This window comes from Diadema setosum, chromosome 13 (assembly GCF_964275005.1).
Source record: "Diadema setosum chromosome 13, eeDiaSeto1, whole genome shotgun sequence".
Taxonomy (NCBI): domain Eukaryota; kingdom Metazoa; phylum Echinodermata; class Echinoidea; order Diadematoida; family Diadematidae; genus Diadema; species Diadema setosum.
The window spans coordinates 32,694,918-32,983,275 of NC_092697.1; the positions used below are offsets into that span (position 1 = coordinate 32,694,918).

Genomic DNA, 288,358 nt, shown 5'->3' on the forward strand with positions numbered 1-288,358 from the left:
TGCATTGGTTAAACTTTTCAATGATCTTCTACTGGCCGTAGACAAGGGAAATGAAGCAGCGTTAATACTTCTGGACTACACAGCTGCTTTTGACACTATTGACCACAGTGTGTTACTTCGCCGCCTTGAAAAAGACTTCCTGATATCCGGAACTGTTCTTGACTGGATCCGTTCATATCTTCACAGCCGTACTCAACGAGTCATCATCAGTGACATGCTGTCTTCACCATTCCCCCTGACCTGCGGGGTTCCGCAAGGCTCTGTGGTTGGACCACTCCTTTTTCTTCTATATACCAGTCCATTGTCCAAAGTCATTGAATCCCACCAAGGCATTCAGCATTTGGTGTATGCTGACGACACACAGATTTATTTTACACTCAAACCAAATGAGAATACTGAAGCAGCTCAAAAACTTCAGAACTGTCTTTGAGGATATCAAAATCTGGTCCTCAAACAATAAGCTTTGCCTCAATGAACAAAAATCAGAGATGATCCATATATATTCCAAACATAGAAACACCAATTCATTCCCAGATTTAGTTTCTAATGGGTACGCGATCTTGGTTTGATCATTGACAAAAATCTTACCCTTCAACACCACATTAGGCACATTTGTAAGGCAGCATCTTTTGGATTGTTCAAAATTGGGAAGATGAGGAAACTACTTGACCGACCTACAACTGCCAAATTAACTCATGCATTTGTTTCTTGTCATCTAGATTATTGCAATTCCATATTTTCTAATCTCCCTCAGACACATATATTCCCACTTCAACGGGTGCAAAATTCTGCCGCAAGACTTGTCTCCCTCTCCGAGCCCATAACTCCAATCCTTCGTTCTCTCCACTGGCTTCCTACATCACCGCATATCTTTTAAAGTTCTTTTGCTTACGTACAAAATTCTGAATGGGCAAGCCCCCAGGTATCTTACAGATCTTGCTTCTTTACGTTCCATTACTTCCTCAAGATCCCTCCGTTCATCCTCTACAATGCAATTGACTCCTGGATCACGTATACTTCCACAAAATACGGTGATCGTGCTTTTTCTACAATTGCCCCTTCTCTCTGGAATTCTCTACCCGCCTATATACATCAAGCCACTTCCGTTAATCAGTTTAAGACTTTGCTAAAGACTTATCTTTTTAGTAGAATATCCTTTGGAATAGTCCAGTTGTGGGTCGGTCGATGGAGGTGCACACTGATTTTGATTTTCATTATTTATCGTAATTATACACTGTATCTATTTTTTTTTTGTGTAGACTTGTATTTTGGTATTTTTGTATTATTCTGGTATAATATTAATTTTTCCGATAAACTGTGCGCTTAGAAACATCTGTATTAAGCGCCTTATAAATGTATTGTATTATTATTATTATTATTATTATTATCACTTGACTTTAGGAAGAAAGGGAAAAAATAGTGTTACCCCTTTAGTCTTAGTTGAGGTCTGGAGCTTAATTTTCTGAAACGGTCTGAAAATAAGGTTCCATGATGAAATTAAGTGAACCTCATACCGATAATAGAGAAAGGTCGGGGTTAAGGTTAGGGTTATCAAATCTTTGGAGTTCCCGTCAGATGTGGAATTAGATCATAACAGCGAAAGGAGTGCAGAAGCATTGTAAAAAAAAAAAATATTACTGCTGGGCAGTTACCCTATAGTTGCACAACTATTCATAAGATTACAAACTCGTGTAAGTTGTTTAACCTCTAATAAGAAAGAGCATTATTCCCAGAGGAATTCAATGTTTATTTGATGAAAATTGGTTTTGAAATGGCCGAGATACGTAAAGTAGAGCAATCCTAATAAAAGCTGGGACCCACTGTTTATCATGATCGCTTTATTTTACTTTGTTTTTGGATGTCTCAGCCATTCCAAAACTAGTTTTGATTAAAATAAACCTTGAATTCGTCTTAGAATGGTATGCTCTGTTCTGTTTCATCGAATTTCTTGGTATCTCACAAAAAGTTAAAAGCCTAATCCTCGCCTCCACCAATACTGTACCAGGTAAGATAAAACATACATAATTACATGCAAAAGTGATGAAATTATAATCACACAACGACTTTTTGTTTTTTACATTATTTACTAGGGCCTACGCCGTTGGGCGTAAAATCTGAAATCAACCAAAGTAATTTTCCCAGGAACGCAAAATAAGATTATTTTGACGAGCGCCATCTCCCAAGGCACGCCCGTAATTAGGGAAAGGCCCGACTTTCCTCTGCGCATATGGGACTGCGCATAGATGATGACTTTGGTATGGAATTTGCCGTTCGCGCCGACACAACATGACTGATGATGATGGTCGATGGTCGCGCGCTGTTCAATACGATACGATACCTAGCCGATTATGTTGATGCATACCCATGCATCACCTGGATGTAAACGATATATCAGAATTCTAAATTCATAAGAGGACAAAATGACGGGAAAATAATCTCAAGAGAAACGCGGGTTTACAGTGACGAGCAAATACAAGCCAAGGTGAGTAAAAGCTGGTGTCCTTCACTCGTTACTTTGCCATCTCGCTTAACACCGACTGGCGGTGTATTGAATGACATTGAGATTTGAGTGTTGCAAGAGCAACATTGATGCGTGACAAAATGCGTCGCCCAGTGTAAGTGAAGGAAGGTGCACGTGGTCAGATTCCAAAGAGTGGAAAATGCAAGAAGAAGAAGTGACCAATCGTCTGACAATTTCACTTGATGAAAGAAACTCAAATGAAAGCTCAATAATGATCTATCTAGCTGCAGTTGCTTAGATACCAAGTCGGCAATCATGCACTTTAGAGGGTACTGGCTATTACTATCAATGTGAGATTTGCCACCAAGTCACAGTTGAGATCACTGTGCACAAGCAAGGAGCCCCCATAGTTACCACCAAGTATACATAACTCTTTGCAAAATAAGTTGTGAACACATTTTAATAAAACTTGTAGCAAATGTTGATAATGACACAAGGAACAGATGATTAACTTTTGGTAGTGACTCGATCGGGAATTTTTATGGTTTATTGAAGGATTTTTAATCTTTTTGCACAGGGGGTCAATGAACTTTTGTTAAAACTAGAGAATTAAAAGGAAAAAAATGTAATTTTTGTAAATATTTAATTTTGTAGAGGCTCCCCCAGTTTACGGAATTCCTGGATCCACCCCAGTTCCAAGTGCCTGTTGTAACTTATAAATGTGTGTATTCAAATGCACATAATGTAACAGTGAGTGTGATGGTTGTTTGTATTCGCGAATGTGAGCCAGCTTTTAAATGGTTGGAAATGCTGAACAAATGAAAGTAACCTACAGGTGAGCTTTGATGCTCAAGGACTCTGGAGATGTCTTTTGGAATCCCCTTCTCTGGTACTAAAGGACTTCTGCTTGGCTTGCTAGTGTATTCTAATCCCTTTTGAATATGTGTTGATTGATGAAAACAGATCGGTTTTTGAGAAAAGTGGGATGCACTGCTCACTAAATAGCTCCCTTTCAGTAGTGCTTCGCGAACAAAAGGGATTATTTCTGAGGAAGTGGGGATAAGGGGGGATAGTTAGAGAGTTTGTGAACACTTTGTTTGGGATGCATGAACGATCAGCATTATGTCCGAACTGGGTTCATTGACCATGGGTGTCAGATCAATTTGTGATCTGTCCATCACTTGACCCAGTGATCCAAGGCAGTAGGTTCATTTTACAGGTTCTAGGTTTGATACAGTGTAAAGACCTGCACAATGCATCGTTCTAAAGTGGGTGTCTTGGTGTACAGTCCATATGAATGCCCTAAGAGATTGTATTACTGGTTTCATCAAAAACATGTACAAGGAAAAGAAGGTTACATACACATATATTGTAGATTTTAAAGGGAAACTACTCTGTACTGAATTGACAAAAAAAGTTTTATAAAGTATGACAAGAACAAAAAGTTATAGAATTATGTCATGACAGAATTGCCTCATCTATGTAAACATGACTGCCAAGACTGTTTATCAGAACATAACAAACTTTTCCTTACATGTACAATGTTCTTTTCCTATAATATTTGCAGTGAAAGTTTCACTGTTCTGTGTGCTTTCATACTTCAGCCCAAGAACTGCCTGACATCCCACTAATAAGTCACTGAACTGCATGTGGCTGCCCTTACACATTACATGTATGTATGTACACGTATACATGTGTGTGTGTTGGGGTGGGGGGGGGGGTGGGGAGATAGGTGAGGTGAAAATGTGTGTTTCTTTGTGTGATTCATATCATCAGTGTATCACCTAACCTTGCAAGTTTAATCTCCATGAAACAAGATCAATTTGTCCAAAGCTATGAAAAAGTGCAGGTACCCGGTATGACAATTTACAGCTTAAAGGGAAGATAAACTCCAGAACAATGTGGATTGAGTGAAAGCAGCAACATTAGTAGAACACATCAGTGAAAGTTTGAAGAAAATCGGACAATCGATGCAAAAGTAATGAATTTTTAAAGTTTTGGTGTTGGAACCGCTGGATGAGGAGACTACTAGAGGTTATGACGTATGAGTGGACTACAATATCAAGAAAATATAAAGAAAATACTACAAAAATCCATTTTTCATGAAAATTACAAATTCCAGCAACTTGATATTGACATATGTTAAGGGTAGCAATTATTCCCCCTGCTTTCTGAAAGCGGTTGGTCCACTGCTCTTTCATAATTCTAGAAAAGTGAATTTTTGTTGAATATCCTTTATATTTTCTTTGTATTGTTGTCCACTCATACGTCATATCCTCTAGTAGTCTCCTCATCCAGCGGTTCCAACACCAAAACTTTAAAAATTCAAAACTTTTGCATCGATTGTCCGATTTTTCTCAAACTTTCACTGATGTGTTCTGCTAATGTTGCTGCTTTCACTCAATCCACATTGCTCTTTGGGTTTACCTTCCCTTTAATCCAGGGGAGAGGTTGACATTGGTTCAAACGTGTACAGTGTACCGAGGGGTTATCGTGGTAAACTTGGAACAATGCTTTAATGAAGCAGTAATGTTTGTCGGTCACCTTACTGCTCTTTGATTCCAACAGAAATATTTTCTAAAAAATATCAACAACTCTGAGACTTCTCTGTCATGCCAACCAGTGTGTAAAAATAAAACAATGCATGCAATCTTTAATGAAAATGTATGAATATTTTTGAAATTCACTTGTGTGATAGGATCAATTTATCTATCTATCATTACTGCTATTTTTTCTTTCCTTTTTTTTTAATTTTTTGTCCTTTAAAATTTTTTATTTTTTTTTAGCTGTGCATAAGTATGCTCTTTGATCTTCAGAAGTTGGTATGAGTTGTTTCTAAGGAAAGCATAAATTCATGTACAAAGACTGGATTTGAAAGACCAGTATTAATATACACGTACATATACCACGTATGTGAAAATAACTCCTAAAACATGATGAACTGTGTATGCTGTAAACTAACAACACAGACCAGCTTATACTAGACTTGTTGAACCATTTTGATAATGGAATAAAGAAAACAAAGATTGTGTGTGTGTGTGTTTGTGTGTGAAATAACAGCTGTAGAGACTGTTACTTTTCAACAAAATGTAATTAAAATCTTTCCTTCTTGTCTAGGATAATTGTACAATAGAATGATTCTTCTTACATTTTTGTTTAATTTATGTTATAACAGAATAATGAAAGAACTTCAAATAAATCTGTTATGAGGTATAGCCTATTAAAGGCACACTCATTCATTCAGGCGTCTGGCACAATGTGCCTGGTTGGTGCCGTTTGCTGGCCATTGCATCAAAGGTACAATTACTCCAACATGAAATAGTAGCGTTAACAGGGCAAAAAAAAAAAAAAAAAAAAAAAAAAGATGAAATTTTCATTCATAAGTCAGGCAGTGGTACATTTATGAGTAGGTATCATTGTGCCCAGTTATGCTTTATGTAAGCATTCAATCAGTAATTTTCAGATACTGGACCATTTTGAGCTTGAATTGAAATGACTCTCAAAATTGAAAGGCTGCCAGTTGACCCAGCAAAGAAAGAGATACTTTCGACCTCCATTATCCGGCCATGTCGGGACAGGCGGTCATCCGGATAAGCGAATTGGGCGGATATGGGAGACACAATGTTAATGTATATAGCTGCCATCCAAGCTGCTGTCCCAGTGCACTGGCAGCTAGGCAGGTAGCGTACCCCGCAACGGTGGTGTAATCTATGCTAGCCTGCGCAAAATTGTAGTCCCTTCTTCACAAAAATAAAGTATATCTTTATGTGAAAATCATACATGGACACATGTTTTACCTCATTAGATATTGAGAAACCTATCATGCACATCTTATGAAATTAGTGAAATAGATCCATGAAAGTCACTGTTTTTTTCTCAATTTTTGGATGAAAAAAAAGGCCTTAATAACTGCATGAACGCGTCTGGATAATAGAGATTTCCGGATAAAAGGAGGCCGGATAATCGAGGTCGAACTGTACTGGGGGAAAAATATCCCCAAGTATTCATCAATATATTTGAATTACGCCATCTACTGGACAAGAATGTACACTCAGTGTGTGCTCGTCCTGTGGTCTGTCATGTTCCCACACAGGTTTCGTTTCCTCCCCAGCTTGTTTTTATGGCAAGTCAGAAAAAAAAAAAAATTGAGCCCTTGAAAAGAGAAAATGACACTTGACACTCCCATAAAGCTGAATTCAGGATTCGCGCTCTGCTGATAGAATACGTCATCATTGGATATGGGAAGGGGGCTTTTTTAGTTGATGCTGTTCTTGAGAGGTAGGACATTTGTCTTTTATTTCTATTTTTTAAAAGTTTTTTTTAAAGTTCACACTGAACTTACTAGCTCATCTTGTCCTACAGAGATCTTTGCAATTTTCTTAACTCTTAATGTGCCATGTCCACACGCCCGACTCAGTGGACAGCATGCCAAGTTCACATATTCTGCTCAAACATACAAACCTGCCCAAACTGATCGATAAACCGCCAAATGTCAAAATATATTGAAAGCATTTCTTGCTATTCCAATCATATCACATGCAGATTACATTTTATGTGGTGATTGACTATCAAGCAGTATTCCCTACTGGATTTGAGAGTAAATTCTAAGTTTCTGTCACTGTTTTGCATGCAAAAGTCATGGCTCTACGATAATGTATCTATCAGTCATTTGAAAGAAAAACAATCATGGATTTGTTACGCAATTTCCATCAAAGCTCAGTACATGTCCATAGTAACCAAAATCTATTCAGAGTTACACTTTATAGATTTGAGAAACTGAATATTTTCTCAGAGCACGACTATGTTGCGGTCTCAGAATAATGTGGCACATACACCATAGAGGGTTTACACTGTGGCTTATAGAGGGTTTACACCATGGTACAAAAAAGAGTGAAAAGATTTCACTGGAAGAGCCTCTATATATAAAAATGCAAGTAAGTTGCTAAAGACATTGAATGATAACTGCTATTCTTCGTTCTTTAATCCAATGATGATATACATGTAGGATTACACACTATGCCTGTTGAATATGATGTCTTCTAAAATCATAACTATTGAAGACTTCAAGACGAAAAAAGTGATTCTATCGGTCTTGTGATCATCTTTCATAATTTAGTTGCAGCAATATTGCTGTGTGAACCCAGATCCCTCCCCATGAATTGGTCTCACTGAATGGACTGAATTGTGTTGTGGAGTAATCCATGAATGTACGACATATAAAGTTTAATATGAATGATATGAGGTGCCTGGTGTGATATTCAAAGACCCCCATGCTAAAGTACTGGGGAATAAAAGAGACACCCTCGGGGGGAATATGACTAATATCACAGCCTGTATGAATTTAATTCTATGCATTGAGATCTTTGTAGGGCATTTTGACGACAGTAAGAGGAATGATATGGCTCGTTAATCTTATCGAGTATACACTGTATTTAGCTTCATCCATAATGGCTGAATCATGGCAAATGAATAAAGGTGGCTCTACCATACAAAGAATTGAGAAGAAACCTGCAGTTGGTATCATTTAGTTTCTTTATTGAACAGTTTCCACTTCCGCTTACTTTTAATGCAGAAGCAAGAAAACTGCTATGGATTGTGCCAAAAGAGAAAAAATGTTAGTGAAAAAAAAAAAAAATATTCAGGCAGCATTTTCATGATTAAGAGCACACTCACATCTTATGCTCACATAAAGGAAACACATGTTGAAAACATTGGAAGTCGCTTGTTGCATTTGTCTGTTTTTGTTTTCTTTGCTATTATCCTTTCCTTTGATTCACTGAAAAGTAATCTTTGATGTTTTGTCAATTCAGATGTAACAGTACTCTGGAATAACAATGACAGTTGAGTTGCATATTAGTTGGTCAAAATGCATCTCAGACTTGTTATGTCCATGTGGCCCAACAATAAAAAAAAAAAATGAAAGAGAAATATGCTGGACAAATTTCTTTATAATGTACTGTTTTGTGTCTGACATTTACAAAGGATGAGCAAATGCTGATTACTAGTAAATTGATGGAAAAAGTTCATGTTTTGCTGTAGTTTTATGGGATACTTTCTTTATGTGAAGAACTTCTTCATTGCACCTGTAGATCTACAGTGATTAAGTTTGTGACGGGAGCAGGTTTCTGAATGGTGTCAAATGCAGTTACTGCCATAAACAAGCCTTCATGGAGATCTTTCACTGTTTACAAGTAGTCCCTTCCCTAGCATTTGCCAATATTCTCCAGCAATCACTACTATATGATTTCAACATCAACTTCACTCAAATAGTGAATCCTCCTAAATGTGACAGCGACTGAAAGGTAGTATTTACTTCCTACAAAATTAAATTTGATAACTTCATGACTCACAGCTGAATTGATTTTCCATTTGAAGTAGCCTTTCAGACAAAAAAGTTAGGCCCTATATGGCTCCCTGAGGCATCATAATATCTTGAAACAGTATTTGATGAAAATATGGGCGGTTCAGTAACCAGGTCTCAAACCTTTAAAACACCCATGGTTCAGGCTTTCCAGGGGCAGACGTGTGTGATTTGCCATTATTTGCAGTCAAGAAAGGCACTGTCAACAAATGGCTCCAAACATGGATCACCGACTTTGATCGTCTGGTTTAGCTCAAAGATTGGGGGGGGGGGGGGGGGGGGCATGATCGGAAAGAAGAAAGAGCATGAAACAAACTGGAAGTTGGGGGACAAAGGAAGAAAAACACCAGTGATCATGTCAATTTCTATATCTCAGCAGTGACTCATACTTTAGATGCCAAACAGGTGTATGGGAGATAAATTATTTCAAGCGAGCGGCCTTTGTGTTCCCTGGAGGCTGACATAAAGAAAGATGGATATGACTACAAAAATGCAAAAGGGTTGATAGTCAAATGGTTGGACAAAAGAAGATTGCAAAAATTGTAGTGGGGAAAACAGAAATACAATTGTATGGAGTTACTGGAGTTATTGCGTTACTACTTTTTCATAAAAACTTTTTCACAAAAACTAAAGAAGAACCAAACAGAAACGAAATTGGGACATTTCAGGATTGGGTGATAGGTGCAAAAGGGTGGAGATACCATACCCAAACCTCCACCCAGGAAGAGAGAAACACAACAACACACAAACAAAGACACACAGACTGATTTAAAAACAACAGCAACAGCAACAACAGCAGCAACAAAACAACAACAACAAAGCAACAGCAACAACTAGAGATTGTAATTTGTCATCACTGACAAATTAAGGTGATCCGATTTTTTGTAATCAATGATTCGAGTCCTGATAGTGCAAAGTCTCAGCTACAACATATTAAAATCTGAGAGAAATTCACCGAAGCATAAGTAAGATAGTGCTCGATAAAGAGAGTCATGTCAATTTTCACATCTAAAAAATTCCCTCCCATAGAGATAATACGTCATAGCGAAGATAGAAAAAGAAGTACATATGACCTTTGACCCCACTTTGCACAGACAAAATGGCATCTGAGCAAAAAGTGGTTATTTTATGAAATGATCCCTGTAACATGGTCTTTACCTGTGCAAAATATGGGAAAGATAAGACATGTATTCACCAAGATACAGGATGAAACATCGATGACCTTTGACCCTAATTTACATACCCAAGATGGCGTCTGATCAAGTAGTTGTTATTTTAAGAAATAATGTTCGTGACATGAACTAAACATGTGCAAAATATGGTGGTGATAGGGTATGTTTTTCTTGAGTTATTGCACATAAAGTTGTAAAAAGAAAGAAATATTACAATACATAGAAGATAAGCTTTAATTTCAACCAAGTTTTTTCACATGATCCCGACAACGTATGAAAAAACGAAGGGCACACTCACGATAGGCCTACGTCTCAGCTACAACATATTAAAATCTTAGAGAAATTCACCGAAGCATAAGTGAGCTAGTGCTCGATAAAGATAGTCATGTCAATTTTCATTTCCATAAAAATTGCACTCCCATAGAGATTACACGTAAACTGGTCAAATTTGACAAGGTTACCTTCAATCCATTTTTTAGAGGTGATGTCGTCATCTAATCAAAATTGTGTAATTACATTTATGAAAGAACATTTCATAAGCTACAACATATTGAAATTTAGGTGAAAATTGGCAAAGGATAAGTGAGATACGCTCGAGTAAACTTGAAATTTGATGACGTCATTTTGAAAATTTACTTTTTTAACTTTATCAAGAAATTTGATATCTTTTAATCACTTTGTCAGCATAGCCAGCCCAGACATGTACAACTGATCAGCTTTCAGAATATGTAAAGAAAATGGGGGGTCACCGTCCATCCTGACGAGTAAAATCCGATTTAAAATTGGCGGTTTTTTGGCATAGTTGCACTGTGTATCCCCATTGACGCACGCGCGGAATTTTGAATTTGACGGGCCGTATGACGTCATATTGAATCGGATCAACTTGAAACTTGGTAGAAATATTCCTTGACATTTCGAACATCCGATCCGTGTGAAAAAAATTGAAAATTTCGATTTCATATTAGCTGTGTGTGCGAATAAGTGCGCGCGCGTATGCGTCCGTCCGATTTTTTCAATTTTTCAAAAAATGCTCCAAATGGTCTGAAACGTGTGCAAAAAAAATTTGAGCTCTATTTGAGCATACAAATATTTCAACGCGCGCGTACGCGCGCGTTTTGAGATAAAAATGAATTTTGAGAATATGAGTAGAATTCGCTTGACTCGAAATATATGTGACGTAAATTTCATTGAAATATTCCATTCCATTAATGAGATATGCATGAAAATGTGTTTTCATATAATGACGTCATAGTGACGTCACGGTCGACTGATCACTATGATTTAACTTGCGCTGTCGTCTTTGCAACATGATACAGATATGGTATAAGTTTAACATTGAGAAGCAATGCACTTTCTGAGCTAACCTCTGCACAACTTTTGAGGAGAAATAAAGAAAGAAACAAAGAAAGAAGAAAGATTCAGTACAGATACAGAAGGTGATCCGAGAGGATACTCGGATCACCTAATAACAACCAGAACCAGCCCTTGATGTCCTTTTTGGTGAGCAGCCTCTGGGTTGCTCTGTAGGCGTGTCTTCATCAGCCCGAAGTTTCAAAATAGCGCGTTATCTTGCGGTTACCAAACTAGTCCGATGTCAAAATAGCGCGCTATCTGTGTAGTGAAGACGCAGATAGCGCGCTATTTGATCGGGAAAATTTCCCCCAAAATCTTGGTCTAGTTCGTCAACTAGAGCGCTAATTCGTGAAATAGCGCGCTATCTTGGGTGCGTCTCCATCAGCCCGAAATTTTCTCGATCCCTCCACGCTTCTGGTTAGCCAGCTGGCAATGGAAAGCGCATGTACAAGCAGCTAGTGATTGTGTATAGTACATTACACGCACGGTGTATTCAAGGATCACTATTGTGTGTACTATAGGCCTACTGTTGTTGTCATCTTTAAAACCAGGGAGGTGATTTCTCTCACCTCCCTATTAAATCTCAGTGCCGTGCATGCTAGCTGTTCTTTTGTTAACTTCTTCTTCTGGTCCACTCTACCTTAGCTGAAGATTCTTGCAGATTGTGTGCATTTTGGATTTGTTTAAACATTGCAATTCGTTAATTTCACATAAGATGCCTCACTGGACAGAAGAAAGAGTAGCGTTATTAATATCCCTTTGAAGAGAATTTGCTGTACTGCTCACCTCCCTAGTTGTAGAATCGTACATAAACTATACGGTGATATAGGAGATTTTGAGCGGGGAAATCCACTTTCGAACCGCGAGCTAGGCATCGGCAGAGTAATATTGCAAAGTGCGCATGCGTCAATTTTCGGACTAATTTCCCGAAGCATGCTGTTCGAGCTGATGAAGACGCACATTCGCTGTATCGGGCTATTTTCTAAGACCGCAAAATGTCCCGCTAGTTTGAACTTCGGGCTGATGAAGACACGCCTAGTCTCACTCTCTACCAATCTGGCCTCTGAGCTGCAGATGAGGAGTGATCACTCTCCAAAGGGGAAGGTTGGACATCGTGAAGACGTGAGATAGATGCAGGGGGACTGAGGAGTGCAGACCTCTGTACATGTACCAGGTCTCACGCCTATGAAATATGAAATTGCTTTGCTAAATTGCAGTTTCTTACCCCAAGTTGGTTGAGAACTTGATATCTCTGTGAGTGACTAGTACTGTAGTAGTGTGTAGAATATAAACCTTTTTAAAGATAATAAAAAGTTTTGGTACCTCAAAAGTTTCCCTGAATTTCCTTGTCTTGGTTTGTGTTTTACATTAAAGTACGTTGTCTGTGAGAATTACTCGCCCCAAAGTGCTCTCATGTCTTAGTAATCATGCAATAATGGTTTCGTACCAGAGCCGTCGCCGTACAGCGTCGATAAATATTGTACGAAACCGCAGACTGCGACCAGCAGCGTGCAGCCCATTGTACGCATAGCTAAAGTTCTGCGACCAGCAGCCCCATACGCATAGCGTAATGGGGCTTCGCATTGTAACATTCAGAATCATGACAGAATTAGTATCGCGGGTAAATGTCAATTTAAAATCCCAAAATTTCTTCGATTTGAAGACTTACCAATTAAGTTGAAGTATTGAAAACAGGCTTCGAACAACGTTTGGTTCTGCCAATAGTTTGCACTGCACTCCTTTCTTGTTGGCAGATTTGTCGGCACAAGTCCCAGAAGACTTTGGTGGAAAATAGGATAAAAATTTCAAGTGCAATATCATAAACATAAGCTGAGTATGCAAAACTTCTCAGAAAGATGAAACATGGAAGTTTTATTCTCTTGGTTTCATTATGTGGAGAAGCATTTCAAGTATTTTGTTTTCCTAGGTTGATTCCAGGTATTTTTAATTGTTCTGGCTGAAAGAATATTTGATGGGGAAACAGAAGTGTAGGATTATTTTACACTCCTCTTTCAATACATTCTTACAATCTGTAGTTTCTCTTTGTTTCATTGTGAAGGAAGTAATTCATATACCTGTATACCTGTGCCACAGGAATCTTTTTGTTGATAACCTGTTATCTGTAATCTGATTTAGTGCAGTTATTTTAAGTTATGATAATGACATACAAACAAATTTGTGTGTATATCCCTGAATGTCTTTGGGGTCAGAGTTATAGGATGAAATTATGAGATGCATTTTTTTTTCTTCAAGAACTAAAAATAGTATGTGATATAGATATCCAGGGGTACAGAATATACTGACATACTGTATAATTTGGAGTAAATATTGAAATGTGTTCATGGGTTTTAAGTGTGCAGAGGGCTGCTAGTATGCAGTGTTGTGGATTTTTTTTATATTTTGGTCGTCCCGTTTGCATACCAACATTTTTGCTATGATAGGGTAAGTCCCCTTTGTGAATGTGCAGCACTTGATCATTTTCTATGGCAACTCAAACCTGGGTTGTACTGTAAAGTTGTCAAGATCACAAAATGCAACAGTATGACTCATGTTCAGGTATGTGCTTGCAAATAATGTGCATGGGAATGTCTTTTTTTGTTTTTCAGTTTGTGATATCGACATCTGCCAAGTATGATTTTCAGGATATTTGCTCTTTTCATCTTTTGTTCCATTGAGACAACACCCACTGCCTTGGCTGAATCTCTGGAGGACAAAGGAATGTGAAATTTTTTGGAGGAAGAAAATATTGGAATCGGCATTTTGTGAAAAAGAGAAAATTCCCTTTGTATCTCATGTAAGGGCTGTTTACACCAAGAGTGAAAAATCATAACATCATTATGGAAGTTGGTTGGCAGCTGCGGTAAGAGCTGTGTAAAACAGCAGGGAAATGGCACACTACACATTATAATTTGCCATTTCTGACCAGCTTGTTCACACTGGAAAAAAAAATCATAAGTTTGTACTTCTACAGTATGTATTGGCAATTGGCTTGGTAGTGCTCTGTATCTGCCTCCAGCAACTTTGGGTGGGATATCACCAAAGTCTGGCCAGCTATAGTTAGGAGAATATTTAAAACAGAAAGAATGTTGCATGACAATATGCCTGTTTCAAAATTACAGTGGTTAAGTGTTCACACTGTAAATCATGAGGCAATACATGTAGGACAAGTTGAGTGAAAGACATCAATGTGTGATTTTCCAAGTGATGCTTTAGGTGACTGTGAGTACAGTTGCCTTGCAACTTTCATCAAAGTATCATGATTTTTTTCCCCCTAATGTCATGATTTTGCATGGTTCACTTCGAGTTTTGGCATTGCATCATTTGATGTCTTGCATAAAGCAATGACTGTATATAGTATGCCATGTATTTCGTGAGTCTAATTGTTTTTTTTTTGGCAAATTATTGGGACTTCCTGACAAAATCGTGGGTGGTTAATTTTGTGATTGTGGAGTACAGGAATGAACAGAGAAATGTATGCATGCACTTTGCATTCATTGTGGGATAAGATTAAACAGTTGAGGGTGTTGTTATATTTGTGAATAGCACCCAACTCGTGAAATTCGCGAAAATAGGAACTTCGTGAAATAAATGGGGTATCAACAGTATGTATGGCCTCTGTAAGCAGCCAGTTGCAACCTCCATGCATGCATGTGTGGTAATATCGTTGCTCTTGCTACTTGCCTACATGTGTGTTGCAGCCCATGCTTTAATATCATTGATACAGCTATAGACGTAAAGAAACAATAAACATTAAACCTTCTGTATTTTGAAATCCAGGTCACACATGGATTCTGTATACATGTACTTAATAAATTCTTCAAATGCTATTGATTTTTCTTGGTTTGTTTTCCTCATGGAAATCCCAGCCATGCTGTTGATATTTCACTTGCTTTATGCTTTTAGAGCAAAACAGATAAAAGGAAGATCTTTCTTAGCCCAGCTGTCCCCTTAAACAACAAATCATGCTGTGCACAATGTACAAATGTGTATTATGAGTGACCACAAGTGCTACAGATAAAATTGTTATGTCTCATTGTTCAAATAGGTCTCTGTCATCATAAACCTGATAGATTTCTCCTCTCTTTGGCCATTAAATGTCAAATATGGCAAGTCTTTTATTATCCAGAGTTTATCCTCTTTAACCAAGGAATATTGTGTGTTTGTGTGTGTGTGTGTGTGTGGGGGGGGGGGGGGGTATTTTGTGGCAATAGTGGTTAGATTATCAAAATGCTTTTTCAACCATTTGTGTGTAGTGTTGTGAAAAAGCCAGCAAGTCTGTTTAGACTGTTGAGCAAATATTTGAGTGGACTTTAGTTTGACAGGTCATTGACTTTCAGAGGATCTGAATGGTTGTTTTCCTTTATGCACCAAAATGATTTAAGGTGATGGTATGACGATGGTGATGTTTTAATGCTGGTATTTATGATAATGATTGTTATTCTTTGAATATTTCAATATCAGATGTAGACCTACTTGATACTAATATGTGATGCATCATTATGAAAGCAATATATTACAAAAATACATTTTTGTTTTTGACAGATTGGATCAGATGCTAAGCATTAAATTGATGTATGATTTTACCCTGCTTCATTACAAGGAAAATATTTTCTAAATGAACTAAGAGTTGGAAAACAGTACAATTATATTGCCAAAGTAGGCTTTACAGACATTTTTCTTTCGTTCTTTAAAACAACAACAACAACAACATTTTTCTTCCTATTGTGATCTCTGACTTTACAGGTAACTTGATGTCACACCACAACTCATAAAAATTCTTGTCATTTTGTAGTCACTATAGCTGAGTTGGTGTTGGTGGCTATGAATAAATGAGTGATGACCCTTGTGAGATTCAAAATGTAGTCAAGATTGATATTTGCTCTTGAGGCATGCTGGGGAAAAAAAAAAGATTCTATCACACAATTGATTGTCCCCTCTTGTGGACTTTAAAAGGTCTCACTTCTGAAATTGGTATAGTTAATGAAATGAAATGGTGATAATAGTGTGATAAATAATGAATGATATGTTAGAAACAATATCACCATTCATCATTCAGTATTATATACTTTTTCTCTCTTTTTTTTTTTAAAAATCAGCTTTTGCGTGAAAGGTCAGAGATGGTGGGTGTTGAAATATCTTTATCTCTTCCTGAAAGTGAAACCGAGATTTTGTAAAGATTATGGAAAGACATTCCTGCTACAGCCCAGAGAGTTGGTTTATCTCCCCCAACGGAGACATTTCCAGCATTTTTCTCCCTCTCGTGGTGGCCATAAATCTGCTGAAAATTGACCATACTGTCCACACTTTGACTAATTATGGGAATAAAGTATGGAAGAAAAGAAAAGAAAAATAATTTTAAGTCCCTTAAAGAGGTACTGGACTATGTCTTGCTTTGTCTGAAGAACATATAGTTGCTGTGCCTCAACCTGTTTTTGAAGCTGCATGCATTTTTTACCAAGTTTGAATTGAAGAAAATTTTGCAGAATAGCTTACCAACCGAGAAAAGTTTATGAAAGCAAATAACTTTTAAAGGAGACTAGATTTGGACATAGTCTACATTTAAGTAAACATAACATTGGGTACATTAAATGTAATTGTGATTGTGTATGTGTGTCTCAATTGTTCATTAATCTGGTGATAGAATAGTCCACATGATTTTGAAAGATTTGGCAAGCTAGCACAGGTATGAATAACAAATTATATGTAGCTGAACATCACAATTTCAATGGTATGTTTTCTTTACTTATATGACCCTATTGTTATGTTTCTGTGCTGACTTGAAATATGAATTGTGTGAAACATTAAAAGAAAAATTAAATGATTCTGAGGCAATATATTCTCCCAAACCTCAAATCCTACTATTTTACTTCTGCTACTCTGCAAGGAGATGGTTATATCATATTTAAATGAAATTTGATAAATTTTGTGAAGAACATACAGAGGAAATGTACTACCTTTAAGAAATGTGGGGCCTTAATGTCATGGAAGATAACCTCTCTCTAATCGCTTTGCATTCTTCTCCAACTACTCACAAGGATTTGGTGATTACTCTGATAGCGTCTTGGCACCTGTCTACGTGTTTGTATTGAACATTGCGCAATAAATCAAGACGAGCGTCCTTATATGTTACAACAGTGCACATTCTTCCGTTCTCTGACTAATATAGTGATGTTGTTTGCCTTGCTGTGTAACTCACTGATTGATAACTATAAAGACAATTCTGGAGATAAAGAAGGGCTTGAGTGCTATGTTATCTCATTTCCTGTAAGTACCTCTGCCTTTCTCAATAATGCTGTGTATACATGTACATTGAGGTGATAAATTTATTCTAATTGAAGTTCATGGTTATAACATGTCCAAACATTCATTCCCCTGTTTATATCATATGTCACAACATTTCATCATAGTGTATACACACTGTGCTCCTCAGCCCATATCATGGCCCATGTTCTCATATACAGTTGTAGCTCCAGTTGTACATGGAGTCAGTATTGTGATTGGTCATGATGTAAGATATGATGGAATGTGTGTACAAGGGTCTACCTTACAGACACACTGTACATTTAAAACAAAGAATGTAACATCCTTCTACAACTGACAGTGTTAAAATTGATGGAACGTTATTTTGTGGAAGTCCAAGTTTGCATCAATGGGCCTTAAATCAAAATTTGTGGTCATTGGATTGACGTTTGACTATGTGATCATATCAAAATACTGTCCAATACACCTAAGCTGCAAATAATTTCTGATACTGGTCCAAATCAAGAGAATTAGGAATGAAAATGACATCTAAAACAAAGAAGTGATTCTTCCTTTTGCTCCACACTCAATATTGCGAGGGAAACATTAGCCCATTTTCTAACCTATAGCAAGTGTTAGTTTGATTACAATCTTGAAACACTTTACAGGAGGTGGAGGTATTGTTTTTGGGACCACTTATTTGACATACTTGAAATAACAAATTAGACATAATTTGTGTTTCTTCTTGTGAAGCCACATGCCACAGATGATACAGAAGTTTTGTATTCAAGTGGTGTCTGATTCAAAATATGTGCTACCTTGGCTGCTTGCAATGTAAAGCCACAAACAAGCACACACAAATTATGTTGCATACACTTAGCAAAAAAAAAAAAAAAAAAAAAGAGAAAAGAAAAAAAAAGAAAGAAAGTAAACACTTTTTCAAGTTCATATTTTTCATAGAAGATTTTGATGAAAATCAGTTTATCATGTAGCTTATTAAAGATAATCTAATTGGCTATCAATCTAACTAGGTCAGTATAAAGGGAGATTTTATGTATGAGTGAACACATTCATTTTTGTCCTCCAAGGCACAAAAGTAAAAATTGCCAAAATTGACATGTTCTTTTTCATTTACAAATGCCCTTTATGATAAGGATGATAACAAAAGACCAGTTTAATACAATTAGAGACATGAATGAAACAGCAAAAATAAGTTTCTGTTTTCTTTATCTCTTTCTAACCTTCAACAAAATCAAAGTGGGAAACTAAAGGGGAAAATAAGACTTTTATATCAACCCAAACTTCACACGACATAGTGAGTAAGGGGACAAAGATGATTAAATGAAAAGAATATCTTTATCTAATTTGAGAATTCATGAGACAAATTCAAGAACCAAATATTATTTACAATTTTCCTAATTTGAGAAATCAATTCAAATTCCTACCATTTTTTTGTTACTATTGCTTCTCTCATTATACCCCCGCCAAACGAAGTTTGAAGGGGGTATATAGGAATCAGCGGACGGTCGGGCGGTCGGGCGGTCGGGCGGTCGGTCCGTTGCAAATCTTGCGTCGCGAACTACTTCCTCAGTTTTCAACCGATTCCCATAAAACTTGGCACAGATGTGTGCCTTGGGTTGTAGATGTGCAAGATGTATTTTTTGACAGTACCCAAAAGTACGTTGCCATGGTAACGGCATATTATGGGCAAAAATGGGTACAAATCTTGCGTCGCGAACTCCTCCCACAGTTTTTGATCAATTTTTATGAAATTAGGTACAGATGTTCATCTGAATATGTCAATGTGCAAGACACATATTTCCGCAGTGGCAAAAAGTGCGTTGACATGGTAACGGCATGTTATTGGTAAAATATAGGGCAAAATGCTTCATGGCAAAACTGCTTTATCAGTGTTCTTCCAATTCTCATGGAATTTCATAATGAATGTTTGTCTTAGGATATAGGTCAGCATGACACATTTCTTGACAGTGACAAAAAGTATGTTGCCATGGTAACAGCTCACATATTATGAGCCAAAATGATGGAAAATTTTGTGTTGCAAACTACTTCCTCAGTTTTTGCCCAATTTCCATGAAACTTGGTACAGATGTGTGCCTTTGGTTGTAGATGTGCAAGACGCATTTTTGGACAGTACCCGAAAGTACGTTGCCATGGTAACGGCATATTAATGGCAGAAGATCAAGGAAAGATCTTGCAGATTTAACTACTTCCTCAGTTTTTTGACCAAAGCTTATGAAATGTTGTTTTGACCAAAGCTTATGAAATGTTGTTTGGTGGGGGTATAACCAGTCGCTGTAGCGACATTTCTAGTTTCATTTGAATTTGGATTTGACCAAAGATTCTTCATTTTCCTCCATTATTTTTAGCATCTATTGATCTTTTGGGCTTCAAAGATATTATAAAGATCAAAGGCATGTTTTTGCAGCTCAATTCATGTTTTTGTTGTGTTAAATTTGTCTTTTGTTCTTAATTTTTTTCCATGGAAGAGCACTTACGCATGAATGACAGTTTGTTCATTTTTTGCAGTTTTACTTTTGTGCCTTGGAAGAGAAAAACAAAGGTATTCACTCATATGTAAAGTTTCCATTTTAATTGACCTACCAGGCTGATAGCCAATTAGATTATCTTTCATATGGTACATAATACTTAACTTTTAGCCAAATATTTTATGAGAAATATAAACTTGAAAAAGTGCTTATTTTCTTTTTTTTGCTGAGTGTAAAAATGGGTTCATGAATAAATGCTGCAGATGAAGGTGACTAAAGAAAAAGGAACAAAACAAGAAACATGAAGTGCAGGTTAAGATGTTAACTTATTGCATTGAAGCACAGAGTTGTATTTGAGTGCAAGATAGTAATCTGTGCAGTATATCATCAATCGATATTCAGTTGATATCATGTCTATGTAAAATGTTTTCAGATCAATGTATTCCTTCATATACATACGGTAATCTGATTCTGCCTGAAGTGTGCGTGAGAAGGCTAGTCCAACCGCCATAGGAACAACTAAAAGCATGTTCATGTATGATGAATTCTTCTAGAAATGGAGACCACATGTGAAATGATCACTCTGGATCATTCTTTGAATTGCACTAGAAATGTCACCTGATACGAGCGTATTCATCAGGGAATTGTAGACAGTGGAATGTAATGATATCAGTGGAGATACTTGGCAGATACAGAAGAAAGTTCCTTGACTTTGTACCATACAGAGGTATGTATGTGACCCTTTTATCTAGCATGAACTCTACAGGTGGTGACCCCAAACTACTCTGGTTTGAGTGTGTCATGTTGCTCTTACTTCCTGCAGCATATGCAGTGAATCCATACTTCCTAGGAACCGTATTACTCTCAGAACCCAACTTTGTGGTCTTGTGTATTGATGTTTGTCTCGTCATAGAGCTTCAAATTTCTTGCGCTCTGAAGAAAAAGGAGTGATAGCCCTTTTTAATTCAGTAAGAATCAAATGCCTGATTTATTGCAGTGGTATTGACAGAGTCATATCCGAAAACAAAATAAGGTTTCTTAAAGGACAAGTTCACCTTCATAAACATAAGGATTGAGAGAATGCAGCAATATTAGTAGAACACATCAGTGAAAGTTTGAGGAAAGTTGGACAATTGAAGCAAAAGTTATGAATTTTTAAAATTTTTGTGTTGGAACCGCTGGATGAGGAGACTACTAAGGCTTGTGATGTCATATGAGTACAACGGTATAAAGAAAATGTAAAGAAAATTCAACATATTTTCACTTTTTTCGCATAATAAAAGAGCACTTGACAAGGCATTGGGAATAATATTACCCATAACATATGTCAGTAACGAGTCAAGAGAATGTGTACTTTTTTCAAAAGATGAAATTTTGTGAAATTCTCTTTATATTTTCCTTGTATTGTTGTACGCATGTGACATCATACACTGCAGTAGTCTTCTCATCCAGGGATGACTGCATGAAAACTTCAAAAATGTATAACTTTTGAACGGATTGTCCGATTTTCCTCATACTTTCAATGATGTGTTCTACTAATGTTGCTACATTCTCTCAATCCTTATGTTAATGAAGGTGAACTTGTCCTTTAATAGTATGCACCTTCTTTTCATTTTCAGGTATTAATGACTCTTATTTCATTTTTGGATGAACAAACATTTGGAATAGTGAATCTTTTCTCATTTTCAAATTAATGAACCATCGAATGAATGGATATGATTTTATTTTCGGATAACAAACCTTTGGAATAACAAAACTTTGGAATAACACCACAAATGTTCAGATTAATATACACTTTTTAATTTTTGGATAACAGACACATAGGTATATATGGAATTAGTGTGTTTTGGAATAACAAGCCTTATTTCATATTTGGATTGACAAACGTTTGGAATAATGCACAGTTATACCTATGTATGTGTGTTTGAGGGGGGGGGGGGGGGGCTGGTAGTACTTTCCTGTAATGTATAGGGTCCAGAAATGTCTCCATGTCTTGTTTTGATAGTCCCAAGACCAGCAAAGGTGTGTAAAAATTTGTATAGGTTGAAAGTCAAACTCCATTAACTTTTGAGAGAAACTTACTGGATTTATTGTGATGGATAAATATTGTACATTCCCACATGTACAGTTATTCTGAGTTACCACAGTAGAACAAAAAATGTGTGCTGAAATACAGTAAAGGGCCTAGATCTTGACTTGAGGAATGCAAATACTCAATTTTATAATAAAAGACAAGAAGGATGTAAAATTCAATTGTACAGATAAATTCATATTTTGTGTATATGTATGGGATGTTTGTATATTATGACATTGTGACAAATATATTTTTTTCTTCCCTGATGATTTTAGTAGTATTTCTGTTGCCAACACAAAATAAAAGTGCACAAGGAATATTCCTTTGTGCAACCAGTCTCTTCTACATTAAATCAAAAAGATTACAATATCAAACTATGAAAGAAATATAGTGGTTTCCTGGACGTGATAGCTTAAATTGATGCAGGGTCAAATTCTAGTTGTCTGTGGATATCTAGCACCACCATGAAAACCGAGACCTCCAGAGCGGATGACTGGATTCCGTTATGGAGGCACGGCATGAATGCGGCAGCACGTCGGCTGGTGCCCAGCAGGTAGCTCTGAAAACAGAATTAAACGAATTCCTGACTTGAAGCGGACGACTGTTTTCTCAGCAATTCCGCACAGTTTTGAGAGAGGAGTCATCCGTGCAGAAGATGGGAGAAAAATGAGGGGAAAGCATCTTCGCCTGTCTTGAGATGAACCAGAGAAAACAAACAAAACAAGAAACTTTGACCCAATGTACTGAATTGTGTGTGAAGAATTATTAACCTGTTGAGGACGGGCTGATTTTGCTGCAGCATGCATTTCCCATAGTCACTTGCCTGAGTATACTCGGGACTCGTCTTCAACGGGTTAACGCGCTGATTACTATTGGACTGGTAAAATCTTTGATTATGGTTTGTGTAGATAGCTGTGCAGGATGTGAAGTTAATCATATCTTGGGTGCTGTGAGTTGTAAGGCATCTTGCAAGGCTTTGCTTTTTAACAACAACAACAACAACAACAACAACAACAATATTCTTAGATTTTTAGTACTGATGTCCGCATCGCTTGCCTTTGAAAGAAGCTATCATTGCACTGGCAATCCAACTTATTAAGAAAGCTGATGCATCAAAGAGAAGAGTCTCATCAGCTATCCAGAAAAAAATGCCTGGGAGAAAAGATCAGATAAAACAACATGTTTGTTATATTACATGCTGGCAGCCTTTCAAGGACTCCGTGCAGAAACTTGTTTAAGTTCAGTGCCTCATCCGTAAACAGGGCTAGAGTTCTGTACCCCGTCTGTTCCTCAAGGAGCCCCAAACTAATTCATTTGAGTTTGTTTGATTCATGTTCACTCTTCAAACTTATCAGAAACCTTCACAAAGTGTGTTGCTCCCCTAGTGCTGTGTTCAAGAGCAGACAGCTCGTTTCTTTCTCTTTCTCTTGTGCCCCCGCTGCTGCCATGGTTACCGGGCAAAATATGGTGTCAAAGTTTTCTGGGCTGGTTCTCCCAGGGGGTCATTATGACATCACAAGGTGACATTCCTGATGGAAGTCATCATCATGCTGGAAGTACATGTAGAACCATTATATCCAACATTTTATTCCCCTCTTTTTGCCCATGTGACTTGCCTGCCTAAACAATATGTCACCCACAAGATATGAAATAAAGACATTTAGTCTGTCTAACCAGACCACTAATAGCATGTTTTTTTCTTTGTTTTTTTTGTTTTTTTTTTGTCCTCTAAAGGGGAATGCCAGTCTCTATGCTCAAATTGACATAGACATGCAGATGATAAGAATCAGCAACTTTGTCTACAAGAATGTACACTATGAAAGAGAGAATGAATGCAAGTATGAAAGTGGCATAATTTTTTTTTTCTATAAACTTCTTAATGCACAGTCTGAGTCAGATTTTAGAGGTGTCTGAATGACATACACTACTTGTGTATGATATCAAAGGGAGTTTCGGAAGAAAAGGGCCAGTGGTAAAAATTAAACTTTTTTCCCCTTTTTTTTTTGGTACGTTTTTTGGCAGGTTAAGAGACTCAAGGTAAGACTAAATTGTTCTTTTTTCAGGTCAGAGTTCAAGGTGAAAGTGGATCTCCTCAACTAAATCCCATGATGTTTTGTTTATGTTAGATGACAAACCCTAATCACATCTGGCTTGAGGGCACACTTGTTGACTGCATATGTGCCTCTTAATGCACTATTTTTTTCAGTCTCAAACATTGGACCTGTTCACACCTGCCCAAAATGGATAGTTTTCAAAAAATGGATTTGCAAAATGAGGTGCAAAAACATACAATTCTTGTGTATTGACACTCACACACACGCACACAGAAACATCACTATCACTATTATTGTGTGGAATGTCGTCTACAGTACATACGTGGTGGGGCAAGGAGATTTATTTCAGTTTAGGGCTTTTTACACTTGTGTTTCTTAACCCCGGACTTTCTCTGACCCAGGACTATCGTTAGTCCCGTACCAATTTTTTCAGCTTTTTACACTCGCCAATTAGTCCCGTACTATCTCTTGTCCGGGGCTAAGGAGAAAACTGACCTTTTTACACTCGTCTTTCTTAGCCCCGGACTTTCCAAACCACATGAATATTCATAATTACGCTGTGTACTGTACACGTACACGCACGCACCGGCAGCACTTGATTACCTCGTTTCTGATTGGTCAGTGAGGGTCGCACTTCGTCTCCGTCGCTTAGCCCAGGATTATTTTTTCGTTCTGTTTACACTCACTTGCTTGGCACCGCAATTGCGGTGCTAGCACCGCAATTGCGGTGCTAACCCCTGCTATTTTGCAGGGCCAGATAGTACCGTACTATCGGTGGGGCTAGCCCACTTTGGCAAAAACGAGTGTAAACAGAAAGTGGGCTAAGGATAGTCCCGTACTATCGGTGGGGCTAAGGCCCCCCCTTAGCCCCACCGATAGTCCGGGGCTAAGCAAAAATTTACAAGTGTAAAAAGCCCTTTTGTGTGCACTAAGGAACACAACACTCAGTAGCACTAAATACACCCAGAAATGTGTTTCACTGAGAACTGACAAACAAGTTTTGTTTCAAGTGTGAAACATTGCTTTTTTTTTGTAAGAAAGGATTGAGTAATCCGCATAGATCTTCTTGAGATGAAATTGCATTAAAAGGGCCTTATCTGGCAGTCGGTCATGAAATCCATTTAAGTAAAAAAAAAAAAAAAAAGAACCTGAATATTGACTATCAAAGTCCAGCATTGTTTTGCCATTACAGGGTAGGCCTACTTCCGTTATAATGAACTCTTCAGTACCGGCGGATTTCTCTCATTATAACAAAATTTCATTATAACCAAACAATATACAGATATAATGATGATAATTTTAGCTCCTGTATTATTATTTCATTGTAACGAGAATTTCGTTACAACCTTCTTGGTTATAATGGGAGTGCACTGTAATAGTATTTATTTGCAAGAGTCTGTGAGGTTAATCCCATGCAGATAGTGTTATGTTTTAATTGGATAGAATGATTAAAATTCACTGTTGGGGCATAAGATCCCATGTGATGGAAAACAAACCTGCTTCATCTTGTGTATACCACATGAACCTGGAAATGCTTTGTCAATTACAAGTGTATGTGAATTTGTAAAATATTCTTTCTATCTATCTCTCAAGTGTATATTTTGCATATACCAGATGACGAAATAGTTCATTCATGATTATAATACCAGAAATGCTCAGAATATCCATCTCCCATCTCCCATTAAATCGCACATCTTGTATGCAGTCATCAATATTTTATAAAGGTACTATTCTATGGAATAATTTGAATATAGTTTTCAGGATCAGTAAGACCATAAGACAATTTAAAAGATTATATAAACAATATCTTTTTGATGCAATTAAGTTACAAGTTGATGAATAGTTAAATATGGAGTTTTCTTCTTTTCTTTCATATATACACGTATCAGTTTTTTTTTTTTGATTGATTTCAAGTTGTAAATCTTATCGCATTTTGTATCTATGTTTGTTTCAATAATATTCAATTTCAAATTATCATAAATGATTACACATATTTACATCACAATATTTCTTAAGGGATCATTTTCAATAAGCCTACTTTGTGCTTCTCATGATTCCACCACTATCATATTTGACACCTTGTATTTTTGTTTGTTTGTTTGTCTGTCTGTTTGTTTTTTAATGCAAAGTTTGTAAACCAATTATGAAAGTGGAAATAAATGAAATAAAAAAAAATGAATGTGACACATCAGCATTTTGGTGTAATGACTGTAGTCCTTAAGTGACTGGCTTGGATTTCATTGCAGATCATCTGTTTGTTTGTATGTAGAGGTTGGAAGGGGACTGTATAAACGAAACGAGAAATCCTAAATGATAGATTAATTGGTCATTATAGGGAATGAATCATTGCCTAGATGCGCCTTTGACCGTTCACAACTTTAGGTCAGGGCATGCTGACCTCATACCATTTCACTGCTCTCTTGCCCACGCTGTCATGAATTATTTGTACTTTGTTGGCTCAGGTAGCCACCCTGGTGTTGCTGAATGCTTTAATGGTCTCCAGCAAGGGCTGGCTGCCCCTGCTCCAATTAAAACTTTGTTGAGACATATTTTGAATGTTCTTCTGTCAGATCTGGGGAGCAAATCAGGTTCTATAGATCAGGATGACATGGATTGGATGGAGGAGGTTGAAAATAGAGCTCTGCCTTGTTTGTGGGCCAAACTTCAGAATCCATTCGTCATGTGTAATTGGAAACACTCCTCTCTAGTTGAATGCAGATCATCAATCTAATCGTAAGGCAGGTTGTCAGTACTTTGAGCCTCCTAATCGTAAGTGACATGCATCTTTTCCTTGGCTTTGTCTGTCCACAGAGAAGGGGGAGTCAGAATCTGAGAAAATAAGGTGATTAGGTCGTCAAAACCGGTTACTTGAGTCCGATGATTCATGTTCATTAATGCAACACGAAACATATTTCTTCTGAAAATTGATGTAGCCATCCCAAAGTGTGGGAGTTACACAAAGACTAATGTTTTATGCATTTTTCTGTCTGTAGTGATACATGGTGCTTTTGTCTTTGTCTCTGTACAGACTCTGATATGATTGGCACTGTGTCGTATTTAAACCTGGAGAGAGTGATGGTATGCTGGTTTATGATCTTAAAAATGGAAGACCCGTAAGGAGATTATGCTGGCAGTCAAAAGTTTGTTTGCTTGTTTTTTTTTTATTTTTTAATTGACCCACTTAAAGATGTTATTCATTTACTCTTTTTTTTTTTAAAAATCCATAAAGTAAAAAAAAAAAAACAAGCCCTTAAACAGTGTTTCAAACTTATAGTGTATACATGTTAAACAACAAGATATTAAAAGCAGATCCCTTTTGGTCTTTTCTTAATTAAAGTGAAATATGTTGTGATGAATGATGGAGGATAGGACTTCCAGCTCCGGAATATGTACATTGATATTGCAACTGATTGACAAATTGCCCTACATCGACGTAAATAAGCACTGAATTGATCAGTGTTTTAGTAGTAGCCATGATAAAAAATCATGGGCGTACATACTCGAGCAGGATTCGAACCTACGACCTCCTGATCACCGGACAGGCGTCATCTCCACTAGACCACCGAGCTTTCGCCCGACAGCAAGTGTTGGTTCTAATCCTTATAGCATGCAGCGGGTACTGCTTTGTTATTCAAATTCATGAAATTCTTCCGTCGAGATGTTTTCATTGCAACTGATTGACAAATTGCCCTACATCGACGTAAATAAGCACTGAATTGATCAGTGTTTTAGTAGTAGCCATGATAAAAAATCATGGGCGTACATACTCGAGCAGGATTCGAACCTACGACCTCCTGATCACCGGACAGGCGTCATCTCCACTAGACCACCGAGCTTTCGCCCGACAGCAAGTGTTGGTTCTAATCCTTATAGCATGCAGCGGGTACTGCTTTGTTATTCAAATTCATGAAATTCTTCCGTCGAGATGTTTTCATTGCAACTGATTGACAAATTGCCCTACATCGACGTAAATAAGCACTGAATTGATCAGTGTTTTAGTAGTAGCCATGATTTTTTATCATGGCTACTACTAAAACACTGATCAATTCAGTGCTTATTTACGTCGATGTAGGGCAATTTGTCAATCAGTTGCAATGAAAACATCTCGACGGAAGAATTTCATGAATTTGAATAACAAAGCAGTACCCGCTGCATGCTATAAGGATTAGAACCAACACTTGCTGTCGGGCGAAAGCTCGGTGGTCTAGTGGAGATGACGCCTGTCCGGTGATCAGGAGGTCGTAGGTTCGAATCCTGCTCGAGTATGTACGCCCATGATTTTTTATCATGGCTACTACTAAAACACTGATCAATTCAGTGCTTATTTACGTCGATGTAGGGCAATTTGTCAATCAGTTGCAATGAAAACATCTCGACGTAAGAATTTCATGAATTTGAATACATTGATATTATTTCACATGTCTTTATAAGTCTAGAGAATCTAAAATAAGTTGTACCTATATTAGCAGTTTGATGTTCAGTGACTTTGTGATGTCTTTTTTTTTTGTCCAGGCATCAGTAAAGATGGTTTATCTTTCATCAGTGATGGACTGATGAATTGCCACACCTTGTGACAGTTCATATTGCTTCTTCAACTCAAAGGTTTTGTTTACCATTGGGAGTCAGTAATTGAAAAAAGAAACAATTCTTTATGTGTGTATCTATCTCTCTGTCTACTGGTATCTACAGTAGATCTATTTATCTGTTTCTGTGGATATATGTCTATCTATCTACTTATCTATCTTTTTATATTATTAATTTATAAAAAAAGAAAAGATGTATGAGTGGTGATGCTAATGATGGTAAATGCTTTCTGCCTTTTACAAGACAATATGAGTCCTTGATATTCTAACAACTGTAATGTGGTCATTAATGTTAACTGTCTATTTCAGTTAACATGGCAAAAACTGAATCATTTTTTTTTCTTTAAGCTGTCAATATTTGTCTTTAAGTCCCTTCAAGTTGTGCCAGTTAGTCGACAAAGGCAGATGGACTCTCTGTCATTCAGGTTTTGTGTTGGCAGCCAGACCAGAGTTCACAGGGTAAACCAATCGGAAGTCCTGATTGCGTGGCTCCAACTTCCTTCCAGGAAACTCTTGCATGCCCACCTGGTCGGAAGCGCTTCCAGACTCGAGTGTGGTTCCTGAAATCGAACACGCCGGAAAAAAACCCCAACAAAAAACAAACAGACAAACAACATAAGCAGGAATGTAGAAACAATAAGTAGATAGATAACAAGAAATGCAGATGAAATTTCACTGAGGTCTCTCTTAACATTCATAAATTTGTATGAAAATGAGCATGCAATTTTTCAGCACAGATAGATGAATGAAGTTTAGAGTGTATGTTATGGATATGAATTATAAGTGCTTTTCTGTGATATCATTTTTTTTATATATAATGCAGCCAATGATATTTTACAAATAAACTGGAAAATCCAAAAGGAAGAGAGAAAGACAAAGAGAAAACAAAATGATAATCTGTTTCAGATGCTTAAAATTCTTCTTTGCTTCCCAAATTGACTTATAATTGCCAAGATTTAGTTATTTAATTGTAGATAAAATGCAACTCTTCCACTTAACACTTTGTAATTTTACATTATTGTAATAAGGGAGGGTGATTCTCAAACAGACTCTGGGCAAGAGAATTTTTGTATTGACTTTATTACTTTGATGTTTGCCTGGTGTGTGGGGGCGGGGTGTGGGTCATGGTGCTGCTGTAGAAAGGTTAACGACTCTTTATGGAAAAAGTGAATATGTGGAATTTCTTTGTTGGACAATGACAGACCATTGTTCATCCTTTTGATTGATTTGAGTTACAAAAATACATTGTATGAAACCCAAGCCAGAAACCATGGAAACTTGATATTATCCAGTTGGATTCATTGTGTGCACAGATGTGTGTAATTTTAATCGCCCAGGTGAAGTTTCAGGAAAATAAAACCATACATCATGGGACATCTTGATGGCAATGATTGAAGTGAGAATTAGTCATGTGACATCTTCACTTTGTAGAAAAAGCTGTAATGTTAATATCTAATCAAGATGTTGCTCCCAAATGAATCATGTCCTAATGAGCTTTCAACTGATGATATGAAAGTGTTTTTTGTTTGTTGTAAAGATAACTTTTGAATCTTTGCTTTAAAAAAATCTACAAAGGACAGTTGAAGAAATACTCTCAGTGTGCGATACCTCCTTGGTACTCTCTTGGAGGTTTGCTAAATTGAGAAGATTTAAGGTTTACCCCATGTAGTAATAGCTATTGTCTACAGATAGGGAATTTGGAAGAAACAAGCATAATAAGATCATTTTTGTCATTGCTTTAAAGGAGTTTGTGACGGTGATCAAATCAAAGAATTTCGTCTATAATGGGGACAGATGTTTGCTGAAACTTATCAGCCAAGTGATTTTTATGGAAGCATTGCCTGGCATCCCCAAAATGTCATTCCCATTCTGTCATCAGTTTTGAGCAATTTTCTCATTTTCTCTTTCTTCTTTTGGCAAGAGTGCAACTCGATTTATGATCCCAGATTTGGCAACTGGGAAGAAGATGGATATTTTTCGGTATGATTTTCATCATGTAACTTGGCAAGACATAACTATGTCATCGCCTTCATAAATCTCATAAGTTTTAGGCATGGAATGTAGTGGGATTAGGGATAATTGTGTCGATTGACGGACAAAGTATGGTTGTGGCTCTTGACATTTTTTTTTTTTCATGCCTTGACATATGAAAACAGTGCATGTAGTCTTTGATCAGCATTCTCTGTTAGGGTAGGGGATGGGGAAATGAATCTGACATACCTGCAAAATTTGCTCTAATAACCATCGCAGTTATTGTAAAGGAACATATTTTTTACATGTAAAGTTTTTCTGTAATCTGGTTTGTTCAGAATGACACAGACATGCACATACACTGTACTTGCACTAAGGAGCAGCTATCAAATAGCTCCTTGCATGCGCACATGTACAGCCCAGTGGTAGGCAATTACTGCGTTTTGCACAGTTTCTTTTCATGAATCCATAACCCTTGTACTTTTGCTATGGTATGATGCAAATCTTGTAGAATAAAAAGGAAATCTCAATACGGGTATTTATTAATCCTCATATATGTAATCTTTCCCTAGATTTTTGGGAATGTATATTTTTATGATTCTTGTGCAGTAAATGATAATAATAATCAATATGAAAGATGTCTGAAATATCTGACAGGCAAAAAAAAAATCTATATCTTTGATTCTTATTTTGAAATATGGGGTCACTTTGCTCGGAATTTAATGTTTAAATGTCACTATAATGCTGAGTCTGTTTGCTGGATTTTTTTTTTTTTAATTCATTGTGTTAATATTACTGAATATGATAATGATATTGACAATAATGGTTATAGTTTATATTAGTGTTACTATTATAATATTCAATACCAGTATTGCTATCATCATAATCATTATAATTATCACTGTCATAAACATAGCTCAGTCGTAAAGGTACTGTTTACCACTGGAAGCAGTGATTTAAGAAAATGTTCAAGATAGCACATTTAATGCATCATGTGTACCACAAAACATCCTACCATGTGAAAATTTTGCAATAAAGTCTAAAACATAAGGAAATATCACTGTTTTTCTCAATAAACCATAACTGTAGACAGTTTAGTCCATAAACATTTTTATTGTAACTATTTTTTCATATTTTGTATATTTAACTTACATTGGTTGTTTCTATCCCTAACTCACATTTTAGAACTATTTTGAAGCACAAATGCTGAGTTTTTATTTCATTTGCAAATGGTAAATTATGCTTTTAATTATTGCCGATACCCATCCAGCTTATTCTCAACCCTTATTTCTTCATAGCTTAAAACTTACTCAATATCAGAGTCTTTCGTAGGTTATGTGGGACTATACTGCGCTTATTTTTTCCAAACTGGAAACACTGTTTGTAGATCTTTAAAGGAATGGTACAATTTTGGTTGAGATGGGGTTTCAGGTTTCCAATGTTTTTTTTATGATGATTTTTTTGTTGTTGAGATAATGAGAGATCTCTTCCGAAATAGGAAAGAGCGTATGATTTTAAAGTGGAATTAAAAGTCTATATGATGAAGATTGGATTTGAAATGGCTGAAATATCCAAAACAAAGCAATCCTAATAAAAGATAGGACCCACTTTCTGTTAGGATCACTTTGTTCTACTTTGTTTTTGGATATTTCAGCCAATTTAAAACCGATTATCATCACATAAACTTTGAATTCCTCTTGGAATTGTACGCTGTATGCTTTGTAACATTTCATGATGTGGTTTGTACGTATCTAGCAAAAAGTTAAAAGCTAAATCCTCACCTCAACCATTACCATACTATCCTTTTAAAGGTCCTGTTTACCTTTGGGCACAGTGATTTAAAAAAAATTCAAGATATGACATTTAATGCATAATATGTGTAGGTCTGTTGTGCCACAAAACATCCTATCATATAAAATTTTTACAATAAAGCCTAAAATATAAGGAGTAATAAACCGTAACTGTAGATGGTTCAGTCTGGAAATATTTTTATTATAACTATTGTTCACATTTTTTGTATTTAACAATTTACTTAACATCGATTTTACCGATTCAGATTTTTACAATGGTTGTTTCTATCCCTAACTCACATTTTAGAACTATTTTAAAGCACTAATGCTGGGTTTTTGTTTCATCTGCAAATGGTAAATTATGCCTTTAAGGGTGCGCAGCGAGATTATAGGGCAGTGGCCGTGTCAGGAATAATTTTATTCACTGTGTGACCGTGTAGTGGTAAGATGTGGGACAGTATCTTCATGACTCACCCACTTTGGGGAAAACAGATTTGTGGATAAAAGGAACGAAAGTGACTTGCATGTTAGAACACTCCTTGGCCTTGGGGGCAATGTTTTGTTTAAAGATTTTGGTGTGCGAGAGAACACCGTAATAATAAATTAGATCAGACTTTCTTTCATAGATAATTCCATAAATTGTATAAATAGACTGATGGGCCTGTAATGGCTGAAGCATGTACATCTGTAGGTAGAAACCAAAAATTCAGCAATATTTATACCCCCGCCAAACGAAGTTTGAAGGGGGTATATAGGAATCAGCGGACGGTCGGGCGGTCGGTCGGGCGGTCGGTCGGTCGGGCGGTCGGTCGGGCGGTCAGGCGGTCGGGCGGTCGGTATGTTGCAAATCTTGCGTCGCGAACTACTTCCTCAGTTTTCAACCGATTCCCATAAAACTTGGCACAGATGTGTGCCTTGGGTTGTAGATGTGCAAGACGTATTTTTTGACAGTACCCAAAAGTACGTTGCCATGGTAACGGCATATTATGGGCAAAAATGGGTACAAATCTTGCGTCGCGAACTCCTCCCACAGTTTTTGATCAATTTTTATGAAATTAGGTACAGATGTTCATCTGAATATGTTAATGTGCAAGACACATATTTCCGCAGTGGCAAAAAGTGCGTTGCCATGGTAACGGCATGTTATTGGTAAAATATAGGGCAAAATGCTTCATGGCAAAACTGCTTCATCAGTGTTCTTCCAATTCTCATGGAATTCATATTGAATGTTTGTCTTAGGATATAGGTCAGCATGACACATTTCTTGACAGTGACAAAAAGTATGTTGCCATGGTAACAGCTCACATATTATGAGCCAAAATGATGGAAAATTTTGTGTTGCAAACTACTTCCTCAGTTTTTGCCCAATTTCCATGAAACTTGGTACAGATGTGTGCCTTTGGTTGTAGATGTGCAAGACGCATTTTTCGACAGTACCCGAAAGTACGTTGCCATTGTAACGGCATATTAATGGCAGAAGATCAAGGAAAGATCTTGCGGATTTAACTACTTCCTCAGTTTTTTGACCAAAGCTTATGAAATGTTGTTTGGCGGGGGTATAACCAGTCGCTGTAGTGACATTTCTAGTTTCTTCCACTCCTTTGCTCTGTAATATTTTGAATTAACTAATGATGAGAAGTCAAATTTTCAAATTTCAAACCAGTGGGACATGAGGTAAATGGGATCAAGCAGTGAAGTAATATTATTTTGTTGCAATGATAACCATAAAATTGCATTTATTCTGTATCAGGAAAGTAGAACTTTTGTAAATCATATGTGGACTTGTAGGGGACGTGAGTCAAACATCATCTGGATTGATTAAATGCTGTTTGGCATTGAGAATGGCACATCTGTCTACACTGTGATGACAGATTTTTCCAGTTTCTAAAAAAAAATGATAGAACCCCCCCCCCCCTCCAGAAAAAGATATTTTTGGTTATCTTAACCGCCTCAATCATTTTAATGCACTTTATGAAACTTAGCAAAAAAATTGAGCAGTCTGGGTTTACTTTTGTCATTCATTTTGTCATAATCTTTGCCAGTCACCCTTTCACCTGCTTTCCCTTGGCAACTGTTTCCCGAACTTGATTAAGTTTTGTGGGACTAATAGGGATTGTCATTTTTTTCCCTGGTCCTGTAGGATAGCTGCTTGATTATCTTAAGGCACCGCTGATGTTTGCTGACTACTTATCAAGGGGGCAGGCTAATGCAGACAGCAAGTGATGGTTGGTTATCTCAGTGATGAACCTCGACAAAGACTGCCCTCGAGCGATCGCGGCTCTTATGACGTGATTCATCGCAGACGAGGGGGGAGGAGGGGAAACGGTATCGCTCTATTTCGGTGGCTCACGTTGTGGAAGCGTGGGAACAGGTGATGTCGTCATGAAAGAGGATGAAACGAGTAGTCCTCTTCTGGCCTTCTGCGTTATGTATCTCCCGTCAGTCAGTCGGGCAGATATTTTTATCACTCTTTTTTAATGGCGTTTGGGGACTTGCTGATCATGCTGCATGCAAGTTCAATGGTTTTTGTCTGACAAGCGTGAAGACAAATCTTGTGCATTAACCCTATTGTCTTGCCGTCACATTAATGAATGCCTGTGGAGTGTAACAGATCAAGGTAATCACTCGCAGGGGGAAGGATTTCAGGGAATTGACAAAGTCTCGCAGCCTTGCTCTCGTTCTCGAGTTCACTGACTCCACACTTACCTGTTATTGGATTATAATACCACATATAGCATAATTTTCTCAAGTTTGCCACTTAGTAGCTAAGAATCAAATTAAAGCTTGTGTTTAGTTTAAATATGAGAAGGCAAGTTTGTTTTTTTATCATGTGGAACTTGTAATTTTTTTTTTTTTTTGCAATGGTGTAAAGATAGATATACAGAGAGAATATAATATGAGTCTGAGATATTAATATCAGGAGGAGACAAAATTGTTTGAGATTGCACAACTTGAGTGAATATGATTTATTTCCCCTCATTGAAAAAAAAAAACTTTAATGGGAAATTGCTGGTCCAATCTTGCCTTATTGTTTCCCCAATTTTCTTTTGCTATGTATTGTCTCATTGTAAAAGTGACATTATCGGTGGATGTTTTTTCCCCCCTAAATCATTCACTGTTTCCCAAACCTGATTTGTCAACTCCAATATATCTTTATCGGGAGTCTCAGCCGACTTTGCTTGTGTCATTGCCATGGCAATTTATGCTCACCGCAATCCTCAGCAGGGCTTGTTGCCACGGATTCCTAGCTGGTTCTTTTCCTGCGGAACTAATAGGTTTAACCAATCGTGTCAATCTTTGCGAACTATTCAAAATGTTTGTGCTTGTGGGGACATGGAACACCGTCTGGGCACTCCCCAAACCAGCCCCTTGACAAGCTCCACTGCAATATGCTGGCAGCGAGTGTAGCAAGGGGGGAAGAAAGGGGGCCACTCTTTATTAAACAACCTTTAAGATTTTTAAGACTGAAACGCACACTGCTGGAATGAAGCGATACTTTATGACGTGTCCCTGGATGCAAATTTTGATATATGCATATTTTTTTTTTCTTTTTGCTGTGAATGACTCATGTTTCATAATTTGTGTTGTTTGCTTCATTTGTTTATATTATTTGTGAAGTTTGTGGTTCGGTGCATGTGTGTGTGTGTTTGTGTGTGTGTGTGTGTTTTCATTTGAGATGGATATGTAACATGTATTTCCAATGGCATCAAAAATGTTCTTTTACATTCTGAGATATACTGGAATATATTTCATGTATTTGAACCTAGAAAAAAAAAAGCTTTTAAGTGAAATGGAGAAATGCTGTAGAATGTGTACATGTCTCTTTCATGGACGTACAGCACAAATATTTTTCCCCCAGGGGGAAATGGGTTAGACTTTCTCTTGAGTACCATGTCATTGAGAAAAACTAAGAAATAAAGAATTTCAGCATGTATCTCATGATATTTCATGTTTATACACATGATATTACTCCCTCCCTTGTCACGAGAAATATTGAAAAGTGGAAAAGTATGATGCTCAATTTGATCTATTTATGATATCATCACCTTGGAAGAAATTTTACATGATACAGAATATGATTAGCAGAACATCATAGATATTAGATTTTTTATTCAAAACATTGTCCTTGGCAAATTGTACCATTAATGTCAAAATTGTTCTTACATTAGAAGGGGATGACACCAATATTAAAAAGTGATTAATTTGCAAAAAAAGAAAGAAAGAGTGATGTGAAAGAGTGCATTAAACAAATGCAAATATAGGATGAGAGCTATCTTTACACGATTGGTCAAATTGTAATGTAGGGACAGAATTTTGAAGACCAAGGATGTTCATCTGGCAATACTGGCAACAAATGAAATGTGTCATGATATATCGGCCCTTTCGATCAACTGATTGATTCTACTTCCAAGAAACTTTCATTGACAGTCCTTCCTATATTTGTAGCGTGACAAATCTAACATGTATTGAAACTGTCAGGGGCTTGTGATGAAATAGTAGGAGCGTCACGGCTCGAAGTTTAAATGAAGCTGAAAATGGGTGTCAGTAAACGGACTTGGTATTACCTCTTGGTCAACATCACTCTGACAGTGTGTACTCAAGGGAGCTAACGAGCGGTGTCATATTCCTAACTTGTTCATTGTAGACACGTGCTAAAAACAGTTACTGAGAGTGAGTCAAACTCCTGTTTTACTGTTTTTTCGTCAAGAAATGGCATCTGCATCTATTCCTCTTCCTCCTTGGTGCAGTTTCTGTCCTCCTCCTCCTCCTCCATCCTTCCATCCCCTCAAAGAAGAACTCAAAGATTCAAACGCTACAAAACAGTGACTCAAACTGAGTCATGGTTGGTAGAACTCCCCCCATATTGCGGAGGATATGTGTACCCTCTCAAGTTTGCATGCGGCATGCGACAGCTGTTAAAAGGCGGAAAACAGCTGATCCTTGCCCGATGTTCTTTCTTTCTCTTTCTGTCGCAGCAGAAGAAGATCTGCAAGCGCTTGAAGATGTGTTAAGAATTAGGGCTAGCTTGTTTGATTTTTCACACCCTCGTACCAAAATGCTGGAGCACCTATTATGGCGCCCTCTGGAGATCGCTAAACCCTTTGCCTACTCAAACCTGATGGGTACTGTATAACGTCTGTGGGGATCTCAAAATCTTGGCAGAAACAAGTTAATACTCTGTATGACTTTCAGTCTCTTGTCGATTTGCAAACATACACACAAAAAAGCGCTGTTTACCCTTTGAGGACGAACTGATTTGCTGTAACACAAATTTCCCATAGACACCTGCCCGAGTATTCTCGGGACTCGTCTTCAACAGGTTAATGCGTTGATAATAAGACTAAGATTGGAAGCAAGAGATTATTAATGCTGAGGGGTGATGATGTGCTACGACAGATTTTTGTCAATTGTTACCCTTGTTAACAAATATATTTGTCAGATCGCAACTGCTGATACCCGTCTACATTTTTAATAAACATGTTGGAGAAAGGAACCAGCAGGATTCGAGCCTGCCATCTTCTACTTTCCGGGCAGCGACCCTACCACCAGGCTATCCCTGGTTGCTGACAGTGATACATAATGTAGATTGAACTTGGAACAAATACCCAGGTTCTGAAATTCTGACATTGTTATGCTTAATAGTCCAAGGTGGACAAGGCTTACTGTCAAATGAAATTATTATTATTGATATTCCATAAGTTTCCAATCCAAAGGGGAATAGCAATCACTGAAAAAAAAAAAAAGAATTGAAAGGAAATATGAAAGGGCATATGAAATACAGTATTTTAGGAAAGAAATTGAGCAAGAAAAAGAAGACGTAAAAAGAAGGGGATTGGCAAGGAGTGGTTTAACACATGAAATTGTCTTTGATTTTCATTATGATACAATCTTCTATTATACTTCGTTTAGTAAAGAATTGTTCCGTAAAGGATTAGACAGATTTAACTGAAGTGTCATGAAGGAGGATACATGCAGGTTTAGTTCTTACATGTACTTTTGCTGAGCCTCAAGTCGACAAAATGTCATCGACATCCTGCTCAGTGACCCGTGATCACCCAAACAGCAAGAGCCGATCGCGGGATAGCCAATTACTTTTGCGAATGTAATAAATCCATACCTTCAGTGGCGTCATCAACGATTTTGTGATATACACAAGTTCCTGGGGAAATACCCACCCACAATTAACTGTGTGGTGAAAGGAAGGCTTCACACCTACTCTTCCCAGTATTAAACCTTGTGCAGATAGAATCCTCTTACAGTTGGCTCCACTTTTCTGGGACACTTCATTGAAAGGGAAGGAAAAACCTCTGAAAAGTGAATCCTACTGTAAATACAAAGGCATGTTTATGTATGTATTTGTGTGTATTCACTGGCATATGTTTTGTTATATGTCGTAGATATTTTCTAATTTGTTTATTTATTTTTTCACTAGAGAACCTTACTTTCCAAATGATGTATAGTTCTCTATAGTAATTACAGTATCTATGTGTCTAATTTACATATCCTCTGATTCTTTGGTATGTATTGATTTTAAAATTACTCAGAATGTTCAAGAAAGAGGCTATGGAGGATACTTCTTTGTTTTGTCTGCTAAGTTTTTGTTATAAATTTTGTCTCTATGTATTAATATATTTAAGTTTATGAACTTGCACGAATCAAACCAGTGTATATACTTACTCTATCTACCTGCATCCTACCTACCTATCAGTCTTTATCTCTTCATGTATCTATTGTCTTTCCATCTGTCCATCTGCATTGTACTCAACCAAACTAAATGTTTACATGTACATAGCAGCTACTATTGATATTGGTTTCATATGGTACTTGTTGTGATTTTTACATTTTTCTATCTTTGTGGATTATGCTCCCTATCAGTAAACAAGAAACAAACAAGTAATCAATACTTCTGCTCTCAGTCATTTTGCTGACAAAGGATGTATCAAATTTGGTATTGATTTCACCTGTCAATGAATCAATAAAGCAGGAAATTTACTTTGTTTGCCGGCATTCTTTACAAACAACTCTTATTTGTAGTTCATAGTTCATTCAAGAACCAGTTGTTGGAATAGGGCAACTTCCTTCACACCTCTCCCCCCCCTCCCCATAAACTGAAAAAAAAAATCTTCCAGGCTCCTGCTATCAGTAAACATACAATAATTCATAATTAATTGCTACTAGGCAGTGGGGCCTAGCATTTTTTGTTTAGCATGGTATTGCCCCACTCTTTCTTCAGCGAGGAGCATCCTGCACGTAACCCCCTTTTTAGCTCACTGTTACGCTTGCACTTCATGCATGATACACCATCACATTTCTTCTGCGTGATGTGTAAAATATGGCTGAGAAAGTTGAACTTCTCAAGCATTGTCAGCGGCATCTGGGAGCACGTTTCGAACGTGACCACAAGATTATGCGCTGGTGATTTATGATGCTTTATAGTCCACCCTCTTTCTCTCTCTCTCTCTCTCTCCCGCTCCTTTTAATGAGATGAACGATCAAAGGCTGGGATCCGATTCTTGAGAGTCAAGATGAGTGGACTTATAAATACAGAGTCAAAGATCCTTTTTGTCTGTAAGTGTTTAGTTTTGTCGTGATAAAGTAACAATCAGTTTGTTAACAGGAATCTAGCTACTGAAAAGTGGGATATGTGTCATACTTCAAATTCATGAAATTCTTTCATCGAGATGTTTTCATTGCACGTTATGTCGATGTAGGGCAATTTGTCAATCAGTTGCAATGTATTATACTGTTGGAGAAAAGTCAAGTTCAGGAATATTTCAATATTCCTGTTTTCCTCATTCAAAAATTGTGAGGATAACTTGTGGAAAACCTGCTGTGTGAAAAAAAAGGTGTTATTTTCATGCTTGTCATGATGATAGCATGCATCAGTCATTGTTTGTGAACATATAATTCTGTTTGTTGATAAAGTCAATCTGAATTTAGATAAAAGAATCACATCTATGCCAAATAATATATCTCCTGTATATCATATGTCATTTATATCATGTAACTTAAGGGTTACAGGTGTCAACTGAGATGTATGTACATCAATGTGCTGTAAGTTTAGTAGCACTGGAAAGAGTTAAGAAAAATTCAAGGAAAGTTGTTTAGTTGCTTGCACGGTGAATATGGCAGTGCAAATCATCTCTTTCCAGGAGAGCCCATTTTCTTCACTGCGATGTGATGAAGTGAATAGTGTCCTAAGCCAAGGAAAATAATCCTACCTGTTTTGGCATGATGAGATCATGCATTTGCTCAAAATCTGTGTTTACACTTCATGTCAGAAGGCTAGTAAATTACATTTTTGTTATCACTTCTATATATGAGAAAAATATTTTGCTCTTTTGGGAAAAAGAAAAACATGAGTTGTATATTCAGCTTGGGGGCAGTATGTGCTACAGAAATAAACAGCATTGCTTGAGTGCAAGGAAAAGGCCATGCTTTATTGTTGGGGATGCCCTCTGAGCTTAAAGGGAAAGATATGTACTCCAAAAAAGAACAAAGTCTTTCAAGGCTGTCTGGAGAAAGGACCGTACCTGTATTATAAGGTGTGTACAGCTCTGGTTGAGATGAGGATTTAGCTTTTACGTTTTGCAAGATATTCAGAAACCACTCTATGAGATGTCAAAGAGCATGCAATTCTAAGGGGTATCAAAAGTTTATTCGATGAAAATCGGTTTTGAAATGGCTGAGATATCCAAAAACAAGGTGAAACAAAGAGATCCTAATAAAAGGCGTGTCCTGTCGCCTGTTATTATTATCACTTTTTTTGATATCTCAGCCATTTGAAAAACAATTTTCATCAAGTAAACGTTGCATCCTTCTTAAACTTACATGCTCTTTCATGTTTCTCATTATCTCACTTAGGATTGTTCAAAACATGGACCCTACTTTTGTGGTAGGGTCCATGTTCAAAACATGACTCCCTATCCCAACCAGTACTGTACAGTCCATTTTTTTTTGTGTGTGTATAAGTAAGTTATTTTGTTTTCAATGAAACAATGTTGAATGTACATAGTATGCTTGTTTGTTTTTATTGTATGGCAAGGACCCCTTTGGCTGAAAGGGCAATTCTTCCCACGAGTGGAGAATGAATGAATGAATGAATAGATAAATAGAACATGTATTAGAATTGAGTTATTCACAAGCACTTTCCAGTAAACCCAAGAGGGAGGCATTTCTACTGGTTGTATGAAATCAGTGTAAAGGACAACGGAGCATTACAGATTGGATTAAAGTCAGGCTATTGAAGTCAGGCTATTACACTGAAAATTATTGCCATTTGAATGATGATGAGTCACCGAACATGGTGTTCAAGTGGACACCTGAAAGTGGCTGTCAGTCTTGCGTGACTGTGATGTTGTGAAGGCAGCTCTCCTCACTGGCTTCGTATGTGGAATGTCACAGTTTGTCCAGAGACATTTTTCTCTGTGACGTTCTGCAGTGTAAAGTGAGAAAATTGTATTTATTACACGTATTGCAAGGCATGGGGTTTTAATTCTGTCCCAGAAATGTGAAAACTGATATGTGTTTAGTCTTTTCCATGTATACAATGAGTGTCTATGATCACAACATTACAATCATGTTATCAAGCCAACTATGTGGAAGTCTCCACATCATGCTGTATAAGATGATCAACTATGAAAAAAAAAAAATCAGTCCCACTGCTTGACTTTTTGTAATTTTTCAAAACAGTTACAGATCTGTTGCTATGATTTTACTCCATGTCATCCAAAATATCTTTCTCTTTGAATTGATGACTTTTTGGAAATAGGTCACATGTTCTCAAATTCTCCCCCCCCCCCCCCCCACATGTGATGATGTGTACGTGAAAAAGATTGTGTGTGTGAGATAAACAATGTTTAGGGGAATTTGAATGTGGTTTCGGTTAAAGCCCATTAGCCTATCTCTTCCTCTCTCCCTCTCTCATATTTTGCCCACTTTCTCTTCCCATGCTCTCTTCCGTGCCTGCTGAATCTTCAGTTGGCAGCTTTGTGGTAAGACTCCCAAGAATTTCACTCATCTTTGACAAACACAAGAAATTGAAGTCACTATCATCTCCTGCCAAGCAGATTTATTGATCCTTCATGAACATATTTCGTGATGTTTCATTTCCACCGTTGCTTGGTGGCGTTACCATTGTAAAGACAGAGATGAACTGTGGGTGGTGCGTGATACATTGTACTTTCAAAACCTTGTTTCTGTAAACAGCGCTTGATATCAACTGATTGGAATAGTTTCATGACCTATTAAAATGCTAGATTATGGTTTTTCAGATAAATACGGATGGGTGAGAATTCCCTTGAGACTTGACATGAAACTTTTCAAGATATCTGAAGTTTAGAACAGATTTTTGTTTCTTTATAACCATATATTTTGCTCAGCTATATCTGTGCTGGAGTGAGAGAGATGCTGGCCTTTTTCAATTTTCAGTTTTTACTGCCCTGATTTGATGCATTTTATCTTTAAGAGCAAATTGAAAGTACAGTGTTGTAAAAGTGATAGAGCTGTGAGGCGGACACTGCAGGTCAAATATGAAATTCCACATTCCACATTCCAGGAATTAGCCTGTAGAGTCATATGAGCTATATCTTGTGGTATATACAACTTGGTATTTATGCATGAAATTACAGTTTTAGTAAGTGAATTTATGATTTTGTATTTTTTATTTATTTATTTATTTATTTATTTATTTATTTATTCATTTATTTATTTATTTATTTATTTATTTATTTATTTATTTATTTTTTTTTTTTGGGGGGGGTGGATTTGGAAGGGATTCTATTGGACTGAGCCAGTGTTAGAGCATATAGGTCCATGGTTAGAGAAATGTGGTGTACCTGCAGTACACCATGCAGTGCATCCAGCCACACTCACTGGCATATCAGATATCCTACCACTTCTGGTAAGAATTGCTCATCCCACCTCAAAGTGATTACATGCAGAGAATTCAAATGAAAGTGTTCATGGCCGATTTCTCTTTCTCTTTCTGAGGTCATTGCCCTTCGTTGTGTTCACACGCACTGTTAGAAATTAGGGTCATGCTGTGCTCCTAGTGACAACAGACACAGTCATCTGATGTACAATGCCATGGCTGATTAGCATCTGCAAATGGTCTGTTATAGTGCCTTTTGCAGCATATGTACTGGTACTTGAGGTAGTGTGCCATTCAACCTGCTGAGGGTGTTGAACTTTGAAGATACAATTAAGATATCAGTATCAAGTAGGAATTGGTTTTTATGGTCTCTTGCAGACACAATGCCATCCATCTCAAGTTTGCTATTACAACTTCGTATATATTTCATGCATGTCATTATCTTTGATTGCCATGGCCATAAATGAAATGTCCCTTATAGTTTTCTTGAGTGGGTGGATGATTAATCTAGAAGCATTGCTATGTTTTTAGGCCGACTTATAGTCTACAAGGGAAGAGCCTACTCTATGATATATAATCACCTGTTTAGACGATTTGGAGAGAATTTCTGCCACTTAAAGACATCATGGAATCATTTAAATCAATTAAAAGCACTTGTTTGACTCATTTTTGTTTTTTGAAAAATGAATTTAAATCTCAAAATAAACTATTCAAGAACTGTCTGATGACAAATTACAAAGTGATGTTTATTGTACCATCATGTCCTTTGACTTTTTGTGGGCTAAATTCTGCTACCAAGAATAATACGCCCGAGTGTCATCATACTATCACCGACACCAATCAGTGATGAATTCCTTTCTGTATATCTGGTCTGAGAAATGAACCCCCAATCTGTCCCAAAGAGTGTATAGATTTTCAAATATGGTTGCCAAGGAGACTCCTGGCTCAGTCTGTTTCCATTCCTTTGATTTGTGACCCACTTGTCAGGAGATGCCATTCCATAAAGTAGTGCCGATTTGTGTCCAAATCTTCCCAGATGCACATTTTTCCCCCCTTCTTATTCCTTCTAAAAGAAAATTCCCTCCTATTTGCTAGAGGTAAGGTCAAATTTCATCTTGACATGCGTGCCCTGAATTCTTTGTTACAAATGAAATGTTGAGATTTGTCTGTTTTGTAGGCATTCCAAACTGCCTTGTTCCTTTCTGTCCTTTATTCCTTGTCTGTGAGGTGAATGATAATGTGGAGTCCTGGATTAACTTTATAATCCACACAAGTCATGGAGCCATGTAGAAGAATGAGCAAAGACCAATAGAAACCAGACGGAAAATGTTCTTGGAAGAGTGACAGCATATCTCCAGATAGACTAGTTTTGTGTGAAAGGTTTTACATAGTTTCACAAACCATAAATAGAAGGCACTAACAGGGGAAGCAACAGGTATTAAGGGAGTGAAGTGAGGATTAGAATTACCACAGAAATCAGGGAGAAGTGCACCTCTATTCTGCTGTAATATTGTATCCTTCTTTTTTTTTTTTTATAACATGACATCAATGTACTGTAATAAGCTAGTGATGTTAACTTTTAAGGTTTTAAGCATTGCAGCTGCTGATTGTTGGACCATAAGATGAAATCATGGGGGGGGGGGGGTACAAACCAGTGGCAAAGTTATGGTGTTATTGTATCATGAAATTATCACTTTTGATGAAACTTCAAAAATTACTTTTAACTCTCATTTTACATCATTTAATGAAACTTCTACCAAAAGATAGCAGAGGGGTTTTGAAAGTCTTTTTAAAAAGTCTGTCATGTATGGACTTACCCATACTTTTTTTTTTTTTAAGAGTGCATCGTGAAGTGAAAAATATAAAGTATTGCTCTTCAAGAACATTATTTTGCAGTGAAAATTGAACTTTTAACCCACTAGGCTCTCTTGATGCTGTGAGAGTTGAATCAATAAGTCTAATCACCAGATCTATGTAATTGGTGAGGAAGAGAATGAACTTGAAGAGATTGAACAAAGACGGTTCTTTACGAAAGAGAAAAATATATTGTGCTACATTAGCTGACATGACTCTGCGATAAAATGTGTCGATAGTGCTCCACGGAAGTGCATATTTTTGGCGCAACGCTCTCGCCAGAATTTATTGGGTGGCTCAAGGAGCTGACAGCATCAGTGAAAACGAGGGTCCCCACGCAGTCAATTTTTGTGATAGATCACCGATTGTGGATCGGAGATCATATTTATGAACTGCTTTCATATTTTCTCTAGATTTGTCCCCGGCTATCCCTCTCTCTACATCCCCGATAGCTTGGACAAAATGACACTGGGGATTTAGGGGCTGATTGGAGGGTAGAAAGGAGTGGTTCGACTGCAAATCATTGTAGATATTATGTACTGGTACAGCTGCCTGCGGCTGATAGTGGTGACCCTGTGTCAGTGGTGGTTCTCGTTGGGATTCCTGGACTGAGGAGATAGCCATGTAATAAGGGGTGATATTTGTATAACAGTCTGGGTGCCAAAGCCACTTTTTGGGCCTAACCTTGTTTTACCGTCCACCCAATGTTTTTTGATGGTTTTACCCTATTTCGGGGGTGCTGAATCCGAATCTGGATGATGCAACTCTTGCATCCTTGAGGGTTTTGAGATATTCAAGATGGCCGCCAAAATGGCCGCCCGAACTGCAAATTCCCACGTATTTCCTTCTAAATGGTGATAGATTGAAAACAATTGACGGTTTTACCCTATTTCGAGGGTGCTGAATCCAAATCTGGATGATGCAACTCGTGCATCCTTGACGGTTTTGAGATATTCAAGATGGCCGCCAAAATGGCGGCCAAAATCGAACATTCCCACGTATTTCCTTCTAAATGGTGTGAAATTGAAAATAATTGAAAATTCTATCCTATTTGGAAGGTGCTGAATCCGAATATGGATGATGCAACTCATGCATCCATGAAGTTTTTGAGATATTCAAGATGGCTGCCAAAATGGCCATCAATTAAAAACGGGAATTCCCACGTATTTCCTTCTAAATGGTGAAATATGGAAAACAATTGATGGTTTTGCCCTATTTCGAGGGTGCTGAATCCGAAACTGGATGATGCAACTCTTGCATCCATGAAATTTTTGAGATATTCAAGATGGCCTCCAAAATGGCCGCCAAATAAAACCGGAATTTCCCACGAATTTCCTTCTTAATGGTGAGATATGGAAAACATATCATATTGTGATAGTGATGTAGAGAAGTGTACTGAAATTACCCAATATTACCTGTCTTAATCCATGAGCAGTTTTAATCTCTTCATCCATAAACACTCAAATTGGTTATTTGGTTTATATTGATGGTCTTGATGACATTGTTGAAGACACGAGTGGGACATTTTTATAGTTATGCTTCAAATTTTTTTTTTAATTATGATGTTACATTATATATACACGAGGGGACGGTCATATCACAGGTAACGCGAAAAAATTGAGTAAAAAAACAAACGACAACATGGAAGGTAATAATTTAAGTATAAGAAAATGTACAGGAGTTTCCGTTCATACAGGACATTATAGATGTCCCAAAACCTTCAAAGACCTTCAGCACCCTCGAAATAGGGTAAGACCATCAATTTATTTTACAACTTTTACCATTAAGAAAAAATATATTAACATTGGAATTCTGCCACTTACTTTGGCTGTCATCTTGGTCGTCTAAAAACCCTAAAGAATGGATAAATTTCAACAACAAAGTTTCGAGGGTGCTGAATAGGGTCTAAAATTTTCCCATTTTTTTGACAGTTATTTTGGCGGTCATCTTGGACATCTCAAAAACCCTTAAAAAGAATACGAAAGTTGCATCAACCAGGTTCGGACTCAGCACCCTCGAAATAGAGTAAGACCGCCAATTGTTTTCAATTTTACACTATTTAGAAGGTAACAGAGGGCTTACATGGAAAATTTCGTTTTTAACGGCCATTTAGGGGCCATTCTGGCGACCATCTTTATTATCTCAAAACCCGTAAGAAAGCAAGAGCTGTATCCTGGAGCTTCAAATTCAGCAAACTCAAAATAGTGTAAAACCACCAACTGTTTTATATTTTACACCATTTAGAAGGAAATAGGGGGTCTACAGATGAATTTCCGTTTTTGGCGGTCATTTTTGGCGACCATCTTTATCATCTCAAAACCCTTAAGGATGCAAGAGTTGTATCCTGAGCTTTGGATTCAGCACACTCAAAATAAGATAAAAACCACCAATGGCTTTCAATATATGGGAACTTCCGTTTTGGGTGGCCATTCTGGCGCCATATTGAACATCTCAAAATCGTCAACAATGCAGGAGTTGCATCATCCAGATTCTCATTCAGCACCCTCGAAATAGGGCAAAACCATCAATTATTTTCAATTTCTCACCATTTAGAAAGAAATACGAGGGAATTTTCGGTTTTGGCGGCCATTTTGGCGGCCGTATTGAATATCTCAAAATCCTCAAGGAAGCAAGAGTTGCAATATCCAGATTCGGATTCAGCACCCTCGAAATAGGGTAGAGCCATCAATTGTTTTCTATATCTCACCATTTAGAAGGAAATACGTGGGAAATTCCGGTTTTGATTGGCGGCCATTTTGGCGGCCATCTTGAATATCTCGAAAACTTCATGGATGCAAGAGTTGCATCATCCAGATTCGGATTCAGCACCCTCGAAATAGGGCAAAACCAACAATTGTTTTCCATATCTCACCATTTAGAAGGAAATACGTGGGAATTTCCGGTTTTAATTGGCGGCCATTTTGGCGGCCATCTTGAATATCTCAAAAACTTCACGGATGCAAGAGTTACATCATCCAGTTTCGGATTCAGCACCCTCGAAATAGGGTAAAACCATCAATTGTTTTCAATTTCTCACCATTTAGAAGGAAATACATGGGAATTTCCAGTTTTCATTGGCGCGGCCATTTTGGCGGCCATCTTGAATATCTCAAAGACTTCATGGATGCATGAATTGCATCATCCATATTCGGATTCAGCACCTTCCAAATAGGATACAATTATCAATTGTTTTCAATTTCACACCATTTAGAAGGAAATACGTGGGAATTTTCGGTTTTGGCGGCCATTTTGGCGGCCATCTTGAATATCTCAAAACCCTCAAGGATGCAAGAGTTGCATCATCCAGATCCGGATTCAGCACCCTCGAAATAGGGTAAAACCAGGAATTGTTTTCAATATGTCACCATTTAGAAGGAAATACTTGGGAATTTCCAGTTCGGGCGGCCATTTTGGCGGCCATCTTGAATATCTCAAAATCCTCAAGGATGCAAGAGTTGCATCATCCAGATTCGGATTCAGCACCCCCTAAATAGGGTAAAACCATAAAAAAACATTGGGTGGACAGTAAAACAAGGTTCAGCCTCTGGCACCCAGACTATAATGACTGAAGTTACAGATACTGTATCTGTGAGTATTTATGGGAGCTGAACTGTAGTAGACATTAATTTGTGTGTCCCATGTGAAATCAGATAAAGGCAGCGTCATACAGTTTACTACAATCCTTGGTGAGGGAAAACCACATAGTATAGAATCCATTCTTAGAGGCTTTTTTTTTCTGTAAAAAATAATGGGTTGCTTTTTGTCACAAGAGAAATTAACTAGGTCTCATTAGTTTGTGGTTTCCGTGATACCTATATGCTTTATCACCCAAATGTGTTTGTTTGATATTCTGTGTTTTAATGTGTGTGTGTGTGTGTGTGTACTTACCCATGGTGGAAAACGAGGACACACACACAACTTTACATTTAAACTGAGGACACACAGAGAACCGAGGACGTCCTCACTTTGCAAGCCATTCCAAATGGTCTGCTTTTGCATGTAGGGGTACATGTTTGTAGGTCCTCAGTTAGCAGTATTGTAATAAGTCCTCAGTCGGATGGTAATATCAGAATGAGTCCTCGGTTGACAAGAGCCCTACTTACACAGAGGTCCTTGGTTATGTAGTAAAATTCTTGTGGGTAAAACAGGTCCTCGGTTTCCACCATAGACGCGTACAATGTATGTGTGTGTGTGGGGGGGGGGGGGGGGGAAGGTTATGGGTGGAAAGGCCCAAAGGGGTAAAGGTTATTAGTGCCATAGATGTCCCTGCAATATGTTTCCATATTTCATGCTCAGGCTATCTTTCACTGAGCCTTCCTGTACATGGATATCTTAATGAAGTACATTTCCCACCCAAATTTCCAGGGAGTCGTCTGCTTGACAGCTCTCTTCATTTCCTGAGTAGAGAAGGAAAAAAAAAATGTAAAGATTGCAAAGTTAGCGGCCTCTCATACTGGATGATTCCTCTTTTCAATTAGTGTTTGGCATACTCGATCTCTGCAAGAAGTGGGCAATTAGGAATTTCATGAATGAGTTTGTGGAATCTGCCTTCCTTGTGGTTGGATTAATTAAGAAGGAGTGTGATTTGTATACAGGAGAAGGGAATCGGGTGCTATTTTGGGCAGCGGCATTTTGGCAAAGTAAAAGTTGTTAATAATGGCTAATTAGTGTTGTTATTAAAATCTGAAATGAAGCAGTGTTTTCAGCCTTCAGTGAAAGGATAACACTCTTCTACTTGCTGTTAACTGTGTCCAGCTACACATCAGCAATTTTACAGGTTGTTATACTGTTGGTTGCTCCAAAAGTGAAATCTAATCAAGGATGTACAAATGGAGGAAGGTGTCTACCCTATTAAATTGTTTTTTAATTTGATTTAGATCAATTTGTTCTCTGCAGTTTAGCAAATTCCAGCAAAACATCATCTGCCTAACAGGCCTCAAGCAGAGTCCAGTAAAGCCAATAAAGGCTATATGTGACCCGCTACAACAAAATGATCCTAAAGTCGGGTGAGGTCGATTATTTGAAAATTGCATGACAAAATTCCCTAATCTTTCTGCTTTAAATTGATATATAACACATCTTATGAAAATAATCGGCTGCGGAGATATCGATGTTTAAAAGAGAGCATGTCGAGACGTATGGGAAATCACTGTTTCGAGAAAAGCGCCCTAAAAGTTTTCCTTGCGACGCAATCGCGATCAAGGGACACGCTAGTCAATTTTCACCTCCAGACAATAGAAGGTAAACCCTAGCAACCCCCGAAATGCTCATTCAAGCACAGCGACGGCGGTCTCCTCACCGACCAATCAGTGACCAGGATGCCAGGAGAAGCGGCTGGGCATAGCGCACCCCGCCCGCACGCACCAGTCGACTTGGCAGTGTGCGAGCTTCACGCTTCGGTTAGCGGCAAGCAGCAAACTGACCAATGAGATCACTCCGGTCGTTGTTAGGGGCGGAGCCTATCTGTGGCGCTCAATCCAAATTTTCGAACCGGTTTCTGCTTGGTTGAAACGCCAAAAACATGGCCCAGAAAAACGCTATTTTTTGGTCTTTCCTTTCATCATTTTGCTTCAAAATTTCGACAGATGATAGAAGACATGTCAGACTCCAATAATATGTCAAAATCAGAAAATCGTAAGTTTTGACCAATTAAGATGCTCCGACTTCAAACTCGATTTTCACGGCTTCGACCGTGCGCGACTTTAGGACCTTTTTGTTGTAGCGGGTCACATATACATTAATGAAGTTTTGCACAGTCCCAAAGGCATGTTTTGAGCTGATAGCACTGAGAGGGTTTAAATACGGAGGCCACCCTTTGCAAGTGATTCTTGTTGGTGGTAGAATATCACAAATGAAATATAAAGGCTGCCTATAAGTCTGAATGAAAATACAGTCTTTAAAAATTTTGTTTCATCTAATGTTAAATTGCTATGTGGTAATACATTTCATGACAGCATGTTGTGGTCTCTTCTTTTGACATGAATGAAAAAGTATGATCACTTTTTGAAAATATTTCACAAAGAGCATTAAAGCACTAGAGTGATTCACTTCTCTGCACAATGGTGTTTGTCTCAAATCAGGGCTGCTACCTTTAACCCACCCATTCTCCCCCCAGTCCAGCCCACCCCTCGATCGTCTTTCGGCGTGCATTTGACTGTTGTGCTGCTCTTGTCAAAAGTGATGTCGCAATATATCGTCGTCGTGACAGAGCTCGGGGAAGGGAAATGCGACCCGATCATCGGCTTAGATCGCGAGAGCTGTGGTGTGAGAAGGTTGGGTGGCTGTCCCCAAAAATCGCAGGCATCGTGGCTGGGAAGATAGCAGGGGCATTATGAAGGGTGCCAACATCCTGTGGATGAAAGATCTACTGTTGAGAGCTTCTGGCTACCATGTTTGAAGATCTTTTCTCTTCTCTAGCTGGGCCTAAAGAGGCACAAATTTGTATTTCATATTCTTCTGTGCAGCATGTTGCATTGCTGGTGACTTATATACACTCTCTTAAGACAGAATTGTGCAAAACATCGCCTATCTTAGCATTGTGCAAAGAAACAAGAACCGTGATTGTCTTCTTTCAGATGAATAATACTGTGATTTTCATGTATGTTTACTTGTATGTTTACTTGTACATGACATATATTACTTTTACTCTTAAAATCTACAGCTCAAACAAAGCAGCCGGTGAAATAAGTTCATTATGTAAGTGAAGTCAATTGTCCACTTATGTAGTGTCCAGGCTTTTTAAGGCAATATCTGAGAATACAAGAAAAATAGCTAATTGGAGGTGAAAGTCAGCACGGCATGGAAAGAAAATGAGGAACCTGAAAGGTATAAACCCAAGACCTGTGATAAAATTGCAATAAGAAATTCAATTAGACGTTTCAGAGCTGATCTGACTTTGAATACCAGATGATTTGCATTCAGCTCTCACAGAGTAAAAGGAAAATAACTAGAACACTGTAGTAAAACATGCTATTAAGCTGAGGAGGGACAGAAAAAAGAGTTGATAATAAAAATGGAGAGAAAAATGGACAATACAATGTATGTTTTCTTTTAAAGTCTCTGAATGCTTTTGAATGTAATGGTCACAATTAAGACAAGGCAACAATAAATGTGAAGAAAGTAAACACTTTGAACAACTACAAATAAGACAAAAGAGGAAAAGATTAAATAGAGGGGATTGTGGACAAATATGCTGATAAAAGAATTCAACTTTCATTTTGTCTGTTGGTGGTCAAAGTCTTGTCAGTTATGGTTAGTATCTCAATAATGGAGAAGAGATGTGACTGGAGTTCTCTAGGAGTATTTGGAATGAGGAGAGATGTAGGAATGCAAATTGTTCAAATCCACACAAATATTGACTAATATGCTTCCTGCATCATCTCTAAAGTATGTCTTCCTGACAAGAGGACAAATGAACAAACAGTATTTATTCTCTCTGTCCTAAGATTGTGGTATATCAAATGTTGCATTGCCCTGGGGTTTTTTCTCACCCTCAGTTATGATTTCATTCATCACGAAACTCAAACAGAGCTAGGAAAAACAAATAAAGCAAAACACGTTGTCTTTTTCCCCCTTCTCCACAAGTGAGCTCCTTGGTTACTAGTTTTGGTTTGAAGGCAAGGCTTCAGTGGTTACCAAGCCTCAAGGAATGGAAGGGGAAGAGGTCAGAACTGATGGAGAATAAATGGAGTTCAGGCTACAGCTTCCCATGTTTTGGCCATCTGGTCTGGTCTAGAGAACTCCCACTGAGTCCAGTTTTTAAAGTGCAAAAACCAATTGAGGAGCTTGCAGGGATTATATTTTCATTTTATTATCTTTTTTTTTTTTGAGAATGCTATTGGCATTAAATTGCTAAATCCTCGATAAAACTAGTTTTTGCAATGCACTCCATGTACAAAATTATTAAGGGAATAATTAGATAATGACATCCTGTCATCTACTTACATAATTTTCATATGTTTGTGTCTGATGCTAGCCTTTTGAGAAAACAGTCAAAATGTAAAATTTTTGTAATATTTGTAGTATTTGTCTGATTTCAATGAAACTTACATCATTGATTGCAAATTATTTTTCTCCAGACATTAGTCCAAGTCATCTCGAGCTAGGAACGAAGCTTCTCCTTAAGATTGATGTAGCGAGGTCCGGTAACCCAAGCCGGCTGATCTCCCGCTGGGTACCCTCTGGGGCGCGGTCCCCAATTATACCCGGTGTCATGCTGGGTACAGGATGCCCCTCTGTTCTCAGGTTTTCGCCTGCGGGAGATTATCCCAAGATTAGTCTTACACCGTTCTCACCCTCTCCCCTCCTCTTTCCCCTCTGGGTTATTCCCTGTCTTCCTTTTGATGTTGCTGCTGGCACTATCATTTTTATTTAACTCTCATTTTCAATACTATCTTAAAAGTATTTTTATATTACATTGTAGTATTTTGACTGTCTTGACAGATTTCATTGAGGAGAAAAACACTCTTGGCCATAGGCATGATTTTCAGAAAAATGCAGACCTAATTTTCATTGGAATGATTGCAATTTTAAAATTGTTGCATTCGACCTTTCTGTTCATACTTACTGTGATGAAAAATTCTGCAAAGTTATGGCAATGAAGAAAATGTATAAATTTTGCTACTGTAATGTGCATTTTCTGTGCAGTGTGCCCGGCAGAATGCCGATGACTCGGCAGAATTTGCAGTCTGCGAATGATTTAGCAATAGCCCGGTCAGCTGCATGTTTCCTGTGTGTCCATGGAAGGAATCAAAACATTGAATGGAAGTCATGTGACAAAAATCACATTTTTGTGGTTTGTTTGTGTCAGGCACTACATCTCTCACTGCAAAACCTCCAAGCAAACTTTACATAAAGTTTTGAAAGTAGCACTCAAGTTTACAACTATCTGGCAATGTTTTGAATGGGTTTTGATACAGTTGCCCTAGCAACTTCCAGCAAGTTGTTGTCATTTTATTATGTCACAAAGAACCACTGCCAGTGGGAAGGGCCACTACAACATTTTAAAGGCATATTTACCATTTGCAGATGAACTAAGAACCCAGCTTCAGTGCTTCAAAATAGTTCTAAAATATGAGTTGGGACAGGAACAACCAGTCTAAAATGTTAATCAATACAATAAATGTTAAGTATGGTTAAATTTGAAAAATGCGAACAATAGCAACATTAAAAATATTCCTAGAATAAACCATCTACAGTTATGGTTTATTGATAAAAATAGTAATATCTCCTTACATTTTAGGCTTTATTGTCAAATTTTATCTGGTAGGATGTTTTGTGATACAACTGACCTGCACATACATTGTACATGTCACAGTAGGCCTATGTATCAAATGTGATAACTCTAACTTTGTTTAAATCACTGCTCCCAATGGTAAACAATACCTTTAAAACATCCCTTGTTACAAAGAATTTTATGTGATCTGCTTCTAATCTATAATGATTCTATCAGGCAGACACAACAGACAAATAAAGGGAAACCATTAAGTTAGCATCTATTCGGAAAGTAGGAAGAAGAGTTTCACATTCTAGCAGTCCTATGAGATCAGTTTCATAATGGCGAGACTTTCAAAAAATCATAAATCTTCCATAATTGCCAGGTTTAGCACCTTGTTGTGCTAATGCTTGTGGGAATGAGATGCGTCATATGTGACAACAATAGGAATTCAACATTGCTTGCGAGACTGCACGTGGGTCTAGCTGTGAATGTTGCCACGTTTATTGGCAGCAGCTAGGCTGTGAAGTTTGTTTTGTCTTTGTCTGCCTTTGTCCGGAAGAGGGTGTGTCTAGACGCGATTGTTGTCATCCCTACCTGTACCTAGAGCGTGAAGCCTAGATGTGAGACTTACTCCGATGTGGACGCGATGCGAGGCTAGTGGAGGTTGTCGTCAGGGGAGTTTGAAGGAGATCTCTTGCAATTTCTGTCATCGCAAAGGAGTGCATCGTGGGTAGACATCGGACTGGCAACCCCCTTTTCCTGTAAACCCGTCCTCACCTAGCTTTCAGGCGAAGGCCGGTTTGGGAAAGCGATAGGCAGAGTGGACGGAATTCCATCTTAGCTGGTCAAGGGAGTAGGACTCCACCCAATGACCAACCAGTCAGTCCTTTGTCTCCCCTGGCCTGACCTATCTCTTCTTCTGTACGTCTCTCAGTCAGTTGATTGGTCACTTGATGTTGTTGAAGACTATCAAACTGTCTACTCTCCTCCATAAATGCATGTTATGGCTTTTGTCTTCTTCATAGACTGCCATTTAGTTGATCCAAACAGTGCAGATAAGGTATCAGACTTTTCTCTTTTTTTTATTTCTCTGTGTGGTTTATTTGCAATATACACTATCTTCTTTTATGATTTGATGAGAAACGTCTTTATTCTCACTGTGAAAAGTGAACAGTAAAAGTGAATTTTATTATCATTGTTATTAATTATCATTATTTATTTATTTTTTGCTGTGCTGAAATGTAGGCTTTTGTCCTTTACTGTTTATCTTGAGGTCAGTATCGCATTGGAAATTTTCTGTTCTCTGTTCCTTAATCTAAAATGGTATACCACGAACTTGAGATTTATCGTAGGCGATGTTGCAATACAACTTTCAAAGCTTACTAACAGTACTTTTATTGAATATGAATGTACATGTACTCCCTATGAAATATTAAAGCATGTCATCACAGAAAACGTTTCATAAGTATCACAAATCTTATGAAACAAGGATCGACACAATTTTGGCAGACGTATGTATGTAGTCATATTCTCCTTCGAGAAGAGGCCCCTATGATACAATATTGATAATTTTTATCTTGTGTTCTGAATCATGCATCAGCTTCAACCATAAAATAAAAAAGAAAAATATGGGTGGAATGAGGTATTTTTAGCATGGGACCAATCACATAAGATTTATTTTCACTCAAAATTCTGCATTTGAAAAACTTCCAAAAATGTTCATTTGATGCCTATCTTAAGCCCTTTAACTTTGTTTTTTTCCCCCACAGCCAGGTCAGGTTGAATGGAGCGTCCAGCGGGGGTATGAAGTCGGTGCCGTGTTTTGACAGGAACTGAGTGAGATTTGATCTTCCAGGGAGGCACTTCACAGCTTCGGTCTGCCAAATTCCACAACCCAGAGAATCCACGTCGTGGCACATGCCAGGGAAGAAGAAGTCGAAACGGGAAACCTCGGGTCTTGACTTGAAGCTGAGTCTTACCAGCGGGAGGTTCCCCTTTGGTGTGGGAACCAGTGATAACACCATTTGCCAGATTCCATCTCTGACTTCAGAAAAAGTTTAAGAAAATCATCTAAGGTGCGCTTGCTTGCGGTCATCTCCATCAGAAACGAAAGTTGACAGGTATGTTGCCTTTTTCATTTCCTGTTCAAACGGCCAGATTACGGAGGTGCTCAAATCACCAATGAATAAACATATTTCTGAGGCATTAGTCACTGGCTGTTCAACTTGCCTGTTTTCTGCTAAGTTTATTCATGTAGGTACATGAAAGCAGTTTACATGCATTAGTTGTTGCTTTATCTGCAAAGCCTACGATGAATTTTCTGTTTGTCAGAAACAACTGTTGTCTTGCTGTAATATTAATGAATATCTAGACAGCTCTATTGTACTGGAGTGAACACAACTTTGCATGGATATTTTTTTCAGATATCAGTATACATGTGTATGTTAACCCGTTCCATACTGTATTCTGAAATACCCATAGACTTAATATACAGGCCACCAGGTTCCCATATGGAACCCTGGTTAAGAAATACTCATGTCTGTGAACAAGTAAAGTTCATTGAAATTGTCCACTTGCAAAACATTCATTCTGAAAAAAAATTTCACATTTACAGTCAAGCTGGGCATTAGATTTGAATATGTTAAATAACTGTCTATTGTTTTTAGTTTCATTAACTATCAAATTGTCCCTTGTAGTTTGTGTTGATCTATTTCCTACTGTGTTGCATGGAATAGCTTTGTCCATGAGCAACTAAAAAGGCCTCAAATCTACTTTTTTTGTGTGTGAATGTAGAGTGAGGTATCTGATTTTAGTGTTGTTTTGTTGAAAGAATGTCTCGAGGCTTTTTGCAAAATATTTTGAGATTTGAATCTGAGACTTTTAAGCTGAGGATTTTTTTTTTTTTTTTTTTTGCTATTTGCATGGAGTCCAGTGCCCCATGTTTATATGTGACCATGAACATACAAAATGTGGGCTTATGCAGTTTGAACATTATTGGCTTTTTGCATACAGCATAAACCCTCTTGCTTGTTTGATTGTTTTCATTTTTCCATCTGAGAAGATGGCTGGATAGCCCGTATTTAGCTGCAGTGGCTGGTCTTCCATTTGGTCCAGTTGGATGTGAGGTGGAACCACTTCACCGGATTATGCGCCCTGCTTTTTGCAATAAATGAATGAATTTAGCGGGATCTTTTATGTGCATGGGTTGTGACTTTCACAAACATGGGACCTCCATTCTATGTTTGTAACTGATTCTCGAATTTGCAACACATTTTTTAAACAGTGAAAGTTTTTGTTTTTCTCCTAATTGGCATATGTTTGTAGACTTCATGGTGATTTTTGGTTTTGCAGATTTGATAAAGCTAACCAGTTCCATTCAGAGTCTTTTCTCCAATATGAGATATACAGTGATATTCAGAGATGCCAATCAATGATGTCACAGTGATAAGTTTCATATCATAATTCTCCCGGGTATTATTAAGGAAAAAAAAATATTGTTCCAACATTATAAAAGCTATTCCACAGACATGCCCACTGGTTTGGACAAACCTGTGATATCTACAGTTCCGTGGCATTTGCTCCTGCGACAATTGCTCCCATGAAGTATCTGCACGCTAAGCCAAACGTAAATTCTACCCACAGGCAAAACCCTTACCCCAATCCTAATCCTCACATCAAACTAAATCTAAAACCCTATCACATCCTTATCCTAACCCTTAGTCCTTTGAGAAAAATAGATCGGAGCAATTGTCGTAGGAGCAAATGTTGTGTCCCCGATTTCTACTGACTTGCTCTTTCCTCTGAGAATCCCAATCCTTGCGGGATAATCTACCTAGAGTAGTGAAAGGGGATGACCATTTCAAGGATACCCGTCAAGGATTATATTAGTTATCCAAGTACATCTCGTCTTGAGTCTTGCCCAAGTACCTGCGACTGCGCCCCGTTGATTGGTGTTTGCCTCGCGTAGCACATCTCCATGGCAACCACAAATCTCTACACACGACCTCGATCTTCAGTCAGGGGTAGACGTTCCTCTCACAACTCATCTTCTTCTCTATCCCTTCCCATTCTGGAGAGGAACAGAGGTTGAAAAGCCTGGTACTCATCAGGCACCTATCTGCTAATCTCAGTCGTTGGCTGCGCCATTTAAGACACTTCGGCAGACTCTAATGGACAGCAGCCAATGAGGCTCCCGCTAAACGCTCCGAAATCTAATTACGGCAGTAATGACGCTAATTTCCTCGTTATCAGAGGTGACCTAACCCGCCATGAGAAGTCTAGGTGGCGGTTAATGGGAGCAAACTGTTTGAAAGGATTCAGACGTGATCGGTGCATATCTGAAAGAGCAAAATAGGACACATACAGTGTGCATCAAAAGTCTTACCACTTTAGGTAACAGGATTGGCATAACGTCTTGCTAAGAGATGATATTTAATGTGCTATTTCTATAATGCATTACTCTTAAGTGGTAGTGCCAGTACATAATGATTGTGTTGTTATATTAAATTGCTTCTTTGATAACATCCTTTTTTTTTTCTTATTACCTGCCTGCTTGCCTTCTGGTTAATACTGTATCTATACCAACTCAGACAAAATGTCATGTGTACTTTTCTTTAAAGAAGTCACATCACTTGATTTTACACTCAGAATCATGTCTGCTTTACACATCAACTTGTGTTTAATACAAGGTGTCAAAGTTTGTTTGTTGTTTGTTTCATTTTTCCATCTGAGAAGATGGCTGGATAGCCCATATTCAGCTGCAATAGCTGGTTTTCCATGTTGTCCAGTTGGGTTGTGTGGTGGGATCACTTCATTGGTTTATGCTTGTGCCCTACTTTTTGCGACAAATGAATGAAGCGGGATCTTTTACGTGCATGAGTTGTGACTCTCACACACATGACCTCCATTTTATGTCCTGTCGGAGGGACAGAATGTTTTGCCTCTTTTCTAGGGGGGATTGTATGATTACACACAACATTGTTGAGTTGAAATGAGACTGATTGAAAAAAAAGAAGAATATTGCAATGTAGTTTAATTGAAGGAGCATGAAATGTAATGGTTTTTCAGATAGAATCGAGCATTACAGAGAGAGAAGAATTATTGTGCGAATTCCTCGTATGAATCACTGCATTGTTCAGGCATGTTATTGGGGAGAAGCCTTATTAGAACTCAGAAAGTTCCTCCTTTGTGATACCAAACTAGGCAATTAGGGTAGTGCATCCCACATGGATATTTTTTTCCCCTGCGAAACAGAGTGCATTTTGTGCTTAAATTGCTCCTTTTTGCATGCAAGATGTTGTTTCTGGCATTGCGATAACTGTTTTGGCCTGTTCATCTGAGAGTTTGATTCACACCTCTGCTACAAGACAAACAGTCAAAGACTGTGCCTCTATTCTTCATCATTTTGGTGATGTTTGCATGCAGTCGCTATCACCTTTGAAGAAAAATATCAAAAAAAAGAAGAAAAAAACAATACAGGACAGGAAAGAGAAATAAAGCAAAGAGAAATTATTGGGTTGAAGCCAGATAGAAAACATGTGTGGCAAAATGATTGAAATAGATGCATCATGTAGTATATGACTGTCCAAGCTACTTGTGTGTACCAGTGATGACAGCTTTACTCAGGAATAGCAGAAACCAAGTTTTGAAACCATTGTTTCTAAGAAAGAGGAGAAATTCAGTTCTATGAATCAGTATTTTGTTTGCAAACAGAGCTGGTACATGTGTACATTGCATGTTATTATATTTTTTTTAAATGCATATCAATCGTCGCCGTATTCGTCGTTGCATCTAGGATCACTTTCCGATGCCAGGCGAGTGAAAGTATGTCACACTGTTTAGCAATCATAAGACATGGGAATAGGACACAAAAGGGTGATAATAGCCTTTTTATGTCCTCTAATTGGATGCACACTTTGTTTCCAAAGAAACTCCCTGAATAAATGATGTCGCTGCATTTATCTGCCAGTTGGTAACTGTTGTGTATGAGACAAAATGGCTGACAAATACATCTTGCCTTGAGGCACCTCACTTCAATCTGTGCCTGCTTGTAGGTGACTTGAAACTGTGCCATTTGAGGTCAGCTAAAGACCCCCAATTTTACATTGTCCCTGGGAAAAGTAACGTCCGTACTTACTTTGTAATTCAACCAATTATTTGAGGGAAACAGAGGTTTGTAGGTGTGTTTACAATCTGTTTGTCTGGAATTGTTACCATTTTTTTGAGAGAAGAACAGGGCCTGTTGTACAGTGCTTCTGCAAGTTAATGTGCCATAAATGAAGGAACCGGCCACCCTATAGTGTGCTGTGCTGTCATCTGGGAGGTTATTAACTTTATGAGCTGAGACGCTTGCCTATATTGCCTTTCGTCGGCATCCAGTAATTAATCCAGCCAAACTTGACCTTGGTGTAAAGTTACCAAGCCTGCTCAGGCTAGCAATGTTCTTTAATTCAAGAAGGAGGCCATGATGACATAAAGGGAATAGGAAAATTAGGTAATCTCTATTCATTAAAAATTAGTTTCCATGCATCTGTGTCAATTGGCAAAGAAAAACAAAGATTAAGAAAAGAACACATTCTATGTACTATGAACTAACTACATACTATGTATGATGTACTATGAACACCTTCTGTCCATCATTAATGTCAAGTTTCAAAGCAGTAGCGTTATCCTTTCAAAAGTTATCAGACATGAAAGTGAAGAGTGTGTAAAGGATTTGAAGAAATGAAAAGGACACTCTAGGACATGCCTGATCATTCTATTCTCCCCCAAAAAGGGTTGTAGAAAAACTGCTGAAAACACACTTTCCCATTCATGTTATGATCCCAAAGTAAAGGATAATGTATAGGAAGGATAACTCTTCCAGAAAATATGAAAAACTCAAGATTGACTCAGTTGACCCATTTCACCTTTTTTGAGTCCTCCCGTAAAATCAAGGGGTGTGACTTTTTGTTCGTTTTGTGATGCACGGTCACATATATATTTTTTTGGTCACATGACTTGACGTTTAGTTTTGCATTCAAGAGTATACAGACATTGTTTGAGTCGCTGTTCATGATGTGCTGTCATGGTGTTGTTGTTTTTTTAACATTTAACCAAGTTTTCGGTTTTCATTAATGTTTTTATATAGTTCGACAGGGTGAAGGGGGCAAAGTGGGGATAATAAACACAAGAGTTCTGTCCTTATATGTTTTTGTGGGTCAAGTTTATGTCATGTTGTAGGAAGTCAGATGTTGGCGTGTAAGGTGACAAAGCGAGTCAGCTGAAAGGAGTCGTGAGTCAACGATATGGCTGCATTGACTTGCAGTGAACCAGGCAGGCTTGCAGACCACTGTGGGAAATCAGGCCAACATTGTGTGATAAAATCCGCAGATTGTCCTCAAAAGGAGAAGTCGCCTTGGCAAATTGGGCTGTCTTTTAATGGCCAAGCAAGCCAGGAGGTGAGGAGTGCTAAAAAATTTACTACCCTGTCTTGTGAATGATTAAAAAAAAAGGGTCAAGGGGGCCCCAAATGAAGAAAGGCTCACCAAAATTACTGATGAAAAATGATCGCTGCTGTAGTAACAGTGATGAGAACAAGAAAATTGGACTAATGCTGTGAAACTTTAAACCGAAGCTCTGTGTGATTATTTGCTTTTCATGCAAAGAACAAGTCCTTAACATCACTGCAATTTCGTTTTTTTATTCCAAAAGTTTATTCCATAGCAATAGATCCATTTCCACTTTTGATGACGATGATGTCAATGGTGATAATAAATGATCACAATATCACAATGATTATAATGATTATCATAATGATAATCAAAATGACTATACTAGTGATGATGATAATACTAACACTAATACTGTGCTGCTACTACTACTACTACTACTACTACTACTACTACTACTACTACTACTACTACTACTACTACTACTACTAATGATAATATGAATAATTGATAATGATTGTAATGCACTGGAATCCATCATGAAAAGATGCTCATGGTGCAGAGAAAGGCAGATACAAATTTGAAGAGAGATGTAATTGTTAGAAAGTGGATGAAGGGAACATTTAAAAAACTGCTTGTCTGTTAAAACTACCAAGTTTGGAGTGACATCTTAAAGTTACTAAGAGAGGACAGATTATGAATGTCTTGTGGGAATTCATTCCAAAGAAATAGACTACCATATTTTTTTTTCCCCTCTGGCTGGATTAATATGTCATTCTGTGAACGTTCATGACCTAGTTTAGTTTTCCCTGGTGCACATCTAACGTGTCATGCCACTGTCCAGGAAGCCATAAACGCTAGCCATGAATCTTCCGTTATCATAATTCTCATAATTTTATAGCATTAGGTTCATTAACTTGCTTGCTCTCGCTGTCTTATAGCCCAGCAACCTTCCTCATGTATCCGAGTAACCCCAACTACCCCCCCCCCCCCCATGCTCCAAGCATATGTGACCGGCGACAACGGTTTCAGGCAAAAGTCGGGAATTTTGAAAATTCATTTTTTCACTGAATCACATTGCCCATTACCTAAGCTTTGCATTGATATAAAACACTTGTATTCTCCGGCACCATAAGTGGGCATAGAAAGAGAAATAAAATGCACTTTTTAAGTTGTTAGCCTGACAAAATTGCGAGAAAACAGGCTTTGAATATTCACCTCTTTCTCAAAGACAATGTCCGAGCGGCGATGCGAGGGGAGAATCACCCATCCGTACAATGGTGCCAATCGATGTTAAGCTCCACCTTTAGCAACCGTATCGCGTTCTGATTGGCTCACTGAGAGAGTCAAATTTCCCGGGCACCTTCCTTGGAGCTCAGCGTATGGAGCCGAAAAACAATGCGTTTCGCTCGGGTTTGTTTACAGTACGTCTTTCAAGATGGCGAATACGATGATTGCACGTATGGTGTACATGAACATGTGTATGGTGCACGCATTACGCAGTGGCATCCACACACCATGACCTTGTGCATGTAACTGGAGCGGTGTCAAATCCACACATTTACAAATCGCGTTTTCATTGTGGTTGACTTGTCTAAAGTTGTCTTTGTGCTCGCAAGGGTAACGCTTCCTGTTTGTTTTGCTTTTACAAGACATTCATATGTTGCTTTGTTCATGGTGTTACTGAAATCAAAACAAACAAACAAACAAACACGACTCATTAGTTTGATGCGATCTTGACGTGTAGTATGAATATAATGAGTCACATGTGACTGCTCCTTTCCTCTCATCTACCTTCCATTGAGTCAGTCTGCTGTCATAATTTTTACTACATGTGCAAGTAGACAAACCTGAGAATAACTAGTTTTCTTTTCACACGTTTATGTCATGCTGCATGTTTTTTGTTTCACTTCCATTGTCGAACATTGCGGTAGAATAGTTTGGATAGAAAGCCAAACGAAGAGGGCTGCACGCACTACAGAGCGAGCGTAAAACCACTATAGCAAGAACAATGGAGCATGTAATCGTGCACGCGTGGACAAAGCATTCCCCAAATGCTGCAACTGGTGTCTCCGTAAGCCGAATTATGTAAATGTATGCGACGCACCAGCCAATCGCATGCGCAACCCTGCGCCGTAGCAACGCTGGGGATATTGGCGCGGCGTTCGAAAGAAGCTCAAAACTGACGAGTGCGATCCAACATAGGATGCTTAAAATTCCATTTTCGATAGGAAAACCTTAGTCTTATGCTCTGAAATTTAGTGTAGATGTAGAAAACATATCAAAGATTCGATTTCTGCAAAAACCCTAAATCGACATAAATAATGGTCAAAATCTTTGTACCCCGTCAGGAGGGAATTTGCTCTTGCAACTTTTGCCTGAAACTGTTGTCGCGGGTCACATATACAATGTAAGCCTATCTTTTCTCTAGTCTTTGCACCTGTGCTCATTGGGGGAAAAAAATCTGAGTGACCAATACATGGCTATCGCTGACCATTAGAAAGTAATAAGAATGACCAGCCATTCAAGAACCTATAGCCGCAGACACTTCACTTTAATTTGCTTCAGTGGTCATCATGGATGTGCAGTGTAGTTTTCTACCAGTGCAGGCTAATGACGAAGAGTCTTGTTCGTCCCACTAATAATTGGGTGAGTCTGATGCTGGGCTGATGTATTTTTGGATTGCGCGTTGATGCCAAAATGCCTGGCTGGCTGAGGAGTAGTCTGTTTTAGGAAGACATCAGCAACAGCCCCCTTGACTCTGACATAATTCATGGTTGTGAAATTAATTCAAGTCAACTGTTTAGTCCTCCGCCCAGACACAATAACAGGTGCTATTGTTTGCGTTCTCTTCCGCCACGAAACAGGTGTGTGCAGTTTCTGTTGCTTCTCATCAGAATCTTGGAGTCCCAGACCCTGACTAAACTTAAGTGGATGTAAAACAAAGTCATATATGTAACCGTGCATCACAAAACCAACAAAAAGCCGCACGCACTGATTTTGTGTTAGGACTGAAAATAGGTGAAATGGGTCAACCCAGCCAATCTTGAGTTTTTCATATTTTCTGAAAGAGCAAGTCTTCTTCTACATTACACTAAAATTTGGGATCATAAAACGAACTGGAAATTGTGTTTTTAGCAGTTTTTCTCAACACTTTTTGGTAGAATAGTGTGATTAGGTGTTTCTCAGAGAGTTTTCTTTTCATGTCATAAAAAACCCTGTCCATACTCATTTCCAATAAGTTTGGAAAGAATCATGCTACTGCTTTGAAAGTCGGCATTATACATCTGCATAAAGTGTTAATGAAGCATGCTCAATTTCAGCTAAATCTGATAATCCCTTCATTGTTGTTGCTCAGGTGGTTAACATCCTGTTTTTTGTTCCATTCATCGCACAGCTAGCACGGCTTGGTAAATAGAATAGACCCTGTACTTCAGAGCCTCTTTTCTCACTTCATACTTACCAGAGTGTGTGCTTTCTTTCCAATATTAGGATAGGTTAAGAGAGTCCATTTGAATTGAGTTATACATCATTTTAAAGCTTAAAGGTACTGTTTACCATTGGGAGCAATGATTTAAAAAATGTTTGAGATATCACATTTGCTGCATGTGTATAGGTTAGTTGTTTCACAAAACATCCTACCATGTAAAAATTTTGTAATAAAGCCTAAAATATAAGGAGATATCACTGTTTTTATCGATAAACCATATCTGTAGATGGTTTAGTCAAGCACAAACATTTTTATTGTAACTATTGTTCACATTTTGTATATTCAACAATGCTTAACATTGATTATAATCATTCAAATTTTTACATTGGTTGTTTCTATCCCTAACTCACACTTTAGAACTATTTTAAAGCACTGAAACTGGGTTTTTGTTTCATCTGCAAATGGTAAATGATGCCTTTAAAGTCTGCTCTTTCAGAATCTGGCCTGCTCTGAACTAAAAATCCATGTGTGGCAACTTTTTGTTGGTTTTGTGATGCAGGGTCACATATTTATGAATCAACTTTCCTTCCTCACTGTACTATGACTTGACCATCTGTAAGAATACATGTATTTGAACAACCATTTTTTTTTCATCTTTGGTATCAATTATGTAAAAAATGTGTGTGAACTTCTTTTTTGAAAGTCACCACTCAACTTGACTTTAACGGAACCTGTATTTACCACTGAAGCCATGCCCAGGGCTTTATGTGCACATAGCAATATAACAGATTTTTACTCTTCCTCAAATGCACAAAATTTGTAGAAGCAAAAACAAAAATAAAAAAACCCAACCCCAAAACGAAAAAGACACTATGCTCTTCACATCCCTTTAAATGAAGTGAGGCACAGATGAGAGAGAGTCTACGCTCAAATCTGCTTGATCCTGTGATTTTAAAAAGAAGAGCCATTTGAGTCCCCAGCATTCCTGGTTCTTAACTTTTAAGCCCTGTGTGCTCCCTGATCGCACCACCACAGCCACAGACGTGTGAATCCCAAGATTTGCCCCGAAAGCTTCTCCTCCTTCGTCTGTGATGGAGCTGTCTGGGTGCAGTTCAGTTTTTGTGTCTCTTAATCTGTGTTGTGTCACTTAATCTGTGTTGTGTCAAGAGATGTACCAGCATTCTTTAGAGCGACTGACGTTGTCTATCGTACCTGACATCTTAAACATCTTAAACCTTCTTTATAAAGTTTGCCTTTTCATCTGTGTTCATGACAGAGGAGATGCAAAGGGCTATGGGCAATTTGTAGAGAGAGAAAGAAGAGGTTTAAATTACCTGAATGTCACATGTTTAGTGCTTTAATCTTCTCCATTTGTTGCAGTAGATATCAACTTGATGTATTTGATATTGCTGTTCTTATTAAATTGGTAGTGTCCGTTAGCTGTGGATGATAGGGATGAATTCCTGTGCAGAATACACACTCCTCATTTGGAAGGCTGGACATGCTTTTATTTACTTTCAGGGGGACTATGGTTGTTGCAGTGTAGATCGTACAGATGTTGCAGTGTAGATTAAGAAAAGTGAGCTATTTTGAGTGCTGAAACAGTAGTTTTCTAATAAGTATAGCCCCCTTGCAAATTACAGGACTGAATTAATTTAAGTTGATTTACGTGTGTAAGGTATTGAATCTTTGGTGTATTTTATAGACATTTTTTCATATTTTGAACACGTGCGTGTTTGCAGAATCATTTACATGTGTGAGACTTTTGATGGTTATTAGGTGATGTGGACAAAATGTAATGTCTGCAGTAAATAACCAGACCACACCAAGGTCCAATTTGACCACTGGTAACTGACCTGCTCCCCTGCAGAGATCTGGGTTTCTGCGAGTTTCCTGCGAGTTTCCTGCTGCGGTGTGATGTCCGATTCCTGAAAGCCCGTTTCCCTCGCAGAGTCCGAAGATAACTCTAGTTGATGGGCCACATGAACGGGTATGGATAGAGTAAAGTGGAAAGGAAATTAGCGTTGATGGAGGCATTGCTTCCTATCATAGAAGTGTGTCGTGTGTTATGTATGCATTGACAACTCTCCATGCAAGCTGTAATTGCATTTAATGAGGAGTCATTTGTGTTATATCCAGTGAAGCACTCGTCCTCTAAAAGTGAAAAGGAAAACAGGTCAATTTTGAAGATGCTCTCAGAGAACAGAGATACGAGTGAAAAAATGAAATGAAAATTGTGCCAAAAATGTATCTTGTTCATCTGGATGCATCACAGATACAAATTCCTTACACAGATAGTTCTTGCTGGCATTGACAAGTGATCATGTAGTTTTATTTTAAAGGTACAGACATGAAATGAAGTTGGGGGGAGGGAAAAGGAGGGAAGAACTGAAATTTGCTTTCGATATTTACTTTAAAATTAAGGACATTATGAGACATACAATGTAGATTTGAAATGCAAGAGAAGTCTCAAGACTAAGTGTTCATACCTCTTCATGTCATTTGCAGCATGAACAGTCCCCAAACTTTGTATCAGCTAGTTTTCATCTTTCTGCAATAGGTCACTTGGTCATGTCTGGGTCAGAGCACCCAAAAAAAAAAAAAAAAAAAAAACTGTTATGATAAACTGTGATTATGATTGCCAATTAACTCTTTCACCACCGTTGATAGCATACTTGTACAGGATTACAATGGCAGGTATTGGTCCTGAGATGATAGAAAATTGTGTATTAGTCAAAGAGTAATACTTTTTCATTACAACTGGACTAAAATGTATGCAGTCCAGTGTACATACACATGATATACATTATCATTCCAGCACTACTTCATAAGATGTGAACGCACCCTCCCCTCAGTACAGGTGTGATCTGTACTTGTTTGCCTTTGATAACCTCATGTATATGAACAGCATAATTTATTAACTCGTAAAGAGGTTTTCCATAGATATGCCAAGATTACAAGAAAAAAACAACAGCAACAACCAACTGACCAATTCTGAATGATGGCACAGAATGTACCAACGACCATTGAGTTCAAATGTTTGTTTTCTCCCATGCAAAAGTTTAGATGATTTGTGTCAAAAAAAGAGAAAATTTTGAATAGAAAGTACAAAATCTGCTGTTAGAACTTGATCCCCCCTCTTGAGTTTGATAGGCTAGCATTTAGAAATCATACAAACGCATTTTAACTATACAGTAAATCTTCACTGAGTTTGAATTAAAAATCCTTGCATTGGTGCTAAATGGTAACAAATCCTGAAAATATATGAAAAGTATAAAAAACAAATGCACCCCAGATGTATGTATTTTTCATTCTCCATTAGATTGTGCCCTGTAGATTAAGAATTTTTAACATTACTGATGAGAAAAAAAGAGGCCATTTCAAAGTAGGTCTGCTCTTTGTTTTGGCAAGTAGAATGGGAACACAGCCCATTAGAGAGAGACAACTTCTCTTCCACATGATCCTGCTTTAGAAATTTGAACACACCTCTACAGAACTTGAAGAGAAGTCCTCGCTGTGGAATATTGACTGGGTGGGAAGTATTGCAGCTCATAGTCAAGCGTGAAGGAAGGGAAGAGGGACTTCTTACCGGTGACAATTTAACATTTCCTCGGTAATTTTGCCTGGCACCAGCCGGATTCATGCCCATCAAACTGGTCTCCCAGGCTGTCTTGTCCCATGAAGTTTGAAATTGGACTCTCGGAAAATTTGAGCGATAGCACAGGAGAGCGAGAGAGAAGAGAGAGTGAGGGAGAGAATAGAAGAAGAACGGAGGAATAGTGAAGGAGGAGGTGGAGAAGGAGAGACTGAGAGTGAAAGAGAGACAGAAGGAATGGACACATCTGAAAAACAGAGAGGGTGAGAGAGATAGAGAAAAGAGAGAGATAGATGAAGATAGAGGAAAGATGAGGACCAAAGAAATGTGGGATGGAGAGAGGAGAGAGGGAATACAGACAAACTAGTAATGAGGAAGAGTTCCGAGATGTGTCCACTCATCCCCCAAAATTACCTCCATCAGCCATTGCTTAAATGCCATAAAGTTCCTTAATACATCAAAATTGACTTTAAATCAGGTGATAGTCAGATTTTTCCTTCCTGGAAGATGAGTAATCACGTAGAAACTGAGACTCCAAGACCAGGCACTGCTCATCAGCTCCAATAAACTCATCTCAGAGTGCGGACTTTGAGGTAATTCGTGGAAATTCAATGCCATGAACAGTCAAACCTAATACAGCATATTGCAGTCTATATTAATAGCTATTTCATAGCTATAAGAATTTAAAGCTGTCCATCAATCTTTATCTTTTTTTTTTTATCAGGACTGTCAAATAGTCAACTATGGAAGTTTTTACTTGCAAGCTAGGAGCCAAAGGTTATCAGCTGGAGTGATTTTAAGGTCTGGTATATTCATTTTGTGATAATGCATTTCTCCGTTTGAGAAGAAATATGTGGATGGTACCAGAATTTGAAACTGAATGTCTCATCAGCAGACACTGCATATAAATTCACACAGGTCATCGGGATTGGAAATGGTGGACATTTTAGCACTACTGATTATCAGAATTTTGTAACCTTATAAAAAGCACCAAATCTGTTATGGCTTTCATGTATCTTTTGCTTTGATTTTCCAGTCTTATGGTCATCGTTGGGCTTTGCCTGATTCTTTCTTGAATGAATCATTCTGTGGCAGAAGAATCAATAACCTAAAGGTGAGTCTTAAGAAGGCATTGGATCTGAAATTAGGACAACTGATCACAGGAAACACATTCCTTCGTCAATTTTAAGAGAGAAATAATGAACAGGAGCACATAGGGATGACACTGGGAAATCGAAAGGGTAAGTAATGAAAAAAAAAAAACTGTCAAAGTTTTGTTTATATGATTGGAGGTTTAGGGGCCCCATGTATTTTATCTACTTCTTCTACATTTGTCTGCTGCCAAAGGGTGTAAGCTATAATAGTACAGTGAACAACTGGACCATGCATCCCATACTTGCAAAATGTCACCCTAGTGGGTCTAAAAATAGGTCTAAAAATATCAGTTTTGGGTCAACTATGTTTATTTCTAATGTGTGTCTGGGTTTTGACAAGTCTGTGTGCATAGGGAAGGACCATACTTTTTTTTTTTAAAATCTCAGCTATTTTATATTTTTAGCACTGTAATTGCATTTTTGCCTGCATAAATGCAGTATTCCTCTGCTCTTATGCTCTGTTGCCATGGTGATTAGACCGCTGTCATGGTGATCAGACCAGTGATCCACATTCCATCTGGATGATGACCAAAGTGTACAGGATGTGCTGTGATGAAATTCATTCAGATCTAAATCTGCTCCTCCAGAGGATGTTCTCTCTCATTCAATGTTGCTCTCTCCCCCTACCTCCACCCCCTCCCCCCCCCCCCCACTCTATCCTCCCGGTGTAATACTACCGTTGAGCTCAGGTGCTTAAGGAAGCTAAAGCTGGTCTTGAGACACAGTCAAAACACACAGCACGCCATCCCAAACATGCCCCTCCTGTTATTGATTGCTACCTTTCTTCCCCTGACATTTGGATCTTCCTTCAACGTCGCATTGTTTACATCAGGAACCACCTTATTATTGTCATTGTTTTCTTCATCAGAGGCACCACCTTAAAAACCTCAAGCAAACTACACCGTGTTATATGCAGTTAGGAAATCACAGCAGAGCTCCCATCAGGTGCCTTTGAATAATGACGCATTGAGAACATGCCCGTTTGAGAGCAAATTCATGAAAGTGTGACAAGAAACAGCCAATCGACAAAAGAGGGGACAAAAGTGAAAAACCTATCAATGCCATAGCCAATACCATCATGTACAGTAGCAGTAATGTTTAGAGACATTGATACTCTGAGGGTTAATGTGTGGTAGGGAGGGAGGGTTCCGGAAGAAACATTTCTTTGTGAACGCACCGGGTGATTCACCGGGGCAGCTCCAGAAACGAAATGTGTGCGTGACCCAGATTGTAGTTAAAGCGTCTGGGGTGGAGAGAAGTGCTAAATGATGGAGTGGACTCCCTTGGTAGTTCTCTCGCTGTAAGCGGATGCTGCGAGTGTGTATTGTGTTTTACCGCCTCCTGTCACACGCAGAAACATGCATCTTTTTTTTTTCCTCACCAATAGAATGCTGTGAAGGTAATGATGCAATGTCTTTGTTTGTTTGTTTGTTTTTATAAGGGAGGAAGGATAGGGTTGATTTCCCTAGATGTTTCCTCTTTTTTTTTTCACTTCAAAGTGAATGAAAAGGGGGAGGAAGGTAAGGTACAGTCATCATGGGCTGCGTTTATCTAAAATCTTTCTGAGGCAGAATCACGATCCTAAATGCGTTTGAGGCATTCTCTGGGGTTAGATAAACGCAATCGTGTTTTCAAATGCATTTAGAAACGCCGTTTTGAAACGCCTTTCAAAGGGTGTTTTGAAACGCGTTTGAGACCACGATCGCCTTTCTGTGAGTAGATAAATGCAATGCCGTTTAGAAACGCGTTTATATCTCAAGGTCAAATCTCAGCTGTTTCCGGTTGTGCTCTCTACCCATTATTTGTGTGTGACTGAGGAGGCATGTTTGGTGGTATGCAGTTGACCTTTACTTCCCGGGTCAAACGGCGCAAAGCAGCTGCGCAGTGACACCATTCGAATCGCGATTGTATGATGGTTAGATAAAGGCGGCTCCCCGAGAATCGCGTTTCAAACCACGTTTGCAAACACCGTTCCAAACGCGTTTTGAAACGTGATTCTCTCTCTCAAGTTAGGTAAACGCAGCCTCCATCATGTAAGAAATTCATCACTGACTCTTCTTAATTAAGCTTGTTCGGTGTGGTGGTTTGTGGGGTGTTGTATCCGCAAGTGACTGCATGTTTCTTTCTGTCCATGACTACTGTGCTGCAAAGAAATCTCTTTGTCTTTTGTTATTCTAATGCTAGTACAACGTATATGTTTATGAAATCATAACTTGAAAGGAGTATGAAGATAATGAAATATCTCTAGCAGTGGAAGCTTTTAGGAAATGAATAGATTTAAAATGTCATTCAGTCAAAGTATGTGTTTCATTTAAAGTGTTAGTTTACTAAAGAGTAATTTTCTGTGCATATATCATTTTCTGATGCATAATATGCCATAAATATCTTTGAGCCTCAAAGTGATACAAGGGACACCTACATGTTTCAAAATGGGCAGTGCGACAGCCACTCCAAGTCTGTACAACCAATATTACTTTCTCTACCATATTTGGGCAGGACACTGCCAGTACTAGCATTCTCTAAGAAGACACAAAGCACTGCAGATCTGGTTAAGAAATCTGGTTTAGTGACCTATAAATTGTAGGTGCCTCCAAGTTTCTGCTTTTCATCTTTTCTGGCACTTTTGTTTCATGTTATCAAAAGAGAAACTGGGAAGAAAGAGAGAAAGAGAGAGAGAAAAAAAAAGTGTGGGCAAGAAAGATGGGGGGGGGGGAGGGACAAAGATAGGAGGGAGACAAAAGTGCAGATTACAGAGAGAGAAAAACACAAGAGAGATGTGAGAGAAAATGACATAGCATACTTTTCAGATGGATCCTAGTGAATCACAAGTGACTTCTGTAAGTGACAACCGATTTCTCTTTTTTTGGCTGCGATATGGCTGTCGCGATCTAAATCACACGTGTTGATCCGCGATGGTGCCGTCTCAAGCGCAAAATTCCCCCTTCGGACTCGACAATTAAAGTGCCCTGACATCCCTCCATCCTGTTTGCGAGGAGGAACAACAGTTTTCTCCTCTCCCGGCTCTCATTTGCTTCCCGCTTGCCTCCCTCCTCAATTGGTTGTGACAACTTCTGGCCACATTTCCGCGGCAGATAACAAATGGCACGAGTTGATCCGCGGGACAGTGATGGCGGGCAAACTGCCAGTGCCCGGAACTGCTCTCACGGCATTACGCACAAAGAGATCATCCAGAAGTTTGCCAGGAGTCATATGGAGGCTCGTCCTACATGAATATACACTTGTATATGATGAACTTGCACTGTCAGAAAAGACAAGAGAGATGCTGAGTGTTTGGCACGGCCACCTGACACATGGCAGGGTCAATGACTTGACAAAAAAGTGCTTCTGTGCAGTCCATTATAGTTGAAAGAAAAAAGAGATGTATCAAGCACACTGTTTTCATCAAACAAGATTCTTTGTGAATAAATTTTGAAGGGGAGGGGGTATTACAAGAAGTTCTCAGGGAAATTGACCTGGTTGCAGCCTGCGTTGTACCGTAGTTTGAATTGAAGCATGGAAATTTCAGGAGAAAGCCTCTGTGGATGAACAGTGTGATCTAGCTGTTCAATTGTCAGTAGATAAATGACATTACCATTTACTGTTTAATTGTGCATGTGTATTGGTGTGTACACACCTTAAAAAGACTCAAACTACACATGTACACTGTAATATAGTACCAATTACTGAATCTTTATCATTTTATATAATTCCCCCCCCCCTTTTCCCCCCAAGAGTATTCTTTTCTGAATGAGATACAAGTGTATGTGTCTCTGCTGTGGATTAGGGCATCTTTTGGCAGCATCTCACTTAAAGAATGACTTGAGTTTGAAGTATATCTCTTGAGCCTTTTTTTTTTTTCAATGTGAATGATAAAATCTCAACCTGTTGAATGTGCTGATGTGCAAGCAGGGTGAAGACTTGGGGAAAGTTTGTTAGTTAGTGAGATCTGTTTGTGAAGTCTGTTATGTTTGGACAGAGTCCAAAGTGCTTGTTATGTCTGGCGAGCAATTCAAGAGCACTCAGGAAGATCCAAATTGTTTTTAGAGTAACAAGTGATGGTTATCACATGAAGGGATGGGCACTTATGATCTTATTGGAGATGAATCCAGGGAGGAATATGTATTCTGTAACTGCAACGTAAATAGAGTGATAGATCAGTAGAACTTTAGTCTAATTCTGAAAGCTTGTATGACCTTCAATGCATATGATTCTTTTGCTTACAGCAGCCAAACCCTGTGCAACTCTCTAGGGCCTACTACTGTGTGATCTTTGTTCTCAGAATAACCCTGCATTTTTAAAGAAATGGCTCAAATTAAAAAAAGAAAATGATGCATTCAATTAAATCATGTTTTATAGATTAATTTCTGACAAGTGATCTTACTGTTTAATATGTATTGTATTCTGAGAGTACTAGAATAAAGTATCTTCTGGGATGTAGAACATAATTATTGAGAGTTCTGTCAGATCTGAAATGCACTGATACAAAAGTATGTTATTGTTATTACATGAAGAATGCTACAAGTGTGGGAATGTTTGTAGGTTGTTGCTTTCATTTGATGTCACATGAAGTTAATATGTACACACATATCATTAGCACTTTAATAATTGTTAAATTCCAAATTTGTAGAAAAATGTTTGCATAAAAGGACTCAAAATACATTATCTAATTTATATTGTCTCAATGAATAGTAAACACACTCTGTTGAAGAAAGCAGTATAGAAATCTTTGCTGTGTTGACTTCAGGTAAATTGTTGTGCTCAGCTATTGAATGGGATATTAATGCAAGAGATGATTTCACTAAATGTCATGTAGCTGTGTCTGTGGGCACATAAATATGTTGTATTCCAGCATATGATTAAGACAGAATCATCAATAATAACTTTAACCAGTTGAGTATGAGTCCCAAGTACTTGTATACTCGGGCAAGCGTCTATGGGAAATGCGTGTTGTAGCAAAATCAAACCGTCCTCAATGGGTTAATAAGTCATTAAATAAAATGCCATTTGTTGATTGTCACAGGACATGGTACAGTGCCGTATGTTCTCAGACAGATGTGTTTTTGTCTTCCATTGAATGCTCACACAGACAAGACGGCCTATAGTGGAAGGAAATAACACTCATAAACATTGTCTTTTCAACATCCTTCATGCTCAGTTTTCCCTGCATTTGTCAATTTGTCTTGTTTGCGTGTGCACTGCGGGGACCTCACAAATGCCAGTCTGTGAGAGAAAGACATTCAATCAACAACCCAATTTCCCACAGTGTTTTTTCCATCTTAATAAAACATATTCATGTGATCAAACAAATTTTGTTTCCCTTTTGTTATCTTCATGTTATATTGCTATAGACATTTGTTTTGCTTCCTAGTGCATGTCATGTCTGCCATACGATGTATGTAGCCAAATGAATCTTCTCTTCTATATTGTCTGCATGTTATATTACCATAATTATTATACTTTCATTTTTTCATTGTATATCTTAACTTTATACATGGCCAGTGGACCACATTTTCTTTTTATCTTATTGTCTGCATATCAGTTACTGTACAAGTAAATTGTCTTTATCATTCTATGTATGTGGCATTAATTTATGTGCCTTGCCTGCAGATTTCATAAGGAGAAAAACTTTAAAGCAAACTTGCATTAAAAAATACACCTGCAGATAAAAATTTCCATTTAATAACCATGTACACCTGTATTCTTGCCTTGATTGAGATTAGAACATGTACTGTGGTAGTATGATTTAAGTAAACATCCTGGCAGACCATACGTGACCCTGCACCACAAAACCAACAAAAAGTCGCCAGACAAGGATTTTTAGTTAATGGCAGATTCTGAAAGAGCAGACTTTAAGCTTTAAAATGATATTTAACTTAATTCAAATGGACTCCCCTAGCCCATCTAAATATTGGAAAGAAAGCACACACTCTGGAAAAGTGTGAACTGAGAAAAGAGGCTCTGAAGTACAGGGTCTATTCAAGCATTTAATCTTTACCATGCCATGCCAGCTGTGCAATGAAAGGGACAAAACACAGGATCACCCGAGCAACAACAATGAATGGATTATCAAATTAAGCTGAAATTAAGCATGTTTTATCAACACATTCTGTCTATGATTACTGCCAACTTTCAAAGCAGTAGCGTTATCATTTCAAAAGTTATTAGACTTGAAAGTGAGGAGTGTGTAGAGGATTTCAAGGAATGAAAAGGGGACACTAAGGCACACCTGATCATTCTATTCTCCCCCAAAAAAGGGTTGTAGGAAAACTGCTGGAAATACACTTTCCCATTCATGTTATGATTCCAAATTAAAGAATAATGTAGAAGGATAGCTCATTCAGAAAATATGAAAAAGTCAAGATTGACTAATACCCCTTTCATAAACTCATCCTCCTATTATCCGCATAAGAATAATGCGGACAATTCAATAAAAAATGCGTTCACAAACTCTGAAAATAATCCGCATTATTTTTACGAGCGCCCGTCCTGAAAAAGGTGGATAATCGTCATGGTGACTGCACACGTCCCTCCTGCGGGAAAGACAGGTGACGTTTGACCGCACCCCGGCAATTATCCGCATTATTTAGGTTTGCGTTCATAAACTCAAAATCTGGTCCCGATGCTGCTATTATGCGGATAATAGAAGGGTCGAAATAATGCGCATTATTCTTTCCCCGCTCCGATTTTACGACCAAATGTTGCGGATATTATCCGCATTATTGAGTTTATGAAAGGGGTATAAGTCGACCCATTTCACCTTTTTTGAGTCCTCACACATAAAATCAAGCGGCGCGACTTTTTGTTTGTTTTGTGATGCACAGTCACATACGTTCCTGATTGTGAATGAAATGAAGAAAAACCAGAATGATTCAGAGTGAAAAAAATTATATTCAACTTTCTTCTTGGATTTTGTGACAAAAAAGTAATCCTAAAGAAGGAAGATCCTCAGAGATCTACAATGTGCTGTGCAAGATTAACACTCTATCCCCAGTTTTTTCCTGGACTCTTTGGAGCAGTTGTCTTCAGGAATACCAGGGCAGGGGAATGATTTACCTGTGAGGAAAGACATGGCATACAGCAGTAAGACATAGGAACTGGGGTGGGGAGGGGGTGTCTATAGAACATTTGGAAGTGGGAAAGCTGCTGATTAGGAAATGTAAATCTGTGTGATAATGTCAGGGAAAATCCCTTAATCATGACATAAGTGTGATATCCAGGGTCTTAGATAGAGAGAGAGAGAGAGAATGAGAGAGATAGATATATAGATGGGGGTGGGGGGGGGGGAGAAAAGGGGGGACAGGATGGAGGCACTAGAAATGGTTCCAAATTTTGGGGACTTTCTACCTGTGTAATCTGCACACTGATGACATCTAATTACAGGTACATCATTGTCGACCGCCTGGCACTGGGCCTTAAAGGCATAATTTGCCATTTGCAGATGAAACAGAAACCCAGCATTAGTGCTAAAGTATGAATTAAGGATAGAAACAACCACTGTAAAGATTTGAATCAGTAAAATCAATGTTAAGTATTGTTAAATATACAAAATGTAAATGATAGTTATAATAAAAATGTTTCCAGACTAAACCGTCTACAGTTACGGTTTATTGAGAAAAATACTCATATCTCCTTATATTTTAGGCTTTATTGCAAAAATTTTATGAGGTAGAATATTTTGTGGTACGACAAACCTACGCATATGCATAAAATGTGATATCTTTAACATTTTTTAAATCACTGCTCCCAAAGGTAAACAGGACCTTTAATAAACTTTATTGAAGCAGCTTGTAGCAGGCAACAAGTGGAGTGTGATCTCGGCAGGCGCAGATCGATCCAGGTCAGAAATGTGCGAGAGATATCGATGCTCGCCATCCGAGCCTCTCACTCAGGCTCATCAGAGGATGACGCTGCAATTTCATTTCCCTTCCAAGCGAGGGGAGCTTTGGCGGTGATGAGGGGCCCAGGACCAAATTTAGCTCTAAACTTGACAGAGGGCTCAGTGTGTCTGTCTACCCCCCCCCCCCCCCCCCCCCAGCTGATGGGTCCTACCTTACATGCGAGGTTGTTTTGTATAGGCTATAGCTAAGGTCTTAGTGGTTGCATCATAGGCAATCCCTTCCTTTTGAGATGACATCCTGTGAAAAAAAAAGGAATAAAGGAATCTTTCAAATTATACCTGTTTCTTTTTCTTTTGCTGTGGTTTACTGTGGATCTTAAATTTATCCACTTGTAAAATTATCTTTTCAGACATGATAGTCAAAATGTTGTTGTGATCTGAATATATATGTGTCGCGTGCATACTTTTATCGCAATGACTTTAAACGGCAGTTCTGAGTTACCCTGGAATTTCTGCTCTAGTAAAATATCGGAATTTGGAGTTTCTCAGCAATGTTCGCCAGTGCATGGAACCATACGGAAATCTGACCTTCAGACTAGATGGCACTTGACTGGGAAAAGAATTTTGATTGGGTGAAATGTAATGTCTTTTGTATACCCACGACCCCAATTAACCTCACCCCAGTCAAATCCGCCATGTAAGTAAATGGCTGATTGTCATGGCGACAAAGTTTCAACAAAATCCTTGACTGAGAATAAAAATATAGTCCATGGTGAGCTAAATGTTTGCCTTAGATCTGCATGTTTTCATGCCTAGTTGGTAAAAGTCACTGTTAAAATGTATGCCAGTGGCAAAGGTTATTTTTGTTCATTGGGTTGATGTACGGTATACTCATGGAGATAATATGACCACTGTGTCCCTTAGTCCATGCTGCACACTGGCAGTGTTGCGACGGTCCCTGACCAGTAAAAATCACTGTCAGGCCAGTAACTTTTTCAGGAATGGACCAGTAAAACATGAAAAACTAGGTACCTAATGGTCCGACAGACAGCTTGGGCCAGTAGAAAAAATGGGTTAGTGTGCAGCCCTGCCTTAGTAGATAAAGGACTTTGTGTTACTCTCAATGTGCAAAAGAACCTCAAGCAAAGAATCATAGAATATCATTTTGAATTGAATTATGATTTACAACATACTTTTATGTAGCCACATGAAGTATTGTCTGTATTTTCATACAAAGCATGCAGTCATGAGACTAGCAGCTTTGAGTCCCTCCAAAGGACTAAGCGGTGAGGATAAAGTGCACAGCTCCAATAGCTGCGGGACTTTAATCAGGGACCTTCAGATTGATAGTCTATGGTCTTATCCACAGGGCCCCAATAGCTCCTCCTATCTTATCTTTTGATCTAATTTTTCTTTGAAAAAAACATTTTGATGCCATAACTTGGCTTCACTTTAAATACTTCTGCATGTGTTCTTACACGAGTGCCTTCGCTTTCTCTGCCAATGCTTTCAGCGGTCATATAGTGCATGCACAGGTGACGCTAAACATTGTATGTCTGTGGACTGATTGGGCTTGAAAGAGATAATGTAATCCAATCACTACCAAAATATTTCTGCTGTTTCCTGTCTGTCATTGAATTGCAATGGTGCGTGACTACCCAGTTGGAGACCGAACCTGAATCTGACCTCTTACATGAATCACCACAGAGGGCCTTTTTGCCCACACTGATGAATTATTGCATCGTCATTTCTACATACGGTGACAATGAAATATCTTGAGCAACTGGGTAGAAGTAAATTGTTGGACTGTGCCAGATTATAAAGCACTTTAATGCAGTGCAGTAGGTAAATTGAAAATGCTGTAAACAGCTTTTGAGTGAGTAATTGCTGTACATGATTGAATGTGTGTATGCTACTTTTTTCTATTTCTCTTTTGTGTTGATCATGATTGTGATGGCATCAAAAGGTAGAAAAATAATTGCCATTTTCTTGGCGTTAGTAACCCAATAGAAGAAAAGAAAAGTCCCCTATAACTTTATTCCATAGGCGTGTCTTCATCAGCCCGAAGTTCAAACTAGCGGGACATTTTGCGGTCTTAGAAAATAGCCCGATACAGCGAATGTGCGTCTTCATCAGCTCGAACAGCCTGCTTCGGGAAATTAGTCCGAAAATTGACGCATGCGCACTCTGCAATATTACTCTGCCTGGCTCGCGGTTCGAAAGTGGATTTTCCCGCTCAAAATCTCCTATATCACCGTATGTACGATTCTACAACCAGGGAGGTGAGCAGTACAGCAAATTCTCTCCAAAGGGATATTAATAACGCTACTCTTTCTTCTGTCCAGTGAGGCATCTTATATAAAATTAACGAATTGCAATGTTCAAACAAAACCAAAATGCACACAATCTGCAAGAATCTTCAGCTAAGGTATGAATAGAGTGGACCAGAAGAAGAAGTTTACAAAAAAAAAAAAAAAAAAAAAAAAAAAAAAAAAGCTAGCATCCACGGCACTGAGTTTTAATAGGGAGGTGAGAGAAATAACCTCCCTGGTTTTAAAGATGACAACAACAGTAGGCCTATAGTACACACATGTGATCCTTGAATACACCGTGCGTGTAATGTACTATACACAATCACCAGAAGCGTGGAGGGATCGAGAAAATTTCGGGCTGATGGAGACGCACCCAAGATAGCGCGCTATTTCACGAATTAGCGCTCTAGTTGACGAACTAGACCAAGATTTTGGGGGAAATTTTCCCGATCAAATAGCGCGCTATCTGCGTCTTCACTACACAGATAGCGCGCTATTTTGACATCGGACTAGTTTGGTAACCGCAAGATAGCGCGCTATCTTGAAATTTCGGGCTGATGAAGACACGCCTCATGTTTTGGTCCAACTGGCAGAGTGATGAAAATGATGGTGTTTGAATTGACTGCTAATTTGTGATCTTCTTTTGAATATGGAAGCTGATAAAAGGAAGCATTATATGCAATCACCATGTCATTTGGTCTCATTCTTCCAAGCTGACTTTTACTCACTTGATGATTCCCTTGCTTCATGGGGTATCATAGGCAATTTTGCCTCTAATCTATAAGAATTTCCTGCAAACCACTTGACTGGGTTTACATTCACATCATACATTCTTTGTATTCACCTCATGTAGGGTCTATTTTCATGATTATCTGTCTGAGGTGGAGATTTACAATAAAAATGTAGGCCTATTTGCAACTTCTTTATAAGAACTATGTATGATTGAAGTAAAAACACCTAGAAGAGTGAAGATTTTGAACGAGGAATTCGACAGAAGAAAGATACCCAAGGCCTAGTTAGTGCATCAACGGGAACAAGGTTCCTTCTTTATGATGGAAATTAAACAAATTAAAAAATGTAAAAAATAATGCTAGACAATCCTTGATGTTATTGTCATTAAGTAGAGCTGTTTAGCTAGAATTGTGGTAAAAGGGAGTCTCAGGGAGTTAAAACTTTAGCGCAGAACAAAGAAGATAGTGTAATCTATTGATGGAAGTGATGTTGTATAGCATAATCACAACCAACCGAAGTTGCAAATGAGGAATGAGAAATGGACATACATGCAGTTATGACAGGAATGTTTCAGTGTTTGTTCCCTGGGAGCTGTCTGGGGAAATGGATTAAGTGACTGGATGTCTTTTTTCCCTCAGTGATTAGGAAAAATGAAAGGAACTAGTTGCAATTCATTGTGTGAGCCTCAGTTAGATGTTAGTTTCGTAGGACTGCAATAAGGGCAGTAAATAGACCATAACATTGCCATATTAAATTGATGAAATGCACTCTAGATGAACTGCATGACCGGGTAGCTGGTGCTGCTAAAATGCCCATTTACATTTCACAGACTCATCAATATGGGCATACAGTTAATTTGTTTACAAAGAAAAACAACAATCTATGATATGTGAAATATCCGCACAGAATCAGTTACTGGATTCTTTACAAAAACAAAGCAAAACATACAAACCCAAAACTGTATGGCCCATGTGGATATCTTGAACAGTTTTTCTTTTTTTTTTTTGCTTATTCAGTGAATAATATTGATTTGATTTTAATTTCTGAGGGAAGTGAAATTTCTACTATTTTGAAATTAAAACCATTACCTTTTCATATGCATTTATACTGAACATGGTAGCAGTGTAGAGAGGACTTTCGTGCATGCTGACACAACTTAATTAATCTGCACATTTTTGTTTCCTAATCATCTTCATTACTACCATCATAATCATAATTGCGATACAGCCTACAAGAAGTTATTTTGGACTCTGTTTTTAATAAAAATCATGGACTTTTGTGACATACATACCAAAATTTCATGAGAAACCCAGCTCATTAGACATCTCTGCCTTGAAATACTTGCTATTGTTTGGAAAATAAGTCTAACTCTAGAGCCTATCCCTTTAACTTTTTTATTGATCTACATGTCAGTTTTGGCTGAAGCAGCTAATGGGATACAGGAGCATATAAAAATGGTGTGACAATCATTTGGGGAGAGGCTATTATGTAGCCATCAACAACAGAGACTCGAGTTTCCATCGTTCATTGATAGGCGTACAGGACATCCATATTTTCATAATGAGCCTTCCTTTCCGCATAATCATCTGTACACAATCACATAAAATAAATGACCACACCAAAACACAGAAACCCACTGACGGATCCAGGAGGGAGGGCACCGAGCTCATGCCCCCCTTTAGTTTTTGTTAAAACAAAACAAAAAAAGACAAAAAAATGGAAGGCTCGCACCCCCTTTACGAAATTCCTGGATCTGCCCCTGCAAACCCAACACACAGACACACATTTTGTACATGATAGATGTAATCTTCAAAGCGACAGGTACAGACACACATACATGTACCAACCACAAACACATTTTATCTTTTATTCCTGATTTGGAATTTTCTATCATTATACATGGATATGAGCAAATTATACAGATACCACACACACACACATACATACTTACAAGCATGCACACAACCACAAGAGTATACATGATAACGAGGAAAATAGTTGCCCCCATTATTGATTTGTGGAGCTGTAGTAGCTCCATGATTGTATTCACATTGATTCTTTTCCTATATACTCAGTTATAGGCATAATTACTTCTCAGTGGCGGATCCAGAAGGGGCACAACCGGTGCACGCCCCCCTTTATTTTTCCTTAAAAACAGAAAAAATGAAAAAAAAAAAATGAAATGAAACCCGGAAGTGGCACCAGAAATATTAGTTGCGCCCCCTTTTACAGAATTCCTGGGTCTGCCCCTGCTTCTTAACTTCTAAAGCATGAAAGGAAATCATTTTGTTCTAAAGCATTAATGGGAATCATTTTGTTCCTGCCCATGCATTTGCTGAAAGAAATGATTGAAGCTGCTAGTGTAAAACAAGGAATGTTCGCGTGCATTTTAATTTCGCGAATTTTGCGAGCGCCAAAATTCGCAAAATAAAAATGCACGCGAAAGTTCTTGTATACACTATATGCATTGATTGCCAGTGGCAATTCGCGAAAATTTCATGCCACGAAAAAGGCCATCGGCTCCAATGCGTGAAAATTTAATGCCGCAAATATATCATGTTTTACAGTATTCCCTGAAATTGAGTTTTCGGTTCTTCACTTACATAAACCCAACAATTTTCTCAATTTTCTTAGGCCTTGTAAAGAATATTTGAATGCCTCGGAAGAGGTGATGAGTGATGGGTATCATCCGTTGAATCATTGGTTGATGTGAGAGAATCAAGGAGGTGGTGATGGATTTTTGAGGAAGGGAAAAATTAACACAGGAGGCCATGGTCAGCTTCCGCATTCCAGCAGACACTCTCTCTTGCTTCCCAAATTCTGGGAACTGGTCAGATGTTATTCATTTATCATCCTGAGAATTTTATGGAGAGGGAACACCCCAGTTTGTGTCACAAACTTTCCCTAAATTTGCAAATTCTTTGCATTCTTTGCTTTATTCAGCCTGGGGGAATCATAAATTCTGAACCTGGGCAAGAAAAAGAATTTAACCTTAACCTGTGATCTATTTCAAGGTTCCCGGCTCTAGAATTTGGAAGGATCAGCAAAAATGAGCAGAACAACACAAGCAAAAAAAAAAGTAATAATAATAGTAATTAAAGAAGGGTAGACAAAAGGAGGTATTGCTTGAGCATTAATTTTGTTGTTAACTATCATTCCTGTTTGAACGGCTTATTTTGTCATTGCCAGAATTGAATTTAAGATAAACTGACAAGCTCACAGTCTGGTTTCAACCTCGTGAGCTGTTTCTTTACATCTTTACAATGTTTCTACTGATGTGTTTTTGATCCTTGATTAATGCTTGATAGATACACATTGAAAAGATATCTTGGTTGGTTCATCAGTAACATAGGATGTTTAGAATATATGGAAAAATGCTGCTCATAAATGTGAGAATATTTTTTTGATACTCTCTATTCAGCAGGTTTGATGAGTTTATAAATCTGTTTCTATTTTTGTGCCATGCAAAGTAGTAAAGCAAGGTGATAAGCAAGGCAAAGTAGTAGAGGATGATTTAAAACAGCTAACTACAGTTGTTGTTTTTTTCAGAACTATCAAAAGGTTATTTACTATGATTAATTCATTTAGAACGGGTTGAAATTTTGCGTAGGAGTTTCTGCATATGAGTTGGTTGCAGATGACGCAGATAAAAACATGTTTATTGCTACCCATGTGTGATATTACCTTGTTTCAGTGGTGATTACATTGATTCATGGAGATGAAAGATGTGAAAGAAAGAATAGAGCTGAGAAGGATGGATATTGAAAAACATATAAATGATAAAGGATTTATCACCTTTGTGATCATAACTGCAATAGGAAGAATTTTTCGGTTCAAGACAAAGTTGAGGCAATAATAAACATTGTCATGCCCAAACACACAAACAAACATGCACAAAAACATACAAACAAACAACCAAACAAATAGTTAAGCCAAGGAGATTGATCCATCTTAGTGTCAAGATGACTGTGAAATTGATGCAGTCCCTGTAGACATGGTCATGGGCATTGTTTTAGGAGGGTGACATTCTAAGAATCGAGGAGGCATTATCCATGAATTCCGCCCAGGAAGCCCACCTCATTCAGCACTTCCAGTACAACCCGCCCGGGAGCAGGGAGGATTAATTCTTCATCCTCCAACTTCCAGGAGAGGGAGCAAAGAGTTCCGTTCCTGGGGGAACGCTAGCACCTCATCCCCTGGGAGTGTGATGAGAGAAAAGATGGGGGAGGGGAGAGGGGGCTGGCTGGGAGAAAATAATTTCCAATATTCATTCTTGTCTCACCTGCAGAATATTTACAGAATGTGGTGTTCAATTCTGGAAGGAAATGACATTTGATTTTATGTTCTGTGTATTGTCACATAATTCAATGTTCACAATGTCTTACTGCATCCAGAAGTGCTTTGATAGATTAACCTGTTGAGGACGGACTGATTTTGCTACAACACACATTTCCCATAGACACCTGCCCGAGTATACTCGGGACTCGTCCTCAAGGGGTTAAAATCGATTCCAGAAGATGCAAGTATCAATGGAGTGAGGTTATTGAGGTATTGAACCTTCCATTTTTTTTGAAATTTTTAAATAGTTGCAGTTTAATTACAGCTTTGCTCTGCAAGTGATGTTTTTCTTAAGAGATGAATGCAGTGGACATTCATGTTTTTATTTAATTGATTTTGATCATTTGATGATTTTTATTTTAAATCACCTGCTTCTTCACATCAATGTTTATTTCAAATTACCTTCTTCTTCACACTAATGTTTATTAATTCTTTTTAGTTAGAAAGTAGGAAAGTTGCTCTTGACCTACAGTATGAGGAAGGAAAATGTTGATTTTGTACTTGGAATTCTCCTTCATTTCACTGCTTCAGTATTTTTTGTTTTCATTTTGAATTTGAATTTGAATTTGAATTTGTCAGGTGGATTTCAAGATACATACTGCGTCTCTTTGTGACAAAAATATAAACATTGTCAGGCAAGATGGATTTTTGATCAAATTTGATCCTCATCTTCATGAACAAAATATCCTCTATGTGTGGCAATCCTGCTAAGAAACTTGTCCCGCGACAAAAATCAGTATGCAGTGCTCGACCTGCACTTCATTTGCAAAATGAAAGTGATGTGTAAAAGAATGAGCAGCCACGTCATTTCATCCACAACCACTCCCCGCTGACAGAATGTACGGAAGCTTGTTTGCTTGCGCAATGCAGCATCTTGTTTTACTGGACTTTCATGATGAAATCACGAGAGTAAATGGGGCAGCATGGCATGGAAGAAGGTGGGGGGGGGGGGATGAGGGGGATTTGCTGAGCTGGAATTGTGACTCACACCCATTCTTGCTACCATCTCCATCTTCCCGCCGCTTTCCCATGGGCTCCAAAGTCAAGTGTGATGCTGTGGGTAATATTTCATTTGCTTAGACTTCCGTAAAGTCTTTAATACCATTACAGGTTTATTTCACATGCCGTGGACAGGCACACAGATTATCACACCTTTACCTCTGTGGTCATTTATTCAGTATGCCTATTAGCAGTACCTGCGGTGTATGCTGCAGACATAGTCTTTGAGTTTTGCCTGATTGCTCTTCTTCTTCGACTATTTCTCCTAAGCAACAAAGCAGTTTGGTCGTGAGACTAGCGCACAAGGAAAGGCCGAGTACCCGTAAGCTAAACAAAGGAGATGTGATGGGATTGTTATTGTAGATGAACACCGAGGATGAAATTCTACACAGGTCGATCATGGTTGATACGTGCTTGTCCTCTCATGGACTAGGTGTGCTTGCTGATAGAGATGTACATAATATTATTGAATCACCTTGATGATGCTCTTCTTAGAAGACAACTCTCATTTGATGCAATGCCAGGAATTTCATCAGCTTTCATCTGATACATGAAATGATTCAATTACTTGACATTGATAAAAAAACTCTGCATACTCCCTGGATTGAATAGTTCAGAATGAGCTTAACTGTTGTACCCTTCAGTCACAGGAGTATGTACCCAGAGGGAACTATACATACATATGATGAATGCAATGAAGGCATTTAACCCGTTGAGGACGAGTCCCAATTATACTCGGGCAGGTGTCTATGGGAAATGCGTGTTGTAGCAAAATCAGTCCGTCCGCAACGGGTTAAGCACCAGTTAAGGAATTGTTCTTTTTGAAATGTGTATGATGCTGGGAAAGTTATAAACATTTATAAAGCTTGCAGTTTTGCATCAGCATTTATTTTGCACTTTGCTCAACAAGTAACTTCAAATTCTTTTTGGCATGTATTCTCAATGAGGAAGTAGATGCCTGAATAAGAAAGAGGGACTATTTGTGACCTTTCCTCTCCTTAACCTCCTTCCTCCTCACTATTGGGTAAACTCCCATTTTCTCCCCTAACCGTCATTCAGATCCCCAGCCCCATATCCTCCTTTGTAACCCTTATCCTCCTTCGTTTCTAACCTCTGTCTTCCTCCATAACCCCAGTTTACCTCTGTAAGCACCATGCCCCTCCCTAACCTCCATTCACCACCCCACCCTCCAATCTTCTCTAGCCTCCACCTCCCTCCCTAACCTCCCCATCCTCCTCCCATAGAACTCCCATCCTCATCCCTAACCCCATTCACTTCCTTAACCCCCATCATCTTCCAAAACCTATCCTCCACCTCCCTCCCTAACCTCCCCATCCTCCTCCCATAGAACTCCCATCCTCATCCCTAACCCCATTCACTTCCTTAACCCCCATCATCTTCCAAAACCTATCCTCCACCTCCCTCCCTAACCTCCCCATCCTCCTCCCATAGAACTCCCATCCTCATCCCTAACCCCATTCACTTCCTTAACCCCCATCATCTTCCAAAACCTATCCTCCACCCTAACCCCCATCCTCCTTTCTAGCCCCCATCTTACCCCTAAACCCCATTCTTCTCCCTAACCTCCATTCTCCTCCGCAACCTCCATCATCTTCCTCCACCCCGTCTTCCTTCTTAACCCCCATTTTCTCCCTGTCCCATGCACCTCCCTAAACTCCATTCTCAGCTTCCCCAACCTCCATTATCCTCTTCCCTTATCCCCATTCACCTCCCTAACCTTCAGCCTCATCCCTAACCACCATCCTCTGTAACCTCTACCCTCCTCCCTATTTAACTCCCATTTACCTCCCTAACCCCATCCACCCTTCCCTAACCCCTATTCACCCACCTCTCTAACCTTTATCCTCATCCCTAACCACCATCGTCCTCTGTAATCTCCACCCTCCTCCCTAACCCCCATCCTCCTATGTAACCTCCACCTTCCTCCCAAACTCCCATTCACCTCCCTAACCCCATCCACCCTTCCCTAACCTCCATCTTCCTCCCTAACCCCAATCCTCCTCCACATCCATGTATTCTCTCTGTGATGGAGGAGACACCCCCTGCTGGTTGGAGGAGAGTTGCTAGTTGATTATCAACAGATGCTGTCTCATTGCAGTGAAATGGAAAAATCAGCTTTGCTCTCCTTTTGCATTATACTCATAGATGTTTTTCCGAAGCCTAGCCCTGCATGAGATCTAGTCTTTGCATGCTATTCCTGATTGTCATGACTGTCAGGAGCAGCTGCTGCAGACTCGGTGCTCATTTCGTCTCCTCCATTCCTCTCTACCTTGATACTGCCTTGTTGGGGTCAGCAAATGTGGGAGCAAGGGCTTGAAGAAAATGGCTTACGCTGATATTTGAAACTTTGGGACAAGGTTATTCAGAAATATTGTTACACTGTACATCCCAGTGTATTGGTATCCTGTAACTTGAATGAAACAAGGGAAATTTTATTTATCATTTTCAGGCTATTTGAGCTAAAATATAGTCAACTTTTTAATATTTTTTTCTTGCAAACTGAACAACAAAAAGTAGAAATTAAGTAATAGTGATAGTAAAGAAATAATAAAATGCACAAGCAATCATACCTTACACTTAAGTACACACTCTACACTACACATATACACACACAGAAAGTGCCTATCTTTCCTGGTTATTACCATTTAGGCTTAATACACAGAGCTATTGGAGTTGAAAGTGATCTAGCCAAAGCTAGATCACTTTCAACTCCATGTTCCATTTTGCAAAACAAATTTTCCATTTGTTCTTCTTTTGAGCTACATATGTCTGATATTCTAATGTTTGTTCAAATTTCACCTGTCAGGAAAAAACCTCAAATCTCAATTCTTTTCCCAGAAATTTTGCATGTAAAAATATAAAAATTCAAATAACTGTAGGGCAGAACTCAGTGCTCTTGGATGGAGACTAGTACATTTGTACACCTGTGCTTTATAGAGCAAAAAAAGAAAACAAGAGAAAAGAAACTGAATCTGCACATAAGGAGTATAACACTTTACTTCCATTTCTTACAGTTCACAGCCTCATAGGCTCTGCAAACAGTGTGGTGAACACAGATGACAAATGTTAAAGAACCTTGAGGCCACGCTAAATGATAGTCAATGGAGTTGCACTGGAACAAAGAGGTCCATCATGTTCTGTGTGTATCCACATAACCAGCAGTTTTAGCCTTAATTTTCTCTTTTTCCTCCTTCTTTTCATACTAAGCCAACTCAACCTTTCTATTTGACAGAATTCATCCTCTATTTGATTACAAGAAGGGTTGCCAGATGACTATGATTCTGTGGTAAGTCATGCTCAACGACCATGCATGTGATACACTGTACCTTGGGAAGCACAAGCTGTATGTGCCCTTCAGTGAAGGACGGAAAATATTTTAACCCATATCGGGCCAACGCACATGTGTACACAAACACCCAAGTGGCCCAGCACCATTCGCGCACACACGCCGACAAACAGACAACTCTCCAAACAATCGCTCTTCATTGGGAAGCAATGAAAAAAAAAAAAAACATAGAGAAGTTATATATCATTTGAAAGACGAAAAAGATCTCTTTGATATGGTATATAATATGCGGCCATTCAATGCATAGTGCAGTCATAGTACTCAGCGGAAGTGAATGACGTCATTCATATGTCATTTCATTCACTACGGGATATTCCGTATGTGGCCCCTGCGGCGTTCGGACGAACTACGGAATATCCCGTAGATGGCCCGATATGGGTTAAAGGGAAGGTAAACCCAAAGAGCAATGTGGATTGAGTGAAAGCAGCAACATTAGTAGAACACATCAGTGAAAGTTTGAGAAAAATCGGACAATCGATGCAAAAGTTATGAATTTTTAAAGTTTTGGTGTTGGAACCGCTGGATGAGGAGACTACTAGAGGATATGACGTATGAGTGGACAACAATACAAAGAAAATATAAAGGATATTCAACAAAAATTCACTTTTCTAGAATTATGAAAGAGCAGTGGACCAACCGCTTTCAGAAAGCAGGGGGAATAATTGCTACCCTTAACATATGTCAATATCAAGTTGATGGAATTTGTAATTTTCATGAAAAATGGATTTTTGTAGTATTTTCTTTATATTTTCTTGATATTGTAGTCCACTCATACGTCATAACCTCTAGTAGTCTCCTCATCCAGCGGTTCCAACACCAAAACTTTAAAGATTCATAACTTTTGCATCGATTGTCCGATTTTCTTCAAACTTTCACTGATGTGTTCTACTAATGTTGCTGCTTTCACTCAATCCACATTGTTCTTGGGGTTTATCTTCCCTTTAAGTTTTGTGCCATACACTTCCTTGTGTGCTATTTTGTAGGAGCCTGGCTCAAAATGTAATATGTTTACATCTATTGAACTGAAAGTAAAGCATCAAGATTATTTGGACCCTGCATGTTGCTGTCGTATGTTCGGAGGGGGGAGGGGGGAGGAGTATATAGAGAAAATCATAATGAAGAATGAAATGGATGCTGATTTATAGTTTATATCAATGATTCTGTACATTCCAAAATGTGCTAAGGCTCTTTTTGCTCCATAATATTTTGGTTACAGCTCGTTATTCCGAAGGTTCGTTATTCCGAAGGCTCGTCAGTCCGAAGATTCGTTATTCCGAAGGTTCGTTTTTCCGAATTTCATTTTCGGATTAACAAATCTTCGGAATAATGAACCTTCGGAATAATGCCACAAATGTTCGGATTAACGAACACTTCTTCATTTTCGGATTAACGAGCCTCTAGGTATGGGGAATTTGTGTGTTTCGGATTAATGAACCTTCGGAATAACGAACAGCACCCAATATTTTATGTGCCAAGGCACTTAGCTTTCCTTGCCAAAGGTTTTTATCAGCATTCAGTAGTAGGGAGCTTTACATTTTAGACACGTGGACGTTCAAAGGGAAAAAAAACATGGTCTGAGCGTGCGCAGTAGCGCACGTCAAGTTACTGCGCACGCTCAGACGATGTTTTTTTCCCTTTGAACGTCCGCGCGTCTAAAATCTAAAGCTCCCTACTCTGTCGAAATAAGAGGTTGTAAGTTAGCAAGCCCGCTATTTAGGCGTACCAATTTAATGTGTCTCCAAACAGCAATAAGACCATGGTGACACAATAGAGATTAGAGGGATTAGGTGATCTCTGTTGATTAACCATTGCTTTTCAGACATCTATGCCAAAGCACACCAGTATGCTTGCAAATTTGCAAACAATGCACACAAAGGCTTAAAGGCATAATTTACCATTCGCAGATGAAAGCATTAGTGCTTTAAGATAGTTCTAAAATGTGAGTTAGGGATAGAAACAGCCACTGTCGAAATTTGAATCCGTATAATCGATGTTAAGTGCTGTTAAATACACAAAATGTGAACAATAGTTATAATAAAAATGTTTCCAGACTAAACCGTGTACAGTTACGGTTTATTGAGAAAAACCCTGATATCTCCTTATATTTTAGGTTTTATGGCAAATATTTCATATGGTAGGATGTTTTATGATACAACAGACCTACACATATGCATCAAATGTGATATCTTGAACATTTTTTAAATCACTACTCCCAAAGGTAAACTGGACCTTTAAGGGTCCATTTATCATCTAAGTGTCCTGGCGGAATAGACGTGATCTGAACTAGTACTTCTAATGGGTCTGTATGTCATTCAACATTGTGTCTTCCCTAAATTCAACAAACATTTTCCTCCATGTAAATTGAGAGGATCTTTCCTCAAATGTCAGGTTTTTTTTTTTTCTTTTGATAGAGCAAGAATGTCTTTCCAGGACTTTGCATCTTGACTGTTGCTGTATGCCAGAGCTTTGAAATGAATTTTCAGTGTCTCATTGTAAAGATACAATGTGTAATAGTGGAATTTTGATTTGGAAACAAGGTAGCAGAAGAGTGGAGAAAGTGTTATGATAGACAAAATTAACATTTATCTCATGGGATGGCAGATGGTGACTGGTTAATGTTTTTATGGATATTGTGTCTTTGTGGATTTTTTTTTTTTTTTCATTTAAACCTATTCTGTTCATGAACACAAACTCAATTTGTAACTAGACTCGGAATTTGTCAAGACTGACAAATTAGGTGATCCGATTTTTTTTTTTTAATCAATGATTCGAGTCCTGATCGCAATAGGCATGACCATATAGATTTTATCTGTGTTTAGAGACATTGGCCGTGTGATATTTGGATTCTCATTTAGAAAAGAGAGTGAGGTCTACCATCTTTGGTACCAAATTCGGTATAAACCAGGGAGGTACCTCCCTGGTATAAACTATAACGAAGATACAGAATGAAGTACATTTGACCATTGACCCAACTTTGCACAGCCAAGATGGCATCTGAGCAAAAAGTGGTTATTTTGTGAAATGATCCTTGTAACATGGTCTTTACGTGTGCAAAATATGGGAAAGATAGGACATGTATTCACCAAGATACAGGTTGAAACATTTATGACCTTTGACCCTAATTTACATACCCAAGATGGTGTCTGATCAAGTAGTTGTTATTTTATGAAATAATGTACGTGACATGAACTAAACATGTGCAAAATATGGGCGTGATAGGGGCTGTTTTTCTTGAGTTATTGCAAAGAAAGTTGTAGAAAGAAAGAAATATCTCAATACATCGAAGATAAGTTTGATTTCAACCAAGTTTCTTGACGTGATCTCGGCGTCGTATGAAAAAATGGAGGGTATAGTCACGATAGCCCAAAGTCTGAGCTACAACATATTAAAATCTGGGAGAAATTCACAGAAGAGTAAGTGAGCTAGTGTTCGATAAAGACCGTCATGTCAATTTTCATTTCCAGAAAAATTCCCTCCCATAGAGATAACACGTAAACTGGTTAAATTTGACAAGGTTACATTATATCTAATTTCACGAGGTGAAGACATCATCCGATTAAAACTTTGATTGAACAAAACTTAAAGAGTATTACATTGGCTACAACATACTAAAATCTGGAAGAAATTCACCAAAGGGTAATTGAGTTAGTCGTCGATAAAGACAATCATGTCAATTTTCACATCTAGAAAAATTCCCTCCCATAGACATAACACGTGATAATGAAGATAAAGAAAGAAGTACATATGACCTTTGACCGTACTTTGCACAGACAAGATGGCGTCTGAGCAAAAAGTGGTTATTTTGTGAAATGATTCTTGTAACATGTTCTTTACGTATGCAAAATATGGGAAAGATAAGACATGTATTCACCAAGATACAGGATGAAACATTTTTGACCTTTGACCCTAATTTACATACCCAAGAAGGTGTCCGATCAAGTAGTTGTTATTTTATGAAATAATGTACGTGACATAAACTAAACATGTGCAAAATATTGGGCTGATAGAGCTTGTTTTTCTTGAGTTATTGCAAAGAAAGTTGCAGAAAGAAAGGAATATGAAAATACATGGAATATAAGCTTTAATTTCAACCAAGTTTTTGGGCATGATGCCGCCTCCGTATGAAAAAACGAAGGGCACACTTACGATAGCCCAAAGTCTCAGCTACAACATACTAAAATATGGGAGAAATTCACCAAAGCATAAGTGAGCTAGTGCTCGATAAAGATAGTCATGTCAGTTTTCATTTCCAGAAAAACTGCACTCCCATAGAGATAACACGTAAACTGGTCAAATTTAACAATGTTACTTTTAATCCATTTTTACGAGATGATGCCGTCATCCAATCAAAATGTTGTTATTATATTACCGAAAGAGCATTTAATAAGCTACAACATACTGAAATCTAGGTGAAAATTGGCAAAGGATTAGTGAGATACGCTCGAATGAACTTAAAATTTGATGACGTCATTTTGAAAATTTACTTTTTTTACTTTATTAAGAAATTTGATATCTTTTAATCATTTTTTCAGCATCGTCAACCCATGAAATGACATGTACAACTCATCAGCTTTCAGAATATGTAAAGAAAATGGAGGGTCACCGTCCATCCTGACGAGTAAAATCGGATTTGAAATTGGCGGTTTTTTGGCATTGTTGGACTGTATATCGCCATTGACGCGCGCGCGGAATTTCAACTTTGACGGGTCTGTATGACGTCATATTGAGTCGGATTGACTTGAAACTTGGTAGAAATATTCCTTGACATTTCAGGCATCCGATAAGTGTGAAAAAACGGGAAATTTCTATTGCATATGAGCTGTGCGTGCGTATATATGCGCGCGCGTACGCGTCCGTCCAATTTTTTCAATTTTTCAAAAAATGCTCCAAATGGTCTGAAACGTGTGCAAAAAAATTTTGAGCTCGATTTGAGCATACAAATATTTCTACGCGCGCGTACGCGCACGTTTTAAGAGAAAATATGAATTTTGAGAATATGAGTAGAATCCGCATAACTTGAAATATATGTGACGTAAATTTCATTGAAAAACTCCATTCCATTAATGAGATATGAATGAAAATGTGTTTTCATATAATGACGTCATAGTGACGTCACGGTCGACTGATCACTATGATTTTATTTGACCCGTCGTCTTTGGGACATGATACATATATGGTATAATTTTGACATTGATAGGAAGAACACTTTCTGAGCTAATCGATACACAAATTTTGTCCAGAAATAAAGAAAGAAGAAGAAGAAGACCCAACAAAGAATCCGTACAGATACAGAAGGTGATCCGAGAGGATACTCGGATCACCTAATTCATTGTGGAGAATGTAGGCCCTTATAGGATAGCCCGCCCACATATTATCTACAGCAAAAATTCACTCGCAATAATGGTGCCATTCATAAAATGCTTCTGTCCTGTTGGTTGAATGAACTTCATTTTATTGCCGTAATCCAAGACAGGGCTTTACATCGAGAGATTCACCTAAGGAGTAAGAGAGTAAGAGAAAGATAGCGAAACTTGTTTTCCTAAAGTTGATTCCAATTGTATCACAGGTTTTACCTACAAGTACACTTTACGAGAAGGTAGGTTTGATGTTTGTAGGCAGCCACTCGCATGCCTTGCTGTGCAGTGGGATGTGAGCTACTTTGCACAGACTCCACTTGGCAGTATTCAGCAAGTTCAAGGGCAGCCGTGACCCAGGTGGGCTTGGCATGGTGGTTGCCATGGTGATTGATCCACCCTGTCTACCAGGTGATGTTGTTGGGCAAATGGTGGTACTGTACAGAGAGTGGTTGGGTGGATGAAAGAGTTAGTTATACTCCTTGGGTGGATGCAAGTCTGACTCTCCCCCAATTTGCCCATGTCTGCGGAGACATTGCTCTCATGTGTCAAGTGTGGTTGCAGAGGAAAAGGTTTGATGGAGGATTATTGATAATATGCTTGAATGTTTGTCAAACGATTTTGGGAAAGGACAATATTGCGCTCCTGTGACATCGTTTTGGTGAAGCTGCAGTGAGACAAAAAACAAACAGCAAATCAGTGAAACAATAATGAGATTAGAACATATAAGTTCAAGATTATTGAATCTGAGTTAAACATTGTGTCAAAGTTCTTATGACCATTTGAATGCCAATATGGTATGCAGAGGTTACTTATTGGAGAGTAGTTATTTTTGTCATGATATTTATTTTGCGTGGAATGTTTTACATGAAAGGCATTGATAAAAAACCCCAAACAATCTAACTACACGTTTCTTTATGACTATGTTTTTGAGATATCACAAATACAGTATTATAGTCTTATATTATGTACAAATCAGCTGTGATGTTGAAGGAAAGGATTAGAAAGAATATTATTTTTGTGTACAAGCAAAACAAAACAAAACAAAACACACTTTTCCTTGTCAATATTACCATAATCACATGACCAGTTTGGCTATTTCAGAGGTCTACACATTGTATGTAGGTTGCCATGTTTGATGGCTCCGTTACTTTCATATAGCTATAACTTTCTAAACACCAGTCTAATTTTCCTGATAATGTGTCGGTCTGTCATAATGATAGTACAGTTAAACTCGCATAAGTCGATCTTCTCGGGACTGAGCAAAACACATCCACTTAGGCGATTTTCGACTTGTGCGTAAGTCGAAAAAAATCGACTTACAGCAGGGAGGTGTCTCATCTCCCTGCTTACAGTTACACCACACATACAATTATGTATGATGTACATGTATGTTGTCTACTCAGAAGCCGAGAGTTGGAGCGGTGTGCTGCAGCACGGGTCGCCCGGCAGGGCCCCGGCTAACTTTGTATGGACAGTGCATTAGTATTGGCACAGGTCCGATTACTTTACACCCTTGTTAAACCTTGGGGAAGTGAATATGAACGACATTTGAGCAGTGATTGATTCCAGTTTACCATACCGTGGCTTGAAATGCGTGTAGAGGTGCAATTCTGATTTACCCGTGCCCGTAACTTTCCCCCTACTTTCCGCTTTGAAAACTCAGCAGCTTCATCCATACCACTCCACTGCACAGCGCTGCAAATGCCAAGCTACACTGCAAAGCTCAATACTATACTGTACATGTAAATGAACGCATGTGTAATGTACGAACGCCTTACTGCGAGTGGAGCAATACACAGCCCAGTCGCTGTACGTACGTACGTAGCGCGACAGCTGACAGGGCTGTACCAGCGGACCTCCAAACACGAAGAGACGATCGCATGCGGTGTGATCGCTTTGAATTTTGATACTTTAGATCTTTTTTTTTTATCACCTCAAACTCATCTGACAAACAAAATAATAATGAGTAATAAATAATGAATAATAAATGACAGTGATTTATTACACGATAAAATCTTATTCGACTTAGGCACAGTGAATTCAATGGTTTTTCCGTGAAAGTGGTCTTGGAATTTCATCGACTTAGGCGAGTATTCGACTTACAAAATTCGACTTGTGAGTGAATTAATACACGTAAGTCAATGGGGAAAAATCGGGGACTTTTTAAAATCATCGACTTACGTGATTATTCGACATATGGGACGTCGACTTAGGCGAGTTTAACTGTATATTCACATTCATGCACTAGATATTCTCTCATTGATACTAAATTCTTCTCCAGTCTAATGAATAAAGAATAAGACAGTTGCTTTGTTCTGCTTGTGATTCAGATGACAGTGTGTATCAAATTTAGAGCAAACAGATTTTATTGATTTAAATGCCTTTCTTTTTTGTTGTCCTCATTCTTTGGTCCATTCATGAAATAATTGTATGATGCTATTATTGATGCTATTCAGAGGTTCTGACAAGTATTTTCATGTATGAGTAAAACATAAATGAAAAACTATAGCTGCTTTTCTATATACCACACGATAAGATTATTTGGATGGTCTCTTCAGAGCTAAATGTTAGTGATGACAGCATTCAAACAATAAAAAAGGATTTCTGTGCTTTGTTTGATATTTGACCAAAAGAGGATGGTTGTTACAATCTGGCACCAGTTATTGTCTGTGATTTATTAAGTTATATTTTGACAGTTCAGAGGATTTGTTGCCCTGACATTCTGACCCTAAATGTCCTATCTCTCTATACAAGAGTGTGGCCTGTTTTGAAGGATCCTATAGTGTATGATTTATATTCTTTGTGAGCGGGTGGGAATTCCCAAGGAGGTCAAAGTTGACAGGGGTCAGGTTGATGTGGTGAGACTTGTCCAGGAATTTGATACCACTGGGGCGGTGTATATTATTATTTTTTTCTTCCTCATAAATATTTCTGAATATTTCAAAGAATCTCACAGTCTGGTAGCATTTCTGTCAGGCTGGAAGGAAATGGAGATATTTTGCGCCATAATCCAGAAAACTTGGTAGGTATACACTGAGTGGTTGCAGAATACAAATTGTTAGGCCTATATTGGGTGTATGACCTGTCTGCACAATATCTCTCAGAAGATATTACACAGAAACTCACCATTTATTAGGAAACTGGGACACAGCAATTTTGTTATTGTAGCCAGTGCAAATGATTATGTACCAAAATTTGTAGGCCCTATTTGATGATTTAAGTTACAGTATATATAGGTCTAATGACAAAATGTCAAGTTAGTGATGACTTCTGTTCTTATTAATTAAAGGACAAGTTCACCTTCATTAACATAAGGATTGAGAGAATGCAGCAATATTAGTAGAACACATCAGTGAAAGTTTGAGGAAAATTGGACAATCAATGCAAAAGCTATGAATTTTAAAAATTTTTTGTGTTGGAACCACTGGATGAGGAGACTACTAAGGCTCGTGATGTCATTCATGAGTACAACAGTATAAGAAAATGTAAAGAAAATTCAACATATTTTCATGTTTTTCGCTTAATAAAAGAGCACTTGACTTGCCTCTTCCTAAAGGCAATAGGAATGATATTACCCATAACATTATGTCAGTAACGAGTCGAGGGAATGTGTACTATTTTCAAAAGATGAAATTTTGTGAAATTCTCTTTATATTTTCCTTATATTGTTGTACGTATGTGACATCATACACTGCAGTAGTCTTCTCATCCAGCGGTGACTGCACAAAAACTTCAAAAATTCATAACATTTGAACGGATTGTCAGATTTTCCTCAAACTTTCAATGATGTGTTCTGCTAATATTGCTACATTCTCTCAATCCTTATGTTTATGAAGGTGAACTTGTCCTTTAATGTGGTACATAGAGCATGTCCTATACTGAATATTCATATATCCTGACATTCAGATACATTACACATTTGCAGAATGTCGCATGGTTTTCTGTGTTTTTGACTAAAAGTATTCTCTATAAAGCTTAACTGATGGATTATCTTTTCAGACATATACAATGTATGAAGATATTCCCCTCACAAATGAAGGCCTACATATAAACTAGCTGAGTATTCAGCGATCAAATATTCTCACATTTATCTTCTGTGCTTTGGCATAAGAGAGCTAGTGACAAACTTGTGATTTCTCATGAATGAGTGAAATGAATTAGTCATTCACATTAACACCAGTTCGAAGTAGCATCACGACTCTTCAATATCTTTCAGATTTTGTTACAATTTCTACCTTTACAACTTTCAGTAGAATGAGTGTTTCTGCTCCAAACCTGTATTACTGTTGCCCAAGTAGAATGTGCTATCAAGTCCAGTAAAAGATCCGAATAGCTCAGGATTTGGTGATATTTCAATGGTGTCCTTTTACCAGAGTAAAGCAGCATCGCTAAACCATTACTTTTGTTTGTACTGTGGTCGTGGAAAGTTGGCTTTATCTGGAAGTCATATTTCCTTCCCTTTAAAGGCAGAATGAGAGACATTATGATGGAAGAAGGAGGAGGGGAAAACCAGCAAGAGGTGTGGGGGTAGTAAAAGGGGTGGGGAGGAGGTTATCTTGTAAGGCCATTCTCAGGACACCAGAACCAGTGCCACTCCTCTGTCATTCACTCTCTTATCTCTCAGGTCATGGATATGTTTATTCAGGAGGACACCACCAGTCTGAGGAGATGAGCTGGCTGGGTAGCTAGAAAAGGAGAGAATGGGGTGGGGGGGGGGGGGGGTAGATGGGAGAGATTAATGAGGGACAGTCAGAGTGAAGGTGCATTAAAGGTTGTGCTTACCTTTGGGAGCAGTGATATCAAAAAAGGTTCAAGATATCACATTTGATGCATATGCATAGGTCTGTTTGTACCACAAAACATCCTACATTGTACCATCCAAAATTTTCGCAGTAGAGCCTAAGATATAAGGAGATATCAGTATTTTTCTCAATAAACCGTAACTGTAGACGATTTAGTCTGTAAACATTTTTATTCTAACTATTGTTCACATTTTGTATATTTAACAATACTTAACATTGATTTTACTGATTCCTCTTTTTACAATGGTTGTTTTAATCCCAAACTCACATTTTAGAACTATTTCACTAATGCTGGGTTTTTGTTTCATCTGCAAATGGTATATTATGCCTTTAACATTTTAATTACCTACGTGTAGTATCAAATACCATTGTAATTTGACGGTACCATTCTCCTTGGCAAACTACAGTGGTAATATATTCTGCAGTAATTCACTTGGGACAGTTCTCATTCATGATATACTACTTGTGGTGTTTATTGGCCCAAAAGTGCACCTTTCCATGGAAAGCACTGCACTTTGCACATACGTCCTACTGGGAGAAGACAGAAAGTGTGCCAGGTCACATGAGAAAGACACCGATCGATCGATGGTATTTTGTGACACGATTCACGTTCAGAATCTCAGATATATGTCTTTTGTGTGTACTTTGAATTACTACCCTAAATGCCACAGCATATTGCTTTGTATTTCAAGGAGTTTTTGTGGTGCATTTTGCAGTGGGTTTGCATTCATATTACAATTTACTGTGCAAAATGCTGTGGTATTTTGAAATAATGTGGTATTTTACCATAACCATGATTGTACCTAATAACAAAGCCAGAGAGGAGGAGAAAGGTTGAGAAGATGCTAGGTATAGAGAGAGAGGGATAGACAGACAATGAAAAAAAATAGAAAGAAAGATGGAGAAAAGGGGAGGGAGAGAGATGGAAGTGGAGCTAGATAGATAGATAGAGGGAGGGGAAGTGGAGCTAGATAGATAGATAGAGGGAGGGAGAGAGTAGGAAAAACATACCAATGAAACAGATGAGACAACAATGGAAAACAGTGAAAACAATGACAGAGAAGGAAAAATTGGTAGAAGGGTACAGAGAAAGAAACACTGACAGACAATACAGAAAAAAAAACAGGAAAGATTTTTTACATATTCGTAGATCTGGTCTTATTTCTGTTTCTTCATCTGTTCATTGTTGAAAATTTTACTTATCATTTCTACTCGGCATCATATTTTGGATAATAATAAAAAAGAATAATAATAATAATTAAAAAAAAAAAAAAAAAAAAAATAATAATAATAATAATAATAATAATAATAATAATAATAATAAAAAGAATCTCAAGACATATATTTTCAATTTAAATTAACAATATTGTATACCTGTATGTATAGTATGTGTACGTATATAGGCCTATTGTTTGTTGGTTTATTGTCTTAGTTTTTGTGATACTGTTGTAACGTGACACAACATGTACTCTGTTCTATAGCGCCTTGAGTATCTTTTTTAGGTAGAAATGTGTGCTTTATAAGAGTCTCACTATTATTATTATTATTAATGTCATTGAAATGATGTTTACTTCAGTTTGAACAGTGCGAGAAGAGTAAAGAATAGTGTGCACTCACTTTGTCATTAATGTGTGTAAGTTATGCGTACTTTGAATCCCTGCCCAATATATTTGAAAAATTATAAAGTAACACCCTCGGGAATCAAACATAGCATCGGTTTTTACTGGTATTACTCTGTTGCAAAATCAGTGATCATCCGCTTGACAGTCACATGCTTTATCATGTGAAAGAAGCCCTTTCTTGTTGATCGATGCGGTTGGTATTACTCGTAAACACACGTTGCTAGGCATTTCATCAGACGCCGTGGCAACCTGATACCAGCCAATCAGAATGTGTCAAGCCCAATCAAGCCAGTGCTAGCAGCATGCCAGAGCTGATCAAAAGGGTTGCTATGCTCAGTGATGAGAACCCGCCATGCTGTTTAGCCTGACTTTACAGCCTGTTTGGTTTTGCCTTGTATGTTTTTTCCTATCTTTTTAATCATCCTTATGGAGACAGTTGCTCTGACAGAAGACTAGTAAAGAAATGGTTCTATGTGTGTAACCTCTTTGCATATCTAATGTACTATGAGTGAGGATCCTGATATGTTTATCTTAACCCGTTGAGGACGAGTCCCGAGTATACTCGGGCAGATGTCTATAGATGGGGAATGCGTGTTGTAGCAAAATCAGTCTGTCCTCAACGGGTTAACAGCTAACAATAAATCTCATCTTTAAAATGGTTGTTGTTTTTCATGGAGTCCATGGGGCACTTTCGGAAATGCTTTGCCCCATTATGTGCATTAATTTGCTGCCTACTAGTGTACATGTTCAAGGTTACAATGTGCATTCTGTAAATTGTGAAAAAGGCTTTTATTCAGTAGAGATGGTGAGTTTTCAAAGCAGTTTAATCAATGGTGAAGTTTCATTGTACCTGCACTACCACTAGAATACATAGGGAATTTTTCATTGTCAAGAATAATTAAGTGTGGTGACCCCAGAAAATGATTTTGTTTGGTAGTCTTTTCATAGGGGAGGGGGTAAGGAGTGGGGTTTGAGAATCAATCAGTTTAAAGGCTGTGTACAGTTCTGGTCGAGGTGAAGATTTAGCTTTTAACGTTTTGCGAGATATTCAGAAACCGCTCTATGAGATGTCAAAGAGCATGCAGTTCTAAAGGGTATCAACAGTTTATTTGATGAAAATTGGTTCTGAAATGGCTGAGATATCCAAAAACAATGGGAAACAAAGAGAACCTAATAAAAGGCGTGGCCTGTCGCCTTTTATTATCATCACTTTTTTGGATATCTCGGCCATTTGAAAATCAATTTTCATCAAATAAACGTTGAATCCTTCTTAAAATTAAATACTCTTTCATATTTCATAAGAGGTTTCTCATTATCTCACTTAGGAATGTTCAAAACATGAATCCCCACCTCAACCAGTATTGCACAGTCCTTTTAAAAACACAGTATAATTATGCTTACAAATATCTACAGTGTATAAAATAAATGTATGAAATGAAAAGTACAGTGGATTTTTTTATTTTTTTTTTTATTGTGTGTTTCATAATTCTTCATAGTTTTGAGGCTGGTTGCAATGTACATATTGAAGAACCCCGCGTTCACATTGGTCCCCGCGACGCGGGGACAGCCACAAGAGATCTTATCTTTTTTACGACTGACCGTTCACATTGGTATCTCATCTGTCCCCGAGCTGTGGGGGCATTTTGGGGCTTGGAGCAAGCTCTGCCACTTGAATCCAGGCATAGCGCATGCGCACATTTGATAACCACAGCTGGACGCTATCAATTTCGCCCCAAGGTCACTCTCCCCTCCAAATCTTGTCCCCGTACCCGACTTGCTTCGCGGGGACGAGGGGACAAGTCCCAGCGAGCGTTCACATTATGGTTTTTGAGGAGAAAGTCCCACAGCTCGGGACTTTCTCCGCGTCGCGGGGACCAATGTGAACGCGGGGAAAATGATACAGAGGATGAAATTCAATCTGTGACAGATTATATTTGACTTGGTGACCACACAGAACCTTGTTGTGGATCAGTTGTGCTGGAAAGAGGGTAAAAAAAACTGAGCATCTGGAAATTTCATCGCTTTCCTCTGGGTCATGTGATCTAGCCGCTTACTTGTTTCTCCCCACCGATTGATCCCAATTATTTGCTCGTCGGTGTCAGTATTGATAAAAGGCAGCCAAGACTGAATGAAAGTCTCACAGGTCTTCTGCGGAAAAAAAATGCACTTTTCTTTACTTTGATCATGAGGTACAAACACAGCTACCTCCATGCTTTGATCACTTCAGGTACAGCTTTCTGCTGTAATAAATGATACCACAATTAACGAGTGCTGTTTTATTGTCACAGCATAGTTCCAGTGGACTTCATACAAGGGTCATTGAAAAGCAATACTGTAAAATGCACGCAAAAGTTCTTACCTACACAATATGCATTGGATGCCAGTGGCAAGTCGCGAAAATTCCATGCTGCGAGAAAGGCTGTCGGCTCCAATTCGCGAAATTTTCATGCCGCGAATATATCGTGTTTTACAGTAATTGCAGCATCTATACCTTGATGCATTAATAGAAAAATGGCTAATTTAAGAACTCAAAAACATGTTGCGTGACATTCCATTTCCTGTGATCGTGAGAATATTCACTTCAGGTGTTGTGCCCGTATTGAATGTTGGTGGGCTCTATTAGGTAAGTAATGCTATTAGGGACCATTCTGAAGCGCTGCCAAGTTTCTGTTCTACTGAAATGAAGATGTCTTATAAAAACACAAAGATGAAAGTTTTTGAAAGTAAAAAAATAAACAAACAAAAGGAAACTGCAACTGATTAACAAATTGAAATCATCATATGATTTTTTGTTATTAAACTGTAATTTGAGGAGATCTGATTTAACTTCTACATCATTCAAAGCAAGCAATTTTGAAAATACACATTCCTCTGTACATAGTGAAAAATGTGTCTTAAAAGTATGAATACCCATGAATGTTTTGTCTACCGTCAGAATACATCAGTTGAATTCATTTTGTATGTTGGTTAACATGCACTGACGTACCTCCTGCAGCAATTACGAGACCTAATTATGTCAGAAATAATTGAATGTTCAGAAGAAATTGGATGTGACTCGGGACATATTTTTTTTCTACTGCAGTGTGCACAGCACAAGTTGTAGTTATTTCAGATCTGAAAAATCACTTACATTACACTTGTATTTGTTGCACAAAAAGTATGAATTATTGCTTTTTTTCCCCCCTTATCTCTCTCGAATATTTGAATCAATTGCTGTCCATCAAACTTGAGTGCTGGACAGAGAATGCATTTAATCATGTTGGCATGAAACCATTCTTTCGTCAAGTCTGTTCGGCCGAACCTAATCCGTTCCTGTGGCTGGTCGGCAATTGAATGTTGAGCGTGCCAACGAAGGGGGGCACCTGTGATAGCAATTATTGGCCCGAATAGTCCCAATTGAGCCATGAACAAGACAAGCAGTGGCAGGGAATTAGCAGTCAAAGGCAGGGAGGACATTTACTTTGCCTAACAGGCATGTAGCTAAAAGGGCAAAACGATTGACCAGATGGTTATTGTGATGGCTTCACCTTTTCAGGTGGTGGAATTATCTCATGAAATGTATTCTACAGATTTGTTTTGACGGCCAATGTGCGATAGACTAATGCATCTTTTACTCTAAATTGCTTGAATGTCAAAGTTGTCTTAACCAACCATTTGTAATTGTTGTTGGTGTATTTAAAGTCCTCATGATAAATTCCGTGCTGATGTTATTCTTATATCTAAACCATTCTCTGATTTTTTTTTCTTCCCAGTGAAGCTTCTTTTCTTTTTAAACCCCAATTGTTGTTGATCACTTAGACTCATTGTTTTGCTGGGTTATACCAGCCTTTCTGTAAATGGTAATCATTGTGGAAAAAGAAGTCATGATATCAGTGTTATTGTTGTTGTTGTTATTTTGCATCATGCAATTTATAGTCAGCATACCCATAGGCTTTGTTCAGAGTGAGTTAAAGAGGAAATCCACCCCAGAAATAAATAAACTTCAAAACAAAGAGAAAAAAATATCCCCTACAAAACGATACAGAAACGTCAAAAATCGGATAAGAAGCAAGGAAGAACATTATGAAATTTCACTTCTGTTTTTTTTCCGGAAAACATTTCTTGACCAGTCCTTATGAATATTCAAATGAGCGAGTTGATGTTGTCATACCCTCACAATTTTTCATGTATGTTATATATGAAATTCAGAAAAATTTTTATTTTTAGCTAATACAAGTAAAAGTGTGTTCTCAGACTAAGATATGAGTTACCATTTGTTGTTGGTTTTTTTTTTTTTTTGGGGGGGGGGGGTGGGGGATTTAAGGCAGGTTGTACATTCATACTGAAATGAGCTATTTTAGAACTTCAGCACAGTACAAAATTTGGTGAAACATGGTTGAAGCCTGAGACTTCATCCATATCATGTTGATAACATGACAAGAGAGTTATGAAATTTCAATGGAACGAGATTTCAAAATTGAAAAAGGAGAGGCAGCATGCAATGCAAATTTTAAGTGGCATTGCTGTGTGAGTGATTACCAGCAACAACAACCCCTCCCCCCCAAAAAAAAAGCAATCCAGTAGTTAAACACACAGTGTAGTACTAAATAGAATGTACAGGTGTATTACGTGTATATTGTACCATCTCATCCATAAAGATACACTTGTTTTTGACATGCTAAGGCAATATGAAAAGCACTCAACAATAATTTGTATACTGACAAGGTTGCACCATCATGATAAAAAAAAATATCAAATATTTGTATTGCTGTAAGACTTCACACTTACATACAAAGAGAAGGGCCTTGATTTCTGTGCAGATTTCCGTGGTAGCACATCTTTCTCTTTTCGTACTTGTTTTTTTTTTTTGACAGTTGTTTCTTGTTTATCATGTCTTATTCCTCTCTGTAGGAAATGGCTACATGAACCTCTCTCACCTGGCATTGATTTGATGCTATTATGATTCCAAATAATATGTGGGATGGATGCTTCAAACTTTCCTTCACATATTTTTCTCTGTTTTTTGGGGTCCCCCTCCAAGATCCCTCCTTTCCATCTTTCCCACCTTCGTGAAGATCAAATCACAATCCTCTAAAAAAGATAGATGCTAACAAACTTGTTGCTTTGACTGGTAATTGTAACCCGCTCGACTGGTCACCTTTTCACCCATGTATCCCTCCTACGTGTTCCACCCCTATTCAGCTCGTGATGAGTCACTTTTCCATTGGATTGTCCGTCTTCATTGATCTGCGTGAAGCCCCTACTGTGCCTAGTCTTTGAGTTCAGACCTTAGTGCGTGTATGTCAAGGAGTCAGAATCACATTGCTTATGCTTTTTACTATCTCCCTTCCTCCCCCTCTTCACCATGCAGCATATGGTTCATCATAGACATCAGGGCCTCATTTCAAAAAAGATGTTAGGATACATAGCAACTCTTGCTGGAATGGCAACTTCCCATAGCAATAGCCGATCAGGAAGCTAGATTCTTGTCATTACCATGACAATTGCCATTCCAACAAGAGTTGCTATCATATCAGCTTTTTATGAAATGGCATCCAGATGTTGCAATATTTCCTGACTCAGAAACTAGACTGAATTCATTGATGAGACTTTCATTAAATGAAGTTGAAATTCCACAAGAGCACATTATTATTATTATGTTAATATAAACATGCTCACTTGAGAAGTGAGCTGTTAGCAACTAATATGCCATCCTAACATGCTGTTCTACAAACCAGCACATGATGATTTCTTTTTTTTTTTTTGGTATGTTTATTTGGATGAAACATACAGAGGTATACAGCTAACGATTGAAGTTAATGAAAGCATACATCTTTTTTTAGATATCTTGTTTGTGTAAAATTAACATTATTAGGTGGTCATAAATATTACAAAAGGGAAGACTAGCATTGGTGTATCAACATATTGTGGGTATTATTTCTTCATCTCAGATTTTACAATGTGAATGTGATGTAAACACTCATAGAGTCGAAACTTTCAGGCAGTCGTTTCATATGCAATGGTGAAATATAGACCTTATGTCAGGGGCCGCGGAAGCGGGGGGGCTGGGGGGGCTGCAGCCCCCCACACTTTTGGTTCGTTAAAAAAAACAAAAAAAACAAAAAAAACAAAATCGAAAAAAAAAAATCGGAAAAAAAAAAATCGGAAAAAATCACAACACTCATGAATTTCAATTCCTTAGATTCTTCCCGTCTAAGCGGGGGGGGGGGGGGGGGGGGGGGGTCTTGACCTTGCCACCCCCCTCCCCCCGGTCCCGCAGCCCCCCCACACTGAAAAACGTTCCGCGGCCCCTGTATGTTGTTGTTTTTTAAAGTGATTATGAGGAAAAGTAAATTTTGGCCTACCCTTTGTAAAATAACCCAAGGGGATGATGCTTTTGGAACTGATGCGTGTATGTAAGAAATCTAGAGACAGGTAGAGCTAACAGAAGCTGACTTTTCGAGTGCATTCATGAGATGCAACAGATCTTAGAGGGATATTAGGAGAAAGGGAGTCTGTTTCATGAAAGTCTTATGAGAGACTTTTCGCACATAAGAAACACTTTTCGCTCATAAAAACACTTTTTGAGAAACTTCATGAAATGGATTTTCCTTCTCTTTGAAAGTTTCTCATAGCTGCAATGAGCAACTTTGGCCATTCTGAGATTTACATAAAAACTTTTATGTGATGACTTCATGAAACGGACCTAGGGTCTAAACTTGAAGACTAGGCAGGCATTCAATCTAGCTATGTGACTGGCTGCCTTTGCTCTAGAGAGAGGGAGGGCTCTAGTGGCTGCATGGCTCTGGTTGGTTGGCTGAATTAGTTCATCAGTGTGTAGTCAGTAAGCTCCCCTGCTGGATTGCCCACTCTTTTCCCCTACCATTCAGTGTGAGTCTGCCAAGCCACTAGCAAGCAAGCACCTTCACTGCGAACTCATATTGGTGGTGTGGATTCTGTACTGGCACCGAGCTTTCTTCTTGGAAGATGCAGAAGAACTGAATCCTCTTTGGAGTAATCCCATTGTATGGATGAAGGAGCTTGAACCCCGAATGTATGGAACAACTTGCTAGTGTGGTCACTTCGTTGAATCATACAATACCTCCACACCTTCTGTGTAGTTCATTCCCTTTTTGGATTTGAAGCTCATTAGCAATTAGCAGACACTCGTTTGTGTTGACCACACATTCGTTTGGTGGAGTTTATACGTCAAAAGTGGAAAACTTGGATCCTTTCCTCTTCAATCCTGTGATTTTCTTTCTTGCTTACTGAAAATAACATGCTTTGTGGAAGGAAAAGGTTCTTGTGTGAACAGTTACCTCCCTCCAAAAGAGTGAAATTTTAGCATGCAGCTTGTCCTAGAAGGAATTGGACTTTTGCCTTGCTGAAGATATCGTGTGTCTCTGCTCTACTACCTTGTCTCATTGTTTGACCAGGCTGCTTGCTGTTGATATTTGCTTACGGTCAACAACCCATCAAGCCTCGGCTCAGCTAGCTACACTCGGCCTCGGCGTGGCTTGCTTGCTCAAAATCTTCTCGCATAGTGAGTTCGTGGAAACGTTGCGACATCTCTCTTGTTCACCTATCTCTCCTTCCTTTCGGTATTTGCTGCTTCCAAATCTCCCGTGGAATAACGTCAAGATGATGACTCTACGGTTACGAATCGTTCGTGGATGTTAGTTGGATTTATGTACCGTTTGTCACCAGTCTACCCGGATATGATCCCTGTCTAGGATTCGGGAAGCGGTGTGAGAGGGTTTTTGGTCTTGGTGGCAGTACCATTGGAAGGCTGCTGGAGCTAGACTAGAAGAGGAGCAATTTTGAAAGCCTTTGGATTGTGTGGTGAGTATTTGTAGGCCAATTAGATTAACACCTCCTTAGGTGACCAGTTTACCCAATGGTCATCACACAGGTATTGGGTCAATCAACGTTAACTGTTCATGATCCATTACTTGCCTATCACTTGTGCAATGTTCACAAGTACATGTATCTCTCTTCTTACATTTTTGTTATATCACCCAAAATTCTGTTATAGCATTAAACTTCCCATTTTTTTTTCAATTGTAATCCTATTTCATTTTTTCTATTTCATTGTTTTTTCATGCAATTGGCAGCTGTATTGCACCCAAGCCAACTGGGGCATTTATATGCCAGATATATTTTGTGGAATATGATATACAGAAAGAGTGTACATTGTGTTGTGTGTGATGTAATATGTGCAATATGGAGTATGCACATGTATCTGAGAATGCAGTTTATTTTTACTCACTGCATGAATATATTAGAGTTGTTTATATTTAGAACCACAACCAGTACTTGTGTGCATCAATTGTGACAGTCAAATGCAGTGTTAAGTGGTAATATGCAACCTTTATTTTGGTCAGTCTATAATTTCAGTGCAGACACATTAGATGACATATTTTGTGCAAAGAGGGGCGAGAGCTTCTTCGTACAGTCCTCTCATCATAATGAAAAAGTGGATATTTTCAGTGGATAATTTTTCACTCTCAGAAAAGTTTTGCAGAAAAAGATTAATCACTGGAGCATATGGCAAGCAAAAATATTCATGTACTTTTATTTTTGTGCTAGTTTCTGGTTGCGTGAAATTCATGAGAATTTCCACACCACAAGAATTGCCTCTTTTGCAGGAATCGCATATGATGATGTGGTAGTATGATATAAATTTGTGGATGTTGTTTACAGTTTGGGTTATCGAGACTGAAGAGCAGAAATAGAGGATAGTAATGTTTGTCAAACTTGTACTTGCTAAAGGCAGTATTGGTGGATAGTATGCATAGAATGCAAATCCTTCCAAAAAGGAAAATTTGCAAGTGAAGTGGTCACTAAAAGACAATGGCCTGGACAATGCTGGACATCTTGGCAAGATGTTGGTCAGGCAAATAAAAACGGGGCTGTGTCTGTTGACACCTCCTGACAGTTATACTCACACAGGAAGGGAAGAAAACCACCATTTTAGCACCTTTATGGTGTAGTGTTTGTTGAGGAGATCACCTGTAAGATTTAACAACAGGGATCTGAACAGCAGAGGAGCAGTCATTAGAGACAATGCCAGTGAGGTTAACCCGTTGAGGACAAGTCACTTGTATACTCGGGCAAGTGTTTAAGGGAAATGTGTGTTATAGCAAAACCAGTCCATCCTCAATGGGCTAAAGGCATTGTATAGTTTTAAGGACCTAATTTCAGGTTTCTTACATTTTTTTGGTGAGATGAGAAACCTCTCATGAATTATGAAAGAGCAAGTAATTCTAAGAGGTGTTTATTTGATGAAAATTGGTTTTGAAAAAGCCGAGATGTCAAAAACAAAGCGATTGTAATAATGGGACCCATCTTTTAGTTATATTAAACACTTTGTTTTGCTTTGGTTTTGGATGTCGCAGCCATTCCAAAACCAATTTTCATCAAAGAAATGCTCAAAGGTTTTTGGTATATATTGAAACTGTTTCCCCCAGTTGGGATGAATACAACAGTATTGGAAATTCATCTTCGAGTGAAACACAACCTACTGTTAACATACACGAGGTATGAATGTCCTGTTGAAATGAGTAGAGGGGAGATATGCACAATTTTAGTCCAGTGATTACACACTAAAAAAAAAAAGAGAGAGGGTTTTGTTGATGCCATTACTAATGAGTAGGAATCTATAAAAACAAAAACAAAACAAAAAAGATTTTTTTTTTTTGATGCCATCTCGTAATGCTTGAAATGTTTCCTGCTGATGGTATGACATCTCAATGTGATAGTTTTCTTCTCAGCTTCCTCCTGCCTGTCAGAGACTACTGCTGTGACTGACATTAACTTGTCTAGACTATTTGGAGTGTTTCCTCCTCAAAACGAGCATATCCTCTTCTCATGTATGTCCCATTTTTTTGGTCATCCAAGTCCCCAAACTACATTGTAAATTATACATGTACAATTGATGTATGAGATAAAGTTGTATCGAAACACATCCTAAAGAGGTATATAATTTACATTGTGGTTATACATTATTTTGTCAGCTTGGTATTTTAGAGAAAATTCACACATTTTTGCAGTGTCTTTAAATGTGGGAAAGTTGCACATTGATTGAATGGTTCATCAAACTGTTGTACCGTCAAAGATTGAAACAGGTACTGCATGTCAATTATGACATTCCTATCAAATTTCAATTACATGTGATGACTGTTTTCTGTGATATACATATAGGCCCTATGCTAGTATTGCATTTATAAAACAAAACTGTGTTTCCCATTGATAATGTGGTCCAAAATGAGATTCAAAGCAGATTTTTTTTTTTTTTTTTTTTTTTGGGGGGGGGGGGTAAGGGAATCAGACATTTATGAATTAATGATAATCACTTGGTTTTCAAGACAAGAATACAGCAGAGGTGTCCGAGACAAAACAAATGATTAGTGCATGGCAAGTGAATTTGCAGTGTTTGTATCAGGGAGGTGGAAGAAAGATGGAGATGGCACTCTGAGAGCTTCCCTCAGAGAAAAAATCAAGTGGTCTTACACCGATTAACGTCTTGAAATCCAACCCTCATTCTGTGATAAATATGTCAAAATCTGGCCTTATCGGTCCACCCATCACCCTCCGGCGCACTAGAGTGACGCAACATGATCTCCTTTCCAGGCCTTCCATAAACACACGCTCGTAAAAATCGGGCTTTGAAGCGATGCGTGGCACCGACAATATGACGTCATATTCAAAATTTTGGCAGTCTATTACATTCAGTGAAAGACGTCCCCCTTCGAAAACTACAACTTATGGCTCAAGAATTGGGTAGCGTGGTATGTCTATACCTTTCGCTGGTTCAGCAGACTGTGCTGAGGAGATTGCCATTTGAACCAGCGAAATCGGTACACAAACAACGGAGTTACTGAGCAGTAAGTTCTGTGCGCTAGAGATGTCATCATATTGTTTCTGTATCGATTATGAGAAATCCCGCACATTTCCGCAATTTTTTTATAGTTAGAGAGGTAGGCCTGACCTTGATCTTCAAAATGATATAAGTTACATGAGCGGGTTCGGGCGTGTTTTCAAACAGTTCGAGTGTAAAAGTAGTGCTTCATAGAGACCGAGGCGGTTTTTTTTTTCGTCTGCACCCGAGCGAGCTGGGGCTTTTCAGCGTACTCGTCGGGTTGTTGTAGGGCCGCCGCGTAGGCGTCGGGACAGCGTTCGTTGCCGTTGTTTCGGTGAATTTGAGTTACTAGTAAATACATATTAGAATGGAAAGTTGAGTGTTAAAAAGTGTAAATTAGACATATCAGCCTTGATTATAATAATTTTCCGTAGAGAATTAAAGATGATATCTATAAAAGCCTAGATGTATGATGCTGTAAGTATATTTTAGGGGGAAAAACAGAGCTTAGTATACAGTGTTTCGCCTCACTCTCCCTCGATCATTCATCGGTAAATACCGGTAATCGGCTTGACTCTACCCCATGCTAACGTTACAAAAAATTGAATTAAAAAGTAGTAGAGTACACCTCTGGAGCTAGTAGAATCTAACGTTTAATAGTGGTTAGATTCTAGTTTGTGAAATACTAGAGTCTACTAGCCAGGACTAACGTTAGGTATGTTTTTGCTAGGCAGCGTACCTGAGGTGACGCTGCGCTATTAAACAGTGTCCTGAGCCTTGCCCTTGCCTTGGCCTCCAATATCCAAGCCAAGGCCCAACTAACTTTCTGAGTTTCAGTTTCAATTGCAAATCAAATTTCGTTAAGTTGCTGTGTCAATGTGATTTTGAATTTGCTAAAAGCAATTCCTCCTCAACAAACTCGTCTCCGTCAAAATCACGATCGCCAGAACCACCACCACTGCTTACACCACTGCTTTACAGAATACACTCTATGAGTTCTGTGCTTACACCGTAGGACGCCATTTTATTCCCCGACCACAATGCATTTCGCGTCGTGATTTCCGCCACAAGATTTACGACTTGCAGTGCGCCGAGCGTGAGTAATGGGATTACGGGAGGGGGAAAAAAACGCTGTCGGGGCCACGCATGACTTCAAAGGAAACTCAGAAGAGCACACTCCATCTTTCTTCCACCTCCCTGGTTTGTATGCAGTGTTCAGTAAAATTTGGGACTGTAATTCAACACATAGCTTTACAAGACCCACTACTCTTTGTATATGCAACCTGTTAACCCCATGGGAAATTATGATATCTTGGAGATGTTGACTGTGGTGCAGACCTGTATAACCTTTTCCCTATTTGTCGAAGTTTATTTTTAACAAGAATTGATCTGTTTTCCATTGCTGCACTGCTTAATCAGATCAAATGTCCCTGTAAGTGCATATTCTTCTTAAAACCCTAAGAATTATTTTGTCTGTGAAGCAAAACATTTTCACACTTACAACCCCCAATTCAAAGGAAAACTTTGATTGCGTGTGGTGTCAGGCACGCCATAATCTTGAGCTCTTCAGACAATAACACAGGATATATAAAAGAGAGAAAAGGAATTAAGGAAACCCTTTAGTGAACTTTGTATTTTGACAGAAAATAATGGATGTTTTACTTATTGATTACATGAGGAAATACAGTTTCGTTTGTTGCACACCCAATACAATACAAACACACATGAGATCCCAGGTATCATACCTAGTTTCTGGAAACTGGTGCTTGTAAAGCAAACATTTTGTGAGCTGTGTTCATGCTGGCCATGTTTATGATTCCCGATACAAGTTGATGTCATAACCCTGCGAGTACTTGACACATATTGCCTCAAAGGTGGCTTTCCTCGTTAGTGAAACCTGTGAATAAAACTTCCTGGATTCAATGCATTGTGCGCACTGCATTTACGTAATCAGTTGAGCTGTTTTTTGTCACAACAAATGCAATGATATTATAGGGTCTCATTCACACTTATCTGGGATGTAAAGTGAATTTTCTGATCTGAATGAAGACAAAAAAAAAAAACAGACCTGCTTAATTCTAGTATGGACACATTTCCTTCATGCCATGGTACTGGTTAGTGCTAATGGTAGTGATGATTTTGCTAATGATGACAATGATCATGATTATGTTCATGATGATAGAAAAAAAAATGATTTAAAATGCTCTATAATTCCATGATACTGGCCAAGAAAGCAAATTTTGCTATTGCTATGAGCAGGGCTGGTGGGGGGGGGGGGGGGGGGGAGGGGGGGGGGGTTGCTAGCCCCCCCCCCCACACTTTTTTTGTTTGTTTGCGTTATACATAGGAATATATAGGGTGGAACCACTTGGGGCCCCACTTTTTTTTTTACCCCTGAAGTGGTACCAGTCGTTTTTGTCAGTCAAGGAAACCTGGAAGTGATAGAAGAATGTTGAGTGAGGCTTTATTTTTTTCCCTAAAAAACTGGGGCCCCTTTTTTAAAAATGTGGCGCCGGCCGTGACAACTACCAAACTAATTAAAGCTGAAGAAACAGAATGTTAAGGAACACATCAAGCTGAAATTGCCCATCAATAGGCATTTATCGAATATTCTAAAAGTCAGGACTATCATTTAGTAGGATTTATAAATGAATCAAAACCATACTGCACTTATCTGTGTATAAAGTAAATGCAACCTCACATGCTCTAATGCACTGTTGAAGTTAGACTGTACATGTGGCTCTCTTTCATAGATCATCTTTTGTCCTATTGCAAGCATTCAAGTGAGAAAGAGTATGGTACTATGAACATGTATGCAGTCATCAACCAATGTCTGTATACTTTGTTGCACCCTCTACTCTAAAGGGATCTGAAATAATGTGGTGGTTAGAGCGTGGCTCAAAAACCTCATTAACTCTGACTGAATCTATATCTCTTTTCTGATATTGAGTCGTAAGGGAGAAGGGAAAAAAATGAAATTCAAAGTGATGATGGCAGGAAAATGGAACTGAGGAACAAAATGCAAAATTCTGGAGCAATTTTCCTTGACATCAAATAAGAAGGTTTGATTTCATTGTGCTTTACACATTTTTGTTTTCAGTAGAATTCTGAACATCCACTGTGTAATTTAGCCAAGAAGAACATTTTTTACCAAGCAGAAATCCACTTCTTGCAGTGTGTTTTCAACCATGTTGTTGAAGTGATACGGTACCAGTAAAATTTCAGTTTGCACTGAACGTGACATGCGATGTGCAAGTTATGTTTACAGACCTGATGTGTATGTTACCAATATAAAGCATGCGCTGTAGTTATAAAAGAATGTGTGTGTGTGGGGGGGGGGGGGGGGAACTTTCTCTTTATACCTTCTTTCATTTTTTTTTTTTTTGGGGGGGGGGGATGAGGGGTGTATTTTTGACTGACAGTCCACAGAGGTTGTGACACAGCTGCAGTTATACCCATTGGCAAGGAGAGCCACCATTCAGTCTGAACAGCTTGTACCTTCAAGGGATGGTACAGTTTTGGTTGATATGGGGCTTCAGGTTTCCAACATGTTTTTGATGATGATGATTTTTTTTTTTGTGTGTGTGTGTGTGATAATGAGAAAACTCTTATGAAATATGGAAGAGCATATAATTCCAGGAGGAATTCAAAGTTTATTTAATGAAAATTGGTTTTGAAATGGCTGAGATATCCAAAATGAGGCAACCCTAAGGACAGTTATGTTAATGACAGTATGTTTGTGTGTTGTTTTGTTTTGTTTTTGTGTTTTTTTCTGGGCAGTGGTTCTGACAGTTATACCAGTATATGAAATATGATATCATTAATGTTGCAAGGGTAGACTTGTTACACGGCTACACTTGGGATTATCTGATAGTTATGTCACATTAAATATACTGGTAGTCTCTATCGTATGCTTTCCAAGTTTGCACGAACTTTCATCATTCAATGAAAGATTGATGTGAACGTACCTTTCCAATGGTGAAACTTGTGAATTGTGAGATAGTAGCCATTTTGGTTAAAATTACATTTTAACACAAATAATGGAAAGAAAATAAACGATGGCTTAATATTAGTTAATTGTTTTTCCCTTTTTCATTATATCATTTAACAGTGATTATCATCATTATCATAATCATTATCAACAACAACCATGACAACAACAGAAGCCCCCCAACAATAAAATATATCCCCCAACTTACACCACAAGTTGTGTAGATATATGTTGAGTTCTGATGTAGAACCAAATGTAAACCATGTCCTGGCAAGATGATGTGGTTATTTCAATAATTATGTTCCAGTGGAAAGGTTTATATATCTTCAAGAAGAAGAAGAAACAAAGAATGCTTGGCCTCTCATGCACCTGGAAAGCCCGAGCAATCTGATATCCAAGAAACCATGACAACGCAAACATGGCACGGCCTTCAGGCTTCTCTGTAGAGTTCTAGAAGGGCATGAGGATAATAAAATAAACTTTTACCATAAAGCAAATGCACTGTGAGCTTGACATTGACCTATTTTTTTGAAAGTGTTGGAACGATTGTAAATATTTGATTCATTTGCCTCAACTTTTCATTTCCTTTTTTTTCAGTGTCACTGTCAGTGATTAATTCACATGATTAGCCTACTATACAAAGGTTTTTCTTTTGTGCATGGGGGAGGGGGGATGGGGTTGTAAAATGTTAGGTTATTTCAATTTTTTTTTTGACAAAATGACTTGTCTTTTGAAAGTATTCATACATTCTCATCAATTCTTAGAGAGAAAGAACTTGCCAGCAACATAAAGAAATGGCTCAGAAAATTAAGCTATTGCTTTTCACTGGAAATAAGGTGAAATATTAGATATTCCTTATCCTGTTGAGAGTGAATTTGTTATTCATACTAGCTGTCAAGATGATCATGATCAGTCTTGTTACTCAAACCAAGTCTGTCACATCAAACATATTGGCTATCCATGGTAAAGAGAAAGAGAGAAAAAAAAATATTGTGAGTGGGAGTACTATTGTGGAAAGCAGACTGCTCCTGTAATTGAATATGATGATTAGTCTTTTTACTATGCAAGTTTGAACAACTTCTCTTTTTGGGAAGAAAAGAAAACCCATATTGAGATGCCAATATTCATTATGATTATATGATTATATACAAAGTCACTTTCACAGAGGGAGTACAAAGGTCATAAAAATAAGATAGCTTCTGCTCGCGTGTACATTAAACTCTTTGGAATGCCATGGACTTGATACCTTTGTCCCTTGCCTCGGTCACATGTTTTCTTACCAAATAATTCGAACTGCACTTATGAAAATGAAAGAAAGAATGAAAAGCCCCACACACAAACATGCAAACACATGCATACACACAACAGAAAGAAAAGCAACCCTGAGAGCATATAAAAATTTGTGACATAATATAGTCATGAGTGCAGTATCATTTTTTTTCTAATTATTGCTGAACTGCTTCCTGAGAAGAGGAAGACAACTATTGATTACGCTGCAAAATGATGCCACACTAGATGATTATCTTCAAGTGTTTGATTTTTTAAGCTTAATTGGAACCTTCAATATTATGTGCATGTATATAATAATAATAATAATAATAATAATAATAATAATAATAATGATAATAATAATAATTATAATAACAGTAATAATAATAATAGTAATAATAATAATAATAATAATGATAATAATGAGAATGATAATAATAATAATAGTGATAATAATAATAATGATAATAATAATAGTCAGTTCTTAGAATGCATGATACCATAAGATAGTAGTGTCTATGCGTGTGCAAAATTAATGCTTGATAATCTTCCTTCTTTTCCAGATTAGATAAAATGTGAGACTTTTTGTCGTCAGAGTATCCCACACGATGAGGTGATTTTGGTGGTGAACAAATATTTCATTACTAAATACTTTTTAATTCAGTTATCTGGAAATTGGTTATGCATACAGGTGTACAGCACTTAGAGGATTTGGCTTTCTATTATACTATCAAAGTGGAAATAATGTGATTGTAGATTCAAATTTTCCTGGGGTAAGAAAAAAAAAGTGGGGGGGGGGGGGTAGGGCGTTGTGTAGGAGAGGATCTTACAAACTATACCACACAATGGTTGACTAGTTTAGCATAAAACATCACAAATGTGGATTGTTTTTACAGTAGAATGTGATTATAATGCAAAGGCAAATTTCTGTGAAGCAAAGAATTGATGGCAAGTTTACACATACATAGTAAAATGATGAGGAAAATGAATGTGTGGCAACGTAAATGCAAAAATTGGACGGGGGCTGGATCTGGATAGGTATTATGTGGTCAGTAAGGAATAATTGTGGTCATGCATTCAGTTTGTGCCTAGCCTGGGCAAACATTTTTGTGGTTGCGCAAAAGGTGTTTCATTTTGAAGGATTCCAAGAGAAAGAATGCTGCAAATGAAAAGAAATAGAGACAGACTGGCAGGGCCATGCAGATACACCGTAGCCTCACATACTGTAGAAGACTGCTCTAAAAGCCCTGTTTGTTTTTTTGTGTTGGTTATGCACGGCAGAGATCCAAATTTAGATTATATTTCAACCGGCTTTCCGCAGAATGTTAATCTCTCATTGTTCCCGCTGAGTACCTAACGGGTATGAAATACTAATCAGATTTCCTATTATCACAGAGTGTGCAGGTTTTTCAAGTAGGTTTTATTTTCTTTCTTTTTTTGTGTTCTTGTGAATAAGCAACAAAGTATTCTGTTCAAATGTTTTTTGACCAGTATCATTGCGAAAATGTGCACACTTCAGATAGGAAAGCAGGCATGACATTTTGTAGATTTAAATCTGCTTTCAGTTTTTTTTTTTCTCAAGTCTGTACACATTTTGTTATTTTCATGTAACAAAATTACCTGAAAATTTTGATTTCTGATTTTTTTTTCTTCAAAAAACCTCAATTAGATATCATCCCTGGAAAGTGAGTGCATGTTATCACAATTGTTATGGGATACTTGCCCATTTTTTTATTCAAAAACAAAATAGAAAGTACACATAATGCAAGAACATAAATGTCTGCCAAGACCATAGGCATGCTGATGCCATACAACTGAGCACATATCTTTTAAATTAAAAACAAAAAACAAAAACAAAACCCTTGAGCGTGATTGTGATCTGGACTACCACCAAAAACTAATCATGTCTTCCTTACACCACAACAGATGTGTCCTGAAAATGTCATCAATATCTCTTCGTAACTTATGGAATGATGACAAAAAGAAAAAAGAAATACAAGAAACCCTGGACAGGCAAACACACATGCTGACAAAATATATTTCACCTCTTTGGCAGAAGTAAAAGGGGGGGGGGGGGAAAAAAAAAGAAGATTCCCCCCCCCCAACAAACCTATACCCAACCCCACCCGAAAAAAGCTGCTTACAAATGTACAGTATCCACATAAAGTTTGAGTTCTAACATTAACATCTGCTGAGGGGATTACCAGAATTAGGATCCTATGTAGCATTTTACATCATCTATCATCAAAATATGACAGTTTATTTGAATTTGAATGTCTAGCAAGATCAATTTTCTGCTGGTTTTGTTCTCATTTGTAGTCATACACTCAGATGGATGGTAGTTCAGTTCCACCCCACTCCTTTTGAACCCACAACTGAGAACTTGAACTTGCATTGGCCAGCAAGTTTTTTTTTTTTTTTTTTTTATTAGTGTGAACATTTTTCATCATATAATTTGATATGTAGATGATGAACAATACACTGTACCAGAAGATTGTGGAATCCATGGCACTTCCTAGAAGCTATCTCACTTGTTGAATTATCACAATAGAAAAAGAATGTAGCCACGGATTTTCATTGAGACTTATGATCTTTTTTCTTTATTCAGTGAAGGAAAAGAAAACTTGACTGGAATATCAAATCTTGTGGAATAAAAACATGATTCATCTTCTTCCCTCAGGCAGCATTTAAATTTGCTGCAAACAGTAACAGTGTGCAGGGTGCAAAGTGTTTGATGTGAAATTCACAGATAACAATGGCTGGAGTTTCGTGCAAAGAGCTTTTGCTGTATCGCTTGATCACTCTGCAATTGTTGAAGAATCTCCCACAATAAGTAAAGAGAGAATGAGATTTATTCATGACAATCACGATTCTTTCTGCATTGAGAAGATCCAGTGTGGTATAGTGCTTTCCTCCTTTTTTTGTGAAATTTATATTGTTTTTATGGCAACTTCCTCCACATGAACTGGTGAGGAATTTGTTAATTATTATAGGTAATGTTCAACAATTTAAAAAAAACCCAACAAAACCCCAAAAAACAAAAAACTGAACTGCATGGTCCCACGGTGTATGTCAGTATTCCAAATACTGTCTCTGATATCATATTCAGGCAAGCAGCACAATCTAAAATTAGTGCATTATACAATCTTATTAACATTGCTTCAAGCTTGTTACAATCTAGTGATATACTTGCCATGCTTTCTCCAAGCTTTCTCCAAGCTTGCAAACTTCTTGCAAGCATGTCGTAAGTTCCGATACAAAATGCGAGCTTGAACTTCTGTAACAGAAAATGAAACAGAGCTCCAACAGTATTGTAGTTAAAAATTGATTGTTTAAGTGCTTTAAAAAGTGAAAATCTGCAAGTGAGTGGATTTACCATATTTAGTACTTCCCCTCAGACAAGAGTGTGAAGAAAAATTATTTCAGAAGTGGTCTACTAGCATGATAGCACCTGTCCTGAAATACAGTCAAACCTGCCTTAGCGGCAACCTGCCTTATGCGGCCACTGAAAATCCCTCCAAGAGAAGAGCTCTGTTAAAGACCCTGTGAATAGCAGTCGCCTGTCTATAGTGGCCACTTTTTTTTCTCCCTTGGGTAGCCGCTATAGACGGGTCTGACTGTATCCTATTGATATTATCTCGATTTGACTGTAGATACAGCATAATTTCATCCTATTTGTATGCATGAGTGTATTGTTTCTTTGTCTATATTTTAGCATCATGGAGCCACCACAATATATATCCAGTGTTTTCCTGTGAGTTAATAAAAGATTCCCACATTAATCAAATAAAATCACACAAACAAGCTAATAAGGATGATATATGACTGCACAGAGTTCATTGTTCAAGAGCAGTCCAGTGACAGATAGATATACTTGTTGTCAAAATGTGCTAATCAAGCAAGCTGATAAATGACAGGGAAAGATTGTCCATCATAGGGGCAATACAGGCCTGAACAAACAAATTAACAGAATCTATTGTGATGTTGTCTTGAGGCAAACCTAAGATGCCAACTCTTACAGGAGCAAACATTCATGGAAGATTTTTAATGTGTCTACACATAATTCTACCTTGTAAAAGACTGCATTACAGAGTGCCTACCCTTAATTATTTTACAGCTTTCTTCAAAGGGTCGCGTGTCACTGTTTTATTTTATCGCACAATAAAGTTTGTAAATGCATATAATATTACACTGGAATCATGAACAGATGGACAGGCATCATTGCTGTGAAAGTTTATGGAATTAATGGTCTTTGGAGAGATGAGTGATGTGAGGAATAAAACAGAGTGGTGAATAACATTACAAAATGCTTTGTACCTGATAATAATAATAATAATAATAATAATAACTATTTCTTATTGAGCGCTTTTACAGGACCTGATCAAAGCGCTGTACAGTACATACTGTACATCAACAAACAACATTCACAAAGCATAGGAACATACTTAGTAGTTACAATTGAAATAGTTCAGTCTTGAGTTTCCTTCTAAACATTTCCTCTGAATCACATAGACGGAGTTGTTTTGGTAGAGTGTTCCAGACAACAGATCCAGCATATGAAAATGTACGTTCGAAAGCTTTGGTTTTTGCTTGATGCTACTTTGAAATCGTATGCATCATTGCATAAAACTAGAAAGGCTTGAGAGTTGTAATACTGCCTGTAATTTGAGGAAATTTGACCATGGATTCAAGTGTGCTGTCAGAAAATTACCTCAAGCAGTATTTACATTGTGCAAGTAAACAAGTGCAAAATTCAGTAGGGTCTCAACTCGTGTTTGGTAGTCAATATGCAGAACAGGCAGCATTGTCAATGTGATAAGTGTGTGTAGGTGGTACATGTACTCATGCCTTGATTTGAATAAACACCTGAATGTACACCATGTACAATGTACATCAGACCGAGCGCAGGTGCTTTCTTGTGTCATTAAAATGTCAATACGCGGATGACTCATACAGATGATTTACATTGATTTGTGTTTGCCCTTGTACAAGTTTTGTCTCTGTTGCACCATACAAAGAGAGACTGCGCCTTGGGCATTGTTGAAACAGACATCAAGAAATCAATCAGACATGGCAAATGCGTAGGCATCGTATGAAAAAGCTTTTGTTCTGGTTGACAAAAGAAAAGAAAGATCCGTGCCCACACTTTGGGGGTACATGCCGGTGCAGCTGGGTTTGTGGTCACTGACCTGTTGAATTGAGGGTCTCGCTCACATTTCTCTTTATATCCTAATAAGATAAGAAGTCAGGGAGTTGTCTCTCTAACCTCCCTGGCAATACTGTACGGGATGTTCATTGTTGGTGCATGCCATTAGAAGAGTGCAGAGATACTCAGAGGTCATGTGACATTCTGTCGATTGAAAAAGATATTTGAATCAAAGCTAATTTGCGTGGGATTTGCTCTGAATGGCCAAATATACACAGTAATCATACACATAAATACAATTGACTGTGATGGTTTTGTCAGAATGTATCATATATTTGAAGAAAGGTATGTAGGAAAATTATCTTGCGGAGACCGTTGAAGGTGAATCATTTTGCGGATGTTTTGTGGAACCGTGCAAGGTCTTTAACTCTTTCATTGCCTTGGTGATGGCGTTGCACCATTTACTCCAGCACGGCTCAAGGTAGTAATCCAGTGGATTAGCAGTTAGGCTAGCACTCCAACCACAGTGGGAATACTCACATGCAACACCTTTACTCATATGAGAACAGTAATGAACTCTGGTGACTCATGGTTGATGAAGCCATGACTTTCAGACACCTGTGAGAAAAATGACCAGAAGTCCTTCAACCCTTTGAGTGCACTTAGTGCCGATTGGCTCAGAAAACCCCATAGCATTGTACACACTGTCCAAAGTCAATGGCACAGGAAGGGTTAAAGAAATGAAACGTTTGAATTTAAAGGGAAAGGCTTGAATTTAAAGGGAAAGGTGTGAATTTAAAGGGAAACTCTACTCCACATTCAAATTAAACTGATTAGATGGTGAAAGTAAATTATCCATTACAGTCTGACTAAATCTTGCATGAATTGGGCATTTTGCTTATAAAACGGCAGTCTGGACACAAGCAAATAATGGATGGGGTTATAAAATTGTATCATTGCCTCTTGACGTCCCATTGCATGAACAAGCATACATTGTGTACCTGTACTGTACATATAGATGTCAAATAGTACATTTTGCTGTAGCTTCGTGTCTCCTCCCCCATAAAACTTATCAATGCTACATCTGTATCAATTCATTTCTTCAATACATTTCTTGCAGGCTGGCTTGAGGCAAAGAATATGTGTGATGTCTGGAGCTTTCAACTTATATCAAGTACAGAGTGTTCAGCTAATGGGAGATTTTTTAACAGTCCAGAAATTTGGCTTCCCATTTTTAAGTCTACTTGATGAGAAAATAGAAATATACTCTGTATACTGTATACGCCATATATTTCGCGAGTCTAAATTTTGGCAAATCGGGACTTCCCGACAATTTCGCGAGTGGTTAAATTCACGATTGTGGAGTCATGTTATGAACGGAGAAATGTGATGCATACGTCACATTCATATCGGCATTAGAGTCAATATTTTCGCGTGTTTTGAATTTCGCGAATAGCAGATGACTCGTGAAATTCGCAAAAATAAAGACCTCGCGAAATATTCAGCATATACAATATCACATTGTCCCAATGTATGCGCTAAGTTGAAGATTGGCATGTTTGCTTTTTAGCAGTGTAGTGATACACAGTGTATTACCTATCAGAAAGTTTCTCCGAACACTTTTAAACCGTGTGGTGATGATTTTGTATTGTTGAAAACGAGAATGATATACATAATGCACACAATACCCACCTGCAAATACATTAGTGTGTGTTCCTTTACTTTAATCAACATAGAGGCATGGTGTAGTTTTGATTCAATGATAGATGGTTGGATTTTTGTGTGTGTGTATACTTTCATTTCTATTATATTCATTTAACCCGTTGAGGACGAGTCCTGAGTATACTCGGGCAAGCGTCTATGGGAAATGCGTGTTGTAGCAAAATCAAACCGTCCTCAACGGGTTAATTGTTTCTATATTTAAATTTACTCCATCTTTTAATTTGTCCATTTTTATGTTTGGATGTCTTATTTTTTATTTATAAAGGTATTTCATCTATTTTTGTATTTTATATAATTATTTATGTATGTCTGTAATTATTTATTAATCTATTTACGTGTAACAACTGGAAAGTGACGCTAGAAATTGACAGTTTGTTAGCATGCCTCTTGAGAGACAGACACAGGGTTTGTTAATCTGTATTCTTGTAATGAGGAAGAAAAATAAAACTGTGATCTGAAACGAGACTAAGAGCACCTGCAGACTGCTATTAAAGGTGTTTAAAGTTCATCTGTGATAGTCTAATACACTGAGTCAATATGCTACGTGTGTCTATGTATGTGTTCAACAAAGATGCATCCATCAGATCATCAGTAATGAGATCGAATACAGCCTTAGCCTCCGAAGTTACTAGCCATTTCAATATGTCCCTTTCTTATTGGGGGTGCAAGTGGATTATGTGAACACTTACAGTGATGTACTCTTTTACAGACACGCATCAGCACAGGTGTTATGTTCTTTCTTCTTGTTTTTTTTTTTTGTCAACAGGGTACATACATAATACACCATGATAATTTTAGGTTTAAAAATCCACTTCTTTCAGTTCTAAATACTGTTAATATGTACAGTCAATCTCACTTAAATCCAAAGGGATCAGAGAAAATTCCCTAACATATGTGAATTTAGACTATGATACACAATAAAATTAGAATGTTTCTATCAATCCAGATTAAAATTTTCTTTGACTTAAACCCAATTTTTTGACTTGTGCAAGGTCGACTTTCAGGTGAGATTGACTGAACTTGATATCATCTGATTAATCCATATGAGTCTATGAAGCAATGAACAATTGAGAGATCCTAGGAAAACAAGATTGATAATGATGTTGTATCAATTTCATCAGATTAATCCATATGAGTCTATAATAAGCATGTAATGAACAATAGAGAGATCCCAGGAAAACAAGATTGATAATAATGTATCAATTTCACATGAATTTTGTAACGTACAAGAGAACAATCAAATTTGCAGCTACAGTGTAGTAGACTGCATCAGATCATGCCAGTGATCTTCTATTGAATCTTGGATTGCACCCTTAAGTGGCCTGACCGGGGTGAGAGTCACCTGCAAGCAATCTTTTAAGAATTGAGTGTCTTGGTTTTAATACCACATATTATGTCTCGTTTCCCATTCATCTGCATGCCACATATCAAGGCCTACACACATAAATTTCTCTAATTAATTACATAAATTTCACACCATGTTATTGAATTGAATTTATTCCATGTGTCCAACATTGACTGACCATGGATTATGATACCCCACTGAGTCTGTATGGACAACATGCAATGAACATGTTGGAAGAACCCATGTAGCTTCACTACTAAATGCGTGAATATGTCAATTTGAAGCGTACATGAATACTGTTCGTGTTATTACAAGGTACATGTCTGTATGAAGGACATTTAAATGAAGTTGCCAACCCTATTTAAAGATCTTGGTATCAACTGTCTACCAGCAAAAGCAGAGATTGAGTCCCGAGTCTTTTATCACCAACGATCATCATAGTTAGAGTGGCACTTGAAAAAAATTGTTATCAAAGAGAGCAACAATAAAATGGGTATACTGCCTACCTTCTCATTTCATTAACAGTAAAGAGTAAAAGGCTACTCCTGATAATTATGTAAGAAATTTTTAGGTGACACTACTGACTTGTTGAAAATATCTGCTTCATTTTATTGTAGTGGCATTGTCAGTATAGACATATTATTAGTGATGTAAAACTTTATTTCAGTTTGGTCCCCACAATTTTGTTAAATGCATGACATCATCAATGCCTTCCTATAATTTTCATCTTTGTTATTTTTTTGAAATCTTTCCCTAGAGCCACGGTTGAAGTAACAAAGAAGCCAGTTTCTTATCCAGAGGGAGGGAGTTCTATTGACAGATGACAAGATGGCAGCCTTGGGCATGGCTCTTCCCTCAGTGAAACTCATGCTTCAGAGCATGGTGCTGATGTTGATTGTTCTGGTGTCAGATGTCTGTGGTAAGTCATTGTGACACAAAATATTTACTTGAGGGTAGCAGCTCTGTGATTTCAAGACCAGCAAAGGTTCACCAGTTTTGATCCAAAGATGTCACAGGGAAATCAGGATACATGTATCATTTGATACACTTTACCTCACATCATTCTGAGTTTGTAGTAAGAATATAGCAAACAAACAAAAAGAAAAAAGTGAAAAAATGAAATAAACAGAGAGTACTTGTTGATGTAGGCTATTCAGCCAAAATTATTTGATGTTCCTTTCTCAAATGGGAATGAGACAGCTTTATTCTCCCCCCCCCCCCCCAATTATTTGTTACCAAGTTCCTTGCAGAATTCAGAAATGACTCTGTATAGGGCTCAGCAGGTTCCTGTATGCAATGAGTGTATTCATGGAACCACTGTTGTGAGAGTAATACCACTAGAGATACCATAAAAGTCATACTACTGACCACCTTCCAAGACTGCATGTAAGGAATCTATTCGCAGCGTGAACTTTTTACAAATTAGAGGGGACAGCCTCTTTCGTGGCATGGAATTCTTGTGAATTGCCACTGGCATTCAATGCATGTAGTGTTAACCAAATAAACAAGAACTTTCATGAGCATCTTAATTTTGCAAAATTGGCTGTCGCAAAATCCGTGAAATTAAAATGCACACAAAAATGTATGGTTTTACAGTATTTTGCCATGGATGTGAAGAAAAGTGGAGCAAGGCACCAATCAGACTTTGGTCAACTCTTTGAACTAGTAGTGTGTCATCATTATTACCTCCGCCAAGGGAGGAGGTTATGTTTTCGTTACCGTTGGCTTGTTTGTTCGTTAGTTACAACTGTAATTAGTTAGTTAGTTTGTCTGTGTGCAAAATAACTCAAAAAGCAGTTAACGGAATGGGATGAAACTTGCAGGAAAGGTTGAGAATGACACAAGTTACAAACGATTAACTTTTGGTAGTGATCCGGGAATTTAGGGGGAATTTATGAAGGATTTTTTATATTTTGGCAGGTAGGGTCAATGAACTTGGGGGTTCAGGCTGCGCGTATTTGAGGTTTGCATGCGCGCACTAAGGTGCGTGCTCTAGTTTTGCTAGGGCGAGGTGCGCCGTGCAGCTAAGGGTTTATGACGTAAGAAAGGCTTCTATATTGGGAAATCGGGCGACTCTCAGCACACAATGCTGTAAGTACGTATGGGTGGAAATCACTGAAATCTCTATGGAAGAACATAACAAGATCAGTGGTGGAAATGAGCTGCATACACTTGGCAGAGGTCTGCACTCTCGGAGTGCTTATCTAGTTCAAACTGTGGTTGATACATTATGACATGCATGTTCTTATAAGTAGGATGAGAAGGTAAGCTAAGGCATGTCCTGTGGGCAATTTATAATTTAAAGGGAAGGTAAACCCAATGAGCAATGTGGATTGAGTGAAAGCAGCATCAGTAGTAGAACGCATCAGTGAAAGTTTGAGGAAAATCGGACAATCGATGCAAAAGTTATGAATTTTTAAAGTTTTGGTGTTGGAACCGCTGGATGAGGAGACTACTACAGGATATGACGTATTAGTGGACAACAATACAAAGAAAATATAAAGGAAATTCAACAAAAATTCACTTTTCTAGAATTATGAAAGAGCAATGGACCAACCTCTTTCAGAAAGCAGGGGGAATAATTGCTACCCTTAACATATATCAATATCAAGTTGATGGAATTTGTAATTTTTATGAAAAACGGATTTTTGTAGAATTTTCTTTATGTTTTCTTGGTATTGTAGTCCACTCATACGTCATAACCTCTAGTAGTCTCCTCATCCAGCGGTTCCACAACCAAAACGTTAAAAATTCATAACTTTTGCATCGATTGTCCGATTTTCTTCAAACTTTCACTGATGTGTTCTACTAATGTTGCTGCTTTCACTCAATCCACATTGCTCTTGGGGTTTATCTTCCCTTTAATTCTCTACCACCACCCCCCCCCCTTCCTACCAAAATATGACCTGACACTGTTTTTGGTCTCAGGACATGTAAACAGTCAAATGAGGCGGGGCGCATTTTATGAAATGCATCCTACCGGAAGCATGGACCGTCTGCGTCCGACAGACGCACAGAGGGGGATATCATGTAGGAGTGGACTCACTCATCAGTGTATGTATTGCATGCTTCATTTCGAGCTTAGTCCAGCCGTATAGGTTTCATGTCAACCCCGTGGCCTATGGTGATATATCTGTGTGCCTATTATATTTCAGCATAATTCAATTATACCGTGAGGAGGGAAGGACCTTGTATTATGTAATTCTTTCACTCGAGTGATTAATGGACATCAATTAGAGCTGCTTCACTTGATATTTCAGTGGAATAAGTTTTAGATTTATCGTTATTAAAATGCTGTAGTCTTGAAATTTAAACCGTATTCTTTCTAGCTTTATTGTGTTGTAGGTGGTGCAATGTCAATGAATGTAATGTGCACTCACTGCTTGCCTAGGGACCATAATATCATACCATGGAGCTCATACCAAGCTATACAATGGAATTTAATTACATATCAGCGTACAATGCATGTGCTCTTGGTCAAGTCCATTGAAAGTATTGATTTATTTTGTATGTGTGTGTGTGTGTGTGTATAAAGAAACCTCTGACCATGAAGTCTCTATCATTTTGATAGACCTAGGCCCTATATTGAAACTATACAGTCAAAAGAGTGGTTGTGATTACTCAGTTTATTGGGAATGTTGCAATATCAGGACAGTTGTGCAACAGGATGGAGAAGTAGGCCTACATGTTGTACTGTTCCAGGGACTATCTCGGGGTAATGAAATTGTACATGTACCCTTATCATCATGGTCTTTGGTAATACTGGACATAATGAGGGTGAGAGCAAAAAGGGGGGGGGGGGGGAGGGGAGAGGCATCTAATCTATCCTGTCAGAAGGACCTATGTACAATATATGTCACCCACTCTCAGAACGTAGAAACAAATGGGCCTACACTGCAAAACCAGAAATATTTGTGGCATGAATTTTCACAAAATGGAGCAGACCTTTTTTCGGGACACAAAATTGTCGCAAATTACCACATAGTGGAGACAAGAACTTTCATATGTGCATTTTGATTTCATGAATCTTGGCTTCTCTCGAAATTCATGAAAATTTCTGGTTTTGCAGATTACACAGTGTATTTATGCTGCAGTGGTACATAGGCCACAGAGTATTTAACAGCAGATAAGTTGTGGCTTGATAGCAACACACACCCTGGTCTGATAACCTAAATTTGACCCTTGGTCTGTGTAGTGCTGCACTGGACCAACAATTAATTATGATACATCGGATCTACCCGTATCCCCCTTTAACTTCCATGACCTCATTTTTTTTCTGGGCACAAAAGCAAAATGAAAACATATCCTTGCCAATAAGCAGACCTGCTTCCATACCGAGGGTGCGCTGTTCATCGTTTCTTTAATGAGCTTGGCAGACTGTTGAGACGGGAGCAAGGAATACCACGAAGGATATTAGGTGTCAATCTTTTGCCTGGTGCCATGGTGTAATATCTTGTCACCAGCTTCTTTACATAGCTCGTTTACACCTCATGTCACCTGCTGAAGACATCAACTTGTATGTGGAGGTATTTGTTGTATGCATTTCATTTCACATAAATGGAGATTGTATTGCATCTTCACTGTTCACACTCACAAGCAAATCCTATACATTTCGAAATTATCATTTTTTGTGTGAATGAATTTATCTTTTCGTTGATATATAAGTACCACATTTTCAATCTTTCAAATGCTACATATATTTGGGACTGAGTGTAGAAAAAGGTGACACAACATTTGCTCTTGTGACATTTGCTCTGGTTGTGTTTTCTCCAGGGACTTACGGTTAGGGTAAGGGTTGTGATAGGTTTTAGGTTTAGTGTGATGGGAGGATTAGAATTAGGGGTAAGGTTATAATTATGTTTGTGGGTGCAATTTATGTGTGGCTTTATAGTGTGCAGATATTTCATGGGATCAACTATTGCAGGACCAAATGTCATGAATGTTCTCACAAATTATTACAAATATGGGCACATGGACACAAAAAGAGTCAAACAGAAGTACAGTGCTTTTTGATCCACTTCGCTGCTTCCTCAACATCATAGCACAGAGATAAAGGATCGGCCTAGAAATGCTAATGGTTGGTGCATCGATCATGCAAATACTGATTGTATCATCTTAGGCATAGTTGAAGAGTTCTGGAGGTGGCTGGGTATCTATTGAGGTTTGGTGGTGATGTTGAACACGTCATGGAGTTGACATCCGAAGGTAGCGGCTTACCATGGATTAAATCCTGGCATTTGAAGATCTTTTCTGCACACAGAAGCTTAGTCCCTCCTTTCCTTGGTTCCTAAAGCTGCGGAATTATTGGTGGGAGTTGGAGGGGGGGGGGGGGGTGGGGGTGGAGATGGTTGTAGCTCTCTTTAACTTTAGCTACCAAGCAGACTAGCTAAAGTCTTTAGCTACCAAGCAGACAAGCTAAAGTCCCATTGTAATCTTCCCATTGGCTGAATGACTTTTGAGAAGCCATCCATACTTTCTCAAGAACATGCTGATTCTTTGATGTGGTGAGTTACTTGTGTGATAAGATTAGCAATGGAGCGGGATATTTCTGTTACAATTTCTCTGCTGCCCTCGCTTGAATGGAAAGAGACACTGAAGGACAGACGACTGTATTTTTTTCCCCCCTCCATCTAAAATGAGAGAGGACATCAATATCCCAATAAGTAACTAGATACAATGATTGTAGACACCATGGCCACACTACAATGTATATAAAATCAGCTCCGTCTACATTTATTTGTTGCCATGATTGTTTCAGGGACAATATTCACAATGATGTCTATGGGTTTGAATGCTTCCATCGGCTGTGACCTTGATGGGAGATACAAAAACACAGTGAGCTTGTTGAGTAGGATCCTTTTAAATAGATAAAAGGTGTGAATTGACAATAGCAAAAAAGAGGAAAAGAAGAAAAAAGGAAGGCCGATGTGATTAGCTCAATGAAGAGCTGCATGTGTGGGAAGATGTTTTAATTTTTTAATGGCCTGTCTGCGTGTATCATTTGCCTTTTGCTGTTTGGAATCTTTTCTCTGTAATGTTGTTAGTTCAATATATCAATCTACAGGGAAAGTGTCCTTGCTTCAGTGAATATACGGTATATCTCATAAAAGATAAATGGGAAAATCCTAGCAAACACATGAAATATACATGCATGTACGTACATGCAGGGGCGGATCCAGGAATTCCGTAAAGGGGGGCGCAAATATAATTTTTGGTGCTACTTCCAGGATTCATCTCATTGTTTTCTTTTTATTTCTTTTGTTTTAACAACAAATAAAGAGGGGGCGCGCACCCGGTGCACCCACCTCTGGATCTGCCACTGACATGTATACAACATGTGTAAATTTGACATTTAGAAACAGCAGATAGTAGAACACTCTGTGAATATCTATGAAGAGAGTTTAGGGCATGGTATATTCTGGGAAATGTGAGAGAAAATCTCTCATACCTCCCCGGTGTAGTGGTCATATTGTTTTACCAAATACTTGAGTCCCAACTACCCATCATAGTTCCATTTTGACAGCATTAAAGGTATAACCAAAACCCAAAGAGCAATTTGGAATTGAGTGAAGAAAAGCAGCAACATTAGTACTAATAGTAGAACACATCAGTGAAAGTTTGAGGAAAATCAGGCAATCGATCCAAGAGTTATTAATTTTTTAAGTTTTGGTGTTGGAGCCGCTGGGAGTGGAGACTACTAGCGGTTATGATGTCATGTGTGGACAACAAAATAAAGAAAATATGATGAGAATTCCACAAAAATTAATTTTTAATGAAAATTGCATATTCCATCAACTTGATACTGACTGACTGCTGAAAGCAGTTAGCCAAGTGCTCTTTCATTATGCAAGAAAAGTGAAACCAAGTTCAATTCTTTTTTTTTCTTTATATTGTTGTCGACACATGATGCCATAAACTCAAGTAGTCTTGTTATCCAGTGGTTCCAACACCAAAACTTTAAAAATTCATAACTTTTGCATGAATTTCCCAATTTTCCTCAAACTTTCACTGGTGTGTTCTACTAATATTGCTTCTTTCACTCAGTCTATACATTTCTCTTGGGGTTTTGGTTTCCTTTAAAAGAGCTGTATGTACTGCCAACAGATCAGACTCTTAATTTAACTTGTCTGCTGTAGTGCAGGTGCCAAGTGACTTTACTTCACAGCAAATTTGTATTAGTCCCACTGGTTCTGTTTGCTGCTGTTTCCGTTCCACTCCAGTGCTCAAGCCTTAACCGCACGCCCATCTCTTTGTCCTTGCCATTTTACGCACAATCTTCGGTCCCGGCTGGGAAGTTTAGGATGTATTATTGTGGCTGGACTTCCTGTCTGGATGTCTTTTCTGTATTGTTGCAGTAAACCCTGTTTTTAAGTCATTTGAATATATCTGACTATATTCCAGTCACAGTCCAGTTTGTAATTTCAGCAGACCAAGGCTATTGACACTGGTACGAGCATGGACAACAAAGCATAGTCTGGGTAATCTTTGTTCAGTGACCTCCTGGTCTTTCTCCTTACTGTTTATTTTTTCTCTTCTCTCTTAGATCACTGGAACATCTTTGAGCTGTGAAATCATCTCTACAATCTTTAAATATTCATAACCTTTATAAAACCTTTATTCTTATTATTTCTTTTGGATTTTTTTTTCAACTTTAATAGTTTTTAGTAGTCATAATCAGTGAAACAACATGTCTGTTTGACGAGTTTGTCAGTAGCGCAAGTCAGACTGTTTGTTTTTTGAAAGCTCTGATGCCTAACCTACGCCTATTGATAGAGATGATGATAAAAAATTCTAAGAATGCTAAATATCTGTTTGACTATAGCTGTTTACTAGAATGCTCTTATTTTATGCATTTGTTTACTCTTGTTTATTTTTAGTTCCTTTTTTTGTGCTCAAGCTTCAAGCTTGTTGATAGATTTCCTGAGATTTATGCACTTTGATGACTGAAAGCATTTTATATTGTTACATATCCATAGTAACCACAATTGACCTTTTAACCCCTAGACAGACAATATCACACACCTTAAAGGTATTGTTTACTGTTGAGAGCAGTGATTTTAAAAAATGTTTTAGTTATCACATTTGATGCTCATAAAAGGTCAGCTGTATCACAAAACATCCTACCATATAAAAATTTTGCAATAAAGCCTCAAATACAAGAAGATATCACTATTTTCTCAATAAACCATAACTGTAGATGGTTTATTCTAGAAACAATTTCATGATAACTATTGTTTACATTTTGTATATCTAACAATACTTAACATTGATTATACTGATTAATGTTTTTATGTTGGTTGTTTCTATCCCTAATTCACATTTTAGAACTATTTTGAAGCACTAAAGCTGGGTTTTGGTTTTTCATCAGCTAATGGTAAATGATGCCTTTAATTATTGTTATCTGGAGTCTCCCTCGACTGAGAACCGGAACTGCAATGATTTGGTGATACAGTAAGGTTTAAAGCTTTTTTAACATAAGTCACATGAGTGAATATGACCATGACTTTATGTCACATGTATGAAGCAGTGAGATTGCTCTCTAGGGGAAAAAAGGAAGCTATGTTGTTCTTGGTATTTATTTGCCTTTTTTTTAATGTTTTTTTTTTTTTTCACAGACAGACAGACAGACAATGTCATTAGGCTTTATCTTGTTAGTGGCTTTGTTACCTGTTGTCATGTTTGCAACTTGTGAATGATCCAGTTTATATATAGATTAGTCTGTACTTTTTTTTTTTTGAATGATTAGGCAACTTGCTTGGAGAAGACTCAGGCTTTATAGTTACTTCGTGTCAAATATTTCTTATACTGGTATCCATCATCAGTCAGTGTACCTTTCGGTAAATACAGTGTAGAATATATGTCTTCATATTTTTCTGATGATTTTGCAACTTATACAGATCTATGATAGTATGATTTTTAAAATAAGAAAACAAATTCATACTTAATATTGATAAAATGAGTACTAGGTGATAATATAAATGCATATTTTTCCAGTAATGATTTAGTAACAAGTGTTTTTTTTTTTAATTCACCTGTTCATTAACAATTCAATCATGTGATATTTGGCGTACACTTTGTATGAATTAGGTGGTGCAGTGTTAGGCAAGCCTTTGGCAAGTTTTCTTGTCGAGAAAAGTCTTTGATTAGAAAGTGTATTTAAAACTTATGGTAGTAAACTGTTCTATCACTGTATATGCCTGAGACACAAATGATAAAATACTGCATGCCGTATGATGTAGTGTTTGGACATGATGTTGGAGATACTGGTACAGAAGATTACATGCTATAACCAGCCAAGTAGCTACAAGACCACCTCTTGAGAAAATGTAGTCAAGTTTCTTAAGAAACGTTGATAGCAAAAGCACTCTTCTCAAGATGACCTGTGTGCTATGAATGATGTATGAAGGTAGTGCCAATCATGTAGGCATAATTTGCCTGTGCAAACACCATGATGTACAGTCAGAGCTGTGGTGTTTACATTATTCATCAAGCATTAGTTTGATACCACTGGGCCTATGTACTGTTCTTTACTCTTGGGTGAACATGATTAAGTGTCTCTCTCAGTTAATAGTCACACATGCTGAGGAATAGACCAGCATCTTCATAAAGATACCGATCAGAAAGCTTAGTCATCATCGTTAAAACAGTGGCCACCATACTCGCGCTCCATTTTAGTGTAAAAGTTCTCTACATATTGTGCCTTATGCATGTTACCCAAATGTAATTAGTGGAAGCAGTCCATTAAGAGTCTATACTCGGTGCAGTTGAAATCCGCTCGTTAGCAGGGCATTATTTATCCATCATCGAGGGGGTGGGGAGATACATGCATTGGAGGTTACTGCAGGTAATTGGTGTATGATATGGCAGGATTATGCACTTCGATAGCAAGCGTTTTCTTGACCTTGAACTCACAAATTACAAGAGTGTATTGATTATGGTGCCCTTCTTGCATCTTGACTGTTTCCCCAAAGGACGATTACTTCAAAAAATTGACACACACTATGAATATCCCCAATAAAAGTGCTGTGTAGTCAGACAAAGAGATTTGCATTTATTAAGGAAAGTTGAAGGGTATAAAATTGTAAAAGAAAACAAAGCAGTGGCAAGAAAAAAAAACACCCAATTGTTTGGATTAGATACATCATGTAACATGCAAGGGTTCTGATTGACTTCTCTGTGTTCCTTTAGAAGAAAAACTTATCTTTAGAATATTGTAGACTTGTGTTAATCCTCTGTTAGTATGCAGTTTAACCATGAAAAAATAAAATGTTTAAGATTGCTTCTTTATTAAATAAATCAGCTGGAAAGTAAGGAACAAGAACTCATTTAGGGACTGTTTAACCTCCGCTATTTAAAGGCCATGGGATCGTTTATGCTTTGTGTACATGCATCCTTCAAAAATTTCCCAGGATCCAGCTCATGACTGAGCTTACCACCAAATTGTAGTCACCTGATCCTTTTACCATAAAGAGTACCTATCCTGAAGTTTCAACAAAATCTGTTTTTATAAGTCTTTGCAGAATACAGCTGACAGAAAAACAAATACAGACAAACAAATGTTGGCAAAAAGTACTAGTTAAACCAAGGAGGTTGGTAAAACTGCCTCAGCAGGGGTACATGTAACAACACAATGAAATCCAAGTCATCTAGTGTAATAGTCCTAAATTGGAGAGCCTACCTAAATAGGATTCAGTAAATGAGTGGCAGGTATAACATACTGCTCCTCTAAAATGAAGTGTCATGTTTTGAGCAACACTTCTACAATGTACCTCGCTCTGTCATCATTTTCCTCTCATTACAGTCTGGAGTGGAAAAAAGCCTACTTGGGAATCCAAACCTTGAGTTAAATAGGCAGTGGAATTCATGCTTTATTGTGTGTTTAATTTGCATGGCTGCACCTCATACTATTAGTGTTGGTATCTGTCTACTTAAGTGTTTTCAAGAGGGTTGAAATACCAGCTTTCGTATTCATTCTTCCTCACCCAAGAAAGATTGTACTTTCTCTTTCGCCCTCCGTTAGTTGAACCCATTGATGAGGACGGTTTGATTGTGCTACAACACACATTTCACATAGACGCTTGCCCGAGTATACTTGGGACTCGTCCCCAAGGGGTTAACTGAAAACAGTGGATTGTGTTTCAAGTATGTTGCATTCTGTTTGTGTCTAGAGTACTCTGAAATAAATGAACATGATGTTAGAATAGGGTAAAAAGTTTACAAGCAATTCCTTAAAGATTTGCTGCTCATTGATATCATTAGCTTCTACAGTATAGTGATATTCATTGAGGCTGGTCATTGCATTTTTTTTAAAAGTTTATTTCCGTCTACATTGCATATATCTTCATGTTTTTCCATATTAAAAATCCATGAGACGATGTATATTTTATATTTTTGTTTTTACTTGTTTCTCCATGATAGGGATACATACACTGTTGTAATTTTCATACATGTATGCCACCAAAAAGATACTAGGTTTTTGCATGTACATATTGTAGAGATTATGCAAATTGCCAAACCTTTGTGCACCAGTTGAATTGGCCCAAATGTTACCAACAGTCTTCATTTTGCTGTCAGCATATAGGACTGATGAGAAAGAATATTGGTTGAATTCACATTTTTGGCAATCAAAGAGAGTTTCAATGAGGAAGTGTAACATCATCTCCTGATTACATAATAATTGTGATACCCAAAGAAAAAAAGTGCAATGTCACCCAGTTTACAAAGGCAAAAGTCATGTCCATATTAAGACATTGCCCCTAGAAAGGGGGGCAGATGGAATCCTCGATCAGTGTTGATCTTCAGATGCGACCCACTCATCTGGTGCCAACCAAAAGGGTGTAAGTCCTGAGTTACCCAAAAGGGTGTAAGTCCCAAGTCTATGAAGATGAAGGTGTCCAGGCCTCATCTTCATAGTGTCATGTGTCAGTTATTCAATATAGAGGTTTACAGCAATGGTGAGAAATCATATCATAGATCAAAGCAGGAAAAATATATACATTTTTTTCATATACTCTATTCAACTCATATGTCTGTGTGCAATGTCCTGAAATAATTTTGTGGAACAGAAATGCTCCAGTAGGAGGTTTTAGAGCAAATGGTGAAAATTGACGCATCAAATCCAGAAGTAGGAGTATTTTTTAAAGAAATCGCGAGAATAGAAAAAAAATCAATTGCCTTTACAGTCTCATTTTATCATGTCTGCAAGCTTGTCGGGGAAATCATGTTCCTGCCACAAATCTGTCAGCTTGAGTTAGGACACCTTGTCGCTTGCACGTGTTGCACCGCTACCTGTCGTGACCATCCGACGGTGACATGTTGACTCGCTGAAATGCAAGGCCCCCCTCCCCACTTCCCCCTCCCCCTTTCTCTGCTGTCACTGACTCACAGGATGATCTGTAGGTCATCACTGTTGATCTTCTGCCAGCATTCTCTTCTCCTTTTAAATTGATGAATCAATTTTGCTCCTGAAATAGTCATAGATTAAGGGGACACCCCTCCCCCCTTAAGTGACAAACCTCGAGACTGAAGTTAGTACTATTTACCCCTAGCCAACACCTTGCTTAATTGTTAGCATGACAGACGAGCCAGCATGTGATAGTGAAGGTCTACGACATCTCCGTTACCCTTGGTCATCAACTTGTCCAACCTAAATGATCCTTTGTTGCTGCAAATAGTGGTGCCAGTAACTATGGTTACAGTGCTTTGTTACTGTTGCCATAGTAACACTTTGAAGGCATGTGACATGGATCATCTTATGATTTGAAAGTGAGCCAAGACACTGCTGTGTAGTCATTCTGACTACTGACCAATGTTGGATGCATCTGAAGAAATTCCATTGCAACCTCATGAAAACATTTATATGTCTGTAGTCTGCATCTTAATGTGCAGCTTCTATTGTAATAATTGTATTAAAATCACCGATGAATGAAGATTTGGTAAGAGTTGCTCCCCATGTAGGCCCTATATATTAAGAGCTGAAAAGTTTTCTGTGCAAAATTTTTAGGGGACTTTATAAAAATGGCAACACTGCATGATTTCCCACGCATTTATTATTAATTTAAGGGAGCATCTGAATATGAGTAACTGAGTGTGTCTATAAATATTATTTCTTAAAAAGACTTAAAGATAATAAAAAGTTTTGGTACGTCAAAAGTTTCCCTGAATTTCCGTGTTTCAGGTTAAAGTATCTATCATATAACTAACACTGTGAGACTTACTCGCCCCAAAGTGCTCTCATTTCTTAGTAATCATGCAATTAACTGCGACCAGCAGCCCCATACGCATAGCGACCAGCTTCCCCATACCCATAGCGTAATGGGGCTTCGCATTGTAGCATCCAGGATCATGACAGATTTAGTATCTCGGGCAAATATCAACTTAAAATCCACAAAATTCTTCAATTTGAAGACTTACCAATTAAGTTGAAGTCTTGAAAACAGGCTTCGGGCAACGTTTGGTTCTGCCAATAGTCCCTTTCTGTTCGAATTGATGACTGAATGTGACTCTGTCGAGAGGACCGTGGGAGAGCTACATACACTGATTACTACGGCCAGCGCATACGCACACATCACATGCGAACAAATTTCAAATCCATGAACAGATAAGATGTTTGTGTGCGCATGCGCTGGCCGTCAATTCAGTGTACGTCGCTCTCCCAAGGTCCTCTCGACCGAGTCACATTCAGTCATCAATTCGAACAGAAAGGGACTATTGGCAAAACCAAACGTTGCCCAAAGCCTGTTTTCAATACTTCAACTTAACTGGTAAGTCTTTAAATTGAAGAAATTTTTGAATTTTAAGTTGATATTTACCCGCGATACTAAATCTGTCATGATCCTGTAAGCTACAATGCGAAGCCCCGTTTTAGCTATGCGTATGGGGCTGCTGGTCGCAGTTAGCTACACAGTATGCGTATGGGGCTGCACGCTGCTGGTCGCAGTGATATTCGCACAATACGTGTACTACCTCGCCGCCGTACGGCGGCGGCTCTGGTACGAAACCATTATTGCATGATTACTAAGACATGAGAGCACTTTGGGGCGAGTAAGTCTCACAGTGTTAGTTATATGAAAGGTACTTTAACCTGAAACACAAACTAAGACAAGGAAATTCAGGGAAACTTTTGAGGTAATACCAAAACTTTATATTATCTTTAAGAAGCATTGTCACTGATGTAATGCAGTTGATTTTGAGTCATGAATTTTACGAAAATCATTACTCAATGACAATTACAATGCTTCACACATGAATGGCAGTGCTACCACATTCGCAACACGACTAAAGATGGAGTTTTGACCGGAAAACCACACATTGAGCAGATTCACCAATCAGCTCGGCCACAACTTCAAGACTCAATGAGTCACAAGTAGCGTGTGCAAGCCAAGAGTTGAAGATTACCGCTGGTAGCAGCGTTAAATTTTGATAAGCTCTGTTAATTTAGGATGACATCACAGAGTGTGTGCTCCTCAAACTCAAAGATGATGGCATGTGGCTAGTGCCAGAAGGGTTTGACTCCAGTGACTGTAAAGGGTGTGTTTATGCTCAATTTGCGAAGGCAGAATCGGCGTTTTGAAACGCTGATTCAAAACGCTGATTCAAAATGCCGTTCACGGGAGCACTGTTTATGCTCACTTTCTTCGAGCCTTGGAAAGAGCGTTTGCGATTGCTTCGCTGACCTCAGCAGAGGCAGGTCAATTGGGGCGCGCGCTGCGATCGGTGGCCTGGCCTGGGAGAGCAGCTGGGAAAGACATGCGTATGCATAGTACATGGGAAAACTGCACAGGCCAGGGTAGCTGGCTGGCCGGGTGGCGCGCGCTTTTTCACGTGAACCGGAAAGGCGTTTAGATGACGTCACTCTAAACGCGTTTAGAAACGCTGTTGCGTTTATGCTTCCCTGTCAAACGTGATTAGTCAGAAATGCCGATCGTAAACGCACCTTTTTGTGCGATTTGGATCGGCATTTTGAATCAGCGTTTCTATCGAAGTGAGCATGAACGCAACAGCGTTTTGCACTACTCACATTTCAAAATGCTGATTCTGGCCCGAAAAAGGGAAGCATAAACACGACCAAAGATGTATAAATAGCCTTGTTGTTCTGGAGAGGACTTGCCTGTGCTCACTGTGCAAGAGAAAATTTTGCATGCTATTTTTATATCCACACCCCAACAACTAGTAGATGTGGTTTAATTTCACTTACATTGTACTTCAGACATGTTACCAGCTGTAGCCAAAGATTATGTGGACTAGTTGTGGTAACTGCAGGTAATTTTGTCCCCTATATTTTTGCTACTGTAAAACAAGGAATGTTTGTGTGTATTTCAATTCCACAAGAGCCAAGATTTGCAAAATCAAAATGCATGCGAAGGCTCTTGTCTACACTATATGCATTGAATGCCAGAGGCACTTCGAGAGAATGTCATGCTGTGAATAAGGCCATCTGCTCCAATTCGCAAAAATTTCATGCTGCTAAAATATCATGTTTTACAGTATATCACACAACATTATATACCGAAAAAAAGATTGCTGCAAGATGTTCATGTTTACAGACTGAAGTATGGAACCTTATTCAGTATTGTTAAATTTGTCATATTTTCAACAAACCCAATAAATGTGAATGGTATTGATCTTTGAACACAAGCTTTCAATTCCTTATGGGTTCTAGTCTGTCTGAGATGATAGACTATTAAATCTTCCTTTGTACAAAGAGGAGATATTACTTAGGGTGGGATTTCACGGAGCACGCGAACGATTTGCGAAGGACGCGAATAGCAAAATCCAGCATTCGTATTTTAGTCTGCAAAAGATCGCCAAACGAACGTGAGGGTTCGGAAGCGTCGTCGATTGTTCGCGAATGTCATTTTTACTTCGGCGAGAATTTCAAAAAAGTTTGAAATTTTTTGCGAACCTTTTCCGCACACTTGGTCGTGATTTGCTCGTGAATTGTTCTCGAAAGTGTCTTTTAAAAAGCCTCGTCATATGCGCAAGACCTTCGCAAGACACGCGCGATGTTCGCAAAATGTTCGTGAAACCCCAAACAGACTCTGAAACTTTGGAAAATGTCTCGCGTATGTTACGCGAAATCTGCGAAGTTTTTCCGATCATTTTACGACGTAATCGCAAACTGTTCGCGTACCTTTTGAGATATTCTTGCGAACGTTTAGCGCACGTTTGGGGGATGTATGACCTATACGTTTTCTACAAATAAAAATCGTAACATATATCTAAACATCAAACAATTATTAACAACTATAGTATCAAAAGAAATTAAAGACTAGCAAGGAGAAATGAATGTTGGATATACAAAAAAAAAATCGTAGAATACACTTAAAATTAATCTAAAGCATGTACAATTTCATTTGAACTATAGAGATTATGTGGTGGAGGAACTGCAAAAAAAAAAAAAATCAAAGGCTTTACTAGTGGAGATATGTCCTAGGAAAAAAAAAAAAGGTAGGCAAGCCTATGATAGAGAAATGAGAGAAAAAGAAAGGAGAAATAGAGGAAAGAAAAAAATTCAACTCAAGACAGCTTCCACCTCTCCTTGGGTACATTTTCTCCCATGATTATTGAAAATTCTTCGTTGTTCGCATTTCCGTCGCGTGTTCTTTGTGTACGTAACATGCTGTACTTTAGCAATGATACACACGACATTCGCACATACGTCGTGGAAACTTCGCACAAATTGCGCAAGAATAGTTTTCGGCATCATTGTCGGAAAACATTTGGAGAAAAAATTTTCCGAATGTTGGATTTTGTCATTCGCGTCCTTCGCAAATCGTTCGCGTGCTCCGTGAAATCCCACCCTTACATGTATTGCAGCCAAGGTAATTCAATTTCTAATGACCATCCATCCAGAGTGATACAATTCTGAGTCCACATCTGTGCTTATTTGAAGTAATCTGTAAATGCCAGCTTGTTGCCTACATTGTGTCTTTGTTAGTTTTGGTCAACATTGCATTTTTTTTTAATCTTCAAAGAAGTGTTTGACTTCATAAAAATGCTGATCTTAAAGGGTGTGTACAATTCTGGTCGAGATGAGGATTTAGCTTTTAATGTTTTGCGAGATATTCAGAAACCACTCTATGAGATGTCAAAGAGCATGCAATTCTAAGGGGTATCAAAAGTTTATTTGATGAAAATCGGTTTTGAAATGGCTGAAATATCCAAAAACAAGGTGAAACAAAGATCCTAATAAAAGGCGTGGCCTGTCGCCTTTTAATTATCACTTTTTTGGATATCTCAGCCGTTTGAAAACCAATTTTCATCAAATAAACATTGAATCCTTAAAATTACATGCTCTTTCATTTTCCTAAGAGCCTTCTCATTATCTCACTTAGGAATGTTATAAACCTGAATCCCCACCTCAACCAGTACTGTACAGTCCCTTTAACTACTTTGTATGTGTATGTTAACTTTGGTCAGCACTGGAGAGTGATGAATACTCTGTGTGTTGATTTACTGGCATATTCATTCAACCTCGAGCAAATCAAGATATGATTCATTTATACCGGTAGTTAAATGGTTAAAAGGAAAGATCACACATGAATTGTCACTCAAAATTACATGTGTTCAAGATGTTAGTCAAAAGCATTCATTGATTCATATTTTCAGTTTTTCTGCTGCATCTCCCTCTCATGTTCGGTTTTAATACACAGAAGGGAATACTAGACTCAGAGTGCGGCGACAAGCTACCGGTAATCTCTACTACACCAGCGTTTGCGAAGACAGCACTATGGACTTGCGTTGTCCGCCGGGTCTGGTCATCACTATAGCAGACGCCAACTTCGGCCGTGTGGACAACGTAACCTGCGTAAATGGTCCCGTCCTCACCACAGACTGCAGGTCGGAGATTACGATGGAAATCGTCGCTAATGCGTAAGTATCGTGATGTATACTCACACTTTGATATCGTGTTGATTGATGAACTGCTTTTGCACATACAATGTAAGATGTGTTGAGGTTCTGGTTGCACTTTAAAGGGATCGTACAGTTTTTGTTGAGACCTAATTTCAGGTTTCTAACATATTTTGGTGAAATAATGAGAAACCTCTTATGAAATACGAAAGAGCATGTAATTCTATGAGGAATTCAACATTCATTTGATGAAAATTGGTTTGGAAATGGCTGAGATATCCAAAAAAGAGCGATTCTAATAAAGTGTGGGACCCACACTTTATTACGATTGCTTTGTTTTATTTTGTTTTTGGATGTTTCAGTCATTCCAAACCCGATTTTCATCAAATAAACTTTGAATTCCTCTTAAAATGGTATGCTCTGTACTATATCATAAGTGTTTTCTTGGTATCTCGCAAAAAGTTAAAAGCCCAATTCTCATCTCCACCAATACTGTACCATCCCTTTAATAGCTAGCAATCACTCAACAATCAGACCCTGAGGTACTTTGTTATCCAATATTATTGTTTGACTATAAATAGAAATCTTGCTTCTTCATGCCAGAACCTCCAGCTTAAGTTTCTAGTAAAAAACAGAGAAATCAAGCAGGTGATAGGAGTGTGAAAGTCACTGTATCCAAAGAGTGGGTTCATCTTCCTCTACCCATCAGAAAATCTGTCTTTTCTATTTCCTTCTGGATATCTTGGAAGATTTTTTTTTTTATCTCTTACAGTAATTTCATTTGTATCATTTGTTTCCTATGTACATGTATTAGCCTAAGATATGTTTCAAATATCAAAGGGTCAAATATCAGTATACAGTCAAACCTACCTCGGTGGCCACCTGCCATATATGGCCACTAAAGAAAAAAAAAAAAATCCCTTCCTCCCCTTGAGAAAAGCTGTGTCAAAAACCCTGTCAATAGTGGCCACCTGTCTGTAATGACCACTTTTTTGTCTTTGTCGGGTGGCTGCTATAGACAGGTTTGACTGTAGTTGTACGTTTAATATGTATCAGCATCATTCCCTTAGTATCTATGATGCACTCCTCTTTGTGTAATATGAAGGCAGCAGAGCCTGCTTATTGTATCTATGTATGATGTATAACATACTGTAAAAGTGGAAATTTTTGCGGTGTTGAAATTTTCGTGCATACATTTCGCGCAACCAGAAACAAGCGCGAAAATGATAGCACACAAATATTTTTGCATGCCATATGTTACAATGGTTGCTGTCTTGATTCCGTGGAATTAAAAACACGTGAAATTCTTCTCACTAGGCCAAGCATGAAAATTAGTCGCACAAAAATATCCACTTTTACAGTATGTGGTTGTGTGTTTGCATAATTTTGTATGTATGTGTGTGGATACGTACAAGTGATACATCTCTTTTCATGGTGGATACATACAAGTGATGCATCTCTTTTCATGCAGATTGGTAGCTCTGTACAATAACATAATGATGATAGAATATTATGTAAAGATTTTCTCTGGTGGATTAAATGATTCCAAGCAACAGATCACCTACAGTTAAGTTGTACATATGAATGATGTGTTTCAAATTTCTGCTCTGATAGACAAGAGACTAGACATTTGAATGTGGAAGTAAAGGAATGGGAACCGTTGACAGACCTCCCAACCATTCTGAATTTGGAGGAAAGAATCTGAATTTGACCATCCCACACTTGCTTCAATATGATTTTCCTTTTTTTTTGTAATTTTACTACACACTCCTATGAGAAATGCTCTTTCTTTCCTATTTCTGAGCAAAATCATCCCTATTTTTCAGTGAGACAAGTTTTAATGCAACAAGTTTGTGGACTTCTCTCTGCCCCCCCCCCCCTTTCTGTTGGAATACCTGTAATCTTTATGAATATAAAGACAGCCAATTTGGCTGGAATACATTCATGTGTACAAATCCGTTTAAAAAAATGTGTTAAAACAGCTACACACCTCACAGGAATGATATTCCTCATTACTGCATCATCAACGGTCACGATGCTGACAAATCAACTGTTCTGATGTCCAATATAGTGACATGTAGTAGCTTTCAAGTTAAAACTGATCATGGAGAAAAAAATTCAGAATCTAGCTTCATGAAGATGTGTTCTCTAAATCAGAATTTGAACTATTAGCCATTTGTGTGGATTTCTAAGACCCACGATATCACAAGAGCCAAAACAATCTTTATATTCATTTTCACTCCATGCACTGTGTCACTACTGGTTGAGAATATTTATCCCTTTTCATGTGCACAAGGGAATAAATGTTTTTGAATAAAAGTTATATCATCGTACGCCTCAAACTTTTTTTTTCCAAAACAGATACATGTTGAATGTTCCAAGTATTGCATAGCCTCAAAGTTTTGGATGACTCTCATGCATCTATTCTCAGTTTGTATTTAGCGTGCTCTCTCAGTACAAGGCTTTTCTGTTTCTGAAGATAGCCAAGTGTTCCATACGGTCCGGTAAAATATGGTATGATTTCACGAGGGGAGTATGGCCACAGTGATATTAATCATTCAGACACTACCCAAGAGTGTGTGATTCACAGTAAACAAATGGTTTTCACTGAGTACAGCCTACTATTGGTTTATTGCAGTGATGTCTACTCACATTGAAAGCTCCCATGTAAAAATCTGTGTGTATACCAAGTTAAGTACATGTAGATCCAATTTTTTACATTAAAGGGATGGTATAGTATTGGTGGAGATGAGGATTGGGCTTTTAACTTTTAACAAGAAACCACTTTAAATATGAAGTAGTACAGATAATACCATTTCCAGTGGAATTCAAAGTTTATTTGATGAAAATTGGTTTTGGAATGGCTGAGACATCCAAAAACAAAGAAAAACAAAGCGATTATAGTAAAAGGTGAGTCCCACCTTTTATTAGGATTGCTCTCTTCTGGATATCTCCGCCCTTTCAAAACCAATTTTCATCAAATAAACGTTGAATTCCTCTTAGAATTACATGCTCTGTCATATTTCATTAGAGGTTTCTCAATATCTCACTTCTTCGCTTGGTGATGCCGTTACTTCTTCACTAGATAAAAGCGGGGACTGAAGTGAACATTTTATTATAAACCAGTGATTCAGGAACAAATAACGTTTTACATGAATATCTGAAGAAAAATAACAAAAAGGCTCCCCCCATTTATAGCCATTTGAAACCATGCTCACATCTGCAAAACCTTTATTATGCATACAGTGTATTGTGATAGAATGGAACTTGCACAAAAGTAGTCACAGGATAAAGTACAGCAATCCATTCTTGCAATGTAAATTTTACATTAAATATGCTAGAGTGGTTCGAAAGGGACTGATTCATAGGATGAGTAGGTCTCCTCTCCAAAATCAAATATTTGACGAGAACACATACAGAGACGGGAATTTAAGATAGACTTTACACTAGCCGAATTTGAAGGTTGCTGGAGATGAAAGGCTATTATTTTGCCAATATATATATAGAGAGGGAGGTCTCCGTATTTGTTCTCTCTGAAACACTGATAGCACTAAAACATGATGTAATGTGTGATGAATAAAAGGCAATTTATGCTTCATGCACCAGGACAATATTATTACAGGGAATGGAGAATCATGGTAGTCTATTATTTGTAGGCTGCCATATGGGTATCAAGAGTGCATTAAAGCTCCCAAATGGTTAAAGTTTTAGAAATTAAGAGAAAAAAATCATACTCATTGCAGGGATATATATGATTGTAATCATCTAGTAGATATTGATAATAATCCCCTTCAGTACTTGTGATATGATCTTTAGACTGCCAGAATACATACTTATGCCCCAAAAACTCTTACATCTTCATATTTCAAATAAACATTTCAAAACTTTCCAGTTGCAGTAAAATGAGGTTTGAGTATGAAAGCCTAGCATTATTTTCAGTGGCCAATTCATAAATTGTGAAAATTGGGAAATATTCACACCTTTTGGTATCTTCCTCTTCAAACCAAAATCTATACCTGGGTAAAAATTATTTTTCTTTCTCACCACCGGTGATGGTATGATTATTTATTTAGACCCAGTTCATGCAGTTTCATGATGCTGCAAACAGACCTAAATACAGAAGCTGAAATTGTGGCTAAAGATATCAAAATTGTTTCTGGTCACTTAATTAAAGCCATTCAGCGTATTTCACTTCTGCCTCAGTCACTACGAGGCATGAAAAACATGAACAGGTAAAAATGTCAGTAAAATTTCACTCTCTTTGCTCTGAATTAACGACTACATGTACGTCAATTGTCTTTTGTGCTCATGAGCTTGTGGGTGTTACTGCTTCTTATATTAAACATTCTTTTTAGATGCATTTGTTGTACTTATCCTAGCAACAGGAAGCACTTTGCCTATTGGATGAAACTGTACATTAGTGTTCACTAATTTATCATCAGATTTTTGTTTTATACTAGATTTGTATAGTTTATAGAACAGTCCTCAGTAATGCTTACTGTGACTCATTCTGGTTAATTGAAAGAAACAACATTACAAATATTTTGACAAAGTTTATCACAACTAATGACATACAATTGTAGATATCATTCTGTTGACTGGCCAGTTACAATTCTGGTTTGTGAAAAGAGTGTACATTCATACATCAATAACAACGAGAAAGATAAGAGCAACCAGACTGAATGACTAAAGGGGACATACAATGTATACTACATGTATTAAAGGGATCTTCCATTTATGAAATGCACCACGTTATTGTAAGAACATGTTAAGTAACAGATAAATTTCTAAAGGCATTGCTACAGCTGGCATCTTCTACCATCAAAATGTAATACTTCTATAGAGGAGTAATTCTTGGCAGTAACTTATTTACATGTACTCATTGTCCTAGCTCATTTGACCTTTGACAGCCACTTCCACACTTGACAACAGGTGTATGGAATCTGTCGTTTACCGATTATTTACATAGACATGACTGTATAGATTCTTTTGCAAGCACAAAGACAAATATTAACATACTAGTGGTTTACAGTTCTGGGAATTATATTATCAAATCAATTTTCATGTGCTGGGCCTGTATTTTCCTCATAGTTAGGATGAGTGGAGAGATCAACTGAGTCATCAGGTGTAATGTGGCTTACAACTTAACTTCATTCACTGAAGTTGAAAGAAAGGCAACAAAAATCACCTCACCATGAATTTAAAAACAAAGAAAAGGTTGGGCAAGATACTGTGCCATTTCAGAACTCAAACTTACATTCAATTTCTATTAAAGTGATTCCTACAATGCAAAGTTTTATGTTACACGGTAACTTACACGGTGCAAATAGAAATGATTTTCGAAAAGTTTCTGTCGATAATTTTGTAAGTTGTCCTGTTCTGTGATGTCTAGCTGTCTGTGCCAAAAACTGTGTCGCAGAATGCCCTTCAGAATGTTATGTAACTGTAAGCTTGTTGGCTGCCACAGCTTCCGTCTTCTGCAAATTAATTGCTCGTTTGTTTTGATTAACACACTGTCTCCTGCTACAAGGAAAGAGAGGGATGATTGGTGTACTTGTGTAATGAATTAGGTCACTTGATGGATGTGTATTTAACTTGATATTTCCTTTAGCAATGAATATATGATTTTATGAGTGAATTCCCTTGTAAGGCAGAAAATCTGGATTTTAAAAAAGACTGAGTGCTTTTTTTCAGTTAAGATTATCTTTTAACTTCTGTGGGTTGATTTGCTCACCGTCAAATTTGTCAATGTATATTTGTCCAGTTATTTAACAAAATTTATGAATTCGGCAAAAAATCTAGATAGAATAAAGAAAGATATTGACAAATGATTTAATGTAGTATCCGCTGTATTCTACTTTCATTACCAGTTGATGTAAAAACAGTAAGTTTAAGGTATATCCGCATCATGTCACATCTAAAACATTTCTCCTGAGAGAACGGACTCTGTTCTCGACGCATTTTCATATAAGTTGAAATTATTTATAGCTTGCCGCTGATCCATTCTTCGATTGCTGCAGGATCTCATTTTGATGTACATGAAGTAGCCTGGAGCAGTTGTGTGTTTCTGTAGGTTAATATCAGTGCAATGCTGATTTGAAATAGATGAGTTTCTTTAGCAGACTCAGAGTTGTGCAACATCTGAGAGCATTGCATGTTTTGAGATTGAATTGAAGAAAAAAAGTATAACCATGCTTGTACAAATCATATCTTTCTTCTTTTTAAGTATGTGTCAATAATGAGAATTGTGTAGGAAAAGGGAAATACCAAAGGGGGTATTTGTCAGTGCATTCAATATCAGATTGTGTTAAGTCCAGAAAATGTTTATGACTTTACTTTTAATACTTTAGATAGTCAGTGAAATAATTCAATGTTATTTCATTCCAAGGTGGTACAAACCCACTTCCTTTCTTGCCTTGGGCAACTAAATCTCGCTATTTGGCAAGTAAAATGAATGGGCGCTCGCCTGTTCAGAGTACAGGTTCCTTCCTTAATTGCCTGAATGCCCACCTGTGCAAGTGCAAGAAATATCCATGGTACTATCTTGCAGTCTATTCAAACTTTTAATCACAATAATAGACATGGAGTTGTTAGGCAGACATTTGGAGAAATGTTCTTGTAAGATGATTTCTGTGTATTTGTCAAGGATTACAAATTGCTTGTACATAGTGTATATAATACTTGACAAATTATCTATCTATAAATGCATTTTTTTTTTGCCATTTGGAACATTCTTACTTTCAAGACTATCTGTCAGGGGCAATGGTTTTCTGGCCCTTTTTGAAACTTTTGATTGTCACTGGAAGTGCTCATGACTGTGGTTTGAAGGCATTCTCTCTTTTCCCCCTTCTTTTGGTTTGCTTTGCCTGTCTCTCATATATAACAAGCCCTGATCTCTATTTGCGTCCATCAAGCATTGGAAATTACCCCCTCCCTCATTTTTCCCCCTTACAAACATGCTCGCAATTAACGGTATCCACTCTATTCCCCCTTTAAAAAGACTATTAATCAACTTTTTCCTTGCCCTGAAGATTATACACAAAGAATGTCCCGGGAAAAGAGAAATATTTGACCGTTTCAACAATGGTCCACAGACAAAATAAGAAATACATTGTAGTACTAGATGTTAATAGAAGTTTTTATGAAGTAGAAGTCATAATATGAAAATATATTGTTCTATAACATGTTGGTAATGAATCTTCAATATGGTAGAAATTTACATTCTTCTGAATTATTTTGTGCAACAATTTAGTGACTAGTGACATGTGTACTCTATGTTCAGCAGATTATTTTGAAGAGTGACTTAGATAGAACACATTAGATTTGAGTACTATTGTGTGGTAGGATATACAACACTGTTTGTAAAGATGACAGTACATGTGTATCTGTTTCAATTGTGCAGTATTATAGGAGCTTTTGTTAGGTGACAGTATGGAGTGAAGAATGTTTTGTACTGATATGTGACATCAGCTTACAAAATGGTTGTATGATTGCATGGGAAAGGTGTGTGGTATCACACATGATGCAGCAGAAGCAGATATTGAATGGATGTGTCTGTTCTCGTATTGTATTGTAATATGCTTTCTTTTCCAACCCTTTCCACAGCATAATTGATCTTAAAAAAAAAAATCTTCACTGTCCAAGAGAAAACTATATGTGATTATGCCCCCAGTAAACCCAGACTCTTTCTTCAGACTCTTCCCCTTCTGTAATAACAGAAATCTTGGTATGATCTTCCTTTCCCCCTGTCCTCCACCCCCAATTGCACCTTCTGTCCATCCTACTTTCTCCAGTTGCAATAATCGTGGCCACTGCACCATCCACGCCACCATGCAATTATTCGGCAACCCTTGCCCGGAAGAACCTGCAAAATTCCTTGAGGTGAAACTCCGGTGTCGGCCACCGAGTGAGTAAAAAAAAAGAAGAGAAGATATAGATGGAAAGAGAGAAACTGAATGGTAACCCAACTTTCCTTCCAATGAACTGATGCGACCTCTAACGCATGGAGCACGCCCTTGCGCTGGGTCCTTACAGCATGCTGCTCGCTCTCTGTTTCAGGTGGTCAGCTAGCTGGCGCCCTGCATGCATGAAGAGCGCCTTTGGAATAACGGAGCGACAGAATCGTCCGACTGTAGATTTGCATGGCGGGTTGATTGCAACGCACTTTGTATTGTGACTGCTTTATGACCTGCACTTTGAATGCGATCTCCTGATTCTTGGTAAATTACTAATTCAAATCAGAGTCAGAACTGACCCCCCGTAACTTTCTTTTAGCCATTAGCCTACTAATCTATACTTGTAGGCACGTCAATTCTCTGCAAACTTGTCTATGCATGCACTGTACTAACCACTAATGACTTTTTTCCTACCTTCAGCCACAAGCGATAAATCAGTGACAATGTTAAAGTAATTTCTTTTCTTTTATCATTACGAAATTCAACATGTGACAGTTTTAAGTCAGATCCGTTGGTCTGTGTAAACCTTTACAGATGTTTTTCCCAACGTCCTGTGGTAGTAGAGCCTACATAAAACTGTGAAGATAACTGACAACTTTAATTCAAAAATATAAACCCTTCCATGGTTTGCTGTAATACTTCAACACACAGTTACATTACATTACAACGTGTTTGATTTCTGCAGAACCCCACCTTGTATAGAGCAGTCAGTCCTCAAATATCACAGAAAATACACACAAAGATATTCTAAACACAATGCCATTTTTGTGAAGAATTATTTCTTTTGGATTGAAATATGCTCTTAATGTGGTAGAGTTGTAGAGTTGTAGTAAGAGAGGTACACACCCACACACATATTACACTGTTTTTCCTAATGTATATAAACACTTCTCTGCATGAGCACTGTATATTAGTGTATAGGTACGAAGGGCTTGGGCCATGTCATTAGACACAATATTCATTTCAGCAAAAATGGTCCAACGATATGTACTCTTACAAGTGTTTGTATCAGTCTAATCAGTATTTCTATTTCTTTATTCACTTTTTTTTTGTCATTTGTCAGAAATATAAACGAGTCAACTTCATAACAACAGCAAAATGTTTTGTGGTGTATATTATCTTAGAATCCAAATCAAATTGATCACGAGATCACTGCTCAGGTTGGTGTGGGGATGCGTTTTTTAATGTTTAGACATTAATGTTGTGTCTGACAGTGTTATTGTGTCAACTTAATTTGTAAGAACCAGAAGGTGAAAATTTGAAACAGTTGTTGAAGAAAGTGTGATTATGTCAGTGACATGCCTTCAAATTACTTTTTTTTTTTTTTTTATCGCAAGAGTGTTAATTTTTTTTTTTCAAGTTTGTTCCTTAGCTATTTTTCCAAGTTTTTTCCAAGTTAAAGTAAGGTCAGTTCATCTGGACCCATTTTTTTAGACGCTGCTTGTACTTTATGTTATTAACCTCCAAGTAGCAAGACGATGTACAAACATCGTCGCCCCAGCCGCAGTAGTTGAATGGAGGTGAGTATGAATGCATCAGAGCATGGCAGCACAAGACAATGTAGCCACGACATCGCTTTGTTCAGCCTAACCTTCCCGTTTCAGCAGCAGACAGGACGTCCCGGATCTGCACTAGTTTATTTTGTCGTCTTCCCCTTTTCCTCTTTATCATATTTTTATTTCCTTTTTTTTTGTGGTTGACTTACTTTTGATTACACTGCTTGATATGCGGTCATATTATGCCTTCAATCAGATTAAAACAACAGCCAAAAAAAGAAAAATGCATGTGATGTATTAGTTTGATTTTTTTTTTTTTGGTTGTTCTAACCTTGACCCCCCATCCAACTCACTGAACAGGTGCAATGAACGTCCCTGGTGTGCGATACCGACAACCGTTGAAGAGTTCGGGGACGCATGCCCAGGCACTGTAAAATATCTCGAAGTGTTATTCGAGTGCAAGCCAGCACGTGAGTATAATCATGCTCCTCCTCCTCGGATGTGAAAAAAAAAAAACCCTCTCTGTCTTTCTGTCACTTGTGAAGGTATAGAAGCTTACGTAAAACTGCTACTGAGAAGATGACATAGTTCCTTCCCTTCTCAACGTTTTTAGGGTCCGAGATTGTGAGGATATTCACATATGAGATATAAGGGCCCGGTCCACTGGCGTTATGGAAGCTTTGCATATGAATTGCACATAAAATTGGTTTATGTTCATTAAACGTCCGCAATATCCGTGAAACATGCCTGTTTGAGTCGACCAACATTCGCATACGTACACAATTATCCGCAGAGGCATGTTTTTCCGTTGCCAGGATTTTTGAGCTGCGCAAAATTTTGGTTGCAGATGTTTAGGGAATATAAACCTATTTTACTCACAATTCATACACAATATCTTCCTAAATGCCAATGGGACTTGGCCCTAAGATCTTGTCTTCTCAACTTCTCAGACCTGAAAAGGCAAGAAGGCAATTTGTGAGATCTCCTCGTCTCCGTAACTGTGATCTAAGAAGAGAAAAAGAGAGTTGTAAGTTCTCATCTTCTTGACTTTTCAGGTCTGAGAAGGCGAGAAGACGACAAATGATATTTTATTGCTCACTTTCTTGCCTTCTTGGACCACGAAGTTGAGAAGGAGAGATCTTCCATCTCACAGTTTTGTCTTCTCTGACCCGAAAAGACCAGAAGGCAAGGAATTACCTCACCTATTTATTTATTTATAAGCTTCTGTATGCGGGAGTCCTTCCCCTACAGTACGTTTCCACAAAAAAAGTGAATTTCCCCGTAATATTTTGATAGAATGTAGGCCTATATGATCTCTGGTTTAACATTGTCCGCTATCACAGGAATGAACTCTCCTGGTTTGGTTACATAACTCGGTACTGTGATAGGGTATGGCCCAACACGCAATTTTATAGAAAATGCAACAGTTGTTCGCCATTGTACAAATACAATCTAGTATACAGAAAGCTTAATGTAAACTTTTCCATTGCATTTATATTCAGAGGAATGGCAAACCTGGCAAATGTAACTTGTAGCTAGACCCCTGCAGTGGGCTTACCATTGTCTTAGAGATATGTGGAAAATTTTTTTGTAAAAGTCACTGACGTTACCAGCCTACCGTATGTTAAATATTCTGTGATTGTTGCACATGAAATCATCTAAAGATGTGACATATTTGAACCCTCTTGAATAGTCATAGTAATACCAAGAATAATGTAATACCGGTATTATGCTTAAGTACAGTTTTAAACCCACAGAATTTAGAGAAACTGAATATTTATAGTCCCTCCCCCCCCCCCCCCAAAAAAAAAAGAAAGAAAGAAAAAAAAAAGTAAAATTTAAATAACTTGTGTGTGCACTGAAAAAAATCCTGATACAACCAAACATTGCAGTAATGAAAGCATTTGTGAATAGGACCATCCATACAGTATGCTTGTAACAGATTAGAATTCTGAAATTCAGTTGTAGACTGTACAAGCTGACTCACCTCTCCTATGTCTTATTCCCTTTTTTGTCTGTGGGTCATAGTCTACATGTATATTCCTTCCTCTTTTAGTCAGGCAGTGATTCTTCTACATTGAGTACTTTATAGTGTATACGCAACCCTTGCCTTGTATCATAGTCTGAAAATATCTCTCTTTTGTATCTGTATATGTGGCCTTGATTGTTGCAAAAATACAGACAATTTTTCTCTTTTTCAATCTTTAACATTTCTCCTTTTTTGCATGAGTTTATATTCTGTGCTAAGAAGGAATGATATATGAGTGCCATGTAACTGTCAAATTTAGCAAGAAAAAAAAAAGAGAGATGGATTTAAATATAATGTAAACAGAATATCAAGCATTACACTCAATGTACACTGTATAATTCATAGCTAATGCATTTGTGAGCTTCCATGAGACTATTTTGAAAACTTGATATGCATTTTGTCATAGACCTCAATGTCTATTTAGATTGTGCTCCTTTTTCTTTGGAATTGTACATGTGTGTTATATGTGCATAGTAAGTTTTATTTTTTTTTTTCAGTGTTTCCTACTTATCGTGTTGATGTTGTCATGATGCTTTGTTTATGTGTATTTTTGTAACAGGCCAAAAACATGCAACCTTTGAAATATCTGAATAAGTTGTCAGTGGACAGAATTAGTAAAATGCAGCAGTTAAAACATAAAAAAGAATTATATCTGCCAAGAAGATTAAATTAAAAATGAAGCAGTGAGAAATTGTATACCATAGAAGACCACTATGCATTACTTTTCCAATTCATGTCTGAACCTTTATGGCATTAGTCCAAAGTAGACTTTGTTTGTTAGTTTGTTTGATTTCTTTTTTAATGGGGACAATCACAGTTATTATGTTTTTAATTGTGCAGAAATAATATTGCAAGAAATGCAAGTAGAATACATGCATTAGTGAATCGCTGGTTGGAGACATTTCTGCTTTACTTCCTTTCTTTGTGAGGTTGCATAGCTAGATATTTGTATTTGGAATGAAAACAAAATCTATCAGAAGTTATTCAAATGAACTGCTGTTGAGAGATAAACTGCACTGCATAATCAACATTTATTTTCAGAATATCATACTTGGTTGCAATTGAGGACTGGTACCTAGTTATTGCTATTGAAGTACATCATGTCTGTCCTTTTAATTATTGAAAAGTTATCATAATTCTGTTTCACAAATCTTTATCTAATTCACACAGTTGCACATATGTGTTTGTTTTTAATAAGGACTTCTTATTGATTCACTTTTAAAACATGCTTTTGTAGTCAATGCATTTCTGGTCACATTCATTTTTGAGCAGTTTGTGTACTTATGCACTTTTGTGGCGGGATATTAATATCTGAGCAATACGGATATGCTGCACTAGAATGCATTTCTTGGTCGCACATAAATGCTCTATAGTGTGATATTTTTCTATCTCTCTCAGTGGTTTTGATATGGATGCTGATTTTTTTTTTGGCCATTATTGTTATGCAGTTTACTAATTTGTTTTTGGTGGTTGATGTGTGCATAGTTTTTAGAGCATACTAATAGCAGCATGCACTCTACTGCATGAAAGAGTCCTTTGATTATTGTGTGCATGGTTAGAGATTGTACCAACTAACATGGATGTTTTATACCTATCTGTATATTATATATTATATATATATGTATATATTTGATTATATATTATATAAATATAGACACAAAAGAGATTTAGGTATAATATATGGACTATGTACAACATACTCTACTAGCAGCATCAAGACGCTTATAGAATACTTTGGATGTTGATTATACATTACCAATCTTTTCCTCTTGTCATACAGTGTATGTGTACTGGAACCAACATGTGGAATAAAATCCTCTTTCGAAGTATACCTGTATGAACAGCAAAATGGGATATTTCATGAGCAATTGTAATCAGGGTATCCTCCATAACAAAATTGATAGGATCATAACAATCATCAAAAAGCAGACTGACCTTATATTCATATACACTAGTTCATGATTATGGGGATAGTGAGGTATTTCTAATATACAGATAATTGATAATTTGGTGAGATATTTCTAATATATGGCAAGTTTTTTTTTTTTTTTTTTTTTAAATTCCACTGACATTTTTCTTTTTTTTTTTATGATAACTTTGGTAGAAATTGCACCAGACACGAATGGGATATGGTAGAACTAATGTGATATTTTATACATATTTTTTTCCCCCTTGACTCGCACAATCAAATCAGTAGCGCACTTTCATAGAACTGAGATCTAATATCGCTGTGCCAGTCCTGTTTCTGGATGAGCAAATTGATTGACATGTTACTTCCTCCCCACTCTCTCTCTCTCTCTCTCTCTCTCTTTCACTGACTCTTACTATCTTTCTCTCTCTTCCCAAACTTCTTCCATCTGTGGGAAATTATTTTGGGTGAGTAAGACAGTGTAGTGAGCTCTTCTAGTCTGAGCTAACGCTCTCTAGGAATGGGCAAAACTCTTTCTGTAAAATCTTCAATTACATTTCTTGTTTTCAATAGACTGAAACATTTATGTGGGTTTTATTGACTTGTGATCTATGGGAACCTATTGGGCCCTGTTCAAAGTGTGTGATAGTTTGGCTGGATAAATCTGTCTAAACCTGTTTCTTTCCTTTTTTTTTTCATAGCATGAGTAATTTGTGTATTGTGTGTAGAGGGTTTGGACTATCCTGTCCTAGTAGAAGTTAACACTACTTCTGATTTTGCATCAGTGGAAGGATTAATGATTCTTGGTATTTAAATATTTCTTTTAGCAGTTTCATTTGCATTATTCAATAACAAGCAATAGGAAATACAGGAATTTATGTTTTGTATACTGTTAATCACATGTTTGTATGGTTTCAGTCATTCTCTTTTGCAGTAAATGAACAAAAGCATTACGTAAGATGTAGCCCTGTATGACATTTGAAAAAAAAAATGGGCTTCTAAAGTGAAAGTGAGAATAAGATATACCTCAATTTTTTTTTTCATAAATTATACACTTGTGTTCTTGGAACTAAATTGTTGACAGTAAAAGAATAACATGTTGTCGTGTTGCATTATATGGGATGATTATTGATTATCTTGCCAAAAACCCATGACATGTTCATTGCACTTGAAAAAGACTGCAGAGAATGAGAGTTTCTCATTTCTTGTTCTCACAGTTGATTAATATTCATTAAGCAAAATGCATTTTTCTTACAAAGTGAAGAAAGACTGAACATTTCCCAGAAAGCAATATTTCATCAAATATTCTGAAACTAATTTGATGGATTGTTGGTGATTTTATTTTTGACATTACTTTTCACGTCCCAATTCATTCCACTTCAGCACCAACAACAGTACCACCGACAACACCAACACCTCCCACAACGCCTGCGCCACCCACAACCACGCCCACAACCACCAGGCCTCAACCTGTGGCAACAGACGTGCCGGGGGATGTCAGTACCTTCTCAAGGGCAAATACAAAGCTGGCAACAGCTCCCTCTTCCACCTTGAGCACAACAGGTGAGATAATATGTTGCAGTTGCCTTGTTGCAGCAATGTTGCCTACAACTGACGGTTTTAAATCCCATTTCTTTGTCCACAGAAGCACAATTGCACAATCTTGGCATCAGCACCAAGAGTTTCAACAGACCAAAGGAAGAGATTGTGAACTTTGTGCCACTGTTGTACTGCAACATCGGCAAGCTAGTGACTCGTTTATCTCTCTGTTGTAGATAACTGTTGCCTGATTAAATGTATCTACAGGAACTATCGCTTCCTGGACTGTGTAACCTGATTTGATAGACTGGTGATGACAATCACAGTGTCAGCACAATATTCAGTTTACCTTTATTTTGCAATTAAAGGAATGACATTTAATTACTTTGTATTTAGCCGTTTCAAGTATGAACATTCTGTGATGTATCAGGCATCAATGTACCCCATTAAGAAGGGGAAAAATGCTGTACAGGATTGCAGCTTACAACCTATCTGTTTGCACAGATCTGCCTGGCACAACTTACCAACCTGAGGAAGACACCACCACGCTGCATGTCCCTACCACTCCTACCACAAAGCCCACAACTTCTCCCACAACATCTCCCACAACTGTTACTGCCACAACAGGTATTGATCCTTGATCGCAGGTGTTGTGCCGTGTCTTTACTTGGTGGTGGTGTACATGTATATTGTTTTTGTTGCTATACTGTGTATGTCTCCAAATTACATTTACTACCATTTGTACCATTATGGCCAGTCTGGAAATGGTGCTTCTGTATACATTGTACCTCATATCAACCCCACTACTCCCCGAGACTCCTTTGGGAAGTCTGCTCTTCTGTTACTGGCAAAATGTGTTGTACGCCCTACATCCTTCCACACTAAGAATAATATTACTCTATATCATATATATTATTGCTTGGATTACACTTTTGTTGGGTACAAAGATATTTCTACCTTCTCCTAATTTGTGGAATCACAATAATGCAAGCTTGGTGGCAGATACGAGAGCTTTACATGTATTTTTAGTCCTTTGCGTGGAGCTTGTGCTTCAGGTGTCTTGCAACATTATTGAGGGAACAACTGGTATTACTTGTGATGGCAGAAAACTGATCTTATATAATGTACATGTACAGTAGAGCTCATGTACCGCTTTGAATCAAGTTTTTTTTAATGGAAATAAATAAACTATTGAATTGAATTGAATTGAATTGAAAAAGAAAAAAAAAATTGCTTCCTTGACTGACATCAGACTTTGACTAAAAGACAGTCAAGAAAATGATGAGATGAGGATAGTAACACATCCATTTTAAGTTGAATTTGTAGTTATTTTGTCCATGAAAGAAAATTTCTCTGTTAGCCATTTTATTTGTGAAGATGCTTATAGTGTGTCAGGTAACAGCGACAATGTTAGAAGGGGGAAGAGTTGTACAGGGCTGCAGCTTACAACCTATCCATTTGCACAGATCTACGAGGCACAACCTACCCAGCAAAGGAAGCCACTACCACGCTTCATGTCACTACCACCACCGCTACCACCACAAATCCCACAACTTCTCCCACCACTGTCTCTACCACAATAGGTATAGCTACCACGTATTGTGAGTGTTTCTCCTGGTCCTGGTGTTTCTGCTGTTGTACACCACCACATACATTCTGCCTTTTGTACTGTTCACCGCTGCAATAATGGAAGCCTCTGCTGATGCATATCATACCCTATGTCATATTTTGTATTCTCTGTGGTTCTATTCAGATTTATATATTCATATCCAACCTGCATGAACAAATATGCATCATCTCCTCAGAACAATCATAATATATTTCATTTGTAATGCATGTGTTGGAGTGGAGCATGTTGATGTTGATGTATCGTTCTATGGAGTTGGGTATATACTGAAAGATTTAAGGGAAAGAGTCTTGGAATTGAAGTGATCAGAGCAGCCTATCAAGATGTGTTCATTTGTTTGTGAGTCTGTACTTTCTTTAATAATTTTCCATGTTGCTTGGACTAATGTCTTGCAGCTTCCATTGATCAGCTCTGTTTAACCACTGTGGCTTCATCTGACATATTACAGACTCATCAATTTTGCTTTGCTACAGGTTGTCATGGTTGTATACATTTTATCAGTTTTTTTTTTTTTATATTTTTTTTTATACAACTACATCTTTCCACATGCAGCTGGTTGGAAAACATGAATGTTATGACCCTATCAACTCTTTATGTGCCACGTTTGCATGCCCGATTTTGGTCAACGGCGTGCCAACCTCGCATATTCTGCTCAAATGCACAAACCCGCCCAAAACGACTGATAAATCGCCAAATGCTGTACAATGAAAGTGTTTCTTGCAGTACCATTCCTGTCACATGTAGCTTGCATTTTATGCGGTGATTGACTATCAAAGGGTGTTCCTTACTGGAATTGCCAGTATATTCTCAGTTTCTATCACTGTTTTGTGTGCAAAAGTCATGCCTCTTATACAATGATATATCTACTGGACATTCAAAAGAATAGTCATTATAGGTTTGTCATACAATTTGCATTGAAGCAAAGTGTGACATTTTCGCTACAATTTGCTCTATGTCCAAGGCAACGGAAATCTATAAAACTTACTTAGATTTAAAAACAGAACATTTTCCCAAAGCATGACTACGTTGCTATCTCAGAATAATGTGGCATACAGCGGGTTTACACTATGCATACTTGCCAACTAGTAAGATTTTATCAGATTCAGTAAGATTTTTTACGTTAAAAATAGCAAAATCAGATTTTCTGTCAGAGAAATCAGATTTTTAAAAAATATTTAGATATACCTTTCATGTGTATTTTCTGAAGATTTGACCGAAAGTAAGATTTTTAACTTCAGTTTGCATATATATGACAAGATTTTTGCAATCCATGAGTAAGATATTTCATCTTGAAATGTTGGCAGGTATGACTATGGCACATAAAGAGTTAAAGATGACTATAAAATTGCATGTATGTTCTGTTAATGTATCAAAACTTATGCTGCCTACGTAATATCATGGATCTCACAGTGTGATGTGAAATGTTCTTGTTTAACACTAATGTATCATTTTATGAAATGCATGTGTATAGGAAATGGAGAATTTCAACATTTCTGTGTGAACAATGTGTTTAAGTGTTGTCACAGATGCATATTATTGGGGTACACTTTGTCACTTTGTTTTAAACCTGGAGAACATGGGAACTTTGTTGATATTTGCAAGGGTAATCTGCAATATTTAAACATTTTGAACAGATAAACTGTGTATCCATTTGGATATGTATGTGCAGTCATCTAATAAACTCCAAATTAGCCCCTCATGTTTGGTACTAAACTTCTTGTGATCCAAAACCACGCAAGATAAAGTAACAGATGAATTGGTCATATAATTGGTTTTCAGTATTGATGCAACGTTATCATTCAGCTTACATTTAACTGTTGCTGTGAGCTTGCAGCCACAATTTTGTGACTTCACCAGCTTTTCATAATATGCCAGACATGTAACTAAATATAGCAATCCAACTTAGATATGCCAAAAGTTTGGATCGCATTAACACCTGAAGGCAGTGAAGCCCGAGAGCAGTGAAACATTCCGTCATCATCATCGTCACCATTGTCCATCCTATATTTATTGCATCCTTTATGCTTTGTTTATAAATTATGTTCATTATTGTTGCGGCACTAAATGTTAACACATCCTGTACTTAAGTGAAACATTGTGCCATGTTTACTGTTGCATTTATGATGTTTATGCTATAACTGCTACAGCTGTACGTGTTTGAGAGATTTTATTTCAAACGCTGTGTTCCTGATGCCAGATGTGCATCTTTGCTAACATTAACTCATTTGAAGTGACTGGTTGAATGATTGCTGTTTATCTTTGGATTTGGCATCATGATAACTCAGAGACTTCTTATATCATGTAGTAAATATCAGTGTAGAGCATTGGGGGGGGGGGGGGGGGTAAGATACAGAGAAGAAAGGTGTGCAGTGGTCCCTAAAATTGATTCACAGGTTAGTGTGAGTTCAACTCTTGCAGTAGCATTAATTGAGCTGATTCTCAGAGGAAGTTCACTGCAAAGAGTGCTCTAAACTGAGTAACAGAATCAGATGGTCTATTTGGCACTTTCTTTTCCCCTTCTCTCCCTCATCACATTCTGGGCAATAGATGATTATAAACAACAGTCTTTATCATAGTCTTCTACTACAAACTGCCACACTAGAAATGAATAATCTTTTGAAGAAGAATACAAACTTTTGTGGCCCTAGGTCTCAAGTACACCATTAGATACTTTTGTCTGAATTGAAAAATGATGTACTTTATCTGTTCTGTTGAGAGCTGTGATTTTTAAATTCTTAAAGGGGAAGGCTAGTAACTGATCAGTGGGAATGAGTGGGTATGCTGGGAGATGATTGTTCCAATCCTTATGGGATTCATTCAAGAGTTCATTGTATATCTATTGTTGTGTGAAAATGATTTGCTTCAGAATGGTCTCATATTCAAGTAATGTGCAGTTTAATGCTTCCAGGTTAGCGTCCCTGGTCAGTGACGGAGCATTAATCTGCACATTACTTGAATATGAGACCGTTCTGAAGCAAATCATTTTCACACAACAATAGATATACAATGAACTCTTGAATGAATCCCACAAGGATTGGAACAATCATCTCCCAGCATTTCCACTGATTCCCACTGATCAGTTACTAGCCTTCCCCTTTAAAGTAACATTTGTGGAGTGAAAAGTCAGATCATAGTGTTATTGCCCAGGGGAATCAGACCTGAAAGGAAATTGCATCCTTTTTTCCGTTCATCCGGTTACAGTTGCCATGACGACACGCAAGCCTACCTTCTGCATGCCAATGGTGGTACGCGGGGTGCAGTGGGAACATGCTCCCGCGGGGACGATAGATGTGCAGCCGTGCCCGCCTGATCACTCAGGTAAGAGAAACCAAGCTAATCTTGTCATTTTTATCGAGTGTTGTTCGGCATATAATGTGTGTATCAGTATGTGAACGTTGTTTCTCCCACGCAGTCCCTCTCACGGTCTGTCAATCTGTCCGTCTGTCTGTCTTTCAGTAGCAATGTGGATGGATGGATAGATTGGATAGATAGAGGTGGATAGATACCGAGCGTAGACATACTAATACAAAGTAAATAGTCACAGTCAAACCTGGCATAGCCTTCACTCATGGGAAATATGAAATGTGGTTGTTATGGACAAGTGGTCTTTCTAGAGAGGTTCCATGTGGTAGCCATTTGGGAAGATGTCTTCAATGTATTTTTGTGATAGAGCACAAGCACCCCCCCCCCCCCATGGAGATATGGCATGAAATACACTTCTATGCAAGACTGTTTGACAGGTGTTTAATAGGTTAAAGGGTATTCTCATTGCTCCTTAGTGCCATGGCCTTGGGGGAAATAGGGGCAACTTCCACATGAGGTATGGGGGGGGGGGGGGAGGGGGATGGAAGGCTCAATATAATTAAAAGGGTGCTAATGATTTCCTGTCTACAGAAGTGTGAGCAGATCGTAAAAGTCAATTGGATGCCCTGATACCTTGTGTATTCCCTTCCCCATAAATATATCACAAGCACAATATATTTCATATCTTTGTCTGGAATGCCTCATAAAGTGTGGAAGAAATATGAACTGGAAATATGATATTAATTGAAATGTGAGATGCAATATGATGCCACAGAAGAATTATGCTCCCTCTCAAAAGAGAAATCCTTGGAGAAGGCGATTCTTAATTGATAACTTCAGGGCAAATATATAATGTTGCCATTCTGGGAGATTTTGATTGAGGTTTTTATAGTGAGTGCCTATATTTCAAGGTGTTATTCATATTTACTCATTTATGAATTAGTGCCATGGAGATAAATTATGATTGATATGTATTTACATTTTGAATATGATCAGACAAATGTGTAACAAGGAACTGTTAAATACACAAAATGTGAACAATAGTTATAATAGAAATGCTGCCAGACTATTAAAACCATCTACAGTTATGGTTTAATGGGAAAAATACTGATATCTCCTTATATTTTAGGCTTTACTGAAAAAAAAAATTGTATGGTAGGATGTTTTGTGATGCAACAGACCTACACATATGCATCAAATGTGATATCTTGAACATTTTTCAAATCACTGTTCCCAAAGGTAACCTTTAACAGCAATCTGAGGCACAGTATGATTGATAATGTCTACAATACACACTTTTAGACACACACACACTCACACACTTATACAAATGAGATTTTTACGAATCAGTGTTAGACTTCCAAACAAAGCTGCCTGTCAATCAGGTACTCGATGCTTGTATTCGAATAAAGAGAAATAAAAGAAAGGAAAAGGTTCATGACCACAAATATGTCAAACCCTTACAATGCTGTCTACTCTTTTCTCTCCATGCATATCAAATTTCCTATATATGTTCCCATAGTTTATGCGGCTAATTTGTTTTAAAGCTTTCCATGACTAGATTTATGTGTGTTTGGGTTCTGGCAGAGTGGTTTGCGTTTGATGTATTGACAAGGGAAAGGTTGACCAAATCAGATTTTGGGCGTCACTACTCTGCACGGTCCATTGATTACACTGACCCTCTGGCCCATATTGTAAAATGCCATATCCATCAAAAATTTGCAGAGGTTAGTTTCAGGTCAGAAAAAAAGCAAACAAATCTAAACAAAACAGAGAAAAATGAATGCTAGGTGTTCTGAGAATGACAGTGAAGAGAAAAAAACAAACATATTAGTTTGAAAGAGCTGTCCGTGAACAATGACTATTACATGTATGATAAATGGTACCAATACTAATAATGAATTCATCAATAAATTACTCGTGAATATTTTGTTAAGAAATTTATTATTTTACAGGAAATTCAGACAAAAATTATGCTCCACAATTTTATTTTTGTTGTTGATAATAATGTGAACCATTGAGGTACACATTTTAAACATAGAGATTTTGGCACAATTACACTAGAAAAACTGCCTTGTTCATCATAGTACAGTACTAGTGTAGCTAGCAGAAAGATCTTTGTAAAAGTGTTTATCGTATTGAGTTTGACAAATATCCTCCAGTTTTTTAATTCACTCAATATTTCACATTTTATCCAGCTCAGGGTATTATACTTTAGCACTCAACCTGCTTCAGCTATCTATTATGTTAATGCATCACAAGGAGCGTCAATCTTTCAGAGGCACTCAATAATGTATTGAGAAAATGTAATGTTGCTAGATATTTAAGTATTAATTGAATCGCTGATATCTCTGATCATATGGTTTGCTATTAGAAGTCCCTTGGCTTTAAACTTCTGAGAGGAATTGAGCACCCATTTCTGCCCCTCCTCAATCAAACTGGTCTTGTCGTAGCTGCCCTGGAGTTTGTTTTCTCAAGCTATGATCCTGTGGAATCGTGTTCAAAGACCATTTCTGGGAGTGAGGGATGAGGGATGTGGGGGGGGGGAGGAGGCAGTGAGAGAAAAAGGGGAAGAGAGGGAGAGAGAAAAGAGGAAGGGAGAGACAGATATTGAAAGGGGGGGGGGGGGGGAGAGGGATAGCTGTGTGCGAAAAGGGAAGAGTTATTTTGGATGCTCTCTTGTTGATTAATCTCCTAATGGGGCATGTCGTGTACGTCAGCACGGCGTTTCGATGAGGGAATGATACCGACGGGGGAATAGATACTGGGAATCAGATTGGAGCTCTGTGCGGCAAAAGGGATGATGGCCAGGCACCCCCAGAAGCATTTGCTTCTGCCCCCCCCCCCCACCCCTCCCTGTAAGTTGATTTAGAGTTGCTATAAATGTTCCAGTTACGAATGAGCTGGATTAAGAGGGGCATGAACGGTGATCGTATCTGAACGCGGAATAAATGCGCATTTATCCGTTTCATTTGGTCCCCACCACTATAAACTCTTAAATGGTCGTGTGTCCACAGCATTTTCGTAAACATCATACCTCATTGAGCCTGCAACAGATTAACTTTTTTTTTTGTCCTTGCTGCAGCAATTTTAAGAAGACGACAATAAATCTAACTATTTTTACACCCTGAAAATATGAAACATGGTGGAGCTATGCCAGTGTGTATACCGCAGGATTACTCCTTTGGAACATCGCCATAGACTCAGAGAGAAAAAAAAAATGGGAAAAATCTGTATGCAATAAACTGTGATATTTCATTGTGTGTAGTGGGGAAATATGAATAAATTGGCAGCTTTTGTAGTCATAATTAGAGGAAATGAAGGAAAGATTATCATGGAAATTTGGTCATGGCCCTTTAAGAGCACAACTTACCAGTATCAAGAGAAAAGGGAAATTTCTCTTGCTTGTGAGAATCAGCATTTTTTGTAGTTGAAGATTTTAGTGTATATCTATTGTCAGGAGCCCGATGAGGTCACCACTTTATACCATTTTGGCACTTCGTCCAAGTTTTATATTACATTGGATGGCAATGAATGAGATACCAGGGAATATTGACCCTAATGAGTGCAATGTTCTCTGGTATTCCATAAAGTCATCCAATATAATTATTATTATCTATAATCTAGAGAAGGCATACTTTAAAAGTACCATACTTCTCTACTAGCCTTTGAAGTGGACTGCACTGAAAAAAGAAAGAGTGACTTTCACTTCCGTATCAGTAGCAAGATGTTTGTGTGCTGTGAATTGTAACAAGAGTTGATTGTGCACTTAGTACAGTCGCAAGCGTTCCCACACTCGTCAAGTGCTCGTGCAACAGATGAGAAAAATATGATGTATTATTGCACGGCCATTAACAATTGTAGCCTATGGGGAATTAGTTCATTGGTCTATGCGTTTTGTTCAATATGCTCTTGTATTGCACAGTAAAATTGAAGTGGACAAGACTATGCGTTTTTAATGTGCTGCCAGAACGTCCTATACAGATGATAATTGTTGGTATTCTCTAGGATGGATTTTCCCCCTCTTAACTTCTAGAGCTGTTATGTGGTTTTCAATCATGAAATTTTACTGTCGTAAACAATACATGGTTGGGTCGCTGTCCTCCGTTTGTATGACTTTCACATTTCTCTGTCATGTCCCAAAGTGTCTTCATTGTGAAGACTGTTTTGATTGGATGCATGCAAATCGGGCTAGCTTCGTTGGACTTGCATTTTTTTCTCAGGGCTGCTAAAATGTACATGTACAGCTGTATGTATACACATGGCAGTGAACAGACACACTTGTACAACGATGCACACACTCACATGTCTGTTTAGCTCTAAATATTGAACGTATTATAGTGAGAGTTTATCGCCCCCTGTGACAAGTGACAGCTTCACACACAGCTATTAGACAAGTTTCCTGTTTGTGAGTTCTACTGTAGCTGTGGCATTCATTCAGGTGGCGGGTATAGATGGCATGATATACACTTGTACAATGTAGCTCAAAGGTGGTAGAGGCACTGGCCTAAACAGACATGATAACGGTAAGCTAAAAGGAAAAAGCTGCATATGACAGAGCAAAATTAAGCTTGCAAATATCAAAGTCACTTTGAGACAAGTGAATTTAGCTTCATTAATCTTTCAAAAGTAGACCTCTTTCTACCTCTGGCTAAAAACAGAACAAAGACATTTGTACCAGATAGGTATGAAGACCGAATTGACTACTGATATTGTAAATCGCATATGTAGATCATGAATTAAAAATTGCAGAAGTTATGATATTGTCGTTGGTTTAAACCTTGTGATGATGTTGCTGGCTTCATACTTGAATATTGTACCGGTACATCAACATTCTTCAAATTGTCTGTAGATATCTGTACATTTTGTTCCTTTATTAGCTTAAAATTCATGAAAAACCTCCACAAAGCCCAATGATAGTGAAAGCAGTCTCATTGTTTAAAGGGGATGGCTAGTAACTGATCAGTGGGAATGCTGGGGGATGATTGTTCCAATTCTTGTGGGATTCATTTAAGAGTACATTATATATCTATTGTTGTGTGAAAACTATTTGCTTCAGAATGGTCTCATATCTCGTAAAGAAATATAGAATTGCCAATTTCCTGGAGTAAGATCAGACGACAGTTACATTCACATGCAGTTGCCAAACTTAAAAGTTTAGGTCGAAAACTTAACTCTCGATAATTAGCTCCACTTATGAAGTCACAATGTGGGTTCACATGCGCACCTAAACTTTGAATTACAACTTACGAGTGAATCCCACTTGATGGTTGTACCGGAAGTGCAGAGTCTTTGCTAGATGACCTTATGCCCATACAAAATGGCGCAGCTGGAGGTTGACCCGAATGCAGACGAGAAGCGAGGTTTATACTAAACTCACAACCTTTTTGATTATTGTGTCCACACGGAGCGAAAATATGAGTGGGGACCTTCCATGGCTCGTGGAGAGAGCGTAAACCGTGAGATGTCTCGTGGTTCTAATCATCGACTAAACTTTACGATTGCTAACTTTCGAGTGCGTTCACACGGTGCTAAACTACAAGCTAATCATCAAGAGTTTTAAGTTTTCGACCTAAATTTAGGAACAGCGTGTGAACCTAACTGTTGTTTTCTTCTGGTTGTCCATACTGCGCCAGCAATCCTCAGAGTTAAGAGGTACACGTAAGACTACTTCCTGAGATCTCTATCACTGTCATTATCGCTTTCGAAATCTGCTGAAGTTGTCAATCAAGGAACTATTATTGTCTTATTCAATTTGTGACATTTTCGGGATGGGGTAGAAGTAGTGAAGATGCCAAATATTTCTGGCCGAGGGATCTGGTTGAAACTGAAAGTGATCTGTCTTCAAGAGGGCTTATTCAGACATCACTTTGTACCCAATAGGAAGTCAAAACTGTGGGCCTCTCAAAACCAAAACTTATCCATACTGCCAGCCAGGTTACCGCTTATCAACTCTCAAGCACCTTATCTTAACACCATCTTGATTGGCAATGGACTGTGTGCAGATTGAGGATCTGATATCATTAAATGGATTATGATGTTGTTTTGGGTTCATCAAAATATGAAACTGACGAGTCAACCCCAGTGTCAGATTTTCATATAATTGGTATTCTGTGTTTTTACGAAAGTGTCTTCAGCAAGGCACTTTATGCACATTGCTGCTCTCCACCCCTGGAGTATTAAATGGGTACCTGGTAGGATGAGAATGTTTATGATGGTTGATCAGCATGTGCGTGCCTGTAAAATGGCGACTGGCTGGAATACTCCCCAGGGAGTGGAGAGTGAGCACTGTCAGTGCTGGCAGGAAATAATATATCCACTGACAGGGTAATAATAGTATTTATGCACTTTGAGCACTCTTACTGAGTGGATTTGGTGCAATATGAATTATTATTATCATTATCATTATGACAGTTGTTGGTTTTCATTCTTCTCAGCATCATTTAAATCATCACCATCACCACCAGCACCACCACCATCATCATCATCATCGTCATCATCATCATCACCACCACCACCACCACCACCACCACCACCACCACCACTACCATATTCACCTTCACCACCATAAGTAAAATGGAATTATGTTCTCTATTTTTATGTGTTTTTTTTTTCATCACCAAGGCATACCTTACTTGTACATTGACAGGAAACTCATTCATCATCTGGTGCTGTTTCATTTACTTCTTACACAGCATTTACAAAATCTCTCATGAACTTCTAGACGGTGATCTTCCATTTTACTAATGAACGGTTGGGCATGATTTTCGGTTTTGCCGTGTCATCCCCATGTTGTCCTGTATCTGGCATGAACCCCTGTCATGAATTGGAAGGGGTAAGGGAAGGGGGGGGGATCTTTGCCCTCTCCCATCAGATTGAAATGGCTTGCAGTGGACATGTCATTTTATGATCTCCCCACCGGGTCTGATGGAAGAGAGCTTAATGAAGGTCGACACTTCCTTGCCGTTACCAATTTTTTGCTAGTGTCGTCAAAAGAGACGCGGCTAGGGAGACACCCTGTCTGACATTACACAGGAACGATCCTTTCATCCTCGCATCCTGCAGTTGTTAACATGGTTAACAAATAGCTTGGAAGATGGAAAGCACATTTCTTCTTCTTCTTTTTTTTTCAGGAAAATGTAGGCACTCATTTCCCCCTTTTTAAACAGGTGACTTCAAAATGGTGCAAATGTTGTGCCCTCAGAGAATGGATTTTTCACCGATGCTATATCGGTTCCGTGTACTCTGGAGGGATTTGGAATGAATTCGCCCGTCTAGACCGACTGAAGGCCGAGAGAAAGCTCGCCCCGGCTGGAGCTTTTCTCTTGATGTGCTCCAGAGATTCACGTAAGAATGGTTGCCCTGGAGATGGGAGCAGCCTTTAGGAAGTGCTTGCTTTTACCTGTTGTTGTGACATTACCACGTAGTCCCCGAGAGCATTTAGGTTGTGGTTGTTATGGCCCCCATTTCTTTGACATACAGTGTATGTCACAGGTAGTGAGGTGTTGTTTCATACGTCCTTTTCACTCCCTGATATTTCTGGTCATTCTGGCACCATTGTCCCACAATTGAAGACTTTCCATATATGAAATTGTGATGAACCAATTTTCAAGTTTCATTTTATGTTTAGTTGTAGTAAACCACTGCATAGCAATCTCAAAATGCTTCTGATTCTCCATGTATAGTAAATCCCTTCCATTTTATAATTTGACAAGCATGATATACCTGTATTATTTTTATCAAATACTCCAGAACCGAAGTGTTGAAAGAGAAGAAAATTCTCTGGGTACGGGTATCTTTCTGTCCCAAGCCTTCCTTATTTTAACCAGAGTTCATATGATATCAGAGCACTGACATTTTTTTATTTTTTTTTGAGACTGTGTGAGGATTTAGGTGTAGTTAGTCAGATTAAATGGTATATACAGCTCTTACTATGTTTTCCTTTATTTTGGCTGCCGGGAGATAAAACGTCAAACTTGTCTGGTAGGTGCCATATTGAAGCTGCAAAATAGCTTTAATGATTCAACGTGATTGAGCAAATTTCCGTTCCTGTCGTCTGTAATCTGTGAGGGAGGGGAGCTGCAACTCTGATGGATGTGCAGAATGACAGAGTTGGAGCAACCAAGTTTTCAAAGTGATGTATGGATTGTACTGGAGTGGGACTATAGTCCATGCTAAGGTGCATAGGTGAATGATTAGCAGGCCAAACCAGATGAAGGCATTTTGTTTATTTTGTTTTATTTATTTATTTTATTTTATTTCAATTTATTATTATTATCATTATTTTTTTTTTCTTTGCGGAGCGTGGCTACATCTATCCCAGGGGCCTGTTTCATAAAGACTGAGCGTAAGTTGCGATCAATAGCAAATTGTATTTCATGAAAAACTTTGCGATTGATCGCAAGCTACACTCAATCTACTGAAAGTTACACTTGATTTTTCTTGAAATCAAGCATAAGTCTCTTTATGAAACAGGGCCTATGCTCAATAGTGAACTTATGCTCGATTTACCAAGTTACGCTCAATAGTTGAGTGTAAGATCAATTGCAACTCTTTATGAAATAGGCCCCAGGTGTTGGAAGTTAGAAGCATGTCAAGGCATAGGGTATGAGAATCAAGAGGAAGTAAACCCACTCCCCCCTTCCCCACCCCATGACCTGCCATTTCTCTCCCTTGTCAGGCATCATAAGGAAGTAACCCCCTCCCCCCTCTGTCTCACCCCACCCCACTCCCATGGCATGCCACTTTTCCCCCTGGTCATCGCCTGCCATGAGAATGTGACTCACAAGAACCGAGCGTTGTCAGGTTGAGATACAATCGATCCGTTGCTGGTTTCTTTGCCCCAGCCCAGGCCAGCCCTGCTCTTCCCCCCCCCCCCCACCCCCAACACACACATAACTGTGAACAGTTTGTTACAATCTCTGGCCTATGTTCCTGCAACTTGTCATTTTCTTTCAACCCTGCAAGCATTTGCTCCCAGTTTCTGTCCATCGGTGAAACCGCTCCAACCACTCCAACCGAGCTGGGATAGGCACGATTGATGTTGGGTTGGAAATTATCCAAGTCCCCGCATTTTAAGAACATGGAGGTTTAGCAGTGGTCTATCAGACGAAAGAAAAATTGTGGTCGGGCCAGACATATTGAGAATTATGGGAGGAAGTTTTTTGGCAAGATTATGACCACCTGTCTGAAACTATTTCTGGCCTTTGAAATTTAGTCTTCTCTAGGTAGATTAGAGTGATAATGGATTTGGGAAGCAATTGGGTATGAAATGCTATAAATTCCCCTCCCCCCCCCCCTAAAAAAAAAAAAAAAAAAAAAAAAGAAAGAAAAAGAAATATGACAGACAGGCAGAACATTCCTGGGAAATAAGGGGAAAATTTAAAATGTGACTGAACAATCGATTGCTTGTTCTTTCTGCAAATATCAGGATATATTTTTTGTATGAATCACATGATGCTGGAAATAGGCCTATATAGTCACTGTCAAACCCTCTACTTGCAAGCCTGTTTACCATGGAATGTTTCCCCCGTTAAATTCCCTGCAAAATTCTGTGCTACTGCTACTGTAATCCTACTGATGATGACAGGCTTGAAATTGTGAAGGACCAAAAGTAGTGGACAGATTGGATACTCAGATGAATGAAGTATGAATTATTCAGATAGATAATAACATTAATGTGCAGAGCATTGTTTGTATACTGTGTATGTACAGTATATTACTGCATACCTCGTAGTACCTTGGTACCATGGTGTCGCAGTGTACATGTAGATTTAGTTTGATGACATGCAGTCATTTGCTCAGTGAGAATTGTGCTTTTGTTGATGCTGCTTTGTAGTGTTTCGAAGTTCTGTATCTTTTAATCGGCTCTCACTTCAATTTGAAACCTTAAAGATAAATGGCAAAGTTTGCAGAGGCAGTGTTTTCATGAACCATCTACATTTTGTTGTAGTTGTGGACATGCTCTATCTGTGATACATTGACTCAAGAAAGTCTTCCTGCTACTGAGACCATGACATCTTTAAGTGAAGCAGGGGTAGGTAATGAGGCAGTCGCATCGCACATCAATCTTGCCGAATTTGATCGGAGCTTGATAAGAAGTTTAGGATAGATGTCGCTGGGGGCTTTTATTCGCCCTGTAAATAGCTGTGCAGGAGTTCATTCACACCTTGCCCTTAAATGACTCCAAGCTATGAAACTCCTTTTTCTTGCTATTCTGTGTTTGATGCCCTGTTCACATACGCACTTTCATTCACTCAGTAGGTGCCCTATACGCTGTTATTTTCGCCAGTGAGGAGATCACAGACATATTTGCAAGATGTCATTTTTGCGAATTGACACCAATGCTATCGTAAATGCACCATTACCCTCGCGCATGGCAACATTTTTGCATGTCGTTAAATTCGCGGTCCAACAGTGATTCGCGATATTAAAGATTAAACCTTTGCGAAGTAACATTTTTTACAGCATTAAGTTAAAAGCTTCATGTATAAGGCTTATGCCAGTTTAAAAGCTAACATTTGCTCTAGTCATTTGCATTTATGTTCAAAGGAAGAATTTAATTGGGCTTCGGTCGACAGATCGTATTTGTGTCTACAGATTGTCCATATTCAAACATACACGTAAGAAAAAGCTAGGTTACTGATATGTATACAGTTGCTATGGGGCCAAATGCTGTCATACAATGTAATGTTAGAAACAATGGCCTGAATTCACAAAGGTGGTACAAATGAAACCATGGTTTAAACCATGGACAAAAACCATGGAGCGCCAAGTGTTGCATGGAATATTTTGTTACGAAATCAGTTATTTCGTCGATGAAATGATTATTTTGTAACGAAATGACAACATTTTGTAACTAAATGAACATTTCATCCACGAAATTATGATTTCATTAACGAAACGGTCATTTTGTCGACGAATGACCAATTTCATAACGAAATATTCCGTGTGACACTTGGCGCTCCATGGTTTTTGTCCATGGTTTAAACCATAGTTTCATTTGTACCACCTTCGTGAATTCGGGCCAATATATCTTGTTTAGGAGGTTGCAATGTGACTTTCTTACATTGTAGTAGAGTGTGCAGATAGTGGAGTTTGATATTTAGAGGAGATGTACAGGAATTACAGTGGTATCCTCAGATGGCTATATGGACACCATTTGGATATGATTTCATAATTTTCATAGTTGTACAAGTGTATGTCTTGTAGTGATCCAGTGAGCCTTTCTGACTCGATGTGTTAAATGTACACCACACAGCAAGGCAAAAATGATTTCGATAATAGGAACTAGCCCTAAACCCCCACAATATCAACAAGAAAAACAACAGGTTCAATACATCTCCCCTCTCTCCCTCATTTCTCTGTCTTTGGGAAGGGAGGGGTGGGGTGGGGAAATGGTTGTTTTGGATGAAAAACATATTATTTGGCCTTGAACTGCTGCTGCCCATTACCCAGATGGCCATCTCTGAAATCAGATTGGGTTTGGCTGGGAACAAACACTCCCTGGCTCTCCCTTCTGGGGTCCGTTTCATGCAGTCACCACATAAAAGTCTTGATACACAAATCTCAGAACAGCCAAATTCACTCATATGTAGCTATGAGACTGAGAGACTTTCAAAGAGAAATAAAATCATTTCATGAAGTCTCTTATAAGTGTGTCTTATGAGGGAAAAGTCTCTCATAAGACTTTCATGAAACAGACCCCTTCTCCTTGGTCAATCCCTTCATGTTGTAGCCTATTCAGTAACACGTTCGCATGATGTATCTGATCCTTTTTGCTGATATTTGCAGGCTGCAGTAGAAACCATGAGGATACATGAAATATTGATGTAAAATGTATGATCACTTCCCAGGTGTGGCAGAAAAGAAGAAAAAACTTTCTGAGTCACCATAGTTTTTTTTTAGACATATAACATGTAAATTTACTGATTTTTATTTTGTGCACTCTTTGCAAAGATAGGCCTACATTTCAGCCCTGATGGTAGTTTGACATTGATATCTTCAAATGCATTTTAGTTTGCGGATGATAAGTATAAATGTAGTACAATGTATGTTTCCTCACATTTCGGTTAATATGCCCATGTACTGATGGAATTGTAATACAAACAAGCCATGTTTAAAATACAGAAAGATTTCGTTTGGATGTTCATAAAGCTACAGAAGGTGGAAAAGATGCTGTGTATTAGATCTTGAAAGTTGCAGACTTGCTTTTAAATAATTCGACTGTGGAGGTGTGGTTGCCAATTCCATCTCTAGTATTGTTTATTTATTGTTTATGCACGTGTATGTATATTTGTTTTTGTTTGTTACCACCAGGTCAAGCTAAATGGGCGTGTGTCGGCTACCCTGCCAGATGGTCAGAGGATGGGCCAGATCTGAATGACTGTGTGTCCATCAAAATCAAGAACATAACTGACCAGGTAAAAATTTACATCACAGCTTTTTTTTTTATGCCTCCTTTTTTTTTTTTTTTTTTTTTTTTTTTTTTTTTTTTTTTTGCATGGAGAACGCAATACAAAACTGATTTGACAAAACATATTACATTCACAGTTTTATGTTTCTCATGCCTTCCTACTCCTCTTTTGTTTATTTCAGTAGTTTTAATTGTTTGTTCTTTCCAGAAACTTTAAGAACCCCGACCAAATTGCGTTATCATCTTTTAGGGTTGACACTTGAGTACTGCTTGAAGAGAATACGCAATATATAAGATGATATATTACTGACTGTACCATAGATGAGATTGATCGTAATTGAATGTTTTGCAAACACATTGATCTGCAGCTTGTTGAATTCAAGGAAACCAGTCAATGTCATACAGTCAGAGTTGTGCAAAAGTCTGCTTAACCCAAATGAAAATGCACTGTATGTTCAGGTAAAATTCAGTGGAAGACCAGTCATTATTGGTAAAAAATCCTGTTTCAGTCACTGTCTTGTTGTCTTCCTTTTTAAAAAAAAAAGCCAAACAAACAAACAAACAAACAAACACCAAACAAACAAACAAATAAACAACAACAGAGTTAACCCCATATGAGCCCAGGCACTTAGCTGAACTTGCCAAGCTTTTTTTTGTTTTTGTTTTTATAATCAGCATGCAGGAATCTATCCAAACTTGACCTAATTGCACAGTTAGCAAGCCCACTCAGGTGTAGCAGTGTGCCTCAGTCCAACAGGAACTAATAGTGACACAATAGTGTCTAGGGGAATTAGATAATCTCTATTCTATAAATCATTGGCAAGCGCTTTTCAGTCATCCTTGCCAATCAATTAAGAAAGCTCTCCAGTCTGTGTGCCAATTGGTGAATAAAGCTCAGTAAGGCTCAAGAAGTGATTCCTTTTGTGTATGCGAAAAGAGAATTGTGACTCTTACCCCTATCACAAATGCATCCCTAATTATCCACATCGTATGCGAACAATTCAATTAAAATTGCGCCCACATACTCTGAAAATAATCTTCAATTTTTATTACAAGTGCCTATAAAACCCGAAAAGACAGGAAAATATGGATAGTCATTTAACCCGTTGAGGACGAGTCCCGAGTATACTCGGGCAGGTGTCTATGGGAAATGCGTGTTGTAGCAAAATCAGTCCGTCCTCAACGGGTTAAACTGCACAAATTCCTCCCATGATATAATGCTGTCACTTACTGAAAAAATGTTAACCTTTTGATTGCACCTTGGAAATAATCCCTATTGTTATAGGGAACTGTGTTCACAAACTACAAGTGTTTCTGTGTGGCAAGTATCATGTGGATTATTATGACTAAATAATGTGGATAGTATGCAAGATAACTGCAGCATCAAAAAAGTATGGATTACTCTGGTTCTGCTCCAAATTTATGACTGAACGAGGAAAATATTATCCACATACAGTCAATCTTGCCTATTTAAAGTCAAATCAATTTGGACTGAAGAAATAGCTTTGACTTAAAGAAAAGTTGACTTATGAGTGATCAAAGTCAATAGAATATTAAGAGAACAGGGCTTGCAAAGACCTCTGCCTTAGGCGATTATTAGACTTCAGCAAGGTTGACTTCAGCAAGGTTGACTGTAATTGAGTTTATGAAAGGGGTATCACAAGCTGTCATCTCATTCTTCGCCCCCCAGCTGGAGCAAGGAGGGTCGGTGACCGTCATCTCGGAGGAACTCGCCCAGACAGTGGAGGAGGAGGAGGAGCTGTATGGAGGAGACATTCTCCAGGTAACCAGCATTCTCACCAACTCCCTGGGGAACCTCGACGAGGAACTCCAGAACGCCACGGCAACGGAGAAGACAGAGAAGACCAAGGAGGTCACCAAGGTGCGTATCAAGAGCCATGAGTGCTCTACCAGTGGACCACGCCCTTTTTTATCATTACCTGAGTGGACCATTCTCACACTGTTTGATACAGATGGTAGACAGAAAGAAAGTCGAGAGATGCCAGCCTGCATCATTGTGAAATATTCACAGAGTTGTATAGGAAAACCAATAACAATGAGATGAAATTTGTATGGAAGTGAAAGTGAAAGGGTTCGAGTGAATCCACTACTGCCAATAGAAAGTACATTGTATGATGCCATTCGTACACTACTTTTGTATTACCGCAGGCAGTACCCAGTGCTTTTAGGTGATTGGTGATTGAGCATGTAGCAACCAATGATAAATTATAGTGTAGGTGATTTGGATGAAGGGTCCTGTGTGCTGGTATTTGTTTTCCTCCTTTTTGATGAGCAAAGTGCATGTCCCCTTTAAATATTCTCATACTGATAAGTGATTAATCTTTGAAACTAGTGACTAGAAATTGATTTTCCTCATGCAAGAAACATACAAATGCATGAATGTAGTGGGATATGTTGTGACATGAGGAAAGATAATTCACAGGCCAGACCTAATGATGAAAGTACCCCATACACCTGTCATTGTGACACCAGCAAGAATCATATCTCCATCTCCCTCCCCCTCCTTTCCTCCTCCTCCAGAACTACCTCAAGGTCGGTAGTGCCCTCTTGGAGGATAGCAAGCAGGATTCGTGGGAGGACCTGTCGGACGACGAGCAGGTGGAGACGGCCTCCACCCTCATCACCTCGCTGGAGGAGAGCGCCTTTCTCCTGGCAGACACCCTGGAGGATGACCAGACCGTTGTCGAGGAGGAGGACAATGTCGGTGAGTGCTGGATGACTGTTGCTAGGCAACAGATGCCCACAGTGATGATAGCATCATTTTTCTATGTGATCCTGCTGCATCTGTGCAGATATCTTAGGAATTAATAAAAAAAAACCTCAGTTTTTCCTTCAAGTGATTTTATTCTTGCACACTGAGATTTTGTTCCTCTCATTATTTACTCATATTTTTACCTTCTATGATTTTTTTTTTCTTGAATGCAAGAGCAAACTTATGATATCATCTTCTCGTTGCTATTTTTTCTCTTGGTCCCATTCATATTTTTAGAAAGTGATGTGGTCGGGGTTAAGGGAGTAGATAAGAATGTGAAGATATTTTTAGGGGGAAGGACTCACCGCAAATAGAGCTTGAAGTTCGTTTCTCCTGATATTCAGTCTTTCTACCACCTTGTCATGATTTTGGCTGTCCTAGTATTGGATCCCCACTCTGAGTGGTTTGTATGTAGACTTGGTCCTCTGTGTCTTCAGTTGCTTTGGCTAGTATGTCCAGTCACATATCACAGTGGAGAGGGTCTGTTTTGCAAAGACTAAATTTGCAGGCCTGTAGTGACTAGCCTGGCATGGTGAGTTTGCACTTCTTAGACTCGTTTACCAGCCACTAGCTTCCTCTTGGGGGAAGGAACGGAGCTCTGTCAGAGTTCAAAGGCATTTGAAATGTCAAGTTGAGGGATGGAAAACTTTCTGGCATAAAATGTGGAATTCATCTAAGTGGTAGTTATTTGTCAATGAACATGGGGGAGGGGGCTGCTTGCCTCTAGGGTAAATGTGTACTCGGAGGGGTTGAATTAGGCAGCAAAAAACAGGAGAACTTTGTGGAGAATGCAACATAACTGGGGTACATGAACTCTATAGAGATTATTCATTTCTCTGGGAGTATCCTGAGGAAATTCATGATTTCTGTTGGAGTTATGGCGTTTGGCGATAGGAAGAGAAGTTGCTTTCTTGCCCCTCGAAAATAAATTTGCTTGGAGTGTGGGGGTGCAATGCAGGGCAAGACAGCACTGTTGTCATTTTAGTAGCATTGAACATGAACTCTTTACCTGTCGTGAAGTGATACGAAGCAATTCTTTTCTGTATTCTGTATGTGCAGCCTGCGGGGCAGACAGTTTGTATGTTACTTTTACAGTTGTAAATGAATCAATCTACATGTACCAGCTTCTGTGCAAGTAAAGAGGAATGGTGTCCAATGAAGATGAGGCTCTTGGAAAAAAAAATTGAGATGGACTGCAGAGAAAAAAACTGCTTTTGTATGTTCACTCTTATAGTTGGAATTCAGGGGCTTTTCCTGATTATATCCTAATTAAATAACATGGTGTTCACAGATACCCTTTTATAGAAGAAAACCATTTTTAACTGCTGGAATGCCATTGGATGAGGGGGATAGTAGTACACTGTTGTGCATCTTTTTTTTTTTCTTTTTTTTTTTTTGCAAGTGGGCCCTCTTTGCTCTAATGGGATCATCAATCAATGCTATCGTGTCGTGCATTTGGAAAACACACGTGTGCATTGCCTAATGTGCTGTGGATGCGTGATGGTTCTTCCATTGTCGAAGCAACCTTCGCAGCTGACGAGAGGGAAAGAAAACGACTTGGTTATAGATGCACTCATTAAGTTTGCACATCATATTACATGTAGATACAAAAGTGGAAAATTGCACAGTGTATGCCTCCTCTTTTTTTTGTGTGTGTGTAAAATTGTAACAGTTCAATGTTCTTGACATAAGGTCATAAGGCCCTGAAAATTGCACAAGATCAGTACCTTGGGGATATTCAAGATTGTGCAGCATACAAGCAAAATTTGTATGAAAGATACAGTGAAGTCCTAGCAGTGAACTAGCGCAGAATAGACCTTACCCACACCAGAAATATTAGCTTAGAGATCGTTTGTAGTCACATGGAGAAACAATAGAATACGCAGCCTCACCCCAGGAACCTTTCCCTCTTATTTGAGATCAATGAAATATTTTTAAACAGCGTGAGCCAAACTGTGCAAATGTTTGGTATTTTTGAGCTCACGCCAGACAGAGCGTCAGCTAGGGGCCCAGACATTCATCTGAGCCAAGCGATAAGATATGTAATTAACACAGAGCTGTATTTGATTAAAGCCACCCTCCCCACAATTTTTTTTTCCTCAAGGGATGAGGTTTGATTGAGGAGAGTGGTGTGTGTGTGTGGGGGGAGGGGGGGGGGGAAGGTTTGCTTGAAGAGAGCAAGTGTATGGGGAGTGGGTGGGATATGGTTGGTATAGCTTTCAGTCACTGCCAACTTACACTCCCTGCACTGTACAATGTAAAATGGCTGTCTCTCCTTTTCATCTCTCCATATATTCATCTCTCCCTCTCCTTCTCTTTCCCTCTCTCCCTCTTTCTCTTCCCCTCCCTCCCTCTCTTTCAGTCTCTTTCCCTTCCCCCTCTCCCCCCCCCCCCCCCCTCTGTCAGTCTTGGTCTCATCATATTTCTGACTCTCCATCCATTCCCTGCTGGGCACAAAAGTATGGATCTAATTAATTCTTAATTGATAAATCTGCTAGTCACACAGTTCCACGTATGCCCTTATTCTACACACCCGCACACGTCATGGGGCACTCCCATGGCTGCCAGACAAGACGATTGCTCTGCAGTGGAAACGTGCTACGAGCCCGAACGATAAATTGAGTTTGGTTTGTTGACACAGAGCGAGGTTCCAATCTGCCAGATAAATGGATCGCAGGCAGCCACCATGTTATATCTCTGTCAGTAAGATATCCTAATAGTTGCTCAGCTAACCACATTAACCCTGTGAGGACCATGATCTTAAAACTGTAATGCTGTATCACATGCTACGGGGACCTGTGGCTGTGACATAGGTTAAATTCCCTCTAGGTCTGCTGGCTGAGTGTCGCCATGGACACGGCCTCGGCCAGTTCTCATGAGGTGTACTAAAGGGTCAACTCGTTCAAATGGAAGTGTTATGTAATAGGTGTGAGACAAGACTTCAGAGGAGGAAATAACTGGATTATTGCACTGGAAATGAATTTTATCCAGGTTAATATCATTAATCACACAAGTTCAATCAGAAAGAAGAGTCATAATGAGAGATCACATATGGTAGGCAGAGATATGTAGAGGGAGAGAGTATGCCACGGGAGAGAGAAAAACATGTATACGATGAGAGATGCTGAGAGGCATTAAAATGTGAAACGGGCCCATCAGCAGGCAGGCTTGTATTATATGAACTTAGGAAAAGATGTCCATTTCAAATGGTAATGTAATATTGCAGAGAAAGGCATTGACAAAAGATTGGTGAAATGAGAAAAAAAGTAGATATTGTTGCAAAAGAAGGCTAGAGGTAATGACCTCTTGCAGTGTTTGGAGACCAGAGAGAAAAAAAGTATGATGTAAAACTTCAGGTCCTCCGCTGCTGGGAAACATCTGTGCAGCTGTGTCAGGGCGGGGCAAGGCATCTCAGTGGGGTGGGGCAGGGTCGAGTATGGCCACTGTCCCCATCAGTCTCCTCCAGCCTCCAGACATCGGCATGGGAGTCCAGGTTGGAAAATTTGAGGGCTTGACTCTTTGGGATTGAGAGAAGAGGAGAGCAAGAGAATGAGAGAAAGAAGGAGAGATGGAGGGAGTGAGGGAGACAGTGATGTCAAAGTACTTGTGGTATTAGGAGGAATTGGAGAATCTGATGCAGGAGGGGGGAGGAAGGGGAAGTCCTCTCAGCTACCATGTGACATCACAATTCTTTCACCTGTCATAGTCATCTGCATTCCAAGAGGAGGCGGAAGAGGGGAAGAAGGAGGAAAAGAAGGAGAAGTAGAGAAAAGAAAGACAGACAGAGATGCATGTGTATAGACAGACTGACAGACAAGTAGACTGATTGATATGTACAGACTCAGAGACTGACAAACAGACACTCACTGGCATACTGACGGATGGACTGAGAAAATACTGTGAGAGACACAGACAAGAGACGACACAGAAAGACAAACAGTTGTAGATAGGGGTGCAGAAGAAGAAACAAAACATGTTTACTTGAAATTGATGCATAACATTCATGAGGAAATGCCCATGATTTAATGGGCACTTCTGCTCGCAGTGTGTAATATGTGCAGTGTGCAGTGTCTTCGTGCTCTTCATGTGTATACACCTGTACATAGTGATTGATAGATGCAATATAGAGGTGATGTAGAGATGGGACAGAAAAGTGTTTGTAGAAAGATGGAAGTGATCTGAAGAGGATGTACAGAGGGAAAAGAAAGAGGGATTTGGGAGTGGGATAATAAGTTTTGTTTCTGGCTTGTGTATGTAATGTCTGCTACTGCTGTAGACTGTTCAGAAAGGCATGACGATAACTACGACAATATGCTAATAAAAAGATGAGAGAGGCTGTGTTGCCGTCTGTTGGTTGTGAAGAAAGGACAGGATTTGGGTGGGAAGGATTTCACCTGTACCGACGAAGGAAGTGACGGACCCCTATGTCACTACAGTACCTCTCCTGAGGAAAGCCGCTAATTCAAACAATGCCGCCGACCTGAGAGGCATGGGGGAATGCTCCAGGGAGGCGCCAGAGAGGGAGAGCAAACTGGATGAGAGATGGCACAGGAGGAAGAGGAGAGGGGTTGGAGTCCGGTTGAGATGGGGTGAGGTGTAGGGAAGTGGGTCAAGAATGAGTAAAGAGGTGCAGCTTTGCGCCTCCTCGGGGAGCTCGGCAGAAGCGGAATCTGTGGAGATGGGCAGGAAGAGGGGGAACTTTGTGACCGGCGATTGGCCCCTCCCACCTCATATCCCTCTAACCTTGTCACAGGAAGAAACTTGGGAAGAAAAAGTGGGGAGGGGGGAGGGGATGGAGAGGGGGACAATAGGATGGAGGAGTCGTGATTTTTAGAAAAACTGAAAAAAAATAGTCTGTAGTGATTGTCAAAGAGAAGTGGTTTGTAATACTCGGCTACTCCGATGTAAATGGCTCATTTATCATTCCATTATTTGGCCAACATGTAGCATACTCTTCGTCTTTTGAATTGCAGCTTGCTGTATATATTTTTATGTTAATGCTGTCTGTACAACTTGTACCTTCTTATACTTGACTTACAGTGACTACAGGCTTACTTCATACGTGTACTGTGTTAATTTTTGTGTTAATAGAGTGAACAATATTCATTGTGTAGAATGACTACACAAATATGCATTACGAGCTACGATGTACTACGGTAAAAGGGTAAGCACCATCGCTGGCTATCAGGCAGAAGCCTGGTAGTCTAGTGGATTTGGTGTCTGTCTAGCAATCAGGAGGTCATGGGTTCAAATCCAGCCCTTGTGGGTATGCCCATGTTTTGGGTTTTTTTTTCTTCCAATTTCAAATTATGAATACTAGTCAGGACTACAGAGGATGGGCTGATATTGCTTTAACTTACATTTCTCATTGACACCTGCCCGTGTATACTCGGGACTAGTCTTGAACAGGTTTAAAAATGGGGCTTTAATATTTTATGTGGATGAAGGCCAATTTTTCAACCAATTTCACCATTGCCTTGTCACCAACAGTGATGGAAGTGGTAGTGCGCAGTGAGGAAGATGGCAGTGACTTGGTGTTCCCTGACCCCAACCAGCTGTCAGGAGACTGGCGCGGTATCACAGACTCCATCACCCTGCCTGCAGACTCCATCAAGGAGAGGACCCGAGATGGTAACAGACACCACTCCCTTTGAGTTTGCATCATGTTCAATAAAGCTTATGTCTTTTTGTCATACCTTTAGGTCAGCCAAAGACTGCTGTACCAATTTGAAGTGGGCTCAAGATGTGTTTTGTTTTTCAATGGGGTCATTTATTTACCAAGAGAAATGAACAGAAGTGAAGGAATACAAGTTTGAATGAAAGAGGCCTGATATAAAAACTATCAGCTTACTTTATCAGGCTACTGTTGTGTAGTGACTATTAAATCTGATATATTTTAGTTAGTCACCAGGATAGTTTTTTTTTGCCTTGGAAATTTGCATTGTTTTTAAATTTTTTTTTCTTCTATTTGTTGGATATGGGAATGTGGGCATGAGTGTTGAAGCAGTTAACTTTATTTAGTTATGTAGTACCTTAGATAATCCACATATTTGACAAATTGAATTTTGTTCATACCGAGAAGGCTTCAAAAGAGGACTATAGTACTGTGGTTGAGTAGGTGTTGTTGCCCAGTTTGTGTAGGATGTATATTTATTAGCACACAAAACCACATTGCAATTACACGTCCTCTTTTTCTCCCCCTTCCCAGGCAAAACCAAGATTGTTCTGTTGGCCTACAACAACATTGGCCAGTTCCTTGGGGCGAACTCCTCCCAACCGAAGGTTCAGCCCACCCTGATACCCAAGAAGCAGGTTGCTAGGCGACCATGCGAGGAGGAGGTGGTCAGGGAGGATCTCGGAGATGTGGTCAACTCGCGAGTCCTCTCGGTGTCCATCAATAATCCCTGGGAGACGACGCCGCTGTCTAAGCCGGTCAACTTGACCTTTGAACATAAAGTGGTACGCAACTGCATGTATCTGTAACTCTCCTAATGGTTACTTTTCTTCAAATCTGCATTTCTCATGACATCACATCTACCGGTGACACACTTACCACATAATGATATGCTACAATTCACTCATGTCATAACAAAGTTCTCATTACAACAAAATAAAAATTCAGGTCCCATAATGATCGATCACCTGTATATCTTTATGTACTTTACTGTTGGGCTTTAACAAAATTTTGATATTAAAAGACAAAAGGAAACTGCCGGATCTGAGGACTTGGTTATAATGGGAGTTGCCTGATTTTATGAAATGCATCTTGTTTCATGATCTAACATGTTACAGTTTGAAGTATTTTAATGTCCAACATGACAGTTGCTATGAAGGTTATATGCATTCAGATTGGGATACTAGTGATAGTGAAGGAAACTGGCGAGCAGTGAAAGTGGTACAGTTACATAACCTGCTCTTTCCTCTGCCCCCTTTTCCCTCTGTTTTTATAGCCCCCTCAAGATACAGTGTGTTGTACCCAATGTATTTCCTGTGAGCAAAAATAGCCCCCAAAAACACCCAAAAGAGAGGCAACATGCTGTATGTGTAACATGCGCTAGAGCAACCCCTTTCCGGCAGCGGATCGTAATTTTTAGCCTTCCAAGGGAGCTGCCAGTGGCACGAAATACTCAAATTGAATTTCCCCCACAATCTCTCTTTCTCTACTTTTTTTTTCCTCCTTCTCCTCTTTATGCAGACTGGCGACAATTTGACGGATCCAGTGTGCTCTTTCTGGAAGTTTGATAACGGGTGAGTTGTGCAAGGTGCAGGATAATGGAAGGCACCCAGAGTGTGATGTGTAGAGTTGTCTTGTGGCCATGTGCTGACAGGACTCTCATGGAATCGTACCCGATGTGAGATTCAATTAGCCTCTAGATGCTGACGATAGCGTCCAGCATGTGAAAAATTGAGAGAGAGAGTTTGATAGAGAGCAGTGGAAAGGGCATCTACTGACTGATTTCTGTGATCCTGATTGTAGTTGACACTTTGGATGAATGAGATATGGCGTATGATACGTATTTATGTGAGTTGCGATGGTTATCACTGTACAGCTGGGAAAGATGGGATCTTACAGTAAGTGACAATGTCGATGTATTTCAGGGTTCTATGCACTCTTGAATCTCACTTCTATACCTTGCTATGGCGATCAGATATGACACAGCAGTAGACATGTATGACTGCATGCATCGCATATAGAATCAAAAGACTCGAGAATTTGACCATTCAATTTCATTGTCTTTGGAGGACAGTATAGTCTTTATCCTGGGAAGCAAAATACATTGTATATGTTCATTGTTTATAGGCAACTTCTTTTTTCCTGTAGTTAAATCTAATAAATAATTAATTCAGATAGTATTCAATTCAGTTCAAACTATTTCTATTCTTTTTGACAGAATCTACAAAGTAATGACTGAAATAAATGGATATATGGATAAATGCAATTATCAAAGTGTGTTTCTTTGTTGTGTCACACAATAAAAAAGTGAATGTCATCATGACCATGATTTACTTCTTTCTGACCAGAACCAATGAATTCCGCAGCGGGGAGTGGTCGGGCCAGGGGTGCAAGATGGTGCATAACAATGCTACCCACACCGTCTGCTCATGTGACCACCTCACCAACTTCGCCATCATCATGAATGTCAAGGGAATGCCAGTAAGTGTAGTCCCACCTATTCAAACAAGCTGTGCTACATTATTATACCGATAGTTCTATAATAGTCAGTTGTACTGTATGAGGCATACATTCTGTAAGTTTGTATGGATGACAAATAGAGATGTCAACCGTTACTTGTGTGCAGTATTTTGTACCCTTTTTTTTTGCCAAAAGTACTCCAGGTTTCACGAAAAAATGTTTGACAAATTATAATACTGCACATACATGTATTGCAAGGAAGGTAAAAAATACTGTTTTTTTGCACCTTAAATAATGCCTTCTCAGCTCTCAGAAATACTGTATTGCTCTTTACAAAGTTAGCATCCTTGTGAACAAATAGATTTTGTAATCTGAGTGCTGTTCGGTCTGAAGGTACATTGCATTTCATAGCATCCTAGAATGTTTAGACTGGAAGCTGTGTAATAATTAATCATGACAATATAAGAGATGGCACTTACATTTATGTTGAAGCACAAGAATCTGCTTCGATAATCTAGCAGTTCTAGAGATGAACGTTGTGGTTGCAAATTGTCATTATGTAATTTCTTTACACATTGTCTGATGATTTCACCAATTTTTTAAAATTGTTACTTCTCAAACCTCTACACATCCACACATGAAGTTATAAGAAATTTTTGCAAATGTCATTTTTTTTTTCTCCCCAGATCGAGGGAGGACACAAGTTTGCCCTGTCCTTCATCACCTACTTTGGCTTCATCATCTCCATTCCTTGCCTCGTCTTGGCATTCATCACTTTCTCCATCTTCAAGTGAGTTTACTTCCCAAAATGAAGTCCAATGTATTCATTGACTGATTAATTAATTTATGTATTTGTCTGCATATTAATTTATACATTTTCTTGTTCATGTTATCTATTTAATTCGTTCATCTCTTTGATTTTGTGGGAGAGAAATCAAGGATTTGGCCAGAAACTTGTCATTATAGATGTCACATATTATCAGAGTTTGACATGTATTTGAAATATTTTCCCTATGTTATTAATTTTTTCCGCATTTAACAAGTTACAAGTTTGATTGATATGATGAGAAATGTCATTTCAGGTCTTTAGTAGAAGAAAGTTGGGACGAGGAGGTAGAAAAGATGCAGTGATGATTAGAATCCATGACATATCTTTATTTGATTGATAATTTTTTTTTTTCCATAAAATGTTTTCAGGGATATTGCAGAGCTTCCAAGTCTCCTTCATTTAACATAAGCAGGAGGCTCTGTACAAAACTTCAACACTTCATGGTGACTTTGCGAGGAAATAAAGAAATATCTCCTTGGGCTAGGAATTCTGTTTGAGATTCACTGAGATGCATTTAGAACACGTGTATTTTCGTGGTCTTTTCTTGGTACTTCCCTGAGTGTGATGACAGAATGTTTGCATCCTTGGTACTGGTTTAATCGAGCGCGTTGGCAGAATGTCCAAGGATTCCAACAAGAACAATACTAGAGTTATATACAATGTAAGAATGTCAGTAGGAGAATATCTTTGATTATTTCAATGGAACTTATGGAAACATTATCTTTATAGATTCTCAGGTTCCACAAAAAACTGATTTTTTTTTTTCTTTTTCAATTATGCCAGAAAACAAGTGTCTACATTGTGGGCTTATGCTGTTATGTAATGAGGGAGGAAGTGATTCCTTGTATTTTCATGGTAGACACTGATTTATGTCCGACCTTCAAATTCTTCTTTGATTTCCAGGAACCTCCAGAGTGACCGCACCACGATCCACAAAAACCTCTGTCTGACGTTGATGATTGTGGAGATTATCTTCATGGCAGGCATTAGCCAGACAGCCAACAAGGTAACTTTGTGAGACAACTGTCGCGTATGTCTTACTGACTCTATTAAGATTAGACTGTACCTTTCTGACATGCTTATGTCAGGCAGATGGTATGATGGAAAATCTGGTGTTATGAAAAAAAAAAGAAGAGGTAAAACCATCATTAAGATTGTACAAAGGAAGATTGTATTGTTGATGTGTAGAGTGGATTACTTTAGTGAATTGTAAGTGAATCGATCTTAAATGAGAGATGATTTGTGATGGTCGTTTTCACTTTTATATTTTACACTCAGGTGTTAAGTCAGAATCATTTCCATGAGAGACAAAATAAATTCACATCAGAAAATGTCAACAGTATCACACCATGCAATTTTTTTTTAATTTTTTTTTTAATACAGATCTAAAGACAGTAGATTTGTAGTACATTTGTACATTGATACATAAATCTCGTCATTGCTTTCTTTACCAACTGCTGTGTATGTTTTCCTACTGTAGAACTGCCCAATCTCCATTATATTGCAGGAAGCTCCCTTAGAATTAGAACATATTGTTGACAGCCTGGTATTCCTATACATTTTCTTACCTCCCCTCCCCCCCCCCCCCCCCCCCCCCTAGTCGACAGTACTTCAGTGTTTTTACCATGTAAGGATGTTTTTAAGGATATTGGTAAAGACTATAAGCTGGAAATGTATCTAATCTCACATTCATCTTTTGAACAATTCTGCCTCCTCCAACCCACAGACTCTGTGTGCCGTCATCGCCATCCTCCTTCACTACTTCTTCCTCTCTGTCTTTGCCTGGATGTGCCTGGAGGGGGTCCAGCTCTACATCATGCTGGTCCAGGTCTTTGAGTCAGAGAGCTCCAGGAGAAAGTACTACTATCCCTTTGGATACAGTGAGTAATCCTTCTTGTGGTTATATTTCATCAGCATTGTCTCACATAGGTACCTTTTTGTAATAGGTATATGGTTTTATAAGTTTATTCCATAAGTTATGAATTGTATGATATGTAATTCTGGTTATATTTCACCAACTTCGTCTCACAATGGTACATTATTATCATAGGCATATACAATTTTATGCTTTCCATCATATATTATTTGTGTGATATTGTGAATGTAGGAATTTTTCATTTTGCAGCTAATAATGTTTTTACCCAAAGAGGGTATCCAAGACATTTGTGACAGAGATGATTTTAGATGATTTTCCCAACTTTTTATGTAGGCTTATGCTTTTTTCTTCTATACATAAATGATTTCAAATTGCTCTCTAATAATCCATTTGGAAGTCTCATTCTGTAAATGAATACATAAAGGTGAAATGATAGTTCTGAGTTCAGTATAATGAGAGTTGTAATGAGCAATGTCATGGACGGTACCTGTATGGTTTTTACAGTGCAGTAAAGGAAAGGTTATAGACATTCAAGGGAACTTGTTAAACATAAAAGTAAGTTTGATTCCATAAGAGAGTAATATCTAGTAGATTTACAAGTGTTTCGTTGCGGTGATTTAAGATTCAGTGTCATTTGAACCATCGCTACCTGCAAACTGGTCAATTGTATTATATAAGTGTATGTGACAATCCGTTTGCTGGTCATTTCACCACACTTAGATTTATTGACATATTCCAAGCAGGACACATTGTAAAAAAAAAAAAAAAAAACAGGAACAAATGAGTAATGTTGGCAAAAGGTGAATTACAAATGTTTTGACACATTATGAATTAATTTTTTCCATCAGCGGATAATTTTAGAGCTAGACTCCCTCTGGAATTTATACTCACTTGATTTCCCTTGATTTGTTTCTCTTTTCACAGTTGTGCCACTTCTGATTGTTGGTATATCTGCTGGTATAGATTTTGAAAGCTACGGAACGTCACAATAGTAAGTACAGTGTATCCACTCAGTTGGGAACGACATACCTCATCGCAACAATTTTAGAATTCCTGGAGCTGAATTAGAAGGTTTTGGCACAGTGCTTGGGGTTTAGAATGGCATCTTACAGAGATCTGTGATTTTCATAGCTTATTTGATGTAAGATTTCTCTCCATTGAAGGGCCTACGTGTAGGTTTTTTTCAAGCAAATTTCCACAGTCTGTTGTATATAGCACAGTACTGCACACTGTATGTGCATGGCTTCTGAATAGTGTACTTCATTTCATGTGATATGCATTTCCTTATTGTACCATTACCTTTCAAAAGTAGTGGTATGTGTGAGTAAATTCTTTCATTTTTTTTTACACTTTTTTTCAATTAAAAAGATTTAATGAAAAAACAAGGACCATTTTGGGGGAAGGACAGTGGGAAATAGGTGGCATACATGTACATATTGTAAGTAGCAAAATGTGTGTGTGTGTTTTTTTTTTTAATTGTCTAATTTTGGAGATCTTCACATCTTTTTCATTTCATCTGTTCCTTTTCTTTCACTACAGTTGCTGGTTCTGTCAAGAGAGTAACATAAAGTGGGCTTTTTATGCACCCGTCTGCCTCATCATATTTGTGAGTATACTTACATGTACATTACTACGTGCAAAAGATTGATATTAGATATTTAAAAACTCCTCTTTTTCATATAAAAATATTGTACTCATAACAATCACCAAACAAGCATTTTGTGCTTGTATGTTGAAACTTGCACACGTGCTAATTCAACTTTGATCATGCCAATTTAGCTATGATCATTTTAAATATGCATGCAAGTGTATTTATTGTGTATTTAATACCAGGAACAGACAGTGATAAACGACAAGAATTGTAGCGACTTATTATATTATTGTATATTGTTGTATAAAAAAAAAATATACATATATTGTTGGATAAAAAATACATCAAAGGGTGTTATTTGTTGATATGTATGACTTACTTTTCATTTATTATCTACAGGTGAACATCTTATTCCTGTCCATGGCACTCTTCATAATGTGCAAACACAGTACGATACAGACGAACCCTAAGGAGAAAACACAAAAGGAGAAAGCGATGTGAGTATATCTGGAGGGCGCCCTTCTCTGGCCATTGATTCTTTTGATGAGGAAAGATAAAAGTATGTTTGCAGGTTGCTTCAAGACTGGCATCAGCTGGCACCATATTGGATGCTATACATACACAAAACTTGATTGTTAAGATCCAACAGGTGTTTTGAATACCTGTTCCTTATTTAATAGGAAGCTAATAGTGTGTGATATTTCTCTTTAACATCAAACAGTCTTTATATTTCAGTGAGGTCCTTGACAGACGAGAAGATTGTCTACTTCAGTGGAGTGGCTTCTGTTTTTTTTTTTTTTTTTTTTTTTTTTTTTTGCTCCTCCAAATTTCTCATGTTTTTGAGAGGAATTTCTTGGATTCTTCATCGTGAATGGCCTTCCACGTGATAATAATCATAGACTGCATATCAGTTTTTGTTTTCTACCATATCTTTGGGTTTCTGCACCGTCCACATGTCTGCAGTTATTTTTGATTCATTAATTTAAGACTAAACTTTTCCTTCTCTTTTTGAATACTTTGAAATGAAAACTAGAAAGAGAAAAGCAACCACAGTGACATGTTATTGGTACTTGTTTGTCTGTGCCGAACACCTTATCATCACATTAAAAAAATTGGGTGCCACATATGTGAGTTTCAATAGTTTGAAACTCTCTTTCTCCGATTTCTCTCAAACCAACTTAGGAATGAAGTTAGCTTTAATGACTTTAATTGGGTAACATCTTTGCCGCCTGATAAGGAGTTTGGCCGTAATTAAGGATCTTGTAAACATACCGTGTTGACATTCTACGCTTGTAAAATGTATATCTACAACTTGTAGACAGGAAACCATAATGTGGTAGAAACATGTCAGTAGCAGTGAGCAAGTGCTGTTTTTATGTTTGAAATTTAAGAGCAAGTTACGGGCAGACCGTGTTATCTGCTGGCAAAATTCTGCCATCAAAAGTTTCCTTTGGATTTGAGTTGGCGCATTGATGATGACAGTAACTGACAGATCTGTGAAAACAATTGCTTGTCAGCTTGCATTTAAACGTTTGTGGCATTCTGTCACTTAGCACATCAGTAATTTGAGAATGGAGGGGGGGGGGGGAGGGAGAGGGTTCTATGTGAATGTCTGGAATGGGTCAGAGTTTGTTAGGCTGTGACACACAGTGTCCTTGAGATTATTGGCATGCAGATGTAATGATTTGGGGACTGATTTTATCAGTCGTTGTAGCATAATTTGGACCACATGTGCACTCTAAAATTTAAGATTCAAAACAGATCGCTGGCTGTGTGACGGTAGGAGATTATGTCCATGGAAACATTAATTTGGTGAATATTCTCAAAGGCAGTGATACAACATGCACAGCTGCAAAGTTATACATGTACATTTCCCCCGCTTTCGGAAGGAAAGTGTTTGCATTTTAAAGTTGTATGAAGATTGATAGCAAAAACAGCAGAGTGCAGCAAATGAATAAATCAGTCATTGTGAGTAGCCATGCAATTTGCATGCAATACATCTGTTATTCTGTTATGTTTCATTACGGTAATAAAAATTGCACAAATCAATCCTATTAGAGGACTGCGGTTATGCGTGACATACTAGTAGTGTTGTGTCATGTTTTTAAACGCAAAATCTCTCCATCGAGATCTTGCTCCTTCTTTGGTTGAGGTACATGTACTTGTATCTGTGTCCCAGCATACCAGTCTGTGTACACTGTACCTGTGCTGTATTCAGTTGTAAGAGGCATCCAAACTATTATGGAGAAAATGAGAACAACACTTCTAGGGCTATTTCAGGATTCAAATTATTAGCCCCCCGTGGGTTAGACGTAATCAAGAAAATAGTATCAAGAACAAATTGACATTTAGCACTCAATTCTCATGATAATTGCTATTATCAGAGTATCACTGTTAGTGAGTCTGTGGTAGTTTTGTGGCCTGCAGTAACATAGATTGCTATCTCCCATCAGTTAGTTTATCACTGTTTTGCCACTCATGAAAGAACAAAATCTTGCAACAAGATTTCAGAGTGTATTGGAGGAATCCACACCAGAGTGCACTCAATCAGAGATGACATCTTTGAAGAAGTGTGAAAAACGCTCTGTTCCTCTCGACCAGATAACGATCGGCAAATTGGGGTCATTCCAGACCCCCTACCCCTGTGACTCGCTCCCTTCTAGAGTTGCTTTTTTAGAAACCACAGGACACGGCTGCCAATGACCCGTAGGAGGGATGTGGGGGGGGGGGGGAGGGGAGGGGGAGGAGGAGGAGGGGAGGAGGAAGGAGATAAACATGCAGGGAAGGGGATGGGATGAGTGGATGTAAAAAGGATGCGTGATTAATTTCTAGTCAAGAGTCTTCGGGGAGGAGATACGAGAGTGATCGCTGGGCATCTTTCCTGACAGGTTTTCCTTCAGACCCACTCATGAGCAGTGTTATCCCTCCTCAATCGTAATTAAATCCTTCTGAACAATTTTTTTTCCCCTCTGGTGGACATGCAGAGATTTGATCATTCCCACTATCATTTTTTGTTTTTCAGTGTGTGTGTGTCTTTTTTCTTGTCTGTCTGTTTTCACGTTTTGATTTCTATCAAATGTGTGACAGATCAGGTGTCAGCTGATAACAAATTGTCCGTGTGTAATGTTAAATGAATATGGTATTTATTTTTATCTGTCTTGGCATCAAAGACGTTGAACTTCTGTTTATGTTTTTTCGCTTCTTGTAACAAAGGTTAAGAGTCATTAAGGCCATTGGCATTACATACAGTGTATTGATATGCTGATCAGTTAGCTACTCGGCTCTTGAAATGTCTTGTTTATGAGTGCCTTGAATTTTTTTGCTTTAAAAAAAAAAAATCAAAGATATATTGGCTGAAACATGGATGAGCCAGAATTGACAAGTATTTAGGCAAATGACATTCATGCTCACCATGTTATGAATATCTTGCATATTTGCTCACACGTACAAATCTGATACAATGTTCCCTCTTTTAAGCTATTGCCTCTATACACTTGGGCAGGCAAGCTCTGTACAAAAGACTATATGGGAATTACAGAATCTTGTGGAGAATGAGTTGCAGGTTCATATTATGCATGCTTTGCAGGTTCACGTACATCGTGGACATTGATCGTGTCTAACACCGCATATTATGAGTTACAAATGTAGTGTTGCAGGCATGCATTTGACCCGAGTATATTTTTGGGCTATTCTCATTCCTTGATATTTTACCCCCACCCAAACAGCGGAGGCTACAGACGACTCTCGGGCCCTATAGCATTCCTCAGGCGTTCGTCCTCGGTTTTAAGCAGACGTGATGCCAAGAGAACTAAGTGTGTACACATTAAAGTTGTGTTCTATCCAAACCACTAAAAAGAAAAAAAAAATGAATATATACACATATAATAACTCTTCATCCCTTTTATTCTAATTCCATTCTCCCTCTCAACTTATTAATCCAAATGGTCTCTTTTCTTGGTGCTCTGTGGTGCGCTGTGGTGAAGTGCTGCTAACATCAATCTCAAAGTTTTGATTTACACCACACCCTGTACATGATGCATATAGGTTTCCATTTTTCCAGTATTATTTTGAGCCATCGCTTTATAGCACTTGGTACATTTTTAACACACAGGTTGCTATGGTTACTGATTAATGATGGGTTCCTATGTCAGCCTTGTATCATTCCTGTCAAAAGGTTTTTTTTTTAGTGGTCCAAAGTCAGAATGCAGAGCCCACATTACGTAATTTAATACAAGCACAATACCATGCTATCTCTAGCTCCAACAATAGCAGTATGTGCACAAAACTTTGTCAGTGCAAGTTACATTAATTCATGCCCTTGGACCAAGAAACACTTCTTGTGATTTGTTTAGTACCGCCAACACGTTTCTGGCTTATTTCTGAATGTTCTTTTCAGAACTGTCAAGACCACACTTGATGGTGATTTTGAATGACACCGCTGATTAGCTCAATGATTTGCTAGAATTTTGAAAGTCATTGTGCACACTGTGTGCTTGTATTCTCTGTAAAGTGGGCATAACATATTTGAATAAGCTGGTGTTTCTCTGGAAGGAATTAAGTAACTCCCACTCCAAGTCCCGCTTCATGTTCTTCACTGAATATTAACCCATTGAGGACGGGGTGATTTTGCTACAACACGAATTTCCCATAGACACTTGCCCGAGTATACTCGGGACTCGTCCTCAAGGAGTTCATATGATTAACATTTCATAATATATATCCTATCTAATGGAAGTGATTTTGTAGATCGACTCGATTCCCTATCTTACTTTATATTTCTTTCTAGGGAAATTGTACAGCAATTGTTACCCAAGCAGTAGCAGATGTTTATCTTCTTTTTATAAGAGCCCAAGACAAATTAATTATAAAAAAAAAAACCCTCAAAGTCAAATGTGAGAAGACCTTGAATGACCCAAAATTTCATTTTTCTCAGTGTATATGCAGTATAGATAATTCGTGGTCTACAAATGGTAGCTTTAGAGAACCGTATACTTTGATGGGTGCAATGATACCATTAACAATTTTCATGTCATTTCTATTTCTATTTATTTATTTTTTTTGTGTGTGAGATGGAGTCTAATTATGAGTACACATGTATCTCTTTTTAATAGCATCTCTTTCTCCCTGGGGTGATCTTCGGTGGAGAACCTTGATAATACAATCTTTTATTATGTTTTTAACCTTTTTCCTTCACATTCCAACAGGCAGTTTGCACCAGTTAAAACAGACTTTAAACCTAAAGTTTAAAGTCTGTTTTTGTATATAATACACTGTAAAACCACAAATTTTGGCATGCATGAAATTTTTGCAATATTAAAATGCTTTCAAAAGTTCTTGTTTACACTGTGCATTGAATGCCAGTGGCAATTCGTGAAAATTTTATGCGCGAATATTTCTGGTTTTACAGTAATTCACTGTGCTCTGGGGACTTCCCAATTTTCATTATCCTTTTCTGTATAGTTTCTTTAGAGATTTCTGTTTTAGGCACTAACAAAAAACAAAAACAAAAAAGGTGCTTGATTAACAAGTCTTTCCTGTCTCACATCTTCTCATTTTGTGTTTTATCAAATTTGTGTTGCGTCTTCTGACCTCCCTCGAAAACAGAGAGGTCGAACCGCTGGATCCTCCTTCCGAAAATACTGACAGACTAACGTAAGCACAGTGCCACATTTTCGTGTTCTGTTGCTGCATCCCTGCTTCCAAGTATTCATCATACATTCATTCATTCCCATGTTCTGTCACATCCTCGAAACCCCTGTGTCGTCTTCTAAAAACGTGTGTGTTCCAATTCTTGGTGTTACGTGTGCAGACATAATAATGAAGAACTTACTGTGCAAGATGGATGTGTTTTTTGTTGTTGTTATTTTATTTTTGTTGGTTGGTAGTGGGGTTTTGATTTTTATTATTATTGGTGTGAGTTTGAGTTCATTTGAGTGGAGGAGTAGTAAACTTGGCTGTGCATTTAGTATTTTCTCCACTCTGTGGAGGCATGTATTCCTGTTTATAGTTTAGCAGACAATCTGTTGATTATCATAGTTTCATAACATGTACATTTGTACACTGATTGTTTGTGTGGTACTGTGCTGTGATATCTGTTAATTATTTAAAGCGGAACGTGCCACCTTTATGACAGATGATTATGTTTATCAATGTCAGGCACAAAAAGTGATGATTAGCCAGAAATTTCATTTCATTTTTTTTAAACCATGGAAATTTGGGAATTACAGACAACAGAATAATTTCAAAACATTACTTGCTTCATGTTTGCTGTTGTCATTTTTTTTAATGGACACCATCAGTCTGTTTGTCATCCTGTGAACATTGATAGGAACTATAAAAATAACTCTGAACAGTATACTTGATATGGAATCTCAGTTTAGGGTAGAGCTAGTTGCAATTTATAGGATATTTCAAACAGATTTCTCTTTTTGTGGAAAATAATTTTTGCTGTGTGTTGGCCTTGTTTTTTCATTTGTTAGATATAGTTGAACAGTGAAACTTCAGTTATCAGTAAACAATTTTCCATGATTTATGTTTTTATGGTAGTGGTCTATATGGGCAGGGCTTGACATTAACATCTTTCTCTATTGGTCCTTTGGGCCATTAGGATAATTGAATCTGAAATGTTGTTCTGGAAAAGGAATGTAGTGACACTAAATGAAATGAAACATAGCAACTGATATACTGAGGGAAAGTTCTAATTGCCATTTTGAAATGGAGAGTTTGCTCAATAGTAGATCTTTTTCTCACAGGGGTAAAGAAATTGATTTCGAAATGTGAAATACAACGATGTGTGTCTGTGAAATTTTGTGTTAATGCAAAGCACTGAATGAAACTTTATGAAAGCATGTGGATTTGTACTATGGTTTTGGTCTTTATTGCATGCTCTGTCTAGTAAATTCAAAACTACTTTTTGCGATGAAAAAAAAAAAAAGAAGGATTTATCATTTAGACATCTCCGATCCATATGCCACTGAGTAGTCTGCTAAAGACATTATTTTCTGAACGCGTCAGTGCCATTGTCATGTTGTAAATTGTATATTCATGCACACCATGTACAGTGATACACATGCCCGCATACTCATACCTATCAATTGATGCAGATTAGCCCTGTAGAGTTGAATCATGTCCAACTGGTGTCTGCACACCATTCCATATTTATCCTCAATATATAACCATCATGTCCACCGCTCCAGAGAGAGGAGACTTCCCAATTTAAATGTGAAAGAATTGCTTCTGTTCAAAATTTATATGGATGAGCATTAGTATGTCTGGAGTCGGCTTCAAACTATCTCACTTTCAGAACTAAAAATGAAATTGGCAGAATTGAATGTGTATCAAGACATATCAAACAATTCTCTCGTCTGAGAACTGCACACTTATAATGATGCCTTTGATAGTTCTGGTGATTGGAAATAAGTAGTCAAATGTGAAATGCACGGTCCAGCAGCTTTGTATACAAATAGTATATATTCTATGCTTGTGCCTGAAGTACATATGTCACCAAATGTCACTTGCACTTAAAAAAAAAAAAAAAATTGAAGCTGATTTTATTTAGGCCGAAAAGAATGGATGAACGTATCTTTTTCTTCTTCTTCTTCTTTTTTTTTTTTAAAGTCATGACAAATTTAATATGAACCATTTAGAACCAGCCAGATAAATTTGCTCAACTATTCTTTCGTGGCATTGTTGAGCAAACGATTAAAGGTAGATTTTCTTGCTTTTAAAGGCAATTAGGAAGAAAATTACTAGAGCGTGATTGTGTGTAATGAGAGATCAATCATTGTCACATATTTGATGGTTTGATACAAACAACTCCTTTCAGTCCATATTCTACATCATAGTCGAATCATAGCACAATATACAATGCACCTACTCCATTGATGATTCTCATGAACCACCCCATTATTACTTCCTTTCTCTGTATAGGTGGCCTAGCCACCTGTAGCCATACACGTAGTCTTCTCTTCAGTGAATTCCTCCTTCATGTTCCCTTATTAGATCTCTTCACCCTATCTATCTTATAGCCAGCCATCATTTCAAATTGGTATTATATACCACTTTACCACCTATGTATATTTTGTAAATCACTTTCATCTATTTGAAGAACACACTTGAAGAGAGAATTAATACACAATGTGATGTAGCCGAAATGACAATGCCCTTTTTTTTGCACATAAGTGTGGCAACTGTGAACTCAAGAAGATGTTGATGACATAATTAAGTTTGCCAGATAAGGGGTTCACAATAGATTTGCTCTTTATGTGCTAGCTGAATTTCTTTAAAAAAGAGACATACATATATTCATGGTCCATACCAGCAAAAGGATATTTTTAGTGGTATTCAATTCTTGTGCATGTGTGTGTGTGTGTGCTTATTCAATTTAATAGATTACTTTTTTTCTGTGTAAGTTTTATCTTTAAGAAAAATTATAAGTATAAAGACAGCATTTATTATCATGGAAAATTATGTATTTCTAACCCCTAGTAGGAGTTTTTCAAGTGGCTGTATCATGCTTTTATACGAACTACATGTAAAATGAAAACTCGGACTTCTAATCTCAGTACCATCAAACCACAGAAGCAAAGTGGTAAAATTCTGTGCTAAATCAACCACTAGAAAGTGACTTTAACTGTTTGGATTGGTGAGTGAATAGACTTGGGAGTAAACAGGGATTAGATGGAATAGTACTGGTTACATGTACATGTACACTATATTAAAACCTGTGTGTGTCTGTATCCACGATGTACACGTGTATATGTCACATTTTCCTCTGAACAACATTGTGTTTTTCTGTCTGTCTGTATGTCTGTCTGTGTCAATTTCTCTGTGTAATTCACCAAATCATGTATTGCTGACCTATAACAAGACTAATATTCTCATTGTTCTGCTTTGTCCTGTGACAATTTCTCCTTTGTGCATGCACGCTAACACCCTGTAGGCTGGGAACGACTAGAGGCGACTATTTAAAGTGAGTAACAGAGCTCATTTCAGTATAGTCCAGTTATGAGCAAAGCTGTAGCCGATACAGCCAACTAATATATTAATCATTTTTTGTCTTACTGATCTTCAAGATGTTGCACTAATGCCATTTGGTGATAATAGCCTACAGTGGAATAATAGCAAACTGTGCACTTGGGATCGCGAAGATGATGAAAATTCTAAGACATCATTTGTCATAGAAAACTAATTCCGTGCGACATGTGTTGGGATGAAGTACAATTGTATGTCATGATCAATGCTTTGTAGGTCCAAAGTGCACCATTTAAAGTTACTGTCCTGTAAAAGTGGAAATTTTGCAGTGAGGAAGTTGTTATGCATTTCGCATGACCAGAAACTAGCACAAAAGTGATTATAAGCATGCAAATATTTTGCTTGCTATATAAGAAGACCTGATCTTTATATAAGATTCTTTAATGTTTTGATTCTGTGGAATTCAAAACACATGAAGTTCATCTTAATTGGCTGAGTGTGAAGAATTTTTCAAATGAAAATTTCCACTTTACAGTAGTTGCAACATGTAGCTATTGATATTATTTGCTGACTCCAAAGTGTACATTCAAGATGAAGGGAAAGGAACAAGAAAATCGAAGTTAGCCTGTGTTGGTCCTGTCTTTTTTTTAAAGGTCACTTGTGCGAGGGGCCGTGGTTCTACTCTGTCTGCTGGGGGTCACCTGGGCCTTCGGTCTCCTGTGCGTCATGGAAGACCTGATCGCTTTCGCCTACCTCTTCACTCTCACCAACGCATTCCAGGGCGTCCATATCTTTGTCTTCCACTGCTGTATGAATGATAAGGTAAGGATAGGTTGGATAGACAGATAGATAGATAGATAGATAAATAGATAGATAGATAGAGTAATAGATAGATAGATATATAGACAGACAGACAGATAGATAGATAGATAAATATATGCAGATAAGTACGATGTAGATTGATTAGAAGACAGACAGATATTGAAGTAGGTAGAGAATAAGCAATAGGCAGTTGATAGATCAATAATATTTGAAATATATAGACCGATACAGATAAGCAGGTTGCAAGGTAGATACTGTAGATAGATAATTATACATTGTAAAGGTAAAGAAGATATATAATTATTTGAAATATATAGATCTAGATATGCAGATAAGCAGGTTGCAGGGAAGGTAGAAATATGCAGGTACATAGAAAGACAGATATTAAAATAGACAGAAAGATAAGTAGACAGGCAGGTAAGTAGATAGATTATATTTGAAATATATGGATAGATATGCAGATAGACAGATTGTAAGGTAGATAGATGGATAGATGTGTTGATAGATAGTTGTAAAGAAAGATAGGCAGATAAGTAGGTAGAAAGAATGACAGATAAGTTGGTAGAAAGATAGTAGACAGGCAGATAGGTAGCGAGATAATATTTGAAATATATAGATATGCAAACAGGCAGGTTGCAAGGTAGACAGACATTCAAATAGGTAGAGATGGGTAGAGAGATAGGTACACTGTAGATATACATGTAGAGATACACTGTGCAGACATTGATTAGTTGAGTCTGCATGAACTATTGTTACGCGTGATTTGAAGAAAAAATTGCATCCAATCTGCATTCTTTTTAATGTCCTTGACATGTGTCAACGAAAAATCATATTATTGGATTACTGGATAGTGAAAGATACAAATGTATGACAAAGAGTCTGTGAATTCCTAAACTTGGTATGATTGTAATATTTATGAAAAATATTGATTTTAGTGGAGGTTATCATCTTTGGAGACTATCAGTGAGGAAGTTGAATATTATGATACTAAATTTAGTAATGGTAGTGATACTGATGATTATGATCTTGATGCTGGTTTTGAATCAAAGTGTGATGGTAAGGGTGATGATGATGCCACATGCATTGCAGTTCACACTGTGTACTCTAAACTTTTCTACACTCTATATGATTGATGTATAGGTACGCAAAGAATATCGCCGGTATGTACGCAACAGCACATGGTTACCAGACTGCATACGTGAGCAGTACGGAGGCACGATACTCACCAACTCCAACCAGCAAAATTCCTTCCGGTCAAGCAGTGCTGCTGTAAGTCCCTCTGTTTCTTGCTCAGACTTCCTCTGTCCACTGCACAGGCACAACAAGGGATATAGCTATACACACACTGTATTTGAATAAATGTAATTGTTAGAAAATCCATTGAACAATCATTACTTCAACAATGAATAGAGGTAACTACTGATACTTGACAGAAATGTATGTATTTATACTCAAAAGAGGTAAAGTGTTCTTAACCCATTGAGGATGAGTCCCAAGTATACTCGGGCAGGTGTCTATGGGAAATTTGTGTTGTAGCAAAACCAGTCTGTTCTCAATTCGTTAAAACTACCACCAGATATTCTGGAATATAGATGATAATTATGAAGGTTATATAATGATGTATAATGATGATGAAGGTTATAATGATGTAACATTGATATTGAAATTAAGGGTTATGATAATGAAAAAAAAAAGATGAAGAAGAAGATGTTGACATTGGAGAGGACAGTAAAAATAGTACTTATGAAATGTCATTTTTGGTATCATTGTAGCTGGAGTAGGAACATATGTAATGGTAGAAATGTTGTTGCCTTCTTCATGATGGTATACCACTGAATATATTTCTTTGCTTCAACAGAAGAGGCCCGACAGTAAGAGATTCAGTAATACAACAGGATCATACAGCGTGGAAAACAGGAAGCTCTCAAACTCCTATGTCTATAGAAATTCAGGTGAGAAACTGATATTCAATGTGTTGTCAGAAGATTATAAGTTAGCACTCCACAGGATTACCCAGGGGGAGATAAAAAGTGGACAGCGCCACCTGTTGGTGCAGTTTGGTACATGCTTCTAATTTTTTTTTTTTTTATGGCCATTTTTAAAGGAAGATATTTGGCAAGTAGAGAAGTGAGATGATACCTTGGTGGAATTCATGTAGACTACATTGTTCTTGTATGTGCAGTCATGATTTTTCATGGAAGAAGGTCACATAATTTTGCAGACATGAGATCTGTTTCTCTGTGCATAGTCATATTTGGTATGAAGGTTTGTTATGTACATTGTAAAGAGGAACATGTACAGGAGGAAAGTTTTCCGGTCTTATGATTACAGATAAGCTTGAGACAATGGCAATTTAATTAAAATTAGTGAATGTTCATTGAGGAAATCTTTTACTCCTTCTGCAACATCACATACACTGAATGTTTTCTTGAATTACTGCATTTTATCTTTCCAGTTTAAAAAAAAAATGGTCATATGCTATGTTTTTCTTTTTGTGTGTGTTTTATCAACAGAAAAAAAGATTGAATTGATATGTTATTGTTGGTAGAAAATGTTAAAGAAAGAACCTTCCACACATTTTCTTCTGTTGCAAGTTTATGATTGGATGTTCAAAGTATTCATAACCAAGGTCCTATGTGATGTCATGCTTAGTAATTTGGGAAGAGAAATGCAGTGTGAACCTCCATACATACATTGCTGGCTTCTGTCTGCAGGCATGCACAGGTGACCTTGGGTGCGTTCGAGTGCTCTCCTAAAGCGAACTGTACTGTACCGTACCCGCGCCAGAGGAGCGTTCGAATGCTCCTAAAGTGTACCGTACCGTACTGTACCGAGCCAAAAGTGGACCACTTCCCGATGTGCTTCAAAAGCGTACCAAAGCGTACCAAAAGTTTGTTGTAAAGCATGCGCGTATCAAGCGCATACGTCACAATGCAAAAACATAATTCTCTTTGTTCGGGACAGCTGTAGGTAGTTCAGGTGAGAGGTGAATGACATTCTTGCTGTAAACAAGCATGACCTTTTCTAAAAATAACTCGTGAGGTACGCTTTCTCCACAGAGCGCTCGAACGCACCAAAATTGGCATGGTACGGTACGGTACGCTGTAGTTCAGTTCGCTTTGGTTCGCTTTAGAGCGCTCGAACGCACCCCTTGATGGCAATGGTTTTTTCCTCTTTAGGAGAGGAAGTTCAAGCGGCCTACAAGTATTTACGGTGTAGAGTTTCTGTAACTTGAGAGACAGTATTGGAACACTGGTGTTCTCCTGGGGAATTTTCTGGTTGTTCTTCTGTTTTGATGAAAGCAGGCAACAAAGTGGGTTATCCTAAAGATCTTGCATCTACATTAGATACATGAGGGAGATAATATGCAGAATTCCCCCCCCCCCCCAATCCCTAGGTATGCCATGTGTTGTAAATGTATTTTATTAAAATGGCATTGCTCCCAAATTTTGTAAAAAGTATGATGTAGAGTTGACGAAGAATAACACTTCAACAGTACACAGCTTTGGTGCTAGCATAATTAATGCCTCTGTGAAACCTTGAGGTATGCTTCTAAGGAAGGAGAAGGTCATACCTTGACAAGAATATGAATTCTGTAGGCTTGACAAAAAAAAGACAGTTAAAAATTTCTAGATGAAAAGAAAAGAAAAATAAGAATGTTATTTTCTAGGCTCGTAGTGATGGAATGATTGACTTTTCTGCCTGTTTGTTCATCCATCAAACTTTATGTTAATCTGTCTATCTGTTTATTTATTTATCTATCTACATGTATCTATCTATCTACACTTTATCTTTCTATCTATCTATCTATCTATCTATCTATCTATCTATCTACAACTTGTATCTGTCTATAATTTGTATATATCTATCACTGTCTCTGTCTCTATAATCAGTCTATCTGTCCTTGTGTGATGTTATGATGCAAATTTTTGATATGCAGTCATAGTTTAAAGAGAGAGGGATCATGTAACATTCAAAGTTTACACATCATACATGTCTATACTCCGGTGTGCAGATCTTGCTTTAGTACAAATGCTCTAAGATTCTAATTTTTTCATGGAAGATGAAGACAGTTAAACACTGTAAGGTTTGGACAGCAATTTACACCCCTGTACTCTTTTGTTGTGACAAGGAGGAAACCAAGATGTAATTGCATCTGAAACAAGTAGTGCTTGATTTTTCATTACTGCTGAAATTCTGGGGCTAGGTGGGAGGCTTTGCCTTGTTTGTGAATTTCCTTCAAGTAATTTTGGCAGGTTCTGAAAAGAAGGGTTTTTATGTCACCTAGCACAAACTTTGGCAGCATTTCCATACTCACATCCGTCACCAAAACAGGGACTGTCGGATGTATGCCACAAATTGAAGGGATATCGTTCTTCCTCCCCTATTTGTTGTCTTTGTGGTGGAAATTAAATGTGTAACTGAATACTTGTTAGAGATTCCATTCTACTAAGTATGAAACTCATTACATTCATCCTGGTAATACATCGCACCTGTTGAGTATTTCCTTTCCATGTTTACTTCCTTTTCCAACTTCAAATTCCACTTTTAGCTTCAAATACTGTAGATTAGAATCTTATCTATTCTATCAAGGTATTTCAGACACCTTTTTTGTGCGTGTGTTTTGCAACAGTACCTGGCAGGTAATTTCCATGCTTTATTGCTCTTTTGCTCCAAAGCTGAGAAGGTTCTAGATGTGGAAGACATGTATTTCCATTTCAATGTTTTAAGTTTCACATTTGCGTTACTTTACACTGGATATCCAGCTGTCGTTAAAGTGCTTTGAAATATTATGTCGTAAAACAGAAAAAAACAAACCCACACACAAATATATATGTACACTGTATATAATAATGTGTTATCACAGAATGAAGGGCAAATAGATGAGAAGAGAGATGAACTGGAAAAAGAGGCTTGACGCACCAATGGAAAATTATATTATAGCGATTTAGGATGTTTAAACAGATGCCCTCAAGAAGGGTCATTTTGTGTGTGTGTGTGTGTGTGTGTGTGTGTGTAATGATACGAAATGCATTTCCCTCAGTCGGTGGTCTTAATAGTGTCATATGAAACATCTGTGGTGCAGTGAAGTAATCAAGATTGCATTCAAGGTACAAGTCTGCCATATGTATATATATACAGTACTACCTGACAGTGTAGAGTATGAATTACCTGTGTTATCAGGAGCTTGCCATCGAGGATCGTATACAATGTACAAGTGCATGTAGAATTTTGCTATTTTAAAGGCTGTGTGTACCCCAAAAATAAAATATCCCTTGGCCTGTTCCCCTATTAAGAGAATCTGTAATCCTCCTAGTCTTTACACAAGACACCCAAACTTCTCATGGACATCAGCTATTAAATTATAGAGATATCTACAGAAAGCGAAGATATGGGCATCAGAAGAAGATGACAAGTTAATTATGTTTATAGTCTTTAGAGCGCAGATTTCATGTACAAATTGATTCAAAATCAAGTATTTAAAAATCAAACGAACAGAGTGGGAGAAATTTCATCAAAATTAGACCTAGAATTAGAAAGTTATAGAATTATGAAGATTCATATGTTTGCTGCACATAGTAATATTGCAAGCAATGTGCACGAATCAGAAGAGGCCATAGTGTTAATCACCTTACAGCTCTCTTACTGGTGTGTGCACAAATAGTCATGAGGTCATGTTATAGGGCAATTTAGCAACTGCAACCGTTCTCCTTCAAAATGTCATATATGTCATTAGGTCTAAATAACACAAAGATGATGTGAAGGTTACAAGTATTTCTGTTTGGTTTCATGTCAAATTGGGAAATTTAGTGAAGATTTGTGAAAAGATCAATTGTGACCCTACATCACAGAACCAACAAAAAGTCGCCAGACATGGATTTTTAGTTCAGGGCAGATTCTGAAAAACCAGACTTTAAGCTTTAAAATGATGTGTAACTCAATTCAAATATATTCTCCTAACCTATCTAAATATTGAAAAGAAAGAAGACATTCTGGAAAAGTTTGAACTGAGAAAAAAGGCTCTGAAGTACGGGGTCTATTCAAGCGCTTAATCTTTACCAAGCCATGCTAGCTGTGCGATGAATGAAACAAAAAACAAAACAAAACAAAACAAAACAGGATGTTAATGACCAGAGCAGCAACAATGAATGGTTTATCAGATTAAGCTGAAATTGAGCATACTCTGTTAACACATTCTGTCCATGATAAATGCCAACTTTCAAAGCAGTAGCAATATCTTTTCAAAAGTTATTGGGAAGAGTGTGCAAAGGATTTTCAAGAAATGAAAAGGGGTCTCTTAAGACATAGCTGATCACACTACTCTACAAAAAAAGGTTGTAGTAAAACTGCTGAAAACACACTTTCCCATCCATTTTATGACCCCACACCTAGGAATGATATAAAAAAGAATAGCTCTTTCAGAAGATATTGAAAACTCAAAAGATTGACTTGGTTGACCCGTTTCACCTTTTTTGAGTCCTCACATAGAATTAAGGGGTGCGACGTTTTGTTGTTTTTGTGATGCACGGTCACAATTGGAAATGTGAGAGCCGATGACATCATTATCATATCTATCCTAATTTGTAAATATGGTGCTTCTAGTATCACTGTTTTGGAAATCTTGTGAAACTCTGCTGTTTGGTAACTTTCTTTAAATATCGTACTGATCATACAGTCTTGCTCTTGATTGAATGTTTTAAGCCAGTCTGAACTTTGCAAGCAAGGGAAATTGCTCTGAGAGCTGAAATCTGAAATAAGTTTCTGGTTGAATGACTCTGCTCTCGATGTGATTGTGTATCTCTTTACCCACCTGTGTCTAAACAATGCCTCTCCATCTCTTTTTTCAATATCCTCCTCATTTCCATGGCAATGCCTCCGCCTCCAATGCTTACAGGGCAGCCAGTTGGAGTCAATTTCACATCTCAAGTGTAACTCATCCTTCCCTGAGCCAGCATCATTCCTATCTACCATCAAATAAAAGTACCCCATCTTTTCATCTATTTCCATATCTTTTGGCTTTCATTTTGATTTTTCTCTTTGGCAGAGTTTGCTTTTCTTTATCCTTTTTGCTTCATACATCTAATATCTTCCTTTTTGTTTTTATATCATTTTATTACCAGCTTCACAAGACAGTATATACACATTAATTGCATGTCCATGAGTTGATATAATGAGAAATTTTGCTTTATATGCAGTAGTATGTGTGTGACCACATGAATCTGATGCGGTCAAAACATTTGATCCCTTAAAACATCATAACTTGTGTGCTCTGACAGTGGCGATAATACTTCCGATATCATTTGTAGCTGTTTTTCTTGCAATATGCCTGGAATCCTATGAGGCAAACTTTCTCTTATGTTTTCCGTCTTGGTTATTCGAAAAGCTTGTGTGAAACAGTTTTTTTTTTTTTAATATACAGCATTGTACTTGATATATCAAATTTGGTGTAATGATGAGTGTGCAGTAAAATCGGGCAATCTTCAAGTGGAAAATATGAACTATTTGTTTGCTGCACATGAAGCACAAAACTGAAGAGACACAGTATTGTACATTGAAAATGAATTAGAAATAAAGTGAAGTTGTGAGAGGCTTTAATGAGGGGTATTGTGTAGAAAGTTCAAGGAGCAGCTTATCATGATGAGGGAACAATGTTTTAATGGGCCATTAGTTTTTGATGGGATTTTTCTTTTCTCTGAATCCAATATCCAAGCAGTTTCTGAAGCATATACCATCTTATCCTTGCTTGACCATTTATTTTGCATTTTCTTTGCCCTTTTTAGTTTAGGCATCATAAAAACTTATGGTACTAATTGCAGCATTATTGTTTCATTTATATAGTAGAGCATTCTTTTTATTTTGCAATTTTTTTTTGTGTGTGCACCATTCATATTTCATCACAAGTATAACTTTTTGTTACTTTTCCTAAGTGTACACAAAATGTACCACTGGTCATGTACGTAGTATGAAAAAGAAGAATTGTTTGGTTTTCTCATCAATGATACAAGCAGTTTTCTTATGTCGGTGTCTTCATCTCTCATTATCTGTATGTGTGTGATGGAATGTCTCGTGTAAATAGAAACTGATGGCACTCTTCATTCAATATCAGTTGGATATAAAGGTGATGCACTGTAGTGTACAGTCCTGTACCATACTCATCGTATCTGGGATTTCACATCGGATGAATAGTCACACATTTATGGCATCATTTTGTTGGTGTGTGCATTTGGGCCTTGAAAAATGTGTATCAAATGTTATTGTTTGTGTTGGTTAACAAAGCTGAATGATACTCAAGTGTGTATTATGACCTTCAACTTTTGTCTTTGTGTAATAATGTAACGAACATGGTTATATATTTCTTTGAGGAGGGAAAAAGGTCTTTCAGATGCATGTCACATAGTACAATCTTTGCCTGCCATATGCATACACAGACACTACACATGCTCTGCCTTCTTTTCTCTATGTGTTTGTCTTGTTCTCATATTATCACGCAGGCTTTGCTGTAGTAGTTGTAGTGGAATCGTCCGTTGCACTGCCTGCATACACCCCCTGATGGGGCACTCTTGTGTATAGAAGGTGCCATTTCTTGTATATATTGCGCATTTCACACTGTGCAAGGTAACCAAGTCTCTTTTCTCCTGCTACTAGCACATGACTCCCCCCCCCCCCCCCCCCCCCGTTTCCCCACCCTTGCAGACACTTTGCTTTAAACCGCCAACTCTTGCATCATGTGCTACCTGCTTCTCAGTTTTGCCCTATCTGGCCTACCAGCACTGACCGCGACTGACCACATGAAGATGCTTGCATCACCCTCCTCCCCCTTCCAGACTTTACACACTTGCAACAGGATTATGGTACTGTATAAGCTGTTATTTTCGCATACAGATATTTTTGCGAATGAGGAGGCCACAAACATTGCGAGAGGTTGTTTTCGTGAATTGAAAGCGACGCTATCATACAGCTATAAATGCACTATTAGCCTAGTGCATGGTGACATTTGGGTGTTGTTAAATTCGCGATCCAACTGCAATTTGTGAAATTTGCGAAAATTAAACCCTTGCAAAAATAACAGCTTTAATATACAGTATGCCATATGTATGTTCCTGAATAGATTTTTTCTTCTTTTCCGCTCACCATCTTACAAAGCCACCTAAGGGGCTTGATGCCCCTTCCTGAGTTTTACCCCTTACTCCTCCCCCTCTTGCAGAACATAGAGACATACAACGGATTGTGGCCTATTCTGTACCCTGCCATTTTTGCATTCTAAACTGGGGGAAACAATTTTCTCAACAAGATTTTTGAATCCACATTGAGTTTGCATGGGGCTCTCCATGGCTAGTGAGTTCATTGCTAAGTTCTGATCAGTACTGGTCAGTGGATTTTTTTCCCCCGCAGGTGGCAATTCATTTACTAAAGAGAAAAAGATATAGAGATGTCAGTTGGTACCTAGTACTATATCTTACATTCTATTTTTACATTTATTTTTTGTTGTATTCTTGAATTAGGATGTGTTGATTTAGATAAATTTAGATACCATGTATATTAAGATCTATTTCCAACACTGTTTGCACACTATGGTACATTCTTGCTGATTTTATCTGCCACCTTCTACGATATCCCCCCCCCCCAAAAAAAAAAAAAGAGCAAAAAACCTATCATGACTTCTGAAAAAAAAAGTGAAACTCAATTGCATGTTAAACTTCACATTAGAATGTTGTTTAATATTTAAGAACAAACATAACAGTAAAACATAAACAGAGTGTTGTAGGCATCAGGTAAAAGTGAACAGTCACAAGCCACAATGTTCTTTTGAAATTAAGTACAAAGTAGGATATTTAATAGTGAGGATTGGTGTGCAGCTGCTGTCCATGGGGTCCTTTAAAAAAAGATGACATCATTATTCCATCTTATTTGCATATTTCATATGAACAATATTAATGTTGGAAGAAAACATGATGAGAAACTTCAATATTGCTTTTAAAGCTATGTCTGCTATTTCATTCTGTATTCTGATATAAGTGAAACTTTCTCTATTCTTTTGTTTGATTTATGTCACCCTGAATATGCGATTTGAGTTTCACTTTAAAACCAGCAATCAATGTATATGCATGTGATTTAACATGGGTCATGTGCCTTGCACTTGTTATGCAGAGAAGCTCTCCTTTTCTCTTTGATTTCAAACCCATCCCCAGCATGTATAGCAAGATGTGACTGATGCATGCCTTTAAAGGGAAGGTAAACCCAAAAAGCAATGTGGATTGAGTGAAAGCAGCAACATTAGTAGAACACATCAGTGAAAGTTTGAGGAAAATCGGACAATCGATGCAAAAGTTATGAATTTTTAAAGTTTTGGTGTTGGAACCGCTGGATGAGGAGACTACTAGAGGATATGACGTATGAGTGGACAGCAATACAAAGAAAATATAAAGGGCATTCAACAAAAATTCACTTTTCTAGAATTATGAAAGAGCAATGGACCAACCTCTTTCAGAAAGCAGGGGGAATAATTGCTACCCTTAACATATGTCAATATCAAGCTGATGGAATTTGTAATTTCCATGAAAAATGGATTTTTGTAGAATTTTCTTTATATTTTCTTGGTATTGTTGTCCACTCATACATCATAACCTCTAGTAGTCTCCCCGTCCAGCAGTTCCAACACCAAAACTTTAAAAATTCATAACTTTTGCATCGATTGTCCGATTTTCTTCAAACTTTCACTGATGTGTTCTACTAATGTTGCTGCTTTCACTCAATCCACATTGCTCTTGGGGTTTATCTTCCCTTTAAGTTGATCTTCACGCTCTCACACATGACTGTTTCCATCATTTTAATACATGTACATGGTGGAAGAGCAGTTTTTTGCTTTATGGTATTCTGTAATAGAAATACAAGATTTTATATATTGTGTAGTACTTGTATATAAAATTCTGCTACAGTATCCTATGGAAGCCTTATTGACATACACGTTGTACGTGTATTTTAATTCTTTTATTATGTATTACAGCTTTTGTTACTTCTCTTTTTTTTTTTGTGTTTGTGTATTTTTTTTTATGGGGGTTAGACAGAGAAAGACCAGTCTTAGGTTCACTCTAACTTTTAGGAACAATAGATTGAGTTGGTCTGTCACAATGACTCAATGACTAACAGAGAAGTGAGATATGTGGCACTGTTGAGAAAACATATATTTGTTTTTCTTGTAACTTCTGTAACCCGTATTTGTCTTATGTTCGTCTTTTTTTTTTTTTGGGGGGGGGGGGGGGGGAGGGGTTTACTCTAACACACACCCGAAGAATTATGCCATTGTGATTGCAATAATCAACACTGACCTTTAATTCTACATATTACAGACACTTTCGCTATGTCATTTCTTCCACAGTTAAACATATTAACTTACAGCTCATCTGTTTCACAGAAAAAAAAAATTCTCATTCAGTAATTAGCAGGTAGATTTGAATGAGAAGGCATAATTGCACATGCTTTTTAATTAATTCCCTCCATATAAATTTTTAGTTTATTGTAGAGTGAATGATATTGTAAGAGAAAAGCACTGCATGTAGTATTGTGCTCATAAACAAAGAGTTTAACAAGCACATTTCGTCTGTTGAGAATGAGAAGGGCGTTAAGTTGTCTCGAACACATAGGCCCGAATTCACGAAGGTGGTACAAACAAAACCATGGTCTAAACCATGGACAAAAACCATGGAGCGCCAAGTGTCAAACAGAATATTTCGTTACGAAATTGGTCATTTCGTCGACAAAATGACTGTTTCATTAACGAAATTATCATTTCGTGGACGAAATGTTCATTTAGTTGCAAAATGTTGTCATTTCTTTACAAAATAATCATTTCATCGACGAAATGACCGATTTCGTAGCGAAATATCGCATGCGACACTTGGCATTCCATGGTTTTTGTCCATGGTTTAAACCATGGTTTCATTTGTACCACCTTCGTGAATTCGGGCCTATGGGTTTAGTGGCAAATTAACGCCCTTATCACTCTCAACCAACGATTTATGGTTACACTACCAACTAAATATTAAGCACAATAAGTACAATGTAGTTGACCAAATATGACAAATTGTGCTCAGCATACGTATGCCTTACAGTTTGATTTACAGAATTGAATGAAGAAAGGTGCTACCAATTGAAGACATCTGATTGCTATTTTGTAGTACAATGAAATTAAGCAAAGAGCGGTTTAAGCAGCTTACAAGTGATTGCTATGAATTGCTGGCAAAAACTAATGTTGGTGAGTGGTCAAATGATGAAAGAGTTCCAGAAATTCATTCCATGATCTTGTAAGAAAAAACAACAACAACAATCCCAAACATATGAGAGGTTAGAAAAATGCAAAAACAAGCAGAACCTTCGGTTACAGATGACTGAGAAAGGTAAAGATCCAAGTTGTATCTTTAATTTGATGATAAGAATGACTGTCTGAAGTCTGACACACACTACTAAGTTAATTAATTGCGCATGAAAAGAGCCAAATATATTATGAGAAATGACACTAATTTTCACAAAACCTTTTTGTAATGTCAGAACTTGTTGATGGGACTAATGCACAGAGCTTCACCTCAATGCTTTCACTACACCTTTTTTTCATTGTAATTTTGTTCTGTTTTTCTTCTGAAACCTTGCATGTGTATTTGCATGTCGGTATTTCCCCCCGTGATTATTTTGAGATGGACGTCAAAATTATACATCTGTAGGAAAAGGAGCAGAATTCATCAATCCTATGCCACCACCAGATTCAAAACATTATTTTGTTTTGTAATCTCTTAAGTTTGTAGAGCTTGTGTTTTTGCTTTTGTTTTCACAAGAAATTAAGCAAGAACTCACACATGTTCTCAGCAAGAAGCTCAGTTTGTAACCTGAGTACATACAGTAGTATGAGACTTCACTCCTTGACTGCACCTTAAATGCAATTCCATGCTTTGAAGGCTTGAGCATACTGTAAAACCAGAAATGTTGGCTGCATGAAACCTTCCCGAATTTCAGGAGGAGCCAGGATTCATGGAAGTAATGCGTATGAGTATGTGTTTGTCTACACAATACATTGAATGCCAGTATTGATAGCGAAAGTTTCATGCCATGAAAAAGTTTCCATTTCACGAAATTTTTATGAGTTGAATATTTCTAGTTGTACAGTATGCCAACTAAATTATGCATGAATAGTACAAACTCAGAAACTAAAACTCAGAGTTTTTGAAGTTTGATATTTCTGTTGCCTTCAAAGCAGAAGACAGAATGTGTATACCTTGTTAGTTTTTTTTTTCAAATGTAACATACACATTGTCCTTTGCTGATTATTTACATGCTCATAGTAATGTGAATGTAAAGCAAGCTTGTTACAAATCAGTTATAGTCTTGAGATTTTAGAAATATTTTATAATCTGGCAGTGTGTGAAGAAGATGTAAATAATATTATGTGTGTCAAACTCTTTATTTGAGACTGCAACAGTGAAACATGGATGTCTGTATGTGTGCACTAATGAGTACATTATATGTGACCCTGCACCTCAAAACAAACAAAAAGTCGCCAGACATGAATTTTTAGTTAAGACCATATTCTGAAAGAGCAGACTTTAAGCTTTAAAATGATGTATAACTCAAATCAAATGGACTCTCCTAACCTATCTAAATATTGGAAAGAAAGCACAAACTCAGGAAAAGTGTGAACTGAGTAAAGAGGCTCTGAAGTAAAGTGTCTATTCAAGCGCTTAATCTTTACCAAACCGTGCTGGCTGTGCGATGAATGGGACAAAAAACAGGAAGTAAACCACAAGAGTAACAACAATGAAGGGATTATTAGATTAAACTGAAATTAAGCATGCCTCATTAACACATTCTGTACATAATTAATGCCAACTTTCAAAGCAGTAGCACTATCTTTTCAAAAGTTATTAGAGTTGAAAGTGAAGAGTGTGGACAAGGTTTTTCAGAAATGAAAAAGGGATTCTAAAGACACACCTAATCGCACTATTCTACCAAAAATGTTCGAGATAAACTGCTAAAAAAACACACTCTCCTGCCCGTTTTATGATACGGTGTACCAAATTTAAGCATAATGTAAAAGAAGACTCGCTCTTTCAGAAAATATGAAAAAGTCAAGTTCGGCTAGGTTGACCCATTTTACTTATTTTCAGTCCTCACGCAAAATCAGTGTGTGCGACTTTATGTTCGTTTTGAGGTGCACGGTCACATATGTTGCAGTAGTTCTCACTCAGCCTTTACATTGTATCCCATATAATAATTATTGCTCCATGTCCTAATATCTGTTGAGGTAGACAGGATGCAGGAGTAGAAATGTACAAGTGATTTTTATCACTTTTTAAAACTAATATATTTTTGTTATTGTGTGTACTTACAACATTCTTTCGTAATGAAGAATGGTTTCAAGAAGAGCAAACTGTGGATAAATGTGTGTTTGGAAACTCAAGAAGAACCATAGGATATTTTAGTCAAACATTAACTGTTGTCAAGCTGGAGCTCAAAACTAATGACCTTTTTTAATGATAGCATTTGACACTGCAAAAAGTCATTTCCACAGGGAAGATGTGTGATATAATGAAACAAGTGACTTTTCTTTGTTTCTGTAATTATCCTCTGGCCAGAAAATACATGTATGTGGAGAACTGAGTTTATATATCTCTCAAAAATATGCTCAGCAATAACATGTCACTTGGAAATTGTATGCAGCAGAAAAGATGAAAAACAAAAAAATTGAATGAGCTATCCTGTAAACAGAGTGATACAAGTTATTGCAGGAATGTACATGACAAGCTGGTGTTAACATTGAACGCTTTCTAATTTGAATTCTGCTGTGGAGATGACTTCATAAAAATGAACAGCCATAACAAAGGATTAACTTGGCAACAAATAACAAAACATAAACATATCATATACAAATGTATGTGCATGCATGTGCAAGGGAATAACTGAATGAGAATGTTAACAAACCATCATTTCAACATGAATTCTTTGACATTTTGTTAATCGGTGTACTTCTGACATCTTTTGGTTATTGCAGGTCAATATGAACCAGTCAAATATAACTCTGAGCTCAGTGCCCCAGAAGAAAGCACAGATTTTGGTACGCCAAAGGTCATCGCCGATGAAGGCATCAGTATGGATTTCGAGGAGAATCCCGTCCACGAATCTACTCGTCTGGATGCGGGAGAGAGCAGCGACCTGCAGCAAAACTCCAGCAACAACCGCCTGTCGACCACCACTGAGTTCCAGCCGCTTATCATCGATACCGACTGCGACAGCCAGAAACATGCCAAGCTGATCAACGTAGCGCCGACGGAGTCGCATCAGCAGCCCTCTTCCCCGATTGAGATGCATCCCCTAATCCGCGAGTCCGGCATAGGAGGCTCGCGAAGTGGCAGTAGCTCTAGCGAGGACTTCACCCCGGCGTCACCGATGTCGCCGGACAAACCCACCAAAGCTCACTTGTTTCCCAACTCGGGTACGTGTGGTCTGACGGGAAGCATGCCCGACTTGATTAATCCTTTAACAGCCCACGCCTGTAAGGCCAGAATGGACCTTGTGCCCGTGGTTCCCAGTCCGACAGTGTTGCCTACGCCGGGCGGGCCGTTGGGTGGAGGTGCCGCGCAGGGCATCTACCACACGCTGCCTGCCGCTTCGTCGCAAGTTCGCAAGTCGGACTCGCCCTGCAAGGCCAAGTGTAGCAAAGTGAAGAGCGAACCAGATTCGGATCCCTCACCGTGGCACAAACGTGCCTCCAGAATGGACGATGTTGATGACGTCAACAATTCAACAAATACCAGTACACTTGCACTGTCCTCGACACCTGCATCGCCTGAGTCAACGCGATCTCACTTGGAAACTGTCATCTGAGTACAAAATCCAACTGGACTAATGCGATTCTTCTTTTTTGAAAGTTGTCTATTTAACCCACTGAGTACTGAGCTAAAGGAGATTTGGGACCTGCCTTACCCTGTTTGAGATACTAACTCTGAAGTGAGCAACCAGTGGATTAAAGAGACAAAGATATTTGTATTCAAATCTGAATCTTAACCCGTTGAGGATGGACTGATTTTGCTTCAACACGCATTTCCCATAGACACCTGCCCGGGTATACTCGGGACTCGTCCTCAATGGGTTAACCTTCATCAGAGACTCTCGCCAGCTGCTTTGTACCTGTACATATTTATATGCGTTAACCGCAGAATCGCTCTGCCTCCAAAAGTGCTTGCAGTCACTTCTAGGTTGACTCTGTTTGTGGAGATATTGTTTTTTTGTTGAAACTAGGAAAATCAGGACAGCTTGTCTTGAGATCCTTGATTACATTCAAAAATATAGAATGTGAGTGGAAGAATTCCATAATGTGTGTGTATATGTGAAGAAAAATGTATTCCTGTGTCTTGCAGTCAATTGCATTGTGTGTTGTGGGCATGAAGTTCAGTGATTCAAGAGATGAAGCCAGCTGACCAAATAAAGTGAACGAATGATTTGAAAAACGTCAAGACTTTGCATGATTTCCATTGGAATAGTGAGAAACTTGAAAATTAAGTTTTAATCTCTTTCTACCCCTGTTATATATAACCTGTGTGACACAACTCACAATACAATATGATATCGGTTTTTTGCCAGCAACAGTAGCTTTAGAGAAGACCAGCTTGGGTAATAAGAGTTTTTGCCCCGCAAACCACATTTTTTAGATTTTATCATTTTTGTAGGCCTGCAGTGATCGCAACATCTGTTTTTTGGAATAAAAATGTTGAAAAACTAATACTCTTCCTGTTACATTCATCAGTACATATTGGTTGAAGTTAGAATGAAGTAGCACCACAGTTAAAATTATGTATTCTGTTGAAATTGTTTTTTTTTTAATGGTGGCAAAAATGAATGGATAAATATCTAAACAACTAATAACTTAATTAATTTTTAAAAAAAAGTATGCTTGCACATATACATGTAGGTAAGTGATGCAGATTTAGATGAATGGTGTCTTACTGTGCTCATATCAAATGGACAAAACTTGCATAGATCAAAATAATAAGTCAAATCAAGTCAAATCATGTCAAGTACTGACCAAGAAAAAGTTCCTTTTCATCGTAAATCTTTCAAACATCTTGGAAACGTGTTTGGAAACAGCATGTGCACACTATCACGTTGTGGTGTGTGTGATATCATGATAACAATATCATGGTAATTCCGTAGAAATGTAATGTTTTGTACTATAATTACATAATATGAAGAGCTCTACGTTAACTTGAGAACCATCAGATGAAGTAACCAAACCAAACTGAGATCTTATGGATAAATATTATGTGTGTTTCAGTTCCTACTGCACTCTTTGGCATGATTGCTTTCATGTTAACTCAATCATGTCTGCAGGCTTGCAAAAATCAGAGGTTTACTCCATGAAAGATTTTGATTTTTTTTTTTCACATTTGAACAAAGCAGAATTCCAGAACAAAAGGTAATGTGGTGTGCTTATACATATTGTACGTGTATGTAGTTTCTCTGTATTGCATTGAGTCATGCCTCGTTGCCATGTTTATTTGTCGGCTGGTTAATGTGTGTGCCTTCTGTGTAAGGGTTTTCTTTTGATTCACATGAGTAGTGTTTGACAAACCAGTGTACATCTTGCATTTGTGCACTGGTTGTGGTAATTGATGTGTGTTAACATGTTGATTTATGTTTCATGATTACACTTCACCTCGCCCAATTCAATCTATGTGAGCTAATTATGCATCTTTGAACACATTCATGTTTTTATATGATAAAATGCCTCTAAATGTGTGTCTTTTCATTTTTATTCACCAGAATGTATTGAACTAAAAAAAAAAAAGAACAAATCTCATGTGGTTGTAGTATGTTTTGTTTAATTTTGTGCCGCAAACCTTGATTTAGCTGACCACCGATCAATAAATCCTTGTTTTGTAGCTCTATTTGATATCTACCACACTTTGATTTGGTGTGGCAGAGTATAGTCTTTGGTGCTCAAATCAGTCTATTCAGATTTTAAAAAGTGTTTAAATTAATCTAATCTGCCCCTTATGATTGGGGAATTATTTACATCAGACACAAAATATTGTCTATTTCTAGAAGAAGTTGGTATTGAACTTGTGTTTTAGTTGATTCACCAAATCTCTGGATAAATATTGTTTTAAGAACTGTTAGTAGTAGAATGCTGATTGTCTAGTATTGATATTTTTTTCATAAACGTTATGTTCTCATAGTCTGTCTTAATTTATAATGAAGAGCATTCATACTACAGCGTTAGCATGATTGGAATTCGGTTCTACCTATGAGGAATCTATTCTCTTGAAGGTCACAAAGTCATCTACATATGTAAAAAATTGTGGAAATATTGGTGAGCTTTTGTTACACAATTTCTGTAGATAGTGTTTATAGGACTTCAGATATATGTATATATATGATGCTATTGAATTTTTGTAAGAAAGGTATGTGTAAAAAAGGAGCATTGAGCACAACTATCTTTGTTATAATTATGCATATGTTTATCTGCACTGAGACATAAAAAATAATTCATACAGACTGCGACTATGTATGCAGGGTTGCATTCGCAACATCCCTGCCTCTTAATTATGGATGTTAGCTTCATTGATAGGCACATCACGCCATAATTCCTATAAGAGCTGAATTTCTGCTGCCATTTCTGTAAACTAGTAGTCGTTCATGTGGTTTTCAGTAATGTTTCAAGTGCAGCAGCCAGTAATTAATAATTTTGTTTTTGTTCCTCTTGTGTAGTTGTTTCTGCACTTATGATAAGCAAAGGCCCGCTAATTTTCCATAAGGGGATGAAAGAGAGGAAAAGATTTCAGCGTTTAAAAGTAATATTGTGCAATTTCTTATTTAAACAAAGTTTGTTTAACAAATCAGTGAATTGGATTTTATTTTGTCATGTACCAGAAAATGCACTCAAGTAGAAAGTTGAGGTCTTGTGTTAAAATTTCATCACACTTGTTTACACTGAGGTAACTAAGTGGTTAAACATTTGCAGATGCTAACTGATATGAATCTGAAATTAGTTCACCAAGTTCATTGTATTCGTATATTTCTTTGTTTTCTGAGGGGAAAAAAAAAGCTAGCCATTTTGCATTAAGTTACTGAGCTTGATGTCAATGTATCACTGTTAAGTAAGTGCAAATCACATCCTAATGTGGACACAGATTTGTTGAATTTATTAAAACTAAAAAAATTTGCTTCAGAAGCTACGTGTATCAATAAATTAACGATTCAATGTTGCTGCAAATTTGCCTTCCTTTTGAGAATGACGATTATACAACTTTTGGACTGGTAAAGAGATGATAATACTGGAAATGAGAGAGAGAGAGAGAGAGAGAGAGAGAGGGAAGAATGAGGAGGAAAAAAAAGTGCAGCAGCGCATTGTACAAAATGTGAAGTGCTTGCGTGGAAATGAGTTGTAGACAACTGCTATGGTACTATTGATAGGCTAGATTAGATCTTTCGTTTGAGGGTTTGAGTACCTGCTAATACCTCACAATGATACTGATACTGACAAAGGTTCAAATTTATGAGATTAACAAGATTGGTCTCGAACAGAATACAGCACTGCTGCACATCACTAGATCATATTCCATTAAAAAAAAATACAAGAACGCCAATTCAATTTTGACTTTGTTGTGTATACAAGGCGCGGGGGGAGGGAGTTATATCTACGTTCACTATCACAGCGCATAATTGAATTTTGTTGTGAAGTGCTGTGAAACCAGTCATTGACTGTTTAAGGGCGCTATATAAATGATCCGATTGTATTGTATTGTATGTATCGTGTATAGGGCAATTCCACGATAACACCGTGACACTCATCAAATGTAAATAACAAACAAAATGTAACACTTGAGAACAGTTTTTTAAGGTGTATCTATGTATGTCATCATAAGCAACTTTGAAAAGAAAAGAAAGAAAGAAAAATGCTTTGGTAAATGAGTTATGCATAATTAATTACCACTGTAATGGACATGGGTTTTTGTGCACATTGTTTACTGACCAAACTCTCTGAAGTTAATGAACATTTTGAAAAGTGGATCTGTTCATTGGATGTCCTAGAGACTCAATGACGATAACAAAGTAAAATTTGATTAAAGAATCAATTGACAGGAAAACTATGACATAGATTATAAATAAGTGCACCGTAACACCGTGACCTCTGAAATGTGTGTAGAAAACCTATGGAGAATCTTGTTGTCTTACTTACAACTCATAGTGTTTCTCCTTTAGGTAGAATGAAATGATGATCCATGATGAATGTTTGACATCACAGTATAACACATCCAGATGAAACAAAACATTATTGAAATCATAACAGATTAACAAAAACAACAAATTAAACTAAACAACTAAACAACAAAACAACAAAACAACTAAACAAATTAAACAACAACTTAAACAGATTATTCATTTTATCGCACCCCCACTAGTACACATAATAAACATATCTCTCAGTTCTGGCCGCTGCCCAAACTCACTGAAAATCGCAAAAGTGATTCCCATCCATAAAAAAGACGATCACACACAACTAAAAAACTACCGCCCAATATCCCTTCTCCCAAGCATATCAAGAATTATAGAGAAAATTGTTTATAAAAGACTATTTTCTTTTTTAAATAAAAATGAAATTCTTATTCCGAATCAATTCGGATTTAGGAAAAACCATTCTACAGATTACGCTATTACTCGACTTTGTGATAAGATAATTGAAGCTTTTATTAATAAGGAACATTGGGAGTTTTTATGGACCTGAGTAAGGCATTTGATACTATTGATCACAAAATTCTTAGTGTAGTATTACGGTAAAAAATGCCTGTTGATAACAAATAAACGAAAACTATTTGGAATTCCCCCTTTACTTTTGATTTCATAAATTATTACAATATTTTGGATTTGACTATTGATTCTATTTTTGTAGACACGTCCGTTATACAGATATGTAAATCGATTTTAAGTCTCGAATTTTACCCCGAGGCCTCGATCCATGTCAAGCTGCTGCTTATGATCGCGGTCTCCTGCTTTTCTGTTATTATAATAACCAAAAAATATTGAATTTTAAAAATCAATTTATTCAAATCCCCTCTGTTATATTCCTTTTTTTTCTAAAAATTCGTTTAATGAAACAACGTGATATACTCCGAATGAATAATCAATTATTATTTACATACTCTACAAGTGTCAATTTAACGATTCGCCTCCGAACTTTTTTTTTTTTGTGTGAATGATATGCTACACGTCTTATACATCGAATACTGTCATGTTTATAGTGTGTGTGTATATGTACCTTGAATTAATTTGCAAGACAGTATATGCTTGCTTAAATGTCGTGTAACGTTAATTTCTAAATATGTGTATTCTTTTGTTATGTGTGATTTGGAAAAAGGCAGAAATAAAATCAATCAATCAATCAATCAAAGAAAAACTAAGCACTGTAACGCCGTGACATGTCATCTACGTTTGTACAAGTTACAGTCAGGAACACTGCTCTTTCAGTAAAATATCCTTTATGTTTTGAGACATGATTCCCTCTATCATCATTGAAAGCTTGTTGAATATTTTTGAGTGAACTTTTAGGGTTTACAACTACTCTTTAAAAGCCCTATTTGTATATTTAAAGATGACATACAAATTTGAAACTTTGATACTAATACCTTTGGTCACGAAGCCAGGTGAACCCACTTAGCAACATCAGTAACAATGAAAAAATCAATTTAAGCAACTTGTGTGGTATAAAATGTACCACACTTATTCTTCTTTTTCTAAGATGTACTGGAAAAAAGAATATATATATAAAAATGATAATAATGCAAATTCTCATTCATACACATAAATTACAGTGAGTGCGGCTCTTTTTATGGTGAAACTTGTGAGATTGCGCACAGCACCATGCACAGGAAAGTAGTTTTCCAGTGAGATTAACTTTTGGTGGACACATTGATCTTAGCAACTAAAAAACTACCGCCCAATATCCCTTCTCCCAAGCATATCAAGAATTATAGAGAAAATTGTTTATAAAAGACTATTTTCTTTTTTAAATAAAAATGAAATTCTTATTCCGAATCAATTTGGATTTAGGAAAAAACCATTCTACAGATTACGCTATTACTCAACTTTGTGATAAGATAATTGAAGCTTTTATTAATAAGGAACATTGGGAGTTTTTATGGACCTGAGTAAGGCATTTGATACTATTGATCACAAAATTCTTATCCACCAATTAAAACATTACGGAGTTCGAGGAATACCTCTTCTATGGTTCACCGATTATTTATCTAACCGTGAGCAATATGTTGAATTTGATTCATGTTCCTCCAGGAGGTTAAAAATCAATTGTGGAGTACCACAAGGGTCTATCTTAGGTTTCACCAATGTTTCACCAATATTAACTTACATTTTGTTTGCAGATGATACAAATATTTTTTATTCACATAAAGATCCACAGATACTTATCCACACACTTAATTTTGAATTAGGTAAAGTTTCTCCCTGGTTCAAATGCAATAAATTATCTTTAAATCTTGATAAAACTAATTTTATACATTTCAAAAACGTTCATTCTTCTGGTATTGAATGTAATTTATATATTGATGGGTTACCCCTTGTAGAAAAAAAGTCTACTAAATTTCTTGGTGTAATTATTGACGCTAATCTTACCTGGAATGAACATGTAAATAATATAAGTAATATTGTATCAAGAAACATATTGTTCAAACTGAAAGATTTTTTGATAGAAAAGTCTCTTTTTATTTTATATAATGCACTGATTTTACCATACATCACATACTGAAATATGGTATGGGCAAATTCTAACAAGACAAAAATTCAATCAGTTCATCTTCTCCAAAAAAGAGCACTCCGCATTTGTACCAACTCACATTATCTTGCAAATTCTGAACCATTATTTTTTAAATTGAAAACTTTGAAAATCCATGATATTCATACATTACAAAGCGCAATATTCATGTACAAATACTGTACATATCCAACACCCTCCCTTCCTCGTTCCACAACCTATTCACTGTGAACTCCAACGTCCACGCTTACCCAACTCGACATTCTAAAGATTATCACCTCCTCAATCCCAAGTTAATGATAGCTCACAAGTCAATTAGACATCATGGACCTGACATTTGGAATAATCTCCCCGAGCAAATTAAGACAACCACCAAATTACATTCTTTTAAGGCACTTATGAAAAAATATCTTTTATCGAAATGTAATGATATACGAGTGATAAGAAGTTTTGGGTTGTTTTACGTTTACTCACAAACAGTTTATATTGATATAGTATTAGTTTTAGTACTTTGCTGCGCATCAAAATTGTTGATATTGTGTACAGAAGTATGTAGAAGACATACATGTGACACAAAGAATAAACCAGAACCAATTTAATCAGGTATATGTACCCAAACATTAAATTAACAAAATTGTATTTCATCGCATGCACAGCTCAGCACAGCACAGCACAGCACAGCACTCACCTCAGCACAGTATTATGGTAAAAAATGCCTGTTGATAACAAATAAACGAAAACTATTTGGAATTCCCCCTTTACTTTTGATTTCATAAATTATTACAATATTTTGGATTTGACTATTGATTCTATTTTTTGTAGACACGTCCGTTATACAGATATGTAAATCGATTTTAAGTCTCGAATTTTACCCCGAGGCCTCGATCCATGTCAAGCTGCTGCTTATGATCGCGGTCTCCTGCTTTTCTGTTATTATAATAACCAAAAAATATTGAATTTTAAAAATCAATTTATTCAAATCCCCTCTGTTATATTCTTTTTTTCTAAAAATTCGTTTAATGAAACGACGTGATATACTCCGAATGAATAATCCATTATTATTTACATACTCTACAAGTGTCAATTTAACGATTCGCCTCCGAACTTTTTTTTTTTTTTTGTGAATGATATGCTACACGTCTTATACATCGAATACTGTCATGTTTATAGTGTGTATATGTACCTTGAATTAATTTGCAAGACAGTATATGCTTGCTTAAATGTCGTGTAACGTTAATTTCTAAATATGTGTATTCTTTTGTTATGTGTGATTTGGAAAAAGGCAGAAATAAAATCAATCAATCAATCAATCAAAGAAAAACTAAGCACTGTAACGCCGTGACATGTCATCTACGTTTGTACAAGTTACAGTCAGGAACACTGCTCTTTCAGTAAAATATCCTTTATGTTTTGAGACATGATTCCCTCTATCATCATTGAAAGCTTGTTGAATATTTCTGAGTGAACTTTTAGGGTTTACAACTACTCTTTAAAAGCCCTATTTGTATATTTAAAGATGACATACAAATTTGAAACTTTGATTTTAATACCTTTGGTCACGAAGCCAGGTGAACCCACTTAGCAACATCAGTAACAATGAAAAAATCAATTTAAGCAACTTGTGTGGTATAGAATGTACCACACTTATTCTTCTTTTTCTAAGATGTACTGGAAAAAAGAATATATATAAAAATGATAATAATGCAAATTCTCATTCATACACATAAATTACAGTGAGTGCGGCTCTTTTTATGGTGAAACTTGTGAGATTGCGCACAGCACCATGCACAGGAAAGTAGTTTTCCAGTGAGATTAACTTTTGGTGGACACATTGATCTTAGCTTCAGTATGCCCTAAGTAATTCTTAGGATACCAGGGAAGCTGCAGCAAGACTTCAGACCCTTTATCATGTTAAGGAACACACTGAAATGCATGATTACTAGTAATGCACAGAGTATGACAAATGACCAGTCCATGACACCTTTTGAATACTAACATCAGTTTGCATGCAAATTGTCAGTCCATGGCGTTCACCATTAGACGATAGCAGCTGTTCAAAAGATTTTTTTTTTTAAAGGAATCTATGGCAAAATGCAACATCAACTTGTTCTTGAAAGACAGAACACTTTTTACAATTAAAAAAAAAGATAATAAATGGACCAAACTCTGATGATTGCATACAACACTGTGTGTAGCAATGACTACATGTATTATGTCTCCTGCCCCCCCCTTTTTTTTTGTCAGAACGTTTGGCATTTGGATGTGCTAGAAAATACAAAGTCAACAGTGTAGCTATAATTGCAGTTTGCAGGGGAAAGAAAGCATTGTGGACAATTTCTTTTTTTCCTGCTATTCGAGTCTTCAAAAGAAGAATCAAACCATGTGATAAAAAGGGTTGATTATGATAAAAATATTAAACAAAGGGTATTAACTCAACTGAAACTGTTGCCTTAATTAAAAGTTCAAAACCTTCAGAAATGTTTGCTCTAGTTAAATCTGGTAGGTTGCACACTGTGAGTGGACTGCTGCCATTTTAACCCTCCATGTGCTCTGAGTGTTGATTGGCACATCAAACCCCACGGCATTGTAAACACAGTTCTAGATTTTTGGCACAGACATGGTTAAAATTGAATGATGCTGGCAACAAGTAGATAATCTTTGTGGATATAGCTTGACCCATCTGTCATGAACAATGGACTTCAAAAACCTCTATCTTTAAAATAATTGTGACAGAGAAATCCAATGGTCACTTCAACAGTGAGTTGTTGGCATAATCTGTTGTGTGTCCTGTGTTATGGCAATGCAAGTCACGGTGTTACAGTCACGGTGTTGCAGTTACTGTAACACCGTGACACATTTTAATCAGCTTTAATTAACAAAATGAGTTACCATCATTTTAGGACTTGTATATGGTAGCTATATGTGATCATGATTTGGGCCATCAAAATAATTTCTTTTGTGTTTGTAATTTTCAAACAATCCTAAAAACATAAGTTTTTACTGTAACACCGTGACATTATTGATAATGGTATTTGCGATGTTCGCTGAAGCATAGCACATAGAAAATCTTGCACTTCGACGAATTTGTAATGATGTTCAACCCAAAAAACTCTGAAAACAAAGGCAAAGTTTTTACCTCCTTTCTCATGTTCTCATGCTACATCCATTTAACTTCATTATATTTTTTTTCAGATATTTAACTCAAATTTAATTAGGCTGATTTTATGCGCGTATTTAGCAAAGTTAATTATGTAATTTTCTAACATCATAGCTATGAAAAATTCAGTCTTTAAGCTTTCATTTGATACCAAAATGAATGAGATTCGACTATTTTGAAAATTTGATGGTCATTTCCACTTTATCGTGGAATTGCCCTATAATAAATGGATGGCCTATCTTTATATGAATAGAATTATCGTGCTAGAAACTTCCTTGTGACATCTATGCTTATTCTTTATTCTCTCGTGTAATGCTGTTCACTTAATCAGGCCATTGCAGCTGTAGCTCTCACGATTGATCAAATTTGCATAGTGAAGGAATTATTTGTTGCTCCAAAAATTAAGAAATCATGGGAGATCGGTAGTTTGCACAGATGGAATCAGTAATTGTCTCGCATCCGATACTCTACAGAATATGTCGAATGTTGATTGTTTCAAATCTGCCTTCCATACCCTTTAACTTGTAGTAGCTTTTGCTCTTTTCTTTGTTATAGAAACGTTTCTCTGTTATGTTCGAATTATCCTTCTTTGCGTACTATGAGAACTACATGCATGTAGTCTCCTCGCCCTTCTTCCATCTAACCAGTGAAATGTGGGACCATTGTGTATTTTCAAGTCCTTCATGTTGTTGTTGCTGATATAATCGTTTGGCGTTACTTTCACAATTCGAATACTATTAGGTGTTACAAAAAACATTTCCCGCTTTTGATCCTTAAAGGCATAATTTACCATTTGCAGATGAAACAAAAACAATGCATTAGTGCTTCAAGATAGTTCTAAATTGTGAGTTAGGGATAGAAACAACCACTGTAAAATTTGTAATCCATGTAATCGAATATTTTGAAAATGTTAACAATAGTTATAAAAAAATGTTCCCAGACTACAGTCTACAGTTATGGTGAATGGGAAAATACTGATATCTCCTTATATTTTAGGCTTTATTGAGAAAACTCAGCGAGCGAGCCGAAAAATTTTGTATTTCAACTTACAAAACATGGAATTCTTGTCATTTTTTGCTTATTACATCTTAAAATTCTAATCAAGATATAATGACGGCCCTATAGATAACGATTTATACCAACAACCTGAGGAATTGAAAAAATACTCTAAATTAGTATGAGCGAGTGAGCCGAAATTTGTATATTTCCGCGTCATCATTACGTGTTGTTCTTATCTTCTTTGATTTTTTTTTCGCCCCCAATGTTCGAAACCGTTGGCGCCCTCGTTTGATCCAATCGGCGATCGTATCAGAACAATAGAAATTGCAGCCGCTGCTCCCTGCTTTTTTGCCTGCTAATATAAAATGACATGTGTGAACACAATAGACATTGTCATTTTGTCCGCGTCATCATCACGTTTTGTTCTTATCTTGTCTTTTTGTCCCCGCCGAACGAGTTCGAGCAGGGGACTATGAAACGGGCTCCGTACGTGTGTGTGTCCGTGTGTGTGTGTGTGTGTGTGTCCGTGTGTGCGTCCGTGTGTGATCAAAATATTCAATTTGCTACTTCTCTGTCATTTATGGGCCAATTTTGATTCTGTTTGCTTTATATGATAGCACTACATGGGAGCTTTGAAACTTCTACACAGAATTTCAGTTGTGACCTTTGACCTTGACCTTTGACCTATATTGTATATTTTGCTACAAAATGCTACTCCTTCGTCATTTCTAACCCGATTTCGATTCCGTTTGCTTTATGTGATGGCACTAGGTGAGGGCTTCAAAACTTCTACACAGAATTTTGACCTTTAACTTCTTTGACCTTTGACCTTGATTTTTGACCTGTATTGTACATTTTGCTACAAAATGCTACTCCTTCGCCATTTCTAACCCGATTTCGATTCCGTTTGCTTTATGCGATGGCACTAGGTGAGGGCTTCAAAACCTCTACACAGAATTTTGACCTTTGACTTCTTTGACCTTTGGCCTTGATTTTTTACATATATTGTACATTTTGCTACAAAATGCTACTCCTTCGCCATTTCTAACCCGATTTCGATTCTGTTTGCCTTATGTGATGGCACTAGGTGAGGGCTTCAAAACTTCTACACAGAATTTTGACCTTTGACTTCTTTGACCTTTGACCTTGACTTTTGACCTTATTGTACATTGGCTACAAAATGCTACTCCTTCGCCATTTCTAACCCGATTTCGATTCCGTTTGCTTTATGTGATGGCACTAGGTGAGGGCTTCAATAACAAACTACTACTTAAATAATATATGAAGAGTTTGTTTGCAAAAACCGATAAGTCCATTTTTGAAGATTTTGAAGTACGGTCTTTGTCATGAAGTATAAAATAATACCTTTTAAATGATATATTGGTCACTACGTATAAAGGTATATTTTTGAAGTAATGGTTAAAAGAAGTAATTTTTTTCTTATTATTCTCTCTATATTTCTTGACCTTTAATCGCAAATATCTCCATTTAGCAAATATGGACTTATCGGTTTTTGCAAACAAACTCTTCATATATATCTATAGCTGCAACGAACTCATTGATGCCAGTCCAAAGATTTAAACTTCCGGCGGGGACATATATTACGCACCACGTAATTTCTACTTTTCCTTTTTTTTTATTTTGGCGAGCGAGCGCAGCGAGCGAGCCGAAAATTTTTGCATTTCAATTTGCAAAACATGGAATTCTTGTCATTTTTGCTTATTAAATCTCACAATTCTAATCAAGATATAGTGACGGCCTTATAGATAACGATTTATACCAACAAACTGAGGACTTGAAAAAATACTCTAAATTAATACGAGCGAGTGAGCCGAAATTTGTATATTTCCGCGTCATCATGTTTTGTTCTTATCTTGTTTGATTTGGGTTTTATTTGCGCCCCCCCCCCATGTTCGAAACCGTTCGCGCTCTCTTTTGATCCAATCGGCGATCGCTTCAGAACGAAAGAAATTGCAGCCGCTTCTCCCTGTAACATTTTGCCTGCTAAATATAAAATGATATGTGTGAACACAATAGACATTGTCATTTTGTCCGCGTCATCATCACGTTTTGTTCTTATCTTTTTTTTTTTTTTTTGATAAAGTTTGGCGAGCGAGCACAGAGAGCGAGCCGAAAATGATTGTATTTCAGCTTACAAAACATGGAATTCTTGTGTGAACACGGTAAACATTGTCATTTTGTCCGCGCCATCATGTTTTGTTTTAATCTTGTTTGATTTGGTTTTCTGCCTCCCCCCCCCCATTCTCCCCACCCCTGTCCGAGCGAGTTTTTTTTTTTCTTCCTTTTTTTTTCGTCTTTGGCGCCCCCAAGGAGTGACGCCCGAGGCACGTGCCCCCCTTGCCCCCCTAGATACGTCACTGAATACACCTTTTCAGAGCTCTACTGACTATGCTTCTGGACTCTTGCTCCAAGGCACATGAATACTTTATATTAACAATTCATGACGGATTACCCTGGGCACTGCTAGTCTAAATTCATGGTAACGTGTAAAATGAATGCACATGAAAAAAAAAAGCACATGATTTCATGTGCTTGCATAACCTACACATGGCAGGTGCGCTGATTATTCATGAGATAATCTCTCGCTTGGTTACGGAAAAAAAGGCGAGTGTGTTTTGTTTTATATACATTTTCCCTTTTCATTCGTAATATTGACAATGTGGAATTTGTGTTATAATAAATTTGTATCATTTTGCAATTGAATAATTTGTATATATTGTTTGTAAGAAAAAGAAAGAAAAACAAAAGATTGACAAAAAAGTGTGTGTGTGTGTGTGTGTGTGTGTGAATGAAATAAGATGATGAAAATGTGGTTATAAAACAAGGGTGAAAGAACATTTACCTTGAATTTACTTTGAAGTGCCACACCTCCATCTTCACGAAGATAGATTGCAAGTGTGGAAGGGTTTAGGGAGCTTCGTAGCCCATTAATAACCCATTTGGACAATTTCTTTTTCAAGGTGAGGAGTGTCTGTGATTGGATGACATCTTCTGGGAGTTTGTCCCAGCTATCTACCACTCGTTGGCTGAAGAAGTGTTTTCTTATGTCCAGTCTGGAGCATGTCTCGGCAAGTTTCTGGGAATGTCCTCAAGTACCTTGATATTTATGTTTCTATTTGGAAGATGGAATTTGGGTCGATGTTGCCTATCTGTGCAGCAGACAAAATGATGCGGTACGCCTGAATAAGGTCACCCCTCTTCTCTTTGTCTTTCAGAGTTGTAAGATTGAGTCTTCTGAGTCTGATTTCATCAGGTAGTCCTTTAGGTTGGGGATGAGTTTGGTGGCCCTGGCCTGCACTTTCTGCAGTATTTTCTTGTCTTTTTCTAAATATGGACACCAGGCCTGCATACAATAATCCAAGTGTGGTCTGACAAGTGGCATAGAGTTTTAGGATAACATCTCGACTTCTGTATTAAAAGTTTCTTCTGATCATTCCCAAGACTTTGTTGGCTTTCTTAGCAGCTGTTGCACACTGGGTTGAAACTTTGAGGGATTGGTGTATCAGTACCCCAAGGTTTTTTCCTTTGGTGTTTGTCGTAGAGTGGAATTCCCCATGTGGTAGGTGTGATGTTGGTTATGGTATCCCACATGCATCACTCCATACTTGTCAGCATTATACCTCATCTGCCACTTTCCAGCCCACGAGTAGTTAGAGATTGTCTATGTCTTTTTGTATGTCCTTGATGCCTTTTTCTGTTCCTACAGGATATGTGCTAACTTAGTGTCGTCTGCAAACTTACTAATGAATGAGTTGTCACCCATACCATGTTCTATATCGTTCATGTATGCTGAGGAAGCAGAGAAGTCCCAACACTGAGCCTTGAACGACGGAACTTGTTACATTTTCTCAGTCCGACTGTGCTCCTTGCGTAGTAACATTCTGTTTGCTTCTAGCTAACCACGACTTAATCCAGTCTAGCACATTTGCATCAATCCCGTGGGCTTTAATCTTGGCAATTAGTATGTTGTGTGGTACCGTGTCAAAGGCTTTGGCTAGGTCTAAGTATACCACGTCTTCTGGGATTCCTTCATCTACGAGTCTAGTTAGAACTTCGAGGTGTTCGAGAAGGTTAGGCAAGATTTCCACTCCCTAAACCCATGTTGTGTACTGTTGATCAGATTATGCTGTTCAAGGTGCTATGTGATATGCTTCTTAATGATGTTTTCAAAGACTTTGCCAATCACAGAAGTAAGATTTATAGGTTTGTAGTTTCCAGGATCTGACCTTGATCCCTTCTTGAAGATGGGTATGATATGGCCGACCCTCCAGTCTTCAGGTACTACTCCTTCGAGAGAGACTTGTTGCAGATCCTGGCAATTGGTTCACTCAGTTCATCTGCTAGAGATTTCAGTATACATGGGTGGATACCATCGGGTCCTGCAGATTTTGACGGATCAAGCTCCTTTAAGTTTTTCTTTATATCGTCTTCTGTAACAACCAGGTCTGCTAATTTTTCATTCTCAGATCCAATGTATATTTGTTCAAGCTCAGGTGTTTCATCTCCTTCCACTGTAAACAATGATGCAAAGAACTTATTAAGGGTGTTAGCAGTTTCCTGTCCAGGTGGGATAGTATCATCAGAGATATTTTTCAGAGGGCCAATGGTGTCTTTTACCTTTTGCTTGGATCTCACATACGCATAAAAACTTTTGGAGTCTTCTTTTATGTTTTCGGCAAGTTTCCTTTCAAAGTCACATTTGGCAATTCTCACTTCATATTTGGCTTCCTTTTTGCACTTTCTGTAGTGTTCTTTGCTTTTGATGGTTTTAGCCTGTTGTACTTTCTCCAAGCTCTCTGTTAGCGGCGCACGCTTTCTGAGCTCTTCTTGTTAGCCAGATCGCTCTCCTTTTCGTCTTGGTTTCCTGCTTAATGGGTACGTTCCTCTGTATGAGAAATTGAATTTCCTCTCTTGAGGATATCCATGGTTGGTCAACTGGGCAGTCTCTGAATTCCTCATTCCATTTCTTCTTGGATAGATTCGCTCTAATGTCGAAGTTGGCTTTCTTGTAATCTCTCTTCAGCACTGATTCCTCAGGCACAATTAGGTAATTCAGGTCCCATCTCAACATACAATGTTCGCTGGATCACGATTGCGCCTCAATTATCACTTCGTCAATTACGCCAGGCTTAGAGGTGATGACCAGGTTAAGTAGAGAGTCTTCTCTCGTAGGTTGTATCACATGTTAGGTCCACAGGTTGTCCTTTATAACATCAAGGAAGGCATCTGCTCTACCTGACCTAGCTTGTGCGGTTTCCCAGTTGATATTTCTCTGTAGATGAAATCGTCAATAATCATGACATCGTTTTGCTCATCGCCTAACTTCAGGAATATTCTGTTTAGGCTGTCGGTTTGATTGTCTGTATTGTTGGGACTTCTATATCTCATACAAAGTAGAATGTTAAGTTCGGTTCCTTGGCAAAAGATGTCACACCATAACGCATCTTCGTATTCAGCCAGTACTAGATCGCCATCTCGTGGGTGTACCTCTATATTGTCTCTTGTATACATAATTACACCTCCATGAGCCTTGCTGATTCTATCACGGCGAGTAACTTGGTATCCTGGGATGTGTACTTCAGCGTTGCTTAACTTGCTTACATCACTGTTAAGCCATGTCTCCACTATACCTATTACATCTGGCGCCTCTTCATCAACGTAACACTGTAAATCATATATTTTGTTAATTAAACTTTGTGCATTGGCGAATGCACACGTGAGTTTCTTGCTTTTGCTCGAGGAAGTCTCCTTCCATGGCTTAGTTGGTGGGTCTGCTGATTGGTTGCTGATATATCTAGGTCCTTTATGACAGTCGTTCTGGTGTGAGTACTTAGCCCATCTTGCTTGTACGTCTTCAGTGAGGTCCGCTTGTTGGTGTTTTTCCATTCCAGTTCCTTGACCACTGAAGCTAAAAAAGTTTCCCTCCTGAAACTGTGCAGTATCATCACTTGTCCCTCATGTTCTGTCTGTTGCATAAACTGGTGCATAGGTGCTCTATTTACATCATGCATTGTACTAATGGGGCACGTAGTGGTAGTTATTTCTCCAGCGAGGGGGAAGGTCTGGCCTGGACTATCTTCCCCCTCACAATTTGCACGTTTTTTCTCCATTGCTCTTTGCGATGCCTCAATTCTTACCGCAAATCTGCCTCTCTCTTTCTCTGTTCATTAGTGAGGTCTGGTTTGAGGTAGACATCCTTGTACACTGGATCATCATGTAGGTTCTTGGCATTGAATAGCGCCATTTTCCTTGCTGCTTTGCTCTTCATCTGGACTTTCACAAAATTCCTCTTTTCAGTTGGGATTTTGTCAGCTCTATAGAGCATCAATGTCATTTGGATTCACCTTGAGCTTGGTTTGAAACAAATCCTTCACTGCTTTCACTGTTGTACGTGGAGTGTTAGTGTTCGTGACTTCAGGTAGGCTGCTTACTACAACATTGAGCTGTCTTTTTTCTTGTTCCAAGACTTCTCTAAATGTTCTGTGCAAGTCTTGACTTTCAGCAGCAGGGGTAGCATTTTCACTGTTAGTTTCGATAGCTCTCAGTCTGTCTCTGATTTGTTTGACTTCAGTTTCGAGGTTACGTCGTTTACGCAGATCGACCATTCCTCAAGTAGTGCTTTGGCGTACCTTTTACATGTCTTACAATGTCATGGTATATCATGGGAGCCTTGCATGCCATATTTATTCAAGATAGCAAACAAATCATCGGGAGAGACCCCACGCAGGACTGGTGGTATGACAGACATTCATATATCACATACAACTGCATCTGGGCTACTTTGACCTGGCTTGCAGTCAATGACTTGGTCGCACTTGCCACATGTTACAGACTCTTCATCGTCATAATCATAATTAAAGCATTGTTATCGAATTCTCCATACTGGCAACTGTCAGACTACATGTCTGATCTGGATTTTTCTGTCCAGAGCTGATCCTGAAAATGCATCGGTAAACTTCTTCTTTTTGAGTGGACATCCGTTTTTTACATTTTGGTGATCTTCATCATGGACAATATCAGTCGAAGATTATGAGAACATTGAAATCTGGTGGAGCCAGCTTTTCGTCTTCTGAGTATATGAGACTTCTCAGCAGGACTCTGTTACCCGCCTTCAAACGCACGCAAGTATACTACATGAATTATATCAGTGTGTGGACCGTTCTCGGACAAACTCGTTACGCAACATATGTACATGCCCGCAATGTTATGACTATAATACACTGCCGAACTTTCCGTCTTGCTGTTAAACGTTACCCGTTTGATTATCTATCTTCCGTGGACATGGATGTGAATGAGCACATATACACATTATTATAGTATATGCACTTGTCATTGAACCCTCTATGTTGTTACGTAACTAACGCTGGTACATCACTACCATAATACAACCCTACAATGTAATACCGTCAAAAAGCGGGGAAGAAATCAGGGTAGAGTAAAGTGGGGTAAGTGGAACACTTAAGCCTTTATTCGTAAATCACAAAAAAAAAAAATAAAACGCGCCAAGAAATATTCAAGCATCACAGTTTGACCATTAACACAATACAAATATGTGATATTGTTTTGGGTAGATATTATTCATAATTAAGTTCAAGATTACACTTTAGTCATGACTACTCCATTGACGTACTGGGGTAAGTGGAACAGCACTGTACGCATAGGATTGTCTACACAAAATGAGAAGGGTGAAAGTACGCAGAACTGACAAAGTCACCAAGCCGTCCATTCATTAATACATGCGTTCCACTTACCCCTTTACTCCATGGGGTTAGTGGAACAGCAAATGCTTTAATGCTGCAGTTGATGGAATTTGACATTTTCTCCCCTAATTTTGACAGTTGATTAAATAAATAGTTCCCTGCAAGAAGTTTTGGTGAAAAAAAGTAGCACCATAAACACGATAAATAATTTTAAAACCAATTTTCAGTAGCGTGTGCATCATTTCGATTTTCAAATTTACCGCCCTGACGTCATGGTCTTATACAGGGCACAAGATGCAATTTCTATGAGTAATTTAGTCCACAAAATTATAATTTTTTACTTAAGAAATAATCTTCTAAAGACTAAAACGATTCTTTTCAGGAGTTTTCCGACCTGTAAACTTGTCAATGAAATATTTTGAAGAAATAATAAGCCGAAAATGAGTCTGAATAAAACAAAGCACTGACAGGAAGCTCTATCACCTCGATGATGACGTCGCTCTCAACACGCCGTCGATCAATACTTAATCTGAGGAGAAAATGCCCGATATTAAACTAAAAGATAAAGAAAGAATACATCTACTTACGTTTTGTTGAACGTCTAGTTACCTGTTGTACAATCTTTCAATCACGACACAAAAATACGCTTTTTTAATCAAACAGGACACCAAACACTACCACGCAAGCGCGCCGGAACACTTCTGGTTTTTGGGTGGCAAAATCTCAACGGGGGCACATTTTTATGTGACGATGTGAGATCCTCTGCGCGGGAGCGAAGCGAGCGAGCGGGGGGGGGGGGGGTGTGGAAAGGGGGATAACCCCCCCCCCCACCACACACACACACACACACACATAGGGAGCTTTTGTAAAACAGGGTACAAAAGTCGCGTTTATAGACCATTTAAAAGCAAATTTCATAGTGAAAAATAATCAGTGCGAAGGACTATGATTATTACATAAGGGAGTACATAATAATATGATGGTGTGAGATCCTCGGCGAGGGTGTGGGAGGTAGGGACTTTTTGTAAAAACAGAGTATAAAAGTCGCTTTTATAGAGCATTTTTAATTAAATTTCTGAGGAATTAAACATAGTTAAAGAAATCACTGCGAAGGACTATATGATAATAACATACGGGAGTACATCAATAAATGTGATGGTGCGAGATCCTCGGCGAGGGAGCGAAGCGACCGAGCGGGGAGAGGGTGTGGGAGGGGGGATACCCTCTCCCACGGTAGGGACTTTTTGTAAAAACAGAGTATAAAAGTTGCGTTTATAGAACATTTAAAAGCAAATTTCTAGGGAATTAACATATTGAAAAAAATCAGTTGGAAGGACTATGATCTTAACATACAGGGGTATATTATGTGATGGTGTGAGATCCTCGTCGAGGGAGCGAAGCGACCGAGCGGGGGAGGGTGTGGGAGGGGGGTACCCCCTCCCAGGGTAGGGACTTTTTGTAAAAACAGAGTATAAAAGTCGGTTTTATAGAGCATTTCAAATTAAATTTCTGAGGAATTAAACATAGTTAAAGAAATCACTGCGAAGGACTATGTGATAATAACTTACGAAAACTTTTCATTTTACTATAAGTACGGGCAGAACGAGCGAGCCACTTTCACTTTGCAATTTATCTGAAATGTACTCATTAAAAGCTTAAACGTGATCGCATCGTTCGAACAATAAAAAAAATATTCTTATACTGCTAGAAAGCAGAGAAGAAAATGAAAAATGTAAGGTTTACTAAAGGCAGGGCTCGACACTAACAGTGGCCCGGTGGCCCGGGGCCACCAAAAACGCACGTCGGGCCACCAAAATTTCAGAAATGAAGAATTTGGTGGCCTGATCGGGCCACCCAAAAAGGTCGGATGTTTGCCTTTGGGCCACCAAAAATAAAAGTTAGTGTGGAGCCCTGCTTAAGGTATATTTCAGCGGGCACACTCGAGGACACGAGGCTACCATCTATACACTAAATTTACTCATAAGTTACTGTTAGTGTATAGATACAATAATGTTGTTAGTGTATTATAATTTTCGCCCTGTTAGGGGCGAAAATTTTTGCATTTTCAGTTATGAAATTACAACATTTAAACAAGAAATATGCCTTTATTGTTCATTTTGGTCTTTAAATCAGTGATTAACTATTTGTTACAGGGGGCACTTTTTTTTTTTTGGGGGGGGGCAAAAACTCGTTTTGCCCCCCCCCCCCAACATTTTGTTGGGGGGGGGGGGGGACAAGTGCCCCCCCCCCCCGCTTCCGGCTCCCTTGCTACCACGTTTTATCCACTGTTGTTTATAAAATAGTTACGACGCAACATCTTGGAGTGAGGCTGTGGGATGTTGAGGATTTTTAGCTCACCTGAGCCAAAGGCTCAAGTGAGCTATTGCGATCGCCCTTCGTCCGGCGCCCGTCGTGCGTCGTGCGTCGTCCGATTTTCATCAAACTTGGCAGGTAGCATCCCTAGGGGGTTAAGAACGCAATTTGTTAAAATGGGCACCATGCTCCACCCAGGGGGCCCCCAGGGCCAAAACCCCCCAAATTAAGGAATCTGTAAAAATCTCCTTCTCTAGAACCAGAAGTGATAGAGCTAAGTTAATACTATGAGTTAGAGTACATTGATGACTGTAGTTTCAAGTTTGTTCATGGCAGAATCAGGGGTGCTCCCCCCCCCCTTGGGACCCAGGGGGGGGGGGGGTGGGGAGGGGTCCTAATGGGGCCTAAATTGTACATTTTCATCTTCTTCTTGAGAACCCCATAACCCATTTTCACCAAACTTGGCAGGTAGCATCCCTAGGGGTTTAGAATCTCAATTTCTTAAAATGGGTACCATGCCCCACCCAATTAAGGGGCCCCCAGGGGGCCCCAAACCCCCCAAAATGAAGGAATCTTTAAAAATCTTCTGTAGACTCAGAAGTTATAGAGCTAAGATAATACTATGAGTGAGTACATTAATGACTGTAGTTTCAAGTTTGTTCATAGCAGATCCAGGGGTGCCCCTCATGGGGGCAGGGGGGGGGGGGGTGTGTTGGGAAGGTCCAAATGGGGGCCTGAATTGTACATTTTCATCTTCTTCCTGAAAACCTCATGATGGATTTTCGTCAAACTTGGCAGGTAGCCTGCATCCCTAGGGGGTCAGGATCTCAATTTATCAAAATAGGCACCATGCCCCACCCAGAGGGCCCCAGGGTGCCCCAATCCCCCCCCCCCAAATTAAGGAATCTTAAAAAATTTGGGCCCTTATTGTACATTTTCATCTTCTACTTGAGAATGCCAGGTCAAATTTTAGTAGAGCTGTGAATAATTTAGTAGATTAGTGACTGCGTGAAAGGTGAACTTGCGATACTCAGGTAAGCGCTAGACCCGCGGGTCTCTTGTTGACGATTTTATCTCTGATAATTCTAATTTTTGTCACAATGAAGGCATCCATTTTGTTTCTACGTAATTGTTTGTTCGTAAGAAAACTTTTACTCCACTAATGCCTTCTCCTAAACAATGTACTTACCCATAATCCTTCAAGTGTTCCACTTACCCCAGTGTTCCAGTTACCCCACTTTACCCTATTAAAGGGATGGTACAGTATTGGTGGAGATGAGAATTGGGCTTTTAACTTTTTGCGAGATACCAAGAAAGCACTTATGATTTGATAGTACAGGGCATACCATTTAAAGAGGATTTCAAAGTTTATTTGATGAAAATCGGGTTTGGAATGACTGAAACATCCAATAACAAAGTAAAACAAAGGGATCGTAATAAAGTGTGGGTCCCACACTTTATGAGAATCGCTCTTTTTTGGATATCTCAGCCATTTCAAAACCAATTTTCATCAAATAGATTGAATTCCTCATAGAATTACATGCTCTTTCATATTTCATATGAGGTTTCTCATCTCACCAAAAAATGTTAGAAACCTGAAATTAGGTCTCGACCAAAACTGTACGATCCCTTTAAAGTACAATCAGGGTATTAAAATACCATTCAGTGACCCGTCGAAAACTGGTGACGAAAAATCGAAAATTGCGTGGAAATCCAGTTCCCCGTCGCCTATTCTAAAGGGCAAATGAGCCAGATGTCAATACACATATCTCAATGTCGACTGAAAACAAAAAATAGAATTACAGATTTTGTCTGAAATTCTCTTTTCCGTGCTTCGTCATGATGAAATGTCGAAAAATGACTCGAAATCCCATTTCCTTCACATTTCAAAAAACAGAAAATGGAAAATAGGATAGTATTATGATATCGGTTCGATATTCGTTTTTCCAAATTCTTTTTGCAACGAGCGACGGGATATTGAAGACCGCCCCCAACGGCCACTTTATTTCCACACATATACTGGGCTCACACCTGTAAATAAAATGGAATGTCCCAGACCCCTTCACAAATGCGTACCAAAGATATCAAAATAAATGAAGAAAAAAATTGATTAAAAATCATTAATGCAGATTGGCATAAAACTGAATAGCTGCAGATATTGAGTATGAATTCCTCCACAAACTGCATTTTGGTTTGAAGGTGAAAGCTTTTCTCATGGAATTTGAAGGGACTATATTTCATTGGGTGCGTGTACGGAAAATAGGTGGTTTTACACCAGTCATTTCTCCCAGCTCTTTTACAGATTTTTTTTTTTTTTTTAATTTGAATTTTAACACACGTCTCTATGGGGAATTATTTACCCGTGTGAGCCCTTTATAGAGAATCCACGCAATGCACGCAAGTCAATGGGAAGTATTCATGCCATACAAGCTCTGCTGGTTTATGTTGATCTATTCTGTCAAATCCATCCCGCCCCTCCCCTACCCCCTCTCCTCTCCCCCTTACCCCTCCCCCTCTAACCCCCCCCCCCCCACTCTGCTTAACTACAATTTGTATTCTTATTATGTTCTTGTGGTACTAGATCTAGGTAGAAACTAGTCATCAGTATCACACAGCTTTGAATGATTGTGTCATTTTAATATATTTCTTTGTTTGGGCTACCACTGAAGGAGCTCAAAATATACGTCAAATTAATCTGTTTGATAAATGAAAGTGTTTTACAGTACTTTGTAGGCAATGAGGTGATGGTGACACCCCTTTAATCAAGGATAACTACCTGCATCTATGTATTCATCTTATAAAAAACTAATAAAAACTGCAAGATTTATTTTTGAAAAAAACTCCAAAGGGCCTCATTTTCAAAAGTGTCTCTGTGAGATGCTTTATAACCCTTGAATGTGTAATTTCCCATATGATGTAGGGGCAAATATCATCAAAAACACATTTATGATGTTAAAAAGTCAAATAAGAAATATGACCTCTACTATAGAGCTCACACCTGTAAATAAAATGGAATGTCCCAGACCCCTTTACAAATTCGTACCAAAGATATACCAAAATAGATAAAGAAAAAAATTAATTAAAAATCATTAATGCAGTTTGGCATGAAACTGAATAGCTTCAGATATTGAGTATGAATTCCTCTACAAAGTGCATTTTGGTTTGAAGATGAAAGCTTTTCTCATGGAATTTGAAGGGACTATATTTCATTGGGTGCGTGTACGGAAAATAGGTGGTTTTTTGAGTAATAAAAACTCGTAGTCTGGCTTTGCGGACCCTTGGACAGAGTTTGAGCCGAAGAACCTGCCTTGGAAATTTGATGGATGACAGGGTATAGCTCACTTATCCAGGTTAGAGAAGATGAAGCACATATTTTTTTTTTTCTTTGAAATTTGAATTTTAACACAGGTCTCTATGGGGAATTATTTACCCGTGTGAGCCCTACTGAGTATACAGCCTAGCGGCAGCGTTCGCTCGCGCTGTGTATAACGCGAACTTGTATTTTTCGTCTCGCAGATCTCGTTGCACGAGAATATGGGAGAAAGCAGCATGCTCTGCGAGATTACTTCTTTGTGTCTTCTACAAGTATACTGATCGCATTATTTTTAGACAAATATTGAGATGATACCCTTCCAAATAAATATTGATAGTTTAAAAGAAATAATATAACGTAGAAAATAACTTATGCTTTGAAAAAAAAAGACCTATTTTTTGTTGATGCATTTTGTAAGTCTCCAGACTTTGCTAGATCCTGACCCTTCTACAAATTGGACGGCAAAACTTATTGCACCATTGGAAAGCCAAAACTTCAGCGGAGATTTTGATACTAAATTGGATTGGGCTAAAAAATGAAACATTTTTGTTATTTACCTTCAAAGTGACGGGAATTTTGCGAAACTACATGGGTTCTGCGCAGTAACTCTACGGTTTGTGTCGCATTACGTCATGTTAGCTGGCTATTTTGAGCTATGCGACGCTGGGCATTCTGATTGTGTACTGTGTGTTGTGGTTGGCGTGATTAGGACCGTTCAAACATAAGACTTAATACACACACACATCATAAAACTGGAATTAATTATCTTAAATATCTTACCTTTGTATAAAACATTTCTATTGCACTTTTGAGTGCAACTAAAGAAGCACTTTGTTTAACATCGCTTGGCAAACTATTCCACATTTCGGCACCACGATATGAAAAAAACTGCGTTTTTTTTTTTTAATTTGTTATAATAATTTGTGGTTGGTTTGGGTACATCTAACTGGAGGGTTGTCTTCCTCAAACCATACAAATATTGTCTATACATGAATAATTCATTTATAATTATGTGAAGGCATGTTTTCATTTACAATCTTATACATAATGCATAACACCTGTTTATCGCGTCAATCCGAAAGACTATCAATGCTATCATCACACTTTGTTTGAATCAACCGACATAGGGCTTCACTTGAAAATGTCTAGTCAACCCGCATAACCACTCTGAGTGCTCTAAATTGTATTATCAGCAGTTTTTCACAATATGTTTTTGCCATGTTCCCCCATGTAAGACTACAATAATCCATCTGATTCAGAATAATGGTTTAATAGAATATCATTGCCATTTGCTGCGTGATAAAGGGTCTAAATCTTTTCAGTAGATACAAACTCTTGTGCAGTTTTTTTTTCTGTAATCATTCAACATGTGTACACCAAGGTATCTGATATGCGTGACCCCGATTAATTACCGTGTCCTTAATCTTTACACGAGGAACTGAAATGCACTTTAGTCTCCTTCTCGACCCACGAAATTCACATTTTTGGGCATTTAGTGCCAACTTATTTTTACACAGCCATGCATTATAAATAAGTTTTAGTCTATCTAAGTCTTCATTTAGACATGTCACCAATCTTATGTTGTTACAAGAGTAATACAAACATGTGTTATCTACGTAGAGAGATACCATTCTATTCTTTACACACAAAATTAAGTCATTTATATACAAAATGAACAGTAAGGTACCTAAATTCGAACCCTGGGGGATTCCACGCTTAATTGTCAGTGTCTAGATTGAACCCCATTGACAACTGTGCATTAGGTGCGATCCGTAGCTGCAGAACCATTCAACCACTGTATCAGCCAGGCCATACTGGCGCATCTTACGTAATAGAATAGCATGGTCTACTGTGTCGAATGCCTTCTTTAAATCTAATGCTACTACGCCTACAAACATTCCTTGTTCAAGTTTGTTGAGCCAGTATTCAGCTACATTAATTAAGGCCGTCATTGTTGAGTGTTTCGGTCTAAATCCTCATTGATGCACTACCAGAAGTCCTTTCTCTTGAACATATTTGTACAATTGATCAAATATGAGTTTTTCCATAATTTTCGCTATCACTGGGAAAATAGATATTGGTCTGTAGTGTTAACCTGCGATCTTTGACCCGCACCCTTGTATATATACGGGCATGACGCGAGACCGTTTCCATGCCAACGGAACCTTATTTTGGTGCATCGACAGATTAAAAATATAAGTAAGAGGTTTACAAATATATTCAGCAATGGACTTCAGGATAACTGCAGGTACATTGTCAAGACCACAGGCCTTGTAATTAGCAAGATTATGTAAATGTTTCAGTACTTCATTTTCTTCAATATCTATAAACCTGAAATATTTTTCACAGTCCATGTTTTGGGACAACATGTCCCTGCAGTCATACACACTATTTTCAACATTTTCTTGAATTGTTTTACCAACATTTGTGAAATACGAAGCGAGGTAAACACAAATGTATGCGTACGACGTTTCGGCCGCGAATTCTGCTGGCCTTCGTCTGGCAAATCATAACCAGCCCTATAAATAGGCATGCGCTGCAGCGCTCGGTCTACTTTGCTAGACGAAGGCCAGCAGAATTCGCGGCCGAAACGTCGTACGCATACATTTGTGTTTACCTCTCTTCATGTGACGAACGATTAACTTTATTCCTACAGATTCTACCACGATGATGAACATCTTCCGTACTGTTCGTGAAATATGTATTAAAATATTCAGCTATTTCTTCTTTACCAAACATTTCTTCACCTTCTGTTTTTACTTGTGTTATTCTACCAGTTTCACATTTCTTGTCAGATTGACCATTACTGTTAATTATACTATTGGTAATAAAATTATTATACTCTCTCTTTGCTCTAGAATTTGAGCGGTAACCTTGCTTCGTAAACACTTGAAGTTTTTCCAGTCAGCAGGTGAGCTTGATTTCTTTGACAAACGCTTCTGAATGTCCCTTTCCTTAATGAGTGAAATGATTTGATCAGTAATCCAAGGAGATTCTTTCTTTTTAACTCTTTTTTTTTCTTAAGGGAAGCGTGTTTGCCTATCACCAAATGTCGACGTATTACATTTTCAAATGCAGTGTACGCTGCCTCTTCATTAGTTTCATTCATGATGTGTTCCCATGATTCCACAGATATATCTCCCTTTAGCAAATCATAATCAACCTTCTTTAAATTTCGAGAAATACTATATTTGTGTTCAGCTTTGATTTTGACACACTTTTTACCCCGGCTACAGTATACTAGTACAAGATGATGATCACTCAGAGACACGGATAAAATATCAACAGTATCAATTTTAGCTGGAGTATATTTGTCATTGACGAGGTGTTTTCCGCAACTCTAATCGCCGAATTTACTAATTGCACATATCCAAAGCCTTCCGTGAACTCAAGTAACTGCTTTGTTTGCCACGGTTTATTTTCTGGTACATTCTCGAGTTAGGTCTTCTATTCTCTGTAATACCAATTCAAACGATCTAAAAACCTTCAAATTCGCGTTAGGCGGTCAGTACCATGAAACAATAGAATATGACTTCACGTTTACGGGCTTTATTTCAATCACTAACATTTCCAAATCTCCATTCATTAAATCATTTCTCAGTTTATAATCTATATCACTTCGTACATATATTATGCTGCCACACCTCCACCTGCTCTGTTTCTATCTTTCCGCATCAATGAATAATCGTTGCAATTTCGCTGTCATCAATAAGCTCATTTTAATTGAGTTTCGCTCAGTATTAATACATGGATATTTGACGTTGACATTAATAATCAGAGTTTCTAGAGAAAATCTTTAAAGACCTTTTAATGGGGGTGGGTTGGGCCCCACTGGGGGCCCCCAGATGAGGCATATTACCCATTTGAACATATTAAGGTCCTATCCCCCTATAAGGGATGCTACCTGCAGAATTTGGTGAACATCGGCAATGGGGTTCTCAAGAAGAAGATGAAAATGTACAATTTTATAGGCCACATAAGGACCCCTCCCCACCCCCTCCCCTGGGTCTCAAGAGGGGTACCCCTGATTCCGCCATGAACAAACTTGAAATTGTAGTCATCAATGTACTAACTCATAGTAACTTTGCTCTATCACTTCTGGTGCTAGAGAAGAAGATTTTTAGATTCCTTAATGTTGGGGGATTTGGGCCTCCTGGGGGCCCCAGGTGGGGCATGGTGCCCATTTGAACAAATGGAGATCTTATCCCCCTAGGGATGTTACCTGCCAAGTTTGTAAACACGAAAAGTGTTAAAACGTAACTTCTATTCGACTTTGGAGACTCAGATGCAAGGATTTTGGTTACTGAGTAACTAGGGTGAGTTTGTGCATCAATGACAAACAGGTGTTTGAACGCTTTTCACAATCGTATCGTGACACAAATCATGCAAAATATGGACAGAAACTCACCTCTAAATTGAAGCAAAATTATGCAAAGACATTAAAAACCAAAACATGATTTCTCTCAAACGAATGAACGTTCTTAGGAAAGCAGATGATGATGAGGAGGTAGAAGGTAAGGACAGGATAAGGCAAGAAAGTACGCCGTGATGTTACACTGATTCATACTGTAGTAGGAGCGCCCCCTGTGGGTAGTAATACTGTACTACCCCACCCCCTCACGGGGAGTATGGTGTAAAAAGGGACTGCATTTTGCCGCCCTCGTCAGTTGTTGCTCGGTGGTTGTTATCGTCGGATCACTTGTCAGTTACCAGAACTTAGAAGTCGTTGGTTGAAATACTAGTTTTCTAACGGTTATTGTCAGGATTGAAGCCGGATACCTGTATCTGTTCCACGAACGGTGAGTATTACTTGTGGATATTGTGATTCCACAACATTGGCGTCACGGACATTTTTTATTTACTTCCGTGCTCCCCGTTGGATTTCCGAAGGGTATCCGTGGGTTTTCCACCGCTCCTTGCCCTTGCTAACTCTGCTTGTTACAGCACAAATTGTTGCCCCCTGAAAAAGGCAACAAATTGTGCAGGGAGTTGACGGCAAAAATTGTCGCCCCATGCACAATTTGTCGCCTGGCGATAATTTGTGCAGAGGGCACAAATAGTGTCGCCTGCCCTCAAAGCACATTTAGGGGGTGATATCATTCTTGACATAGGCATTGGAATATCAACACATAACTTACATGGCTATACATTCTTGCAAATAAGCCATGTAAAAAGTTACTCGAGGAAGTGTTTAATTATGTGCGCTCGCACATGATGATTTAGTGTCCGTTTATGTGTGTGAGTGTGCGTGTGTATGTATGTATGTATGTGTGGGGTACGCGTGAAGAGGAGAGGAGTGGATGGATGGGGTGTGGGTTTGATGGACGGGTGTGAATGTGTGTGTGTGTTTGTGTGTGTGTGTGTGGAGTGGGTGGATAATGGGTGAGTGTAAAGCCCCCGTCACACTAGAGCAGATCGAGCCAACGAATGCCCAACGAATTCGAAGATTCGGAGAAACGCTCACATCCGTTGGTCGTCGTTAGTGACCCGTTTGACGTTCGCTGTATCCGCTAGCTGTTCGTAGATATTCGCAGAGATCCGCCAGAGCCAAATTTTGTCCAAAATCTTGAGCGGATGATCGACGAACGGAATGACACTTGGAAAGTTATTAATGATGTTATTAGTAAGCAAAAGTGTCAAAAAGTGTCAAAAAGTGTCAAAAATGTGTCAACTTTTCAAATTATGCGTGACGGACAAACATTTTTTAACCCTAGGGATGTAGCATGTTGTTTTAAAGGGTGTGTGCAGTTCTGGTTGAGGTGAGGATTTAGCTTTTAACGTTTTGTAAGATATACAGAAACCACTCTATGAGATGTCAAATAGCATGCAATTCCAAGGGGTATCAAATATTTATTTGATGAAAATTGGAATTAAAATGGCTGAGATATCCAAAAACAAGGTGAAACAAAGAGATCCTAATAAAAGGCGTGGTCTGTCACCTGTTAATATTATCACTTTTTTTTTAATATCTCAACCATTTGAAAACCAATTTTCATCAAATAAACGTTGAATCCTTCTTAGAATTACATGCTCTTTTATACTTCATAAAATGTTTCTCATTATCTCACTAAGGAATGTTCAAAACATGAATCCCCACCTCAACCAGTACTGTACAGTCCCTTTAATGAGTATTTTGTTAATATAGGTCCTAGTCAAGCTTTAAAAATAGATCCCACACAAACTGATTTCTCGCAGTAGGTGCGTCAAATGATGATTCATTATTTTTTAAACCAACAGATTATAGTGAGATTCTTGACATTGTGCACTCATTAAAATCAAGTTATACAATTTGTCATGATGAAATGAACACGTACCTATTAAAACAGATTGTTGGTAGTATAATGAATGACACCTTTAGTACATATTTGTAACTTGTTACTCTCAACTGGTATATTTCCGAATGCATGGAAAATTGCAAAAGTTATTCCAATATACAAAAAAGATGACTCCTCTCTTGTATCAAATTACCGTCCTATCTCTATTCTTCCTAGTATTTCTAAGGTAATGGAAAGGCTTGTTTATAACAGACTGTATGATTTTTTTGACACAATATGACATACTTAACCAAGACCAGTATGGTTTCAGGAAATTTCATTCTACAGATATGGCACTAGCCCAATTATACGATAGAGTGTCGACTGCCTAAGCTGAACAAACACATGTCATCGGTGTTTTCATGGACCTAAGTAAGGCATTCGACACTCTTGACCACACTATCCTTATATGTAAATTGCAATGCTATGGAGTTCGTGGCATTCCACTTGAATGGTTCAAAGATTATACTTGTTGAATAGAAATCAATATGTGTACTATTAATCTGTTAACTCTGAAATATTACCTATACAATGTGGAGTCCCACAAGTATCCATATTGGTACCGCTGTTATTTCTAGTGTATGTAAATGATATTTCAAACTCATCTAAGTCACTGCAATATATTATGTTTGCCGATGACACCAATGTATTCTGTTCCAATTCTGATTTTCATTCGCTCCTAAGAACTCTCAGTACTGAATTACCGAAATTATTTACATGGTTTAAGAGTAATCGATTATCACTCAATTTGAAAAAGACAAATTTTATGTATTTTCATAATAAGAAGCATAAGAATGAAATGCAACATTTAAATATTATGGTGGATGGTATATTATTGGAACAAAAAGAAAGTGTCAAATTCCTCGGAATATATATAAATGAAAATATGAACTGGACCGTTCATGTGCAATATATCTCTGATAAAGTGTCTCGTAATGATGGTATAGGCCTACTTCATAAGTTAAGGTATTATGTCCCTCAGAATATTTTATTTATGTTATATAATTCGTTAATATTATCGCACATTTCATATTGCAACATTTTATGGTCAACTTCAAAAAGCCGCATTGATAGTATATTACTTCTACAAAAGAAAGTTATACGTATATGCACCAACTCAGGTTACCGAGACCATTCAGATCCTTTATTCGCAGAATTAAAAACACTTGAGGTAAATGACATAATGTTTTTGGGCAAAACTCACTCTTTATGTTTCGCTTTCATAATGGTCAATTGTCATCTTCTTTTTTTCTCACAATTTCAATTAAACAAGGACATACATTCTCATCCAACAAGACAATCTGATAAGTTTCATTTATATAATCCTAAAACAGTGATGGCTCTGAAATCTGTCAGACACACAGGACCCGATGTTTGGAATTCTCTCCTTCTGAAATTCGAAGTTTAAAGTCCATGCACTCTTTTAGGAAACTGTAAAAACGATGTTGCTTTCTGGATATCAGTAATTCCATTGTCATTGTTAATGTTAATGTATTATAAACACGAAATTCTTTCGCAGAAATATCGATGCATTAATTCATTACGTAATCATGTAACCGACCATGAACTGTATTAACTGTTCACCTGTACCTCGGTAAGAAAATATTTTGTCATGCCTTGCTAATCAGTGATACAGGTGAACTTACTTTGTATAAACCTTTAGTGAAAGCAGACAGACCTCTTCTTTCCCTTTCTCCTTTCAACTATCCTATCTCTATGCAAGTCATCCCTCTCTCCTATTCTCCTTCCGATGTGTATTATATATATACCACGGGGGCTGCACGCAAATCAAGCCACGCTTATGCTGTAGCCCCATTGTATTATTCGTTGTTGTATGTTTGTTGTACGTTTTGCTGTACATTGTACAAAGGCAACGAAGAAAAAATATTACGTATTTGAACAACTTATATTAATATGTATGTAGGCCTACATGAATGTGCATGTACAATGATGATACAGAAACCAATAAATCAAATCAAATAATCAAATTGCTCCAAGGAGTCATCTGGTATGCTATTTAATGTGCCAGTCCGTTACGTTGTTTTCAAGTCGAATCAACTAGTCAATATGTCATATCTCTCCAGCCGATTCCAATGATATCAAATATTATTTCTATATAGAAATGACGTGAAAACATGCCATAAATACTCTCAACGCTGTTCAAGAAGTAAAAAAAAAAATAGACCTAAAAATCACATCTTACTTTACACACAAACACAAATAAAAATAATTTTGTTTGGAAGCCTATTGATTTTTCTTAGTAGGTTTCGTAGTCAAGATTATTCCAGTTGTTTAACCTCGAATGAACTGGCATTACATGTATTTTAGTATTCCAGTCCGTTACGTTGTTTTCAAAGTTAAGTTTTCAACGCAACGTTGTTCAAGAAGTACAGAAAAAAATAGACCTAAGAAAAAACATCTTACTTTAAACTTAAATAGCCACAAATAATTGGTTGAATAACAGACGTAAAACTTCCGTCATATTATGGTCATGAACGTAACGGAAAAAAATGGTTGTATAAAGACGTCATATTGACGTCTTTAACACGTCATCAGTCTGCTATCGGGGAGGTCACTAATATATGACGTAGTAAGTCGCAAAGACTGACGTAAATATTACGTCATAAATACATCGCTAATATGACGTGATGAACACGTCACAAAACCGACGGGAATTATACGTCATAAATACGTCGATAATTGGCGGGATAAATAGTCACAAAACTGATGTAAATTTACATCATAAATACGTGATAAATACGTCGCAAAACTGATTTGAAATTTACGTGATAAATACGTCGCTAATATGACGTGATAAATAGTCACAAAACTGAAGTGAAATTTATGTCATAAATACGTCGCTAACATGACGTGATAAATTGACGTTGCAAAAATGATGACGTGAAATTACGTCATAAATACGTCGACAGTATGACGTGATAAATATGTCACAAAAGTGACGTAAATTTTACATTTGATGGTGTTAATATGACGTAAGACCAGTTTTTACCAGTTGCGACCAAATTAAGACTTCTTATTGACGTCAGTCTGCTATCAGGGACGAAGGGATTTTATTATGTTCGCTGATATTTCGGGAAGTTACAATTGAGGTTTGTGTTTAGGTGTTTGTGTTTATGGTGTATTCCACATACATTGTTTCTATATAGTGCGATTTGTTGGTGTGTAGTCGCTGTAAGTTTTTAAGATTAGTTGAGAAGCAGCAAAACTTTTTCAGGTTAGCATCTAGTTGTTGTTGTTTTTTTTTGCATCTTGTCTTGTAAGATTTATCAACTGTCAATCATTAGGTTTATTGGCAGTCCCTTTTCACGGTTGATAGTTCCACCACCGTCCTAATCGCATAGACTATATTTCTTCTTGCTTTTGTAGTAAGTTGGTATTGTTTTTTTTTTAATTACTTCAGTTTTCTGGGGCTACCTTGGGTCTTCCAAGGCGAGGCCCATGATCTTTGGTGTGTGGAGGTTATGCATGACTTGTAAGACCAGGAAGTTTTCTGGATAGTCATTCAGGGCCGCCTCCGGTTACTACTGTTTTTCACTGAAGCTTATAAGCAGGGACTCATTACCCACTTGGAATTAGTGCAATTCTTGGTGGATTTTTTATTTCAGGAATTGTAGAATTTTTTGTTCTCGCCCTCCTGCTCCCGGTTTTTTTTTTTTTTTATAGTAGTAGTAGTAGGGCGTGGGGTACACTGCTGTCACTGTTAGATAAGTGGTGTGATGGTGTAGTCCTTAAACTCGTCAAAAATGTTCTGCGCTTCAAGTTTGAGGGGAAATATATCTCTTGTTGCTTTATCATCATACGTGAATGTGGTATCATTAGAAAGCTTGATTATTCCTTTGTACAATGATGTGCCATCTGCTCTGATTATGTAATCATGGAATGTGCAGTACTCTTGAATAAAGGGCAGAATTTGCATTGAAATGTTGCAAAAAAGCATTGTTTTCAACACCAAAGTGTCTTGTGAAGATGCAGTGTTGTGAAAAGTGCCCAGATGAGAGTTAATGTCTTCCAGGAATGTGTGGCACAGCTGAGATTTAAAAGGTGCCACGCTTATCATATCTCCTAAAGGCCCAAGCAATTGGACAACTCCAAGCAGGTGTACCCAAAAAGGATGTTGCAGCCCGGTTTGGGGTGAGCGCAAGCACGATATCAAGATTGCGACTTAAATTTCTTGAAACTAGGGAAGCTAAAGACAGATCGAAGAGTGGGCGTCCCAAAAAGAACCCCGCAAGAAGATCGGTATATCATACTGTCTGCATTAAGGAACCGAAGGCTATCCGCGAGAAATCTCCGAGACAAATTTGCAATGCGATTTGGACGGTACGTTGGATCAAGGACTGGCGACGTCCTGGCGAACTATTTGCAGATTGTTGCGACAGAGTGACGGCGTTGGGGGGGGGGGGGGGGTGTAATGGTGTGGGGCGGTATCTCAGCAGTGGGCAAAACGCCGCTTATCGTCATCGATGGCAACATGACGGCCCAGCTATACAGAGATGAAGTCCTTCGGCCAGTGGCACTTCCGTATTTGCGCCGCAACCTTGGACCGAATGCCGTCTTCCAAGATGACAACGCTCGTCCGCATAGAGCAAGGATCATCAACAAGTACCTGCGGGATGATGGCATTGAGAGGATGGAATGGCCAGCGACTAGCCCTGACCTCAATTCCATTGAATACTTGCGGGATCAGCTCGGACGGTCTGTCAGGCAGAGAGTGAATGATCGCACAACATTGGCCGACCTGCGACTGATCATTGTTGAAGAGTGGAACGCCATCCCATAGCTTCGTGTGACAAGGCTGGTGAACAGCAAGCATTAGGAGGTGTCAGTCCGTAGTTGCTGTGCTTAAATGGTCATCTACCCAGAGATGAGATGTAATGAGATGTAACCATTTCTCAATAAATGGAGAAGAGACAGTGACCGAAAAGATTGTCTACGCCTCCTTTTTTTTGTCATTGAAGTTTGGATGAATCAACATAATGGCCGCTACTGAGTAACACGCAACTTTAACGACTTGATTCTCAAGGAGAAATTCGCTTGTGAAGCCAAAGTTGAAAGAGCTCATCGCGACGGAAAGTCGGCACAAGGTAAACCCAGGTACGGCAAGACCCTGTTGTACCGTCACAAGACCCACCTGATGAAGAGCCAACGTGAAAAGTTAGCAGATGATCCGAGCCGTACTACATGACGGACGATCTGACACCCGACGATCTCATCGAGAAGAAGTGGTTCAAAGCTGGGCAGGATCTGTACAGGAACAACGTCACGCTCCGCTTCTTCGCAGGTAAATGGCGAAGCCGTACTGGAGTCCCCTACACCTTCCAGTCATCAAAGTAGAGAACATTGAAGTGTATGTCCATTTATGTAATGATGATTAATTATTATGAAAGTTCTGCTATTTATGTCAATTATTGAAACTGCCTTTAATGCCTTGTTCCTTTCTTTCCCCCTCTCTCTCCTCATTCTCCCCTTGCATTACTATGATCAAATCCCTCCATATCTCCCTCCTCTCGCCTGCTAATACACACCTTTGCATACCATTGTGAAATCGAATGGGATTCATTTGTCCGTTCTAATTAATCCACAGAGAGTCGATGTTTATCTTGCTTTCTAATCAACCTCTGTCATACACCGGACTAAGTACTGTATTTAGTTTGTAGTCAGTTCGAAGTTACCAGTAATTTGTACTTTTTTTCTTTCTTCTTTACTCTACATCACTTACCTGAAACAATGTATCATGACATAATTCACCCTTTTGCGCTCCATAGACTCGCTGCTTATGTGTACTTGCCTACCTTGTGTATGAATACAAATGGATAAAATTATGGATGACAATGTAAACGAGGGTGCTAACCATGCAAACACTTGCAAATACTCTTTACCTCATGAATTTTCTTAACGTTTCAGAAATAATTGCAATTTCAGTATATTACATCTAAACATCCGTAGTCTTTCAAAACACTTTGAAAGGTTTAATATGTTAGTTACCACCTTATCACATTCTTTTGCAATTATTGCCATTACTGAAACGTGGCTTCATAAACACTCACCTCCATTATTTGATATCAGTGATTATAAACTTCTCCGTAACGACAGAAAACATTGTAAAGGAGTTTTAGTTTTAGTTTTAGTTTATGTTATGTTTACACTTTCCTGTCATTTAAGTTGAGACCTGATATTCATTTTTCACAGGATAATGCAGAGTCTTTATTTATTGAGTTTGAACATGTAAACAGTAGAAACTGCATTATTGGAGTAGTCTACAAATCTCCTTTCAGTAATAATGATAATTTTCTGCAAGATTTTGACTTGATATTGTCATGTGTTTGTAGAGAGAATAAAAAAGTTCATGTTGTTAGTGATTTTAGTATTGGTTTAGTATCAAATGATCGAGTATCTATTCAATTAATGAATAATGTTTATTCTCATTCTTTTGAACCACTCATAGATAATCCGACTAGAATTACACAATAAACATCTCTTCTTGATAATGATTATATTCACCAACGTGTGCCGCGCTTTCTCCTCGTCAGGTATTCTTTACTCTGGTATATCAGACCACCTACCGATATTCACCGTCTTTTCTGAGATAAAGCAGCAAAGCAAGCTCAACACTACAGAAACCCAATTGACTCGTAAATTTACCTCTAAAAAAAATAGCAAATTTAAGTATTGATCTTAGACATGAGCGTTGGGACAGTATATTGCTGGAAGAAAATGTGGATGAAGCCTCGACTATGAACGAGACATTCGAATTAGGAAAATCCTATAAAAAAAAAGGTATCAAAGCAGAGGGAAATATCTCCTGAATCAGATTACCATCATGACTTATTAAAAGATATTCGCATCAGTGAGAAATCGCGAATTAAAACTGATCAATTCAGTTCACCGATTTTCGCCCCGGAACAGCCGTCTTTTTGGAGTCCTAAATGGGTGAAAACGTTGAACGATGTACAATTGGGCAAATCAGGGGTCAAAATTAAAAAAATGTGACTCACTGATATAAATATATCTCAGTGAAGTGTCATTGATGACAGCTTTCTTGCAAACCCGATTATACTGGGATATCTCAAAGGGTGTTGTTTTCATTCAAGGTTAAATAGAACTGTGACATATTGGCGAACAATGTAATGCAGTTGCCACAACACCAAACTCAAAAGAATATCAACGGTGTGGCTTAGCAACTGTTCGACCAAAAATGAACTGAAAACCTCTTTCAAGAGGTTGACAATGATAACATTACAATATCACATTTTACCTGTCACATCGGTAAGGGATTATCAATCCTTCTTCCTTCTACTCAAAGGCGATACATAAGTAGTGTTGTAGAGGAAACTAAGTAACGGACATTTTTGATAGACGTTTTCTTGTTTCATCACAGATGTTACTATTTTTCGTTTTCTCATGTATTTGGCTTACAAACCTCAAAAATATCACTAGAATATCTCACCTTACTTCTAAAGGAAAAAGCTTCATTAAAGGGGAAATTCAGCCCAAATATAAGCTAGCCGCTGATAAGAAAGAATAAGATCTTACAGGCTCAACAAAAATAAGGAAGTTATGACGTTTTGAAGTTTCGCTAATTTTTCAGGAAACAGTTTTTGAACGGTCATTATGAATATGCAAATGGCAAAGTGAGCTTGTCATCCCCTCACGACTTGCCATAACGTTTTTGCACATAAACATTTTGAAATTTTCAGTTTTTCATTCCAACATAATTATGCCCGAGGCTTAAATCCGGGTATATCAAACTGATCACTATTCTGAAGGTAATCAACCAGGAATAGCATCATGTTTCAGATTTCAAGGACAGAAATATTGAATTGTCGTTATTTTTTGTACACGATCAATGGAAAATTGTGATGTTATGACATGGTTAGCTCACTCATTTGCATATTCTTATCCACTGTACGAGAACTTGTTTGCAGAAATTAGCAAAACTTTAAAGAGGCAATTAATTAAGGGTGCAATTAAAGCACAATTAACATGATTAAGGGTGCAAGTATGCACCGCAGGTGTGCTGCTATTGTTACAAATTAGGTGCAAATTAGAACATTTATTTCTTAGCGTGTAAGCCTCAAATTTCACAGGCTCAAAAGCAAACGTAGTGATGTGCATTAAAAGCAGAGTCCGCATTATAACATTGAATTGAATTTCTCCTCCACTTGGTATTCAATGTCCTCAATCAGTGCATGGTACCGACTGCGTCGCTTGCTACCTGAAACAGAGGTTGGGATAGTCATTATTTTGTATACAGATGGCGCCTCCAAGATGTCCGTCCGGTCTTGCCAGTACCACGGCCGTGGTGTGGAACTTGTAGGCTCCATGAACATGGCTGAGCCTGAAGATCCTGAACAGGAAGCAATTCTAATATTCGTAGCGTTTAAAATCCATCCGGTCTTCCCATCTTGCTGTAAGAAAAAAACAATAGAATTAAAATGATATTAAAACTAACTTGCCATGCACTGTATGCACTGGAAGAACAATGTACGCACAAATGAACGTCTCTGATCAAAATTACAAAATCAACATTGTTTTTAGATTGCGCAAATTACCTAGAACGATGTATGTGTACGAGGGCCATCTACCGTGGAATAATGAAAGAAATACTCCTAATTGTAGTAGTCGAAAATATGTAAAACGTCCAGTATAACGTCTCTGACGTAAACATCTTTGCTTATCAGTACTTAATGGGTTTGATTTTTACAAGATATTGGCATATTTGGATTGAGGAACCTATGTGCTACAAACGTAGGCACCAATTCGCCATGATGGGTCATTAATATTGGTTTGAGAACAGATCCTATTTGTTCAGAGAACGTCTCTGACCTAAACCTGTTTTTCTTACATTTCTGCCTCTCTCACAAAAATACGTAAACTAAAGTGGCTACTATACATGATAATCATAGACTATTGACCTATTACTGGTACTAGTCATAAAACTGTCCTGTCCTGGCAATGTGTTTACACTTGCTCAATCAACAGAAAATCTTAAATTTGAAACTTTTCTACATATTTTCAACATTGCAAATCTACGGAATAAAAGCTCTTATAAATCGGCACAAACACCAGGAAAGTTTTTGTTATTACTCACATTTTCAAGATTTGTGGTTGTTGAACTGTGCTGACTCGATTCCAGGATTGCGTGTCAGTGCTTAAAATAAGCACGCAAATAAAGTATCATGCAGTGCGTAGTGTCAGATGAGGGAATATCCCTTCAGAGATATTCAATCGGGGACATTCGTTTTGATCAGAGACATTCGCCAATTTGGATTTTCAACCAGAACTTATTTTTGTGGACAGTATGCTACTGAAGTTGCCAATCATCATAGTCGCCTGGCTCACACTGACATACTGATCACAAGTTTTTATCTCAAGCATAATCCACTTTCATTAATGACACCATTAACCAATAGAACATCTCTGATGGTTATTCAGTACAATTTTCTTTAATGAGCCACCACGCGATTATTTCATACAGCTCACTCACAAATTTTGATGGAATGGTAGTATGGATAAGACGCTAAATGAATATGGACTTACATGTTTTCATAGTCATCCTGATATTTTTGGGTTAAGGAAAAGATAATTCATTCAGAGACGTTCTTTTTCAGACATAAGTGAATTCAACATTTCCTGATAAGATAAATAATACACACGTTCATGGCAGAAGTACTTGATTAAATAGTTGAAGTGTGTGGGCTTATTCACAAGGAAAAACAAAGCTGTAGAATTGGATTAGAACAAAAACTAAGACGTGTGATTCTGGGATTTTTTTCGTAATATATGTATTTTTGTCAATTTTTTCAGCTTCAAGGCATTATTTTTTGAAGGAAATGCAGTAACAACAATACAAAGTATATATTTTCTGAAAGGCACAGCCCTCCACTACCAAATGGTACCTAAAACTATGAAAAACACCCCCAGGTGACAAATTTCCAAGGGTTTGAATATCGCAAAGCCCGAAAATGGCCAATTGTACATCGTTCAACGTTTTCACCCAAATTATGACGTCACGAAAGGCTGAAAACCCTTTACATGTGCAGCGGGACATTGAGGCCGCCATTTATAAAGCACGTATTTCCCGGCGAGCAGATGTAATATCTGGCTTGTTTTTCTTCGCATCGGCTTTCTCGGCTGAGCCATTAAAACGTCCAGTGCTTACCTTATATTGTACGCGGGAAGACTTTGAGTTTGATGTCGAGGGTGAATTGAGTGATGACAGTAACAAATGACACTGAAGGCGACAGCGACGAAGTCGGGTTGGAAGAGGAAGCAAGGACAATGCAATGACCGAGCACGGTGATCAGATTTTTTTGCTTTGCTTTTATGTTCATGTTGATATCTGCGCGCTTCACAGCTGCAGCGCGCTTTGAACTGTTATGGCGCGTTTACACCGAGCACGGTGCGGGCAACGGACCGGGTTTTTGCTATGGTGCGCCAAACGGAACCATGTCTGGTTTTGTTACAATATCACTTCCACGCTAATGATTTTGTTGCAAAATTAAACTTATACTGGTGAGTGATTGTTCATGTTGATTTTGACATAAGAATAGAACCGGGCTTGATCTCCATCATCTTGAAGATGCACCTTTGCTTTGTAACCTTCCAATTTACCAACTTTAGAACAGTCAAATGCTGGCTTGTGCTCTGTTAACATGTCTTGCAAGGTAGCTTAAATTGCACCTTGTGTAGGGCTTCTGGCGTGTTCATTTGAATATTAAGGCGATTCTGCAGGAGTCCTTCTGGTGCGGCTTGCATCCAATATCTACCAAGTAATGCGACACCTTTCTCGACTATAGTACAAGAAGGGGCAACTTCTGTGGCGGTTGGCTGGAATCTAACTGAACTTTTACTGTTGCTTCACCAAAAGCTGGTACGGAAGATCCTGTGTATGTTTTCAAAGAAACATTTGCTTGTTTGGTGTCCCAGTTTACTGAAATCTTACTGCGACAGCATCGTCCAGGGGCTTCCTATGTCGATTTCTAAGTAAACTTGTCTTCCAATTAACTTCAGGCTTGCTTGAAAAGGTTCCCTGTACCTTGCCAACTTATTTACTGTTACATCCTTTATGTGTCTGAGTTCTTTGTCAAGCAGATTTTCTGGAACTGGCGGTTCTTCATCACCAAGTGGTGTGATGCTTTCTTTCTCGATCTGTACTGCTTGATCGCTTCACACTGACTTTTTTTGGTGACCTGTTGTAGAGCATAGGAAGCACTTTTCACTCTTGAATCGGCATGTTGCTGGGTTGTGATCACTTGAACCACATCTCCAACATCTTTTTGGCTTGGTCGAGCTTCCCTCTGGACTGCTTCTTGGCTTCCATTTATGCTGTGAGCCCTCTTTTCCTTGCTTCGGCTAGTGTGGCTTACCGTGCTGGTTCTTCCTGTACTGGATCTTCCCGGCCACAGACTCTGGTACCCTACTCAGCACTTTTATCTTTTCCACATCTTTGTTTGCGACCTCCATGGCTGTGGCTATTTGAAGCGCTTTTTTCAAGGCTACACAAGTCGCTTCACGGCGGTCCTACACTCATTCACTGCACGGCATTTTCGTCGTCGCGAGCCATCTTGGGTTTTGGCTTCCGACAAAACTTGCCTACTGCTTTCCAGCATCACAGCAAATAATTACATGTCCATCAAACACACATTTGCATTGATCCCATCCTCGTTGCCAAATTGTTATGTCATTGGGGTGTGGGTTCTTAGATTGACGACATGATAAACAGATATTTGCCCAGAGTTGTGGAGTCGTGCCTGCTTTATTGTAACGCCCATGTTTGCTCTCACTAGCGCATGCGTACAGTGTGCATGTTGAAGACATGCCTTCAAGTCTTCATTCAATACCCAACAGAAGGAGAGACATGATGCCATACCACTGAGCGCTCCACTGGAGATTGGACGCAGAGTGCTACTGAAGCGATGCGCCTTTGATGGTTTGATGGTAGGCATAAGTTGGCGGATAGGTATTACCGTATCCCATATGTAGTGACGGCGATGAATGAAGCGAAGGATGTGTACACTGTTCGCCCACTCATGAGGGGCCCCGAGAAGAATGTCAACCGGTAGTTGCTTGTGCAGGATCCACGCGGACAAGAGTTACCAGAGCTTCTGGATGCTGGTGACGATCGAATGTCCCACACCGCCTGAACAGCGGGATGAAGGCAATAATGACCACCAGAGTGAACCTGACAGTGAGGATGAGGAAAGACCTCCATACTGGATTTTCATTGATGGCCACCACAGGGCTGAGACTGACACTGGAGATGTTACATCGAGTGGTCTGCGAAGAACTGAGCGGAAGACCAAAGGGATGCACAGCTTTCCTTTTCACACCCCTGTCTCAGCTGTAAAGAAACCCCAATTTATTGAGCGACGACATGCAAGTCAGAATAGTGCCAAGCTTCCCGATAGCCAATTTGGGTCTAATATATGTGAGTTTTCGGAAATAAGTTATGAAGTATAGGAATTTATCTGTGATTTTGGTGCAATACGGGATTGCGGAAGTTGAGATATAGACATGGATACGAAAGTGCATTAGCGCCCTACACATCTCTGCAGTACAGGCACAGTAAGTATGTAGATCTACGGCTACATCATGCTACCTAACGTTAACGTTACATGTACCTAGTTCTAATCTATAACGGTGTTACAGCTACTTGCAGTAGGCCTAGGACCTACCTCTAATACCTCTGGTGCTACCTTCATTTACGTATCTGGGGCTCTAGGCATTCTAGAACTTAGAACTAGAGTCTAGTTCTAGTATACGTCTAGTGTCTACATTAGGTTCTCTAGTAGTAAGAACCTGGATCTAGAAAAAATAAAAGTCTAGATCTAACAGTAGTTAGATCGATCTAGACCTAGATCTACATTGATAAAGATGATATAGAAAGAAGTTAGACTTAGATAACTACTTTTCTAACATTAATGCGTTTCCGACTCCTGCACCGAAATCTTCCCAGACTTTTTCAATGAACAAACAGTGCGCAGCAGTTCTGTAAAGTTCTTATCCAATTTTGTTAGTAATAGTATGGACAGAATGTGCCTTTAAATTGAAATGTTTCACTAGAATGTCTAGATCTAGATATTGAAAGTAATGATGTAGAAACGGAGCTAGATGTAGAATCTAGCTGGTCTAGGTCCTAACGGGCAAGGGCGCCGGAAGCGGGGGGGCAGGGGTGGCACTTGCCCCCCCAAACAAAATGTTGGGGGGGCAAAACGAGTTTTTGCCCCCCCAAAGTGCCCCCTGTAACAAATAATTAATCACTGATTTAAAGACCAAAATGAACAATAAAGGCATATTTCTTGTCTAAATGTTGTAATTTCCTAACTGAAAATGCAAAATTTTTCGCCCCTAACGGGGCGAAAGTGCACTAACAACATACATTATTGTATCTATACACTAATAATAACTTATGAGTAAATTTTGTGCATAGATGGTAGCCTCGTGTCCTCGAGTGTGCCCGCTGAAACATACCTTTAGTAAACCTTACATATTTCATTTTCTTCTTTGCTTTCTAGTAGTATAAGAATATTTTTCATTGTTCGAACGATGCGATCACGTTTAAGCTTTTAATGAGTACATTTCAGATAAATTGCAAAGTGAAAGTGGCTCGCTCTATAAAAGCGACTTTTATACTCTGTTTTTACAAAAAGTCCCTACCGTGGGAGGGGGTATCCCCCTCCCACACCCTCCCCCGCTCGGTCGCTTCGCTCCCTCGACGAGGATCTCACAACATCACATAATATACCCCCGTATGTTATTCATTTTCTTCTTTGCTTTCTAGTAGTATAAGAATATTTTTCATTGTTCGAACGATGCGATCACGTTTAAGCTTTTAATGAGTACATTTCAGATAAATTGCAAAGTGAAAGTGGCTCGCTCTATAAAAGCGACTTTTATACTCTGTTTTTACAAAAAGTCCCTACCGTGGGAGGGGGTATCCCCCTCCCACACCCTCCCCCGCTCGGTCGCTTCGCTCCCTCGACGAGGATCTCACAACATCACATAATATACCCCCGTATGTTATTCATTTTCTTCTTTGCTTTCTAGTAGTATAAGAATATTTTTCATTGTTCGAACGATGCGATCACGTTTAAGCTTTTAATGAGTACATTTCAGATAAATTGCAAAGTGAAAGTGGCTCGCTCTATAAAAGCGACTTTTATACTCTGTTTTTACAAAAAGTCCCTACCGTGGGAGGGGGTATCCCCCTCCCACACCCTCCCCCGCTCGGTCGCTTCGCTCCCTCGACGAGGATCTCACAACATCACATAATATACCCCCGTATGTTAAGATCATGGTCCTTCCAACTGATTTTTTTCAATATGTTAATTCCATAGAAATTTGCTTTTAAATGTTCTATAAAGGCGACTTTTATACTCTGTTTTTACAAAAAGTCCCTACCGTGGGAGGGGGTATCCCCCCTCCCACACCCTCTCCCCGCTCGGTCGCTTCGCTCCCTCGCCGAAGATCTCGCACCATCACATTATTAATGTACTCCCGTATGTTATAATCATAGTCCTTCCAACTGATTTTTTCAACATGTTAATTCCCCAGAAATTTGCTTTAATTCTCTATAAACGCGACTTTTATACTCTGTTTTTACAAAAAGTCCCCACCGTGGGAGGGGGTATCCCCCCTCCCACACCCTCCCCCTGCTCGGTCACTTCGCTCCCTCGCCGAGGATCTCACACCATCACATTATTATGTACTCCCGTATGTGATAATCACAGTCCTTCGCACTGATTATTTTCACCATGTTTAATTCCTTAGAAATTTGGTCTATAAACGCGACTTTTGTACCCTGTTTTACAAAAGCTCCCTACAGTGGGGGGGGGGGGGGAGGGGTATCCCCCTTTCCACCCCCCCCCCCGCTCATTCGCTTCGCTCACGCGCCGAGGATCTCACATCGTCACAATGTGCCCCCGTTGAGATTTTGCCCCCCCAAAACCAGAAGTGTTCCGGCGCGCTTGCTAACGGGTTAGATTTGTAGATTGGTGTAGACAAAGTCTCTAACAGTTACGTTGAACCAACTTCATTCAGTCGCAAGTTTCGGCCGTACCGGGCTGTGTGCCATGGTTATGAATGAATACCTATAGAGTCTATATACATTTCGATATCTCCGAAAAAAAAAAGAAAACTCAGAAACTACAGCTAACGTTAGAAGGGGTCTAGGCCTAGACTGTAGACCTAGGTTCGTTATAAATCTACTGCACAATTGAAGCTGAAGGGAGAATAAGCTTTCTGACCTAAAAAACCTATGTGGAGATGGCACGTGTGTACGCGTGTGACTGGGCAACTAACGTTTTACAAGGGCTAGGCTTACGTAGGCCTACTAGTACTGTACTTGCACTAGGCCCTATGTCTAATTAGGCCTAAGTTAAGGTTACAAATACTAGACTATTTGTTTCAGGTTAAAGTCAAGCCCTTACTTGGATAACCTGAATGCCACACTAATTTCTTCATAATTGCGCTGACCCTAGCTTTAAACCCCGAACAAACACTCTAAATTGACCCAAAAATCTTACTCAACACCTAAACTTCAAACATAAGGTAGCTAGAAAATTTTTAACTAGAAAAAACCCCTAATCCTAAAATTGCAAAGCCTGAGAGCCGTGACTTTACCCATACTGACAGACCCATTTGACAATTTGCAAAATTTGTTCTCTGTGTAATGTTAGAGCTATGCCATGAGCTTCCTTCACTTTCATCTTTTCTATCCGAACTACAGACCGCTAGGTAGCACGTCTATCAAACAGTGTAATGATTTGTGCCAAAAGATATAAATACTAGTAATCCTATAAACACACGGATTTAAAAAAAAGAGTAACTCATATATTTTAAGCTATGCAAAGCAGAGTATCTCATTTGTGTAATGGTGAATGAATGTGATTTGGGACAGCTATTCGCATTTAACCGTGTAGAATGTAATGTAAACATTTGCTGGTCAGAAAACATGTCTAGTGGGTGTGTTCGATATCCAAAAAGACGTCCCAGTCTGAGGGCTTCAAGCTGAATTGTTTCCAGAATGGCAGCCTTGGTAACTCCAAGTGGGGCTAACCACAGAAATTTAGATTTAACCTTTGGTCAGAGAGCTAAGGTTAAATAACCCGAGTTTCTTGAACATTAACCTGAGAAAAAAAAAAAAAAAACTATGGTTAAGCTTTATGCAATAGAAAAACTCTGATTAAAAATTCTTAACCAGAGTTTCTGGATTTAACCATGAAAACAAAAACAACAACTCTGGTTAAGGCTTTATGCAACAGGGCCCTGGATTTAACCATGAAAAAAAAAAAAACTCTGGTTAAGGCTTTATGCAACAGGGCCCTGGGCCCCGTTTTATCAAAAGATAAATTTAACTTTAAGTCAAGATAATCTATGATTAACCTCTCAAATCAACTCTAAGTCCACTTAATCAATGATAAACTTCCAAATCAACTTCAAGTCCGTTTTATCAAGAGACCCAGAGTTGAAATCAACTTTAACTTCCTCCCAAATCAAGTTTAAGTTTTCAAAACCGCTCCAAATCCACGATAACTTTATAGTCTAGATGGTCTATGGTAGACTCAATTTGTAAGCCAATTTACAGAAGAAAGATGACTGTCACACTTCCCTAGTCTAGCTGGGGTCTGAGTTGTCACAAATGTTTGTCTGTCAAATGCTCACTTTCTCTAACATTTAGTTACGGTACGTTTCTTTCATCTAGTTATGGTCTTTTCCTTGCATGAAATTCACGATCGGCATGCATTGCTTACGCGACTGCTGCACGCAAACACCTAAACAGCAGTCTCAACCCTACCCTACGCGCCCGGCGCCTCGGCCCGCCCTCCCGCCCATTAAGCCACCGCCAGCAAGGTCAAGTAACCGAACGCTGGAACTACGTCTGCGTGCAATGCATATCTTGCCAAAGAATTATGCGAGGAAACCAGCGATTTCTGACGTGCGTAGACCTACATAGAGCTAGTTCATTAATCGATACTAATCAACAGTTTAGTAGGCCCATACAGAAAGTGGGCCTATAGCACCGAGTACGACAGTAAGATCTATAACCAATTTATAGGCCTAAGTAACGTTACACCGGGTCGTTTGTACTTACCGTAACAGTCCACTCTAGACTAGAGCGTCTACCTAGGTCTAGAATCTCGATATAGACTCGCGATCTTTTCTTTAAAAAGCCGATCTGCACCGTAGAGGTAACTAGAAATGTCGCTATGGCGACTGATGCCTCCGCCATAATGCATGATTCTCCCAATAGTTGTATAGTACAATGTCTTCACAATGTGTGATGACAGTTTCACATAACTGGCAAAATATTGATATGACAGGTTTGTCAGAAATATCTTGAATGTTCAGTTTCCTCAAACTGGGTTTGCTATAATTGTCTAAGAGTGCTGGTACACATATTTGGGGAATTGAGGATTTCTATTTGACTTCTGACCGACCCTGTCATAAGTTTATGCATTGAATAATTTTCAAGGTATGAAGGAAGAGTGTAATTACAGTACAAAATAGATCTTTTTTTTAATTCAAACCTGATCTTTGACCCTTTACCTTTGACGGTCTGGCTGGAAATTTCCCAGAGAATCTCCATTAGGTAATACATGTATAATAGTATATTAAGTTTTAAAACTAATAATGCAAGCATTGCATATACTAGTAAATGAGGGAAACAGTAAAATTTTGAGGAGTTGACCTTGACTTTTGACCCCTGACTATTGACCCATGACCCCTAAATTCCCTAGATAATCCCTGCTTGTCAGTACATGCATATGTACCAGGTTCCATGAAGATCTTTATACATTAACCATTTGCGAGAAAAGTGAAATTGCAACATTTTCACCTAACCTTTGACCTTTTGACCTTTGACCTTATGACATGAAACTCTCTCTGGAGAATCTTTACGCAGTAGTACATGTCTACACTAAGTTTCAATAAAATACCTTTGGGCATTGCATAGATATGGGGGAAATAGCAACATTTTTAGCATTTGACCTGGAAAGTTATAGCCAAGTTTAAGTTGACCAAAGTTAAAGTTGATTTCACAATCGACGCTAACTTCATCTTGATAAAACGGGGCCCTGGAATTCTCTTTCTCATGAAGTACGACGTCGTCAATCACAGCATACTTTAAAAAGACTAGTGACGAATACACTTCTTTACAAATACATGTATGTTTAAGCAATACCATTTGCATGGTTCTTGCCTGCTCTCCCGCCCCTGTTTCACAGGTGTTTTTTTTTTCATACGTACATCAGTCCCACGTACATAATTTCTATGTTACTAGAATTGTTAATCTTGTATACCTTTAACCACCATGATGTAGAGTACCCCTCTTCTTATTTCTCCTTCTCTATTTTGTTTTCTTTCTTTCTCCTCTCATTTCCTCATCTATGAATCAATTGAACGTGCATAATACATTTTTGAATTATGTTTATGTACATAATATGTGTACGTTATCCATACTGCACGTCAAAGTCGAGCTTTTCATAGCTTATGACGATCCATACAAATGTATAATGACATATTTCGTGTACAAAATTTGTGCATATTTGTTAATAATGTATGTATATATGCATTTTGTGAATAAACCAAATCAAATCAAATCAAATCAATTCACTATTGAAAACAACAAATTTTGCAACATTTCATTTTTTACCTTGCTGCATATTATTCAGAAAGATTGTGCATTCCATGATTGCATAAGCATCACAAATGACACAACATTGTAAAGAGGAATAATCAAGCTTTCTAATAACACCACATTCACGTATACTGATAATGAAGCAACAAGAGATATATTACCTCTCAAACTTGAATTGCAGAACTTTTTTTTTGGAGGAGTTTATATCTGTATCTATCCAGTGTATTTAAGGAAAGTGCCCTCTTAAGAGAGGGAAAGAGTTTAGGCCTACGGGAAACCGAAGCACGCAAAGACCGTCACTGTATCCCCTGAGACGGTTGAGAAGTCACATGTATGCAAGTGGATGTAATGCCCCGTTGCGTGCGTCGGTTTCCCGTACACTACTTGACGAGAAATACCAACGGATGGCGTGGACAGCCTCCTCAATGGTGGATGGACGTTTATCAAAGGCAAAACACCCTCCGTCCTGTCCAGACATCCTTGACTCAAGCGCAGTACAGCAGGTGCCTATCAGCTGGGAAGTGCTCGATCATTTGGCAAGGGATATGGAGAGCCTGATTCGGACCATGGGCTGGAGACGTCCAGCTGAGCCGAGGGTAAGGTCAAGCTCCACTGTGGCAGCTTTGTTGCATTGCAGAGCACTGATCTGGCACACCAATCAGCTGTCACATGAGCAGTGGGAGGAATTCCTCTCACTAGGGTCTGAGGGCACTTCAGCTCAGTCAACCCAGGCTGCTGCAGCCAGCGTGGCAACACCCCGCTCCACTGTGAGGAGTTCCTTTAGTGGGTGCGAAAGGGTGATAACGCTCAGCAGCCGAGGAGCAGCCTCCTCGGGAGCTTTAGGAGGGGTAGCACCTCAAGAAATTCGGCCTACGCCCAGTGCTGGACCATCGTCTGCGTCGGCAGCTCCTGCCTTGTTCGACTGAAGGGTTGTATGCAAGGGCTGCAAAGACCCCATACGTGGCCTTGGCATTCGACAGCCAAGTTCGGCTGGAGGAGACAAAACACAGGCGAGGGAGAGAGCTAGCCTTCGTGGAGGCAGCCCCCCCCCCCCGTACCCGTTCGTCTAACGGGCGGGGTTTTTAATTACTGTGACCCTGCTCGATTCAGCGAGGTTAAAGTTCCAGTGGATCGTAGTTGGGTCGTGTCTGTGGGGATTCACCCCAAACACGCAAAGACAGCTGGGGAGCGGGAAGTCGATGCCCTTGGTGGATTGCTGTGCAATCCACGCATTCGTGTATTTGGTGTGGTGGGACTGGATTCTACCGCCGACCCCAGCAGTGGCAGGGGCAAACGTGTACGGAATGGCATTCTGTCAGTCTCTGCCGAGTAAGGGATATAAGAAGGACGCTGATTGGCCGTCTTGTTGATCCGAGCAAGCTCCGCCCTATATTTTGCATATGCAACAATTTAGAGGTGAGTTTTTGTCCTAGTGTTCAGTCAGTCCGCAGCACGTATGCTAATGAGCCGATCCGGCAAGATTTAGTCAGCACTCTCGTTGACGATCTTTGCGTTCGAAAGGTGTCTCGTCGTGCGAGATTTTGCGAGACTTTGATAGGGCTATGGTTTTCACAGTGTAGCGACTTGTACATACATTAATTTTGTCATGGCTACAAGTCACGGTAAATTGTTCTCCAGACTTTGATCTTTATTTTGATACTAAATTTGCGTATAACATCGGATCTTATCATGACTATATTATCAGTTGAATTTGCGTAAATTTTACCTGCTTTTCACGGAAGATTTTGTCGTCTAAAGTTCTTTTTTGGTTCCTGACCGGATTAAGAAACTGTTGTTTCTGATTTTGGCTTTTTCGTAGAGAGGAAACTTAGATGCTCATCATATATTGGAGTCAAGGAGACGCAAGCATGATTTATACTAGTTTTTCCGTTTTGAAATGTCTGTAAAATTCACTCCTAAGCCGGAAGTATGCTCCACGCAAAGTGTACTGTGGCGCGAAAGCGCTCTCTCATTGGACAGTGCTTGCATTCAGCGCTTGAACTACACGCGTGCCAAGAAACCGCAAGTGGCATGAAACCGTTATGTAGCAGCGTAATGACGTAATGCAAGCGCTGAATGTAAGCGCTGTCCAATGAGAGAGCTTACTCTTGAGATTACACGGTTTCAAGCTGATCAGCACTGACATCGATGTATATTTTACTGGTTCCTGACCGGATTAAGCAACAAATTGTCAAGATATTTACATGGATACAAAGATTAGGAGATGGACTACCAAATAAAGCATTTTCATTGAGACGCATGGTGAATTTGATATTTTTTTGACGTCTTGAACGTGTACTGCACGAATTACTTTTTTCATCATTTTTCAAGCTCAAATTACGCGATGATATTTTTCATTTACAATAATTCGAGTAACATGTGACGATAGTTTACATATTTTCCTTGAATTTGATACCAAATTTGTGAACATAAGGTGTATTTTTCTTGCCGAAAGCCCAAGGACAAAATCCCCTCACGCAGCTCATTAAGTATGCAAGCATAGAGCGGGCTTGCATACGAGTTGAATAAATACGAGCGAATTATCGGGTGCTGCGGACTGACTGTGTTCGTTGAGTTTTTTGATCGAACACGATGTAGCTTATCTACGTGTGTGCGAGAACATCGTAGTTTGTGCGCTACCCACTCGTTTGTTTCCGTGTAAGCATTTTTACCGTAAAGTGTCTTCATCGTTCGTCTTCCAAGCATCGTGTTTTCACCCTAGTTTTCCTCATCGTAGTTTTTTACTTCGATTTTTTTTTTTTTGCGGTGCAAGATGTTCTGTGTATTTTCTCTACGGTAGAATGCCATCGTTGATGATCTTCGTGTATTCATTACTAATTTTCCACCTCCGTCTCATTTTTGTGTACAACTTAGATGTCTAGTGTCAAACGTAGCGTAGTTACAACTATGTTTAGAGCTAGTTAGCTAGTAACTACACGCAGCCGCTGTCGCGAATCGCGACAGCGCTGCACCTCTATTCCTTCGCGGACGTTGTTATCGTTCACTGTTTCCTTCATGAATATCTTTATTAATCGTGGAAAACTAAAATATAAGGAATTATCGTAATCTATGACCATCATTCAATAACCGGTATGCGATTTTTTGTTTAATTACGTCTAAAACTTACCGAAATCTATGGCTGAAATAAGGTCTGTAAACGTCCTTACTGTTTCACTCCTCATCTGCGTGTTATATGAATGGCATTCACTCTCGTATACTACAACGTAAGTAGTCGGAGATAGTCGGATGACCCCGACTAAAAAAGGTCAAATCATTGCCGGTGCAGCACGCGCGGATCTACTACAAGTTTTACGTAACACATGAAACGCACGGGCGCACGGGCGTAGGTAAAAAGCAACCACTTCTGAATGCGCATGCGTGGTAGTTTGTTGATTTTTTGAAGCTCTGGAAGGAAAAGATGCCACGCACGATCTATACTCCGAAAAATTCAACAATAAGGTCTGGATACCAACAAAACGCCGAATTCAACTCAACAATCAGGAAAATATGCTGTAGGTAAGTGTTGCAATTATATTACTCTTAAAATCATACAAAATAAAAGGTATTTTATGTGATTTTGCCGTCAATAGTGACGGTCGTTTACAACGTTGAAACACTAACACATGTCAGACCCTGTGCGCAGCACAGTGTCTGGTCAGGCTAGTTAGCTAGGTCTGCGATGTCTGTATCGTTTGCTGATGTGTTTTATGAGCTGAGAGTGAATATGATGGGAGTGATATTCAGGGTTTTGCTGTGGTTGAGGTGATGGCAAGATGCAATTTATTTCGTGTAACCATGCATGACATTGATGATGGCGAGTAAAATTACGACACGAGTTGCCTAGCCTAGGCCAATGACGAGAGTGACACTGAACTGAGAAACGGGGGCTGTAACTATACACAGCCCAGTCGCTGTACATGGTACGTCGCGACAGGGCTGTACGAGCGCGACCACCAACCACTAGGAGAGCGACGTAATCGTATCACGATAGCTTTGAATTTTGATGCTTAACATCATTTTTGTCACCTCAAACTCATCGAGTATACTCTTCAATATTTACTCTACATCTGATGCTATCAGCATTCAAATGTAAGCAATGAAACTTACCGAAATTGATCATCATATCCAGCATGTCCACACGGTACACAATCTTTCACGCCAGGCCTAACTATACACAGCCTAGCTACACGCAGCCGCTGTTTCGCGACAGCGGCTGCGTGTAGTTATACACAGCCCAGTCGCTGTGCATGGTACGTCGCGACGTACCATGTACAGCGACTGGGCTGTGTATAGTTAGGCCTGGCGTGAAAGATTGTGTACCGTGTGGACATGCTGGATATGATGATCAATTTCGGTAAGTTTCATTGCGTACATTTGAATACTGATAGTATCAGATGTAGAGTAAATATTGAAGAGTATACTCGATGAGTTTGAGGTGACAAAAATGATGTTAAGTATCAAAATTCAAAGCTATCGTGATACGATTACGTCGCTCTCCTAGTGGTTGGTGGTCGCGCTCGTACAGCCCTGTCGCGACGTACCATGTACAGCGACTGGGCTGTGTATAGTTACGGGGGCTGATGCTCGCTCGTGCACGGGAGTGGTCTAGACTACAGAGACTTGCATTATTTATATATTTTTCCTTTTCTTATTCACTCGGGTATAGTGCTACCAAAATTCGTGTCTCTGAAGAAACTCAACCAAAAGCTTGACAACAAGTTTGCATCAGGTCTATTCTGTAGTAATATTAGATCTAAATGGCGATGCTAATTTAGTTTTCATGATGTAGAACTCGATGAAATCCATTTTCTTTGCTCATTTTTCAAAGCTGATAAATTGTTTAGAACTGTACTTAAATCCTGATGTGCTGCATTCACCATTGTAATAAAAAAGAGCCTGCTGATCAGGTGTTTTATTCTATCCTTTTCATTTCCTCCCTATCCTTTTGGTTTCCTTGCTGTCACTTTCTTCATTGACCCTGGATGGAAAAAAAAAATCCCATCTTGCCATGTTAAGACAGAACACATACCATCATGAAATATCATGACATTGAAATAATAAAAAAATGTATAAGTGACCAAAATACTTGTTTGTGAAAATGAATAACAAATCAAAGGTGATTTCTTATGGAGCAGTTCTTTCAAATGTCAAACAGCTTCGATAATGAAGCAAGCGAAATCTGGAAACTATCCTGGCAACAAGTTGATATTGATAGGAGATCTGACAAAAACTGTCACACCATTTGATGTTTGAATTTGTCTTTTTTATTGGATGAGGTTATAAAACTATAAATGCCACCGACAAAATAACAATCCTCTCAATTTGAATAAGAGCAGTAGGGTGGTACACTGGTACGACTCAGTAAACAGCTGATTATTTATGCATCGTATCCATGGGCAACTGCGGGGTAACTGCAAGAAGACGCAGGAAATTAGACTTGAGTCAAGAAACATTATAAATATTATTTATTTTATTCAAGCTTTTTTTTTTCTTGGACTGAAAAAAAAAGCCAAAATATTTCATATTACGCTTCTAAAATAAATAATGAATATGTGAAGTCTTTTTATCGTGATTTTATAAAGAATTAGAATTATTATAAAAAATATAAACACTAGACGGGCTGAACAAGGAAGTCTAATTTCACCCAAAGAATTTGCAGCACACCGCACCTCGGGTGCATTCCTAGCGTTCTTGCCGCACTCTCAACTAGCTCTAGCCATGTGCAAGCCAGTCACATGTTCACAGTACACACGTTCATAGCCAGTTCACCGATCTCATTCCTGATCTCGTGCGTGTAGATAATTCTCTCAAAACTAAGCCAGACATGACTTTGAATTCGCTATTTGTCTGTTTTAGCTCTTGAATGTACGACTTCGAACGTCCGATTTGTTTTTTAGCACACCACATGGAGCTGCATGTTTTTTTCAGCCCCATGCTTCTCCACGCACGTACGTCACACACACAAGCCATCGCGATCGAAGTTTGAGCGATAGTGATAACATGTGCGGAGCAGACATGCGGATTTCAGCACAGGGTAAATGAGTAGTTAAACGTATCACGATTGTAAAACAAATCTTTTTCTATGTCTCTGCAAATTTGAATTGGGTTATCTCAGCATATATAGATTATGATACATTACAAAATAGATTAGCCATAGCAAGAACTTGCTTACATGAGAGTTATTAGATAACGTTGCAAAATAAAACCCCCATCATTGAATGGAATGTTCCAGAGCTATCTCGGGGGCTCGAGGACATTATGGACACGTCGATTAGCAAGTGGGTAAGATGCGATTACAGATGGCTTGAAATGAAGAGGATTTATGAATGAAATACACAGAAACAATATTTTTTCATAATTCCTGCACAGTTTATTATTTCTTTTCATAAAATTCACATAAACTAGTGCTGTATTGAGTCAACTAAATGCATATTAGCACGTGTGTACACGCATTATCCCTCCTGCCTAGTGGGAATGACACAGGCAGTTTTTTCAATGACGTATGAATGATCAACAAGGCGGCCAATCAGCGTCCTTCTTATATCCCTTACTCGGCAGAGACTGACAGAATGCCATTCCGTACACGAAATCCTTTCTGTGTACCACGAAATCTGTTTCGCATGGTAAGAAATCCATTTGATGTGGTACGAAATGCATTCCGTGTGCAACGAAATCCATTTCGTCTGCGACGCAATCCATTTCGTATGGTACCTTACAGGGAAATGACTTTTGTTGTTCAATTCCGTACACAAAAGGGAGTGTAGTTCAGTTCTGTTAGACCCTCTACACGAAATGCAGTTTGTAGAACCATTCCGTGCACGAAATTGTTTTGTAGTTCAATTCCGTACACGAAATGATTTTTTTTTTTTTTTGAACAAAATAAGATTCTGTTACGGAATTATATTTGCCATGTCATTCTGTCACAAAATGAAAAAGCACAAGTCTTTTTTGTAACAAAATGAGATTTTGTTTACAAAATAAAATTTGTTGTTTCATTTTGTAACAAAATGGATAACTGTCTTCCTAATTTTGTAATTAAACCACATTTCGTTACAAAATGAAATTGTTTTGTTACGAAATTGTCTGTACAATTTCATTTTGTAACGAAATGGATTTCAGTGTATGATTTCTGTAGTTTTAAGGTAATTTCGTGTCTTTTTGGACGGAATTTTCAAGCGAACACTTGGCGCCCCATTGGCAGGGGTATTTGTTTTCATGTTCAGGGACTTTTTGTACTCTTCCCTCACGCATATAGAGATTATTTCTATTTTTGATAACAGGGAGTTCTATTTTTGTATTCATTGAAGTGAGTGTTTTCATCCGTGTGTTTCATGCCATTTGGCTGCTTTCACCTTGTTGATTGCGTTTCCATTAAAGTGTTGGACTATGCCTTTGAGCTCAGGTTCAGGTGTGTGTTTAGAGGCTGCTGTTTTGTTTCATTTATTGCAACTGCCAGGGCTTGCCCACGTTTACGAAAGTTGTTTGCCAAAGTTTTTCAGGTTGCTCTACTCGAAATAGCTGCCGAATTGTTGCACAATAGGTGCTGTGTAGTTTGGAAGGACCATTTTGGTCATAGTGTGTATATACGATGGTCACATGAAATGATAACAAGAAATGATAACAAGAAATGATAACAAGAAATGATAACAAGAAATGATAACTCAATAAGGGTACCAGCCCAATCAATTCTAAAATTGCTTTAACAAAAACGAAAAAAAAAAGAGAAAAAAATTATCCTGTCAACATGACAACACACTGCTCAACAATGGAAAAACAGAACAAAAACATATCGTTACTATTACAACTAATGATGAAACTTTATCAGTGAGGCTAACAGCCCAATCCATACTCGGATTACTTTATCAAAACGAAAAGAAACAAAAAAAAATGGGGGAAAGGGAACAACAAATCACTGTCAACATATGAATACACAGCTAATCATGAAAGAAATACCGTTACCATTTCAACTACATACTAGTATATTGATTTTGATTTTAACAAAAAATAAAATTTAGACACCTGCACATCACATTAATCACATGTGCCAAATTTCAATAAAATGCAACAAAGAACTGTATAAGTTAACTCAGTCAACAACATTAAAATTATATTTTAATAACTATCATCATGACAACTCATCATTCAATCATAAATAAAGCATATCTTTTATGCCTGCATATTATCGAAAAACTATAAACATCAGAAAAACTAATTCTCAAATCAGCATTTGAAATACAAAAAACCCCCAATCAACTCAATCCACACTCATTGCTTTTCATTATAAAAAAGGCGGCTACCATAATAACACAATATTCAACATTGAGAAGAAGAGCAAAATCTACCCGTCTACGCTATGGTAATCAAGGAAATCATTGCTCCAAAACTGATACAAATCAGCTTAATCTGCACTATTATTTCACATACTAATATACCAAATATCCAGTCATTTACTCAAATCCGCAGTATTTTATGCATTTTTCTATTACAAATGATACCATATAGCAAACAACACTGACAAATAAACTGATGAACAAACAACCAGAAAACATTATACTTACAGTGCTACTTAAATAGATACACAAACATTTCTATAAATCTTTATCATTGAGCAGATTAATGAAATATGGTATTGCGCTGTCCTGAAACCGTTTTGTTTTACACTTATATTGCTGGTACCTTGTGTTCGAACGCAGTGCGTATTGATGCCCTTGGTGTTTAACAGGGAGCCAGTGGGATACGAGTGGGTTTTTAACCATGCGACAAGCACAATCTAGACTCGGCTGTCTTCTCCTGTCGGCTTTAGTGCCCAACTTGCAGGTTTCAAGAGCTGCAATTTATGTTGCAAGGGTAGACTTGTTACACAGCTACACTTGTGATCATCTGATAGTTATGTCACATTAGATATACTGGTAGTCTGTATATTCATATGCTCTCCAAGTTTGCACGAACTTTCATCACTTAAAGAAAATTGATGTGAACATGCTTTTTGAATAGTGACACTTGTGAATAATGAGATAGTCACAGTTTTGTTTTTAAAGGGCAAAAATGAAAAAAAAAACGGAAAGAAAATGAACAGTGGCAACATATTAGTTTATTCTTTGTCCCCCTTTTCACCAAATCAATGAACAAAATAAAATGCTATGCCTATACCCAGCATGTCCCTTGTGTAACCCTTTGATGAAGAATACACAAGGCACAGACAACGTGTTCGTAGTTGAATGACTGGTCAATAATTATAATGTGTCTCAATATTCATTAAGTGCAAATGGATATCGCAGTTTAGGAAATCATGAATGTAAAAAATCATCAACAAGAACAAGAACAATAAAAATATATCCCCCAGCTTACACCACAAATTGTGTAATATATGCTGAGTTCTGATTTAGAGCGCAATGTAAACCAAGTCCTGGAACGATAACGTATGTATTATGTTCCAATGGAAAGGTTTATATATCTTTGAGAAGAAGAAGGAAAAATAAAAGAATGCTTGGCTTCTCATGCACCTGGGAAGCCTGAGCACGCTGATATATCCAAGAAACCATGACAACCCAAACATCGTCTGTTGAGAATGAGAAGGGCGTTAAGTGGTTTTGAACACTATGGGTTTAGTGGCAACTTAACGCCCTTATCATTCTCAACCAACGACATGGCACCGCCTTCAGGCATCTTTGTAGAGTGCTTGAAGGGCATGGGAATGATAGAATGAACTTTTACAAAAGCAAAAGTATTGTGAGCTCGACATTGACCTATTTCTTGAAAGTGTTGGTTGGAACAATTGTATATAATTATTTGATTCATTTTGCCTCAACTTTTTCATTTTATGCTTTCAGTATCAGTGGTTCTTTCACACTATACAAAGATTTTTTTACTTTTTTTTTAACATGGGGGTTGGGTGGTGAAAATTTTGGATATTTCAGGTTTTTGTGGCAAAATGACTTGTCTTTTGAAATTTTTCATTTCATCAATCTTTAGAGAGAAAGGATTTGCCAGCAACATAAATGATTCAGAAATTTAAGCTATTAGTTTTCACTGGAAATAAGGTGAAATATTAGATTTTTTAAAATTCTTATCCTGTTGAGAGTGAATTTGTTATTGATACTAGCTGTCAAGATGGGTCGTCAGTCTTGTTACTCAAGCTAAGTCTATCACATGAAACATATTGGCTATCCGTGGTAAAGAGAAAGAGAGAGAGAGAGAGAGAGAGAGAAAAGATTGTGAGTGGGGGAACTACTGTGGGAAGCAGACTGGTCCTGTATGGAATTTGGTGATTAGTTTTTCTACTATGTAAGTTTGAACAACTTCCCTTTTCGAGAAGAAAAACCCCCCCCCATATTGAGGTGCCAATATTCATTATGATTACACACAAAGTCATTTTACAGAGGGAGTACAAAGGTCATAAAAATACAACAAACAGAAAGCTTCCCGACGCATGTACATTAAACTTAATGTACATTACTTCCTCCTTTTCCAGATTTGATCTAAGAATGTGAGACTTTTTGTCTTCAGAATATCCCAAATTACAAGATTATTACTAAATACTGTTTAATTCAGTTATCAGTAAATTTGTTACGCATACAGGTGTACAACACATACAGGATTTGGGTTTCTATTGTACTATTAACATGGAAAGGATATAATTGTGTAGATTAAAATTTTCCTGGGGGGGGGGGTAGGGAATTGTGTAGGAGAGGATCTTATGAACTGTACCACACAATGGTTGACCAGTTTAGCACAAAGCATCACAGATGTGATTGTGTGTTTCTTTTTAATGTTGAATGTGATTACAATGCAACGGGAAATACTTTCTGTACCGTAAAGCAAATAATTGATGGCAAGTTTATTCAAAGAATGTTTGCAATCTCATCTCTCATTTGAGGAAATAATAATTATGTATGTGTGGCAACGCGAGTGCAAAAATAGATGGGGCTGGATCTGGATGGGTATTATGTGATCAGTAAGGAATGATTGTGGTTATGCATTCAGTTTGTGCCTAGCCTGGGTAAATATTCTTGTGGTTGTGCAAAAGGTGTTTCATTTTGAAGGATTCCCAGACGGGCACAACGGGATTGGAAAGAATGCTGTAAAGGAAAAGGAATACAGACAGACTGGCAGGGCCATGCAGATACACTGAAGCCTCACGTCAGCCAGAAGACTGTTCTAAAAGCTCGATGCTGTTTGCTTGTTTTTGTGCTAGTTATGCACAGCAGCGATCCAAATAATATAGGTTATATTTCAGCTTTCCGCAGAATGTTAATCTCTCATTATTGCCGCTGAGTATACTAACGGGTATGAAATGCTTATCAGATTTCCTATTGTCACAGAGCGTGCAGGTTTTTCAAGTATGTTATATTTTCTGTCGTTTTTTGCGCTCTTGTGAACTGGCAACAAAGTACTGTATTCTGTTCGGAAAAAAATGACCGGTATCATTGCGAAAATGTGCACAATTCAAATTAAAAGCAGGCACGATGTTCTGTAGATTTAAATCTGTACACATTTTTGCTGTTTTCATGTATCAAAATAATCTGAAAATTTTGATTTCTGATTTTTTTTTCAACCCCCCACCCCCTCAATTAGATATCATCCCTGGAAAGTAAATGCATGTTGTCACAATTGTTATGATAGACTTGCCCACTTGTGATTAAAAAACAAAGTAGAAGGTAGGCCTACTGAAAGAACGGGGTCATCCCACGAGACCGACACCCACGAGTCATACGGTCCACGAGACCGACATAAAAAATAGGTTCATGAGTCATACAAACCATGAGTTATACGGTTCACGAGTCATACAGCCCACGAGTCCGACACTACACACAAAAGGCTCACGAGACCGACACTAAGCAAAGAAAGCCCACGAGACCGACACTACATAATAAAGGCTCACGAGACCGACAGTACGCAAAAGAGGCTCACGAGACCGACACTAGGCAAAGAAAGCCCACGAGACCGACACTAGGCAAAGAAGGCTCACGAGACCGACACTAGTCAAAGAAAGCCCACGAGACCGACACTAGGCAAAGAAGGCTAACGAGACCGAAAGGATGAACAGCGCCATCTACATGTCAATTACAAATACGTACCTGTACAGGGTGTTCCATGAAGGGGAAAAATTAGATACTGGCGGGTGCAATTTCGTCACGCTGTCGAGCGAGAGATTGTAACTAATTGAACAGCACAATCTACATATCAACGACATTAAGTATGCATTTCTACACGTGTGGCTTTTAGGGGGCAGTTCTGTCACGCTACTGGGGAGCGACATTTTTAAAAATAAAATTGTCCTCTTCATGGGACCCCCCGAACAAAAATGTGTGAAAAAAAATGGAGGACAAGAACGATGTATGGTTTAATTTAAGATGTCATCGTGCATTTTTGATAGGTTTTCCTAATTTCTAGTTAAACGGTCGGACAGGATCTAAATTTTTTTCGCCCTTTTCTTTCTCGCTTTACAAGTAGGCCTTATTAGATACTGAGTATCATATCCGCCTGCTCATACCCGCCTGCTTAGAGTAATACATTTGTGATTTCTCTTTAACTATATATAATGTATGAGATTCAGTGGATGAAAACGTTTTATATCGCAACGATTCACTTCGATTTGTGGCTTGTCTTTGTAAAATTATTCTCAAAATGGTACATTTTTCATGAAATAGAATATTTTTTTTTTCATGGATGCATCTTCTTTTTCCGAATTCTTAACGCTACCATTATAGACGCTTACATTATTTTCTGAGAATCTATACTAAATTGACACCTTCGCAGATGACTACCCCCCATATCATGTAAAGCAGCTGTGCACTGCAGCATTGACCATTTTGTGAATACGTGTATTTTTTTTTTTTAGTGAACTTCATTTCATAGTCGATTGATCTGAATGTCCACATTAGTTCATTATTTTGTCTTCTAAGTAGGTGTATACCGGTATGGGCTTTTGCGGAAAGGGAAACGAAGGTGTTTTTGCATTTTCTAAATTAATGTTGAAACATCACTTTTAGTGAAGTTTATTTTTTCACAAACACTCACATACGCAAACACAAAAATCTTGAATCGTCAAGGGGGTGAAGGAGGGCAATTGACTCTCCTTTTATTCCATCTTTTAGGACCCTATATCTTCCTTATGCCATTATCTGGACACCCTATACAATTAATTGGTCTACAGGTGGCGCTGTTCATCCTGTCGGTCTCGTGGGCCTTCTTTGCTTAGTGTCGGTCTCGTGAGCCTCTTTTGCCTAGTGTCGGTCTCGTGAGCCTCTTTTGCCTAGTGTCGGTCTCGTGAGCCTTTTAAGCGTTGTGTCGGTCTCGTGGGCTTTGTTGGCATCAGTGGCGTATCTAGGGAAAACGGCGCCCGGGGCAAGCACGAAAATTGCGCCCTTAATTTCTGAAAAAGTGTTCAACCCCAACCCCATCCCGGTAGGGACTTTAAACAAAGTCCACATGATGCTTTTTCAAGCACTTAAAAGGGATCTTTTGAGAGTAATTTAAATGTAATGAATTTTGATAAATTTTGGCGAGCGAGCGCAGCGAGCGAGCCGAAAATTTTTGTATTTCAGCTTACAAAGCATGGAATTCTTGTCATATTTTGCTTACCAAATCTTACAATTCTAATCAAGATATAGTGACGGCCTTATAGATAACGATTTATACCAAAAAAACTGAGGACTTTAAAAAGATACTCTAAATTAGTGCGCGCGAGTGAGCTGAAATTTGTATATGTCCTCGTCATCACCACGTATTGTTCTTATCTTTCTTTTTATAAATTGTGGCGAGCGAGCGCAGCGAGCGAGCCGAAAATTTTTGTATTTCAGCTCACAAAACATGGAATTCTTGTCATTATTTGCTTATTAAATCTCACAATTATAGTGACGACCGCAACAAACTGAGGACTTAAAAAAATACTCTAAATTAGTACGAACGAGTGAGCCGAAATTTGTATATTTCTGCGTCATCATTACGTTTTTTTCTTATCTTTTTTGATTTTTTTTGCGCCCCCCTTCTCCTCTTCTCTTTTTTTAAATACAAATTTTGGCGAGCGAGCGCAGCGAGAGAGCCGAAAATTTTTGTATTTCAGCTTACAAATCATGAAACTCTTGTCATTTTTTGCTTATTAAATCTTACAATTCTAATCAAGATATAGTGACGGCCTTATAGATAACGATTTATACCAACAAAATGAGGACTTGAAAAAAATACTCTAAATTAGTACGAGCGAGTGAGCCGAAATTTGTATAATTCCGCGTCATCATTACGTTTTGTTATTATCTTGTTTGATTCGGGGTTTTTTTGCGCACCCCCCCCCCCCCCGTATGTTCGAAACCGTTGGCGCCTTCTTTTGATCCAATTGGCGATCGCTTCAGAACGAAAGAAATTGCTGCCGCTGCTCCGTGAAACATTTTGCCTGCTAAATGTAAAATGACATATGTGAACACAATAGACACTGTCATTTTGTCATCATCACGTTTTGTTCTTACCTTCTTTTTTATATACATTTTGGCGAGCGAGCCGAAAATGTTCGTATTTCCTCTCACAGAACATGGAATTTTTGTGTGAACACAATAAACATTGTCATTTTGTCCGCGTCATCATCATGTTTTGTTTTTATCTTGTTTGATTTGGTTTTCTGCCCCCCCCCCCCTCTTCCGGGCGAGTTTTTTTCTTTTTCTTTTTCTTTTTCTTCTTTTCGTTTTTTCTTCTTTTTTTTTTCTTCTTCTTCGTTTTTTTTTCGTTTTTTTTTGCGCCCCCAAGGAGTGGCGCCCGGGGCACGTGCCCCCCTTGCCCCCCCCCCCCCCCCTAGATACGCCACTGGTTGGCATAGTGTCGGTCTCGTTGAGCCTTTTGTGCGTAGTGTCGAACTCATGGGCTGTATAACTCGTGGGCTTATTTTACTTGATGTCGAACTCGTGGGCTGTATAACTAGTGGGCTGTATGACTGGTGAGCTGTATGACTCGTAGGCTTTATGACTTGTGAGCTGTATGACTTGTGGGCTGTATGACTCGTGGGTGTCGGTCTCGTGACGTGCACCCGAAAGAACACATACCGCTGCCAAGACCATAGGCCTACTGATACCATACAACTGAGCACGTGTCCTTTGATTTAAAAACAAAACAAAACGAAACAAAAAACTTGAGCTGGATCGTGATCTGACTGAGGCTACCACCAAAAACTAATCACGTCTTCCTTACATCACAACAGATGTATCCTGATAATGTCATCAATATCTCATCACTTTTTGAGTAATATTATTAAGTAACCTAAGTAATGTTTCTAACAGACAAAAAGAAAAAAAATACAAGAAACTCAGGACAAGCAAACACATATGCTGACAGGATACATTTAACCTCCTTGGTAGAAATATAAACAGCTGCAACACATGTACAGTATCCTTCCAAATAAAGTTGAAGTTTTAACATTAACGTTTTCTAAAGGAATTGTTGAGAAGTTAATCAATATTTGGATCCTGTATAAGACTAGCATTTTACTCCGTCTATCATCAAAACATGACAATGAACTGAATTGAGTCTTCTATCAAGAGTAATTTTCTGCCATTTCTATGAATTTGGTATTGTACAGATACAGTATTTCAACCCTAGCGCCCTCTTTTTGAACCCACAACTATAAGGAAGGGGGTACGAGAAAAGTGATTATCAAACTTTGTACGGTATACCGGAACGCTGACGTGTTTAGCATGGAATTTCCTTGGTCACTTGGGACTTGCCATCTGCCAGCACTATCAGGGTTCTTTTGGTGGCATTTCCTTCATTTTGTGATTACTGGTAGATTATGTAGATGATGTAGAATACTTGGATACCCTGGCATCCATGGCACTTGGAAGAAAAAGGATACAACAGAAAGATAATGCAGCCCACAGACTTTTCTTGGAACTCATATTTCTTATTTGCTTGTTTGAAGGAAGGAGAAAATTGGTCTTGACTGTAATATCAAATCTCGTGGAATGAAAACATGATTCATCTCCTCCAATCAGGCAGCATTTGAATTGGCTGCAAACAGTAACAGCGTTCAGGAAGCAAAGTGCAGTAAGTGTTTGACGTGAATTTTTGCACATAATCCCTGCTGGAGTTTAGTGACTTGCAAAGACTTTTGCTGTATCATTGGGTTGCTCTGCCATTGTCGAAGAATTCCCCTCAATAAATAAAGAGATAAAAAGATCATGATTTTCATGCCTCCGCCACGAAGTGGTGCCGGAGGCATTATGTTTTCGGGTTGTCCGTCCTTCCGGCCGTCCGTAATGAATTTGTGGACAGCGTAACTAAAAAACCTTTGAGGTATCCTAATAGAACTTGACATGTCTGCGTATTAGGGGGTGAAGTTGTGTTTATCAACTTTTGGGTGCACATGCTCAAGGTCAAAGGCCAAAAGGTCAAGGTCAAATGCTCAAAATTTCACTATTTCCCTCATATCTATGCAATGCCTGAAGATATTTTCTTGAAACTTAGTGTATGCATGTATTACTCAATTAGAATTATCTGATGAAAGTTTGGCGTCATGAGGTGAAAGGTGAAAGGTCAAGTAAAATGTAAGAATTTCACTTTTTTCTCTCCATATCTTGGAAATGGTTCAAGGTATCTTCATGGAACGTAGTACATTATATGCATGCACTGACTGGCAGTGATTATCTAGGAATTTTGGGTTCATGGGGTCAAAGGTCAGGGTAAAAGGTCAAGGGCAACACTTTTTTTTTTTTACTATTTCCCTAATATTTATGCAATGCCTGCAGGACTATTATTTTTGTGCCTCCGCCACGAAATGTCGCCGGAGGCATTATGTTTTCGGGTTGTCCGTCCGTCCGTCCTTCCGTCCGTAATCAATTTTGTGGACAGCGTATCTAAAAAACCGTTAGAGGTATCCTAATGAAACTTGGCGTGTATATGTATGAGTGGGCGAAGTTGTGCCTATCAACTTTTGGGCGCACATGCTTAAGGTCAAAGTTCAAAAGGTCGAGGTCAAATGCTCAAAATTTCACTATTCCCCTATACAGCGTGTCCCAGAAAAAAAACGAAACAGAGTTTAATTGCAATTCTTTGCGATCATAATCATGAATTTGCTTTATGAGATGTACATGGATTGAAAGATACATTTCTCTTCTTTCATTTGATGCACAACTCATAGTTCATAATTCATGCATGACTGAGTTAGAACAATAGACAGTAGGGCTACTAAATTTTCATTTGCACGAACAAATGGTGACTTTGAATGAGTTTTTCAGACTTTTTCAGCAATCTTTTGCAAAAAATGAAATCACACCCTTAATATCCATTCCCATGCGTAAAAAAAAAAAATGATCAACGCCTGCTCGAGAAAACTTGATTTGAAAATATGCTTCCATTTTACGCAGATAGATAGAAAGTAAATAAGGACCCAGTTAGCTTTCCCGACACCTGTCATGCTTCAATGAATTTACACAAACATGAAGGGAGGGGATAAAAAGGATTGTTACAGACGGTTCGGTTGTGAATAGGGTCGTAAATTAGCACATGATCATGAGCTTGCCTGACCATGCATCTAACTGCAGAGCAAAGGGTGTTCATCAGCGGAATGTTTAGGAGGAGGGGGGGGGGGGGAGTAACGGACCGAAAAAAAACCTTCTGAGCCCCCCCCCCCCCAAAAAAAAAGAAAAAAAGAAAAAGAGACGACATTCTGCCCTGCACTTGCACCTTAGAAATGTGAGAAGCGCAAGTTCAGTGATAAATAAAGTGATATACCCTCCCTTTCTGCTTCACCTCCCCCTTCAAAAACTTCAAAACCCTGTCAGTGATGAAGGACAAATGTAGAGAGGAATGAAAACAGTGAAATAAGTTTGAGGTACAAAATCATCAAAATGTGTATCATTGTTGTAATGTTGATTTCCCATAGCCATTAGACTGCGTGCAGCCTGAGAATACTCACGAAATTAGTCTTCATTTTGGTTATGTCTCATAGCTTATTCTAAATAAATGACATGAATGACACCAACGGGATTTCCGTCTCATACAGCACTCTCTGTAAATACCTTCGCACTGCGGTTGTTTTGTGTGAATTCAATGATGCAGATGAGCCCATTGTCTAATGGTATGTCGCAATGGTTCAGAAAAAAATTTGCATGAAAACATGCTAATTTTTCTCGACCATGCGTCATTCATATTTGACGCGTAAAGTCTCATATGAAAGAAGAAAATATGAATATTTGGGTTATGAACTTTGTTTTTCGAAAACGTAACGTTAAAAGTCTGAAAAATTCACTTAAAGTAACCATTTGCGCGTGCAAATGAAAAGTTGGTAGCACCACTGTTCATTGTTCTAACTCAGTTATGTATGAACGATGAACTTTAAGTTGTACATCAAATGAAAGAAGAAAAGTTTATCTTTCCATTGATGTATATCTCATAAAGAAAATATATGATTTCGATAGTAAAAAGTTGCATGGAAACCCAGTTTCGTTTTTTTTTTTCTGGGACACGCTGTATATATGCAATGCCTGGAGGTATTTTCTTGAAACTTGGTGTATACATGAACTACTAAATAAAGATTCCCCGGAGAGAATTTTTGGGTCATGAGGTCAAAGGTCAAGGGTCAAAGGTCAAGTGAAAATGTTAAAATGTCACTTTTTTCTCTATATGTCACAAATATTTCAAGGTATCTTCATGGAACTTAGTATATATACATCTACTGACTGGCAGTGATCATGTAGGGAATTTAGGGGTCATGGGTCAAAGGTCAAAGGTCAGGGGGTCAAGGGTCAAAATCAACTCATTAAAATGTCTTTATTTCCCTCTTATATATGCAATGCTTGCAGGATTTTTTTCTTGAAACTTAGTGTATGCATGTATTACCCAATACAATTTCTCTTGGAAGTGTCTTGCCAAAAGGTCAAAGATCAAAAGGTCAGAGGTCAAGTGAAAGTGCTAAATTTCACTTCTTCAAACTTATAAAAGGGTCAAAAGTTGGGTACAAATCCTCAAATCCCCAAATACCTGCAATCTTAGACAGTATAGCCATTCATCCAAATAAACCTAGTTCAAGGAAAGTGAACATTCAATGCATTTGTGACAAACCTTTCATTTTAATATTTTCCAGTTATTTGAAACTGTCATCACACATTGTCAAGACATTGTGCTATAGACCTAGTCGGAGAACCATGCATTATGGCGGAGGCATACCAGTCGCCATAGCGACATTTCTTGTTTTAACTGGGTGTATGCATGTATAACCCAATAGAGATTCTCTGGGAAGTTGGTTTTTTTTTGGCCAAAAAGGTCAAAGGTGAAAAGGTGAAAGATCAAGTAAAAGTGCTGAACTTTACTTCTTCCTCCTTATCCTGGAAGTGGCTCAAGTTATCTTGGAACTTAGTACATATTTATGCATGTTCTGCCTGACAGTGATTCTCTCATGGATTTTAGGGTCATAGGTCAAGTAAAAGTCCTAAAATCCCCAAATACATGCTCTCCCATTCATCCAATTAAACCTAGGCAAGGAAGGTGAACATTCAGCACATTTGTGACAAACATGTCATTTCAATATTTTGCCACTTTTGTGAAAATGTAATCAAACATTTTCCACATGTACTATAGACCTATTAGGAGAATCATGCATTATGGCGGAGGCATACCAGTCGCATAGCGACATTTCTTTTTTTTTTTTGTTCTGCATTGAGAAGATCCAGTGTGTTGCGTGTCTTTCTTCCTTTCTGGTGAAATTTAAATTGTTTCCATGGCAACTTCCTCCGCATGATTGAGTGGGTGAGGAATTTGTTAATTATTAAAAGTCAATGTTCAACAATAAAAACATTGAGCTGCATGGAATCACGGTGTATGTCAGTACCTTAAATACTTTCTCAGATATCATATGCAGGCAAGAAGCGCAATTTAAGATTAGTATATAGTGCAAGCTTATTAAAGTTGCTGCAAGCTTGCCACAAGCTTGCCACAAGCTAGTGATATACTTGCCATGCTTTCTGCAAACTTGCAGACTTCTTACAAGCATGTTATAAGTACCGGTACACAGTTAGATTACAGGCAAGTAGCACAATCTAAAATTGTGTTGGCAAGTTTATTCAGATGCTTGTCACGAGCTAGTGACATGCCTGCTGCGAGCTTGAACCTCTGTAATGGAAAATGAAGCAGAGCTCAAACAGTATTGTTTTAAAAAAAAAATATGCGAGTGGATTTACCATATTTTAGTACTTCCCCACAGACAAGAGTGTGGGGGAAAATTGTTTCAGAAGTGGTCTACTGGCATGATGGTACTTCTCCTGAGATATCTTATCAATAATATATTGATATGACTGTAGATACAGCATGATTTTCACCCTATTTTTATGCACAAGTATATTACTTTGTCTATATTTTAGCATCCAATGTTCTCCATATTTGAGTTCATGAAAGATTCCCAAACTAATCAAACAAAATCACACAAACAATAAGGAATAAGGATGATGATGGCTAAACAGGGCTTATTAATTGTTCAAGAGCAGTCCAGTGACAGCTAGATATTTGTTATCAAAATGCACAAATCAAGCAAGTTGATGAATAAAAGGAAAAGAATGTCATCATTCTTTTCCAACAGTCCTGAACAAACAAATGAGGACAACAGGCCTGAACAAACAAATTAAAAAAAAAAATCTTTTCTTTTATGCTCTTACGGGAATGAACTTTCATGGATTTTTTTTCTTTTATGTGTGTACATCATCCTACCTTTAAAAGACTGCAATATAGTGTGTCTACCCTTAATTATTTGACAGCTTATGCAATGTCAACCTTCTTCAAAGGGTCCAGTGTCTCTGTCTTATTCTATCACCCAATGTAAACACTAAACAAAAAAAAAAAAAAATAAGTTCCCCCTATAAAAGCAAATCGCTGTAATTTCTGAATTTCTGGGTCACGCTTCAGTGAGCATACCCTGAAGGCAAAAAGGTCACTTTTTGAAGTTCACAAGCCCTATTTTGTAACTTTGATTCAATGCTATCGGAACAAATTTCAATTTTCCAGGATAAGAAGGCATGCAACGTACAATTTATGTGCTTCCTGTCATACATGACTTCTAGGCAAAATTTCACGGTTGAGTGATAACGGGGTAAAAATTGTCATAATGGTAGTTTGGACATGTTTCCCGTGGTACATTTATTCCAAGAGATGTAATTTATATTTTGGAAAGCTAACGACTTTTTGCACACAATATCGGTCAATTCACGGTTGAATGAGCACATTATAAAACAAAACAAAATCATATTGAAATTATGCCGTAAGTAGTGCATTGATTTTGTGCACTTAAATCAAGTGACTTTTACCCTATAAGTGGACTTAATTCAGTTCTTGTGTTGTGTAAATTTCAAAGTTATTCGTGGGGAATAAGTCTAATTTCATTTTAATAAACATTAACGACGTGTTATGCTTCAGTGAGCACAAGAAATGTGCCTATCAAAAGAATTTGTAAGGATTTGAAACTGCCACTTGGAACGGTTTCGGTGGTAAATTATTGCTTCTTGGTGACCTCAATTCATGTAGGCCTATCCAGTAACTCACTATGTAGCTTGAACACAGGCTGTCAATATATTAATGCTAAATTTCAGCATCAGTTTTCACCATAATAATTATTAACAATATGTTCTTGCAGTTCACGTATACGTATAGGGAAGCAGAAGTTTGATATAACATAGGCCCTTTCATGACTGAATTACCTCGGAAAATAAAATCAAAATGAAATTTCATTTAAACCGACTAGCTGTTGAAATTTCTGAAACACGGCAAATCATAAATCAATGGAGAGCTCTGAGAGCATGAAAAATGTCAATATGCATTTTAGATACCCGAAGGCTTAATCAGACGGAACCAAAAAGCTGTATTCTTTTTGCTTTCCTGACCGAGAAACAGCTACGATTACGGCTCCCTGTTGGATGATGTCAGTCGTTGACTGAAGTACGACTGACAGCCCAGCGGCAAACTGCAAAACACAGATGATAGCGCGCCCGAAGCTCCGCTCTAAACCATCTTTAATTGCTGCGAAATACAGCATCTAGCACGGCGTGCCTGCACGTGTTGGTGTTTGCGCAGAAATCTACCCAAAGATCAGGCGGCCTTAAGAGGGCATTTTATCCTCACTGAATCAACTCTAGTGGAATGTCCAAGCCTAATTTATCCCTAATCTATGTTTAACTCACCGA

At 38.2% G+C, this 288,358-nt stretch overlaps 1 protein-coding gene and 1 long non-coding RNA gene across 2 annotated transcripts; both read left to right on the forward strand.

The window, feature by feature from the left end:
* Positions 1-2,350: 2,350 nt before the first annotated feature.
* On the forward strand, positions 2,351-126,711 carry LOC140236725 (uncharacterized). Its single transcript, XR_011901789.1, has 3 exons — positions 2,351-2,482; positions 56,280-56,630; positions 126,556-126,711. It is a non-coding gene; the product is annotated as an uncharacterized lncRNA (long non-coding RNA).
* Positions 126,712-160,047: 33,336 nt separating this feature from the next.
* On the forward strand, positions 160,048-220,171 carry LOC140237313 (adhesion G protein-coupled receptor L2-like). The gene is made up of 21 exons (XM_072317252.1): positions 160,048-160,162; positions 163,408-163,524; positions 175,828-175,931; positions 177,615-177,806; positions 178,466-178,649; positions 184,188-184,328; positions 184,906-185,156; positions 185,893-185,945; positions 186,720-186,852; positions 187,518-187,621; positions 188,564-188,666; positions 189,387-189,540; positions 190,461-190,527; positions 191,076-191,142; positions 191,527-191,624; positions 194,853-194,939; positions 200,069-200,098; positions 200,754-200,922; positions 202,063-202,191; positions 202,781-202,874; positions 215,960-220,171. Exons 2-21 carry the CDS (start codon positions 163,413-163,415, stop codon positions 216,790-216,792), a joined length of 3,105 nt encoding a protein of 1,034 aa, XP_072173353.1. The 5' UTR covers positions 160,048-160,162; positions 163,408-163,412; the 3' UTR covers positions 216,793-220,171.
* Positions 220,172-288,358: the final 68,187 nt, after the last annotated feature.

Coding starts and splice junctions, on each gene's coding strand:
- LOC140237313 (XM_072317252.1), top strand. CDS start 163,413: ATGACGACACGCAAGCCTACCTTCTGCATGCCAATGGTGGTACGCGGG. Junction 189,541..190,460: donor CTACTATCCCTTTGGATACA/GTGAGTAATCCT, acceptor CTCTTTTCACAG/TTGTGCCACTTCTGATTGTT. Junction 202,192..202,780: donor TCCGGTCAAGCAGTGCTGCT/GTAAGTCCCTCT, acceptor TTGCTTCAACAG/AAGAGGCCCGACAGTAAGAG.